Genomic DNA, 288358 nt, shown 5'->3' with positions numbered 1-288358 from the left:
CATTGAGTATGTTGATTTAGAGTTAATCGAATTAAACAATACTTAAATTTGGAAATTAATTTTCAAAACTGTCAGAGATGAAATTATGAAAAACGAAGACGATTACCAAAACGTGGATTGAACTCCCAAACAGATTTCATTGTATGAAAAAAGTCACATTAGCTATTTTAAGTGTTTTCGGTACAACATACCAACTTTACTGTGACCTAACATTCTCAGTTAAGAAATATGTTATATACCCGTATCGAAATCGTTTAACTGAAGAAAAATCGGAAATGTGCATAATATAATTAATGCCATTAAGCCATGCATAATAATTATACGATATTTTATAGACAGAAGACTATTTTTATCGATTATGGTTTGGTTTAGTCAGGACTTTAGACAGGACCAATTTTAAAACACCAACCAATACAATCTTTAATATGTAGGTAGGTATCTATCTATTCTTAATGCAACGAAAACAAATATGTATGAGTAAAAAATGTACACTATTTTTATTGGATCGCCCATAACATTCATAAACTATTATGGCTTGGTTTAAGCAGGGTTTAAATAAATTTAAAAAAAAACTAACTAGCACAATTGGCAAAGTGTACCTACTCTTAGTTAAATGAAAAACAAATAAATATGATTGACAAAGTTTAGTGTGCACTATTTATGTTGGATCCAGCCTACCCCTACCCCTCGCCACTGCTGTTTGTACATCGACGTCAATTTTACAAAAAAATAATTTCATTTTATCGGTAAATATTTTAATAACAAATCAATGGTATTGTTTCAATAAATTATTCTTAATGGGTAGTTAGAGATCCACTAGAATAGGCATGTCCAACTTCAAGTAGGATGTAATCGACTAACTAGTATCATAATTATTAGCAGTGATCTGAAATACTCTTCCAGTATCATTATTCAGTTGAAACAAACGTATTTATGTTTGGCTGAAGGCACTGAGGCGTCAAAAATTACTCACTTGTAACAATTAAACCCATCACAAAGATATCGTAAATTTCCAATTCGTCATGAAAATGATACGTTTTGGTCTTCTTTTGGGCACTCATTGCACATAATTCGCACTGTGAGTGTATAACCAAGGCATCTGCAAAAGACATATTTTGGATATATTAGGGTTAGAAGTCTTCGTTTTGTTAGGAGAAATAGAGTTTCTAAAAAAAACCATAATATTTGGTTTCTATTTTCATTATATTGCATGTTCTTTCAGTTACTTCACTTTTACATTATCAAGTTCTCGACTTTTGCAGTTGTTTTGCATTTAATCTCGAAATTGAAAAATTTGCAGATGCCTTGGTTTTCCACTCACGGTGCGAATATCGTCAAATTATTATCTTACTCTGTAAAGAATATACTGCGCAACGGTAAGAGTACTAGTTTAAAGCGAGGGGATTTATATCTAAATCAATAATCAAGTGCATGCCGACCTGCCAATATCTGCCAGATGATCGACCTGCCAATAAACACACATTACAAAATTGCACGTATAGTAAAAAATGCTATTTCACGTCAAGCATACTAACATTTCGAAATATGTACTTGTGCGATGCTATTTTCGATTATTGTTTGTCAATATTCGACAACTCCACAATTCAAGTGAGTGTATTAAAAATACAAAAAATCGCTATAAAATACCCTAAATTTTACCTTGAACACTATTTTGTATTACACAACTTTACTGTAGATCGTCACACTGACTTTAACTTTAGCGATAGGTAGGGGGGCCCGCTTCAAGATGTGGGGGCCATGATAAAGTGATACGAAGAGACCACACCGGCTTCCTCGTGGTTAATTTGAAATCGACTTTCACGTAAGCTGGTTAGGGAAATAAAAAATTACGAATGTTTAATGATTCCCCTTCAAAATCTTAAAGAAATCATGTTTATCTTAGATGCCTTTATGCATTTACTATCGAGCTTTCTTTAAGGACTTTGGCACCCAAACTACCCTACTTGATGCTAAGTCAACGGAATTTTGTGCCGGGTGAGAAAAATGCCTTATTGAAAACAATTCGTCTACCCGCATCGGGTAAATGAAATCACAACAGAATATAGACTCTATATTTTCACGACTCCGTATGGTGCGATCGACCAAAATATACCTCGCAAAATCGACGCGTTGGACTTGCCTGCCTCAGAACACACCTTGAGACATGGCTTGTGATCGTGTACATTAGTAAATATCCGACATGTGGAAATGCAGTAACGTCCCGTGGGGCTAGGCAGATTAAGCGTCGCTTGGGGGTGGCAGTTACTCGAAGGGCGGCAAATCGAGGAGAATCAGAATCATTTAAAATAGCTACATAAACTAAGTAATAACGGAAATATTGTTCCATTAAAAAAATCAGCTCTCTGGTTGGAAACAAAATGTATTAATTAACATACAAGGTTTAACAAGACTGTATTTTTTGTCGGGTTCGCGATGTCTAGTGACGCACACTTAATTTTCCGCCCCTGTGGGGGGCGCTACCATAAGGAGTAGTGCTTCCCAACCGCTCGGTCTGATCCTGGTAGTCAATGTACCACCGGTTAGATGATTACGACCCTCGACAAAGCAGAACAATATTTAATATATGTAGAAGTCCCGCAGTTTGCTCTGGCAAGTCCCACCACTTCTCAGGGTGAACTGTGGAAGAGATAAGTCGGTCACAGACCATGTACATAGAGGTAATAAGATAATAGGATTAAATTTTGATTAAATATAATATGCTTAGGTAAAGGGTTAATTAAGATAGATTAAATATAAAATATGATTTGGTTGTAAGGTAATGGGTAATGTATAATTGTAATATAATAGTTAATGAGATGTGATATGCAATGGGTTAGCGAAATAATACAGTGGGACATATGGACGGGCGTTAAGGGTATATAGTAATTAAGGTAATTAAGGTACTTAAGGGGTAATTAACATTAATCGGATGTAAATTGATGTCGCTACATGTCGCATATAAACGGCGTGATAATTGTAAACATATGCTCATAGCCTGTTGCGAAGGCTCCCATTTGCGTATTTTGTGCAATCACAAAGCAGAACAACATATAGGCATCCACCGAACCGACGTTAATCGTGATTTCCAGCGTAATCAAATTTATTCGAAAGCGCGTAAAAATCCGCGGCCGTTCTGCGAGCGGCGTCTCCAAACCGGTATTGCGGCAGCTTTCCTGCTCTAGCATACGACGGCGTCTCCGTCGTGTGTGTCGAACTTGATTTCGCGAGCGGAAAGTACCCCATCAACAGAAAAAGAGTCCCTCTCGCTCGCTCGTATGACCGCATCACTGTCACGCACGCCAAGCGACGGTGGGAGAAATCGGATCGATGGAATCCGTTGTTCAAGCCAATCGAGTACCACAATAAGGTACGATAAATCCTTGATTGATGGAATATGAGTATGTACTAAGCAATTGTTAATGCCTATATGTTTGGTTGACGGAATAACATCCATCAACCGGACGTAAGTATGTGGCCTGTGGCGATGTCGATCTAAAATAGGTATAAATGTAGAAAGGGTTACGCGACGGGCGCAAATGTAAATCCATATTGATCAACGTTTCCGGTTGACAATTGTAAATATTATGCTTTTATTCGATAAAGAGGTTAGTAACCTACAGATTTTATATTCGGAAACCAACGTCCAAGAGGTATTCAGGCCGTCAGAGGACTACGAAATTAGCCCTCTGGTGGGAGCGGGCCGAAGGATTGGTATGCGTTATTGCAGGCCTGGTGCCGCAGATGTTCCAATTTGACTACTGGGACATGATACCTTACCATCCAGGCTAACTCGTAAGCATTCTTGTTTTTGAGTGAGAGGTACCCTCACGCCGCTGGAGCCCGCGGGCCGGCCGCCTCTGTAACGGCCCTCCCTCAGCCATGAGGAACGCCACCACACCGGGGGTATGATGTATCGATGGGAAATTCGAAAACAAATCGTTTGATACCAGATACTCTATCGTACGTGCATTTTCCGCTTGGCTGGCTCCGAAACAGGATACAACTGCTTCATCGAGCACTTAGTCTCGGTACAGGGAAGTACACGAAATATACAAGTCAAGTAAAGACAGTACCGCCCGTTCAAAAGCGGAGTCCGATACCTATAATTTAGTATAACGGTTCTGTACATAAATTCTACATGTAATTAACCACCGACCAATTTCCTCCAATTTGCATAATGAAACCGTTACGAGATTTTTGCATCCCTTAAACGTTGGCCGAAGAAATGAAATCATCCCGATTTGAATAAAAACCCCCGATTTTCGATTCCTGTATCCAGTCTTTTCGTGCTTCCCGACCTTGTGTCTGCGACACTCGGGAGCATAATTTATTCATCGATTTTTCATACAAACTTGAGGGGTAGATCCAGCCGATCTGGAGTCACTCCCCCTGAGCCACCCGCTGAAGCTCAGATACCTACCGATTCATATATCTCGGTGGAGACGCAATACCTACCGCCGCTAGGTACCTACTTGTCACTCTGACAGTTCGCGCCCGCGCTCAGTATAACAAACGACTTTGACGTTTAGAATTTTTTTTTGGACCTGGCTCCCAACCTTTCACTCTAGTGCCCCGGGACTCGTGTAATCTCGTCTACCTAATAATGACCATAAATAGTTTAATTATAAATAACTAGTTAATAATAACTAAGCTAATTTTAAAATAATTAATTAATAATAGTCGAATTAAATTTTAATTAATTAGTAATAAAGTGGTTATTTTTGTGAACTTCGGACATTAGTTGACTTTTGTTTATTGAGACTCGAACTATGAACTTTTAACATTAATCGATTTGCCTTTGTTTATTAATTGTGGTGTGTGGATAATAACAGTAAATTGTGTTTCTTTTAATTATTATAACCTTTGCGACTTTCGATACCAATGTGAATGCTAACTGCGGACTATAATCCTTGATGAAGGAATGTCATAAGGCTAAACATATTCTAATAACAATAAAATACTAGTTCTGAAGATTCCATCTGTGTTTAATTGACTTTGTGTCCTGTGACTCTTGGTTACTCCACGTCCAGGAGACCACGGCCTGTTCCTCCACTTTGGTGTACCTCCACTTCCGGTATTAGAGCTAGCCAGGAATTCGGAGGCCTACACTAGCTTACTTCCGTTGTACTTCGACGTCACGTCTTCGATGACCATCAATTATTTCACGTGTAGATTGGCGAATTATAGGTAGGTAACTACATACTTACCTAATTTAAAATTTATCCAAATATGTTTGCCAGTCACTCGTTAGTTTTGGAAGTTGTCAGGTGTATTTTTAAATGTATTTGAAACCGTGGAGTCGCAATATTGTCTATTGAAGCAGAGATGGCATTTAAATTAGATTTAGGTAGTGGTGTATATTTTGTTAGTATTGCATCCATACAACACATTTCTTCGATATTTTAGTCATGAAATTATGATAAAAAATACTGTATATAAATGGGGCGGCATTTTAGCAAGTAGAAAAGTGGCCAAACGTCTTTGAGGAGTTAGGTGTTATGATCCCTGATAAGTAATGTACTTATGCGGTATGATAGCGTGAGGGCAGCAGAGCGAGTCACCCCGTCTGCCTGTGCAACAGTATGTCTGGAATTTTACATTAAGTACCAAGGTACCGGGCATGTTATTCCATAAAGAAAGAGTCCATATTATGTAGTATTAGGTACCTACTTGATATATAAATATAGCCAACGAGGTCAATGATATCTAATCTAAGTAAATATAATATTTATTAATAATAGTTCAGATTTGGAGAGTCATGCACAATTGCTTTGGCCTTATTCGGTGTAATCCAAAAATTTTAAAATGTAAACGAACTACTTTCAGCGTATTATTACAATACATATTATTTTTATAAGTACTTACAATTTTCATGGATTGAAACCTCATGTGGTTTTGAACCGTTTGCCATCCTAAATTTATGATTTATCTCAAGTTAAAAATACGTATTTTTCAAAATCTGTAGTGTTAAAATGTAAAAACTGAATCTTAAAATTAGGAAATTCGGTTGCCTTCTGTTTGTGAAAAGGTATGTATGATTCTTAAGTGTGGAGAAATATAGAATAAATTTAACCATGTGTGAAAGAATAACATATCATCAATAGTTACATCTGTATCATAATGTACCTACATTAAAGTTAGTCACGTAAACGAAATGTGCATTCAATATTGTTGTTATTTGAAGACACTCGTCGGGTTTTGTATTTCTTGCGTTTTGTGGTCTGAATGTCATTAAGTAAGTAATAAATCGAAACTGACTCCAGTGCCTTGATCCATAGCGACAGGCTTTCACATTATTTTCTTATTAATTTGACAAAATTTTGCATGGTGGCCTCCAAACATGTTATAATGCATGAAATTATCGCTTCGTCTCATGGATTAAAATATTTGATCGTCTGAGCTAGATACCTAGGCCATATAAGAAAAAATCTAACACATTTATTTTTATAAAATACACATACGATTTGATAACTACGTTCATATTTTTGTAAAATTATCGAGCGCTCCGATTCGCGAATAAAACCATTTCGAGTGCTGGTAAAATATTTACTGACCATAATCATTAATTGTACTGATTCGGTCTCTGGAATCATCACACATAATATCGTAGAGGTCATCGTTATATTGCTTCTTCAAATAAGTCAGCTCTCACATCTTAACTCGCCCGTGTGCCACAAAGCCATAAAACAAACCTTCCGAGAACGGAGATCCAGTGTTGCTTGTGAAGCCCGCGCACATGTACCTAGTGACAGTCACGCGTAACCTTCGAAACGTGTAGATATTTCAATGCGGCGATCGGCGAGCTGGTATAGGAATGACCAATTCGTAGGTGTTTGTATGCGACTTCGACTCTGAGCCCGAGAAAGATACAACTTGTCGATTGCAACAGCTGATGATTTTTTAAAACGAAACAGTCGCATTCGACTAATCTGCAGAGCTCCATTTGGCAACGTGTGTTTTGTGAATAACGATGACGTCACATTGACGTATTCGACACGTTTTAGGCGAGACGAGTTTTGATGAGAGAGCCGGCTAATAATCAATTATTGTCGTCTTCGATCGACCTGTATTATACACAGTGACGTCCCGTGGGGGTAGGCAAATTGAGCATCGCTTGGGGGCAGCAGTTACTCAAAGGGCGGCAAATCGAGGAGAATCATTAGGTATATATAGATGTACCTAAACTTAGTAATAATGGAAATATATTTTCATTAAAACATTCAGCTGACTGGTTGGAAACAAAATGTATTAATTAACATAAAACGTTCAACAGGACTGTAATTTTTGTCGGGTTCGCGATGTCTAGTTTACTTCTATTTTCCCTGGACGTCACGTCCTTGATGACCAGGAATGATACGTGCAGACATACACACTTAATTAATTTATCCAAATACATATGTTTGCCAGTCACTCACGAGTTTTGAAAGTTGTCACGTGTATTTTTAATGGTTCTGAAACCGTCGAAGTAGAAATGGCATTTAAATTAGTTTTAGTGGAATATATTTTGTTAGTAATTTATCCATGCAACACGTTTCTTAGATATTGGAGTCATGAAAGGATGATAAACAAATTCTCTATAAAAAGGGCGGCATTTTGGCTCTGCCTAGGGCATGGGTGGCCGACCCGAGGCTCGCTGGGTGTCAACTTGTGACCCGTGGAGCAGTGAGAGTAAAAATAATATTAAATGCTGCCGCTACATGTGCTAATTTCGCAAATTGAGATTCGATATTGGCTCAAGATTTTAAAAAGCACCGTATGCTTTTTGCTACATTTGCAACGCCATTCTCCGTGAACGTGAATTTATTACCGGGAAATTTACAAATGGAACATTGTGAAATATGTTGCGATGAACAGTTAAAGAAGAAATTCCATCAGATTGGTTTGGAAGAGTTTTACAAAACATATTTGGACAAGGAGAAAAAAATATCCTGCATTTTACAAACATGCTCTAAAGATGACTTCGCTATTATTTTGAAAACACTTACACGTGTGAACAGCTTTTTAGTCGGATGAAGCATATCAAATTCCGAGTGTGAACACGAATCACTGATGTCCATTTGGAAAACTGTTTGCGTGAAGCAACAACCTCACTCGATATCGATATTGATGCACTTAGTTCTGCCACACAAAATCAAACTTCTCACTAAAATTTATTATTTATATATTATTTTGTTTATTTTTTATTATTTAAAAAAAGTCTAATCTAATAAATATGTTTGATTCTCATTTCTGTTTTATTTTATTAATATATGATATATATTTCTTTTTTGTTTTGTATAATAAAAAAAAATCGGTTGTGCGGCCCGGTAGGAAATCTCATTTATAGAATCTGGCCCGGCTGCTGAAAAGGTTGGCCACCCATGGCCTAGGGGCAGCAGTTTGTCTAGGGACGTCACTGATTATACAGGGTAGGTTTTTATCTAATATAAAGCACCAGTTGAGTGTTTCGTCAATAATAATTATGATAGCCATTATTAATATGACGTATGATACGCAGCATACGATAATTAACCGTTGAAACAATGATTTCAATTTCTTTATACCGTCTACGTCAGTGTAGTTAAAAAGATTATAAGCGGGACTCGAACCCAAACCATGTAAATGTAAATGAATTTAAATAAACTGGCCACTATGCCACGCTCTATGACCCCAAATTGAAGGCCTTTTAATTATATTTATTAATAATAGCTCATTTCATACAATATATTAAATTTAAATCACTGTTAAATTAAAATAATTGCCCTCACAATTAATTTCGACTGTGAAACGCATGAGGCTCTGCATACTTGAATAGTGTAATCGCAGAGGTCGTCAACTATTTATATCTTTTTTTTAAATTAAAAATGATTATTAACCCTTGCCTTATTAAATCTATTTTATAAGGAGGTTCTATTATTATATAAGTATAGACATTGACATTTGCTCCGACTTAGTAATAAATAAAATAACGCTAGGTTATGTGGATAATCATGAGAATTTAACTAAAATTTTCTTTGATATATTGGTTATATTAAAGAAGAAAGTATTTATAGTTTTGATGAATTCAATTACATATTATCTACTACTTACCTATGTAATTTTGCATCTTTTAGAGGTTATCTATTAAGAACTTTAACTGTGATAAATAATTTTCTGGAATATGAAAATACTATAGCAATATATTTACATTACAAATTTTATATCATCAAAATTCATTCAATCAATTTTTCTTTAACACAATTAATTGCGACTCTTCTACTACAAGTACTTTCTCAACACGTTACTTGTTTCGTTCCTACCAAACTAAACTTTATAAGACACCTACCAAACATTTTTATTTTTTTCTTTCTAAATAATTTCAATTTTGTACTAGTCATAATTGAGTCAAATTTTTCACATAAAATGTATTTTTTATTATTATTAATAGAAGATTTAGCAAAACAAGGGGTGGACTGTAGGTAGGAAGGTACCTCACAACGACAGTTATATGGAGGTGCATTACTTGTCGATGGTACGACTTAGAAGTGATTGACGTTATAAGCCTCTCAATTATACGGATGGCGAAGTACAGAGATTACTGATAAACTAAAATAAGGGCAGTCTTAAAATGGAATCAGGGTACTCAACAATGAGGAATACTGAAGAAGTGAATATATTTGTATTAATTGTCTTACGTTATAATGTTATAAGATACAATTGCTTTTAAAAAACTGGTTTACGAATCCATTGCCCTTTTCGTAAAAAAAAGTTATGGATCACTGCACATCGCATATAATTGTTATAATTACCCGTGGGGAGAATCGCCCGAGTCCGCAGTACTATCCACATGGCCAGCGACCGTTTCATGGTGTCAGTGTATTGATATTACGCGTGGGGATGTATCTCAATCGAACTTGAAGACCATAAACCTCACAATATATAATTGTGAGCAGTAAATAGCTATTTTTGTAAGGATTAAAAGGATTTGGGTTTTTGATCTGATGGTAAATATTAATATCATTGCCAGTCTCATCAGTAAACAATATATTATATTATAGTAGGTTAGCGATTGAAACCAGAATATCTTACTGTGTTAATCAAAAAAGCTGAGAAAAGCGTTTTTAACTATTACTGTTGTCTACAAGAGAAAACAAGAAGACTCTTGGCAGGGGAAAATGTTATATTACCTATCTAAAAATACAACTATCGTTTGCAAATTTTTCGTGAGTTTGTTGTCGAGGATTGTTGATTGTTGTTGTTGATTGAGATGAGTTTGTTGTCGAATTTTAGACGAATAATAAAAAGGATCAGCTTTCTTATCTCAGTCGCACATTTAAAATCGTCTCTATTGAGATGAGGATTGTTGATTGTTGTTGTTAATTGAGATGAGTTTGTTGTTGAATCTTAGACGAATAATAAAAGGGATCAGCTATCTTAGCTCAGTCGCACATTTGAAATCGTCTCTACTGGGATATATAGTCATAAATCAAACCTGGGCGCAACATTGCAACTTTATTGCTTGCGCATAGGCAAGGCCGTGCCAAAATAGTGACGTCATACGGCCAGCCAAATTGATTGACGCAGTGCAACATTTTGGGATTATATGTGCGCTGAAATTTGTTGCATGCGACACCTGCTTTTTTTTCTAACTAAAATGTCGCAATCCACCAGTGTACGGAGGACCATTCGGTGACATGGTAGGTAATATGTTTTGTGAATACCAATAAAATCACGTCGACTTACCCGACGTGTTGCAGTCGACACCAGTTTAGATGTGAGACCCGGCTTAGTCTGCCTAAGCCAGGTCTCATATCTAAACTCGCCTCGTCTGCAAAGTGCTGAATACGTCGATGTGACATCATCGTTATTCACAAAATACACGTTGCCAAATGGAGCTCCGCAGATTGGTCGAATCCAACGTTTTAGTTTGAAAAAAAAACATTGACTATTCCAATTGACAAGTTGCATGCTTATCGGACTGCGAGTCGAAGACACCAGGACGCATACCAATACATATGAATTGGTAATTATTCTCGCTCGCTCTCTCGCTCGCCGATCGCTGCATCCAAATATCTATAGGCACACGTCGAAGTTAGGTAGATGTACGCGGTTTTAATATGCAACACCGGATCGACGTTCTTGGAAGGTTTGATTTATGGCTGTGCGGCAGATGAGGTGAGTTCAGATGTGACAGGTGGGTGGCTAGGGACATCACTGGGCTTACTAAAACCTACTAGCCTCAGACACGGCATTAAAATTGTGAGTTTGCTCTAAATCTGACAACTTACAACTAAATACTAATTAAAGTAGGATCTTTCTGTGTAATACAGCCATTTAAGTTAGTAGATACAAGATTATAATCAAAGCTTAGTTGAGTTGGTTTTCCTCGCTATTTGTTTGCTCAGGAGACATACACCGGGTAATTATTGGCCGTATCGAGCGTGTTATCAGGCTCAAATTTAAATATGACAAAACGCTGCATCCTATTCGATGCACAACACAATATTTACATATGTGCGTAATATATGTATTACCTACTATGTACAAAATTATTTCAACTGATACAACTTCTCGGGTAGGTGTATGTAATTTGGTTTTAGAACTCTATAGATAGTCAATTCTCCCTAATCGATGACGCTGATGATCTTTCGGCAACCCTCGTAGTCTAATGCGATTGCCAATGGCTTTTTATATCGGTGGTTTTGGATTATATTCCCAGTGAAGTCACTATACAAGAGTTGCGAAGGGTGGAGGTAGGCTGTTAAGATCCGACTAATACTTGGGCACAATATAATAGGTTTGAACGCCCCCATGCGAAAATTTTATCTATACGATATACATTTATATGGGGATCGCCGCCTACGCTGCTAGTGCGTGGTGCTTGGAAAAGTGTCAAACTTAGAAGCACTCTTTTAAGCGGACAGCGCAGCGCGCTGCTTTCCATAACCAAGGCCTACCGAACAACTTCTACAGCCGCGCTCCCGGTCCTGGCCGGCATTCTCCCACTAGATCTGCACATACAGGTCAGCGGCGCGTCAACGATGCTACTCAAAGGCGAGGAGGCCGTTGTTGGTGACTTTCACCTAGCTCCGCCTCCTCGGCTTGTTGGTGAAAAAGTAACCTCGTTGAAGCGGACAATACGTTTCATGACGGTTGACGCGGCGTGGAAGACCTGGCAGCGACGGTGGGATGAATCAACCAAGGGCCGGCACACATATATATTTTTCCAAATATTAAATGGCAATTGGAGATAACCAAATATCTGACTCCTGACCATCACACCAGTCAATTTGTGACTGGACATGGTGGGTTTGCTGGCAAGCTCTTTGAACTTGGACTTGTAAGCCGTCCGACATGTCCATGCGGAGGGGAAATTCAGGATGCCGACCACATCCTCTGGGAATGTCTTAGAATGTGCTACGAACGGGAGGAGATTCTCAAGTGGGTCCAACCAGCTGTTGGGCCCATCGGGCCGTCCGACTTGGTTGCTACTAAGGCCAATTATCTTGGATTTAAAAAAATTGCGGCGTCTTACTGTGGGCGTGAAGATCTCTTCACATAATTTTTGCTGTCCGTATGATTAGCTTCATTATTTTGTTTTATATACACTAGAATCATTTTTATTTTCATAATTTCCCTGTGCTCTTCTCTCCCCGGCACTTTGCATTAGAAAGTAACTTTAAACTCAGTCAGAGCCATTGCCAATAGCCAGAGCCAATGGTCAGAGCTCACTTTGAGCGTAGCAACCTTAGTCCTGGGTATCTTCTCCTAGGGCATTCCCGGCCTAAAACTTAACTAGATGCTTCACATCGCCAATGTAGGGCCACGTGATACGCTCGATTAAGACCGGGTGTGGTGCGTGGCGGGTTTTGGTTTGGAGTGATTAACTTCAATATACGATATACATATATTGATTGTAATGCATACCTACCTACATGAATAATAATTATACTGCTCGGTTTTTCACTTTTATAAATTGTTTGAGCATTTTTTTTAAATTTTTTTATACTGTGGCATGAGAAACCGACAAAAAAAATTATGTGATTTTCTTAAGCCTGGGTGTTTCTTTAACTGTTTTATTGCTACTATTAGGTACACCACTATTGTATAACCTTTTTTGACCAAAAATGAGATTTTCATGGTATTTTGTTATAAAGCATATTTTCTATACTTCAAAATCGTAAACCTATAAATAAATACGTTATCATTCTTCACACAAAATAACCAACTACAGGTGCCAAATTTCCAATGACGAAACAACTCCGCTATTTATATAAAATTTCTTTACATTTATATATAAGGAAAGCTAAAATAGTGTATTAATTAATAGTGCACCTTATTTGTAAAAATAAATCCAGGTGTGTTTTTGGCATAAGTTTTAAATTCCGCTCGATAGGTTAAATTATTAAGTTTTTTTCCTTCCTGAACAATTTGCCTAAATGGAGTTTGCAGATTAATCAGTCGATTTGTAGAATAAAACTGTGAACAAAAATGTGTTCCAATACTGGATATCCAGTATTAGGGAGCCATGTTCCTAATACTGGATCAATCTTAGGAAATATTTTTTTCGCAAAAATAAGAAAAAAAAATGTATGTAGGTACAATAGTTATTTATTTATTTATTGAAGAAAAGTTTTCACATACACAATATGTTGTCAAATAAGAATGATTTGGTGATTAAAACAATAAAAATGCTTACTTCACTTCAGAAAGGGGCAGCCTAGTGTATCGGGGCGGGACTGGTATTAATTTGTTTCAGAAGTTTAATGGGAAGTTTTTTTTTGAAAAATAAGCATAGGTAGGTATGCTATTTATTGTGATTAAACTATTTCAATAAGTAATTGGCACTTATAATAGGTACCTATCATTAATAATTTTAAATTATAAAAAAGGAAATATTGGAACTTGAAACAGTTCTATCATAAAATTACCTTTCAGGCCCATGAATTTATGCATAAGTATCGATTTGTATGCTTTATCCTCTTTGACCAGCCTTTCGGGGAATTTTCCATCCACTTTAAGGATCATTGCTTTCTTATATGATTTATTACGCTGTTATACAGAATGCTGGTCCTGTATGACGGGAGAAATGAAAATGATTCTTGGAGAAAATTCACGGTGGCCATATGCTGTAGTTGTGTAGGTATATGGCAAAAACAAAGGCTTCACCTGTGCACGATGACCTATGTAGCAATAGGAATACTCAAACTAGTTGGTCATCCATAGACTGAAACCTTCATTGTGTATATGTATCGATTACGGTCAGACGCTTATTTATTTATTTATTTACTTCTTTTTTTTATTTATTTAAAAATACAAATTGAGTACATAATAAATTATTAATTCAGGACGTTCACAACATGGCATTTAGAATAAAAAGTACAAGTAATTAGTTAGAGAAAAATCAAGGTAGAGAAAAAAAAGCAAAAAATAGTTTATACAAAAGAAATAAAATAAAAGAACAACAATAATTCAAAAAAATTACAAATTAAACAATAAAATAGAATTTTAAAAACAGAATATGTAATGCATCGCTAAAAATATCTACATCTCTAGGGAGTGCATTGACCAGCCGCACAGCCTTCGCATGATAGAATATCGGGATTGGAAACTATACCACGTGAGAGCAGGGAAAATGCTTTAAGAGCAGAAGTGACCTACGAGCTTCAAGAGAATGAAAGGCGAGCATGCCTTGAAGAAAGTTAGTAGGAAAATACTCGTTTGAGAAGCTGTCAAAAGGAAAATAATTATAAACTTTAAAATAAAGATGACGAAGAATTTTTTTCCGAACACGGTCTAAACCAGATACTCAACCTGCGGACCTTTAAGCTTTTATGTGCGGCCCGAAACACATTTATTATCAGGATTGATTCACTATTGTAATTTTTGACGAACATAAATATTCTTATTCTGTTTAAGTTTATAATTTTTAAAATCTCAAAAATGTTTTGTAAAAAAGGGGGGTTTCATGATTTTTTTCGTCACACCAGTAGTGATGCGGCCAGCGTTACTTTACAAATATATTATGTATTTGGCCCGAAGAAAAAAAGGTTGAGTATTATTGCTCTAAACCAAGCTTATATGAAACGTGAAAAGTGCTGGAAATGGAAAATTTTACGAACCGGTACGGTTTACATTTTTTAAGCATTAAGTAACATTGTTTTGTATAAAAAATAGATTTTATTAACCGGTAGGTTTTACCGTACAAGTTGACCCACTTAGAAACCGAGCCTATTACATACGAAATATGCATAACATTTTTGAAAATATTAGTATCGTACCGATTCGTGAACTTTTTTCATTTCCGGCGCTCATTAAAAATTGTCTATTGTGAGTAAATAGGAGCGAAGTAGCTGTAAATCAGAAGAACGTTCACTGCTATGAGACAGAATAAAAATAAAACATTGTTTCTAATTTTGATTTGTGATACAGCCAGCAATGATTTCTTGCTTCACGGTAATGACCACGAAACTAAAATAAATATCACGTTGGAATATTTTTTATTGCCTGCCTACATGTTCATTATTGTAACAATTACCTATCCGGAATTACTTGAGTGTAAGTAAATACACAATCATACGATAAGAAAGTAAATACAGTATAACCTCGTTTTTACGTGCCCGGAATTCACGTTTTCCCGGCAATTGCGTGTATTTTTTTCAGTCCCGATGTATTTCAGTACATTTAATACTCGCATTTACGTTTTTATTTCCCGCGATTTACGTCGGAAATATTCAAAATATGCGAGTTACGCGCACTTGACAATGATTGGGTCGTGATATTCGAACAATTTTTCAATAAAAATTTTAATTGAATGTTGTTTTTTAATAAAACGTTATTTTTTTAGAAACATAAAATTTAAATGTTCTTTTTTTCAATACCATCATCATCATCATCATCAGGGGCGCGACAACCCGGTGTGGGTCCTGGCCTCCTCCAACAGCTCCCTCCACCTGTCCCTATCCAGTGTGGCCGCTTTCCAATTTGGTACCCCCAGAATACGGCAGTCACTGGCAGCTCCATCTAACCAGCGAATCTTTGGCCTCCCTCTTCTTCTACGTCCTATTGGATTGCTGGACATCACTCTCTTTGCCGGTTCATTGTCATTCATACGGTGCACATGACCTAGCCATCGCAGTCTCCCAATCTTAATTGATTGAACTGCGCTGCAATCTTCGTACAGTCCGTTGAGCTCAGCATTATATCTTCTCCTCCAATTGGTGCCATCCCTGATCGGTCCATATATACGGCGGAGAATTTTTCTTTCAAAGATGTTCAGGGCTCGTTCATTTCGCAGAGTTAATGTCCAGGTTTCCGATGCGTAGGTGAGCACTGGCTTTACAAGTGTCTTGTAAAGAGTGCTTTTAGTTCGACGAGATAGTAAGCGGGACTTAAAATGTCTTAACAGACCAAAGTAGCATTTATTCGCAGACATGATTCTCTTGTTTTGTTTTCAATACCCCCCTTTTACATTTTCCCTCCAATTAGGTTTTTTTCTTCAGTCCCTTAAAAAACGTAAAATAGGGGTTATACTGTAATAGAACTACGAAGAGCGACCTATTACAAAAACAGTAAAAATTATAATATAAATTAAAATTTATTATAAAAACGTGTCTTTAATCGCACTAGCTACATTAGATAGGTATATGCCTAGTACCTACTCATCAATATTTTCTCCATGAGACTATAATAATTGTTGGTAGATGTAGATATATATCCTCCAGTATAATTTGTCCGCTGAGTGAGAGCGCCACATGCTAACATTTGACATATAATTTTATACTTTTTATACTGAAATGTGCTTAGTTCTAAATTCGAACACCTGATTTATGATGGTACCTATATCTTTAGGTATCAACTAGTGGTGTACTTATTCCTTACTAAGCGATTATTTCTCGTTTATATTAAAAATCCAGTGGCGTAGACTCCGTAGCAAATGGTTATTATTTATGTATAACTATTGAAGGGTTAGTGCTGTAGGTACTATAGAGGATTTAATGCAGACAGACAGACAGTGTTGCCAACCGTACCTATTAATATCTTAGGTAGTACAATACAATAATTTTGATTCCGCGAAATATGCGAAAATACTAGGTATAATTTTGGAGAATTCAAGATTATATTTTTTACAACTTTATACTATAATCAGCATAGAAACACACGGAAACTCTTGACAAAATACAAAAATTACTTAATAATATTTCAAAGATTTTTTTCAAAATGAATGTAAAAACATTACAAAGAAAATTACCAATATTAATTTTAATTCAAAGATAAACTTATAGGTATCTACTTACCTAATTAAAATAAAGTGTTAGGTATAAACTTGGCGGACGACCGGCAAAGAACTATGATGTGTGGTGTTGCAGCCAACCTACTCAGACATATTTTAAAAATATTTACGTAATAGGTACTTATTAATAATATAGAATCTTTAAAAGCATATTTTTGTAAAATTTAGCAGAACTATTTATTATACAAAAAATTGCAAATTATTAATATTAAATTGTAAGTAATACCTATATCGATTATTTCTGGGATTAAGGAGCATCATTCTGAAGACCGCACGTCACTGATATGTATATAGGTACCTAATATAGATTATACCTTATTTTATTAGTAAATAATAAATGCCAACTAGGTCACTTTGCACTTTTACTATAATACTGATACACCTCTTTGCCTGATTACCTTGCATAAAATTAGATTAAACGATATTCACTTGTATTAACATAAATGTAGGAATAAGAAAATAAATAGATAATAATATACCAAAAAAATATTTTTAGAATAGATAAGTAAGTAAGTATATTAAGTAGGTAGGTACCTACATCATTTTCATTCTAGAGAGGGAGTGCAAAGTTATGAAGAAGCAACTTTAAACTATTATAATACTCTAAAACAGTATGTCTGTTAGTAGTAAAATTTTCTAACCGCCCATCGGTTCCACAGTAATGGTAATAATTTATAAAGCAGGGAAGTAACTTTACTTTATAACATTTATAAAGCAGAGTTACAGCAAGTTTAAGCGTACCTATACCTAATAATAATTACTTACCAAATACTTTATGTCAGACTTTCGCTAAGTTTGGCAGAATAAATCTTTATAAAACAACTTATTGTAGTTAAATCTATCTTTTTATTTATACTTTGCATACATATAAGCATGAAGTCTGATGAAATTACATTTAATTGATCAAATTATTAATGAGATCCCTGAGGCTGATGCTGCAAAACTAAATACTGGATATCTGGCTCAATTTTTGTAAAGAACAAACGAAGGTCTCCTCTTTCGGAAATATTCAGGCTACCTTCAGACACTATCACAGACACAGTGATTGTAGTGTTATATGGTTATAAGCACCCAGGTGCAGAAAGCAAATACTTAGTAGGGCCCCGCGCTAACAACGGGACCCCTCAAAATAAAATAATACCTACTTACCTACCTGTTCAGCTAGAATAGTCGTTCCACTAATATAATATTTCTACAAACTTACATAAATCATCGTAGCAAGAATACAGGTCCAAATCGGTTACATGTAAATTGTACGTAAAGCATAGAACCGTGGCACAGTTCGCCGTGAACTTTCCATCAGAAAGAGATGACTACTAGATACTAGTAGCGAAGGGTAGAGGAAGGCTGTTAAGATACGCCATAAATAGTACACGTTAAACTTTGTTAGTCATACGTACCTATTTGTTTTTATTGAACTAAGACTGTAATAATTTACAGATGGTGTTGGTTAGTTTTTAAAAATTAATTAAACCCTGCCTAAACCAAACCATAATAGTTTTGGTATATTTTGGGTGATACGACTAAATTGTGGACACTTTTTCATTCATAATTTTATTTGTTTTCGTTAGATTAAGAATAGATATCTACATAATATTATACACATTGTTGGTTCATTTTTTAAGTTTCATTTCATTTATTAAGTCCTAACTAAATCAAACTATAATAATATATAGAAAATATTATTCAATCTATATAATATCCAAAGTTATAAGTAGGTATATGATTTAATTGCAGAATTTTAGAAATTTAATAGATAGACGAGTATTTTTTGACTATTATTTATTATGGCTTGGTTTTCGCAGGATTTAATTTTTAAAAACTAACCAATACCATCTGTAAATTTATTGTAGTCTTATTTCAATTAAAACGAATACGTATGACTAACAAAGTCTAGAGTTGACTATTTATGGCGGACCTTGACAGCCTACCTTCATCCTTCGCCACTGCCGTATACTATAAGGTCGTCAATTTTATTAGATTCAATATGAACATTAATTCAATTTTCATAGCTGATTTTGGCAAAATTCATGATTTCAAGAATGAAAACCGTGTTTTATTTAGACATGATTTTATGTCAGTACCTACTATATTATGACCCAAAGAGGTTGGACGGTCTTTAATATACGGCCAATACAACATTTCACAGTAAGTGTAATACACGGCGAACTGCATTCGTACAAGTTTTCGGACACGGTCTAAATCGATTTACTGTCCCCAGAAACTTCCAAATAATATCTAGGTAGGTACTTACACTGAACAGAAGGATGTCAAAATATCAATGCAAATTATAAAATAATGTCCATACATTAGGTACCTAGCTACCTACATATTTATTAAACTCCCAACGCCGAATCGGTAGCGGTGTCAGCTAATAATATCGTGGGCTCCGGGTTCGAATCTCGGGTCTTTTTTGGTAAAAACAAAAAGCTGTTTATGCAACCTCCACTTTGTGGACGGCCAAAGGATCGTTTTCAGATCGAGCATGGTGATGTGTGTGCCTACCTATATATTAGATATATAAAATCTCTTGTATTATATTTATCGATGTAGGTACCTACCGTATATCCATCTGACAGAGAGGATAAGTGTTCAATGTGACTGATAATATAATATCTATTTCGACAAACGGTTCTTGTCGGTTTAAGAGAAGCCAGCGGCAAACAAATTTTGAAAATAGCCGATATATTATGTAGTTGTTAGGTTCGGTTGGGTTAGGTTAGGTTTTCATTCTTGCATTCATGAATTTTGCCAAAATCGGCTATGAAAATTGGCGCGGCTCCCGCCTGGCTTTCAGTAGACCGACTTGTACCCTACAAACTAATAGGTAATATCTATTAAATACCGTTTTCATGTCATTAATGAGTTCTAGGGACTTGGCATATTGTGCTTAATGTATATTTATAGTGTAACTGTATTTACATAAGTATTATTATATAATCTTATATACGTAGGTACCTACATATTTATGTATTTTATATATTTATTGAATGGTGCTGCTAGTACACTAACTGATTAAACTTGCCCCAGGCTGTAAGTGTCGGTACTTCGTATAGTATATAGGTATCTACATAGCGTTCGACAGTTTATTCTAGCATATTCGGCTCGAAAATTTCAAAATAAACTGGTTAATTTTAGACTATTTTAAATATTATTTATGTACGTACCTAATGCCTGGTCCACACCGGCAACAAGTCGCGCGACAACTCGTTAAATTTTACGATAATTATCATAATTGCTTAAGAAATTTTACGATAATTATCATGCTTATCGTAAAATTTAACGAGTTGTCGCGCGACTTGTTTTCGGTGTGGACCCGGCATAATACTTAATCTTAACTTAATACAATAATCCTCAATATTTTTCCAAAATGCGATGCTAATCTACTTTATACCTACTATTAACACTAGATATCGACCGAAGGTACTTGATGGAATTTGAATTTTAAATTCAAATGGATTTGTATTTTGTACTATTCCATTCGAGTCGTTTTTTGCGACCCGGGCTTCGCCTTTCGGCATCTTCGGGCGCAGTGTGTACTCACCAACGGCAAACACACACTGACGAAAGTGTCAGTGAAGTGTCGAAAATGTCAGTGTGTGTTTGTGTTGTTTTGCCTTTGGTGAATGTACACTGCGCCTGAAGACGCCGAAAGGCGAAACCCGGGTCGCAAAAAACTACTCGAATGGAATAGTACAAAACACAAATCCATTTGAATCTACTTTATACCTACCTACAAACATTATTTGCGGACACAATAATTTTACAGTCAATACTTCAACGTGTCGCTAGTTTGTTATAATTCGTTGATTTACTGATGGAACAATTATTTATCAATGTAGGTTTGGAGAATTCTCGAAGGGACTTATTTTATTACCTATTCTTATGAGTCAAGATAAAAATTAATTACTTAGTGCCGATTTTAAATGCATTTGTAGATAGGTGGCAAATACTGAAAATGTGAAGTTAAAAATGCGAATGACTTATTTTCTTACTGTTACGAGCAGATTTCAACTAGACACTGGGCAGACAGTGAAACTGGCAAGAAAAGAATGAAAGAGGGGGCACGATCGGGTGTGAAAGGGTGGGGGTAAGGTGGAAATAGTGGGGGGGAAGGCGTACCCCATTATTGTACTCGCCCGTAAGGCGGAGCGCCGGAGGCTGCAGGTTAAGTGATCGGCAACTTTCAAAAAATATTAACGGAGTTCTACCAAGTAAATTTAACGTCAATCAATACGGGAAATATATAAGTATATTAAAAATGAATGTAGTTTTTTTGTTTTTAATAATAATTAATATCTAGGTACCTATTCGAATTTACAATTACTTATTATCATTGCCATATTACCTTTTTCGGTACTGTTCGGTTATACGGAATACAGCGGAAAACGCATTTTAAAAATAGCCGATAAACTGGATTATTTGTCAGTTTGGGTTAGTTTAGGTTAGGCCAGGTTGGGTTAGGTTAGGTTTGGCTAGGTTAACCTAACAAATAATCCAGTTTATCGGCTATTTTCAAAATGCGTTTTCCGCTGTATTCCGTATAACCGAACAGTACCCCTTTTTCAAATGTAGGTACACAATATAATATTATCTCACTATACTATCGGCGATAGCAAGTCGCTGTAGTCGCATGTAGGTCGCGCAATGAAAACTGAGACCATCCAAAGATACCAAAGCTGAGTATATTGGTGTGTTTCTGAGGCAACGGACATTGAACGACGTCTACGAGAAACAGCCGTTTGTCTTGCTTACGCCTACTTTTTGCGCTTATAGCGAAAAGAGGACATTATTTGTTGGGTTAACCTAACCTAACCTAACCTAACCTAACCTAACCTAACCTAACCTAACCTAACCTAACCTAACCTAACCTAACCTAACCTAACTTAACCTAACCTAACCTAAACTAACCCAACCAAACAAATAATCCAGTATATCGGCTATTTTCAAAATTTGTTTGCCGCTTTATTCCCGATAACTGAGTTCAATGATTTTGTCACTACGGCCAACGATACGCCCATTACACGCCCATTGCTGGCTTTTTTGAGAAGTTGAGGGCTACACCCCGGGTGTATTCCTTATAACCGTAATCAATCGGCTCTCCTTTTAGATGCTACTTTTTTTTTCTTCGCAATAAACCAAAAGTTCATTAATAATAATTCTAACATCACTCCAGATCATTGTAAGCACATTATTATTATAAAAAGCTTCAAATTACGTAAATTGACAGATCCGTATACCACGGGAGCGTTCTTCAATTGAAAACGGAAGTGCGATCAGCTGCACTGGAGGGGATTATTAGTGTTAACAGTTTTAACACGTCGACAAAAAATATTCTACAGTACTCGTCAATATTTAGTTCGTACTAAGCAACTGTGATGCGTATTGGTGATGGAAAGATTTTAGACCATAGCAGAAGACCATATCAAAAGCTTGTAATATAAAAATCGAAGATCAGGTAACTTAAATCGATAGAATATAATCATTAATCGTAATGGTAGATATAAAACAATAAAGATAATCCCGACACTTAAGAATCTACTTTATCTTTGCTTACATGAACTAACTTATCAAAATTTACAGATTCAGAAGAAATAACATATATTATGGTAGGGGTCATCATCATCATTATAATTAAAATTGTAGAACAAATTATCTTAAAAAAGAAATTGAAAACAAAATCAAAAAATCACAAAAAAAAATGTGGTTGATTCTAAAACTATTTTTGAATGGTGAAGATGACTATGCATGTATTTATTATAATTAGATTAGGATTAGACGAACTTCGAGGTCTAAACTTGGAGACACAGTGATAAAATTGATGATATATAGAAAATGAGCTTAAGCTGAGTGTGATAATATATACCTACTTACTTAAATAATATATAAATTTAAAGACACCGACCTATTTAGGTAACTATGGAAAGCGTCCGTTCTAAAAATGAATATTAATATCTCTAATGTAATTTAATATTCCCTTTAATAATAAATAATATTTAAAACAATGTTTTTGGTAATAGATGTTTTTTTTACTACTTATTACTAATCATTATTTTACTACCAATTTAATTTGACTGATATTATATTTGTATAGAAATTCATAATTTTAACCGTGTCAGTTTTAGGCAATGACATTAATATGGACGAAGCATCTGGAAAAAAAATGACACTCACTTTTTTGTCGGGTCAGCCGAATGGCATAATCTGTTCTAACGCCATTACAATAAAGGTGATATTGCTATAAATTCCCAATGCTTTTTGTCGAGTCTGCCGAATGGTTCGGTTCGAACGGGTTCGGTCAAATGAACTTTGACTCTAGAAACACTGTTCTAACGCCATTACAATAAAGGTCATATTGCTATAAATTCCCGTTGCGTGATATCGCATAATGGAAATTGCGTGAAGTCTACCTATACATGTGCGAATGTCGCTATGCGCGAATTTACTTTCTAGCTACTGTATTGAGTGCGTTGTCCATTAATAATATTGGTTTTAGGTACCTATACAATATATCAGGAAATACCAGCACAACTACTACAAAGTGCTTTTAATGTAGTCTCTGTATCACTACTCTTAACTTTTCTTCTATATATTTTAAATGCACGTTAAAAATGTTATGAATCGCTACAGTTGGGATAATAATCTCGATTTAAGAATACTCTGCTCTTGTCTCTTTCACCTGTACTGAAAAAGCGTACAAAACTGAGACAGGTAGTTGTCATTTGCATCGCTCCGCTTGAAAACTATCCTGCTCTCCCATACCAATTATAGCTCGTCGTGAAGTGAGACACCGACAACTTTTATTTATTTTCTAAAATATATTTAAATATTTTAAATTTAAATCATTCTTGTTTGGGCACAAAAGGCACCGAATATAGATTAGAAATGTTTCCTTTCAAATGTAAACACATTATGAAAATTATAGACTAAAATATGAAAATTTTTCTTTGTCAACGATTTTTTTCATAAATACGTAGGTTATTATTTGATACCTAGGTTCCTAAATAAGCATGTAAGGGATGTAAGTATAAATTATAAGTAGGTACCTAGGTACCTAATAAGTAGATATTATTATGTTTTATTTTATTAACAGAAATGTATGAATTTTAATAGAAACAGGTAGGTACTATCAATTAGGTGTCAAGCAGGTACTTACAAGGGCTCGAAATCGACACAAAAATATAAAAATAAAAAAACACACTAATTTTATATAATCCACATATAAAACATAAATAAATAGATAAGTACCTACCTATAGGTATACAATTCACCCCTTGGGTACCCATTGCGAAAATTTGGTAATTTTAAAATCCACTTTTATAGACTACCCACCTACCAACAATATTACTATTACTACTAACTGATTACTTATCAATCATGTATACTTATTAGTGACTAGCGAGTACCCGGCATGCGTTGCAATGCCACTCAAAGAAAGAAAGTGTTTGTGTCTTAATTCTGTTTATTGAAGTGCTTTCAGATGCACAATATGTTTTGTTTTTCCGTCTGGTGCATACATGAATAAATCAGAAGGTTTTCCAACGCGTGAGCAGGCCACACACAGCTGCCCATGTGAGAAGCATGGATTTTCCAAATTTGGTATAGGAACGCATACGAATAGATGATGAAGAAGAAGATAGTTGTACTAATTCAGAAACCTTCGCGGGTGTGCGCACAACAACTGATGAAAGTTTCATCGCAATCGGATGAATGGTATGGTAACCATACGAATAAAATAAGATCGAATGAAGAAGAAGAAGATGGTTTTTCTAATTCAGAAACCTTCGCGGGTGTGCACAGAACAACTCACCAAAGTTTCATCGCAATCAGATGAATGGTATAGGAACGCATACGGGACAGACAGACAAACAAACAAACATTCATTTATATATATATATAGATAGTGATTTTAACTGTAACCACTTAGGTAAGTAGTTACCCACATACATAGTTTGGTACCAACACAGATAGCTAAAATCCCAAAAATCAATCGTACCTATCAGTGGCGAGGGGTTGAGGTAGGCTGTTAAGATTTGACATAAATAGTGGACTTTGTCAGTCATAATTATTTGTTTTCATTGAACTTAGGTATAAGAGTACAATTATATTTGTAGATGGTCCTGGTTAGTTTTTAAAATTCAATTAGACCCTGCCTGAACCAAACTATAATATTTTAGGTAGGTTTTCTATGGGCGATCCTACAGAACTAGTGCACATTTTTTCAGTCGTATTTATTTGTTTTCGTTGAATTATTACAGCTGGTGTTGAACATTTTTTTTTTAAATTCAATAAACCCTGCCGAACCAAACCATAATCGATAAAAAATATTCTTCTATCTGTAAAATATCTAAAACTATGTACTGCTTAATTGCATAATTTTCGATATTTGATAGGTACCTAAACCAATATTTTTTTACTATTAGGTACCTATCTATTATGGCTTGGTTTAGACGGGGTTTAATTGAATTTAAAAAAAATAACAAACATAATCAACACATTGTAGTCTTAGTGAAATAAAAACAAATACGTTTGACTGACAAAGTTTAGTGTGCACTATTTATGTCGGATCTGAACAGCCTACCTCCACCCTTCGCCACTGGTACCTACCTATATAGGTACTTACCAATGCAATTTGTATTAATGATCATGTAAGTAGGTATGTAGGTAGGTAGATAGTACCTAATATATTTTAACCACATCTTTTAATAGTATCCCCAATATAGAAACCTACCAGTACCAACCTATCTTTTAATTTTAATTAGGCGCCTATATGAGCTATGCTATGTGCATAGCGCCTATACTATTCATACTTAGGTACTAGGTTGGTAATACTTATTTATAATTTTAATAAAATTATAATTTTATTGTTATTTTCCATTATTTGGTAGGTAGGTATAAACTTTAAAGACACAAATATTTATTTTGAATGAAAATAGAAAATAAATTAGGTATTTGATAACTTTGGAGGTCGATGGCTTTTTGTCAACAAATAAAGATAGGTACGTACTCAAAACCATTTATTTTAAATTTTAATTATTTTAAAAATTTCGTTTGATCGCATTTAAACTCACGGAGCTATGGTATATAAAAGTTACAGATGGACTTTCTGTCGTGACTATTTGATGTAGGTACCTATTATATTTTATTTCGTATTTTATGACAGGTTTGAAGGCACCCATGCTAAATTTGGTTACATGTAAGTTGTACGTATGCAGTTCTTCGTGGAACACTTATTCGTGTGCCGCAGTACGTGAAACATGAGTTCGTGCAACATTTAATCAAATGACGAGTTCTTCGTTGAACATTTCACCGTGGAATACATTTCACCGTGGAATTCGTATTCTACAACATGTGGCGCTAGTTTGCTGTTCCAATTAGATTCAATACGAATTTTATGAGATGTCTTTATTGGTTTTAAATATTTTAATGTTGAAACTACATAAATAATATACCTATACGATGTGATTGTATTTATAATCTACTTACCTACCTATTTTTTAATGTGTGTTCCTTGTATTACGATGGTTTTATTACGTATTTTTAAGTGTTTTATTTAGACATTAATATTGTAAGTTACCGAAATAGCAATATTTTGTTAAATATTATAAATAAATAATATTATATTTATAATTCCCTGTGTAATATATTAGTATTAGCTAGTATTAGTATATTAGTAAGTAATATTGCACTTGAATGGTATAAATTATCAACAGCTATAGTTGATTTGAAACCTTTAGTAAGTAGGCATTATTGAAAATACAAAGATGGCAATACCTACCTACTTTAATTTAAAAAATAAATGTATATAGGTATATAGATAAATGCTGTTATTTAATTTATTTAGGATATTATTGATTTTTATAGATAAGTACGTAATTCCTACTTTAATTTTAAATATTTGTGCCCGAGTTGGGGGAGCGGTCGTTTATGAAGAGTGGGTTCGACCCCGCGGATGTACCAAAATACACGTTGTTTAATTAACTACCAAATATGTTGAAATTTTATTATAGTACTATAGAAAATGTGTGTTCTTATTATTTTTCTTGATTATTATTTAAAATAATATTATGGACAATGTTGATTTGAAACTTTTTTGGAAATGGATATTATTGAAAATACGAACTTGTTAATAGCTGCATACTTTAACTTAAAAATAAATATACCTACTTATATAGATGACTGCATTTATTGAATTCATGTTGGATATGATTGATCTTTGCAACTTTATAGATAGGTACTACTACGTAGGTACTTTAACTTTTGCATATCCTGTTGATAATACAGCCATGGTATCCGACTTGGCAGAGCGGTTCCATATAAAAAGTGGGTTCAATCCCGTGACTGGATAAAAAATACATGTTGATTTTTAAATGTGTATTAATCCAACGTGAGACCAAGATTGGCTGACAAGTAACAACGTTTTTCGTAAAAAGTCTGTTAATATAATCTCCATTCTATGGAGCCAATTTATGTTCCGGATTGCAGAAAAAATATTAATTACCTACTATATAAATATTCTGTTCATTAAGAATTCACATATATATTTTTATAAATATGTAATGTTTAATACACTCCGTTTCATTATAGGTTATTTTTCTTATAATAAGGTACGTAATAATGTTGACTTTTTATTAATCTTAATTTTTAGATTTGATCAGAACTCCGGATATTAGGTATGTTACAGTGGCCAAATGTTTTTGTTATAATATTATAAATACAATTAGATCATATAGGTACCTATATTATTTATATGTAGTTTTGTATTCTAGTATTCAAAATGAATTAAATAAGACCATTTATCTATATAGGTAGGTACATTTATTTATAAACCCTAACTCCAGATGTTAGGTATATTACAGTGGCCAAATGTTTTTTGTGCACACAATAATAATAGAAGAAACCTACACAATAAACTGACATAATTTCTATACAAAATCATTACCATCTGGATACGTCTTTTGTCTTTTTTATGAAATGCAGTCTCCAAAATACAACGGATTTGTAATTGATTTATTTCAAAACACTACATTTTAGCATTTTAGTTATTGATTTTTTAATTATATTTAGGACATGTTGGTAGGTACTGCGTACTTTATATATAAAGATCAATATTATCCTAAGTGAATTAAATAATAACTGCATTTATCTATATACCTCGGTAAAAACATTTATTTTTTAAATTAAAGTAGGTATTGCTATCTTTGTATTTTCAATAATACCTACTTACAATAAGTTTTAATTCAATTAGTCCACTATCCGCACGCAAAATGATGTGTAAGAGAACATTTGATTTGTTTTTTTATACTTATACCTAAGAGTATATTTTTCATATAATATCTATATCTTTTATTCAAATGATTTTATCAGATTATAATAATCTGATTAAAACATTTGAAACCATTGTGTGTTAATACAGCGTAAAGACCCAATGGTTTGGGCGAATGGCTAACAAGTGACAGCCATTCTTAGGAAAAAGTTTATTTTTTAATATAATTTCCATTCAGTGGAGCCCAATGTGTTTCGCTTTGGAGCAAAAATGTTAATTATTTAGCTAGGTACCTACTGTATTCTGTTTACTACGTATTCACACATACATGATTTATAAATAATAATATGTAATGTTTAATACACTTACGTTATAGGTTACTTTTGTTACAGTTGCATAATAGTGCATTTTAAATATCTATAGGTCATACCACAAGAACTGAGTAATAAGATATGCGAAAGCCAGTCACCATCGACCAAGAATTTGAAGCCAGCAACGCAAGAAATACTAAGCCCGTTTAGTGTCTTCGAATATTGCCAATATCGAATGCGCGTTTCGTTTATGTTAGAAACTTTAATGCATATTATGATACATAATGTAAATATTCAAAATAACATTTCTTTATCACATGGTTGTTGACTATACTACTACTATATGACTTATATACCTACCTAATATAATGTTTTCCTAATTCCCACCAATAAATAGCTGGCACTACATAATATTACTAATAAAAATCATCAATTATCTATACTTACATGATTCCAATATATTACACAAGGAATTATAAATCTGGATCTATGAAAAAGAAGTGCCTATCTCAAAATTGTCTAATATGTTATATATATATTTTTTTAAAATTAAAGTAGGTAGGTATTGCCATCTTTGTATTTTCAATAATGCCTACCTACTAAAGGTTTCAAATCAACTAGTCCACACGCAAAATTTATGTGTATAAAAAACATTTGATCTGGTTTTATATACCTACAAATATAACTATACATATTATTAATACAATAAGAGAACATTTTTCACATCATTTTTTTATTCAAATGTTTTGGTAAAATTATAGGAATCTGAATAAAACATTTGAAACCATAATATTCTAATAATAAAGATAATCTTCTTATATAATATTTTACGAATTACCACCAATAGCTGTTGATAATTTATACCATTCAAGTGCAATATTACTTACTAATATACTAATACTAGCTAATACTAATATATTACACAGGGAATTATAAATATAATATTATTTATTTATAATATTTAACAAAATATTGCTATTTCGGTAACTTACAATATTAATGTCTAAATAAAACACTTAAAAATACGTAATAAAACCATCGTAATACAAGGAACACACATTAAAAAATAGGTAGGTAAGTAGATTATAAATACAATCACATCGTATAGGTATATTATTTATGTAGTTTCAACATTAAATTATTTAAAACCGATAAAGACATCTCATAAAATTCGTATTGAATCTAATTGGAACAGCAAACTAGCGCCACATGTTGTAGAATACGTATTCCACGGTGAAATGTATTCCACGGTGAAATGTTCAACGAAGAACTCGTCATTTGATTAAATGTTGCACGAACTCATGTTTCACGTACTGCGGCACACGAATAAGTGTTCTACGTTGAACTGTTTACGTACAAATTTCCGGATACGCCTTTTCTAACCGTGGCTATGTACTAAAATGTCCGCAACTGAAGCCTGTGGGTCGCGGTTACATGTAAATTGTATGTATTACATTTCACTGTAGCACAGTTCGCCGTGAGCATTCTTATCGGAAAGAGATGGCCGTATACTATATTATGGTCATCTCTGATTTTGGCAAAATGCAGGAATTCAACAATGAAAACCTAACCTAACCTAACAAATAATCCAGTACTTGTCGGTACTATGTCGGCTATTTTCAAAATTTGTTTGTCGTGGCTTCCTGTAATCCGACAAGAACCTTGTTTAATTTAGACATTAATTTTATCTCAGTAGGTACTATACGACCCAATGAGGTTAGACGGTTTTTAATATACGACCATATATTTCCGATACCTACAACATTCCACGGTGATACAGCGAACTGCATACGTACAAATTTCCGGACACGGTTTTTCCATGTGTGTTTTCATCCAGACCACAGACCTATATGATAAACATATGGTTTATAACAATTTCTCGTCAAAACTACTGTTATGAAACTCATAGGAACGCGGAGAATATCTATCGACACCGGATTATAGATCCAATTAAATATACCTGGTACCTACTTACTAAATATTTTGTCATCCCGTTCGACTTAATTTTTTTAATGTCTCTTTTATACGGTGTTTTGCTTCAGGGTGGTTAACATAAATAAAACGAAACAGACACAAAAACATGAACCGCATAAAAAGGAGACTATGAAAATCGGAATGTCCATAGCCACTAACAAGGCAGGGTGACTATAATTCATTTTAAACGGGGACACATAAAATAATACCTACTCCATTAGTGACGTCATGTTAACGCGATCTTAACATGATCTTACTCCCTACTTCAGTTTTAGTTAGTAAATTTATGGCTACGGCCGTATGTTGTAGCTTAAACACTGGGGAATGCCAAAAAAAATTGCGTATTTCAAAAAAACACTACCTTATTCTTAGGTCAATAATTATTATAAAACAATCAATCTTCGTAAGATGTTTATCACACTTGAATGGTCAAAGACATGGCTTGTAATAAGTATCTTTAGAATTATCTTCAAATGTGTTAATCTTGCCCATTTTTTGAATAATAAAATGCCTAATTCTTGTCAAATTTGGGATCACAGAGATTATCAATATAATTTTTTATGGTCAATATTTCACTATAATAATTTCGACATAAATTATACTAATGGATTTATAAATGCGTTTAAAAATTAATAAATGTAAAAAATCTTAACACCACTTCACATGCATGTACTGTAATATGACTATATCCTAAAACATTAGAGCGAGAGGTTTAAAAGAATACTATTTTATGTAATACAAATACTTTATGCAGTCATCAAATGTTTAAAATAAATATAAAGGATAATAAGTGTTCAAAATTATATAAACCGATTATCTTCAACGTTTAAGGAATGTCCAGGATCATGCTTTGAAAATGCAATAAAAGCTCCATTTTGACCTACGCTGAGCATGTCCCCCCTTAATTACATTTTCACGCGTCACACGCCAATAATAACTTTTCCATTTCAAGCGCTGTAATTCAGTATGTATAGGTTCTCGGTAACCGCGGAATACAGCATTTTACAGGGACATTCCCCATACCCAGACACTCTACACTTTGTTAGTCTAGGGATAAACACATGGCTTTTAGGTTCACCTAACAGCGTTTACCTACGAGTTGTAGCATCCATAAGTGATTATCGAATGCGCGTGGCTTAACAAAAGACATACTGAGCACATAACAAATTATTAATTCAAGAAGTTCACAACATGACATTTAGAATCAACTAGAAAAAAAACAACAAAGAAAATAATTATTTTATACAAAAGAAATAAAATAAGACAACAGTAATTAAAAAAAAAACACAAATTAAACAATAAAATAGCTGCTACAATAATTGTTTATTGGACTCTTGATTCTACAGTGACCTACCCACATTTTAATTAATAACAATTTGACAATGGATTGTACCAAACTATACATTACAAAGTGATTCTAATTGGTAGGTTTTGTGTCAAAATCGCGTATGTACTTAATGTATACATCTCTAGGGAGTGCATTGACCAGCCCTCGCTATTGGTGCCTAGTGAGCCTAATAATCAAAGCACAAAACTATTGTTGTATTTTAATACCCATTGCTACTAACTACCTAACTAACTAACTAAGTAAGTACATATTGTAATGACGGTTTATCTCACAGGCAAATTTTTCATTAATGCTCTAGTTATCACTGGATGGTGTGTGGCTCAATTTAAAGATTTTTGATGTGGGTATTTGTCTGCTTGAGATAAATAAAATGTCTGCTTGAGATAAAAAAAAAACCTAAAATAAATATTAAAGTATGTAAATAGGTAGCTAACGAATTGCCAGACAATTTGTGACTAAAAATGAAAGGGGACGGTATTCTAAGTCTGCTCAAGGGTGGTACTTTGCCCAGGGACGTCACTGCGTTAATTGTTTTATCTATTATAGCCGCGTAAGCCTTTTATATTGTATACAATACAATGAAACCCTTAAATATTAAAATTAAAGCATACCTCACAAATAAAATACGCTTCATGTGAAATAAAATCTCGCTTCGATTTTTATGCGAAAATTTAGACTCTTCAAGAAATCGCTAGTTTTTTTTTCTCCATAGCTGAGATCTAAAATTTAAATTTAAAATGCAAAAATGTTATTGTACTTTTCTCTGCAGGGCAATTCCAACATAACTCTTAATTCAAAAATCATTACAAAATAGTGATAAAAAATACTATGCCTTAGATCCTACCTAGTAAATTGTAACGTTTCTCTATCAGCCACGTTAACAATATAATATACATTATTTATTATCTATCTATGTATGTATATACCATAATTCATATAATTAGCAAAATTCGTTGGACGAACGGATGACAAAATATGGTAACAATCTCAATCGAATGGGGAAGGACTGAGAAGTTCTGCGTAGTATAAAAACCACAAAATTATAAAACCTCGGCCACATTATGAGAGGACAAAAGTACAGCATTCCAAAAGTTTTCATCCAAGGAAAGATAGACGGCAAGTTGCATAGGACGACGCCGCATTTCATGACTTAAGAACCTTCGTGATTGGTACGAGAGTAGCTCCACCGAACTGGTGGCGCAAATGGTAAGGCAAAGGTCGCCCTGATGGTGACCTTCCTCCGTTAGGGGATGGCACGATAAGGAGAAGAATGTCATAGGTTGAAGAGATTTGGAAAATTCAAATCGCAACAAGGCCGCGGCTGCATACGGCGGGTAGAGATGGGGCAACTCAAATAATATATCTCTGGCATAATGCCATTATACGAAATATTTTCAACAAATTATACAGGCAATTTTTTACTATTTTTCCCAGGCACCTTTGTTCAATTATTTAGCATTATAAACAATTTTGTGCTAATGTAACCAATTTATGTAATTTTAGAAAACCATGGATTTGCGTTAATCGGTATCTATTTTTCAGAAAACTTACCTATAACTCTTTAATTTAGTAAATTTTTCTTGTTGTGAATGTTTTCAGTTGAAAATGTCCCTCTGAGGCGGACGAAACCGGTCCTAATCTATTGATTAAAAGTGGAATAAGTACTACAAACAAAAAAAATGCGTTTTATTAAATTAAAACAACAATCTTACAAAACACTTTCGATTTTCTGATTTCTTAAGTGCTCATATAAAGTAAGTTTTTTTAAGTATATTAGGTACCTAATTACCTATTAATTGTATTAAATGAGTTATTACGTTTCCCGTCAACATGGGCGTAGTGTGGTCACTAATCAGGGGCGTGCGTGATTATTTTTTGTCACTGGCAGAGAAGATGAGATCCAGTACCTATAAATGTGGAACATCATAAACAGGTAGTGGTACCTGCAGGTGGCCATATACCTATACGTATGCTATGCACATGTGTATGTGTAACTTGTGTATGTGGAAGCTGCTACAATTGTTTATTGGACGCTTGATTCTACAGTGACCACACAATTTATTAATAACAATTTGACAATGGATAGTACCCAATCACACATTAAAAAGTAATTCTAATTGGTACTCACCTGGTTATGTGTAAAAATCGCGTATGTAGTTAATGTTAAACTATTATACGGATCACTTGTAAAGTATTTATATAAAAGTTGTTATCAATGTTGGTTAAATAGTTTTAACAACGCTTAGATATTATCTAGCTCATAGCCTCTCGTACACACGTCATAACGATACCGTCTATATACTTATTATGTAGCGACACGTGACATCATAAAAAGACGCCTTTATTTAAGTTGATTTGATTAATTAATAGAATTTTCTTAAAAAAGTATCCATAATATTATTATAAAATAAAAATTAAAAGTCTCGTGATAACACTTTTGGTTGCAATGGAAACAATAATATAAAGCTTGTCCATCTTCAGTTTACTGATTTCATCAAATTATTATGATCACTACAACCCTTGGCGGATATTGACCTTTTCCAAAAATTGTTTCCATTAGACGATCCAGTGTTTCCAATCGAAGAGGCCGAACATTCTCAAATCTCCTGTGGCGCAGACCAGGTCATATCTTGCCCTCAGATCCCCTGAGTACATAGTCCGTTTGCTCGTAACTCTTCCGGAATTCTATGTATACACCAGGTAGCCGATCCAGCGCAGTCTCTGATTAATTTTCACTTAATTTTCGCAGCCATGAAGTGTGTACAGGTCGCCATTGTACCTGGATCTCCAAATACGATTTTTTTAACAGCCCCAAAACATTCTTCTTACTACACTATTATCTCATCATGTTTGATAAGTGGCCAGAATTATTTGAGGGTTTTGTGAATAATTGTTTTGGCTCTATATATGAGTCAGGCACGCACACAGAAAAATGTTATTAAAAGGGGGATCCATTTCGAGAAAATATCCATAACAGTTAATTATTGATTTTTAACCTGGTGGAAAACGACGGGGCAAGGGACCCTAGGGCCTAGATGAACAAATGGAAAGTTTTAGAGTTAGTTAATTTGAAAATTTTGTCGTATAAGATTATTGGTATACCTATATGCACTCTTCTTTTGAATCATGATAGATTTATTTTTAACATTCTAAAATCAATGCAGTTTTATCTAAAAAAAAAATATTGGCTCTTTAATCCTATGTGGATCTGGACCGCCTCACGAAGAGGTTTCTTAACATTTTTTTTTTGTTTTACAAGAAATGGATGTTAGTTACTTTCTCAACCTATTAGGTCTATACTCTGGGTTCAAACCAGGGAACTCAGAAATAATGGGAAATGAAATGCCTAACGGGTAAAGAGAAGTAGGCAACCGATTTCGAGTAAGGAAGAATACTGGATAAATTTAAACACGTGTCAATAATACGTCATACGTCGAATACTGACAACTGCTCTCGGCTTATTCATTGACGCTCATTTAATATTGGTGGTCATGGTTCATTTTCGCAGAACACTCACATATTCAAAACCCTGCATTAAAATTTACTGTATTAGTATATAGCCTATCGGAGTTATATTTATTATCTGTTCTATGGTTAAAACATACATTGAAACATGTGAATATCTGCAAGACCTGGGATTTGAACCCGGAACTTATAATATTATAAGTCTGAAGCATAGCATCACCGCCATCGTAGCCGTTTCAATAGAGAAATATTGTTACATTCTGATGTAGGTATATAATATACTCGTATATATAAAATAACGTCTACGTTGAGTTTAATAATATGTAGTAGGTAATATGTCACCCTATTATATTATTCGAAAGTTATCTCAGTCATCTGTTTGAATTCACAGAAATCCAGTCAATGAACGCGTAATAAATAAGGAATAAAAAAATCAATGTGGCTTCCACTCAATTGTGGTAATTAATTGAGTGCTATAAAATAAAAGGTACCTACCTACCCTGCCACCATCTTCTTTGTAAATGGTGTGAGGTACGCCCCTGGTCTCGATTAAAGATATAGGTGTATCAAAGTATATAAGATAAAGAACTAAGTATGCTACCAATAGCAAATATTTGTTATTTACCGCTTATTTAATGTTAAAAAATACTTGTCACCCAAAAATAATTTTCACTATACCTATAATTTCTTATCAAAACGTGACGAAAAACTGAATGGAAGTACCAGTAGCGAAGGGTAGAAGTTGTAGAGGTTTACTCAACCCTACAACTGACGCATTATTGTCTATGCTCATTTGTATAGCATAGACAATAATACGAACAGGAAATGGCACGCAATAAATCAGTTGCATTCAGACGTCATTGCATTCAGGCCCTTCAACAGTAATAGTCAAATTATGCGCGCAACTCCGCATAACGTAGGTACAACCTTAAAATCATAATGTAAACCTTTAAACTCAATGTAAAAACTAATGTGATAGTCCTGTATTGCCGTGTGTATCCAAACTTATTATTTACAATACAAAACCAAGAAATAATAACACTGTGTATTATTCAACTGTATCCCGAATATACCATGTCACACATTACACACCAAGCAACCTTCTAAATAAGGTAACATTAACATCGGGGCTACATCAGCATCTCCCCCGATAAGATAAATAGTGCACATTAAACTTTTAGTAGTAATAGTATCAAGTAGGAAGTAGTAATCAAGTAGGTAATACATATTATGTGTTGTTATTGAATTAAAATTACAATAATTTACAGATGGTATTGGTTAGTTTTTAAATATCAATTAAACTCTGCCTAAACGAAACCGTAATGGTTTTAGTAGATATACTTTGGGCGATACGACAAAATTTTGTACACTTTTTCATTCATAATTGTATTAATTGTTTTTGTTAGATTTAGAATAAAAATCATCTGTTAATAAAATTGGTCTTATTTCAATGAAAACAAATACGTATTACTGACAAAGTTTAATGTGCACTATTTATGGCGGATCTTAACAGCGTACCTCCACCCGTCGCCATTGATATGTACCTACCTTATGGCCCCCACATACTGAAGCGGGCCCCCAGACCAGGATTTTTGGCAGGATCCCCTACCTATCGCTAAGGCTAAGGGCAGTCTGATGCTCTCAGAAGCGTTTCCCAAATGGTATTCCGCAGAGCCCCAGGGCTCCGAAGGTAAAATTGAGGATAGGTTTGCCTTATATTTTTATCGATCTTTTCTGTGTTTAAATAAATCTACTTAAATTATTGAGTTTTTAATATAAATCACGTGAATTTTTATTTATTTTTTCAATCATCATATTTGGGTACAACCACATATTTTTTAATGTTATTACTCTTGAAGTACCTACAACACCTTTTTTTAGACAAAAATGCGATGTGTGTTTATCTCACTTAGCTGATCGACTCACCACGCCGACCCCCTTTGTGGGGGCCATGACCTACCTACATCATGCGCAGCAACGTCGACGCGTCTAATATGTTGGGGTTAGATGAAAAATTCTCCTTAAAGTGATCGTGTTGTAATGACGATGAAGTTACAATCTGCCTACGTCATACGTATGCTCGAGTAAAGGCGCCTTTTCACATGTTTACGTCGCCTTTGCTTGATTATTATAATATTATGTTATCCTAATGATAACATTTATGTTGAGCAGTAAAATATGTTGATATTACCTGTACCTAGGTACCTGTATATACACACACATATGATGTTTACGCATACCTAATCATCAGAGTACTAACTGCACTAAATCCGCCCGGTTACAAAGATTATAATACATATTATAAATCCTACCTAGATTTTGATAATCAAATAAATTGTTTCTGTCAATTATTAATGTACCTATATGTATGTTTGAAATATTCAATATGTATCCCAAATAAAACTATACATGGAATCGGAGCCGGTAATAAAAATGGAGGCTCCAACAGCATTCCAAATAACGATAATTCCAAAACAATTTTTGTATTAAAATCAAAGGACACCCTCTAGCTAGCACACAGGTATATAGGAAGGTTATTAATTTTATTAATATTGTTGTAATGTTGCTTTATTATTATTACGATATGTATGTACATACAGTGTACACTGTACAGGTAGCTACCAACTCGAAAATAATTTGTACTTTTATTTAATAAATGTTATATTTTTTTTACAAACAACTAATTAACGAATTAATAGATTAATAACTTATTATATTATTAAAAATGTTTCATTAAATACTATAAAAATTACTGGAATTTCATAATATGTCGTTATGATCAAAATGCTTCATGATCAAAATACTACCTAAATATATATCAAAATATTGTTTTTCAATTTGTGTTTGAGTCAGAGTATGGACCTAATAGGTTGAGCAAATGGCTAACATCCATTTGTTGTATAAAAAAAAAACAAATCTGTAAATACAAACCTCCACTTTATAGAGGACCATATGATCTTATTAGGATCAGGCATGATTTAAAAAAAACTCATTTTTCTACAATTTATAGGAAAATCTTTTATTACCAACATTAAATTCCTCTTATTTCAATATAACAAGTATACAATATGAAATTCCTTTGACGAAATAATATATTTTTAATTTAACTACTTATTTTTCAGTGAAAAAGCACCTTTGTACCTACATACTATTCTTTATTCGAAAACTTAAACACCTCAGAATTATATGGCTTGATATATAATATAATTATATACTGAATAAAATTGATACTTATCAGGGAAAACATAAATTAGTGTGTCACCTTCTGGATGTGTTTTTGTAAAAAAAGTAGGTACAATTAATTCACGAGTGTGGACGAATACTTATACTAATAGGATAAATTTAAAGACATGTTCATATCTGTACCATATTATTCATGAACATTACCTAACAGTTAAGAAGATTCCGAGGTCTTTATATTTATTGCGTTTTATAGCCTGATCATCATTGAACTATACATCAAAAGTATTGGTCTATCTATGGCCACTGGATTTCGTCTTTCTATCTTATTAATCTGTTCTTGTTGGCACATACCTACCAATATTTTTTCAAAAAAAGTTTTTTTATATAAAGTGAATATATTGTATGTCCAGTTTTTGTCGAAATTGAGTTAACATACTCAAAACGTTCGTCCGCATCATGTCCGCAATATTGTACGTCCAAATAGGATATTTGAGAAGATATTGTATCATTCAAATACTTACATAATAATACGTCCATTTCTCATGCACTTCAAATCTTAAAATTCAATTTTCTCAAAACATACAAAACTGGACAATAATATGTTTGCACTAAACCATCAATTATATAAACTATGTTTCTGATGTACCTATAATAAATTATGTGTAGTTTTAGTGATTTTCAACAAAAAGCACGTACCTATGTTTTATAAAAAGAATACGCCTCCGATATCTAGGTATTTTCATGGGAAAATCCGGTTTTGAATTTTCTACAATAATAGTAAAATATTAAAATCTTTAGTAATGATTTTTATTTATTAAAAGAATTTAATATTTTGTTTACTCTGTGTAATAATAATATTGCGAATGTAAACATGATGATCATAATAATGTACAGATTACTTTAATATATTATGTGTTTAATGTATAATTACGTCAATTTTATTATTTATATAAATGTTTATTATTAAGTTATATTATTGCATTTACGCAGTAGGTACAGAGAAATGACAAATTTAGTTACAGCACATAAAAATGTTAAACTTGTTTACTGTTTAACATTATGAGTCATTTTTCTACCGTGTACCCTATCAATTAATAATATATATATATATACGATATCCTCATATAAAGTTTATAAACCAACGGACTAACTAAACTAAATTCTAAGTGTTGTCTTGTTGAGTTGTGAGTCTCGAGCTCTAATCCAGGATCTAGCAAACTCACATATTATTTTCCAGTGTGTGTTTGAACCCAGAGTAACGATCTAATAGATTGCCAAACATATATTTCTTGTAAAAAAAAACTGTTAAGAAACCTTTTCGTGAAGCAGTGAATTGTAGAACCAATGAAAAAAAATATCGGTATGCTATTATTCACTAACTACCCTAGGTACCAAAAAATGTTGTAACTTGTTGTTGCACTTTTGTTTCGCTGACGTTCTGGGCCCTAAGCAATCTTACTCCATAAATAACTAACTCTCCAAAATGTTCTTTCCCCCTTTGGCTTAGCAACCTCGATACAGGCATTATGCGATATGAATAGCGATTTTTACTCCATGAGAATCATTCATTACCTACTTAGAAATTACATCATTAACACAATCACGGCTGACCTTTTAATTACTACATTTAAATAACAGGTTAATTATATCCAATGGCCAACTGCTCCAAACGTGCCAGTCGCGGTGTTAGCACTAAATTAGTTAATGTACGAATAACCCCTTGTATTTTTTCCAACAATATACTATCTGATTAAAGAAACCCAGTGAAATTCTAGTATTACATACATATCTACCATGTTTCCTTACCAACGAAAGTAAAAAGTTCATGCAGCATAATATGCAAAACGAGAACGCATTACAAATCCATTATTCTATTGGATTTAAGTTTTGTACTATTACATTTGAGTCGTTTTTTACGATCCGGTTTCGCTTTTCAGCATCTTCAGGCATAGTGCACACACCAAAATACCGAAAGGCAATACCCGGGTCACAAAAAACGACTCAAATGGAATAGTACAAAACTTAAATCCATTAAAATTTCATCAAGTACCTTCCGGTCGATAGTATTAAATTCATTATTTCTTTTTTAAATCATTAAGCAGAAGAGATTTCAAATTTGAAGGGTAGATTTCCAAATTCAGATAATTTTACTATTTAATATTTGGGGTAAACGGTGGTTTTGTGTTTCAAGCATAAAAGCTTGTTTCTAACGTTAGATTTTTTCCCATCATGTTATGTTTTTAAAATACAACGACATGGGCATGCTAATTTTTATAAACCGATAAACATTTATTGCAACAAATAAAAGCAAATTTTAAATTTCGAAATCAAATTAATATTAAATTAAAATCATATTATCAGCATTAATTAATTGTATCCTTTTGCTAATTAGTTTATATGAATCATCGCATGATTTTAGCGGGTTTTGATACATAAGTATATATGATATTAAGTAGGTAGGTACTATGTGAAATTACACATAATTTTTATGTAATAGGTAGAGTATACCTACATTTTATAGCTTTCCAATATTTTGCACTTTTTACTACACTGACACGCCTCTTTGCCTGATTACCACGCATTAAATTAGATCAAATGATATTCACATGTATTATTAATAATATAATATGTAGTAATAAATAAATATAATACAAGTTTGCAAAAAACATATTTTTAGAATATATTACCTACAACATTTTTATCAGATCCGGAATGGAAAGTTATGAAGCGTTTACTCTACGACTTATCGATTTTTGTAAATATATGCTTCAGACATAATATTATAATTAATATACTATCATTTTATTATTTTACAATGTGCAATTTATTGCGAGTACCTACCTACAATACAACAATATACAATTATCGTATTACGACAATAATTGATTATAATATTATATCGAGACTGGTATCGCAAATGAAGTGACAATATTATGTAACATTAGAGAAGGCAATTTTAATGGTTTCATCATATTGTTTACTAATTTCCCTAAAATTACAATAATTTGTAATTTTGTCACATAATAAATCTTGCTAACACTTTTTATTACACCGAAGATAAAATTCTAAGCAAAAGATAAAAAATGTTCAATGATAACAATTAGAGCCCAGTCACATGACACTGTAAGTGTGGCATGTCCATTACACCATTTAGGGTTTACAATAATTTCGACAAAATATTATATGCTTACCTACTTATAGATATTTTTTTAAATTATATACAATATACACAATATATATATATTATATACTTACATAATTTTGAAAACACTTCTGAGAAAAATCTATTATAACCAATAGAAAAAATCTTTTTGAAAAAAGTAAAACACCCCCCGGTTGAAACGAACTTGGATCTCTCGGGTATAGCGCCCTCGCACATAGCCCACTATGCTAAGGAGTCATACTTAATTACGACAATGTTTAACTATTGACCTTTTTAATACTAACTGAAGCGTTTCCCAAATTGAGCTACTTTACTGCGGGGGGTGTCTTACTTTTTACAAAAAGATTTTTTCTATTGGTTATAATATATTTTTTCATAAGTGTTTTCAAAATTATGTAGGTACTTATGTTCAATAATTATAATGTTACAATCTTAAATCTTGTGAATTATTAGTTGAATAAAAAAACAGTTAATAAAAAATATATAATATTACTTTTATTCCGTTATAATCAAGAACCATAATAGCAACAATGATTAATAATGTCATAATAATAACAATAAATAGAAATAATTAATTAAATTGTCCAACCCTAAGAAGATCGTATGGACCTCCGCAGAGTACCTAGATGTAAATAGATTTTTATTTTTTTACGAGAAATGGATGTTAGCCACTTGCTCAACCTATTAGGACTATACTCTCGATCCAAAAACACGTTGAAAATAGCATGTAAATTTGCCACACCCGAGATTCGAACCTGGCGCGTAACAGCTCGGCCATCCTGGGTGTATTATAATAATACTTACAATAAAATAAGTAAAAAAAAAATCTTTTTATAAACTAAATTAATAAAATTATAATAATAGATACCATTATAACAATGTGCAGATAAAAAAAATACATATATTTATGCGTATTATGTACAAATAAATAAAAAAAATGTTGTGACATAGTGCAAAATGCAACAACTTCTCGGATGTCATTAAAAAATTACAACCCTTTTTTAATATTAATGTTTCATTAAATTAAGGTGTAGGTACCTAACTAAAATTTAAAATTACAGTTATATAATATGCAAATAATATAATAACCGGAAACCAACATTAATTTTGAATCTCAAATTAAAAATCAACGTATTATTATATTAATTATTGATAATAATATCATTTGTATATGTAGGAATTTAGTATTCTGATAACAAAGAGTCTTTTCTACACCGCATGTGGTGTTGCTGGACTATCAGACAGGTCCTGAAGAACCTTCGGGGTCTCGACAATAATCGGCTGACCGATCGGCTCAGCAGGAGTATTAGTCATTGCTGGAGGTGTTTCGACTGGATCAACTTCTTTGTAATGAAGTGGAATGACTTCTAAACCGTCTCCAGTCCCTGAATCAACTGAGCACGGCGTGTGTCCATTATTCGATCGACTTTCAGGCGGCCCTTGAGTGCAATTCATTCTCATCGGAGAAGTTTCGGATTTAGGTGCCATGTTCGTTATTAAGTCGCAAGGAATCTGTGTGAATTCAGTCACACCATTATTCTTGACAACTGCTATTGTACAGTTAAGTGTAGTATCACTGGTTGCAGCCGGTAAAGGAGGCGTAGAAATATTTTGAGCACCAAAAGAAGAAGCGATCTCGCACGGAATCGTGATCGTATCAGCACCATTAATGTTACTGAGAGTTAAAGTACAATTTGATATTTCAAGATTTGTAGGAGTATTTGGCTTGAGCTGCGATGACGATTCTTGGTTAGAGTTTTGATTAATATCACCATTACCGTAATAGTAATTGTTGACGGTACTGTGAGAGGTGCTGTATCCACGGTCATAATAAGTATGGCTAGTTGAATGTCCTAATCTTATTGCATTGTACACTGTCAGTCCTGCCAGCAAAGTGTTCAAATCTGAACCAGACCTGTAAGTGTGGGTAGTCACAAATGTATCATGATACCTGATAGGAGATGTTGTGTATATTGGTCCTGCTACACTGTATGCAACAGGAACTACCGGGACAGTATGATACCCAACCGACCCGTATACGACTGGAACGACTGGAACGACTTTAACAACTGGAACTGTATGGTAGCCAACCGATCCGTATGCAGGCGCATGCCAATTTGTAGGTTGATTATACACCGGCTGGCTGTTATAACTAGGCTGTTCGTACGTAGCATGACGAGGGTTACCAGCAAGTCCGTTGGTCGCTGGATAACTAGACTGGCCTCTGATTGGCGATCCGTGGCCAGGTTGATTTGGCGTCGGCATTACGTTGGCACCCATACCATGACCAGACAAATCTCCATTTGAATCAGGATATCCATGAGCGCCTCCGTTGCCTGTATTCGTAGGCTGATTGGAATTTGGTTTCACAACGGTACTCGTAATCTGTGAATTACTGATTGCTCCAATATTCGTAGTGCGTGTGGGTTGAGTGTTAGTTGGTTTGATATTTACACTGCCGATATGTTCACCGATTGGCGTTCCCTGGCCTGGTTGATTTTGCGTAGGCTTCGTGTTAGAGCCGGTACTATGTCCCGACAAACCTCCATTTGAATCAGGATATCCATGGGCACCTCCGTTGCCTGTATTTGAAGGCTGATTGGAATTTGGTTTCACACCGGTACTTGTAATCTGTGAATCACTGTTTACTCCTTTATTAATAGTATTTGTAGGTTGAGTGTTAGGTGGTTTGATATTTACACTGCCGATATGTTCACCAGTTGGCGTTACCTGGCCTGGTTGATTTTGCGTAGGCTTTGTGTTAGAGCCGGTAGTATGTCCCGACAAACCTCCATTTGAATCAGGATATCCATGGGCACCTCCGTTGCCTGTATTTGAAGGCTGATTGGAATTTGGTTTCACACCGGTACTTGTAATCTGTGAATCACTGTTTACTCTTGTATTAATAGTATTTGTAGGTTGAGTGTTAGGTGGTTTGATATTTACACTGCCGATATGGTCACCGGTTGGCGTTCCCTGGCCTGGTTGATTTTGCGTAGGCTTCGTGTTAGAGCCGGTAGTATGTCCCGACAAACCTCCATTTGAATCAGGATATTCATGGGCACCTCCGTTGCCTGTATTTGAAGGCCGATTGGAATTTGGCTTCACACCGGTATTCGTGATCTGTGAATTACTGTTTGCTCTAGTTATTGGAGTGCGTGTGGGTTGAGTTTTAGGTGGTTTGAAATCTACAATGATTTTTGGTTGATTATGTATAGCTCTCGTGTTAGAGCCGCCTCTGTTGCCGGCATTTGCAGGCTGATTGTAATTTGGTCTCATATTCCTGTTTGGAATGTGTGAATCACCATTTCCTCTAGTATTCGTGGAATGTATGGGTTGGGTGTAGGTTGGCTTGATATTTGAACTCCTGCCTCCGCCAATTGTTGTTCCAGGGGATGGAGAATTTCGTCTACTTCCTCCTGATATACCAGTGTTACTTGATGGGTACCGACTCGGATTGTAAGTTGTAGTAGGACTTCGTGATGGTGGACGACTAATGGGAGGAAACGGATAACCATTAGACGGGGATCGAGGACGATTATTAGAAGGAGGTAGCTGGAAAGAGGTAGGACGAGATGGGGACGAACGGAATGGTGACAAATGACGTATTGATGGACGGGGTGGTGGCCTATAGGATGATGGACGAGATGATGAATAACCAAATCCCCGTGCCGGTTTGGGGTCAGCTATAACAAGACTTATATACAACAAAATGCACATCACTAATGGAGTAAAACACTTCATTTTAATGCCTTTGCAACAAAAAAAATACACGAAATATTGTACTATGTTGTATCACTTTGTAAATAGATAAATTAAACGGAATATTGGCGTGTATGTGTTTGAGAACGCGCAACTGACTAACGGTCGATCCGTGTGTACCTCCTACTCTTATTTAAATAACGATCGGGTCGAATGTCAACTTGCTGGATTTTCCTTAAGCGATAATAAATTGCTGCGATGACCAATAAACAAATAATATTTTATGAAAATTTAATAATTTTAATGTACATATGTAGCCGGTTTTTTAAAAATTACAACAGGACATCGGCCCAAATGACAGTAGTGTAATCAGTAATACAAGTGAAATAATCACAAGCATCCAAGCTTTTAGAAAATTACATAAATATATTGTGACCTAAATGTGATTGAATCCGGAGCTCCCCGATGAAAGGCGAGCGCCTTACGCGCTAGAGCACGAGGGCTGTATATACACATCAGTGGCGAAGGGTGGAGGTATGCTGTTAAGATCCAACATAAATAGAGCACACTAAACTTTGTCAGTCATACGTATTTGTTTTCATTGAACTAAGACTACAATTTACAGATGGTGCTGGTTAGTTTTTAAATTCAATTAATCCTTGCCTAAACCAAACCATAATAGTTTAGGTATGTTATGGGCGATCCGACAAAAATAGTGCATACTTTTTCAGTCATACTTATTTTTTTTTCCGTTGAATTAAGAACACATATCTATTACTATGTACATATTATTTTGTTGGTTAGATTTTTTTAATTCATTAAGCCCTACCTAAACCAAACCATAATTGATACTAAATATTCTTTTATCTATAAATATTTAAACAAAAATTATGTATGGTTTAATGGCATAGTTTTATAGATAAACGAATATTTTTTTGACTATTATTTACAATGCCTTGGATTAGGCAGGACTTAATTGAATTTTAAAAATTAGCAAACACTATCAAATTCTACATTTTTCTGTCAAAGTGCAGTAGGTATTCATTATTTATGTCGGATCTTAGCAGCCTACCTCTACCCTTCGTCACTGACACAGAGCCAAGGCCTGAACAAAAACGATGCATAAGTGCGAGTGAGAAAGTATTCGGCACTCTTATAATCTCTGCGACACGCGCTAGAGTAAGATAAAATGTTTACAGATGTGGGAGATGGTTTGCTACGGTGAAGCCGCCAAATCTTACCTTATTGCTTAACTATGCGTCGATAACCGTGTTGCTAAAATTGCTATTTTTTTGTATTAAACATAAAGTCGGTGGTAAATATTTTGAGTTCATTAAGTAGAAAAGATGGTTCTGTGTGTTGTATTAAAATGTGGTAGCCGTACTGATAAGCAAGAAGATGGTATTACGTTTCATAGGTAAGTTGATACATGTTCGTGATAATTTATTTGTATACTATTATATATTTTAATATCAAGTGACCGTGTTTCTTTAAAATAACTTAAATTATGGATATTTTTACCTAATGGTTGCATTTTGAACGTAAAAAAAATGGAAAAATATATTTTTATTCTGAGCGTCTAGTGCGAGCACTAGTGAAATGGTCTATGGTCTCGAACATTTGTATACGAATGCGTTCGCTCGCCCACAAACCAAATGCACGGCACGCAGCTTCATTTAGCATTGCAATGGGTGGCGTCTAGATGTATCTATAGTCTAAATACACAGCATATTTTCAAGGCGTAACGACTATATATTATTCTAACAATGGATGTATATAGGGTAGACCTGGATGGAGACAGGTGCTAGTGGAGGCCAACACCCACACAGTATTGTAGTGCCAGTAATAAGAAATCAAAAATAATAATGGGTCTTCGCTCGGTATTCCTTTTTAAGAAAAATATCTTGTTGATTTTAAGGCGGGGGATGTGGGATTAACAAAATCTACGAGGTGCCAGACTTCTATATTTACCCCATTCGCGAAATACCACACTTTTCCAGGTAAGTACATTCACAATACCCAGATACTCCGCACTCTGCCAGCAGGTACTTATAACTAAGAGTGCTCACTTACGGCTGACTGCGAGCTGTCGCATCCACAAGTGAGTATAGAATTATTAGGATCGTTAGTGTACGTTTGTGTCGACCGCCCTGCCCTGTCTTGTCTTTTAGATATGACGCATCGGAATATTAAAGCAAACATTGTATGCCCCAGATAGTTGTATCAATTTATGAGTGCCATGGTTTTTCCAGTGGCCACAAGCCTTGAGTATCGTAGAATATCGAGAAGAGTGGGGCTAGTCGGTTAAGAAGTCTGTTCAATAGTAAATCATTCGGGTTATGATCCTCAGTCATCAGGTCCCGACCCAACGAAAAAAAAAATAATATTCCATTTGCCGAAAAAATATATTTTTCGTTTCTGGGGGGACCCGGGGGTCCGAACACGAAACCACAGATAATAAATAGAATTCCGATAGGTTAGGTATATACTAATACAGTAAATTGAGTGAGTAAAAGATGAGTGTCCTATGAAAATGAACCACGCATTATAGACGTGCAAAAGTGTGCATAATACGCCAATATTAAATGAGCGTCAATGCATAAACCGAGAGCAGTTGTCAGTATTCGACGTGTGACGTATTCTTGACACGTGTTTCAATTTATCCCGTATTCTTCCTTACTCGAGATCGGTTGCCTGCTTCTCCTTACCCGTAAGGTATTTCAGTTCCCATTATTTCTGAGTTTCTTGCCATTAAGGCATAGGCACAGCTTCTGTAAAAACAATAAAAAAAATGTTTCCGTCATTTTAACGTAGGCATGGTCAACCTAATCCTAAATCACGCACTTATGCAAAAAGATCATGTTATGCTTGCACTTGAAAATTCAAAAATATTGCAATTGATAAACAATAATCATTTATTTTGCATAATAATAACATAATTTCCAAGGAATTATTATGTACCTATTTGATTGAAAGTGTGTGTGATATTATGTATATATATATACTCTAATCGCCGAGAGATGGGCGATTTATTATTTTGTTAGAAAATAAAATGGGTTAGTATCTATTAACGCCTGTTCTATCGTAAATTAATGAAATAATGGAACATCACAGTGGGAATAATAATTCCTATGAAACATGAATACCTAATTGACCACCCATGACCAAGACCCTGAGTTTCGTTGATGAAAACTAATACAGACACGTCTCCATATTAATTTTTGTTACGGAATTATCTTCCGTGACTGTACTATAATTATAGTATTTGTGCTATAATAATTATATTATTTTGATTGATATAAAAAGATATATCTACTTATTACACCGAAAATAATATAATTTACTTTGAACATTGGAACATTTAAAAATGCACAAAAAGTATTATGACGATACATCAGGGAAACGGCAAATAATTTTCAACTATAGGCGCGACGAAATTTTGGACTCGCTGACATTCGGAGAGCGAACGTCAAGGTGTCAATACGTCAATTTGTTTCGTGATGGCGACGGGGGTATTAATTCTTAAATTGTGTAAAGATGACTAAAAACGTTACCCATTTACTTGAAAAATAAAACATGTCAATGAATATATTATTATTGTTACTAATAGAACAATAAACAGAACAATAAATGGACGCATGTTGGATTTATATGACAAATTATATTTCGTTCGGCACGCGTCATTTGCACAATCCGAGCACATACTATAATTTCGTAACAGAGGAAAATTTGGCGAGCCGAGAAAAAGAAAGGTAACGATAAAAGTCGCCGAAACGAAACAGATTTTCTCAGATTTTCCGGTAAAAAAATTGTGACCGGAAGAGGTTTAAAATATGATTCCCGTTACTTTTTTGTGACAAACAAAAAACCTAATATCTCTATTTAATACTACAACAGGTCACGAGGCCCAATGACAGTAGTTAGTGAGACGGTAGTGTAATTATTAATATAAGTGAAACAATCACAAACTCATAGACTTTGAGAATACCCCGACTTGGAATTCTCCCGCCCATGTCGATAGATATAGCCGAATTTGTGGGCCCATAATGTCGTGTGGCCCGGGTTCAAATCCAGGGTCTGGAAAAATCATTTGATCTACTTAGGATCGGAAATGGTTAAAAAAAATGGAATAAATGGATAGCAACGAAAGATTCATTAATCGATGTCTATGATTCATAAAAAAATGCAACAATACTTTTTGCAGCAGTTCAAAAATTTTAAAGACGACTTTACCTTGCGATGCTACCAGAGTTGAGTACAAAATTAATGTCAAATGGGTGTTTATCTTTACAAACTTAATAGAATTTCATTTTATCGTGGCCGTAATCGCCGACTTTAATCAAATTAATAACCTGGATGGTTTCTATCAGTAAGATTGAACTATTCATTTAACCTATTCTTCTTCAATCCCTTTGTCAAAGCTGTTGTTTACAAAATCTACAAAACCTCGTGTAGCCCACGGCCATTCACCAGTCTACCTCGACTGAGCTGATTTTAAAATAAATAATACCTCTCTTTATAAACAATATTATTCACAAGATATTAATATCTTTGTTACACACTTCTTTAAGAGGATGTTCTACAGAATTGGCCTTGAGAATTGAAAATATGATTTTTTAACATGTGGTCCATAATATCTGGTCTACTAGTTAATATAAAAAGGTCGTGTCAAAGTTGTTTGTGTTAATAAATTTGCTCTGTGACTGATCCGACTCATATTTCACATTTATTTCATCAGGGCTGTCGAAGACATAAATCATAATATATATTTATAATTTTAAATTTTTATTTATAATATATATTATTTAAGTTTTGTGCACCTAATGCCGGGTTCACACTGGCAACAAGTTAATTTGCTGGCAACCTCGTTAGATTTTACGATAATTATTGTAAAATTTCTTAAGCAATTATGGTAAGTATCGTAAAATTTAATGAGGTTGCCAGCAACTTGTTGCCAGTGTGGAAATGGCTTAATATCCACTGTGGTTCACGTAGTGGCATGGACCTGGGGTTAGCTAATTCAGGAAGTCAACACCCATGATAGAATTTTTTCCAGTTTTGGTTGCATTATATTCCAAAACTCTTCTGTAAAAATCGTTTCCGAGTTTATAAATGGAAATTTCTCGGTGTACATAGTAAACAAACCTACGAATAAAAAAAGACAAAAAGGAACATACTGATTCATCGCAGTAAAATCTGGTAATCAAATTCGCCATTTTGAAAAGCGACGATTTTGCGTAAACAAATATCACGTGGTCTGTACGTGTGCGGCAAACTTCGAATGTGTTTGTAATTTTGTGCAAAGTGCGAATGTAATGTTTTCAAATAATTGATATGGATTAATTATACCATCGTATTATTTTCTCGAAATCATAAACATACTATAATAGTATTTGAGTATCAACCTATGTTCAATTTGAATTGGGTTATAATAATAATATACCCGTATATATATCAATAGTATGTTTGCTACAAAATCCACCCAAGTTATCAGTACGTACTTGCACAGATTTGATTAAAAACCATGATGAAATTAACATTTAAAAAATATGAATGCTTAATATTATTTTGACAGCCCTGTTTTCTGATCGGCTTCATCTCGCAGGTGTTCATAAAATAATAATAATTCTCCGCGCCGCAGAAATTATCAGTAATAATAATAATATTTCTTGAAATAAAATCTCCGATGATTAGTGATTTTTGCGAAAAGATCGATTTAAATTGACGTAGTTACGACGCCGAGGTCCTATTTATACTGAATTATATTTGAACGGCGGGCTCTTCAGCGGGCCCTTTTGACTCAGCGCTCGAAATGGAAAAGTTTACGAACCGGAGCGCTTGACAATTTTCTGAAGATATCTGCATTCGTATCAAGTCTTATGTATATTTTATAAAAAAAATAAGTAATAGATTTTTTGTTATATAGCCTATCTAATCTAGTTATCTAATCATACGGTCAAATTATTTGTTCCACAGATCGAGCGATAATTTTCACGATTTCACGAACCGAAACGGCGCTCCGTTGCGCTCCGATCCATTTCGAGCCCTGCTTTTGTTGGATATAATATATATATTATATTATTCAATCATCATTATCGAGTATCGCCGATCCCCGCAGCGAGCAAAGAACAGGCGATAATGATGATGATGGTGAGCAAATAATGCTAAATACTTCTTTGTAACTATATATTATCTAAAAAGAGTAATACATTATATAAATGATTTTAAACCAGAAGGAAAGAGTTTTATTTTCAAGCACAATTTAAGAGCAATGTTGTCATTCAATTCTCTAATTAATTAACAAAAATGTCGCATGCGGCATATTATTTCTTGCAAAGTTTAGTTTACCAGGATTTCCCTAACTTTTCCTGTAATACGACACTTCGCAAATCCTGAAATTTTAACGGGCCACCTTGTTTATTTTGTAGGGCAGATAAATCTAATACTTACACAAACGATAGATTAAAAAAAAATCATAAAAAACAGTAAGTATTTATCTACTACAAACATAACACGTAAAAATATGAGTGAATAAAGTTCTCAATGTCTTCGATGATTTTTGGCATTGCCGACTCGAGTGGAAAGCCGATACATTCACAACGACTGGTCCTATCTTTTCTGCCCCTCCCGTTGATGTCTATGGGTGACCCGTCACTGCTTTTTATTGTTCTATAGAGTGCTCATACTGACGCGTCTGTCGTGTTCACACAGGGAATGGTTCGATTTGGATAGATGAGTTACATGATAAATAATACACTAGCATTAACACATCTTAACAGATCATGCTGCATATTTTTTGGAAATCGATATTATCACCGGTTTTTCTGTGAAGGACTAGTCTGACTGACAGCTGATGAATAACAGGAATGTATATTATTTGAGAATTTTTAATAATTCAATTTGAAACGAGAAAGGTCGAATCAATATGTCAAGGGATCTGATTTTGACAGCTGAACAGTGGATCACTCGTTGCTTGTGCAAAAAGATATGCTCAGGCTTTATTAATCTAAAGATGGCGTTGTTTTGGGTCCTTGAATTACAAATTTTCTTGATATCAGGCACAATATTCGAAAGTTGAATTCTTCTTTCCCGCTTCGCATAAATATGTCGTACCTAGTAAACGAAAGTAAAACAATAATAGCCGTTTTGTCATTACTGAGTTACTCTTCTGATAAATTCTCGGAACATCTATTCACACTCATTCCGCAGAACATTGTTTGGGAAACCCTGGTTGACATAATTAATAATATAATATATTTAGGAATTTGTAATTAATGAAGCTACGGGATTTTCGATGATAACTTAACCAGGTGAACTGCAGGTCTATAGGAACAAGGGTCAATTGCCATATTATATAGTTAACGCCACAAAAATAGAAATACAGGTCTATAGATATATCTTTAAAATTAATTAAATACGATTATTAATTAAAGTTGTATTTAAACTTAAGCTCATTGTTTCATTGTAGTCACCCAAGCATTTTAACCTATTAGATGGATTAAGGCGAGAAAAAAGAAAAGAAAGAAAAAGTATGAGACTCTTAGTAATCGAGTGGCAATAGTTGTGCATGATTATCAAAATCAAACAGATAAATTGGGTTTTTTACGCCGAATGGCCTACATGCAGTGATTACATTATAATATGTTAGGTATATACTCTATTATATTAAAGAAAGCATTATTTTCAATATAACGGTTTTGTAAAAAAATGTATAGGTATATATATATACCTAACAAACAGTTGATTTGTTGGTTGGTTAGTTGGTTGAAACTTAAGTTTTATAAGTACCCATTTAATGTATATATAGATTCCAGAAAATTAATGTTTTATTTTTCGCCTGGCTGTTCTGTTTTGTCATGGAACCGTGTATTTTATTATTATATTCAATAATATATAGAGTTTAACTCATTAAAAAAAATTAGCTCATTTTTATTTGTTTTAGTAGTCAGGGGGGGGGGTAGCATCATTCAATACAAATACACTTTGGGTAATGTTCAGAAACGTTTAACCCAGAACTGCGGTCGAATAAAGCAGTTTTTGACCGGATATGATCTAAAAAATATATTATTTAATTCTGATGATAATATTAGATGACTTTATTATTTAGCATTCATATTTTTATTTTGAATAATTTGATGAGTATTGATTATTTTAATATTTTTGCAGAATTGGAAATAATGTTACATATTCAGTTAGATAATTCGTGGTAATAGCAAGCGTCGAGGATTTTCATTTCAGACACCCATCGGGGGGAACATTGTAACGAATTTACCCCGTATAAACTTGGCACTCCCTTATATTACGAAGGGGTCGCTCGAACGTTCAAAGAGTACGGGTGGGGGTGGGTAAGAGGAGGAAGGGGTCGTCGGGACGCTGGCTCCAGCGCCGCGGCGCTTCTTCTCCAGTCTTGCCGAGTCGTCCGGAAAATGTACAATACGCAGCTCGACAACACTCATAACTACCCCACCGCGACACAATACCCTCACTGGAGTGGGGTCGTTCGTGCATTATTTATTAGAGAATAATTGTTCATTATAATAAATTGTTACGATAGTAAAATGTAGGTGACAGTGATAAATTTTAACATGGAATAACAGTTACCTGTAATTGAATAAACTATTTCAGTGAAATTTAATACGGAACAATAATTTACGTCAATAAAACGTGTTTATTATTTCATTATGTATTTAAAATTGGAATATAAGTGAAACGTTAATTGTTCTTTTACACCAGTTTAGGTATTTGTCAGTGGCGAGGGGTGGAGGCAGGCTGTTAAGATTCGGCATAAATAGTGCATACTATACTTTGTCAGTCATAAGTATCTATTTTCATTGAACTATGAATACAATTTGCAGAGGGAGATGTTTCGTTTTTAAAATTCAATAATTATCCCAGCTTAAACCAAATCATAATAGCTTAGGTAAGCTATGGGCAATCTGGCAAAATATCGCACACTTTTTCAGTTAAGAATACATATTACAGATGGTGCTGGCTAGTTTTTTAAAATTCATTAAAAACTGCCTATACAAAACCATAATCAATAAAAAATATTATTCTATCTATAAAATATCTTAAATTATGTATGTTTTAATGGCATAAACTTATTTTCTACTATGGCTTGGATTATGCAGGGTTTAATAAATTTTTAAAACTAACAAACACTATCTACACATTGCCGTCAATTTCAATGAAAATAAATACGTTTGAATGACAAAGTTTAGTGTGCACTATTTATTTCGTATCTTAAAAGCCTACATGCACCCTTTGCCACTGGTATTCGTAAAATATATTTATAATATCAATATATGTACAATATATTATCATCAAAGTAAATAGGTACTTACTGTATCTAATGTATAGTATGATGACAATAAATATGAAATCAATTATTTCGCTATATTCACGGTAGTTTCCCCCATAACTAAGATTAGTGGTATAATTTTGAGCAAACATAACTCTCCGCCATCCGAGGTTTTCTGCTTCACTCATCGAGTGAAGGCTACTCCAAGTAAACTCATTCGCTATCTCTCTTCGGTGTATCGACGCTCCTTCTCTCCTCACAAATCACCTGCTTCTCTTTCCAATTAAGAGTTATATATCCAAAATCGTATAAAATGTGTTATTGACATATTATTATCGATAACTGTTCCTTTATTCTGAATCTATGGATGACTTATTGGTACGTTATGTGCTTTGTCTGATGAATTTAGCGCGTACACCACATTAATTATTATTCAAAGATTTCAATTTCCTTGCGCTCTCTTGCTAGATCTACAATTCAACACCGTCTTAATTTTGTGATATCTACTTTACATTCATCCTGGTAAAACGTGACATAAGATCTTTAGCAATATGTGTGAATTTTTTTTACATCTATTTCTCATCCACCTTTATCACAAAAAGTTTAACCAAAATACAGAAACTTATCCAGTTTTTTTAAATATCTGAGTATATTTACCCTAAGTAAAAGGCACGATCAATAACTATTATCTTGATTGTGTTCCTTCTATAAATAAGAATATTACAATAGATTTAGGTACAACTCTTTTCAGTTACACGATGTAATAACTCTACATGTGCGACAATATTGTCATCAGTTTAGTATAGTTTCATTTATTATGTCAATCCCAAATTATGTATTATATGTATACTCTGCTAAAAGTTAGTATGTAGTAGATAACATCCATATATACATGATATAGCTGAGTAGATACAATACATCTCCATTGCGAACTCTTTTCTCGGTTCAGAAACTTAAGGAAAGTGTGTTACTCTAGTGTAGTTAGTATTACTTATAGGTATATTTTATTACTTCTTTGTGGGACGAATACGAAGTTGGTACTGAAACTTTTATTTCTAGAAGTAGGTAGTTACCTTCTATGTCTTCATAGCTAATACCTACTAGTATATATAAGTTTAAAACAGAACCTCATAATATGGATATTAAGAGTTTCAGTTTTATAGTGTAAATTTTTTTACAAGGGCTTATTTATTTGCCTTAAAAAAGTCTAGTTGTTTTTAAATTATTAAATTTGACGATAAATAATTTATTTCATACGTTTTTTTACGGAACCTTTTGGTATGAAGGAATAAATCTGCTATTGGCATATATTATAATATGGCCAAAATATAAATGTCACGCGTGATACAATTATTTATTGACAAAGGGATTTTCAGAATGAGCGGCCGTCGCATCACTATGACGGAGTTAGTCGACGTCGCCTAAAATAAAATTTAAATAAGCACAAAAAAAAATTTTAAAATGTTTTTCACGATTTTTAACGCATATAAAATAATATTGTGTACGCGGCTACACGATCTAGACGAGTGGTATAGAATATGATCATAAGATTAAACAAAATACAACAATTTCATAATTCGAGATTGCTAATCGAAAAGTGGACAAGAGATGTTTTTGCTTAAATGAGCTAATTGATTATATTGTTTAGAATGTCATTTTCTGTATCTCAAAAACGCATCTATCTGCAAGAGTTATTTTGTGATGAAGTTCCAAATAATTTTGTGTAAGGTATATAACATAAAAAAGCCAATAAAATTATTATTTTAAATTGTTGCACTGTTTCAAACTGTCAAATATATAGGTAGGTACGTCTTTTTACATCGATATTATTTATGAATATTCTTATTCTGTTAAAAGTACATAGATTTTGTTTTTAATAAGTGAATAATAAAATTCAATAACATATTTTTAGCATGTATTGAGTGAATGAACATATAATAATTATTTAGTAAAGAAACAATGATTTTAGGTTACAAAGTAAGTATGTCATTCGCAATAAGTAATAAATCTTACATCCTATATAGATAAAATCTGGCATACGGGTTGACAATAAAATATCAGTTTAAGAGACAATGTACTTAACTATTTACTCGAAGTAATAACCTTTATTTAATACAATATACACAATTCAATATTGAAAAGGGCTGAACTTATCAATTTGAAAAAAAAAATATTGATTAATAAAATATTTTATACTGCCATATGCTACTCATAAATAACTCATTTTACCCTAAATATTATATATTATGCTATAATATACTCATTTTGAATTACCTTACTGTAAATTTATTATTTTTAGTAAAATTGGACATTTTTATTTTAAATAATATGAAGATAAACCAAACTTCGTGATAATAATAAAAAAATCGCTGGTGGTAAAAAAGGTTTTTTTTATTAAGTACCTAAATGACTTCCGGTGCTGTCAAAAAAGGACATGCTTTTTAATACTGTGAATAAATATATTGTAATTTTGTTGGTGGTGGAAAACAATGTTTTTATGTTGGTGGGTAAAGTAGGATATTGATTTTGACGTTTTTCTGTGAACTATAAACCCTCGTGGTATGCTGAAGGAACGCGAGCCATCCGAAGGCTCCCCGGGTACGCCTGATGGGTGCGCAGGATGTGGTGGACGCATTAGCGACAGGTACTACTTGCTGGCTGCAGACAGACAGTGGCACGCGCCTTGCCTCAGGTGCTGCGAGTGCCACCTACCCCTGGACTCTGAACTCACATGTTTCGCAAGAGACCGCAATATCTACTGCAAAGAAGACTATTACAGGTGATTGGAAAACTAAACTTCAATCAACCATAAAGCTTTCACTTCTCAATTTAGGACATTTGGGTGTTTAGATTCAGATAGTGTAGATACTTAATATAAGTACTCCTATGTGCTAATTCAATGAATATAAAGCACTAGACTCACACCACCCTCACTGCACCCCCACCTATGAAAAATAAATCAATCAATGAATGAATGAGAATGAATCGATCTTGAGATAATATAGATCACAAAATAATGCGACTTTGAGTCAATTGTAAAGTCTAGGTACATAAAACTAGACATAGTATAATAATTATTATAAAGAACAAAAACTCTTTTATGGTAGATATACTATGTCAATGACATTAATATGGACGAATCATCTGGGAAAAAAATGACACTCACTTTATTGTCGGGTCTGCCGAATGGCATAATTTGTTTTAACGCCATTACAATAAAGGTGATATTGCTATAAATTCCTGATGTTTTTTGTTGTGTCTGTTTAATGGTTCGGTTCGAACGGGTTCGCTCAAATGAACATTGACATTAGAAACACAGCTCTAACGCCATTACAATAAAGGTCATTTTGCTATAAATTCCCGATGCGTGATATCGCATAATGGAAATTTCGTGACGTCTACCTATACATGCGAATGCGCGAATTTACTTGCTAGCTACTGTATTGAGTGCATCGTCCATTAATAATGTCATTGTACTATGTATATATATTGTATGTAAACATTAATATGTTGATTCACATAAAGTATAAATGAATCGATAATTAATTTAAGCGACCATTTACAAAGGTCAATATAATCGATCTACAAAGCAGACTATTCTTAATGCAATTAGAAAATTCGAGTCAAACAGTAATGCTTGTGATGTTAAACAATCCAACCCGTCAAAAACGTAAACGTACTGCTGAAAATATCGATGTTGTGAATCAAAGTGTGGATGAAAATCTAGAACAATCAATAACAGATCGTTCTCAATAACTTGAACTTTCTTATGACAATAAATTAAATATTATGCACAAAGATTTGTATTTGAAGGCATATCAAATATAGTTACCACTATAACTTAACCATTTGGTGCATTAAAGTTTCTCTGATTGGGCTTTAGAGCAACTTGAAACAGACTCATTAATTTATGAAAAAGTTATTTTCAGCGATGAATGATTTTTGGTTAAATGGAGTAATGAAAACCTAGTTTATTACGACAGTTATTGTAGATTTTTGTTCGGATGCGAGGATATCTTTATGATAATTTTAATAAAATGGAAAAAACAGGGCTTCGAACCGGAACTGAACCGAAAACCGGAAAAACCGTTATGTTTATCGGATCAAAAAACCAGAACCGAACCAAAAAAAAAATATCGGTTTTTCCGATTTGGTACATGTTCAAACACACGCGTTAACATCATCTTCACTTCACTTGTCGTTCAGTTGTCGTAGGCGTAACACATCTTATATCTTGGTTCTCGGCTCTTGGATTGTAAGACTCTTGGGTCACTCACTACCATCCATACGTAAGTATTATTATTTTTAAACTGTTCTTTATTTCATTCGTTTATAGTAATACAGTGAAACTTCTTTTTTATGTTTTTGAAAGGTAAAAAACCGGAAAACCATTATTTTCACGGAAACCGAAACCAAACCGACATTTTTTTTTATTTGAACCGGAACGAAAACCGTAACTAAAACAAAATAACGGTCTGGAGCCCTGAAAAAAATATGTTTTGGCCGCCCTTTCAATTCAACCGCTCTCATGCAGTACACGTATCGCAGGAATGTACGTGGCGATCCTGATACTACGTATAAAAAAAAAACTTTATAAACTACTTAGGTACTTTAAATCAATGAAAAAATAATAAACTGAGTGAATTTATAATGAATACAAAAATAATAAACCCAAAGAGAATTATCTACTTTAATAAGAAAAATCATAGCAGCAGTCTACTCCATTAATGATCAATTTGTTCTGATATAAAGCTGCAATCATGCTTATTCTAGGATGTAATTCTATGAACTTTCTGTTTTATTCTTGGAACTGACGCAGCTTCGTCCTATTAAATTACTACAAAAGATCAGCGACCGATTACTCGGAAGAACATTAATAATAGTTGAAGAAAAATAGATCAATAAGTATAAAATGAAGTTCACTGTGTCGACTTTATCGTTTTAAGTTTTCTACTTTTTTTCATTTATTACAACGTTTTTATTAGGTCGTATTCTTATTTGTCCGGTGGTTGTTTATCCAGTACAAATCTTGCAATCGATTTTTAACTAACTTCCCGACTAGCTAGACATTTGAACTTTTAGAATATTTATCATAACACGATACCAGTGCATTCTTTTAATACTTTTGCGACCATATCCGATCCTAATAGGATGAAATGGGCCTCCACAGAGTAGAGGTTTGTATTAACAGATTTTGTTTTTTTACGAGAAATGGATGTCAGCCACTTGCTCAACCTATTAGGTCCATACCCAAATTGAAAAACAATATGCGTACTTGCCAGACCCAGGATTTGAACCTGGGACCCACGGCGTGATAGTCCAACGATTAAGCCGCGCGGCCACCGTGGTGTGGTAGTACTTTTAGCCATCTTTAAGTAGAATTGAATTCATTTTCAGTTAATTCTGTTTTGTATGTAAACTTATTTCGGAAGAAATCTGTAATCCAATCCACTATTATTGGTTGCTAAGGGGGTGGTCCTAGCAACTAAATTATTAATATATACGTGCGTTACTATGGAAATCAATATGAAATGTCAAAATGACATTTCAGTATTCTCTTTTTATTCAGTATTTCTATCAAGTACAATTTTTTTTGATCGTTTAAGCTAGTCATGTCAAGTTTATATGATTCAACAGAAAATTTAAAAACGTTCTATGTAAAAAGTTCTTTTTATCTTGTAATTATTTTTATAAATTTTAATGTCAAATATAATATAGGTACTTAAGTATAATATATGAGTTAAATAATTTCAATTATGTCTAGAAAACGTTTTATGAACATTTCGTATTACACTACTCGATGGTGATTACTTAACGTTTTTTTTTAATTTTTGATTATATGTTTGTTTTTGAATTATGTGTGTTCGATAAAATGATGTTAGGTACAAGAAAAATACAAAAATAGTTTATTAAATTATTGGCAAGTGCAAGTACGCTATAACTAAATAATAATACTAACTAATACTAACTACTTATAGACATGTAAGACGGGTAATTAATAATTTGATTTAAAATAAAAAAGAGAGACTACCAAAAGTAATGCAATTTTTGATGCGCTTCGTAGGTAATTTTCATCGCAATTAGGTGAGACGCACGTAGCTTTGCATTGATAATCGTAATTGCATTGATGCGAATCTATTCGGCGCGGATTGGAGTCCCGCTGGGCGTCGTATTATATTCAAAAAGTATTTTCTCTAGTGGTTATATATTTTTTCTCTTAGGTGTTTTTGAATGTATGTAATTGAATTTTTCCTGTACGTTGATGAATTGAAAAATGCATACAAGATTTTGTTTATAACTGCCAACTTCGCCTATTTTTACATTTTGATAACATATATGTGAAAAATAAATGTGATTGTTCATGATCAATATTAGTTATAAACAAATTCAAGTTTAGTGGTTTATAATGACGATATTTTTACATTTAATAAATTATGAAATTCACTGATTGAATTAAAAATGTATCGAAAGTTATGCAGCTAATTATATTATTTAGTCTTGGTACTTTGAATTCCCTGGATCCCATTCAATCTTTTGGTCCTTCAAATCTGGGATAGAAATTTTTAACTGAAACCCCATTTACATGTAGGTATGTAATTATTAATGAATTTAATACATGGATACGTCAGTCATCAACAGATTTTATACTTTTTGTATTAAACGGGTTTTGGTTTAGGGTTTGGATAGAGGTTTTGAGTACCTACGCAGAGGTCTGATCCGCAAGCATTTGGCGTATGCGATATACCACATTGGATGTTACAAAATAGCGATATGTTTCCAAGATATTTAAAAAAAATGATTGATTACTAGCGAATTGTGAAAATTAAGTTTACAAAATAAGACCGCCACATCTGTTTCGTGGAAAGCCGCCGATGTTTTTTTCTTGCCTCTAAAGTATAATATAGAATATACCTTGATCTACGAACATACGTAATTTTCACCTCTTAACTTGCTCGTCTGTCATTTATTTTGTTGTCAAAGTATGTACAAAACAGGGTCCGATACCTATTAATAAATAATAACGTAATGAAATACAACAAAAAAGTGAAAATTCGAAAAGCCCTTTAAGACTTATAATAAATTTAAATGCATTGTATTTTGATTGTATTGTATTTATTCGTAAAGATTACAATTTTTTTTAAATATACGAACACGATCAAATAAAATAATGAAAATGAATGCAGTGAACTTTTATTATGTTTGTTAAATTAATTTTAAATCAAAAGCTTTCAAGCGGCTACTTCAAATTTTATCACTTCATTTCAAAGTCTAATATAAACTTTTATTCAATGAAAAGTTTCAATTCTTCCGAAGGCGTTCGTCAATTCAACGAGCAAACAAATTGAAATGTTGTGATATCTATATTTGTTTTGTTTTTCAATCACTTTACAAAATATCCTGACACCTTCAAGTTATCCCATAAGCATGGGGTGTTCCAATCTTTTTAGTTATATATAAATACATAATATTATATGGATAAGGTAATAAAACAAAAAATAATTTCTTCAATTATTAAAATATAATATTAAAGAATACGCATATACTTAAATGTCTACTTATAATAATTAGATTCTAAATATTCAAAATAAAAAAAAGTATCAAATAAATAACAACATATATGTGCAGTTTTTTACAGCATTATTGTCCTGTCATACGAACGTATCCGCATAATGAGTCAATTTTGGAACTAAGTATTTTAGTCGTATGATCATAATATTCATAATATTATGGGCCTCCACAGAGTAGAGATTTGTATTAACAGATTATTCAAATTATTCATACATTGAAAATTTCTATTTCCATCTTTTACAGATTCTGCCAACGTTTATACCTTTTAATTGGAGTTTGCGATGCGATGGAATATTCTGATATTTTTTTGACCATGTCCGATTCTGAGAAGATCATGGCTGTATATATTTACTTACAATACAAATATGCTCTTTAAATAATTATATATATTTGTAATGTTCTTCGACTTTTTTTTGAACATTTTTTCTGAGATATGATGAACTAATAAATCGTCTACCATTTTCAAGATGGCGGCCGCAGCAAATAATGTACGAACAAAAGTCTCTAATCCTAATACAGGCATTTTTAAGCATTGTGCCCATAGAGACGCGAGTTGAAAACACATCTTTACGATTCATTAATGCACTGCCTGGCGATGTGGATGCGTTGATGTCTATGAATTTAAAATGTATTTTTGGCGCGTGAATGTATTATTTTACGTAATGTTAGTTATACCTATTTGCCTACTTAATCTATAATATTTTTCACGGTTTTATTGATCTCTGTAAATATTATTATTGGGTGTGTATTTACCTACTTATATTTAATAATTTTAAATATAAGTAGGTTTGTTTTTATTTCACACATTTTACACATTATAATGTTATACTATAACGAGTGCTATGTATGATACATATTTTTCAAGCTGTATTATTTATAGATAGGTTTCAGTGGCAAAGACTCCTTACCTGGCGATTATCTAAATATTCTAAAGCCTACGTTAGTAAAAAAGTAATTTTATATTATTTTATATAAGTAAACGACGAATAGAGGAATTGATGTCGCAATATGTGCTGCATTGTATATTTCGTTCGTTCAAAAGCATGCTGTAAACGGCAAATGCGTTCAAAGGCTGTAATAATCATGGATTGTATATAGAATATCGTAACACCTAGTAGCAAATTTATCAGCCGCCACACAAATAATTAGAAATTAGATAATTTAAAAAAAATCATATTTCATCTTTTAGACAAAATTGAATTTTTATCTCTTATAGTAGGTACGGTTTAATTAGATTTTTTTTAAATTACTTACTAAGTAACTATTTTCTCAGTTCTAGGTTAGTAGGTTTTTAATTTCTCATTGTTTTGGGTACCTCAGTATTACCCATTGTCCTAAGTACCTACCTACCGTAAGTATGACCGACTATGCACTATGATCCCCATAGCCTACCTACTTCCAAAAGTCAGTCCTCGTCACTGATACAGTAGGTACTTCAATAAAAAATATTTTTGGGACATCATTTATCTAAATTCAAAAATAGAATTCTTTACTTTTATGGCTATAATATTTTTCATTAAGTAGAAATGAAAATATTCGTTTTTTATTACATGAGATGGTATGTAATTATGTAAAAATATCCATACACTTAAGCATAAAAGTATTTATATTTTTATTATTTTACATTTTTTTATGAATGCAGGCTCAAATTTTTTTAACCTCAACACGTTTCCTGAGTGTTTTTCTCACACTCAGGAAACGATACTTCGAAATCAATAAGTATCTTAGTTTTTTTAGAGATTCGACAAATAATGTCTACTATTCTTCATCCGCCATGTCAGTATAGTTCGCACCGTTCTCTCACTGAGATGTTTGTTGAATTAAGGGAAGGAAGGAAAGCCTGGATGTCATGACAGGTTAATAAGGTTTATGGGTCATCAAATGGTATCCAGTACATGTGCTAGGTTATATGAAAAAAGCATTCCAATGAATAGGTATCTTCATGGCCCCCACAAAGGGGGGAGCTGACAGGGCTCTAGCCTGGGGGCCCGGGTTCAGGAGGGGCCCGGCGAGGCAAGTCGACCAAATAATTGAGATAAACACACATCACAAATGTGCTCTAATAGTAAAACATGGTCGCCTGCGGTGCTATTTTCCTTCAATAATGTTATTATTTAAAATTATGTGGTTGGACGATGCAATTTTTAATTTTGTATCGATACCCGACAACTCCATAATTCAAATGGATGTATTAAAATATACAAAAAAAAACACTAAATATATTAATTTTACCGCGTACACCATTTGGAAAACGCTACTGTAGAGCGTCACATTGCCTTTATCCTTAGCGATAGGTCAAAAATCTTAGCCTGGGGGCCCGTTTCAGGATGTGGGGGCCATGGTTATCTTTCACAACATGACAATAACCTAGCAAGACACTACAATTAGCTTAGGCCGAGTAGATAAAAAATCTTTTTTGTTGAAATTCATACATTTGAATCCTTTGGCAGCCTTAACTGATTATGGTGATTTTGCCACCAAGGTCTGCCAGTTTGGTCTCATAGAGTCCCACACATGTTGTGAGAAATCGCATCCACTGGGAGTAGAGGTTTTCAGTAATATTTGAACAAACAACATTGATATAATATGTAACATTGCATCACTCCTAGTGTCCCCTCGACATCTTTATAAAATAAATTAAACATCGACTAATAGCTCATGGCGTGGAGGAAAAATACTCGTACATTTTGACCTGCCAGTGTACTTCCATACTGTTGTCTGTTTCACCTGTGCAGTTCACACAGGTGCGATAATTTGATGTTTCCTTTTCAATAATTTTATTTTACAGAAAGAATCTCCAGAAAACTTAACACTATTAGAAAAAACATTAGAGGGGAGAAATATTTATTATCAAATTTATTGATAAAAAAAACTATGATATTAATACTTACACATTTTAAGATAATATTTACATAATATATAATTTATTTGTATGTAACTATTAAGTATTGTTTGCCAAAGTCAATATCTACTAGTACAGGGGGGGGCAAACTTTTTGGATGGAGGGCCAAATTCAAGAATTCAAAATGAGCGGCGGGCCGCAAGTAAAATACCATTTTTAGATATACACTATTTATAATCACGAAAAATAAACATTACAAGAAAATTAATGAGAAGAATGAAATTGTTGTACATTTTTCTTAAATTCAGGTGTTAATTTTGTAGTTGATATTCTCAAAACTGCTTGTAAATGGGCATCGGAGATATTTGACCGTAAAGAATTTTTATTGAGGTCCATGATCGAAAATGTTAGTTCACATTATATAGGTTGATCCAAAAATAACGAACATTTTTCTTGCATAATCTTTAAGTTGGTCGAATTTGTCTGAATGAAGGGCATTGTAAAATTTGGAGATTTCTTCACGACGATGCAATTCTCTTAAATCAGTGTCACACTGCAGATCAATAATCTCAAGTTGTAGCTCTGTCGGTACACTATCAATATCTATCGAAAATGGATCGCGTACTATTGCTAAACTTGTCTCAATTTTACGGAAGTCACCAAATCTTTGTGAAAAATCGTCATTCAGAGCTTTAATAATTTTACCATATTCTTCAAATTTATATTCTGGTATATTCAGCAACTTCAAAGTTGGAAAGTGGTCCACGTTGTTATTCGATATTTGTCGAAGGAATAACTTGAGTTTTAATTGAAATCCATTCAAACTTTTTACCATATCGTGGGCATATAAATTTTGTTTCCTTGCAACGCGGAGTTAAAAGTATTTAAATATGTCACGATGTTCCACGTAGAAAATAGTGGTTACATAGTGTGAGACGAGATGCAAGGAAGACGTACTGAGATAATACATTTACGAAACAACAAATTCTTCAAATTTTAATCTATTGTCAGTATTTTTTAAAAAAAATATAAAAAAGTTATTCGTAATCAGAAGTGCAATTAATGATGGCGGGCCGCGAAAAAATACCCGGCGGGCCACATGCGGCCCGCGGGCCGCAGTTTGCCCTCCCCTGTACTAGTACATAATCTACGAAAACCGTGAAATTGATCATGGGTTGATTTCAATGTATTGTATTCAAGTTTTTACTGAATTCCTACTGAAATGGACCGAGCGATTTTCGAACACTGTCCTAATGACTTCGCTTCGATCTTCGATCTATGGTAATTTATTTCCAATTGTCTAATTAAAATCAAGGTAATGTCATTACTTGCATACTCTATAGATTACTACAGGTTTTATTCATATCATTATAATTACTAATTTGCGTTATATTTCTCAAAAAATATGTTTATTTTCTTATTAAGTAGGTATGTAATGTCTATTTATAAAATATTAATTTATTCCTTTAGCAAGTTTTATTAAAAGTACATACCTACCTACAATATGTTACTACTATATTGCATTGCGATTGATAATATTGTACAAATTCTGTAAACATACTCTTCTTCGTTTTAATCATATTATGTACCTATATACAATGTACCTACTATACATGTGTCATTTCAATGACATTATAAATTTATGAGGATGTTTTTGTGAGTAGGTATATGCAATTAATCACCCTGACTTGCGATGTATGCATTATATTAAATATAAACAACATCCAGTTTGTTTTTAAGTAGATAACTTTATATAATATTTATATTTTTGCTGGTTTTAGCAATAATTGCTTATCATCGGTTTATTTAACTACGGTTTCGTACACTTTTTGTATTTGATAGCCAATTTATCTAAATCCAAAAAGAATACATTGGAAAAACGCAGTTTTAAATTTTTCATAGATACCCTTAATACTGATGTACTTAGGGCTTTATGGTCTTATGTTACTTTTAAATATACTCAAACGATAAACTCGTCCGCATATAATATTATATTATGATTATTTATATTCAAAATCCGTACTGAATTTACCTATAATATCTTTGAGTTAGGTATGTACTGATTTTATTTAATAAGTACACAGTCTTTTAACAAATAATAATAAAATTGTTGACTATATTACCTAAAGGCTATTTTTAAATATATAATATATAACTAAGATTAACTTTCACCAGCTAAATACGTATAGTTGATAATATAGACAACTATTATTATTCTCCTTTGACCTTTGATTAAAGGGCTGGTGTCTCTGGTACATTTCTAGTACAGTAACTAACAAGGTCTTCCCCAGAATGTTCTGCGTGAAGAGATGCGCCCGCTGCCATGCAGGGATCTCAGCCAACGAGCTGGTGATGCGCGCCCGCGAGCTGGTATACCACGTGGGATGCTTCACATGCACTTCCTGCGGCACGCCCTTGTCACGGGGGGACACCTTCGGCATGAGGGACGGTCTCATCTATTGCAGACCACATTATGAGCTTATCCTCACCGAGGGATATTGCGAAGAGGAGATTGCTGCTATGTTCAGGTAATGATTTGAGTTACTGCATCTCCACCCCTCATGTATGAGTATAATATGCAGCCGCGATTTGTGCACAGCCGCCTCCCTTGGCGCTATAAACGTGTCAGAATGAAGTGCCACACTTCATTTTCCCGAAACAAAGCTGCACAAGACTGATGTAGCAACCATGCATCTTGTTGCTTAAAGAAAGAATTTAGAAAATAAAAAAAAAAATTGAATTGCTCTTTCGTCATTTATCTTTTTAGTAATATGAAGTACCACTGAGTACCAGTGTACTGAAACAGAGAGGTCATGAGTTGAAAGTAATAAATCTATAGAAGAATTGGAATTATTCTGTTCTCCATATGATGCAGCATTCAAATGCTTCAAAGTTGGGCTTGGTTAGTACCAAGTCGACGTGGCCAATTGGACCCATGTGTGGACGGACCCTTGCAAAACAGCTCAGATTTTAATGCCATCTACGATAGATGATGTCAATCAAATTTTTGTAAAAACATTTTGTGGCGCTGAGTAGAAGAGGGCCGTGACCAAAGATGAATTATTGAGAAAAACACATTTAATATATATATACTGTTTTTTTGTTTTGTTTTAATATTTACCTGTACTTACTTATACCTACTTATATGTACAGTCATTAAAAATTGATTACAAAATATAATATGAATAGCACAGTAGTATAAGTTACTTAATATTATTTCAAGACTTATCTATTTTAATAATAGTTTTTTTTAACGTAGATATATTTATATATAGTATATTTTACACAAGTAGATATGAAACGATTTTATTGTTACATTTTTAGGGCGAACGGCTCCCCAAACCCCTACTTCTCTGTGGGACCAGTACAGAAGGGAAGACCAAGAAAGAGAAAAGCTCAAACAGTGTCTCCAGACCCTCTTCAAGTCCAGGCTATGCGGATGTCCAACTCTGCACTTGGTATCGTATGATAATCAACTATCTACTTATAACAAAAATAGAGCATTACAATATCCGAGTTTGTTTGTATTGGTCTTTTGAAACTTCGCTGCTGATGTTTTCAACATTTATTGTCAGGATTTTTTTATGAATAAAATAATATACAACATAACGAGTGTCCTTCAGCTGGTAGAGACGCATGGTCTCTAAATCTGGCCTAATCAGACATCTGCCAATACAAAGTGTATTGAACACATGTAATTTGAAAACATAAGAATTTCATGTAACAACTACTAATTAAAAATGTCGTAATTAAGTAGGATTCCCGTAGCTTTATTAGAAAAGCACACTGGCGTGAGTTACAGATTCATGTCCCGTCGGGTGTCGTATTTTTTTCTAAAAAGGATTTGATAGTAAATAGAATTTCGATAGGCTATATACCAATACAGTAAAGTTTGACGCAGAGTTTTGAATGTGTAAGTGTTCTACGAAAATAAACCACCAGGGAACTCAGAAATAAATTTATTATTGTTTTGTGTAAACCACGCATTATATAAGTGTAATAGTGTGTGTAATACACTAATATTAAATGAGCTTCAATGCATAAACCGAGAGAAATTGTTAGAATTCGACGTATGACTTATTCTGAACACGTGTTTAAATTTATCCCATATTCTTCCTTACTCGAGATCGGTTGCCTGCTTTTCCTTACACGTTAAGTATTTCAGTTCCCACTATTTCTGAGTTACCTGCATGAGATGTTTCAAATTACGTATGTACAATAATATAGAATGTTACATTCTCAAATCTTAAACAAAAATTATAAATGTCACCCATTGCAATAAATGTGTACCTGTACAATACAAATACACTGTACCTCTGGTGCAATATTACGTTCAAGCATTCCATTAATTTGTGTAATGTCTTCACTTTAATTTTGAGATTTTGTATCCAAGGCACAGTGTCCATAATGACTATGATTATGATAATAATTATTAAAGGCCAATGGGTCATTCTATTTTGTAAATGGAAAAAAGAGATAAGGATTAACTTACAATCGAGAAAGAAAATAGAATATTGCGTTTTAGACTACGTTGTAGGTAGGTAGGTACCTTTAGTGAACTGTGCTAAATTTCTGTATAAAATTTTCTGATTCAGCGGCGTCGATTTATGATCATGGCTTTGACATAATATTTCTTTTTCTCTGCACATATTATATTCCTTCACGTAGGTTATTAACTATTTACTTTACATTTTATATAGTTTCATTACTGCCTTTCCTTTCGCGCACAGAATTTATTTTTGTAAGTATAAGATTTCAAATTCCTCGTTCTCGAGTTATTTTTAAATACAATTAAGTTAAAGTAGATACCTATACCATTTTAAAAGCTTAGCTTTATGATATACCTCTTTAGTTTAGGGTGCACATATTCTCCTGTAAATGTACCTATCACTGAAACAGGGGTTTGACAATGAAATACACATTATAGACGTGTAATAGTGTGTTTTGCAACATTCAAATACACCAATATTGAATGAGCATCAGTGCATAAACCCAGAGCAGTTGTCATGACAAAAGACAAGCTTAGAATGACGTATTATTGACACGTATTTAAGTTTATCCCATATTCTTCCACACTCGAGATCGGTTGCCTGCTACTCCACACCCGTTAGGTATTTCAGTTCCCATTAATTCTGTGTTCCCTGGAATCTGCCTTGATCGACCAATGTATACGTATATGTATGTATAAAATATGTTCAACTTTATAAAGGATACAATTATTATGTACACATTGTATATTGCGCTGAGCTTTATTTGTGTTAAAATCATCATTTATTTTAGCAAATCCAAAATTCACTTCTCCATTTATTAGTATGTTCTTATAATAATAATCGTTATATCGTATAACCCCTTTAGAAATGAATTGTATATTATGTACAATTATTATTTACAGTCACTGTGTTGTGTCACTTGAACAAGTTTATTTTAGTTTAATTTCCACTTGCCCCAGCGCGTTGCGTGCCTACCTATTCACTTGCATTATACATTGTAACCTCTTATTACCCCTACTTGTAATTTACACAATACTATTCAATGATTCAACTAGGTACTTTAGAATTATTTATCCCCCGTTTTCAACAGACTATAGGTATTTTTCTATTGAGCAGAAAGTGATAGGACCATTGAATGTCATGACTCATGAGTCATCATGACATAATATAATTGGCAATAGATAATATTTAAAAAAAGAGAGATAAATAAGTGTATACTTACCTATTTTTTTAAATGTACAGTTAACTGCCTGAAAATTTGAAATATATTCGTAAAGTAACCTATCAGCAGCACATTTATATAGAAAGGCTGGCATTGATGGGCCATTGCGCCAAATTGCACTTCCCGTTATAAATTATTTTTCAAGCGATAAATATGGTCAATTAACATTATATAATATTACTATGCTTGAGCTCCAATAGCAGCCCTTATTCTGAGGTGTAATTTAACAAAAATTAGAATAGTAATAGTAAATAATATTAATAAATACGGAATGAAGCAATAAGATAATTTTAAACCAGCGGCACTCCATTTCAACTTCCTATCAATAAGAAAAACAAATAATTTGCATAGTAAAATGAACCAAAGAAACCTGATTCTAAATCACCACACCAGAGCTAGTCGAAGAATCTAGGTTATTACAAGTTTTGTTTTTGTTTTGTTACGCCAAATAAGTATAACTTCTAACGCGCGTGCATAGATACACACACCGATTTTTTAAATGGCTATTTTTGGCTGAGCAAACGGTATTACTTCTACTGTCTACTGTCTTACTGTCAGTCATGCATATTTGTTTTTATTGAACTAATAATACAATTTAGAGATGTCATTGGTTAATTTTTCAAACTCAATTAAACAATAATAGATATTAGATAAAGAATATTATATAAATAAGTATATATATAAATTTGTATTCTTATTTAAATGAAAATAAATAGGTATGATTGACAAAGTGTGCACTACTATTGTGGTTCGGTCTAGGCAAGGTTAAATTGAATTTTAAAAATCTGTACATTGTACCTATTATTAGTTCAATAAAAACAAATAAGTATGAGTGACAAAGTTTACGTGTGCACTATTTATGTCGAATCTCCACAGCCTACATCCACCCTTTGCCACTGGTGGGTACTCATTGTAAAATAAACCCACTTGAAAATATAGTAATTCAAAACAAACCAACTCATACTGGTTCGTCAATACTATGAAGTATGAAACAAAATGTTGCCATTGTTTCAGTCGTATTTACTATTACTTATATGTTTGGTTTGTTTGTCGAGTGCCATTATAAAAAGCGCGTGTACATTTTTATTTCAATTCTGCATCAACAAAACGTTGTTATAACTCGGCAGGCAGTTCTATAAATTATACATTTTTGTACCTAAGTAGTTATTTTTCTCATTGTTCGTTTCTAGCACCTACAGTGCGGCCAATGAGAGTAACAATTTTTTTATTATCTGCCATATCACATAGGTATTCCGTATTCACCTAAAAGTCACTTATGTTATAATTTTATTAAACCTGAGGTTTTAATCTCTATGCATAGGTACTCTTTTAATTATTTTCAAAATCAATCCACGAATGAAAGAACTTACGTTGACTAATTTTTAATATTATACTCATCTTTAATGTCATCGTCTAGTATTTTTCATGAGAGAAATCATTTTATTTACAACGTTTTTATTAGGTCGTTTTCTTATTTGTCCAGTGGTTGTTTGTCCGGTACAAATCTTGCAATCGATTTTTAATTAACTTCCCGACATTTGAAACTTTTAGAATAAATCAGAACACGATACCAATGCATTTTTTAATACTTTTAGCCATCTTTAAGTAGCATTAAATTCATTTTCAGTTAATTCTGTTTTGTATGAAAAGTTATTTCGGAAGAAATCCGTAATCCAATCCACTATTATTAGTTGCTAAGAAATTATTAATATATACGTGCGTTACTATGGAAATCAATATGAGTGTCAAAATGACATTTCAGTATTCTATATTTGTTTCTTTGTTTGTTTTTTATTTACTTCATATCAAGTATCAAATACATTTTTGATCGTTTAAGCTAGTCAAGTTAAGTTTATATGATTCAACAGAAAATTTAAAAACGTTGTATGTAAAAATTTCTTTTTATCTTGTAATTATTATTAGTAAAGTTAATAACTTTTTGTATTGAAACGACGATAATATTGTTTTTTTTCGCTTCTCGGCGATACGATTTAATGAAAATACAAAGAAGTCCATTCATTGAACACGGCTACCAAAATTACGCTGCTTGAGGCGTCGTTGATCGACGGGCCAAAAGCAATTATTTAATAACAGAGAACCCATTGTTTTATTTTATTCCGTGTCATTATATTTCGCTGGTTGAATAATGTCGTCGTAAATATTTATTACATGCCCCGAAATAATATAATATTTTTATTGCTTTGTTATGAGAGACGCTGTAAAAATAATAGTTTTGTGCTGCTTGGGCCGCTTATTACATAGGTGAAGGGTAATGCGCGGCGAGAGACGTGTGATTATGGTTATGAATACGCCGACTTCGCCCGCTCGACGCGTTCTGTGGGCACCATCGCTTAGGTGTCATTTTCTACCAGTAACAGTTCCGTGAAGCTGCTCTCGTAACATTCACGGAGGTTTTTAAACCTCGAAATGCGGCGTCATCCTGTGCTACGCTTACCGTTGATCTTTCATTGGATGGCAAGTTTGGGAGTGCTGTACTTCTTTCATAATGTGGCCGATTTATTGTAGTTTTCTGGTATTGATACAACGCATAACTTCTCGGCCCTTACCCATTCGATTGAGAACTTCGATATTTTGTCACCCGGTCAGTCGAAGGAATTTTGATTGCCATATCTCAAAAGCTTCAATTCTCCGTGACATCTCTTGGTTTAGCGTCCATTCCTCCATGCCATGAGGGAACATAACAACGTACCATACGTAGTCTCAGATTCCTAGTCCAGGTGGCGCGATTTGATTCGCGCGTAAAAACTCGCGCGTATTCCAGGTACATGTGACCTCATTAAGCCGTCCACATGCACATGTGGCGGATCATCTGCCGAGCGATAAGCGCAAACACTCGCTAGATTCTCGACAACGCGACTTTTTTCAGCCATTTCAAAATAAATTACATCACCTAGCTTGTACATTGCCAAGAATATATCTTGATAGTACCTATATCGCGAGATATTAAATGTCAAAGGTGCCGTATCACAATTAAGAAAAAAATATATTAGGTACCTACCTCACACACTGCCAAATGAAACGCGTTATATGGGCGCAGCATATATTTGGTACCTGAGTGTAAAGCGCGGTGACACCCACGCCACCTGGACAAGGCATAAGTTAAGGACTCGATTGCTAAATTTTGTTCAGATGACGCGTGTCTCGCCGCGATACGGCTCTAGTGCATATGTACAGCTCAATGAGGTCACATGTTCCTCGACCGCACACGATAAGTTACTCGCGGCGATTACATGTGGACGGCTCAATGAGGTCACGTGTACCTAGTATACGCACGAGTTTTTACGTGCGAGTCAAATCGCGCCATCTGAACAAGGCCTAAGGAGGTGGCTTATTTTTGCGATCTCAATTCTAGTTTTTATTTCCTGACACTGGCACATTTAAGAAGATTTTTTATCTCTCCACGATATTGATTATTCAATGTTATTTATATTCACAGTATATCGACCTAATATGTTGAGGAAATGGTTTATAATCAGTTTTCGAAAAATAACAACACCCGCGAACAGTGGCGTCCCTTGGCAAAATTCCACCTGCTGTCTCCTTATATTTTTAGTTTCTAACTGTCTGCAAGTTTGTTTGGTGCCTACTTACCTATTTCATGATTTATTTTCGACTATCTTAGACAGACAAATACACCAAAGATCTAAATTGACACACCATCTACCCTAAACATTGGAGCATTTCCATAAAACCTACTCTCAAACAATGGTTTTATAGATATACTTGTAAGTATGTGGCACTGACAGTTTTGGAGGCACCCTTATGAAATTTCTGCCTGTACGATAAACCGCCATAATAACATGTAGGTATTACAATACGATAATCGTAAGTTATGTTTGTCAGGATGTTTTACGTTTCAACTATTTTTTAAATTAAGATACTTTCTAATAAAGCAGACGCATCGTCTACATCGTGGAAAACCGCCATTGCTCTCAAAAGTTGAAATATTTGTGTTCGTTCCTTCATTCACCGCCCTCTATAATGCCCCGCCCCTATGCAACGCATGAGCTGCCTACCCCAGCGGGACGTCACTGTCATCAATAAATTATATTGTATTGTTAAAGAAAAAAAAGAATTTGTACAAATTTAATACTGAGCTCTATTTTAAGCATTTTTAAAACAACGTTCACCTATTCTCATCATCATGAAAGTAGAATATATTTAATTCCGAAAATAAATGTTTGATCATAGTTAATAATCATATGTTATTTATGCACTATACATGAGTTTGTCTTATTTGTGAAATTTTATTAATATTGCTGATCACCTATGTGTCACCTGATTAGGTAGGTGTGTACTATGTAGTTAGTAACATAATCAAGGGTGGTAAACTTCGTGTTTTATCGACGTAATCTAACTTGTGTAGGGGGTTTTTAGTTCCCCGTCACTCGCTCGCGTCTTTTGTTGCAAAAACACTTGATACTGAAGGGTTAAAACAACTCGAGCTCCGCTAGCCACTCGTAGTATTGGTACCAGTGAGTGTTTTGGTAGGAAAAAATATCGCAGCGCAAAGCATTCATCCCTGCACAATAATACTTGTAGATGTACAATGAATATACATACAAGGTACATGTACATCTTTCATTTTAAGCCCAGGAACATTTCTATCATAATATCGAACTCAAAGTAACGAACTTGTATAAGTTGATAAACAGAACATTTTCGTTTGGAAAAGTAATTATTTAAATGTTTTAAATGAAATACCTAATCGTTAATAAAGCGGCAACCACATTGAGGTGCATATCGCCTACTGTCACGCTATCGCGGCAAAAATTTAGTCTATGGTTTCGTCATTTTGCAGAATATTTTGAACGTGCACCATCTCCGTAAATTCGTTGAAGAATGACACTGATGAAGAGTGCCTACTATAATGCATTGGTAATTTGAATTATTATTAATTATTCATGCTAATTTCAATTAATTTTATCAGTTTTTACGTGTGCGTACGTTAAAATACATGCGGCATAACATCCATAGATAATATTTTGAAAAGAACCCAACCTGCAGATCATAGACAACGTTCTTTTCGAAAATGCATAGTGCCAACCGCTAAAAACAAAAAAATGTGATTTTTATATGACATTCGAAAAGTGTAGGCATGTGGAATATGATGAAAACGTTCAAAACGTCATGCAGGTGCCGATGCAGTGCAGTTCAACGTGAGGTAGCCTCATTGTTGTTTTAGTGATTACGGCAGATTTGTCAACGGACAATGTTCGTTTAAAGGTTCAAAATGTGCGACGGAATGGGAGTATCAGTCTGATAACATTTTAAACACCAAGAACAACGACATTACACACTTGTGAAAGTAGGCGACATGCACCTCAATTTGGGTCGCGCTTAACCATCATCAGCCCCGTGGTATATCGACTGCCCTGTAGCTTTTCCCGCTGTTTTTGGTATCTTGTTATTCACGTAGGTACATTCACCGAACTTTATGAGTTCATCTATTCAGTGAGTGTTAGGGCATCATTGTGGTCGTTCAGCGCCCTTAGGTACCACTATATGACGGCCATAGCCCTCACACTCTGAAGCAGACCCCCAGACCAGGATCTTTGGTGTCCCCCCCCCCCCTATCCATTGCTAGGCTTAAAGGCAGTGGAACGTTCTACAGAAGCGTTTTTTAATGGTGTTTTAAGTAAAATTAAGGGTACCCTGTGTATGTTTAGCGATTATGTTGTATTTAAGTAAAATAGCGCCGCAAATTTGTGATGAATATTTATCTCACTTATCAGGACGACCCGCCACGCCATCCCCTCCCTCAGATTCTGGGCCCTAAGGCTAGAGCCCTGTCAGCCACCCTTGCGGGGTCTATGATGACGGCATTTGTGCAGCGGTTATCCACAAAAAAAATCAAAATTCATTTTGTTAGTTCCTAAAGATCTTGTCAAAATAAATTTTAATGATAAACATATTCACAAAATATAATATACGGTAACGCACATTTTATGTAGTTTTTTTCTAACTGATAAGTATATTTTTTAATTTGTATTGTTTTTATATACTTACTCATTCATTATTTTAAATAAAAATTATCCATAAAATACATTTAATTAAACTTTTAAAATTCACTCACAGAAGCATTGCGATTTGCGATCACCCTTAATGTAATGTTTATGTATGTATGTTACAATCACCTATTGCACCGTTATATATATTGCTATGTAGTATGTAGTAATTACGTTGGCCTAGTTGGTAGAGCGTCCGTCTCTGAAGATGTGTGTCGTGGGTTCATTTCATGTGGATTTCGCGATCCAGGAATTGCATTTCGGTATCTTCCGACTTTGCGCAACCATAGCCATTAATGCGCACTCAGTGTGACAATAGATAGGCAGCAATATAAAAAATATTGTAAGTACTAATATAATTTGTATTATGTACTTATCTATGTAAGTATTATATCGACAAAAATTCTAAATCAAAACATTAAAACACAAATATTCTTAAACCTAATTTATATTCTTATAGAAGCTATCAATAGAAAAAATATTCCATAAATACAATATAAACAAAAAATAATACCCAACAATCACCGTGGTTTTTTAATTACTTAATTCAATTTCATGCGCTTATAGACAGCGATATTGCGCAGATAGAAGAAAATAAATTCCATTTGACAAACACCATGGATTATTAATTAAATGATTTCTTCCTCGGTGACCCCACTTGGACACCCGGAGCGCAATTCATCCTCGATACTACTCGTAGTACGATATCTTTAAACCAGTGGTCTCCAAACTCAATAAGGATGTGAGCTACTTTCAGAAATTGAAATTGTTTGGTGAGCTACTTATACATATTCCTTCTTTATAGTTTTTTTTATCATTGTCCTTTATCGTACCATACATAATATTACTATACCTATTACTTAAAATAAATAAGGACACCGGAATTCCAATAAAAAATAAAATGCGTACTTTAATTTATTATTTATTTATAAACAAAATATAAACTGAAAAATATCTTCAAATAAGTTTTAAAAGTAAAAATAATTAGTTAAAAGAATGTCATTCACCTTGCTCCACATTTTTATCAATTCTCGGTGAGTACCTTGTCAATCCCATCCGAATGCAATTATTTTCAAGATGTACATATTGTGAGTCTGTTTTTATATTTAATTTTAACCACCTTCATAGTGGAATACGTTGATTCACATAAGTAGGTAGAACAAAACAATGCCTTCATTTTGAATGCAATCCGAACTAAAATTGGATACTTTTCTGTTGGGACGAAAGGCCATACAGATTATACATTAAAGGCAACACTCATAAGCAAAAAATCACATTCAAATTTATAAATATGAAATATTCTACGCGAGCTACCGGTAGCTCGCGAGCGACCGTTTGGCGATCACTGCTTTAAACTCTTTTATCCAAAAATAAATGGTCTTATTTGGTGGTGCAAAGTTCATGTGAACTTCGGCACATGTAAATTGTACGTATTACAATTCACCGTGAGCTATCGTACCGGAAAAAGGTGGTCGTATAGCATTGACATAACAAATGACGCGTTGTTCGTAGAGCGTTGCAGGTAGTAATGTTCCAATTTTATTAGAATCAATAAGAATGTTAATTTGATATTGATTGGCATCAAATAAATATGTGATAATAACGCTGTCATTATTATCAGGTACGACTTGATACTTATAGACGTAATGCCTGGTCCACACCGGCAACAAGTCGCGCGACAACTCGTTAAATTTTACGATAACTATCAGAATTGCTTAAGAAATTTTACGATAATTATCATGCTTATCGTAAAATTTAATGAGTTGTCGCGCGACTTGTTTTCGGTGTGGCCGCACTTTAAGATCTTGTGTTGTAGGTTGTGAAGATATAACGTCTATTAATTTTATGTAGAAGGTTGCTTCGTGTGTGTGATGATAACTGATAAGACTGATGATAAGATAATATTATAATATTCGGGGGCACAATTGAAATGAGACACAGCTTTAATATGGATTGTTTTATATTGTCTTAAAACATTTAAGATCAACACGGCACTAAAATAATACTGTCACATTGTTTTTATACTTTGTTACTGGAGGTTACATTATGATTTTGAATTTGACATCGAAACTTTATGCGGAGTTGCTCGCATTATGACTATTGTCGGATGTCCAAATTGCAACTGAATTGTTGACTCATTTCCGCTTAGTATTATTGTCTATGATCTATGTTATACAAATGAACATAGGCAATCACACCTCGGTTGTAGAGTTGGGTAAACCTCTACATACTTACGAGCACTTGCTAACCTACTTTTGAATCATTCTGACTTTTATATAAATATATATCAACATATTAATTCAACTGGCAATTTTGTACGGGGTAGAACTCCATTATAATGGTTTTGAAACAAATACATTTTTAATAAATTAAAATTAACAAAAATAACTTTCTCTTAAAATCATTAAAATATATTTATGTACCTATCTATTTTATTCTTATATTCCAGTGGTTTTTATTAAGTATTTTATTTATAGATGAACTCGATTTCAATACTATATTTTTTTCCGATACAACAGCTCAAGGTGAACTGTGATACGGCCGACTGTGTACGTAAAAATTTCCGGAAACGGTGAATTTCATCCAACTTGGCTTTGACCTCCGCGATCGCTGACTTTTTCAAATAAAATGTTTTATGCCGGCACGGAACTTATTTTGCGAACAACTTAAATGTGAAATATACCTACTTACACGATCCCGATGGCTGTCAAACATTAACTACGCGTCAGATCTGACAATCTGAAATTTTATTTATATACCTACTGACGAAGGGCGATGTGTGCCAAAAAATATTGAATCTTTCATGGCATGCGTTTCTGGTTCGATTTCAATACCTACATCTTGTGATTTTCTCAACGATCGAATTCGACTGCCACTAGTATCTTACCATTTTAATAATACACTAGGCACTGTGAAATTGAGCCTCATGGTAAAAGAAAAACATGAAAAAAAACCATCTTCTTCTATTAATACTTACCTAATGAGTAGGTAATATTTTTTTTAAATAATCTTGTGAATTTGCCTGCGCATGCAATTGCCCTTGCGATCACTTCCCCCGATATATTGATAATCGGTATATATGTTCATTATTTTATTAAATTAAGTAATTGTAGGTACATACTGCCAATATGATTGTAAAAAATATTTCATATTTGACTACCAACATTGCCTAAGTACCTACTATATTTGTATATCTATATTATATGTATGTATATTTGTATGTATATATTTGTGTATATTTTGGTATACTTGTGGATTCCGGTGCATTGCTAAAACATATTATATTTCCTACCGAATCCTCCACAATAGTCTTTTTCTTTCCGTGTACAGAGATCCTCCACCCGTCCGACCTGAACTCTTCGATGGAGTCGCTCTCTTATGACTCCTCGGTGGCTTCACCAGGTAGCGCATCGGGGCGGCACTCACAGCGCACTAAGAGGATGAGGACTAGCTTCAAGCATCACCAGCTGCGGACGATGAAATCCTACTTCGCCATCAACCAAAATCCGGACGCGAAAGACCTCAAACAGCTCGCTCAGAAGACTGGGCTATCGAAGAGAGTGCTACAGGTTTGGGACCACATTCAATTCGAGATCTGTAAGCTAAAAGAGCATAAATGACAATTTTCAACTGTACATGAGAAATTTTGAAATTTTAAGAAAGAATTTTATCGGTTCTCTCGTATTTCCATGAGTATCTAGTGTAACTATCAAAAATAGTAAAACTTTATAATAATAATTGACGGACCTTTGGGAGGTTAGAAGATGACTTTTTAAAACTAAACAATCTAACCGCATAAATAGCAAACTTTTGACAAAATGTCCCTTTTACTAAGATTTTTTGCTAAAATTTTGCTATATATGAATGAATGAATAGTACCGAAATACGAAGTACCTACGTCATTTGCATTGAAAAGTGAAAGCAAAAATGGCAGCTATGAAAAACCAAATGGTTCAATTTCATTTTGACATCTACTAAAAAGTTTTTACCTATTTCGTTCCGGCTACCAAATCTACACTAAAGATGTTAAAAAAATGGCAATAGTGTTTTAATACAAAAAAATCATTAGGATTCCTCTTGCCGTAGTTTGTCTGAATACGGCCCTCCTTTTCATTCTTCGGTCTTTAATTTTTTCAGGTGTGGTTCCAGAACGCCCGCGCCAAGTGGCGTCGCAACATAATGCGGCAGGAGTCAGGCAGCTGCCAGGGAGTCAGCGCTGGGCCGGGTGTGGGAGGGCTTTCCTCCTCGAATCCCGTCCCTCCGCCTACCCCCGCCCTGCATCACCAGCTGCAGAACCAGCAGCCAACCTTCGCCGACGTCTACTGACGTCACGACCCGTTCGACTACTGCCGAACTATCACGGACGGAATATAAGCCCTATCTCGAATACCAAAAACAGAAAACACCGACGCGGTAGATCCTTATAAAATGAAAATATATTAAAAACAATCGTGGGTATTTTTGTCCTACATAACCGCCGTTCTTTGGGAAGTGGTCAGTAACGCCGCTCCCCTACCCTCAATAAAATGTCACCAACTGAGGACCTCCTTCCTCTCCCCTCACCATCATGAACACTCGTTCTACCACTCGCAAACTCCAGTACACCACTTCCTGACATTCCGCTGGTTCATCATATTGCCATAATTGGATGTGAAAAGACGATGAATTTGAACAGGGTAGACTCCTGGTTGAGGAACCGAATGCTTGAACGCACCTCGCAGGCGGCGGGATTCGACGGCGGAGCGTCCATCTCAAAGGTCATACTGAAGCAGTTACCGAGCGCCGGCTCACCACTCGTTTTGGAGAGGGAAGTTTACGTTACACGTTACTGCTGTCATCTTTTGAGAAATAATATCCGCGTCGTCAAAAATGAATAAAGATGAATAATGAATAATAAATGAATAATTCTTGGACAACCCTCGTACACTGAAGTAGATTTACCGGATGAAACCAATATAACGTCTGTCAAGACTTTAATCTATTATATGCGGTATATGTGCGCGGGGCTTAGAGGGCATAATCCTTACATAACAACACAAATAATACAGACGGCCTTAATGGGCGCTCGACATTTTAACCAGGACTAATCTCAAGACCCCACGCGGTTGAACTTTTTTTCGTTAACATGTTTTATTAATCTGTTGCGTAACACAAATAGAATATTAGCGAGTTATTTGTCAGCGCGGTGTTACCAATTATTATGTTATACTTACTTAATTATAATATTTATACCCACTAGGTACAATTAATTTTGGTTCGTAAATCCGTGAAAAAACTTTTCGTATGCCGATAAAATCGATGTCTCCAAAGAGGCACTAGGATACTTTTTAGGTTTGAATGTTTGGAAGTCTGAAAAACGCTTCCACAGTGCATTGTGTGAAGTAATGTGATGTTCAAAAAATATAACTCTTGTCTGGATTTTGTCTTCTAAACGAAGGTTGGCTAGCAGTTATTATAAATGTTCGTTGATTCTGAAAACATGAAAAATCAACAAATTTCATTCGCTTGGAATGAAGAAATTGAGCACTATATTTAATAGTCTTCGTTCTTGTTAAAATTCTTTTTTCTTTGACAATGTCCGATCCTAATAGGATTATATAGGCCTCCACAGATTGGAGGTTTGTACTAACAGGTTTTTGTTTTTATTGATGGATTTACAGTTTTTTTTGGATGTTACTCACTTGCTCAACCTATAATGTCCATACTCTACAAATTGAAAAACAATATGTGTATTTGCCAGATCCAAAATTCGAACCTGGATCCTATGACATTATAAACCGATGCGTAAACTGCTCGGCCACCGTTAAAATACCGCCACTTTAAGGTCTCTCTGTTATTCCTTTTGTTCTCTCTTCTATCAATGATATTGCCAATCAAGTTTCAATAGTTAGGTACATCTAAATATACTTGGCCAGTCATGTCAAATTAGGACATTGAGGACATGATAAAGAATAGAAAAACTAATAAAAACAGTTAATTTAAATACATAATGTTTAATTATTTAAAATATCATCGAGAGAAATCTAAATAAAATAATATATCAGGGTCTGGTCACTAGAAATCTACCAGTACATATGTACGTATATTTTAATTTGACCTTAGAAGAATTTAATTTTTTACGATGCACAACCCGTGACCTTTGGAGCCATATGTATTAGAGCCGACCGATGAAATCATTAGGGTAAAAAGTCTGAGTTCATTGTAATAATTACCTGAACTACCTTGAACAATGATAACCTCAGTGATATACTTAAGAAAGCAACCACAGACATTGAATCCTTAACCAGCAACCAATCTCAATATACTAACTGCCAGCATGCAATATTAATGATCTCACTAGCGATGATACTGAATCTTTTAACACAATGCTTACGGGCCCTTTTCATTAATTTTGTAAATAACGTGTTAATTTGCATTTGAAAAGTAATTAGCAAAAACACAATTTTGTGCGGCCCGTAAGCTAGCTAGTGCGTAATGCAATGTATATAAGAGTATTTGGTCATAATGATAAATAGGTTGTGCATCATTAGTCTACAATTTGTTGTGTGATGGAAAGTGTACCTAATAATAAATATAGCATATTTGTTGTAATTTAAGTAAGTACATAATTTAACAATTTTTATTTCGTATTGGATTTAGTGTTCTCATAAATAAACTTTAGTTACCTACTAAACAGTTATTATTATTATTATTAAGTTTTAATTATTTTTACCAAAATGTAGACGATTTATCAATAAAAAAGAAGATAAAACTTAAATGTTTATGATTATTATTATGCCCTAGTTCTAGTTATTAATTTTCTTATGTGAGGCATATATTTTCAAAAACCGATAAAATACACAATTCAATTCTGTAGTAAACGACCTTTTTGTATTTAGTGATCGATTTCAATTATGTACTAAAATGGTGTTAAATGCACAATTCTTTGTGGAAATATATTACATTGATTAAAATAAAACACAATATAATATGTATGGTATATATCTACCAGTATAAGTTGTCCGTTGAGTGAGCGCGCTACTTGGTAACATTTGCATATCATTCAATACTTTTATAAAGTAATGAGCTTAGTTCTAAATTCAAACACCGGACGATTTTTTTTCCACATAATTTAATAATAATCAAGAACGGGTTTGTCCGCTTCAATATGACATTCTCAACTTACGAGTTATGAAATCATTTCAAAGTACCTACTATAATATAGTGTGTTATTTTAATTAATTTTTAACTTTAAATGTTTTTCCATTGTATATAATTATATTGTATATTATTACAAAATATTAGTAAAATAACATATCGACATTTATTTGTATAATTTTAACTATTTAACTAATCGACTTCAGTCAGATACACACTTTATTCCTATTAGCCGGTTCGAGAAGATATAATATTTTAATGATATAGAAATATTATCTATTATCATTACATATTTTGGGTAATTCACGTGAAATAATAATATGTATGTGTATATTATATTGTTAGATTTTGACCATATATTGATTTATCGGTTTTTGGAAGTCACCTCAAAACACCCTATATTTTAGATAATAATATATCAGTAAAGAATAATATTTTAATAGGTGTGTGATGTAATCATATGGCAGTAGTTAATCAATGACAAAAAATAAACATTTTGGTGAAAACACTGGAACACAAAACACAAATAAAATCACATTTGTAAATCTGAATGTCATCAAACACTGTAATCTGTTTACACGCCCAAAGAAGATATGAGATTTAATAATCTTTGGTTTTATCATTTTATGGAATTATATGGACGATTACTTTGGTAGCGAATCCGGAAATTTGTACGTAAACAGTTCACCGCAGGACACTTAGGTATTCGTGCGCCGCAGTACGTGAAACATGAGTTCGTGTAAGATTTAATCAATTGACGAGATCTTCTTCGAACATCTCACCGTGGAGTATATTTGTACGTATGCTACAACATGTGGCGAATTTTATGAGATGTCTTTACTAGGTTAGGTTAGGGTTAATCTAACTGGAACAGTACTATTTGCAAACTATCGCCGCATTTTGTAAGATACGTAGAAATGTATTCCACGGTGAAATGTTCAACGAAGAACTCGTCATTTGATAAAATGTTATACGAACTCATGTTCCCGGTACTGCGGCGCACGAATAAGTGTCCCACGATGAACTGCATACGTACAACTTACATTGAACTCTTTGGTAGATGCAATCAAATCTAAAAATCACGCTGCCATACTTGGATCAAAAAAGTTCAGGGGCGTGGAAGTTTCATGTATTCGGATGTGCAATTTTTCCACAACCACCTATCAAATAATAACACCAAACAATGACAACAACAACTCGTCTCGCTTACGCTATAAGAATGAGATTGACGAAACAATCAAGACTATTATGTATAAGCAGTTATTATCGCGATAGTTTAATTTACACACTTTGGTGCCAGTAAATCCATCCCAATGACATTTATACGTCATTGATCCATCCAGTAAAACAATAAAAATATTTTAACATGTCTATTTATTCACTAGATAAACATACACAAAATGGTAAAGTGGTACTTTTGAAATTATGCATAAAACTAATAAAATATGGATGCTTGATGCGGCCTACTTAACTGCAAAGGCTGCTCTCAACCTGAAAATAAAGAGGATACAATAAAAAAACAATAATCAATTATGATACTAGTTTGAATAAGTCATCTGATATTAAATATATCAAATAAATTAGATCAGATAGATCAGACACAGGCAAACCGCGGCCCGCGAGCAATATTATAATTTTGAAAAAAGATTCACGTTTTTATCTTTTAACGCTTTTATCAACTACAAAAATAACACCTGAATTTAAAAAAATGTTAAAAGACGTAAAACAGTTCCATTCCTCTCAGTGCCTACCCATGCGTTGTATAGGGGCGGCGAATGCAAATATTACAACTTTTGAAAGCAGCGACGGTAGAACATGCGTCTATTTAATGTTATGTTTATTATTCTATTAGTAATAATAATAATATATTCATTGACATGTTTTCTTTTTCAAGTAAATGGGTAACGTTTTTTAGTAATCTTTACACAATTTGAAACAAATTGACGTGTTCACAGCTCGACTTTCGCTCTCCGATTGGCAGCGAGTCCGAAATTTCGTTGCTGAAATATAGTTGAAATATATGAAATATAGTTGAAAATTATTTGCCGTTTCACTGAGTATGCTCTTAAGTAGGCATCGACATATTCTTATTTTAAAAACTAATCGAAGCATTAAAATTTCTGACAACATAACTATTGTTGTACTCTAATATACAATGTAATACATATTGCTATGAAGGCAATATCTCACAGGAAATTTTGTGCAAGTGCCACACACCTCCATGTACCTAAAACTACGAAAACTACGAAGTTTGCGAGAAGACTTCTCGCAAGGAAGAAGGAAATTCTCATTAGGCTGTGTGTATGTCAATTTAAGATTGTGTTTTTGACTGTTAAAGATAGTCTAAAATAAATAATAAAATTGGTAAGTAGCTTAGCTACCTAACAATTTTTCAGACAAATTGAAAATAAAAATAAGAGAGGGCGCTATTCTAAGTCTAAGAGCTGCACTTAGCCTAGGGACGTCACTGCATATCAATAAAGGTTGAAAAACACACACGCAATTTTTTAACATAACGGTCCCTGTAAGTATCACCTAGGTCCTAGGGATTGCTATTTTTGCGGTTATAAGTACCAAAGAAAAAGTCGTCGATCACGATCAAAGATGATCTGAAATTGTTTTAACAAAATATGTCCATTTGCTTGGATACAGTTAGGGATTGCAATATCGGTATTCAATTATTTATCGATACCGAAATACTGGTTTCATAAAACTAAAATACCAGTATTTTCGATATTAAGAAACCATACACGTTTATATTTTTCGAAAATGAATTTAATGGCATTTTTCTATTACTCACAAGGTACTATAATATTGTATATTAAATTTAGTGCATGAGTTTTAATGCAGTCAAAACGAAAATATATTGACTGAAACCAACCGAGGTTGAATAGAAATAAAACGAAATCCCTCAAACATACTTAATTATTGTTACTTTGAATTAACATAAATTTTCGATAAAAAAAACATTCTTGGCAAATATTTCCAATTATTCTATTATTATTATTAATTATTATTATTAATTATTTAATATTTATTTATAAAAATCAGCAGTTCTACAATATTATGATCTATAAATATTTATGATGCCCAACATAATAAAAGGTACTATAGGTTACGATAGAATAATATTTTAAATATATTTTAATAGCAACATTTATAGATGTACCTACTTATTTTTTTCTATATCGTATTAATACCGAAATATCGGTGTTCATATTATATTCATTCGGTATTGCAATCCTTAATATCACCCGTATACAATTTATAAAGATCAGAATTACGTGTTAAATTTATATTATTATGAACGCATGCATTTCCAAAAAGTTTTTTTTTTAATTTACCATGTATATTTTTGAATTGTGCTTTCCATCCGGAACCTAAGTTACTACTGGTTGTATAATGAAGAATGCTCACAAAGTTATCACTCGCCTCGTATTGAGCAAAGTCATCCTGAAAACAAAAATGTAAGTACGTGTTGATTTAATAGGTATTTATGAAAGTATATTTTCATTCAAATCCTTGGGTAGTGAGTGTTCTTTCACAAGATGAAAAAGATCTCGACCTGAGAGGTATACTGACTCCGGAGTAGTAACGGAAGGGGTATGGGGTGGATTTAGTAGGTATATCTATTAGTGGCGAAGGGCGGAGGTAGGCTGTTAAGATCCGCCATAAATAGTGCACATTAAACTTTGTCAGTCATACGTATTTGTTTTCGTTGAAATAAGACTACAATTTACAGATGGTGTTGGTTAGTTTTTAAAATTCAATTAAACACTGCCAAAACGAAACCATAATAGATAATAAATAGTCAGAAAATATACGTATATCTACAAGATGTCTAAAATTATGCAATACATAAATTTGGATATTTTATTGATAGAATAATATTTTTTACTCAAGGCTTGAATTAAAAAAAAATGCACCAACAATATAATATGTGTAGTATGTATTCTTAATTCAACGAAAACAAATAAGTATGAATGAAAAAGTGTGCACAATTTTGTCGTTTTGCCCCAAGTACACCAAAACTGTTATGGTTTGGTTTAGATAGGGGTTGATTGAATGTTAAAAACTAACCAACACTATCTGTAAATTATTGTAGCCTTAGTTCAATAAAAACAAATAAGTACGTGTGATTAACAAAGTGTGCACTATTTTTGGCGAATCTTAACAGTTTACCTCCACCCTTCGCTACTATATATATATTATGCGTGAATATTATTGAGGGGTATTTTTTATGCATAAAACACAATTTTTAACTACAAATATAATATACTTACTCCTGGACAATGTTTTATCAATAAATTGCTGTCTCTATTACGCAATTCTACATAGTGTACATCACATGAACTGGGATTGCCGATATCGAACACTGTAACAAAAAAAAAAGTATAATTCAATATGCATGATCATGTCATAAGCAAATATCCATTCAGTGGCGTCCTGTGAAGGTAGACAGGCCATGCCTTGCTTAGGGGTGGCAAATGAAGGAACGAATACGATCATTACAATCATTGAAAGCAGTGGCAGTTTTCCATGAAGCCGCGATGCGGTCGTTTCGTTAGAAAGGACCGCCATATTAGTTTAATTAAAAATAATAACTTAAGTGAGCCTCTATGTACCTAAAAACATCGCTGTTTTCGTAGAAATTCTCTAATCCTCAGTAGATTGCTACAATTTGAGACTAAATAATTACAAGATAAAAATAACTTTTTATATACAACGTTTTTAAATTTTCTGTTGAATAATAATATAAACTAGACTTAACTAGCTTAAACGATCAAAAAAATTTGTACTTGTTAGAAATAATACTGAAATGTCATTTTGACATTTCATATGGATTTCCATAGTAACGCAGGTATATATTAATAATTTAGTTGCTAGGACCCCAGACCCATAGCAACCAATAATAGTGAATTGGATTACGGATTTCTTCCGAAATAACTTTTCATACAAAACAGAATTAGCTGAAAATGAATTCAACTCTACTTAAAGATGGCTAAAAGTATTTAAAAAATGCATTGGCATCGTGTTCTGATATATTCTAAAAGTTTCAAATGTCTTGCTAGTCGGGAAGTTAGTTAAAAATCGATTGCAAGATTTGTACTGGATAAACAACCACCGGACAAATAAGAATACGACCTAATAAAAACGTTGTAAAATGAAAAGGGGTGGCTTTTTAAGTTTGCCTGAGGGCAGCACATTGGTTAGGGACATCACTCTGTCCATTAAAATGGTACAGTCAAAAATGTTGAATAAACTATTTTCTGCCAGACAAAAATTTCTGCAGTTTCATTAACAAGAAGTCACTCAATCACTGATTGAATGATATTCTATTGGGCGTTGTTTTATTGTTCCCTATGGCAGTCAACAAATGAGTAATATAAAACTTTAATTTATTTTTTAAGCACATAATATAATATTACCTAATATATTACATAATTTTTATAGTGAAATAAATCAATATTATAATTAAACAGCAGACATCTGGAGCATTAACGGTCAACCCATAAAAAACACATTAAATTGGTGGACGAATCAGATATCCTCAGTAACTTTGGCCCATGGTAAGACATTTTTGCAAATTTTAGTTGTCTTTGCTGCCAGCTTGGGTGCGATGGTAATTATTATAATTAAAATAATCATCTTGCCAATATTATAATAAGTTATAACTTATAAGTTATAATATTATCATTAGATAATAACTTCTTAAATTACACCGACGAATTTGCAGGCTACTACTTAACTTTTGTGTTATTGTACTATTTATTTGGCTACCCGAACTGTACATACTATTTATTTTGTATAAGCCTAATTGATTTTTTGAGATTTTACAAGAGAGCACTTTTAAACTGTAAATATAAAAATATTGATTTAAATATACTATAATGCATTAGTTAAAAGCATTGTTTATGTGAAAAAAAACATTAAAAAGTATATTCTGTTACATATTTCGTCAGATAACGTCACTTTCGTTTCAAAGTGTTTTTAAGATTGAAGCTGTTAAGCTTGGAATGATCTAAACTGATAACTTTTTTTATGTTAATAATTCAGATACGCTTGTTCTGGCTCAATATAGAGAATCAAAAAAGGATTTTTTTAGTACAATAAAAGTATGTTCACAAAAAATCAATTAGGCTTGTTGTGTTCTAAGGGGACGATAATATGTTTTATTACTATATTCACATAATATATTTTATATTTAATAGTTAAATTTAATTAAAAAAAACATAAGGACAAGAAAACTTACCTGTGAACTCTACTACAATCTGAGTTCCTGGAGGTGTTGTCAGATCCCATTGACAATGTCCATTAACTCTGTACGGTGATGGATATAGGGCACTGGAGACAATACCTTTTGTACTGTATAACGATCCACCGCAACCTCGTCCTTAAATACACAAAAATACTGTTATCAGCAGAAGATTCCAAACATGAAAATTCCCGATATGAAAATCATTAATCTATTTTAAGAACAAAAACACAATGCACAAACACTTGCAGGTGGACGGGTTTTCAAGATTTTATTTGAATTTTCAGCGTACGCATTTGGACGCCAAAAATTCGCGGAATACCAGAAATTGTCTGCGGATCACCGGTTGAGAAACACCATCTTATATTTTAAACAATATGTCTTTTATTTTCAGCATATTGCAATTATTTCAATAAACAATTATAATTTTCGATAAAATTAGGTTAAAATAGGTAAGTAAGTAGGTACTGTGTAATTTATTTTTGTTATGTAAGTATAAAATTGTATATTAGATAATATGTTTCTTCTACTTTTCAATTTTATTTTTATTTAAATTGTATTGTTAATTGTTTCATGAATTATGGTGTAGGTACTTTAAGCAATATAATATATTTTTAGTATATTGCTGTCACAATTGTATGTAAATATAATATGTATTTAATATAATTATTTGAAAAATACTGTGTGTGATTTTTTTATAAGCCTTAATACCTACTCTTTAATGTTTTCATTTTGACTGTTGTCAATATTGAGAATTAAATAATACATAATACCAATCGAATAAATGAGGTAAGTAGGTACTTATTATGATTTTGTTTTGGAAAATTCAACACTAAATATTAGCATATATTTAAACATTTTTTAATCTGAATATTCTACTGTGTTTGTGTCCACAATTTTCACGAGCGGTATATCACCGCACTAATATTGGCTAAGGAATAAAAAAATGATGATTATTTAGGCATAATCATTTCAAAACGACCGTGTTTAGGAAAAAGGACGTAACCCTCACAGCACAAATTTTACCGGAGAGGCAAAAACGGTTTTGAATGATTTTGATTCAATATTTAAAAAAAATCACAGACATTTGGTGCATGGTGATTGATAATTTGGTGTGTTATATTTTTGATCAATAATAAAATAAGTTATTACAGAAAAATCATTAAAATTGAGGGTAAATGCGTTTTTCTGTAAATTAAAACTTAATTAAAGCTCAATTAAAACCTGAATTAAGCTAATAATTCGGCATTTGCGGCTTACTTCCTGTTTAAAGAACGTGTATTTAGTTGTATACATTGTTAATATCTAATAAAAGCACTTTTCGAAATATTGAGGGTTATGTCCTTTTTCCTAATTACAGTCGAAAAGTAAAACTCACTAATTGCCCCAACTTAAAAAACCAAAATATTTACATTATCTACTTCAATCGAGAAAGTGTCAACGAGTAAATATTAATATATTATGTGTACCTACCTATATAATATATATATTTATAATAACAATTAATGAAGTTTACAACTTTGGGGTAAATACTAGGTACTTGTATTTTAATGCATTTTTTCAAAAGCACATAATTATAATCCATTGCAGCAATAAACGCATTGTTTATAAATTTAAAAAAGTGCCAGCCTGCCGTTGACAGGTACTATTTAGTGGTAGAGTATACCTACGTTTTATAACTGCACTTTTTTGCTGTTTTTACTGATAAGGCTCTTTGGCTGATTACCTCGCATAAAATTAGATCAAATGATATTCACTTGTATTGATATAACATGTAGTAATAAATAAATAAATAGATAATAAATATGTAAAAAATAAACTATTTTTATAATATATTACACCATTTTCACCCTAGAGCCAGAGCGCCAAGTTATGAATCATAATTACTCTATTTGCGACTATACGTGATTCTGCATGTCAATAACTGTGAGCATGAGAAGATTCCTATTTATAAGTGAATCGGAATTCAAAAATGACGTAAGCTAACATAAACATTTAGCCTTAGTGCCTAATGGCATATTTTACAGTTTCACTTTTATACATAAAAGTTCAATCTTCATGGGAGTGTGGGACGTGGGTGAGGATGATGTTTCTTCAACGTCTTCGACTACATTAAATCATTTACCTTTATCTGTCGTTGTGTATGTTAAGTCATACATCATCATGGTTGAGGGACTACTTTGCTTCACTAAGATCAATACATTGTTTCCTGTGGAAAATATTGGACTCGGAGGTTCACTTATGCACAACCTTTGTAAAACAGGTGAATTCAGCTGAGTGCCATCTCTTATCTATGGAACAAATGATCATCATTAGCGTAAAATAAAGAATTGGTAGGTACTACATTACACAGAACCGATTAATAATTAATAATGTTGTATTCCCTGTTACATTATCTACTTACGTTGGCCTAGTTAGTATAGCGGCAGTCTTTGTATAAATACGAAGCCGTGGATTGTGGGTTCACGCACGCGGCTGGTCAAAAATATGCATGTCGTTTTTTAATGTCTATTGATCCAGTACATGGACCCGAGCTAACGGATTTCCTCGTAAAAAAAAGTTAATATAACCTCCATCTTGTGAATTCCTATACGCCAATTTACTAGTATATTATTCAACGCAGGTCTAGGTAGATTCGGTGCCGGGACAATTAGGCGCCACGCAATCGAATGAAATTCGAAAATAAATAGACGTTCGTCAATTATAGATAGTTTTAAAATATCCTATTTAATATTATTATTTTATGTTTAAATTATAATATTATTATTTAATATTTGCTGAGAATTAAATATGCACGCGTAAACAACGATTTAATTGTGCAAATGTTTAAAGATCCAATGAGAGGAGAGTTCTTTTATTTTTATTATAATTCTCAATCTGCAATAAAAAAAAAACATTATGGTAAGAGCTAAAGGAATTAAAACTATCAAGTAGTAGATAGGAATTGATTAAACTTCCTCGTCTACTTTCTGTATATAATCGTAATGAACGTATATTTATTTCATTTGCAGTGCGGCGCCCAATTATCCTGGCGTCTAGTTGCCCCATTCCCTTCAATACAAATATACACATCTAAAAAAACATATGCACCTAAGCAGCACGTTGATTATTAATAATATATGAATCTATTAATTGAGTTAGCATTTACTTGGTAGAACTCCATTTTACAAGAAATGAAAATATAAATTATATTAAATTCTACAGGTTTTTAAAAGGGTTTTGTCGATAGCTATTTCGGTTGTAACACCTCTAACAAGACTATTTAGATAGGCTGTTTGCCTTTGCTTAAATACTATACGTATAGATAGAGACAAAATACATTAACTTATTCGTTCAAACAATATTATGACTTTTTATACTTATTATTAATTGTAATATTATCAATACTTTGAAAACCCTAAGTGTGTTTTTAATGGATATCCAAATTTACAAAATTTATCGAAAGTTCGGTTGCTTTGGTTATTTCTTGACATTATTAATCAATTAAAATAGTATTAGTGTAATTGTGTTAATCATGTGCTTAAATTATATTTAATAGTGGCGAGGAATGCATTACCAAATTTTCATTAATTATGTGATTACTTTTGGATAATTCGCGATTAATTTCCATATGATAATTTGATAATGGTGTTACAACCGAAATAGCTATCGACAAAACCATTTTAAGAACCTGTAGAATTAAATATTAATTATATTTTCATTTCTTGTAATATGTGAATCGGTAACTTAAATTCTGAACATAAAAAAATCACCCAACACCCAAGTGTGCAGTTTTTATTCATTACTTATCGCTTACCTCCCACCATCAAGCATACTTTACCATTAACATATTATTTACTATCGTGTCCAGAAATTCGTACGTATGCAGTGGCCCTATCACAATTCATCGCGAGCTGTTGTTTCGGAAATATTTGGCCGTATAGTATTGAGACATGTCTAAATAAAATATGTAATAATTACAAAATAAAAAGAACTTTTTATATACAACGTTTTTAAATTTTCTGTTGAATAATTATGCTCAATATGCTTAAACTTGTACTTGATATGAAGTAAATTAAAAATAATCAAATATAGAATACTGAAATGTCATTTTGACATTTCATTATGATTTACATAGTAACGCACGTATATATTAATAATTTAGTTGCTAGCAACCAATAATAGTCTATTACTTTTTACGGATTTTTCTGAAATTACTTTCCATACAAAACAGAATTAACTGAAAATGAATTCAATTCTGCTTAAAGATGGCTACAAGTATTAAAAGAAAGCATTGGCATCGTGTTCTGATATATTCTAAAAGTTTCAAATGTCTAGCTAGTCGGAAAGTTAGTTAAAAATCAATTGCAAGATTATTGGTTGCTGGTCTGGGGTCCTAGCAACTAAATTATTAATATATACGTGCGTTACTATGGAAATCAATATGAATGTCAAAATGGCATTTCAGTATAATTTCTATCAAGTACAATTTTTTTTTTGATCGCTTATGCTAGTCGAGTGAAGTTTATATGATTCAACAGAAAATTTAAAAACGTTGTATATAAAAAGTTCTTTTTATCTTGTAATTATTTTATCTCAATGTTATACGGTCATCTCTTTCCGGTAAGGTAGTTGACGGTGAACTGTACTACGGTTTACCATACTTACACAAAATCTTATATATTGTATTAAATTTGGCCATAAACTTACCTCAACATAGTCCTTATTACAATTTATAGTAAACAAGGTAAATTCAGAAATATACAGAGAAATCGTATAATTGACAGGCGCCGTTATATTGACCGTGCATAGTCCAGTGTATTCTACTTGAGCGCTTGATATTCGACCATGAGGGGTGGTGAAATTTCGGGAACACCCTTAAATAAAAGAAAACATTTCATGAATTTACTACAAATCGTAGGACGGTTCTACAGTAGTTGTTCTCTGTTAACATGGCTTGTTGTTATCACACAGGTTATTACAATAGGTAGAGTCCGTATTATTTATGCTGGCGTTCACGTCACGTCGCTCGCGGACGGAAAGCATTGTGTCATCGCGTTCGACTGTTGCAAGTCTTCAATGGGAAGGGATCGAGAGGGAATGCAGTTTTAAGATGCTAAAGCAGCCAGCCAGCATAAAGAATACGGACTCTAGTCTGCTATAAGAATATTTAAAAAAAATACTTTAGGACACATGTGCCCTGTATAGTCTGAAGGATATTATATAATAAACATTTTTTTATTCAACGAATAATTTACAAGATTTAAAAATGTAAAATTCTTTATTGAACAAACCTACATAATTTGAAAACACACGTGAAAAATATATAACCACTAGAAAAAATCTTTTTGATAAAAATACAACACTCAGGGATTCGAATCCGTGCCCATTTGCACTGACCGCTAAGCTACGTGTGTCCTATCTAATTGTTACGAAATTAACAAATGGTTCTTACAATTCTTACTGAAGCGCTTTCTAGTTTTTGCAAGTTTTGGCAATCTGCTTTTGTATTATACATCAAATTAAATCACTAACTGAAGTCAGGATCTCCCCCGAATTTTCATTATAATACTCTGTCCTTTCTTTCAACATGTCATGATCATATTAAATATGTTTTTAACATAAAAGGGTATTATTATAAATGTCATCGTTTGAAATTGAGAATAAATCTTATGTATTTTCGTGCAACCATTAGGTACATACTTATTATTTAAAATGTTTATTTGAAAAAAATATTACTTGGCTACCTAATTTGAAAGAATTATTCCATTGCTTTTTTTTTCAAGAAAAACTGGAGTCTGAGTAAGTAGGAATACGAGTCCCAATTTGATTTTGAGTCAGAGACGGATTTTTTAAAGTATAATGATATAATATAAATTTTCAGCTTTTCAGATTTTTAGCCCAGCTACAATGAAAATGAGATTATTAATGGACAACGCACTCAATATAGTAGCTAGCAAGTAAATTCTCGCATTTATATAGGTAGACGTCACGCAATTTCCACTATGCGATATCACGCATCGGGAATTTATAGCGATTCACCTTTATTGTAATGGCATTAGAACAGTGTTTCTAGTATCAATGTTCATTTGAGCAAACCCGTTCGAACCGAACCATTCGGCAGACCCGAAAAAATCATCGGGAAGTTATAGCAATATCACCTTTATTGTAATGGCGTAAGAACAGATTATGCCATTCGGCAGAACCGACAAAAAAGTGAGTGTCATTTTTTTTCCAGATGCTTCGTCCATATTAATTTCATTGCCCAGCTTATCATACACTATTGCTCACCTAGTAAAGAGTACTCCAGGCGGAATTTCTTGTGCACTGCGGTTGCATCGGGAGATGTGAATAGCGATATCGTCAAATCACTGTACATTGAGTAAATGTCAAACGAGGGCACTGTACCGCAGAATGTATAGTCAGTGGTTTCGTACATGCTCTGGAAAGAACAACACCAATATATTTTATATTTCTATTCTCAACATATTATGTGTTGTCATTTAGTACTTAACAAGAGCATAAACATTTTAAATGGTCAAAATTAACAACATTCTAATAATAAAAATAGTGATAAAATAAAATATAATAATAAGATCAAACCCTTCAAACAGCGTTCGAAATAAAAAAGTTTATGAACCGGAGCGGTCGATAATTTTTCAAAAATATTAAAGTGTGTGTACATTTACCTACCTTACATGGACAAATGCAACCATAGTCTTTAGACATCTGATATGCACTAATACTAAATAGTTGGATAGGCAACATTTTTTAGCACCGCAGGCGAAAAAAACTAATTTATACAAATATGTTGTCTAAAATGATATTATTATTTTTCCTTCCTTTATGTGGCAATGCATGGTTTTTCTGCCATTGCAGGATGTCATTGTTTTTTACTTACATAATATAATGTATCATTTACGATCGTTTAATCATATTATATATGAGTAATATCATTCATTATCCATTGACACTGAAGATGTCGGAAGGAGAATCTTGGAATACTAAACACAAATCTTATGGAATGGTTCAAAACTCTCATTAACCAGCGTTTGTGTTATATTACGATTGCTTAAAAACCTTGTAAGAAAACCACACAAAATCTTTTTATTGTTTGTAAAAATAAGTGTGTATGACATGTTAAGTTTCTTATTAAACATTATTTAAAAATGTAAATTAATGTAATGATTTTCATAATAATTCCCGAGTCGGAGCGCCATTTATATTTTTTATGAAACTGAGATATAGTCATGAGAATTTCACGGTGCGTTTCGGTCTATTTTGCCTTCAACCAACATATAATTTAATATATCACAGTTTACAAAGTGTAATTTTTAATTTAAACATTTTTTTTTTAATTTTTAATTTTTAATGTTTTTAAATTTAACTTAATTAAAACACTTACATACACCACAATGTATTAAATTTGCATGCTTTGTATTCTGTCACTAGACTTAACCGGGAATTTTTCTCTGTGATAATGAAAATATTATGTATTGTCTGTATTATTTGGAGCGGTTCAAGCGGTGCAAAGTTCTCCGTAGGTAAGTTGGTAAACATATAAATCTAAATAATACTGAAGAATCTTTTGGGGTATTAGGATTTCCAAAAACCAATGACCCAGTTTAACCCGTTACTGTCTCCTTGACTTTGCTGCAAGATCTATTTGTAAATAAATCTAAAATATTTAAATATGTATACTTTGGTGTCCATAATCTATAAAATACCTATGCTATGTGTAGTGAAGACAAGTCTTAGTATTTTACTACATTTAAAGAAATCTTTTGGAAAAATGGCTTTGGGAGGTATTAGAATATCAAAAAAACAGTTACTCGGAACACTCTGAAAAGTGCTCGTGTGATGTCTGCCAAACTGTGTGACGCGGCATACTAGTGTGCCACTAGAGATTCCAGGTATGCCGCATAGCGTACCGCGTCCAAATATTTCCCATCACTTGATTATCAAAAGAGTGGGTCATCAACCCTTTCACGATGGTAGACACTGACATTAACAGTGAAATAATATTTAATAGACTCGATAAACGACCCTGTGCACAAAGCCTCATTTTCTGAACTAGATAGAGTTGACTGCTTTCATTCATTATTCAACGTCTCCGGCTCCACAAGATAATGAAAAAGTTCAATATATTGAAATAAATATTTTTTTTAATCGACTTACACTAAATGGTGACTTTGATATATCTCCAGTTATAAATAATTCTTCTCCCAAAGAGTGTGAGTGATCCGAATTTCTCTGGAAAAGAAAAATATTGAGTTAGAGAGAAAAGATCATAATTCAATAAATGTAAGACATAACTTTAATAATATGCAGTGAAGTTACATCATATTTCAAGATTAATATTTTTTTTAAATAGTAAATTGAAGGGTTTATTGCAAGACAATGGTATGCCACAGAAACATAGTTTGGAGATATTATGAGCAATTTAATGTTCTTGTTCGTTCACTATTGTAGCAGGAAAAATTACTATGCTCATTAAAACATTCGATATATCTCGCATCTAATTATTCTGTTTAGAGCAGAAGGCGTGGATGACTGACCAATATTAATTTTCAATAGCATGGCATATCATATTATTATTGTTATAACTTATAACCATTTTTATAGCAAAATTTGAATTTGTAAGAACTACACATTGATCTTAATTATTGAGACATCTGTGTATTTAAAAAAAAGTGTCTTAAGTAAAACATGAGTGTATGCACTGGGAATTAGTTTTATTAAAAATCAACAAATTCATAATTATGTGGCATATCATTGTCTTGCGATAACTTTACTTAACGATACTTTTATGTATGCGCCCAGACAATGATAGAATAAATTATTATCTTTACGATGACTTGAGCGAGAGTGAGTTATCTATACTATAATTTGAAGAATATATTTGGATGTGTGTACAGTCCTTCGGTTTTTCTTTATACAAATCCACACGCACAGTCGGATTTGGACAGTAGACGGAGGCCGATAAGCCGGAGTTATCTAGTTGTAGTATTGAGCTGACGATATGTATTTGTTGATGACACAATATACTGGTCATGTGCGAGCCCGGTTGCAAAACATTAAACGATGAGATTTATGTAAAACCTTAAAATCGTAAATCATCAGTCCATCAAATTCACAATGGTGGGATACTGCTGAAGGAGGCTCCATATCCAAATTCGATAAATGAACATGCACATAAACATCGGAATCCAGGATCCATCTGCATCGAATTCCTCTGAGAATATTTCCATCTTCCGATGTTGGAATCGTCAGTACTTGCGTCTCGTTTTTGGCGACGAGCTTTTGTGTTCCACAGACAGCTTAAATTATAATCAGAGAAAATAGTGTCATTATAAGAGACTTATCAAAATGGTGAAAATAACACTCCCTGTTAAAATCCAGAGTTGTGTATCAACTAAAATTTAATAATTATTAAGACATGGCTTCATGTATCATAAATCAAGCAAGAAAAAAATGGTGGGAGCATATTAAGAATAAAACAGCATTAGGTAATCATATTATAAAAAACTGAAAATTTAAGAAAAAAGTGTGGACGATATTGGGTTAATAGAACAAATCAACAGATAAATTTATTTGGCGAATTTTTTGTTTTTAAATTTTACAAAAAGAATTTAATGAGCGATATCAGTGATGCATTTTCGAGTAGGTAAATCGTAGTTTAAAAAAATACATGAATATAATATGACTATTCATATAATAAATATTTATACCATTGTGTTACAGTGGTCGGCAACCTACTATCCGCGGGTAATTGAATTACCCACTACAACATTTTGAGTTACCTGCCAAGAAAATATGATAATATTTTTTTTCAAAACATTATTTTTATAAAATTATTTATTTATTGAAAATACCTACCAATAATTAAAAAAAGTTATAATGAATAAATAATGTTTTTTATAATTTTTAGTAAGTAACTGAAGGTAATTTTTTTATGTTGTTATTTGGAATTTGACGATTTGAGGATTTAAAGACTAAAAATTTTAAAAAAGATTTAAAAACCAATGTTTAGCTTTATTATAAAACCGGATGAGATGGATTTTAATGAGCTTTAGCTTAAATATTTTGAATATTTTGGAATAAATAATCTGGAATTAGAATACATTGAATTCAAATGTTCAGTTCTATGGACAAATAAATTTAAAAATCTCGCCAGCATCTTGAAAACACAGAACACGATCACATGATTGCAATATCATCATACATCACTACCACAAAAATTTTCATGTTGAAGAATACTTTTACTCTATTATCAGCATTTGTTGCAACATAATTTTCTTGAGAGTAAACATTTTCTCAAATGAAATGTGTCCAGAATACTCTGCGAAATCTATTAACACCAGAGAATCTTGATGTCTGGGTTCTACTTAAGACAAATGTTGAAAAAATTCACAACCAACGAAGCCACAAAAAATCGCTATGTGTAATTATGTACGGGCGTAAGAAGTTATACTTATTTGGTGTAACAAAACAAATGATTATTGTATTGGACCAAAACTCATCTTTGCCATACGGCGGTTATAATCGATTCATACGTGCCCATGATGAATTAATAAAAAATCAAATTTTATTGGCATGTTATTATGATTATATTTATTTCGGTCTCAAGGGTATTTTATCTATATAGGTACCGTCAGCAATAATATTATATATGCGAATAAATAATATGATTACAGAATGTACCTACTTTGGAAGAAAAAAATCTCAAAACCTGTGTTTGAAAAATTTAGCAAACCGCTATTTCGACCATCTTTGCTTAAATAGATGACTGTACAACTATTTTTGTTGACAATAATAATTTATTACAAATCAAAAGTAAAACATAGCCCATTTAATGGTTTAACTGAAACATGATATTGGCTTTAGTGATGAAACATAATAATTATTATTGTCTTCAATTATTCTAAACCGCTAATAGATACATTGACATGGGATATACGACAAATATTATCCTAAACTGTAAAAATATGTATTTTTGTGTATGAAGTGTCTAAATATATTAAATTTGCAACATACCATTGTTTGAATTATTTTCCAACTCAATATTCACAAAATTTTATTTTATGTATTGATATATAATTTTATTCATAAATAATACTTACATAAATATAGCCTCAAATCTTGATACACAATCTTTACAATGAAAAATAAATATACACTATAATATAAATAAAGTTTTATGCATATAATTTAACAGTGTAGAATGTTATAATAGTTATAAGAATGAATAACTTCAACAAACGCGCCAAATAATCATAATAATAAATTGTGTTGCAACTTCCGTCACACGCCAAATGCGTTACATCGGAGCGCGCAACTTTGTCACACGCCACAAATACACTCTGATCTGTTTTCCCAAACGCGCCAAAAGAAGTATAACTTCAATAAAAATATTATATTATATGTAAGAAATGTTTTTTATAAAATAAATTTGTATTTACACATACACATCCAAATATACTTATGTAAGTATATATTTTTTTATTTTATAAAAATATAATTGTTTTTTAAAAATATTAAAAATTTGTTTCAAACTTTTACCCACTAACCAAATATTTTTTTTGAGTTGAATTTTTTTACCTAAAATGTTGCCGACCATTGCATGTGTCATTATCCTGACTTCAAAACTGTAGAATTAAGTTTCTCTATGCATTATTATAATAGGTTTTATACTTACGACGCTCTGATTTCAGCAACGACCTGATTCCAGGACCGGATAAGGTACCATCAGATACAAAACGGATCCACATTATATTTGTTGACGTAGTAATAATATTCGGCAGGTTATCACCGCAGTACCTTCCAATGAGAGGTGCATGATGTCCAGCACCATCACGGATCTTAAAATACCATGCAAATGTAATTAAGGGCTCAGACACACAGCACTGCAGTTGCAGCGCGTCGACGCGCATCTTATTTTTGTTTATTAACACCCAAATTCAATTTCGAAGTAAGACCAGTGTCGCACTGCGGAGGTAGCCAGGTCATGCGTTGCATAGGGGTGGCATATTATAAAGGGCGGAAAATAAAGAAACACATACGAATATTACCTACAACTTCTGAAAGCAGTGGCGGTTTTCCATGAAGCACATGATGCGGTCAGTTCATTAAAAAGTGTTTGTTTATTTTTTAAAAAAAGACACTTTGAGCACATAACAAATTATTAATTCAAGACGTTTACAGCATGATATTTAGAATAAAAAGTATAGATAACTCAAATTAGAAGAGAAAAAAACAAACCAAAAAATAGTTTTATAGCAAAGGAAATAAAATAAAAAAATACAACAATAATTCATGAAAAATACAAATTAAACACTAAAAAAGAATTTTAAAAACAAAATACGTAGTGCATTGTTAAAAATATCTACATATATTATAGGGAGTGCATTAACCAGCCGCACAACTCTCGCTATTGGTGCCTGGTGAGCCTGACACGAGGAAACAGTTTTCACCCTAAATAGGTCATGGCTGCTGTGACCACGCATGTAGTTTACATATTAGTTTAAAAATAATCGAAATATAAAATAAAACCTGACTACGTAAATATTGTTGTATTGTAATAATTAATGCCCATTATAATAATAGTAGTTTAACGCACAGGAAAAAAATCACAGGGTTGCCTCCAAACCTGTTAGCGCCTTTTTGAGAGTAATTTTCCTGTAAATGTTCTACTTCTCAGTGTTAGTCTTTTTAAACTTTGGGTGCGTCTGTCTGTTTAAGATCGGTAATGCCGAAAATAAATAATAAAATACGTAAGTCGGTTAGTACATACTTATCAAATATAAAAAGGAACGGTATTAACAGCCTACTTCGACCCGTTGCCACTGCATCTTAGTATATATAAATAAGATCTCAGAAGTTTTCGTCTAACGAAAATATTATCGATGAATATTCGAAAGATTTCATTAGGTAATATTATTTATTTTGTTACTTACTTCCAAATAGTCACATTGGCATGGATCCTTATGAATAAGACTATTGGTGTTATTGTAACACTTTGATACGTTGAATTTAATAAATTGCATTGACACAAGTGTATCTCGAGGTGATGTCACGAGCCAAGTGCAGTCGAGGAACGAGTCGTAATTCAAAACATCCAGATTGTAGGTCGAAGAAGACGTCAGATTAACGTTAATTCCACAACCCCCAGGAAGTCCTGAAACACAAATAAGTAATCATCACTCATATCACATCTCGTAACCACCATTGTAGTCCAGTACGTAAGGCGCTGGCTTTTCACCCAACAGAACTCTCTGGTGTGCTGCACACATACAATGGTATCAGACAGGGTGATGCCCTTGCATGTTTGCTATTCAATATAGGACTGGAAAAAGTCATCAAGGGTCATATACAATAAATATATGCAACTCCTTAGCTATGCCGATGATATAGACATAGTGGCAAGATCAGAACCAGTCTTAAAAGTGGCATTTATCGCACTGGAAAGAGCTGCCATAGAAATAGGACTCCAGGTCAATCAAGAAAAAATAAAATACATGCCTACAAGTGGGGCTCCTTCAAGCTCACCACTCACGGTTGACACGTATCAGTTCGAAAGGGCCGACGAGTTCATATATCTGGTATCATGCATTACCCCTCAAAATGACATCAGCCAGTTAGTTAGCAGAAGGATTAATCTGGCAAACAAATCGTACTACAGTTTACAGAGACACTTCAGATCAAGACTCCTCTCAAAGAAAACTAAGATAAAGTTATACAAAACCCTCATCAGACCCATATTGACCTATGGGTCGGAATGCTGGGCTTTATCAAAAAAAGAAACTGGATATCTTTGAAAGAAAGATATTAAGAAGAGTCTTCGGAGCTGTATGTGAGGAGGATAGCACGTGGCGAGGAAGGTACAACCATGAGCTATATGCGTTGTATGAAGATTCCCCTGTAGTCTCATACGTGAAAGTGGAGCGAATTCGTTGGGCAGGCCATGTCTCAAGAATGGAAGACACCCAACCACCAAAGAGGCTTCTCTTTAACAGATCAAAAGGGAAAAGGAGACCTAGACTGCGGTGGCTGGACTGTATAGAAAGAGACACGGCATCCCTGAGACTAAGGCGTTGGAGGGAGCTGCGGCAGACAGAGGGGGGTGGAGACGTTTCCTGGAGGCGGCCAAGACCCACATCGGGTTGTAGTGCCGATGATGATGATGAACGTCATTCACTATAATAATATTAATATGATGTTTAACACTTACCATTCATAAATAAGATTTCGGCAACAAACCCATCATATTCAAAACTGTGGTCGGACGTAAATACTATAAGCATTTTGTTCGTCTTCGAGTGGATGACCGGCAAAGAGAGAGTCAAATTGCCGCAAAGACTGGCCAAGCGGTTTTCTTCGGCGTGTCCTTCATAAACGGCCACCTCGTCATAGCTACAGCGGTAGTTATGCTCCAATATAAATGACTTAAACCTGAAAAGGATTATTATACTAGAGGATCCTTATACAGTGACGCGTTTGGTGACGTAGAACCACGCATTGAATTATTTTGAAAAGGGAAAAATTCACGTCCACAAAATCCATTCGCTTTTGTAGATACATAATATTTGCAATTTCTGCTTTCATTTTCTATCACAACGCAGTCTAAATCGATATTATTGTGTGATATATATGTATCATTATTAAATTATGATATAATTTATGATTGATTATAACTATTTAGAGGCTTTGGTGCTGAAGATCAAACATTATTTTATTATTATTACAACGTTTTTCTTAGCTCGTATTCTTATTTGTCCGGTAAAAATCTTGCAATCGATTTTTAACTAACTTCCCGACTAGCTAGACATTTGAAACTTTTAGAATATATCAGAACACAATACCAATGCATTTTTTTAATACTGTTAGCCATCTTTAAGTAGAATTGAATTCATTTTCAGTTAATTCTGTTTTGTATGAAAAGTTATTTCGACACCGGCACCCATTATTAGTTGATAAGCGGATGGTCCTAGCAACTATATTATTAATATATACATGCGTTACTATGGAAATGAATATGAATGTCAAAATGACATTTCAGTATTACTTCTATCAAGTACATTTTTTTTGATCGTTTAAGCTAGTCAAGTTAAGTTTATATGATTCAACAGAAAATTTAAAAATGTTGTATATAAAAAGTTCTTTTTATCTTGTAATTATTTAATATGATAACGATAAGTTTCGTATAATCTTAATAAGATATATTTAAATACGTAAGTAAATGATTATATTACTTTTTAATAATTCACGAATCGTATCGCAATTTTCCATTTTTCCTCGAGACGGAGCGATAATCTAGGAGATTTCTGCGATCTGGTGCGTTCCTGACCATTTCGAGCGCTGTGACCAATTCACAATAATTTCGTACATTACTTAAAATTTAGATTTTTGTTGATAATGCAAAAACTGTGTACCTCTATGCAGTCACAATTCTTGATAAAGACACAGCATGTTATAGAACTCTTATATCAAGAAAAGAAAAAAGGAGTGGTACATATACATCTTACTATGTCTTGACAAGTTTATAAAGAAAACACCTGATTGCTAATCCGCAGCATAAACTTTACTTTATCGTACTTATTTATAAATAAATACTATAAGTACACTTTTTGATATTTTTTCTTCATTTCTTTACTTTAGTACATTCAACATTCGTCCATATTTTCAGAAACCAATTAAGTTGTGATTATATTATACTGCACGTCGCGTACTATCACGTGGCGTTACAGTAAGCTTTCACCATGGGAAAAAAGTGTGCAATGTCATTTTTCTTGTTGTATAAAATTTCATCAGACTGATGTTCCCATCCCGTTGCACATTTTGAACCTTTAAATGAACATTGTCAGTTAGCAAAATCTGCCGAAATCACCAGGACAACAATGAGGTCATCTCACGCTGTACCGCACTGCATCGACACCTCCATGACTCAATAAACATTTTTTATCATTTTCTATAACACCCCTACACATTTTTGATGCATGTCAAAATCGCATGTTTTTTGTTTTTAGCGGTTGGCACTATGTATTTTCCATAATAATGTTGTCTATTATCTATAGTCTGCAGATTGGAGCCGGTTCATAGTATTATCTATGGATGTAATATCGCAAGTAATTTAAACGTACTGTTATGCATTAGATCGATACGTCGATAAGAGATTCTAATTAGAGAAACCGCAACTTCCTGTGATAACAATAGCATCCTCTGATATCAATAATATTGTCAATTTAAATATTGATTCATTTTATTCTAATTAATTCTAGAAAACCACAAAACAATAATGTCATGTTATTTGTGTTTGATAATTGGAAACATCTAGAACATTATTCAATCTATATATGAACCATTGTACACGTAATGAATTTGTTAGTTCTTTGTCGACCATTGTACCTATAGTATGTAAGTTGGCTTTCTGTCAATCGTAATAAATCTGTATTACTTGTAATTTATCGCCGTTTAATAAATCAAACATCTATCAAAAGTTCTTCTATTTTCGATTTGATATCTCCTGTGAATATATCCGCCCTCTTTCGCTATTCCTGACAAATCAAAAGAGACTTTTACAGAGTCCTATTTCATAGTCCTCTGTATAATAATAATAAAATAGCAAATAATACCTAACAAGTATAAAGACTATTTAATTTCGTATATTACGAAACCTAAAAGACTTAGTGAAAGTGATTAACTATCTTACTTAAACTATTCCACTTTTTGGGGACGTAACAGTACGTACACGTAGAAACTTTTAAAATTAATTGAAATTACCATGAATAATAATTCAAAATACTACAGAGATGGTGATCGTTCAAAATTATCTGCAAAAAGACGAAACCATAGACTAAATTTGTCGCCGTGACAGCGTGACAATACGTGACGTGCATCTCAATATAATCACAACTTTACGTACAAAAGTCGAGGCCCGCCTGTACATTCTTATGGCTTATGTTTTATATTGATAAATATAATATTACCTGATTAAAATATATTTTCCTTCCGGTGCCGTAACATTCCATTTACAGCTCATTCCAGTACCGTATTTATCTTCTTGGGGTGTAGAAATTTCCATGCTTTTATTGATCACTCCACCACAGCCTTGAATTAAAAAAACGCTTGATATCTTAGTATAAATTAATACCTAATAGTTTCCTCGAAACCAACCCGCCCCGTACCACACTCGGTCTTAATCGAACGTATCACGAGGCCCAACGTTTGGATGTTTGTTCATGTCTGGCTGGCTGAATGTTTCAGAAACAGATGCCCAAGACTGAGATTGCCACGCAGTCAAGTTTGCTTTGACTGAGTTTACTGAGACATAATTTAATCAAAGTGCCCATGGGAGAGAGGAGCACGGAGAATTAACAAAAATAAATAATTCTAATTACTTTAGATATAATATGTAAAAACAAAGCTAAAACAATACGGACATACTAAACTATGTGACGAGATAGATCTTCACATCCGCAATAACACGACGATTTTTAACATGGAACCTGTTTTACTCATGATCTCCGAGCCAAAATCGTTACGAATCGTTCTTGCTGCGTCGGCAAGCTATGCACCCCCTCCCGTCCGCGCCTGATACGCTCTCCCCTCCCGCTCGCGCCAAGCCTAATATTTTTAAATTTTCATTTTATTGTTCAGCAGTGTTACTGCGGAGTGCGGCGCTGCCTAATATTATTGTTCACTATTTCAGTGCAACATAATGTTCGTCTGTAGAAAAGTAAAATTGTTTCAATCCTTTGAATTCAGTGAATTTCACAAATAAATTTTCTTTTGAATTTGGAAAACCAGCATTCAGAGATTCAGTAGGTAGAAAATCAAATATTCGGCAGCAAACACGCTAAAGCATGTTCCATGTTTAATATATATTTTTAAATCATTATAGTTGTCCTTTGTGGCTAGCAGGTCGGACGACGCCATGGACCCAATAGCTGGTTGGACCGACTTGAGACATTCCCAGAGGGTGTGGTTTCTATCCTGTATTTCTGCCACATGGACATGTTGGTCGGGTGACAAGTACAAACTCAAAAAGCTTGGCAACGAATACACCATTTCCCAGTAAATTCTTCAGGTCAGTCAGGAGTTAAACTCGATCACCATTGGACATGTATTAGTCGCACTATGCGTAGCTCGTCAAAATTAAATGATTCATCTTCTTCTTTCTTCTCTTAGTCGTCACAGCCCGAGGCGTGTCTTGGCCGGCTCAAGCAAACTCCATCCTGCTCCAATGCTTGTAACTTCCAGAGGATCAAGGATTCTGAACCGTACAATACTGGTCTTAAAATTTTATTATATAAATTTACATTCGCGTTTCTTGATAATTCTGGGATCAGCAAACCACGGTCCGCGGACAAAATACATACGTCTCTTTATGTGAATTGAAACCTTTAAAGAGAATATAAATTGTCATGAATCACAGTGCAATTTTCTCATGAAAATAAAAAATAAATGAAATGAAACTACAACGATGTATCACAAAGTAATCCAAGTTGCTTTGTGCATTCCAATGCAAAAAAAAACAAATAGGTCACTGAAATCTATATTCCCACACAAGTTTGCAACAGATAGGTACCCTATAATATTTTCTGAATTCAAAATACAGTTACAACAGCGTTACCAAAGAAGACATTTCCATATTTCAAAATTTGAATACTAAACTTTAACCACAATTTGGTAAAATGTTACCTGTAACAAAAACAAATATATTCTTATTAATAGACCTTTCAAACAATTGTAAGTCTACTTATTGTAATTAATATTATTATGTTACATTTTATTCAATAAATAAAATTGATGATAACATTTTTTAATACAAAATATCCTATAGGTAGTTTTCACTTTATCAAAAAATATTTGCCAACCCCTGAATTATCGAAGATTTCAAGTGACTATAGTAACAACTTTAGCACCTATTGACGGTAATGATCCTTCTCTCACAATTTAAAATTAATTACAGTCGAACTTGGTTATTACGATCACGGAAATAGCGAGATCTCGGATGTAATGAGGAAACATTTGTTGACATTTTAGTTTATGATTTTCTCCATACATTTATTTACTTTTATAACGAGCTACTGGGTATACCGAGCAAAACTGTTAATGTGTCGATCGTTTAAAAACAACATTTTCGACCCTAAACATTAAAATCCGACCGGGAAGTCAACTAGACCGATGCCGCCGGGATTGGATTACGTTTATAACACTAGCTAAGTGTCTAAGTACCTAATTGGTGTTTACGCCGACAACATTGAAAAAGTATCCTCGGATATGGTTGGAATTGCATGTAAAAAATCCAAGTTTTGTGAAGTCAGTAGGTACCTACCAGCGCTGGCGGCTCAGCACTTCATTACAATAAAAAAATACTTCTTTTGTAATTTATGAATGCCATGCTTGTTTCGGGGATGTTTTACGATAGTTTTCAGAGTTTTAAATGTTCTATGGTTAAATAGAACGTGGCGCGAAAAACGTTATATAACGATATACCGAGTAATGCTTATAACGAGCAAATTCAGTCGGTACACCGCCATCTTTAGATTAATAAAGCTTGAGCATAACTTTTTGCGCAAGCAACGAGTAGTCCACTGCCATACTATTTATTGATAACGTACTTGCATGCAGAGTTTGGTATTCTATAATGACTGAAGAGTAAACATAAGTAATTCGTTATTGTCGTTTAGAATCGACTGTCTCATTGACAAACGGCATAGTGTATTATGATATTATTATACACATAAGAAGTTTACTTACTTTGATCGTCACTTCCAATTATTAATAACACATAGCCACTAAATCAGATGAACTCCAAGGTCTCCAAGATACGTTAAAATAATCTGAAAGAAATCTGAAAATAAGAATACTCCGACAAGTGAACACAACAGACGCGTCAGTATGAACACTCTATAGACAATGACAGGTCATTCATAGACAACGGGAGGGGCGAAAAGTAATACCAGTCGTATAATGTATCTGCTTCCTTCTTCAGTGGGCAATGCTTGGTCCCTTCTTCCTCGTAATAACCAAGTTTGTAATTGTAATTGTAAAAACATATCTTACTGTCTATCTTGTAGGTGAGCTCGAAACCTGGCCTCTGCACCCATGAGTCAGTCAAAAAAGTTATCTTTACGCCGTGCGAAAACCGTTTTCTACCGGGGGATTTATTGTCACAGTAAGTCGCGTCAGAAGAAGGCGAGTAATATATCTCTTCATCTGGACTGTAGTTTTCAAGTGTCACATTGTCAAATTGACACTTTTGATTCTTGCCTTTAAATTAATAATACATAATAATATAATACATAAAGAGATTTAATTGTATTTTTTTTTCAAATTAACAACTAACTATAGACAGAATGTCATGGCCCCCACATCCTGAAGTGGTGACGAATCTTCGGCGGGCCCCCCTACCTATCGCTAAGGATAAAGGCAGTGTGACGCTCTACAGTAGCGTTTTCCAAATGGTGTATGCGATAAAATTAATGTGTATATTTAGTGTTTTTTTTATATAATGTTCATCCATTTGAATTATGAAGTTGTCGAGTATTCGACAACTTCATAATATATATGAATTGATACACAATTAAAAATTGTATTTTTAATAATAATGTTATTGAAAGGAAAATAGCACCGCAGGCGACTTTTTTACTATTAAAGAAAATTGGTGATCTGTGTTTATCTCAGTTATCTGATCGACTCGCCTCGCTGGGCCCCCCTTAAGGCCGGGCCCCCAGGCTAGAGCCCTGTCAGCCCCCCTCTTGTCGGGGCCATGCAGAATGTATCAGTGGCGCGTAGATGACCCGTTGACTAATTTTGAGGCTCACTACGATTTACCTATTCATAATTAATTTATCATTTTAATTTTGTATAAATTATACAAACATAGATTAATTGAAATAGTCTCCTGTCTTATACGCCGGCTAGATGGCAGCGACTTGCCTGCGCGGTATAGTTTGTGCAAAAAAAAATACAGCGCTTTTCGGTTTGCGCGAGCTACAGTTTTCCCGTCCATACACACGGGCTTCCCGATCCAAACCGGTTTGCGCAGGTAAGCTTGTGGTGAAGCATAATCGTCTAACCGGCGCTTTACAGATCACAATAAATAAGTAGGTAAATAAGTCGTAGGAGGCCCCCTTTTAAAATTTCTGACGAATCGGTTGCGTCATTTTCGAATTTATATATTTTGGTCACACCCTAAAGAATTTCATAAATAACTGAATCTAAAAACTGAAAAATTTTAATAATAATGAAAATAACCATAACATAACTTTAAAGGCTTCAATGAATGTACCTTTCTTTTTTTGGCCATGTCTGATCCTAACAATATCATATGGTCCTCCAAAGAGTGGAGGATTATGTTACAAGATTTTTGTTTTTGCGAGAAATGGATGTTAACCACTTGCTCAACCTGTTAGGTCTTTATATTGACTCTAAACACAAATTGAAAAACAATATAATAATATGTATGTATTTGCCAGACCCAGGATTTGATCCTAGGACCCACGACATTATAAGCCAGCACGTAAGACGCTCGGCCATCATGGGGCCGTAGGCGAATGTACATTCTATAAAAATATTTTTAAATTGTAAATTTTCTTTTAAATTAAAAACAATCGTGTTTTTTATTTTAATGTTTTCAGATACGATAGATATTTCATGGTATTGGTATTTTCATTCGGTATTTCAATTCCTATGTACAACGGTGCAATATTATAAACCAATATTTACTATTAAAATCAAATAGACAACGGTAGGCGGCAAGTCGATGACTGCCTTAAAGCATGAATATATAAAATTAATTATAGTCACTTACCACTCTCTAAGCTAAATTTGGTAAAATATAATATAACCGGCCCCCCTTCCTTAGCCACAATTGTGTATATGCAATTTAGATCTCGGGCATAAACAGGGAATCCCGGACTTACAAGGCGTTTTTCCTCAACGGTCGCTTCAAATTCTCCACCACATGCTAATTTCCATCTTGCCTGAAAACGTTCCAATAGTATTAGAATCGACTTAACGATGAATTACTTAAACAACACAAGCAATCAAAGGAACCGAACACGTAAATTCCGCGGCCTCCGTGGTGCAATGGCCAGTGGGTCGATTGTTAACCAAAAAGTGTATCAGTCCAACAAGGGGTGTTATTTTATTTAAAATTTTTTGACAAATAATACATGGTGGCTGCGCTTTTTGGTGGACTGTAATTTGGGATGAATGTGGACGTGGATGTAAGAGGAGGGTTGTTTAAACGGGAGTCGATCCAGGCACTAACATTGATGTTGTTCGGCTGTCTGGCTAGAGCAGGTCCCAGATTGTGTGGATGGTTCTGAGTGTCACTCTCACGGTTACACTTATGAATATGAATGATGATGATAATTTTGTATGAATCATGAGACGCTACGCTTGCTCAAACCATTTCATATTTAGCGCTTCGCAGGTCGAACAGATATGCTATGTATGTGACAACATGTGCCGGTAACGCGATTTGATAGGTAATCTAATTGACTGAATTCATCAGGAGACTCGAATTAAATTATTACTTGGACGACGGTCACATTGTAGCACGTTTACAGGGTCGTGGTCTACGAATAACTGCCTTTGTATCAATCACAGGAGACTGATGACTCGTTAAATAGTCAAGCGCCTGGATGACTACAATAAATGAGGATAATAGGTATGAAATATTTGTACGGGCTTAAGGATTGGATTGGGATCATAATTGGCCCAATTACTTGGCATAGTATAAGAAGGAACACGGCCATACCAAGGGTGGTTGCCAGCCGGTCGGTAAGCAAAAATATAATGCGATTAAATAAATCTAAAATGAATGAAATTAAGATACCTGGAAGCCGTCGCCATTTATAGACGGATTGGATCTGAAAAGTACTCTCATCTTATCTCCTGTCGAATTGTACTCATGAGGAAGGTTTCTGCCGCATAAGCGCGCAACCGATTTCCATTCATCTTGAACATGGTCAATGATCTGAAAACAATATTACTATTTATAAAATAAAAACTATAACCGATGGGCTTATTTTATTCATTCATTGTGTGCTCATGTGTGCTGGGGGAGTACGATATTCACCAATGGTGCGAAAGAATTTAAATGAACGTTCCCATAAAAAAACCGATAGAGTATTAACAATTTTATTCAGAATCGTTATTTAGTATAGTAGTCCATTTTGAAATTAAAAAAAAAAATTGTTAACAGGCATCATAAAGTAGTAAGTTTTATATGCGTTAGCGTATGTGACGCATGCGTTTAGGTTTGCCACAAATATTGTTGACTAAAATTACAGCACTTAAACCCACTAACGTAGCAGCATCAGTTACATTTATGTATATTACAACTTCACGTTTACAATTGTAAAACATGAAAACTTTTTAATATGCACATGTGTAAACAGTTGGAGGCATGCATCGAACTTATTCAATCAACTCGGTATTGAAAAACGGAATTGAATGTTTAAAGCAAGTTGAAGACAGAAGTGCACAGTGTGGGCATATCAATATGGTTAAGAAAAAATAAAACCATTTTTTTATAAAAAAAAAACCGTCAAATCAACTGTTTGCAAATTTAAAAAAAATCATTGTGAGAAAAATTGGAGAATATAATTTCATACAGGTTTTACCAATAAGAACTATTTACCTCAACAAAATCTTTAGAACAGTTATCTGATGATTCTAATGAGAATCTCTGCTCGAAAGAGAGAGTAATCCTGTATCCCTGATCTGCGTGTAGCTCCCACATACATTCCTGGTTCTCATCATAATGCTGAGGGAAATTTGGAGAGTGAATAACTCTGGATGCCTTTGTCAAAACACCACCGCAACCTAAAATCAACCATAAACTTTGTTATTATAACCAGTAACAGGTACCCATCATAGAGAGACGGCATGACGCCTATAGTGACTAATAAAAGATTTCACAGCGCCCTAAAACATCCATGTGTTGAGCAGACGATTAAAAAAATTCTATTCAGAATTAGTTTCAAGACATTTTCTTCAGCTTTTCCGAGCTGCCGAAATGGATTGTGTCCCTAACAGATTAGTAGATAGGTTTTACTTTTCCATTTTTATAATCTCAACAAACATAAACTACGAGTACATAGTACAGAAGAACGAATTAATATGGGTAGCAAATAGTAGGTATATAATTATATAATAGAAGTATTTCTTTTTTACAGATTCGGGTGTAAATCCGGAAACTTGAATTCCGATTTTAATACAACGGAATCGAATCGTAACCAATTAATAATTTACGAATTCTAACAGCTCTGGTTTCAACAAGAATACAGAATCGCTATTCAGTGCTATGAACAGGAACGCGCCAAACGGGTGTGTTGGAGTTTGTGGAAATGTTTTTATTTAAAAAACTCGTATGATGAAATCTATGACGTAAAATATACGTACTTTGCCCATTGTCGAAGAGTGGTATAAGTATAGTATAGAGCAGCAAATCGAAGAGTCTGATAATTTTACGTATTTACTAATTCAGGCATTTAAAATCTCTAATAACGCGTCACAATTTCATGCAAAAACATTGAAAAACAATATTATCGGGTGGGTTTCTTTGAACGGTTCGGTGTTGTCGTGTTCTGTTTTGTCCGGTCACCGGAAGTAGTAATGAAGATAGTCAACCTTCGATAGAAAACAAATCCATAAGAAGTAAAAGAATGATTCAATTTAATATTTTAATTTACTTACCCAAACTGTCTGTGCTTATGTCAATATCTAACTTTGTCAAATTGGAAAATGAATCCGTGTGATAATGCACCCAGATTATGTTTTTTTGTGATTTCACTACCTCAGTTGGAATCCTGTCATGGCAAACTTTAGTCATGAAAGCATCTGTAGGAAGTCGTCCGGTATTTATTGTCACAAATTCAGAATCACACGACTGACTTGTCAGGTGTATTTTTGTCAATGATAGCTGTAAAAATATATCACATCGAGTATATGGATTTACTTAACACATTTACGTACAAATTATATAATGATAAGAAATCATTTGCATGGTACAAAAGCATACACGAATTAACAGCTCGGCACTAAATTTCTAATATTACGTTACAGCTCTCAAGTAAACTTTGAAAGAATATTGTTCCAAATATGACAGTGTATTATCGAAATCAATAACAGCTGCCATTATTTGTCAAAATAATTGGACTCAAAATTCCAGTTTCAGTAAATTACCTACTTGTTTATATAATTTTAACTTTGTTTACCTGTATTTTTCTTTGAAGCGGTGACGCTATGTGCCATGCACAATCCAGTGGTCCGCTATAATTTGCGGGAAGCGGAAGATTTTTAAGGTCATCTATGTCTGCAATCTGTCCTCCGCATGGGTAAAACTTATATTTCATTACGAAATAAATTTTTCCATGTGTCTGAACAATCTGGTAAGAAATAACATTAAAGAAAAAATCTTGAATACATTCACACAAAAGTAATTTTTCGACGTCACTTTCATAATATATAGTAAGCATATTGCCACTAAATGTTAGTTTACTGTTATAGGTACGTAATGCCAAAATCCCTCACAGATTGAGTAAGGTTACTTGTAAGTTGTTAAGTTGTAAGTATGCAGTTCATCGTGGGACACTTATTCGTGCGTCGCAGTACGTGAAACATTTTATCAAATGACGAGTTCTTCGTTGAACATTTCACCGTGGAATAAATTTGTACGTATCTTACAAAATACGGCGTTTGTTTGCAAATAGTACTGTTCCAAATAGATTAATCCTAACCTAACCTAACCTAGTAAAGACATCTCCACATGTTGTAGTATACGTACAAATATACTCCACGGTGAAATGTTCAATGAAGAACTCGTCATTTGATTAAATGTTACACGAACTCATGTTATCATGTTGACTCATAGAGTCATACTCATGGACGACAAAATTGTTGAGTGACTGAATTGTTTGTATTTATGATAAATAATTACAAGATAAAAATCACTTTTTGTGCTCAATAATGCTCTTTATGCTCAATATGCTCAAACTTGTACTTGATATGAAGTAAATAAAAAACAAACAAATATAGAATACTGAAATGTCATTTTGACATTTCATTTTGATTTCCACAGTAACGCACGTATATATTAATAATTTAGTTGCTAGGGCCACCCCCTTAGCAACCAATAATAGTCTTTTACTTTTTACGGATTTTTCTAAAATAACTTTCCATACAAAACAGAATTAGCTGAAAATGAATTCAATTCTGCTTAAACATGGCTAAAAGTCCTAAAAGTATTAAAAGAACGCATTGGCATCGTGTTCTGATATATTCTAAAAGTTTCAAATGTCTAGCTAGTCGGGAAGTTAGTTAAAATCGATTGCAAGATTTGTACTGGACAAACAACCACCGGACAAACAAGAATGCGAGCTTATAAAAACATTGTAAAATAGCAGTAGTTTTACCTTTACAGTGGTTTTGGCAAATGGGGATATAACTGTCACTGGATTTGTATAATTTCCACAGAGATCTGAAATTGTCCCAGAGGCACCTAAAAATAAAAAAAACCGATGCAATATTTTTTTTTAAATAGTCTAAAACTAGGCAAACTGCCATCCTTAGGTCCTGGTTGGACTTTTTGAAAAAATTTTTTTTTTCGGTTAGGTACATGTTCAAACACGCGCGTTAACATGATCTTACTCCCTACTTCATTTTTCGTTTGTCAATTTATGTGCTACGGCAGTATGTTGTAGCTTAACCACTGGGGAATGCCAATAGAAAAGGCGTATTTCAAAAAAATACTACCTTATTCTTAGGTCAATAATTATTATAAAGCAAACATTGTTCGTAGAATGTTTATCACATTTGAATGGTCGAAGACATAGCTTATAATCAGTATCTTCAGAATTATCTTTAAATGTGTAAATGTTGCCCATTTTTTGAATAATAAAATGCCTAATTCTTGTCAAATTTGGGATGACAGAGATTATCAATATAATTTTTTATCGTAAATATTTCATTAGAATATTATCGACATAAATTTTTCTAATGATTTTATAAATGCTTTTAAAAATTAATAAATATAAAAAATCCACCACTGCATATGGATGCACTGAAATATGACTATATTCTAAAACATTAGATCGAGAGGTTTAAAGGAATACTATTTGATGTAATAAAAATACTTTATGCAGTCATCAAATGTTTAAAATAAATATAAAGGATAATAAGGCTTCAAAATTATATAAATAGATTATCTATAACGTTTAAGGAATGTCTAGGATCATCCTTTGAAAATAGCATACAATCTCCATTTTGACCAACGCTGAGCATGTGAGCCGTTAATGAACACATTAATTCCTACATTTGTCACCCTTTATAATGTGCCGCCCCTATGTAACGCATGACCTGCATACATCCACGGGACGTCACTAAGTAGATGGATTTGCTCCGAAAAATAAATTTAAATAAGCTATTAATTGTGGTGATTCATGATAATTTAATTAAATGTATATATTGTTTGATATTGAAAACATAATAAATGTAAATTATTAATAGTGTAATAATTGATTATTATTGTCCATGTAAAATTTTTATACACATAATAAATATTTACATTGTGAACAAAATTAGTGTCATATTAAATATTTTGTTCACTGTGGTGAACACTTAGTCTGAAAAATATTATAAATTTAATTTAAACGTCTAAGCTGGTGCAAGAGTGGGATCTTATATAGCATTGTGACCAAGCAACATTGCATTGAATTAAGATGGTCTGGATTTTTTACACATGATGCGGTGCATATTTTGAATACCACTAGCAGGCGCACACACATAAAATTTATTTGGAGGGGTCCATTTTGAAAAAAATATCCATAATATTTTATTATTGATTTTTAAGGCTGAGGCAGGGGCTGGGTTAAAAAAATCTAGCAAATGACACTGACTACCATATTTGCCCTGCCCACGGAATATCGTATTTCTCCAAGTACAATCCCCATACCCAAACATTCCAGACACCCCGGATCAGAATATTAAAGCGAACATTATATGCCCCAGCGTGTTGCAGAATACCGAAAAGAGTGTGACTAGTCCGTTGAGTAACAGCAAATCATCCGGGCCACTATCCTCAGTCATGATATCTTGATGAAAAAGAAGAAGAATAATAATATTCCATTTTATTAAATGATTTTTTTCTGATCCTAGGGGGGGGGGGGTTCAGACTCGAAAATTCTCCTCTTGCGTACGCACCTTACTACCAGAATTCACGGTATCGCCAAACTGCTTTCCAATTGTATTGTCGAATATCATAATAACTCACCTGTTACCGATATTCTGGATCCCAATTGGCTGCAGAATGAGTGGATTCGGTTGCCAAGGAAGGCGTCAGTGAAGGTTAAAGACAACGTTCTTCCAGGCGGATTGACTTCTATATAAGTATCATTCAATGGTGGCATTTCTGATTGATATTCACAATAATATGAGGAAACATTTACAGATGGTGGCAAGATAGTTCCTTCATTCTCAGTTAGAGATCCTTCACATACTGTAAAATACATTTATTAATTTTAATTAAAACTGGTTTTAAAACATATTGTAAACCAGTGTTTCTCAAACGGTGGTCCGCAGAGATTTTCTGCGTCCAAATGCCTATGCTAAAAATTACTTCAAAACCCGTGCACTTGCATGTGTTTGCACGTTGTGTTGTTATTCAAAGATTAATGGTTTTACGTAACGAAATCAACCGCGACCAGACCTTATATGGTAAATGTGTATATAAATAAATATTTTTTTTATTTCTGCGTTAGCGGACCGCTAAATGTGTCTCCTTTTTTCAGTGGTACATAGTCAGAGCCAGAGTGGTTCAAAAGGTTGAGAAACACTTTTTACATAATGTAAATCATACATAATATGAATTTAATCGAATTAAATTTTTGCATACTGAAATAATTACAAGATAAAAAGAACTTTTTATATACCATGTTTTTAAATTTCCTGTTGAATCATATAAACTTGACAATTCTGTGTATTAATAATTTAAGATAAATAAGGCAACTGTCAACAAATCATTTTTTTGCTATTTTGCAACAAACAAACAAATATAGAATACTGAAATGTCATTTTGATTTCCATAGTAACGCACGTATATATTAATAATTTAGTTGCTAGGACCACCCCCTTAGCAACCAATAATAGTGGATTGTATTATGGATTTCTTCCGAAATAACTTTTCATACAAAACAGAATTAACCGAAAATGAATTCAATTCTATTTAAAGATGGCTAAAAGTATTAAAAGAATGCATTGGCATAGTGCTCTGATATATTCTAAAAGTTTCAAATGTCTAGATAGTCGGGAAGTTAGTTAAAAATCGAATGCAAGATTTGTACTGGACAAACAAGAATACGAGCTAATAAAACGCTGTAAAATATAGGTATGTCATAGAAAAATAATATTCATGATGAATAAACAATCTAAAAAATAAATTTATTAAAAACCTTCCAAATTTTTCAGCCATATGTGTTCCTGTGTTGTTATCATAAACCTCAACATAGTCACCAAAACAATTTGATAGCAACTCCAGATCAAATGTCAGCCATCTGATTTGAATTATAAAACCGGGTGGAGCCGATAGAATCCACTGACATTTCTTTGAATTTGTATTATAGCCTTACCTTACCTTATTACCACCGGGCAAACAAGAATACGAGCTAAGAAAAACGTGTTAATAAAATAGCATGTCAACTTCAATATTATAATGTTGAATTTTATTCATTAATTAAACGACATAGGTATGTAGAAAGTGTGTATATATTTACATGATGGTTCATCTGATGTATATTCAGCTTTAAATTGATTGACTTCGGGTATTCCCAGCCGTGCCCACAGGAAAACTAAAATCGTATTACTTGATGATTCAACATATTCAGTTGAATTATATCGTATAAGACAAGTGTAGCTAAAATCGTTGTAAAACTGAAATCCAAAATTATATATACATTAACTAGGTATCATTACAATTTAATATTATTTATTAATTTAATTTCCAATGGGCTGGACATGTCTGTAGGCGATTGGACAACCGCTGGACAAATGCCGAACCGAAAAAAGTTCGGTGGATGTACGTGGCAGCGAAGAACTAGGGACCGAGAAGAATTGAGACAAATAGAGGAAGCATTTATACAATAGTGGATTGACTTCGTCTGATCATAAATGAAATTCTTTATTTGGGCCACTGCGCCATGTATTATGGAGTGCAGTGGCGGCTCGACGACTTTCTAGGTGGTGGGGTTTAGCGATTAATTATTAAATATACATCTACAAAGTATCATACCTCATAATATTATACATGATGTATTAAGCTAATTATTATAGTAAATGATTTTATTAATGTGCAAATGAGTAATTTTTCAGAATACACGTCTAAAAGTGTGGTTAAAAATATTAACTTAATTGATAATAATAATTTTATAGAATTACAAACAACGACATAAAGTGAGCGTTTATATTCACCGAGGGGGTTGACTGGGGATAGGACAGAGTGACCCCGGGCATCGAAAAATAGATGCTATAGCTTTTTTAATTTGTACATAGCTGGTGTCACCGTGGAATAGGGCGTATTTAATTTAATTAATTATTTTAATATTGCGTAATTGTCATTTTTTAATACATAATTTAACAAATTTAGAGAACTAATATTTCTGATAATGCGTTGTTATCTTAGTACCCGTGGCTTAGTGGCGAAGGATGGAGGTAGACTGTCAAGATCCGACATAAATAGTGCACACTAAAATTTGTCAGGCAAACATATTTGTTTTCATTGAACTAATACTGTCGTGTAGACAGTGTTTGTAAGTTTTTTAAATTCAATTAAGCTCTATCTAATATAAGCTATAGTAGATACAAGTCAAAAAATGTTCTTTTATCCATAAAATAAATAAAATTATACCGTGAAACCATATAATATGTTTTTAGTTGTTTTATAGATAGGTACTTATAAGAATATTTTTTATCGATTTTGGTTTGGTTTAGGTAGAGCTTAATGAATTTAAAAAAAATATGTGTATATTTTTGTCGGATCGCCCATAGAATACCTAAACTATTATGGGTTGATTAGGCAGGGTTTAATTGATTTTATTTCAATAAAAACAAATACAAATGACTGACAAAGTTTAATGTGCACTATTTATGTCGGATCTTACCTCCACCCTTCGCCACTGCCGTGGTTTTGTTTCTCTGTATGTTTAAATGGTATCTTCTTCATCATAATTTAATGAAAACAACTTATTCTTTTTTCCTCTTCAGATCAAATAAAAAGTAAGTTGTAAAACTGTTTACCCTTATCCTTTGGTTTGGGAGTTGTGCACCCTCAGAGCTTAAGAATCGAACTTTTATTCTCCTGCCTTTAGGAACTGTGATTCTCCACTCGCAGAAACGGCTATAACGGTTGCTCTGATATCTGTAACTGGGTCCATTTAAGAACCCACTCGGTGCACTAAGAGCTCCTCCACATTCTGTAAACAAATAATTACAAGATAAAAAGAACTTTTTATATACCACGTTTTTAAATTTTCTGTTGAATCATATAAACTTGACAATACTATGTATTAATAAAATCTTTTTATTGTACTTGATAGAAATACTGAATAAATATAGAATACTGAAATGTCATTTTGACATTTCATATTGATTTCCATAGTAACGCACGTATATATTAATAATTTAGTTGCTAGGACCCACTTAGCAACCGATAATAGTGAGTAGTAAATATTACTTTTAACGATTTTTTTCCAAAACATACGAAACAGAATTAACTAAAAATGAATTCAATTCTGCTTAAAGATGGCCAAAAGTATTAAAATAATGCATTGTCGTCGTGTTCTGATATATTCTAAAAGTTTCAAATGTCTAGCTAGTCGAGAAGAAAATTGTACTGCACAAGAAAAAATCTGTACCGGACAAATAAGAATACGAGCTAATAAAAACGTGGTAAAATACACTGCATTTCATTTTAAATAATCGACAATATTATTTTTTAATAATTTGTATGGTAATAAATAACTAATAATAATCAATCCTTTGATATATTTTTATTTATCATAACATTTTTTTAGACAGTTTTAACCGTAATTAATAATAATTATCATTATTTTAATTTATTGACAAATGAGAAACCCATATGGAGCGGAGGTACTTCGGTGATTCAGAGAAACGGTACTACTGACTGCAGAGCCAAAAATTATTATAAGCTATTGACGCTCTCGATGCTCTGCAGGGCTCGAAATGAACCGGAGCGCACCGGAGCACCGTTCCGGTTCATGAAATTGGTCTCGTGAAAAATTTTACCATTTGAGCTAGATAACCCAATTGCTTCACTGCTCCTGCTCCGAGCTCCGCTCCAACACTCATATTTTAACATATAAAGAAAAGTTCTCTACGGTCAAACTTTGGTACTAAATTGCGAATTGTGACCGTAATGCCGTGTCCACACTGGCAACATGTCGCCGGCAACCTCATTAAATTTTACGATAATTTTCATACTTATCGTAAAATTTAACGAGGTTGCCGGCGACATATTGCCAGTGTGGACCCGGCATAATACCTACTAGTAAAGGTAATGATAATTAATTCGAATGTAGTGTGGTAAACTAGGCGTGTTCAACTTAGCAGGCTATTAGGAGAGAGTGTTCTTTGAATTAACTTTTTATTTTTTATTTTTAAAATTATTTATTATTTTTATGGAAATGTACCTACGCATCATATTTTAGTGGAATTATTAATAAATAAAATTGTGTATACATTTGTCTATATAAATAGTAAGGCCATATACAAAAAATCTAACATACTTATTTTTATAAAACGAACATAGAATAATTAGATAACAGGAAATGAACGAGCGCTTCGGTTCGTAAAATTTACCTATTTCGAGCGCTGATGTTCTGCACGTCTCTTATGAGATGACAATATAGATTGCAATAATAATAATAAATTTTGTTTTTTTTTTCGTGATGATTTTATACTAAATTACATAAAACACAATAATATGTACAATATATTAATAATATGCTATGTTAGGCAGAAGAAAGTGACTAGTTTCATTACCGTTATCCCAATGTTTAAAGAGCTCTGTGAATCGATGTCTCCACCAAATATATTATATATATTTAAATATAATATATTCTTTATAACACTACACCCGCTAAAGAGGCACAATGGCAGTACTGTAGTGAAACAGTAGTGTATTTAGTAATAGACGTGACAATTATAAACATCCAGGCTTTGAAAAAATCACATAATGTAATTGTGACCTCGCCGGGAATCGAACCCAGAGCTCATGGATTCAGTTGCCGTGGCCGACCTAGTGCAGGATCCCATAGACTTGTCGTATACATAATATGCGGAACGCATTCTGACAATTGGAATAGGTTCTAGGGGTCACCAAGATATATAATGTCGATGTTGCCAGGCGATATTAGTGGTCAATTTTTTTTTATTGAGGTTTTAATTTTTTTTCTTATAACCCACCAAAAATTGTTCTGAGTTCTTCAATAAAACCAAGACCGAATCAGGGATTGATTGAAAATGCAATAATTGTACCATGCCATCGGCATGGTCGTAGAACGGTTCGTCCCATTCAAGAGATTCAGCTGCCAAATGGCATCCTAAAACACGGGATTTCTTTTGAGATCCCTCAAACCATAATCCACGACAACCAATCGTTGCAAGTTTATTACAGAAATAAATGCCTAAGATTTAAACATCTTTATCGGGACTGTGTTAATCTCCAAACTTTGCATTTTTACAGCATGAAATATATGACAGAACATTCTAGGATCTAGAGTTCACTCTAGAATCTAATGATTTTGATTTTAAATCAATGGCGTCATTGAAAATTGATCACTACAATTTAAACCATTGTGTGGGGTCGACAAATCCACCACAAATCTACAGCTCACTTTCTTCGTTGATTTTTGCAAATGTGGGAGCATTTTTGCAAATAAATTTAACAAGCTGTAATTTATTTTGAGGGCTCACAAAAGAATCTTTGCAATTAATCCAGCACATCTAAGGGACAATCTTCAAGGCTTACATATTATAAGTATTAACACTGTTTAAGGGCTTCAGCAAAAGTTTATTTATGGAAAAGCTCATCTGATACACTATTGAGCCTACTGATTTCCTACAACTTGGCTTTGAGTTACGAGAAAATAATTTGTATCCAAGTCAAATGACGAATGAACCTCTACCAAATTATTTAGTTAAGCCATGCAAATGTAATTCTAACTGCCGTACATTATCATGTAGTTATAAGAAATCGGCTTTGACATGTATATCATTGTGCAAATGTGTAAGTACCTAGTGTTTGTAAAAACTGTGATCATGATACTTAAAGCAGTTTGAACACTTGACTTGTTGCTTCTTTTTTTTTTTAATAAATGTGTACTTAGTGTGGTTAGTGGTTATCGTGATTTCATTTATTCACATACCTATATGTGCAACCAACAGAGTTTCTGTATTAACCATAATACTAAAACTAATGTCATATGCATATAATATGGTAAAAAAAGCAATTTGGGTGATTCTATACAAAAATGCTACTAAATAAAAAAAATTTAAGCCAAGGAGGATCCTAAGAATCGATAATTTTGAATACATTGCAGTACCCGCTATTTTTATTTTTTCAAATGGGACGAACCGTTCTACGACCGTGCCGATGGCATGGTACAATTATTGCATTATCAATCAATCCCTGATTCGGTCTTGGTTTTATTGAAGAACTCAGAACAATTTTTGGTGGGTTATAAGAAAAAAAATTAAAACCTCAATAAAAAAAAAATGACCACTAATTTCGCCTGGCAACATCGAAATTATATATCTTGGTGACCCCTAGAACCTATTCCAATTGTCAGAATGCGTTCCGCATATTATGTATACGAAAAGTCTATGGGATCCTGCACTAACCCTCCCTCACCGTGCAGCGATGCTACAAGAGTTATCTACGCGCTGCAGGTCTCACATGATGGGAGGGGTGACACATGTAAATGAATCGAGGGAAATGGCACGAGCTTGTGCTTGGTCTATGCTCTAACACTGGAGCGTGACAGGGTGGAATATGCAAGCAATATTTTAATGATATTTGATTATTCATACTTACTGTCCACTGATGAATTATAACTGATTGAAAATTTATGATTTGGCAAGTTTATGGATCCTTTCGATACTTTAAATTGTATGATTACCATATTCGTCGATGTACGGTATACGCCAGTTCTAGCACTACACATCTTATCGCTAAGTGAGACCCCTGAAATAATAATACAACAATATAAGACAGTTAACTATTGATACTCACAGGTGAAATATACTGGAGACTAGTTGTTTGTAGGTGAATGGAAGACCCTGTAAATCAGATTCGATATATTTACGGAGAACGTTTACTGAGAGAATAGGTTGACAGACGGCGTAAGTATAGTAATTGATGATAGTGGCCAAGCTCTACAAGAGAGAGATCCAAGTGTATATACCATTCCCGGGCATTTGTGCGACTGTTGTATCAGCATCCACGATATGTCGCCCATAACCACCGATGGCTAAAGAGATAGTGACAAATACCGAGGGGGGATAAGAGAAATGGATGCTATGACTCCAACTTAGAAACGTTAGACTGAGAGTGATTTTATAAGACAATAGTTATTCTTTTACGGAACCACAAGAACAGGAAATCCAAAACTTAAATTAGTTAGTTAAGTTTAAAAAAAAAAGCCCTACTATTCTTGGTGCAATTCGACGTAATGGCCATCAACGACCGGTTGGTCATCTAACCATTGGTCGTTCTCGATAGACAGTGATCCCTTCTCGCTTTCGTGTGTACATATTACTCCCGCTTTACTTGGCTTCATCTTCTTCCATACTAAGACAGCACCAACATAGACCGATCCAAACTACCCGCCCCGCCCCGCACTTGGCCTTAATCCAGCGAATCGCAAGGCTTTACATTTGGATGTGAAGCTACAGCAGTTTTTAATGCCTGGGATTGGCCCTGGCCTAAGTCTTAGCCACGCATTCAAGTGTTACAGAGACATTCTAATGAAAAGTGCCCATGGGAGAGATATAGAAAGAATAGCGGACTAACAAAAATAAATGATTCTAATTTTTAATAAATATATAGTACAAAAAACAAAGTCAAAACAACACGAACATACAAAACTATACACCTAAAGAGATCTTCACGTTTAAACGCAACAAAATTAGCCTTTGTGGCGACCAGGTCTCCGTCATATGGATATGTTGGTCGGGTAACAATTCCAACCTCAAAGATCTTGGCAGTAAATCCACCGTGATCGGTGTAGTGGTCAGGAGTCAAATCGGTTATCTCCAAATCGCCATTGAACATTTGGAAAGAACATTAGAACGAAGAATACCAAGACAGTACACAATCTACACAGGCTGCGTGTGGTTATGTTCAGCCACTGGCTGTTGGGTCGAGTTACACCGGCCATCATAGTTCTGGTCACACAAAAGGCTAAGGCCATCTGCTCACGTGAATACTCAAAAAAGACAAGACCAAAACTCCAGTATCTAGCTAATGTATTTCAATGGTGGCTCGCTGACAGCAAGACTGTAATATCTCAGTTTCAAAACGTTCGCGACGCGACATCTAGTCTCACAGTCTCTCAGTTTCCAGTCACCCATAAAACAGTAGAAGGTACCAATATCAGTAGATTCGATGAAAAATCATATTTTATTACCAAAATTGGTAGCACTGAACTAACTAAACAACCAATAATAAGTCAAGACGTCAAAAGTTAAAGATGGGCAACCGATTTTTAATTTTAAATATGTGGCAGATGTTGAGAAATACTCTTGCCTGTATAATTTATTACAGGCTCCCAGAATATGCCCGTAAAGATATCACGGAAAGGGCTTAGAATGAAGTAGGAAAGACAATGGGTTTGACAGTTTGAGGTTATTAGATTATTAGCTTTCAGTAGCGCTGTGTGCGAGACATTAGTTACTGGTCAGTTTATGAGTTCCATCACCAACCAGTTCGTCAGATTTTAGTGTCTGCGCGAGCGGATGGCCTAAGCCGACCAACATAATATATTATGAAAAAGGGGTTTTGACGACCGCCTTTTCTCGAATGAAATCCCTATTTCAAATGATATAGTAATAGATATAGTATTAAAAATTGCTTTCTTTGAATTATGTACCTATGTAAATAAAAGATTAATATATTTGGAAAAAAATACTTGTATTTTTTCAAGTACTTTGTATCATCTTTATCGTAAATAATTAATATTATATAAGTATCTATATTATTATATTATCAGAAGATCATGTTTAAAAAATATTTTTCGGATATATTTATGCAGGTTAGTATTATAGTAAAGAAGTAAATAAACTCTACAATGATATAGTATGTCGCTTATTATGGCCCCTAATCGCGAATGAAGCAAAGTTCCTATTAGCTGTTAATAATCTTACTTGTGTTATTGAAGGGAACCACATCAAAGACTTCAAGCGATGCTTCGCTGCAATTCGGGCTAAACGGGAAGTGTAAAAAGAGAACATTGATCCAAAGACTGTGCTCCGATGATCCAATGATCTTCCATTCACACTCCACATCTTGCCGTAAAACTGACAGTGACAGAAATCCTGGCGAATCAATTCTGCCGTAACTGCTCAAAAATGTTCCACCGCAAATATCTAGAAAAAAAATCCTCCAGTAAATTAATTGTGTCCGTTCAAGACACTGCTGAAGTTTTAATTACCACATTTAAATAACTTGTTAATTATATCGAATTGCCAACTGCTCCAAACGCGCCAGTCCCAGTGTTAGCACCAAATGAGTTAAATTCGTCATATTTTCAAATATTATACAGGTTACGTGTCGCTAGTGTTGCCAACTGCCATTGACAAAAATATGTCAGATAGGCTGAGAAAATAAGCTAAATTTTCTTATAATTAAAATATGTCTAGCAAATAATATCACTTTGAAAAATTGAACATTGTTTTGTGAAACAAAAACATAATATATTAAAGAAGAATTAATTATTTACCTGCAGACCTACAAACTTATCTAAAGAGTGGATGGGGGAGCCACAGTTGAAAACTACCCAATCAAGACACCTAACTGGACAGAATCTGACATTCGAATGACGTTTTCAAAATGACATCCATATAGTCCGTAGTTCTATTTTTGATCATTCTATAGATACGTTTGTAGGACTGTTGTAAGTCATACAATCAAAAATTACTCAGGTACGAAATATCGTATGTTATGTACATTATGATGTATTGGTAAAAAAATAAGGTGCAAGAGGCCAGCATGCTGATTTTAAAGGAAATTTGTGTAATATTCTAGCTTTTTTATGAGAAATAAACTCTTTCAAAAACCGCTCGGCTTAACGACATACGTGTGATGCGTATTTTGAAAGCTAGATAGATGTATATTTAAATAATTACAAGATAAAAAGAACTTTTTATATACTTACCACGTTTTTATATTTTGTGTTGAATCATATAAACTTGACAATTCTATGTATTAATAAAAACTTTTTACTGTACTTGATACAAATACTGAATAAATATAGTAATATGATATGTCATTTTGACATTTCATATTGATTTCCATAGTAACGCACGTATATATTAATAATTTATTTGCTAGGACCCTCTTAGCAACCAATAATAATAACTTTCTATACAAAACAGAATTAACTGAAAATGAATTCAATTCTGCTTAAAAATGGCTAAAAGTATTAAAAGAGTGCATTGTCGTCGTATTCTGATAGATTCTAAAAGTTTCGAATGTCTAACTAGTCGGAAAGTTAGTTAAAAATCTTCAATCGTCCAATACAAATCTTGGACAAACAAGAAAAAATTAGTACTGGACAAACAAGAATACGAGCTAATAAAAACGTGGTAAAGTGTTTTAGGTACAAATTGTGTTCTGTTTATTGGCATATGTTACTCGCTACAAACCAATTTCTATGTCTGCTTGGAAACCATTTCTTGGGTCAGTGGTGTCCGTGGAAAATTTAACAAACATCATATTTCCGGTGGATTTTATCGTTCCTGGCGCCGCGTTACAATATCTACCCAGTAACACAGAATCTTCGGTTCCACCATCCCGAAGTTCAACAAATTCGCTAGCACAGCTAGAATAAAAAATATATAAATATGTATCAAATTTAATTAAAATAAGTGTTTATTGTGTAGTTGGAATCTTTTGTAGTACATGCTTACTTAATTATTATGAATTAGTGTTAATTGAAAAATTATGAAGTAGCAAATCGAAATGCTTAGGATTGAACTAAAACAAGTGCACCAGTGATCAAGTTGAGTAAATCGACTTCACAAATAAGGCCATTCCCCATACCTAGACATAAAAGGAGGTCGCGATTAAAATGCTTCATAATATTATGATGCTGAGTGCCGACAACTCAATAAACCAACTGGGTTTATTTAAAAATTGCTAAATTACACAGAATAACCTTAACCCTTGGGTTTCGCGAAAACCATTTTTGGAACACATTTGTAGAAAAGGACACTATCCTTAACCATAGCGATCGGTGGGGGGCCGCTTCAAGACCGATCTCGATTGTGGAAAAATATGGGATAAATTTAAACACGTGTCAAGAATATGTCATCCTAAGCTTGTCCTTCGGTCTAACAAAATAATGCTCTCGGTTTATGCAGCGACGTTCATTTAATATTAGGTGTATTTTAATGTTGCAACACACGCTATTGCAAGTCTATAACGTGTGGTTCATTTTCGTAGGATACTCACACATTCAAAACCATCCATCAAAATGTGATGTATTGGCGTAGGTATAGCCTATCTGAATTATATTTATTAATCTGTTTTGTGCAATGAACAAATGAATGGCCCCGACTAACTTATGAAACTTCAATAACGGTGTACCTATGCATCAAATCTATGCAAATTTAGGTTTAAATCCATCAAATATGGTAAACCAACGATTGTAATTTTAAATGTTCAAAAATGTTATAATATTATATTATAGTCCAAACTCTTTAGGCAGAACTCAATGTACGTTAAATATAGGTATTATATATCGACTTTTCCAAGAAAAAACGGCATAAGTAACATTTTGGTGATTTTAAGTTAAATATGAGGTTAGGTTTACAAAAAAATATCTACAGACTGGCAAAAGGGCATTCTACATAGATGATCGCTAACGGAGTTACGATTTTCCAATTTGGGCGTAAATAATCCTACGAAAGACAATAAGAATTAACATACCTACCACTAACGTAACGTATCGAAATTAAAATGATTATAATAAACAAATAAAACGTCACAGAAATACAAACAAAAACATGAATAAAATAATGAAAAATAAAACAATTCGGTGATTTCTTTATGAACTTTTTTGAACAGCCAAAAAGAATTAAATTATGTAAATATTCTAATTGCAAATATATTACACTACATACTGCAAAACAATATTATTCCACTATAAATGAAAGGAAATAGAACTCCAATACTAAGAAAGAAGTTTTAAAAAGAAATGAAGTTGTCTCTAACGCCCTTTTCGCTTGGAACTGTCGATATTGATATACAATACAATGACATATAGTGTAACACTAGTATATTATCATTATGTAATTATTAAATACTTTTCTGGATTGATCGACCGCATAATATATCTATATAATACACTTACTCTGTATCTGTACTGAAATCAAATCTTCCGATAAAATCTAGTCGCAATCTCTCCCCTGGTGGACCCATGATCACCCAAGAACATTCTGTGTGTGGGTTTGGAATGTTGGGATAATTTGGTGACGATATTTTCACTTTGTTATCATCTTTCCCTGTCAATACAATTCTTTGTCCACAATTCAACGATTGCTCTGAATACTTCAAGGCATAAGAAAACTGTAATCATTCGATATTTTCATTAGTAAAATGTATAGTGATCACCCGGAATATAAGCAATTAATTTTACCTGTAAAATATACACAGATTATACGAACACATTTATTTATAGGAATATTATCAAATTTCACAATTATTATTATTTGTTAAACATACATAAGTTTGAAAACACTTCTGAGAAAATATATTATAACGGTTATAATATACATAATATAACTAATAGAAAAAATCTTTTTAGAAAAAGTAAGACACCCCACAGGAATCGAACCTACATATCTCGGTTTTCACGCCCATACACATATACCACTATGCTAAAGGCGCCATACATTTTAACTAATGGCTCTTAATACTCTATGAAGTACTTTCCAAATTGAGCTACTACTTATTACTTTTTTATTAAACTAAGAGGGTTAATGGCGGCGGTATGTTCAAACCCACACTTTATGGGTCATCTAGGCCTGAGATACATAACCCAAAACTTCTCGAGCCGTTGCAGGTCACGGAATACCAACATTTTTATGGAAAAATATCTTCATTGATCAGACTGACAAATGACAATTTATATAATATCTGCATCTTTTAGATATTTCTAAATACCTACCGGAAAATACAATACATGTGATGAAATTTTTTAATATAATAATTACGTTAAGTTACGATACGTTAACGTTAATTAGTTAAGATAAATTGGTACTAAGGTTACATGTAAATTATACGTAAAACATTTCACCATGGCACAGTTCGCCGTGAGTTTTCTTATCAGAAAGAGATCATCGTATACCATACTTACGGTCTCCAATTTTATTAGATACAATATAAACATTAATTCAATTTTCATAACCGATTTTAACAAAATTCATGAATTCAATAATGAAAACCTAACCTCACCTAGCACAGTTCGCCGTGAGCTTTCTTATCGGAAAGAAATGGCCGTATACTATATGGTCATCTCTGATTTTGGCAAAATGCATGAATTCAACAATGAAAACCTAACCTAACCTAACATATAATCCAGTATATCGGTTATTTTCAACATTTGTTTGCAGCTTCCTGTAAACCGACAAGAACCGTATTTTATTTAGACGTGAATTTTATCTCAGTACTTTACTATCCAAAGAGGTTGGACGGTTTTTAATATACGACCATATAATTTCGATACAACATTTCACGGTGAAGCGTGATACGGCGAACTGCATACGTACAAATTTCCGGACACGAAATACTAATGGGGGTTAACCCCTACGGCCTCTAAAGATACACTGTTCACAATATTAATTATTAAATGGTTGTAGGTAAGTGTTTCGTCTTAAAGTGAGAACAGATTTACATACAAACTTTTTGACTGATTAAAAACCATGACATATTATATTTCGTGACGTTTTAATTATGGAATATATTGTATAAAAATCTAAACGTTATAGCCATGAATCCAATGATAATCTCAAGAATATATTATTATTATTATATCTTATTATAATAATTAATATTATGTACACAATTATTATGTATAAAACCGCATATTGCCGGTGCACAGATACATAATAATGTGCATACGGATTGATATGCAGGTAAACCGCCATACCGTTTTGAGCCGCGTTTGATGCTTAAAATCGGTTTCATAAGATCATAATATACATATCACGTGCTCCAACGTACTATCTCTCGCTAAAATAGAGCTTTATAAAACAACCAATCGATTACATTCCCATAATTAATTTACATTAGAGATTTAAGAAGTAAATAAGTAAAAACACATAAGTACTAATTATTGTTATTAGGAAGGCGCGTATTTATTATATGAACATTGTAATATTTAAATCATGTATTTTTTGTTAGGAGTTCAAATATGTGCTCCAATGGAGTAATCACTAAAGACTTCCCCCTCCCCTGTCAGGTCTTTGCTTAAAAAGGTTCTACGTTAATACATAATACTTCGGGGATTTCGACAACAGTAAAGTTGTTAAAATTAAAATAACGAATATCTATTGTTAATTATTAAAAGCTTGTATCCCTGAATACGATCAATGTACACCTGATATTACATTAATATTTTGTACAATTAAATTAAGTAAAATTAATAACAATTCTGTGATTTTAAATAGTTAAGTATTTATGTATTTTCTATAATTAAAAAATCTTTCTAAAATATTGTGTTCAGTTAGTGTTGAACAATAAATTATAAATATGCTATCACTTATATTTAAATGAAATACTAATACCTCACTCGAGACTCGCTCCGGTCCTTTGAACTTGATGAAGAGCTGATTACCACTTGTCAAGAGGTCCGCAGGTGGTGCAGCAGGCCCGCAAAACTTTCCTTCACCTAACAAGGGAGACTCTTTGGTACCCCCATTTCGTAGCTGCACATAGGACAGTAAACTTAGTATATATACATCGCATAATTGCAAACTCAAGCAAGTTTAAATGTGAAGACACTTTGGGAAATTTCTAGGTAAAGAAAACAAGTTTTAGCTCATGATGAGGTTCCGTTCATGTCAGTGGCGGCCGGTGGTTTCCAACATTCTTTGGATTGTCGAGTGCACTAAAAAAATCACTTACCTACCGCATTTGAAGGAGCTGATTTTTGAATAAACCAATTTGCTTTATATAATAACGGGAGTAAATAATGTAATATCATATTCTAAATAATAAAAAATAATATCATATACTTAAGTACTCGTAACTGTAAGATAAAAATAACTGATAAAATTATCATTGCACTAGACCTCGTAGGGTTTAAAGTCAACTGTATTATATATTAATTATTATTATATATAAATATATTATATAAAGTATTATATATATATTATAATTATATTTTCCATGTCTTAAAATATTATGGTCTACTTATTTTAAAAGTTATTAATTAGGAGAAATTGTTGTATATTGGGTAAATAAATACATTAAAGCTCCAGAAGATAAATATATGATGATATTTGACTATTTTTTATTATCAAATTCTGGAGCGATCACCATCTTGGATTCAAGGAGTCACATATGCCACCTGCCACAATTTCAATCAAGACACCTGATAAGACATACTTGCAGAGAATATAAATAATATATTTCAGGTAGACATTAAATTTCTTCATTAAAAATCCAAGGAACTATTTTTTAATTACACCATATTTCCAAGAACTAATAATTAAAATTGATTAAAAAATAATGAAATCTACATGGTAATGTACGGCAACTTAAAATAGGTACACATAGTTTATAATAAATGGGTAAAATAAAATTAATCAACTAACCATTATGAAGGTTTTACAGGTGTCCGCTGTGTTGCCAATATTGAAGTTAAGAAAATCGACTTTAATTTTTCTTCCCGGTCTCACTGTTATATCCCAAACACATTCGACAACGCGAATGAATCTTCTAGGCACCTGAAGAGTTGAATTCCATACATTTGGTTTTATTACACCAGTAAGATCTGTCATTGAATTTCCGCAAACTGAAATCATATATTATTATATATTAGGTACTACGTGAAAAGCTCATCTAAGGATGTACGAAATAATATCTAAATTTTTGTTAATTATTACCATACATTTTTTAAATACTAAGATACTTGTATTATAAATTATGAGAATTATGTCGAGATACGTCACATGATCATGAATGATTTCCTTCCGCCTTGAATTTGACACACATAATATTTCAAATGAAGAAGACAGCATATTTATTTCGTATACATATTATTATTATGTATTATGCTTGTTGAATTAGTGTTTCCGTCAATGACTAACGTCGACTAGCGGTGCAATTGTTACTGTTAATGCGCGTGTTTGAACATGTACCGAATCGAAATTTTAAATCTAAAATACCGTTTTCCCCCGGTTCGGTTCCGGTTTTCGTTACGACAAAAACAATGGAATTTTACGGTTTTGCTGATATTTACATATAATTTAATTTACCTATTATTAATTTAACTATTTTTCAGCGCGTAACGCGAATGGCAACGACGCCATTGTCATTTATTTTATTCATCTGTCATGTTTCTAAAATTGGAACTGTGAAAAAGATCCATGTTAATTTCACAGGCTTCAAAATTTGGAATAGTAAATGTAAAATTATATAATATATTATGATAAATTTAATTGTACTGATAATTACAGTGAATAATCATAAAGCAATGAAATTTACGTGTTTGAACATGTACCTAACCTAAAAAAAAAGTTTTTTTTAAAACGGTACATGTTCAAATACGCGCGTTAACGTGATCTTACTCCCTACTTCATTTATCGTTTGTCAATTTATGGGTACGACCGTATGTTGTAGCTTAACTACCGGGAAATGCTAATATATATGGCGTATTTCAAAAAAATACTACCTTATTCTTAGGTCAATAATTATTATAAAACTCAGTATTCGTAGGATGTTTTATCACATTTGAATGTCAAAGACATAGCTTATAATCAATATCTTTAGAATTATCTTTAAATGTGTTAATCGTGCCCATTTTTAATAATATAATGCCTAATTATTGTCAAATTTGGGAACACAGAGATTATAAAATATATTTTTTTTCCCTAAATATTTCACTGTATACCTAATGTTAACACAAATTTTACTAATGGTTTTATAAATGCGTTTAAAAACTAATAAGTCTAAAAAATCCACCACTGCATATGGATGTACTGAAATATGACTATATTCTAAAACATTAGATCGAGAGGTTTAAAAGAATACTATTTTATATAATAAAAATACTTTATGCAGTCATCAAATGTTTAAAATAAATATAAAGCATAATAAGGCTTCAAAATTATATAAATAGATTATCCACAACATTTAAGGAATATTTAGGCTAGTGCTTTGAAAATACCATAAAACCTCCATTTTGACATACGTTGTGCATGTGGGCCCTTAATATAATAATCACCTGATGAAACAGTCAATGCGAATCCGGAGTAATTTGCCGAGACGTCCGAAACAAATACTATTTTTATCAGATTACTTCCGACAATAGGAGGTCTTGTTGTTTCATTCGCAAGACAAATATTTTCACTTATTTTTTTCCATTCTTGAGACCCTTTCACTCCAGAGTATATCACCACCTTAAAGAAAAACAAATGTAAATACATTATATTTTACTATGTTTACCACCCTACCTTGGCATTAGGAATTGCAATACCGGTATCCCAGTATTTTTCGATACCATAATACCGGTTTTAAAAATCAAATAATACCGATATATTCGGTATTGATAGTGGAAACAAAACGTGTTAACTAATGTAAAAAGTTTAGAATGACAGTATTTTTCTCGGACCACGCGATTTCTAGTTTACTTTCGTTGCCCTTCAACGCCCTTGGAGGCCAGCAATAGCACGTGCTATAAAATATTAATATGTTAAAATTGGTAGATACTTCTATTTTTTCATGTTTCACGAATACCGGTTTTACGAGAGGAGTTTCATGCGTTCGCCGAATGGTGTTGAAAGCAAGAATTGGGGTTTAAATTATTTTATTATTGTTAGGTAATCCTTTTTAGGTATACTTGTGTATTTTCAATTTGATTGTTCCATTAAATCGCTTCCAATATTCAAAAGAACAAATGGAAGTCAATGATAATTGTAAAAATGTCAAATATTGAGCTCTGTGTAGTACTTAAATTCCTCACAAAACAGGGGAAAATTTTGGAAACCATCTAAAATATAATGAAATTGGTTTAGGGCACTCTTTGTTGTTGTAAAACTATGATTAAAAATTTCCTTTATTTTGTTAACTGTCAATTCATGGTGGAACTGCATTGTATTGTTGTTTTTATTTAATAAAACGCAATTTTTTATAGTACTTATTCCACTTTTATTTTAAAAAGTGGAATAAGTACTATAAAAATTGCGTTTTATTAAATAAAAACAACAATGATTAAAAATGTTGACGTTTATCAATATGATAATTCAATATCCCAATAAGTGTCTTGTTTCAAATTTTATTTTGGTGTAGAAATACACTTTTACTGGACGACATAATATAATATCGATTGCTTAATTTGCAAACCGACGAACTCCATTCAGGAAAATTGTTCAGTGGGTCTATTCTATAATAATTATCGACCGCTAAAGTGATAAAGTGATAAATATTATCAAGCTTAGGGTAGGTTTGTATCAATTGTTGCAATAAATGCTATATTTTAACAGCACCTCTCTTGCTGCTGTTAAAAATTAGCACTTATTGGAACAATAACAAACACCGTATTGTAATTATTACAATAAGTTCTAATACTTTGATACAAACCTACCCTAAGTTTGATAATATCTATCACTTTAGCGGTCGATAAGTATAGAATAGACCCACAGGAAGTAGAAAAAACTTAATAATTTAACTAACGATCGGAAATTAACAATACCAAAAATACGATTGGATTTTTTTTTACAAATAAATTGCACTGTGAATTAATTAATATACTATTTTAGCTTCCCTTTTATATAAGTATAATGAACATTTATATAAACAGCGGAGTTGTTCCATTTAGGTACGATGTTGAAAATTTGGCACATACAGTTGGCTGTTTTGTGTGAATAACGATAACGCATTTATGTATAGGTTTAGGAGTTTGAAATTTTGTGTGAGCATTAAAAACAAAATGCCATCAAAATGTCGCCTTTGGTCAAAAGTGCAGTTAGCTAGTTTGCAGATTAAGCAGTCGATATATTATAATATACACCAGACTGCCAGAGAAAGTTAAATGTATCCCCTTAAATAAAATTCAACTAGACATAGGTACATATTAGCATATTATATTGTCTTTTTCGTGTGAAATATATGATAATCCTTCTCGTGGCACCACCAATCTGCCGGCGGTGGCCCCACCTTAACGGTTCTAAGCTTTGATAAATAAAATGTAATACCGAATCCACATGACATCCAAAACTCTCTTCTAGAGATATGTCTACGAGAGTAACTTCAAGGTGATTGTGGCTGTTCGTTTCCAAAATCCACTCACAATGCAAATTGGTATCATATCCATGAGGGTATCCCGGAGATTGTATCCTGCGAGACATTTCATTTGTAACAAACTGAATATTTTTCTCCCCGCATGTTACTGGAAAAAACATTGTAAATACGATTAATATTCTTATGGTTAAATAAACATCGGTGAATACATTTTACGATTATAAATCGCGAGCCAAATTGAGGTGCATGTCGCTGACTATCACGTGACGTCACAGTAAGCTGTCACTGCGGGAAAAAATATGTAATGTCGTTGTTCTTGGTGTTTAAAATGTTATCAGACTGATGCTCCTATCCCGTAGCATATTTTGAACCTTTACACCACTAGATTCTAGATTTCCTAGATATCTAGATTTCTTCAACGCCCCCTAATTTTTTCTACTGCCCTCGTGAAAGCCTCCAGCACACACAAGGGGGCGTTATCGCCCACTTTGAGAAAGACTGCTTTAAACGAACATTGCTAATTGGTAAAATCTCCCGAAATCACTTAAACAACATTGAGGTCACCTCGCGTTGAACTGTATATTGCATCGACACCTGCATGACGTTTTGAACGTTTTTATCATATTCCACATGCCTGCACATTTTTGAATCATCTTAAAATCAGTTTTTTTGTGTTTAGCGGTTGACACTATGTATTTTCTATAAGAATATTGCCTATAATCTATGGTCTGCAGGTTTGGTTATGTTCAAAATATTATCGATATATGTCATATCGCAAGTATTTTAACGTACGCACACATAGAAACTGTTAAAATTAATTGAAATTAGCATGAATAATTAATATTAATTCAAAATTACTGATACATTATAGTAGACACTCTTCATCAGTGTCAATCTTCAGTGAATTTAGAGAGATGGTGATAGTTCAAAATATTCTACAAAATGACGAAATCATAGACTTAATTAGTTGCCGCGCAGCGTGACGGTAGACGACATGCATCATGGCATGCACCTCAATTTGGCTCGCGCTTAAAGGTAATGTCGAGATATTCAAAAAAATATTTTCAATAATTTTCACAAAACATGTTAAGATAGCTTATAATAATATAATCAATAATCAATAGCATAGCACATTAGTAACGTAAAGACGTCGTCTATAATATCTACCTAGCGATAAGCTACATCGTGAAAAGACGCATTTACTCAAGCATATCGACTGTGGAAAGGAAAATGGGCGTAATCTACATAATTAAAATTTTACAGGAGCCACAAAAACGTTTTTGTTATGGTTTTCGGTCAAAGTTATAATACAAAAAAGATATAACTTTGAAGTGCATGATAATAAATTATTAATAATGGTTTTTATATATATAATCTGATTATTATACATAGTATGATATAGGTACATAATTAATTGAACATACTATAATTTAGAAAAACACTTTCTGAGAGAGTAATCTAGAGTAAAACTCTACTATAAGAGAGTAAAAGAGATTATAACCAATAGAAAAAATCCCGGACGGGAATCGAATCCTGCCTTTCTTCCCATCATCTTTTTTCAAAAAAAGATTTTTTCTATTGGTTATAATATACTTTCTCAGAAAGTGTTTTTCTAAATTATATATGTTCAATAATCAGAATGATATATTCTTAAATCTTGTGAATTATTCGTTGAATAAAAGAAATAGTTAATTATACATAATTAATTATTAAATTAATTTAAAAAAGCCAACAAAAATGATAGTTAAGTCGTTTTTCTCACACTAATTCCTTATTCTTTTTTTTTAATTGATAACTAAATTTAAATAATAAATCGGCATTTGCAGCTTACATCCTTTGGACACAACGTGTATTTAGTTGAGTAAAACGTTATTATAAAAAAAACCTATTTTGAAATAACTATGGGTTACGCGTTTTTCCTTACTAGAGTCGATATACATGTAGAGGTTTTGTATAACCCTATAACTGACATGTTATTGTATATGGTCATTTATATACCAATATACCATGAAGCAACGAAAATGAGACTGTCGTCATTGAGCTCTCCAAAAATTAAGTCGATCCGAGCAGCTAGCCGTTCCCTTTCAATATCTATATTCCAAAAATCCAAAAATATCATGTATGCCTTTACTCAAAACCTAAATTAATATACTTTAATTAATAATTAATACCTAAATTATTATACAACAATACATTATTGCCATAATATAAATCATGAAAATACCAACTTGTGTTTCTGTTAATATTGTCCATCACTTGTCACACTCACACGACGCAACCATCAGAACCTATACTTTACATCAGGGGCAAGATAAATGCATCAAACACCCCCCGATAAGAGGCCATTTGCGATTCTTCGACTATTAGATTATATACTATAGATTCACCTATCTGAGGCACGCGTATAACTATTTCCGTTCGGTATTGCAAGTGGATTTTAAAAATTGTTAACAACAATGGTAAATAAATTTTTACAACATTTTTTAGAATATCGAGTGAAGCTAAAGCAATAAAAATACCTTCACGTATTTTTTTTCACTATTTCCATAGGATTACTCCACGGAGATTCACTTCACACTTCAACTTTGCTGTGCATGACGTAATATTTTCATTACATTTGTTTGAAAGTATCACAGTATGAAAAAATAGGGATGGGACTCAGGTTATGATATTTAATTAGTAATCACCATTCTCATCAATAAATGGAGCTCTACAGAGTGGAGGTTATATGAAAGATTTTTACGAGGAATGGTTTTGAACCATTTAACCAACTAATCAAGTTCTTGAGATGTGATGTTTTGCCATATTGATCAGGACATGGGTTACAAGCAGTACCAAGGATGAAGTGTGGTCTAAAACTACTATCTGTTTTTGGTGTTAAGCGAAGGGTGAAGGTAGGCTGCTAAGATCCGACATAAACAGTCCACACTAGACTTTATCGGTGAAACGTATTTATTATATATATTTATAAGACAACAATATGTAGATAATGTTGGTAATTAACTTTTAAAATTCAATTAAAGCCTGCCTAATCCAAGCCGTAGTGGATAATAGTCAAAAATATTCTTTTATCTATAAAATATCTAAAAGTATTAAACCATACATAATTTTGGATATTTTATAGATAGAAGAATATTTTTTATCGATTATGGTTTGGTTGGACAAGGATCGGATCGCACATAGTATACGTCCTGAACTATTATGGTTTGGTTTAGGCAGGGTTTAATTGAATTTTAAAAACTAACCATCACCATCTGCAAATTGTATTCTTAGTTCAATGAAAACAAATAAGTATTATGACTGACAAAGTTTAGTCTGCACTCCACCCCTCGCCACTGATGGCCTACACCATGGCGAAGTACCGATCAGTGAACCACTGAATGAGAAACGCTGCAATGGGTTAATTTCATCACAATATATCTTTACCCCCCTCCCGCCTATAGTACGTAACATTTAAAACCCCTTCTGGCATTCTTAAATAAATAATTTGTTGAGGATTTCAGTGTTGTAATGATTATCGCTCTTGAGAAAACAATATTTCGTATACCACAAAATACGAGCTGAACAAAACTGTCTGTAGTCACTATTAAGGGGGATACTTATACCTACAGAGGCACCTAGCGGAAAAATAATAACGAGTAATAATAACGTAACGGTGGACATAAACAAGTCGAGCCCTGGCCTCCTCCACGGCCGTCCTCCAGCCGGAACGGTCCTCCGCACGTCTTTTCCAGTTCATGATTTTTAGCAGCTGGTTGGCATCTTTTGTAATGTTGTCACCCCATCGTGTCCATGTAACAAATTCAGATGTTTGAATTTATATTTCTTTTGGCGTGTCATAATAAATATATATGTTTATAAACAAATTTCTGGAGACTAACATTCTGCTCTGTTACCTAATTTATATTCATAAAACTTTATTTATATTGGAGTGTATATTTATTTTTCATTGTAAAGATTGTGTATGAAGATTTGAGGCTATATTTATGTAAGTATTATTTTTCAGTAACATTATATATCAATAAATAAATGGTAAATAATTCAAAAAAATATATTAAAATTTGATTTTTTATTAATTCATCATGGGCACTTCTGAATCGATTATAACCGTTGTATGACAAAGATGAGTTTTGGTCCAATACAATAATAAAATTACAATTATCATGTGCGCTATATGAGACACAGATGAATCGCATACGTTTTCATCAACCTAATCCACTGTACTATAGACTCAGGTAACGGCTTATTTTGTTTTGTTACGCCAAAAAAGTATAACTTCTAATGCGCGTACATAAGTACACATTCCGATTTTTTTTCCAATAATTGTCAGTTTATCTTTGACTTAAAAAAAACATTTTTCTTTTCAATATTTTCATATACACACATATTTATTAATTAATGCAGTTGAAATTGTAAATTATCAAAAAAATGTCTCAAATTGCAAGCTTCGTATTTTTCCGCTAGGTGCCTCTGTAGGTATAAGCATCCCCCTTAATGCATAAATATTCTTCATTTTTTGTATTTCACTATTAAGATTAATAGTAGTATACGACAAACACGTGATTTGATGGAATAATAGAGATTATAATATATAGATTCATCTCATGCGTAATTAGTGTCATGTGGCATACGAGGTATTGTTTTCTCATGACCGATATAGTATTCACAATCCCAGAGTGCTAGAGAAGTTCTTGACTTACTTATCTTAGCGTTATCTTCATCCGGAGACTCTCTTGGTTCACTTATCCAATCTAAAAGAAAACGTGTTCCTCGTACATAAGCGTCTGTGTTCAAAACCAGGTATGCAGTATTTGACGTTGTTCTAATAGGTTCAGGCAGTGTACTTTCACAAACCTTTGCAAGTTCTGGAGATTTATCATCAATGCCATCGTAAATCTGCAACAAAAAATATTAATTACAGTAAAGTTGATATAACTTGGCGTCGTTTTGTAGTGGACTGTAGGAAGGAATTTGGATGCGGGGGAAGGCGGTTAAACAGGGATTCAATCCAGGCACTAACCTTTGATATCGCGGGCGCGCTGGGCTGGTTCCGTGTTTCCGCACTCACACAACTAGTACTATCACTCTCACAGTTATACTGTGCTTGTGACGGATGGGTGGGTAATGAGTTTATAAATGTTTAAGAATTACGATGATTGGCGCGGCATTGGTCGAATCGTCACTCGTAATTGAATTACTGCTTTAATGGCGGCCAAGCTGGTGCACGTCTTGACGCACTCGTGATATACAGGTAACTGGCCGTCATTTATTTATTAATGTGCCTGTTATTACAGTGCCTGGATGGCGACAGTAATTATGAGACGTAAGTAGGGAATATTGGTTCGGGCTATGGATCGGATTAGGGACATAATTGGCTCAAACAAACTAAAACAAACTAATGGGCGGGGTGTCGTGTATGGCAAAAAACTATTGACAACTGACAGCTGTCAAATAATTACGTTTTGTGAACGGAAAAGTAAATATAATTTCGGAAAAAGCAATATTGTATTAACAACTGATTATCTACGCAAACACAAACTAAAAGGGAATGAATAAGTAATTTGCAAGCGTTTTCAGTGTGATTATGATTAGTGTGTTGCCATCTTTAAAATGAATACAAATTATGATAGTAATACTCGATCAGCCGTGTGTCCATTTACAATCAAATTAGGCTACTGGTATAGTAACTATTACATTATTTAAAGTGTACATTACAATTATAATTCAATTTATATTGTGCAGTTTTCTACTATTACAATTATGTCAATTAAAAATTATTTTAATGATTCATTTTATAGTACCTATTGGAAATTTAAAAAAGGAAGCGACGTTGCCATATTGACAATATGTCTAAAAAGATTTTAGGTAGTTCTGAGAAAAATGAGACAAAATCAAATCCATTAAATCTGTTAATTTGATGTATTTATTTTTTAATTCGTTACATTCTAAAGAGTATTTTGGCATTCCATTTTAGCGATATTTGAAAATCACACCCAACCATTTTAGCGGGTTTTGAAATTTACCCTAATTTTTGATCATACGTATTGACGAATTTTGGCGTTTTTTAGTTCACTCATCATATCATATAGGTAGCAAAAATATCCATCTAACTACATATCTAACTCAAAATTTTTCAAAAATCGTTTTAGGGGCTTTTGAAACTAGGCGCTTCATGTTACCATCACGTCAGCATCGTACGTGTACAATAGATGTCATCTTCAAGTAATGGATATGTTGAGTAAGACGTATTTACTTGGTAAAATTCTATTTACAAAATGACTATATAAATTATATTAAATTCTAAGGTTATTTTTTAATCGATATGTATTTTGGTTGTAACACCATAATCAAGACTACAAATTAAATTATTTAAAATACATGACATGTCTACGCTTATGGTAAGTACGCACGCACGTTCTTGCTCGACGATTTTACGCTGATTCGAACATGTCTCAACGTGTGTACCATCTTGCTCAATGGTTTTTTGTTCGACATCGAGCAAATTGTGCTATCCGAAAAAGATTGAAGGTCCATAATTCTTGCTCGATGCAGTTTGAGTGAGGGAATGAGGACGCACCGGCAAGGCTATTGTGGCCTCGCTCTCACTCGTGGTCAAGGGTGTCGGTGGCGACTTGTGAAGGTGGCCTCAAAGCGTCTTGTGCCGAGTTGTTCGACTGTGTGGACACAACGACGAGCATGCTTCCAAGTCAACATACTCGATCGAGCAAAACCGTCGAGCAAGAACGTGCGTGGGTACTAGGTTTTAAGTTGAATGAGACTGATATGAGAATGATAGCTCATTTTGGGACTATTTTTATACTTACAGCAAGATATAAATTGCAGGACCTTCCGAAGATATCCATCTGTATGTCTTTAAAAGTAAAAACAATAATCGAATCATACTCGACGACAATTTTCCAATAGAACTCTCCGGCCTGCAAGTACATTCGTGGATACAAAGGAGATGATATTTGACCTTGCTCTAATCCTTCAAATGTATTTCCATGCACTGAAATAAAGAATATAATATTATATTATATCATTACATAGGGCAGGCATGTGCAACTTCAAGTAGGTAGTATATAATAGGTACCGATACTCTTAATTCAATTTCATTATTCAAATTCAATACACGTAAATATTATATTTGGCTGAGCTCAACCAAATAAGCTTATAGTAAAAATAATTATAACAGTTGCTTCCACAAACGTCGGGGTCGCCACTTAGAAGGTATTGATGAGGTGGTGGTAGCAGGTAGATGAAGAGTCGTTGTTGAGATGGGAGTTTATTGGTTCATACAGGATACACTGAATACAATAATAAGGATGGTGACGTGAGTTAATAATCGCGATGTAATGATGTACTTGTGAGATCAATATGATTGAGAGATTAATAATCATAAGAATCAACTGAGAGATTTTATTCAAGTGGAATAACGGATGTAGGTACTATGTCGATTGAAAAGCTCGTGACATTAACAGTACCTACGTCTCGCGACGGACTCAATGAGTGGAGTGCTAGTTCTTCTTATTTATATTAAATGCAGTACATATATTACCATAGGTATTGTCGTAATTCTCAATCAAAAGAAACACTACTGGTTTAGTTATGATTGACGAAACGCTGACAATTATTATTGCTAATGTTTTGTTTTAATAACAAAACCTACATAATATTAAACTGTGTTACTTATTTAATGCAGAGTAGCATGACCGCTAAACTTCTTTATTACCTAGCTTTATAGTCTATACTCTGGATTCAAATACACATTGAAAAACAATATGCAAAAATACCAGACCTGGAATTCGAACCCTAGACAAACGATATTATAAGCCGAAACGCTACCGAAACTATTGACTATTATTGACATCAAAAGTAAAAGGAAACTACGCCTCAGTTTAAAGTGCGATGATTCACATATTCTCTTTTTGTCACTCCTACTGCTGGTGGTAAATGATGAAATTCGAATCAAATAACAGCTTTCTCGTGGTCAATATTTTCGAACGACTTTCAAGTAAGTTGACCAAAGGAATAAATATATGAATGGTTAACGATTTTCCTTCGAAAACTCAATTACATCATATTATAATATTACAACTAAATGTACACAGTTCTTACCTTTTTACTACCTACTTACTAAATCCGTATGGGTATACGGTGCGATCGACCAATCAATCGTGATCAACGCGTTGGATATTATGTTTAATGTATGGATTCTTAACCCAAAAGGTTCCGCAACCCACAAAAGATGGCAATTGACCTTTTTATAGTCTTGAAAATAAAACATTCACAAAGATTGAAAACTCTCCATCTTGACCATGTCCAGTGTTCATCGTAATCCTCAGTCCTGATATTTTAAGATTAGCATCCCTTGATTCCAATAGCATATAAAGTATCCCAGGTTAGATCATAACTAGGGATTGCAATACCGAATGAAAATCTCAATACCGGTTTTTCGGTATTTCTTATTGAATACCGGTATTTCTTAAACATTAAAAAAACTGAGTAGGTGCTTATCAATAAAAATATAGCTATTAAAATCTTTTAAAAATATTTTATGGCAAAAACCTACATACATACATTTATTATGATGACATTTAAAAATATGTATTGATCATAATTGTAGAACTAGTAATTTTTTACAAATAATTTGAATATCATAATAATTTTAACGAAAGCCCTCAAAAGTTCATCGAGTTCAAATAAGTCCGGCTGCAGGAAAAGCTTCTTAAATTCAAGACTTGTCCGGTCATCAATAATTATAGAATAATTGAATATTTTTGTCGGGGATGTTTTATATTTCAAAATAATATTATGATAATTATTCATCGCAACAATTACTTATATAAATATATTTGATGAAATTTGTTTTATTATTTTTTCACCTCTGTTGGATTCACTCAATATATTTGCATTTTAGCAGCACATAACTTATAATTAATTTTCAAAAACGTAAACGAGTGTGCTTTCTTAATACCGAAAATTTCGGTATTTCGGTATTGATAAATACTGGAATACTGGTATTGCAATTCCCAGTCATAACTCATAATATTTTTAAATAAATATTATGTTTGTAAAGTAAATAAAATTGTTGCGTGATTTTCTATATTTTTATACTGATATCTATAGAGAAACTGGGCATATTATATAATTCATTGGTTCAAAAAATCGATTATTTCGGATGAAAATAATATGAAACATAATCGCGGGATTTTCAAAATTTTAATATCGGAATTTCGTTTTTCAAATAATCGAAGCCAGTGAGGAAATCCATATTAAACTAATAAGATAGCTGGTAACATAGGGAAATTGTGATAATAACGTATAATATTGATTACTGGAAAAACCATGTGGAAAGCTGAACTGGCTGGTGGAATAAGAAGAAGAATATTAATGATTATTTTTTATGAAAAATAACTTACCAAAGGCATATTGAGCAATAAATCCTGGTGCGGTACCCAGATTTCCACTCCTAAACTTAATCCATAATTTATGACCGACTGTGCCGTTTGTTGGCATGTGATCGCCACAATAGATACCTACAAAAACATTTACACAAATTATATTCAAATTCATAATCAAGACGATTCGCTCATTCTTTTCACTGTCTTGACAAAAACGTGTATCAGAGCGCAATTAAATAGGTAATAAAAACACAAAAAAAACTAGTAAAACACTGAAGAATCTACTGAGATAAATAAACCGAAAATAATTTAAGAAACATTAAAACAATGCCCATCTATATTGACCTAACGTAAGTGGAATATATTAGTGTTCGTATAAGTAATTTATGGAGTGATTTTTGGCCGAGTAAAGCAGACTCTTCCATTATTCAAGTCCTCGTTCCCCAGTTATCGACCATCAGCACTGTGGTTTTCACACACTCCACCTTCCTCCAACGCAACTAAATGAAGACATTGCACCAAAACAGATTCAGCTCCATATTTCGTAATTTTTGCCGATTCGGTGGAGATTGTTAACAAAAAAAATATTTCCAGATGGAGCTTTCTTTATCAGTTTAAGCAATAACGATCTATGTACCTCCCGAACTAGATCTTTTTTGTAACTATCGCCTAGCGGCAAATATCGAATTGGCGTCGAAACTCAAAATACACCAAATAGAGTACATACCTACGGAAAAATATACTAAATCAAATATCTGACCAGATTAATAATTTTCCCCGTGGAGCATCCCACTACAGTAGACAAAACAGTAATCGCCCTATCATCCGATTTGAATATTACAATAATTCACGACTTTTAGCTTAAAAGACATGTACACACTAATAATATTATGTACACCAAATTAAGATCAGGACTGAAAGAGAGTTATAAACTCCAGATGCTAATGACGATACTTCTGATACTGAAGATGAATACAAATAATTAGAACATTCTTTTTATGATTTTAGAGCAATCTAGATCCACAGCGGTTTTTTTTATTTGTTCGATATTCTATTTTCAAAATTTGGAATCTTTTATATTCATACCATGTATCAATCCCTTACTTATTAAATAATAATTACACGATAAACAGAACTTTTTATATACCATGTTTTTAAATTTTCTGTTGAATCATATAAACATTTCTACGATTCTATGTATAAATAATTTAGGACAAATAAGGCAATTGTAAACAAATCATTTGTTTCCTATTTTGCAACAAACAAACAAATATAGAATACTGAAATATCATTTTGATTTCCATAGTAACGCACGTATATATTAATAATTTAGTTGCTAGAACCACCCCCTTAGCAACCAATAATAGTGGATTGGATTAAGGATTTCTTCCGAAATAACTTTTCATACAAAACAGAATTAACTGAAAATGAATTAAATTTTACTTAAAGATGGCTAAAAGTATTAAATGAATGCATTGGCATCGTGTTCTGATATATTCTAAAAGTTTCAAATGTCTAGCTAGTCGGGAAGTTAGTTAAAAATCGATTGCAAGATTTGTACTGGATAAACATCCACCGGACAAACAAGAATACGAGCTAAGAAAAACGTTGTAAAAACATATATTAAATACCTGATTTCTTTTTCAATTTTTAAATCACTTTTCATTGATTTCCAGACAAACGTAAAAAAGGGGAACTAGATCTCTTTTGATGCAAGGTCTTCAAATGTTTAGTTGATGTTCAATCATGTTGGAGTTCAATAAATTTGGTTACATTAGGATCCACAGACAGGCCCAAAAATGTACGTATGTAATATTATGTAATAATATAGAAAGCGGGGATTTATTAATATGTACAAGAAAGTGCCGGGGGTATATCTATTGTATAAACAAACCAGAAAATATTACTTACCTAATATTTTACCGACTCCATCATTCTCTCGAATCTCCACGTAGTCGTCATCGCAATTATCGGATAATTCAAGATTGAATTTCGTAAATAAAATTGACAGTTGATTTCCTAAATGAAAATAATAAAGTAATTATTTATAATTGAAAACCTGAGAACACAAATGGTCCACGTGCATGGATGACCAAGTTGAATAAATTCATTTCAAATTTAAAAATATTTTTAATGGACATGTTTTAGAGGTGGAATATCTTAAAATATACACATTAAAATGTATTCTTCGACCATGTCCGATCCTAATAGGATCATATGAGACTCCACAGAGTGGAGGTTTGTATTGACAGATTTTTTTTTACGAGAAATGGATGTCAGCCACTTGCTCAACCTATTAGGTCCATACTCTGACTCATACACAAATTGAAAAACAAAATGTGTACTTGTCAGACCCAGGAATCGAACCTGGGACCCTCGTCTCTATAGGCCGGCATTTAAGCCACTCGGCCATCGTGGGTGTGAAATGTATACTTATTTAATAACGAACATGGCATTTTGAAATATTATGAATTATTCATAGAAATTTAAAAAAAAATAACAAAACTATTAGCAATTGCAAACATCTTAAAACTAAAATGTTGAGTGGAATCAAGGTAAGAAGGTACATATCTTATTTTTAAACAATGTGTGATCATAGAAGATCATGTGGGCCTCCAAAGACTGGTGGTTATATTCATAGAGTTTTTTTTTACTCTAGCCCTTTTCTCAACCTATTAGATCCATACTCTTAGTTCAAACGCATTTTGAAAAACAACATGTAAAATATTCCAGACCGCGGATTTGAACACAGGACCCACAAAATGGTAGGTCTGACGCGTAATCGCTAAGTTGCCATCGGGTTAATACATTGATTCAAACAGTAAAGACGGTCGCCAATATTAACGAAAAACTTTTCGCATATCCAGTTAATTTTGTCGTTTTTGTGTATGGCACGTTGACAGCATTCTCAATTCTATTTTCAAGAATTTAGCAAACAACGGTCATATTTATTATAGCTTTAAATAAAAGCAAATAAATAACATACTTAACTATTTGACAAATACAACAATTCTGAAATCGAAGTCTGACCCGACATAAGACCGAAAACGGTTTACTTACAATTTGTTTTTTTTCGCTTCGCGTATGGATACGCCCTTATAAACGAAACTAGTGCATTGTCTATCTTCATTTTGGACTATAGCGAAATAAAATCTCATTAGCTAAACCGCTCCATAGTAATCAGTCAGCACCTCATTGACTGCGGACCATTTAATATCAATTTGACTACCAACCAATCAATGGTCCTGAATACTTTACAAACTGTCAGAAAATATATGTGAATTTATCTGAAAGCCTGTCCTATATGGTATACCAATGATTTACATCGTTGTTTTACATGAAAACACTTTCTGATTATATTTCTTTTATACGTAGCTTACCGGGAGATGTATTTAATGTCCAAACACATTCTGCATTCATTGGATAAGAATCTGGATAGTTTGGTGATGTGAATGATCCTTCTTCAGACGTCAATAAACCGCCACATGCTGTAACGTTAAAATGCAAATGAAATAGAAGTTTACTTTCTCTATACATAAGTAAACTAATTTATTATTTAATATTATGACTGACAACGGTGAGAAAAGATCTTGAGAGAGTATTTTTAAATGGTGATTAGATGTATATAAAATGGAAGTAACCACATGGTCATCAGCTCGTGTTTTTAACGCAGAATATTTATATTACATGTTAATCATTATGGATACAATTTGTTAGCAAATAACAGGCTGGGGATGGGGATCAATAATTCCCTACAGTAAAATCGGTTCGTCACCGTTTCTAAAGTAAATTCGTTATCTCCTTAGTACTTTGACGGGTAGCAACCGATTAACATCCAGTTGCTCGCCACGCGCTGCCGCGACGATCCTCGGCGCTAGTGTCACTGGAAAAGCGTTTTCACTATTGATGGTTTTAGCACTATATGCCATATTTTGAGTTTGAACTATATACTTACTTAAAATTAAACATGAACTGTTTGGTTTGAATGATTATTCACACTTTAGCATGGTGGTAACAGTGTAAAAATGTCTAAGCAAATACTTATTTTTATTCGTTAAGAATTTTTCCAGGTGGCGCGATTTGACTCGCGCGTAATAACTCGCATGCCAGGTACCGGTGACCTCATTGAGCCGTCCACATGCACTCGCGGCATATCGCGGCGAGATACGCGTCACCTAAATAAACTCTTAAACGATGAAAATGTGGACTTTCATACCTGTTGACAAAACCGAATAGTGTGCTGAAAACATTCCCACAAAGTGGGATGATGAATTCACAAGGATTGTCAAAGCGTTTCCGAGGCTAGTTATAGTTGGAGGAATTTTGCTTCCACAGTAAGTGCCAGTTTTCGGTGCTTCCACCGAATCACCATTAAAAACCTATGAAAAAAATATTTATTTATTTGATATAAGTACCTACAATAGAATATCACTAATCCAACAATTCAAAACTACTCCGATACGTCCAGTAATCCGGCACTATCTGAAAGCATTTTAATTTTGCGTAAAAAGTGTAAAGAGCTTTTAAACAAGGCATAAATGCGAGAAAATAATAACAGGTAAGAGATAATTTTATTTATCAAAGTACTACCCATAAAATAATGACTGAATTTAAATTTTTTTTTATGTAGGAAAAATCATTCCAGTGTTTTTTTTTATTTTCCAGTTTTCCATACATTCCAGTAATCCGTAACCATCAGGTTTATTAATGCCAGATTAGTGAGACTACTATTTTCTTAATAATATTATACAATACGTTTAGCTTTCCATTCCGTTCTCGTAGCATCACACTCTCGCGTCTGATTAACTTACTAATAGACGCAGAATATGAAGAATAATATGACTCTTTTATGATCTCTCTAATTATTTAGAGATTGCGATTTCACAACTTTTTTTCATTTCTCGGGATTCGAGAATTCTTGAAATCAAAAATATTTGTTTTTTCGAGAATTCGAGATTGGTTTTTGATGTCTCGAAAATACTCGAGAATATCGAGAAATTTAACAAATTCCATTCATAATGAAAGTCGAGACCTTCTTTTAGCTATTTTTGTTTACTGAGAAATTTATGAAATTCCATTCAGAATGAAAGGCGAGAACTTTTCTTAGTTGTTCCCCCCCCCCTAAAAAAATAAACGGGAAATTTTGGGAATTCCGTTTAGTCAAGGGTTTTTTTTATTTACAAAAAATCAAATTATTTTAGGCACTTGCCTAGTGACAATTTCTCGATTTTTGTTAATTTCTCGAGAAATGAAAATTGTCGAATTTTCGGAAAATTAATTTCTCGAGACTTCTCAAGACGAAATTTCTCAATCACAACCTCTACTCATAACCAACCGTGCTTATGTACCTATATCTTAGTCTGTTCATATAAATTTCATTATTTTGTAAACAGATGTACCTACCTAATGGAAAATACTACATTGCAATAAAAATTCACGCTTTTTGTATTTATAGCATTATTGTTTTCTTCTACTAAAGTGTATGTATCCGTATATTGTATTGTATGATACATTTGTGGGTTTAAATTAATCAATAAATAAATAAATTTTGTGAATATTGAGTTGGTAAATAATTCATACAATGGTACCTATGTTGTAAATTTACAATATTTAGACACTTCATACACAAAAATACATATTTTTACAGTTTAGGATAATATTTGTCGCATATCCCATGTAAATTTATTTATTAGTGGTTTATAATAATTGAAGACAATAATAATTATTATGTTTCATCACAAAACACAATATCACGTTTCAGTTAAACCATTAAATATTCTATGTTTTACTTGATTTGTAATAAATTATTATTGTTAACGAAAATAGTTGTACATTCATTTGTTTAAGCAAAGATGGTCGAAATAGCGGTTTGCTAAATTTTCCAAACACAGGTTTTGAAATTTTGTTCTTCCAAAGTAGGTACATTCTGCAATAATATTATTTATTCACATACATAATATTATTGCTGACGGTACCTATATCGATAAAATACCATTGAGACCGAAATGAATATAATCATAATAACACGCCAATAAAATTTATTTTTTATTAATTCATCATGGGCACTTCTGAATCGATTATAACCACTGTATGGCAAAGATGATTTTTTTGTTTTGTTATGCCAAAGAAGTATAACTTCTAACGCGCGTACATAAGTACACACGCCGATTTTTTTTCTAATAAAATTAATCTTAGTGTTTCTACACAAATTAGATGTATTAATACTTTATTTATTTATTAGATTTCCGATTATATAAATTTTATTAAGATTAATATTAATATTAGCTTTTTTATTCAAATTGAATTATGTATACTTATTTACATCACATGAAAAATACATAAGAAAAAATAAGAGAAAAAATTGACACGTCGCACGTGTATTGTATAATATATCGATAAATATATCTATAAATATAGAGTTTTTTTATATAACTATAGCCCTCCCAATTGGTAACACCGAAGGCAGGTTAGTTCTGAACCTTTGGAGTACAAATAACTAATTCTCCCGATTTCTCAGAACCGATTACATAGAACATCACAAAAAATATGCATGGCATTAATATTTTGGCAACCGGAATTTCGCATCATGTATTTTTAAAAGCTAGACATAATGTACTCATAGATAGATACAGTAATAAAATTTGAGATTACAGAAGGTATTACAATACTTATATATGTTAGGTACTTACCGTAACACTCTGATAAGAACAATTTTGTGCAGTGCCACCATTGTGAACGTTTGAAGACATGTCTAAATGCGTTATTGTAAGGGAGACTCTTTGATCTGTATATATATATGAAAAAATATCAGTCAGACATGGTAAAACAAAATATTATCATGTGATAAGTACTGGTTATATTTTCCAGCAGCATCATGACCCGGAAAAAAACAAGAAAATTCGAGAGTGACAGAAATTCCTGGAGACGATGCATTGTGTCCATGTGCTCTGTTTAGACCCCGGATTCGCCTTTTGACATCGTCCGTATCCGGAAATTTGTACGTAAACAGTTCACCGCAGGACACTTATTCGTGCGCCGCAGTACATGAAACATGAATTCGTGTAACATTTAATCAAATGACGAGCTCTTCGTTGAACATTTCACCGGGTAGTATATTTGTACGTATGCTACAACATGTAGAGATGTCTTTACTAGGTTAGGTTAGGGTTAATCTAATTAGAACAGTACTATTTGAAAACTATCGCCGCATTTTGTAAGATACGTACAAATGTATTCCACGCTGAAATTTTCAACGAAGAACTCGTCGTTTGATAAAATGTTATACGAACTCATGTTTCACGTACTGCGGCGCACGAATAAGTGTCTCACGATGAACTGCATACGTACAACTTACATGTAACTGACATCTTCAGGCACTACGCTTACTTATCAACAGCAAATGCACACTGACAAGGTACAGTGAATTCTAATGTAGGTATATAACAAATCCTTACAACAAATGAACACACTAATTGTTGTATTGTACTAATTTGTTATATAACCGAGAATTTAATATATTATGTGTCAGTGTGCATTTGCCATTGGTGGCTGAGTATGACAATAGGTGAAACTCAGGTCGCAAAAAAATAACTCAAATGAAGCAGTACGAAACTGAAATTAATTAGAATTTAATTCCTATATAATTGACATATTTGACAAAATTAAACGCATTTGAATGATGGTGGGAATGTATCATAAAGATTTAGATATTTCAAAACTTATCAAATAAAACCAATCACAAATGAAGGGTAGGTACACGTCAAAACTAGGCCCATTGCATTTTTCATTTTTGAGATTTAAATGCCAATTTGTTCAATAGATAAAGTGCTCAAGAATGTTATCATTAAAACTAACAAAAACGATTTTGAAAAGATAAATGAAGGTAGAAGAAAGTTTAGTCAAGGCAGAAAATCACCTTATTGTATGTATATAAAACTGCTCGAAAACGTAGGATATGTTTTTATTACTTTTTTCACTTTTATTATATTTCAAAATAAATTCGAGATCAATATATATTTTTTTTTACTTAATATTCAACGCATTTTCCAACCAATAACGATTTCATTCTTCGTTTTGCTATCATGCAAAATTATCATTATGTCGATGTTTTTGCCATGTGCCCTTCAAATGTCATTGAAATATATTCTGTTTTAATTACCAGGTTTTTCACCAATTATAGTCCATTGACAACCGTATATGTCAAAGCTGGCTAATGGTACCCAACTGCGAGAATTTATAATACCTTCATTGCCAGTCACAATTCTTCCACCACATACCTAGAAAATAATATTGTAAATAGGTAGGTTATGTATGTATGTACTCATAATAAAACATAAAGAAAGTAAATTCTCGTCATTAGTACCTACTCACTCGCGCAATAAGTAGGTATATAAGTTTAAAATTAAATGGTTTATCTATGAATATTAATAGGTAAAAATATTACGAATAGTAAAATTGTTGCGCCGATTATATCATTGAACCCTATCTCACCCTATTATGTGCATATTATTAAATATGCATACAATGTTAACTAACACAACAAACAGTTTAATTAGAGTAGTTAGAAGAATGCAAAACTAGTATTAAAACAGTCTTCAAGTTATAGCACCTGTACACGTGCATGGATTTATTGGGATCAATAGTGTGTATTTTCAACTATCGCGATAATTACTGTTTACACGTAAAAGTGCTGACTGTCTCGCCAAAGCAAGACACGATGTTGTCATTGTATGGTGCTATTTCACTGGTTGTGAGAATTATTGGTAAACGCCAAAAATGTTTTGCGCGGCGTAGTTCATTTTTTTCCGTCAAGTTCGCCACTATTGTTCTACTGCGCAGGTGCAGATATTTCACAAATTCCAACTGTCACATGAAAAATCAAAGGCTTCTGAACTTTTTTTGATCCATGCATGCTATATTGCAACTTGCACGATAATACGTGTTCACACGTGCAATTTCTTTGTTATGGTCGTCGATAATAAGTACGGTCATGTAAATGGGATATAACATTGCAATTCGCAAATTCTGTTAGATGTATTGCGTATCTTCTTAAGTCAGTCTATCGACAATAAGTGTCATATACTATAATATTAGACTGTGTTCTCAGTCTTCACCCTCTGACCCATATAGTCGCAGTCACACTCCCCCCCCTCCCCCCGTCCTTACAGTCCACTATTCCATTCATAATAATTTGACCAATATGAAATGGCTAATTAAAATATCTTGAATGACATGGAGTTAATAATTATATGACATCACAAATATTATGCCATTTTAAAACTAAATATATTTTATACTAAACCTTAACCATCAAACTGATTAATTTACCATTTCGTAAGTTGCCTTGAATCCCTTTGCACCCATTCCATTTGAAGTTACAAGTTGGACTAATAAATTATTTGACGAGGAAATAATGCTAGGAGGCTTTGCTCTTCCGCAGTAGTTGGCCAATAATGGTTTGATTGGTTTGTCTCCATCGTAAACCTAAAATTAGATCATGACATATTGGATTACCATTATTTTACATATATTTTAAATCAAAGTGTAGCTGAAAACTTTCAATGATATAATTTCCTAGTATATCTTTTCTTGTAGGTAGATACAGGTACAAGTCATCAGCTCATGTCACATCACATCATTATTTAATTCGCAAACCAAATAATTTGCATAATTTCTATGATAATTAGAGTTATAAGTACACAACGTTTCCCTTGGTGATAGGAAGACATTTCCAAGGGATTTTTAACGAATAAATGTATGTAATGACATTTCAATAATTGACAATAATCTAAACCACTACACTTCTATTATAGATAAGTATGTTGAAATATTAACATTTTCTTTGAACCCGATTTCAGATATCAATATTCAACCTGTTTCTAACTTATTGTAAGGAGAAAATGACATTTTAAATTTCCATCAGAATAAAAACATTGAAGCTAATGGCCCTACCTAATCACACCCACCCCGCACCACATCCGGTCTTAATCAGGCGTATCGTGAAACAGTTTCAATCAGTTTTATTTGTATGACTGTGGAATGTTTCAGGAGCAGTTACCCAAGACTAAGGTCGCCATGCAGTCAAATCTGCTTTGACTGAATTTACATGATTTTAAGTTAAGGTACCCATAGAATAGATGAGCACGTAGAGGCAATATTAAAAATTGTAGTAAGTAACAAATTAAAGCTAATACAAAACTGCCGACCATTCTAAGTGACTCAGATCTTCACTCTGGCAGTATGACGCCATAAATTTTCTAAATGCAATAAAATTGACCTTTGTGGCGACCAGGTCGGACGGTCCGGTGGGCCCAACAGCTGGTTAAACCGACTTGAGCAGCTCTCCCCTTTCATACACATTTATTTTTAGGACATTCCCAGAGGATGTGGTTTGCATCTTGTATTTCTCCGCCACATGGACATGTTGAACGGGAAACAAGACCGAGCTCAAGAGCCTGCCAGCGAAACTACCATGTCCAGTCAAGAATTGACTGTTGTAATGATGTGGAGTCAAATCGGTTATCTCCATTTACGAAACAATTCAAATCAGTTCAAATCAATTATTGAATTATCCCAAAATCTTAAATGTTATTGTAATGTGATCAGTCCGTGCGCCGGGCCTCGCACCACTGCACAGACGTGTGTAGTTTTGGACTCTTTTCAGTAATCAGTCATATTTTATCAATCATATTTTATGATTTTACCTTAACATTGAAATATTAACCTAATAAATCGTATTTTACAAATTAGAGCTGGGGTGGGGTGATGAGATTGGCGTCATTGGCGATGATACAATTCAATTTTATTATCGCATATTCGTTATACATAATTATTATATACTTATTGAACATACATAATTTTGAAAACACTTCTGTGAAAATATATTATAACCAATAGAAAAAATCTTTTTTGAAAAACGTAAGACACCCCCCGCAGGAATAAAACCTACATCTTTTGGGTATCGCGCCCACGCACATAAACCACTATCCTAAAGGAGTCATACTTATTTGCGTCAAATTTTAACTAATGTCTTTTAATACTCACTAAAGCGCTTTCCAAATTGAGCTACTATTGGCGATCGGCTTTTGTATTTTAAATCAAAGTCGGTATTACTTTAATTACTAACCAACGTCACGGATCACTCCAAGATTTTTTATTGTAACTTACTTGAACTTGCTAATAATGTTTAATTAACTATTTTCCTTATTCAACGAATAATTCACAAGTTTTAAAAATGTAACGTTCTAATTATTAAACATACATAATTTGGAAACACTTCTGAGAATATATATTATAACTTATATATAACCAACAGCAAAAATCTTTTCTTGTAGAATGTTACGATACATTCTTGAATCTTGTGAATTATTCGTTTAATTAAGAAAATAAATAATTAAAAATATATACTCATATCATGTATATAAATAAATATAGTAATTACTCACGTTAATGTAGTCCATGCATTTATTTGATGAGAAAACAACATCAAAATCAGTAAATGTCAAATTGATCAAATGCGTTTGGGCTACTTCGATGTGCCACAAACAATTCAAATTATTATCATAATTCTGTGGATAATTCGGAGAATGTATGTTAGCTGTATGGCCAATGAATTTACCACCACATTCTGAAATTATAAGACACACCAAGTGACAATACGAACAATACTGAGGAATGAAGTCTACCCCAATTTGGTCAACATTAATTTGGGGGGGAGGAAATAGCACAATAGAATATAATAAGATACAGCCTTAGGCCATATTTATATTATAAGTATAGACCTATATTGCGCTAAATAACTAGCACCCTATTTAGTACATACGTGAAATGAAATCCCACTGCTGACCACAATAAATTAATAATTGAACTATACCCTCCTAAACTACTAAAAGTAAATAATAGATTTGTATGGGTATTAGCATACAATATTTCCAACACTACAGATTTCCCAATATCTTAACTTAGTAATAATCTTTTCACGATCATTTAATTTATTAATTTTGGTATCAGTTATAGGTATACATTTTATACCTACATTTTTGTCATTGGTGAGTGTGTATTGTGCCTGAAAATTCTGAAATGCGAAACTAGAGAAAAGACAATTTATATAATAAAGTACAAAACGTAAATCAATTCTCAAGATCCAATAGATCCTATATCGTTATCTAGAAATTATATCGTTACACCTCGTCTCGAGAAATATACGGAAAATGCCAATCTCCTCACATCTTGAGAAATTAATTTTTCGAAATTTAAAATCATCAATTCTCAAGAAATCCTCACTCGGCCATAAAATTTGATTTCTTGGTAAAAAAAAGCCCTCAACTTATATTTCTGAAAGAAACTTCATGAATATCCCGATACAAAAATCGGGAGAGTTAAAAAATGGTCTACGACTTTCGTTGTGAACGGGATTTGTTTAATTTTTCGGTATTTTTTTTTTGTCGGAAGAGCAAAAAAAAGATTTTTACTTTCAATCTTATATAGGCGTCAATCGGAATAATATGTTTTGAAGATTTTAAAATGGAAGAGAATAGGTAATTTCATAATTATGATTTCTCGAGAAAACAAATTATAGGTATCTAGTGTGAAAGTGTAAGTGTAGGTATGCAGTAAACAATTTTAATCTAAACAACATTTTGTTATTGATATTTGATGGGATATTGAAGATTCAAAACTACTATTCATTATTCATTCAATACATACTACAAATTCATATAATTAATTATAATTATATGAATTTGTAGTATGTATTGTAATTTTATGTATTGTAAATTGTAATTTCTTAATAGAAACTGTAGCATTTGAAAACTATTCTCTCACTATTGTTACCGTGTTGATTTTATGTTGAATAAAATTATGTAGGTACATATTATTACCTATATTAGACCAAATATATGTAGGTATTATAAAGGTAAAAATGGTTACATGTAAATTGTACGTAAAAAATTTCACCATGGCACAGTTTGCCATGAGTTTTCTTATCGATAAGAGATACAATACGGTCTCCAATTTTATTTGATTCAATATATACATTAATTCAATTTTCATAGCTGATTTTGGCAAAATTCATGAATTCGAATGAAAACCTATTCTATCTTAACAAATAATCCAGTATATCGGCTATTATAATAAATTTGTTTACTGCTGGCTTCCTGTAAAGTGTAAACCGACAAGAACCGTGTTTTATTTAGACATGAATTTTTTGTCAGTACTATACGACCCAAAGAGGTTGGACGGCCATATATTTCCGATACAACATTTCACGACTAAGTGTGATACGGCGAACTGCGTACGTACAAATTTCCGGACACGGGTAAAAATAACTCAATAAAGTAAATATAATCAACACCGATAACATTGGTTCAAAATCATTGTATTGGAGATATACCACGTAAAATGCCAGTTAAATTAATGAATACTTACTTAAATCGACACTTTTATAAGTGGCTCTAAATCCACGTCCAGAGTATGAAGAATCGGATTCGAATTTAAGAAACATTGAATTTCCAGTACTCGTTAAGACAAATGTATCATTTTGCGAGTGGCAAAGTTTGGACAATAAATGTGACCCTTCGGATTGACCGTTGTAAATGGAGAGCGAATCAAATGAACATTCTGAAGACAGTTCCATATCAAAGTCGGCGATATACAGCTGAACAGCTTTATCGGGGTCTACTTCGATAAGCCAGTTGCATTCGGTTTCTGTGCGGTAAGGTTTTGGATATCCTGGCGATGTTATCGTATCAATCGGACGTGTTAAGCGCCCACCGCAACCTAAGAAAATAAAATAAATCAAAATTATCTCGAGATATTTGGACCTTGGGGTGTAGAGGTATACTCAACCCTACAACTGACGCATTATTGTCTATGCTCATTTATATAGCATAGAATCTCAGCGGTCCCCAACCTTTTGGACCTCGCGGACCACTAAACTCAAAGTCTTGAATCCCGCGGACCACTACCACGTATTTTTTCCACACATGTTAAAAATTCGATATGTCAATATAATGATAAAATAATTATAATAAACAAATTTATTAACACAGATATTCAATGTATGTAATGTAATACATTATAATATGTACAATACAAAACCAATAAAGTCAACCACTGTGTAGCATTCCTCAATACCCGAATTACCATATCACGCACACTCAACGCAACCTTCCAGAACAGATAATAATAACATCGGGGGTACATCAGCAACTTCGATTAACCTCCGACAGGGGACCTTCTGCTTTGAGAACGGTGGCTGAGATAGGTCGGCGCTTGACTGATAAGACAGGTGAGAGCCGTTCAACTGAGTACCTGAGACAGCGTATAAGCATAGAAATCCAAAGGGGTAGTGTAGTCGCTCTCCAGCGGACTGGAAGAGATTTTACATACTCAGGGAAACCTAGTATATGAATATTTTTATAATTATTAATTTATTGGATTACATAATATATAGGTATTATATCATTTAATTTTTCACCTTTTGTCACTTATTTTGTTTTACTCTTTTATCATTATTATTGTTTTTCTATATATTCTTTTAATTCTATATATAATTCTCAGTGTAAAATATTATGTAACTGTTTATCTCCAATCATAAAATGTATCCAGATTATTTGAATATATTAAATAATATGATATTTCATTGGTACCTATATTTCCACTTATGAGAAACATTATTAATACTTGCTTTTCCTTCAAATAACCCGTCACGTATCCAAATCCGTTATGCAGGCGTATACCGTGGCGTAACGAATGTTAGGCGCCGTTAAACATTGTTCTGGAAATATCCCAGGACCAACTTCCCAAGACCTTGGTTGACGTGCACTAGAGTGTGCGTGATTCCTATTTTGATATAATGCATAACGGTCAATTCTTGATGGGAAAAGACTTTCTCGCTCGCCGTAAAATACTGCAAACATTCTGAAAGCTGAGATATGTTCCCACCAAGTCGTAATGGCTGACCGATCCAACTAAGGGTCGGACTGACTTTGAAGCTCTTCCCTTTCAACCGACATATGGGGATAATACCAGAGGATGTGATAGGCATCCTACAATTTTCCACAAAGCAAGTCGGAGATTCTATTAGGCCGAGATTACAGAGTTTGTAGGCAAAACCATTGTGCCCGCTTAAGAACTGAGAAGTCCAATGGTCTGGAATCAATCAGGTTATATATTTTGGAAAAAAAAAATGCGCAAATCTTGGCAAAGGAGGTCCATCGCCCCTGCCAAGCACGCAACGCGGCGTCATATGCCAGATCGCGTACAACAATTCTTCGAACGCAGCAACCCATTGTTGCAAGATCTGAAGGCGGTGTTATTATATAATTATATAACCACTAGAATATATCTTTTTGGGAAAAAAATACGACACCCAGCAGGACTCGAACCTGCGCCCCCGAGATTCGTGGTCTGTGTCCTGGCACCACGAAGCTATGATGAGTGTCATATCTTATTGCGACTAAGTTAAAAACTGGTTTATACAAAACTCTTTGTAGCGCTCTCCACTCTCGTGTTACTTTTTGGCACACGGTTTCAGGATTTTAAGTCTAAGTAAGTATTAAATAACGTCAATTACAATAATAATTGTTCGTTGCATAAAAAAATAGTTTATAAAATTGAAATTATATATATATATATATATTATGTATATACATACCATCTAAAACCCACTCTAGTCTAAATCCTGACATCTTAAGGAAGTGATTGGAATACAAATGTAAATAGAAATTATTATCAGTAGATACAAATTTGGGAGGCATTTCAGACCCACGATATGTTTTTTTCGAGTTTTCAGTACCGTCGCTCAGCTGAAAAAAAAATTAAAACAATATTACAATTTATTTTTAGAAATTCGATTATTCTTTTCAGGTAATGTGTATGTACTTACCTAATTAAATTTTTAGTCAGGTTTATCGAACAAAATTATAACAACTTATGTAAGTTTGGGCGTTAAGCGCCGGCTAGACGGTTAGTCCCGGTTAGTATCGGGAAGCCCGTGTCTATGAACGGGAAAACTGTAGCTCGCGCAAACCGAAAAGTGTTCCGTAGTTTTTGAACAAACTATACCGCGCAGGCAAGTAGTTGCCGTCTAGCCGGCGCATAATAAATGCCAATTTGTGCGTCTACGTTGTCTTCATAGCTTACTTATTGAAAAATATGAGGACATATTTTTTAATTTGCGCAAAATTTATAATAATAGTATATGATAATTTTAGGCGAGCATTCTAGCATCTCCTTTAGATTAGACGCAACCTGATTAACATTAATAATATAAACCGTGTCCGGAAACTTGTACGTATGGATTCGCCGTATCATACTCCACCGTGAAATGTGTTGCTAGATTTCAAATTCATTCAAGTCCACCTTTAGGTATTTTTGACTTTTTGTGAATTTTTCAAGAACTACTGCTTTCTAACATTTTTGCATTATCGAAATGTGGATCTTATTAATGTTAAATGTTCTATAATCGAAATAATATAAACTTCCACCCTTATGACTATGTACTTGGGAAAACAAAAAGCTGTTTTTCTCCTATTCATTCATTATGGACTTGGCTAATTTTGAAATCTAGCGACACAAATGTTGTATTGGAAATATATGGCCGTCCAACCTCTTTGGGTCGTTTAGTATCTACTGACATCAAATTCATATCTAAATAAAACGCGGTTCTTGTCGGTTTACAGGAAGCAAGCGGCAAACAAATTTTGAAAATAGCCGATATACTGGATTATTTGTTAGATTAGGTTAGGTTAGGTTTTTATTCTTAAATTCATGAATTTTGCCAAAATCAGCTATGAAAATTGAATTAATGTTCAAATTGACTCTAATAAAATTGGAGACCGTATAGTATACAGTCATCTCTTTCCGATAAGAAAGCTCAAGGCGAACTGTGACACGGTAAAATGCTTTACGTACAATTTACATGTAACTTAATGTGTCATTGCATGTAACCAATATAAACAAAATACTCACTTCGAGATAGTCATTGAAGTGTGCGTTTAAACCTTCCAAATAACGAGCAAACTGTCCCATTGAAACTGTCAATAATTCGTTCAATGAACCCATTTCAAAATGGCTGAACGATACATTGATTTTATTTCCTGGTGGGACAGATATGTGCCAAGTGCAGTTAACAGTATTTGGGTACGGGTTCGGGAAATTAGGACTCTCAATTACACCACTAAATCCAGTTATGTTTCTATTGCAGACTGAAAAAGAAAATGTAGATGTGATAAGTTTAAAAAAACAATTAGATAAATTATCATTTTCACACGTAGAACTCCACATAGCGAAGGTTATCCCATCTACAGATTGCAATACCGGTATCTCAGTATTTTTCAATACCGAAATACCGGTTTTAAATATCACACAATACCGATATATTCGGTATTGAAAGTGGAAACAAAATGTAATAAGTAATAACTAACATAAGAGGTTTAACAGGACTAGGGATTCCAATCCCGGGATTCCGAGCTATTTTCGATACCTATGAATCCCGGAATTGATAAACATAATCCCGAAACTTTCGGGATTGATTTTTTTATCAATTTTTATGGAAAATAAAATAAAAACGAAAATATAACAGAAAAAATTCTTTTAATAACAAATTACAATTACATTAGAAATAAACTGAGTTTGAATGAAGTTTGGTTTATACCCATGTGAAAGTTACCGATTCATTTTATTTTTTCACATAAATTAATAAAAATGAGAAAAATTGAAAAAACCAATGCTTCTCACTTTTAACAAAGTAAACGGATTACGTCTTTTTTCATTTCCACAGTCGATATCTGAGGTAAAACTCAGTAAGTGCAATAATAAACTATTGCACTTGGTAAGTTTTACCTCTGATATACCACTCGTAAAAAGGAACAATAGGTATAAGTCACAATGAATGAAAAAAAGATATTTCAATATCCTAATTCCCTTACTCATTTATCAATCAATATAACTTGTCGTTACCTGTATTATAGTTGATCATAAATCCGTGCCCAGCAGTAAATCCATCGGAACGGAATTTGATGAACACGTGATTGGTTTTGGATATCACGTGGCCGGTTTGCCAATTTTTATTACAGAAAGTGCCTAAGCTTGCTTGTAGATCATCAACACCATCATATATCTATAAAAATATAATAAGTATATTACATTTATTATAAATCTCATTCATTTTTCAGTTTTTATATGCATACTACTCGTATCACTTGTACCCCGCTTCACCTGGAAGACTTCCCTGGTGTTTGTGTGTGTTTATTGTTCCAGAGTATTTTATGAAAAACAAAATGATGAATTTGTAGTTAGCTGTCAAGACTTTATAGGTTATGACTGTTCGTTTGTTTAGTTAGTTTACGTTTACAGTGTTCTTTCTTCTCAAGATAATTTCTCAGCTTTTGATATACATAGGCAATCTTTTTTTTAGTTATTCTCATCTGCATGTAGCAACCGCAAGCATCGTGTACCTAAGTTATTTCTTGTCACATTGAATAATTGACCTTATTACTTCTTATTGTTATATCGAAGGCGAGACAAATCTAAAATTGAAACCGCTTGAAGCGAATAATTTAAAAAATATATTTAAATTTAGTTTATTAAATTTTCCATATTGTGTTGTAAAGATTTTTAGAGAGTTTTAATGTTTTTTATATTCAATTAAAAAAAACATCGATTTTTATAAAAATATAAATGTGTATAGCTTGGAATCATTTTTATTTATATCGCGAATAACTCCTTTCCCATATACGGCCCATAACCTGTGCTCACGAGACGTCAATGACGATGGAAGTGATAATTTTCATAAAATACATAATAATATTATGGCAAATTCACGCAAAATGTTTATGAAAAAATTTTATGATTTTCTTGAGTACATTACAAACTTCAATGAAAATTTTACAGAATATATTCAACTATATAATGTTAAAAATTTAATAATTAGAAAAGGTGCTATAACCACGGATATCTGATATAGGTATTAAATACCTATGGCTTTATTCTCAATTTAAAAAAGACGGCATTCACATCGAATTGTACTATTTTTTGGTAGGTACTGATATAATATTTATTTTCATATAAATATAAATATTAATTTCTATAAATAATGATTAATGAAAATAAAGAAAAACCTATTTATCAAAATGGCACATACATTTTTCCTACAAATCCTACATATTATTATTGTGTAGGTTATGTTCGCAAATATACCCCAAATTCTTAATGTTCAACATTCACACAGCTCTTTGATCCTTAAAAATGTAAGGTCTGGTCCCTAAGGTATTATTTTTAATACAACTAAACATATCGGCCTAATTAATTGAAAATAAATCGACGGAGTGATTACTGCATGGTGGTTTTCTTGATGATGAAATAACATCGAGATTCGAATACTGCCTACGCCTCAAATGAATTGAATTGAACTGCAAATTCGTCTTATGTTTCTTGCGTTGATCGTAATTTTTACCAAAAAAAATCAGCATTTTAAAACCGGACAAATTTTGTATTGTATAGGTAGCATATATTAATAACATTTAGTATTGTGGCATCTTTCTTTCTGCAGAGTGTCACTTGGAGAATCGGGATTTGGCTATTGCCACTGTTCATTATCTACCGTTTTCCTACAGTTTCCAGGCCTCCCTATGCTTCTCGAACTTTCTTCTACGCCGAGGGTCGGGGGATAGGGTAAATTACTCAAAGTAGAGTACACTCAGGTACTTAAAATTATACATAGTTATAATCAATATGTTGCAAAATTATAGACATATTAATAGTTTAAATGCGAGAACATTCACCCGGAAAGTTAGAGATGTATTGTTACAAACCTTAACATAATCAAAAGTGCAAGTAGTTTGCTGTTCTAGATCCAAATCTGCAAAACTCAGTTCAATAACTGAACCAGCACTGGTGGATACTTTCCAATAGCACTCAGCATTATTTCCATACTGTTGGGGATAGTTAGGAGATATAATGACTCCGTGTGAACTTGACAACACACCTCCGCATCCTAGAAACAACAATTTTTACTTTTTACATAATATGCAAAAGTTGAATTTTAAAGGCAAGAAAATTAAAAGCAATCTAAATGATAAATCAAATTTACAAAATCGAAAATAGGATAACATTATATTATTAACCCAGAGATGGCAAACCTATGTTTTTGTTTGTCAAATTTCTTAAGCTTAAGTTTATTAAACATACATAATTTTGAAAAACACTTCTGAGAAAATATATTATAACCAATAGAAAAAAAAATGAAAAAAGTAAGACACCCCGGCAGGGAATCGAACCATGCATCTCTTGGGCTTACGCCCCGTCCGCGCATTATCCTATATGCTACAATGTGGCATACTAATTGCCACAAATTGTAAGTATTGGCCTTTTAATACCTACTCATGAGTGCTCTTCCAAATCAAGCTACTGCCAAAGTACAATTATAATAAATGATGTTATAATTTATTATAATTGTAGGTATACCATCATAAATCGTCCGGTGTTCGAATTTAGAACTAGAACTAGAACTAGAAAAGTATTGAATGATATGTCAAATGGTAGCATGTGGTGCCCTCACTCAGCGGATAACTTATACTGATGAATCTATACGCAACAATTTGAATAGATAATATTTGTATCGATATGTTTGTTATTATCATTACGAATCTGTGAATAAAAAAATACCTTTTATTATTATAACATGATGAACTTTTAAAATAATGGATCTCATTACCTGATACGTTTTATTCACTGAAAAAATAACAAACACTTTGACCCTCTTTTGCAATGACATTATTAATGGACAACTCACTCAATACAGTAGTTAGCAAATAAATTCACGCATAGCGACATTCGCACATGTATAGGTAGACGTCACGCAATTTCTAATATGCGAAATCACGCATCGGGAATTTATAGCAATATCACCTTTATTGTAGTGGCGTTAGAACAGTGTGTCTAGTGACAATCATCATTCGAGCGAACCCGTTCGAACCGAACCATTCGGCAGACCCGACACAAAGCATCGGGAATTAATAGCAATATCACCTTTATTGTAATGGCGTTAGAACAGATTATGCCATTCGGCAGACCCGACAAAAAAGTGAGTGTCATTTTTCTTTCCAGATGCGTCGTCCATATTAATGTCATTGCTCTTTTGTAAGCATTTATTATCACTGCGATCAACTATTTTCGACGCTGAATTATTTAAAATCGAAATTAAAACATCGAATCTATTGGTTTGACTGAAACGTGTAGGATTCTCTTATAAATCAACTTTTCAGTTAAAAATCGAAGATTCTTATATTATAAACATTGACAACTAGACAGATAACAAAATATCTTACTATCTTATTTTTACTGATAAATTTATAATGAACTATTAACGAATAAAGAGTTAAAACCATCTCATCTGACACGCGACGATCCCAAAATTGTTGTACAATTATAGTTTGACACACTTGTATAAAAAGGTTCGCCATACTTTGGTTGGTTTATGCAGTTTTAAAGTTTGAAGTTATGTAAATTTTAAATAAAAGAATTTTGTATATGGCTTAAAAATCGTTTCCCTTACAACCGATTTAATATGGGGATACTCTGAGACGATGTTATCGGTATCCTGTAATTCCAGCACATAAGAATCTATCAGGCCAAGCTACAAAATTTGGAGACTAAATCAAGGTGGACAGTTTAGACTAGAACATAAAATTCTAGTGGTCTGAAGTCTGGACTGAATCTGGGTATTTCCATGCGCCACATTAGTTTGCACACTGTTCTCAGATTATGTTACATTAGTATTATGTCAAATTTTCCATTATTTCAACTCTGACCAAAAAAAAAGACAGCCAAATCAAGTTGTATCTAGGTAAATTTAGTCGACACTGACCGAAATCAGTTGTAAATAAGCTGCAAAAGGGGTGGATGATAAATTAGCTAGGTAAGATATTGCGTATTATAAGAAATGTCACTAGGTATATCTATACATTAAATTGTAGTCTTATTTGAACGAAAACAAATACGTATGGCTAAAAAAGTTTTAAGTGCACTATTTATGGCGGATCTTAACAGCCTACATCCACCCTTCACCACCGATTCATTGTACCCATATAAATAATATATGTAATAATAACAATCGATATTACCAGTCGTCGTGCTGTCCCATGACATCCTAAAGCCAGAACCCGATATAGAATAGTCCGAATGGAAATGAATATATAAAGCATTTGTAAAGGAAGGAATGTTTCTTGTAATATTGTTTCCACAGTATTTTCCAATTAACGGTGCATTATCGTAACCACCATTTCTGAAAGAAAATAATATACCTTTAGAAATTAAAAGGGCTCGAAATGAATTGGAGCACACCGGTGGCCGGAGAGGTGTAAAATTAGATATTGCGTTCTGTGTCTTGTCATTAGTGAATAAAGCTTGAATTTTTGTGGTGCTGCTGTACAATACAAAGTCTTGTCATCCTACAATGGCTCACAGCAATCATCTACTGAACATCGACAACAAAAATAGCATAGAGGTTTATACATAAACTGAAGATAGATCACATAAAATTATAAAGGAACAATCCAATCTAAAGTGCGCACATCAATTTATTGATATTATGGAATAAAAAAAAAGGTAAAAACAGCTCTCGATTTTGATTTTCATTTTGAACGAAAACTCCTTAAATTTCTAGGTTGTTTTTTTAAGTTCTGCCACTTACCTTATTTCCAAATAATCTCCCGAACAAGTCGAGTGGTCTTCTATGTCAAAATCTGTCACATTGAGCATTATTTGCTGGCCTGTTGGCACGGTAATCGTCCAGACACAGTCTTTGTGTGACGGGTAATCATTCGGCCAACCAGGAGACGCGATAGTTCCAGATGAACTCATATATGTACCGCCGCATGCTAAAAAATATCAAAGGATTTCATTTTCCAAAACATTTAAAATAAAAAGATGTATACAAAGTTATGAAAATACACCCACTATAGTAACACTTGAAGAATAACTTAGAGGGTATGACATTCATTCGAAAGCATTATACGTAAGAGGGTGTAAGCTTTTTACGAGTAATAATTACCTTTAGTTGAATCCACGAATGTGTATGTCATAGAAAATCCCTCAGATTGAGCACTATCATCTGACTTAAAGTATATAGTCATCATATTGTTAGAACTCGTCACGGAAGGAGGTAGAGTTCTTCCGCAATACCTAAAATGTTCAATAAATTAACTGCTAGTACTGTTCATTTAAGGCTATACCTCAGTTGAGGCATGGTCTAAAAAGATCGTGGCTAGGCGATGCGCGGATTGCGGTTCGGGTGCAAATGACGCATGCCGACCGAAATATAATTTGTCATATAAATCCAACATGCGTCCATTTAATGTTCTGTTTATTGTTATATTAGTAACAATAATAATATATTCATTGACATGTTTTCTTTTTAAAGTAAATGGGTAACGTTTTTAGTCATCTTTACACGATTTGAGAATTAATACCCCCGTCGCCATCACGAAACAAAATGACGCATTGACATCCCGACGTTCGCTCTCAGACTGCCAGCGAGTCCAAAATTTCGTCGCGCCTTAAGAGGACGTTCTACAGAAATGGCCTTGAGAATTGAAAATATGATTTTTTAACATGTGGTCCATAATATCTGGTCTACTAGTTAATATAAAAAGGTCGTGTCAAAGTTGTTTGTGTTAATAAATTTGCTCTGTGACTGATCCGACTCATATTTCACATTTATTTCATCAGGGCTGTCGAAGACATAAATCATAATATATATTTATAATTTTAAATTTTTATTTATAATATATATTATTTAAGTTTTGTGCATCTAATGCCGGGTCCACACTGGCAACAAGTTAATTTGCTGGCAACCTCGTTAGATTTTACGATAATTATTGTAAAATTTCTTAAGCAATTATGGTAAGTATCGTAAAATTTAATGAGGTTGCCAGCAACTTGTTGCCAGTGTGGAAATGGCTTAATATCCACTGTGGTTCACGTAGTGGCATGGACCTGGGGTTAGCTAATTCAGGAAGTCAACACCCATGATAGAATTTTTTCCAGTTTTGGTTGCATTATATTCCAAAACTCTTCTGTAAAAATCGTTTCCGAGTTTATAAATGGAAATTTCTCGGTGTACATAGTAAACAAACCTACGAATAAAAAAAGACAAAAAGGAACATACTGATTCATTGCAGTAAAATCTGGTAATCAAATTCGCCATTTTGAAAAGCGACGATTTTGCGTAAACAAATATCACGTGGTCTGTACGTGTGCGGCAAACTTCGAATGTGTTTGTAATTTTGTGCAAAGTGCGAATGTAATGTTTTCAAATAAATGATATGGATTAATTATACCATCGTATTATTTTCTCGAAATCATAAACATACTATAATAGTATTTGAGTATCAACCTATGTTCAATTTGAATTGGGTTATAATAATAATATACCCGTATATATATCAATAGTATGTTTGCTACAAAATCCACCCAAGTTATCAGTACGTACTTGCACAGGTTTGATTAAAAACCATGATGAAATTAACATTTAAAAAATATGAATGCTTAATATTATTTTGACAGCCCTGTTTTCTGATCGGCTTCATGTCGCAGGTGTTCATAAAATAATAATAATTCTCCGCGCGGCAGAAATTATCAGTAATAATAATAATATTTCTTGAAATAAAATCTCCGATGATTAGTGATTTTTGCGAAAAGATCGATTTAAATTGACGTAGTTACGACGCCGAGGTCCTTTTTATACTAAATTATATTTGAACGGCGGGCTCTTCAGCGGGCCCTTAAACTAATAATAAATAAAAATAAAGTTCACTCAAATAAATTTAATTAATGTTCAATAATTAGTTAATACTAATATAATATGTTCAATCTTACAATTTATATTCCTTGAAAGTTCACATTTTAACAAGAGGTTGAACATACTAATACAACAACCACAAAAATGTTGATATTCTATGCAGCGACTTTCCACTTATGGAACGTGTGCCAAAATCGGGTCGATTGGCATATTATTATACTCAATGGATCGTCAAATAATTTCAAAATATACAATATTATTGAAATAATAAGACAAAATACCTGAAATAATCATTTTAAAACCTTTCGGATCACTGTATATCTATCTAGGGATTGCAATACCGGTATTACAAAACCGGTATCCCAGTATTTTTCGATACCGAAATACCGATATTTTCGGTATTGAAAGTGGAAAAAATGTATCAATTAACATAAAAGGTTTAACAGTAAGTTGTCATGTGTATTTTTAGATGTACTCGTATCTCAATTCGCAGTTAAGTACTGTTCGTTTGTATTTAATCATTATTAGTAACCTCAGTCCTAGTGGCGAATATTTCACGATGAAATAATATTTTTTTGTATATGTATGTACTAAAGAGTAGCTTATATAATAACGGGGAAATATATATTTTTTAACGAAAAACGAGCAGTATTGTGTCTCGTGTTGCTTCTTACAGGATACAAGTAAAGAAATTACTAAGTGTATAAGTTCAATAAACTAATAAAACATTAGGTAGAATTATCAGTGGAGCACTCAATATAAAATGTATTGAAAGATCATTCGAAGAAGAAAGTTCCAATAGTTCAGCTACATAATATGTAGGTATTTTGTAAACATCAGTATCTCTACCATATTACCTTACCTTATATATTATATATTTTTTAAGTTTTCATGTATGAACATATTTAGAAATTTTTGTTATAAAATATTAATATTTTAAATAGATTTCTGTATTTATTAGTAGATAGTTCTGTTTTTTATATATTTCACGAATACCGGTATTCAATATGAAATACCGAAATACCGATATTGGTATTTTCATTCGGTATTGCAATCTCTATGTACATCGGACTTCTCAATACCCATTTAAAATTCTTCACATCTAATTGTAGCAATGACCCACATAACATATTTATGTATCACTATTTGTCAAGCCTAGTCGAGACTAAGAACATCTGTGTATAAATAATGTTTTCCGTCCTTGTCGGAAAACAAAAATGCATGAATAATTGTATCAGAACATGTTAAATGTTCGGAAAGTAAACTTCAGAAGCAATTATTATTACAACGTTTTTATTAGCTCGTATTCTTGTTTGTCCGGTGGTTGCTTGTCCATTACAAATCTTTCAATCGATTTTTAACTAACTTCCCGACTAGCTAGACATTTGAAACTTTTAGAATATATCAGAACATGATGCCACTGCATTCTTTTAATACTTTTAACCATCTTTAAGCATAATTGAATTCATTTTCAGTTAATTCTGTTTTGTATGGAAAGTTATTTCAGATAAATCCGTAAAAAGTAAAACACTATTATTGGTTGCTAAGAGGGTCGTCCTAGCAACTAAATTATTAATATATACGTGCGTTACTATGGAAATCAAAATGAAATGTCAAAATGACATTTCACTATTTTATATTTTGTTTATTTGTTTGTTTTTTTATTTACTTCATATCAAGTACAAGTTTGAGCATATTGAGCATAATAATTCAACAGAAAATTTAAAAATGTTGTCTATAAAAAGGTATTTTTATCTTGTAATTATTATTTTGATAGAATTTTCGGACGGAATTTATACAATGTTCAACCCGGCATTAGATAGCGTTTCTATATTGTGCGCGATTTGTTTGTATTACTGCCCTTGGCAATAATATACATTATTTAACTATAATAAAAACCAAATTCAAAAGCAGCCTGAAGATGAAATAAGGCTCAGTATTCAACTATAAAAACACAAAGATTTGGTGAGCTTTCAAAATACGTTCACAACTAGGGTTGACATTGATGAGATTTAATGTTTTTGCAATAATAATATCTGTATTATAATCTGTGTGTATTATTATTATTAACCTCCTCTGTGATCGCGAAACCATTATGACTTTTGATTACCTTTCATGAAAAGGTCCAGAAACAATGCTCTATCTATTTTCTATAGCAGGGGTGACGAACCTTTTAGGGTCTCAAGTGAGGCCTTTTGACTGAGGTCAGATTTTACAAAATAAATCCTTTTATTTTTATATAACTTATTTATTTATTAGGTACCTATTAAAAAAATATTAGATTATTTTTATATCATATTGGTGCGTTTTTACATATAAATTTATAATGTAATAAAATCCCGTGGATTATCAAATGAGTGAATACCTAAGCATCAGGATAAAGAGCGTCAAGAGATTAAGGTCACACTTGACAGATACCATTACCGACTCAAGTAGAAAGCCGAAACATTCACGAGTGGCCCTACCTTTTCCGCCCCTCCCGTTGTCTATGGATGACCTGTCATTGCCTGTTATTATTTTATAGAGTTTCATACTGACGCGTCTGTCGCGTTCACTTGTCGGAGTATTCTTAGTTTCAGATTAACATTAATATAAGCTATCATCAACTAGCATTAACACACCTTCTAAAAAAATGTAATGCATAAATCAATGCTACATATTTTTCAGGAACCGATATTACCACCGGTTTTTGTGTAAAGGACTAGTCTGACTTTGACAGCTGATGAATAACAGGAATGTGTATTATTTATAAATACCACTGATAGTTAATATATTTGATTTGAGAATTTTTTATAACTCAATTTGAAACGAGAAAGGGCGAATCAATATGTCAAGCAATCTGGAATCTGATTTTGACAGCTGAACAGTGGACCACTCGTTGCTTGTGCAAAAAGATATGCTCAGGCTTTATTAATCTAAAGATGGCGCTGCAGATTTTTGGACGATCAACTGAAACTGCGTACCTCTACGCTACAACCAAATATTCCAATGCTTTACAAGAAAATCAGACACAACCCAGTCATTAAGAGCTGTCAAATTAAAAATAGTCCGTGTAAATATATGACGTACATTATAATTATGTATATATACATTTTAAAGGGGAAACCCGTGAATAAATAAATTTCATTTTTTTCCTTTCATTTACAAAATAATGTACCTATACTCATCCCTCGATTTACGCGATTCACTTTTACGCGGTCGATAAAAAACAAAAAAAAAAAAATTTCTTAAAAAAATCCTTTGAAACTTGCCACGTAAATTGAAAGATGACTGTAAATGCATTTTTATGTATGTTTCTGAAATGCGGCCTTATTTGATTGAAGATAAATCAATGCGGCCCTCCGACAGGAAAAGGTTCGTCACCCCTGCTCTATAGTCTATAGTTTAAACGCCAAAGAATAAAGTGGAATTTCGATCATCCATTTTAGAGGAAAAAATAATTACAAGATAAAAATAACTACTTATATACCACGTTTTTAAATTTTCTGTTGAATCATATAAGCTTGACAATTCTATGTATTAATAAATACATTTTTTTGTACTTGATAGAAATAGGTACTGAATAAATATTATAGAATACTGAAATGTCATTTTCACATTTCATATTGATTTCCATAGTAACGCACGTATATATTAACAATTTATCCTCTTAGCAACCAATAATAGTATTTTACTTTTTACGGATTTCTTCCGAAATAACTTTTCATACAAAACAGAATTAACTGAAAATGAATTCAATTCTACTTAAAGATGGCTAAAAGTATTAAAAGAATGCATTGGCATCGTGTTATGATATATTTTAAAAGTTTCAAATGTCTTGCTAGTCGGGAAGTTAGTTAAAAATCGAATGCAAGATTTGTACTGGACAAACAAGAATACGAACTAATAAAAACGCTGTAAAATATAGGTATGTCATAGAAAAATAATATTCATGATGAATAAACAATCTAAAAAATAAATTTATTAAAAACCTTCCAAATTTTTCAGCCATATGTGTTCCTGTGTTGTTATCATAAATCTCAACATAGTCACCAAAACAATTTGATAGCAACTCCAGATCAAATGTCAGCCATCTGATTTGAATTATAAAACCGGGTGGTGCCGATAGAATCCACTGACATTTCTTTGAATTTGTATTATAGCCTTCCCCAGCATCCACCGCCGGAAACTCAATAGTCCCTGGTGAATCTTTGAGCATACCACCACATTCTGAAACCATAATACACTCATATTGTAATTATATTTTATGGATTTTAATGAACATTTCAGACTTTATGTGCGATTTTATTTATACCTGCTAATTTTTTTAAGTTTACATATTATTATGATAAAAAATCTTACAAAAAAATGTAGGTACTTAATGTTCTAACTATATTGTGTAATTTCACACAATTATCTAATCGAAAATACGCTAATAGTGTTTAAAAACTTATTAACTTAAAGAAACCGATAATATAAATAAAATTAGGTATACTTATAACAGTGGGGAGGGGTGGAGGTAGGCTGTTAAGATTCGTCATAAATAGTCCAAACTAACCTTTGTCAATCATATTCATTGCACCAAGAATACGATTTTCAGATGGTGCTGGTTAGTTTTTAATATTCAATTATACTCTGTCTCAACTTAACTATAATAGTTTAGGTATGACATGGGCGATTCGACAAAATAGTGCACACTTCTTCAGTCATACTTATTTGTTTTTGTTGAATTAAGAATACTTATTACAGACGTCACTGTTCTGGCAGAAGACACTTATTCGAAAAAATGACATATTGAGTTAGTACCAAAATGTTCATTATTTCAAACTTTACCGTCTGGAAACCTTCTTCATAAATAAACAGTCTTTATTTTAAAGTCATCCTTTTTACGATTACTTAATAAACTCACATGATAGACTATTTCAAACATTTTCAAAGTCAAATTACTCAAAACTAGTATTCTCCAGTTAGTGTGTTCTGCCAGAACAGAGACGACTGATCGTGTTGGTTACTTTCTTTTAAATTCATTAAGCCCTGCTAACCCAAACCATAATCGATAAAAAATATTCTTGTATATATAAAATATCTAAAATTATGTATGATTTAATGGCATAATTTTAGATATTTTATAGTTAAACGAGTATTTTTTACTGTTATCTACTAAGCCTTGGATTAGTCACGGTTTAATTGATTTGAATTGAAAACTAGCAATCACTATCTACATATTGTAGTCTTAGATCATTGAAAACAAATACGTTTGACTGAAAAAGTTTAGTGTGCCGTATGTATGTCGAATCTTAATAGCTTACCTCCACCCCTCGCCACTGGTATATAAATGTAAATGAAGGTGTACACATGAAACTAACAGCCAGCTAGACAAATAGTAACGCTTGAAATGCGAAATATTGATTTGTGAAAATATACACCTTGTTTGTTCCACTGCTCTGTATGGAGTAGGTATATTGTCGATGGTTTTACAATACATACTATATGTACATAACCATATTATTCATGGGACAAATAACTGTAACATAAAAAATACGTAGCCTCCACGAATAGCAGAAGTAAAACTTAATAGAGATACCAACAATTACATTGAATTCGAAACACAATATATGTCTGGATTTGAAAATGGCAGAGTTTATAGTTGAAGTACTACTACATATCAATGAGCATTTAATTGGAAAATTAACCATGTAATACGGTGTTGAGATATGAATAAATTTACAAAATAAAATTACCAATACTAAGGAATGAATCTCGAATGTCGAGAAATTAACTTTCCGAAATCTTATCTCTCGGGAAATCATCAATGAGAATATCAAGAATTTGATAAATATGAAAAGAAAACTGTCGACCCATAAAAGTCGCCGATATAAAATAATGGCAAGGAAAGCTAAAAAAGGCTTTTTAATTAGCCTGATTAAATTATTAAATCAAAACAATCTAAAATATAAAAAATCAACCCACCCCCCTCAGCGGGCCGCGGTAAAATTATCAAACGTTGGCCGGTCCGCGGCGATAAAAAGGTTAAGGACCACTGCCCTAATGTAGTCCACTGCTCAAAAAGTTTAGGAACCTCTGCAGTAAAGTTTAAATAATCTTTCATGCAGCATTGAATGCACAAATCAAGTTTGAATAAAAATGCCGAACTATATTATTAACTTGAAGTTGGAATTTTATTTTAATTATATAGAAAATATTACCTGTAGCAATTGAGGTGTAGTTCGCCATAAAGCCAGTTCCCGTAATGGAGGAGTCGGAAGAGAATTCCAGATATAAATAATTATACGACGATACAATATCTGGTGGCATTGATGATGAGCTTCCACAGTATTTTCCAATAGAAGTAGCATTTTCATTGTCTCCATCGAAGACCTAAAACATTAAGTTATATCAGGGGTAGTCAACCTGATCCCTACCGCCCACTAGTGGGCGTTCCAGCTTTCATGGTAGGCGGTAGGGTTTTAAAAACATTTTCATTATGTTTTCATAAAATTCCCCGACACAATCTAAATTTCAGAAAACCTACTAATTGTATCGCCATCGCATAAGTTTAGTTCACGTTACGTAAGTGAAACTCACGAAAATTGAGCAAGATATCCAGTTTCGCAGCATCAGCCACAGGGATCTCATTAATAATTTAATTAAATAAATGTTATTTCATCAGACTTCATGCTTATATGTATGCAAAGTATAAATAAAAATAGATTTAACTACAGTGAGTTGTTTTATAAAGATTTATTCTGCCAAACTTAGCGAAAGTCTAACATAAAGTATTTGGTAAGTAATTATAATTATATGATTAACTTGCTGTAACTCTGCTTTATAAAGTAAAATTACTTCCCTACTTTATAAATCACCATTACTGTGGAACCGGTGGGCGGTTAGAAAATTTTACTACTAACTGATAGAGATACAAAAGTGGGCGGTAGGTATAAAAACTTTGACTACCCCTGAGTTAGATAGTCAGTATTTTGTCATTTGTATAGTATACTACCTTCACATAAGTCTACGTTTGAAGGGCTCGAAATGGGCCGGAGGGCACCGTAGCATAGGTCTGTTAAATCCTCGAGATTATCTGTCTCGTGGAAAATATAATTTGAGCGTCTTGCCATATAACACAAAATCAAACATACATAATAATATGAATATACATAAAACTAGATAAATATGTTAATATTTTCGGAAACTTATCAAGCGCTCTGATTCGTAAAATCTTTCATTTTGTGCGCTGTGCGTTTGATTCGCTGTCATGTTCTCCAAATCCTTTCCTATGGCATGGATCTAGGCTGACTATTTTCAAGCCGTGGCACTAAATTGCGAATTACGATGGTAGTGCTAATTATTGATTATGATAGAATGCAATGCGGTAACCCATTAACGGAAGACCGCTGGATCAAGAGACGGCCGATGAAGAGTAACAAGTTCAAGAAACCCTTGCTTCAGCCGTCTGTCTTCCACATTATTGGTAAATCATATTAAAGGGTCTAGGAAGATTTGGCGCCGGGACAACTGGACGCCACGCAATTCGAAAATAAATAGACGTTAGGTACTTATAGGTACATAAAATAAATATTTAATAGTATTATTTATATTTAAATTATTGTATTATGATTTAATTGTTGGTAAAAATTTAAATATGCACACGTAAATAATGATGTGATTGTGCATATGTTTAAGTTCCAACGAAAAAAGAGTTTTTTATTTTTATATAAAGCCTTAGGCATTGTAACTCTCAATCCGCAATAAAAAAAATGTTATGTTAAGAGTAAAATGAATTAAAACTACTAAGTAGTAGATAGAAACTGATTAAAATTACTCGTCTACTTTCTGTATACGTGTCTACGACAGTGGGGTGTCCAATTGTCCTGGCGTCCAGTTGTCCCATTCCCATATTAAAGCCCAGAGGTAATGGTAGATTGCTCAGGGATGCGGAGTAATTAATAAACTTATAATATATAAATGTTATTACCTCCAAGCTATCGAAAATGCATTGGGGGAAACTGTTTTCTTCGATGTCAAAGTCGACAAACGTCAGTTTAATCAGTTTCCCGAGAGGCAAACTTATTAAAAAGCCGCAAATCCTCTCCACTGGGTATGCAACCGGATAACCAGGGGATTGGATTACACCAAACTCTTCAGTGTAAACTCTCTTGCAAACTATAAAAAAACACAATTTCAAAATCTTTGAAAAAAACTAGAAACATTACTAAACATAGGTACATAATGTTAAACCACTTCAGATATATTATAATATATATCTATTAGAAAAAATCATTTTTGCAAAAAAAACTACGACGCCGAGCAGGAATCGAACTTGCGTCCATCAGGATCGTTGAATAAGAAAAATGGTTTATTGAATTATTAGCAAGTGCAAGTACGTTATAACTAAAATTTGGGGAGATCCTGAGCTATGAGTTAAAAATAAATTCGTATTGTACGGTATCTTGATTCACATCACAAAAGTCAATTGCAAAAAATTAACGCAATTTATGAAACATTTCGGAGATATGATTATTTGGTAATTGCGTCGTAATTGAAAAGAAAACAGGTGGCTCAATCGTAAAGCACATTGGCGCGAATCCGTTGGATACGGGTTCGATTCCTACCCGGCGTCGTATTTTTGTCAAAAAAGATTTTTTTCTAATAGGTAGGTATATATCTGAAATGCTTTCAAATTATGTATGTTCAATAAAAGAATGTTACATTCAAAAATCTTATATATAATTCGTAGAATAAAAAAAATGTTTAGGAACGTTATAATTGTACCTAGTTGTATACAAAGATTTTTTTTGTCTTTGTTGTAAATAAGTTTTTTTCTAAAATTCTCTCTGGTTATTACATTAATAGCGTTATTTCTAATTTTTGGGTATTTTACAACGTTTTTATTAGCTCGTATTCTTGTTTGTCCGGTGGTTGTTTGTCCAGTACAAATCTTGCAATCGATTTTTAACTAACTTCCCGACTAGTTAGACATTTGAAACTTTTGGAATATATCAGAGCACGATGCCAATACATTCTTTTAATACTTTCAGCAATCTTTAAGCAGAATTGAATAAATTTTCAGTTAATTCTGTTTTGTATGGAAAGTTATTTCAGAAAAATCCGTTAAAAGTAAAACACTATTATTAGTGTTTAAGTTAAACACTATGTCTGGGGTCAACTGAATTATTAATATATACGTGCGTTACTATGGAAATCAATATGAAATGTCAAAATGACATTTCAGTATTCATATGTATTCAGTATTTCTATCAAGTACAAACTTTGTTGATCGTTTAAGCTAGTCAAGTCTAGTTTATATGATTAAACGTTGTATATAAAACGTTCTTTTGTAATTATTTATTTTTTAAGTTTTGATCTTATACACATTGACCGGCCAAAATTGATTTTTAACCACGGATTCAGAGATGGCACCATTCAGCCATGTGCACTACTATAAATAGGTATTTACATATTATATTAATCTTTCTTTATCTTAGCTTGTAACGCTGTATGCGAATGTTAAAAGTAGATATGTCTAAAAACAGTAGTTTTTAACATAACCAACAGATAACTGAGTTTTTTCTACTTTGTATGTGAACTTTTACGTTTCTGTGTAAAATCTGTCGATTGGAAGTTATCGGCTCGATTCATCATTATTTTTTTCTTATTGCACATTTATATGCATAAATACATTATTCTCGTATGTATTATAACTAATTTGACATATTCAAAAAAAATAATAAATTAATAATTTAATATTTTACAACACATTAACTAAGAGTTAAAATTAAAAAAAAAAACAAATACCTAGTTCGTATTGAATTCTAAATCCACCGGATGAAACAGTGTAATCTGAATTGAATACAACTAACATGACATTTCCCGACGAAGTGATGGGTGCTGGTATTTCATCTCCACAGAATCTGCTTATCAGTTTAGATTCTGTACTGCCGCCATCATATACCTAGAAAAAATGTTTACAAATAGGTACATAATATTAAATATTCCTAATTCAGAGTAGCTAAGACTAACCATTTTAATATAATATGAGCAATGCGACCAGGGCTTCGAACCGTTATTTTTTTTTCGTTTCAGCTTTCGTCCCGGTTCAAGTGAAAAAAATATATCGGTACGCTTCCGATTTTTGTTCGAAAACAAATAACGGTTTTTTCGGTTGTCGGTTCAGCTCCGAGAGATTAATATTTAAATGTTTTTTTTATGTATGGATGGTAGTGAGTGACATAAGAGTCTAAAAGTCAAATGGCTAAAACCCAAGACGTATGAAGTATTGCGACAACTGTACGACAACTGAAATGAGAAGTAAGATCATTTTAACGCGCGTGTTTGAACATGTACCAAACCGATAAAGACCGATATTTTTTTGTAGTTTGGTTCCGACAAAAATAACGATTTTTTCGATGCTCGGTTCAGTTCCGGTTCGAAGCCCTATAATATATGGCTAAAACATGATATGTAGATAACAAAATTTTTAACTTTTTTTTATTATTTTGTTTTAAATTTTGTTAGGAATTAATTCTCTTATAAATTATTTAAGTATAAAAAATAGATCACCATAATATTAACTTTAAATAACCCTTTTAGATGTTTTGAACAAACATTATCGAGGTATATATTATATATATTACATTTTATTAGATTAAGTTCAATTTTACCGCCAGATAATCGAAGTAGCAGCTGGACGAGTGCTCCAGTTCAAATGACACGAATGTCAACTTGATTCGGTCGCCGGGGTGAAGTTGAATTTTGTATTCACAATTTATATTGCTTGCGTATTGTCCCGCTCTGCCAGGGGGGGTCAATTCTCCCGAATCTTGGGTAAACACTCCACCGCAACCAGGGACACCTAAAGAAACATCATTTAATTACTACTGAAATAACTTAATACAAAGTGTAATGACATCAGCCATTGCAAAACTTCAAAAACATACATCCTGTGTAACAGATAACTTACACAATAAACTTACTTTTAAAATATGATAAGAATAGCGCAATCAAATGTTTTCACGCAGCAGCGATTTTCTTTGACACAGATGAAGCAATCGATTCTTTATTTACATAGATTGAAAAGGGTGCGCCGAAACAGTTCAAACCAGTCATACAGTTATTAAATTACCTAAAAATACCAAAATATGCGTATTTTTCACAATTGGGTATAAAACCAAAACCATAACAAAATCCCTCCAAGTAACATAAAAAATGGGGGTCTATACTATATAACTTAATCACTCAAATATATCGTTCTTTTAGGTACACAAAAAATAAACTATTAATATTATAAGTACCTACGTGAGATCACTGATATATTCAATAAAATAAAGTTTTAGTTAGAGGTGATATTTTTGATATTTTTACTAAGTACATTGATATCGTTGGATTTACGGATTCCAATACCGGTATTCCAGGATTTATTGATACCGTAAAACCGGTTTAAATATCAAACGTACCCGTATATTCATTATTAAGAATGCAGACACATTTACTTTTTGGAAAACGAATATAAGGTTTGCAATTTATTTGTAAAAATCAACAGTTCTATAATATATCACCTATTCATATTTTTTAATGTTAGATTAGATTTCCAATAGACAATTAATTAATGCACAAACACGGAGTATAACAAAATACATATTACACCATATAAATCGTTGAGTCACAAAATCCACTTTGGAGAATTTTTCTACTTCAAATCACAAAAAATGATTTTCACTTTATTCATTACCTATGTATTTAAATTTATTTTATCATCATATTTAGGTAGGTAGTGTTATAAAACGATGATGGAAACTGGCAAAGAAATGTCATGTAATTTATAAAATGGGGGTTTTGAAAATGTCCAAATGGATTTATCCAAAAATTCACGAGCGTGTTTTGCGACTTGATGACTCAATTACCTTCTACGACTGCGTATGATATCTGGAAGCCATAGTCATTATTGAAGGCGTCAGAGTGAAAGTGCAACATTGTTTCTGGACCAGGTGTGAGGAGAGGCGCCGGGTGAGATGAATTACAGTAGCGTTCAATTACCGGGCTAGTTTGAAGTAAGCCATTGTAAACCTGAAAATGTATTTTTTTCATATCTAATTATAAAAACAAATATATTTATATCTTACAATACCAAGGTAATTTAATAAAAATCATTATTTAAGAGTAATGTTAACTTGCACCACTTGTGTATAATGACGCGTATTCAATGCCAACTATATTAAATGTGGTATAGCAGTATTTCATTCATTCATACATGTTTTCATTCACAGATTCTAATCCTTGTGACTGGGTGCAGACTATCAATATCTGGTTGCAATGTTGTCACTTATCAGTGACAAACGGAGATCTTCTTTATCAACAGACATCAAGGAGGTTATGAGATCTGACTAATAACTCGACTAATTCCAAACTCATCTAGTGTGGGAAATGTAATAAAAACTAAACAATATCCTCTCTCACAGTGATATCGAAATATAATTCCCATTTCACTATATTTCATTCTGTATTTGTTTTGTTTATAATATGTAACAATGAACTCTTGTGTTACTTTGCAGTTCTGTGATTTTTTTTGTATTTTAATTTCTGCATTATTTACATTATTACAAATTTCATTTATCGAGAATGGAGATTTCTCGAATTCAAGAATATCTTTTTCTGAAATATTTATTATTGATCGATATTTTTTTTGTATTTTTTCATACCCAAAAGTTTTATTGGGAAGGGTTTTTCTAGGTTTTTCTTGCCAAATTTTTTTAGCCGTAAAATTATTTTTATGCTGGTCATTTCACAAATTCTCGAGATTCTCATTTCTCGAGAATCATCTTCTCCTTCTCTTATTATTATTCTCGAAAATTCTCGAGACGAAATCACAACTTTTACACCAAATGGGTCCATCACCCAATCTGGAATAAGTATTTTTATCAATTATATCACGAAATCGTGAGTAGGTATATTTAAAATTCTCAATATAGGTACACAAAAATATCAATATCGTGTACTGCAATATAAATAATTGTCAGCAATGATAGAAATTGTCCAATATTAATTTAGAAATTATTTAAATTACAAATCTCCCAATGTCGTTGTTTGTTTAATAAATTAAATTTTCGGATATATCTGACAGATAAGAGATATCATTAAGACTACCCCTTCGCTAAATTGACTGTCAATCGTAATCTCGTTCATCATTCATTAATATTTAATACTTCTAATCTATTTGAAATTCCCGAAGAAAATTTGGCACATGCGCGTTTTTATCTCAATTGGTACAAGCCTGAATAAAAATAATATGTGCACAAGTGTGAAGCTTGATATGAATGAATCTGCAATCGTGTGAAATGTCTTGGAGCTAATTTATTCTTTGAAATGAATAATATTTTTTTAGTATTAATTAAACCTGGCATTTACAGAACTGATTCACTTTAATTTTAGTATAAAATTGATTCGAGGGCATGCGTATAAAACTATAAAATATAATCCACCAAACATCGAAAACATTACAAATAGGGGAATAAATTTAAAATTTCATTTGATAATTAAAATGTAAATTGCATACTTCAAGAAAATCAAATTGACAATCAGGATGCGCTTCAATCTGGAGTGTATAAAAGTGCAACTGAATCTTCTTTTTCGGCGGAGCAGTGATCTTCCAATAGCAGTCCCTATTAGGTGGATATTTTCCGGGCGAGCCTGGAGACTGGATGACTCCGAACGTCGAAGTTTCAATGGTACCACCACACACCGGATCTATGCTTTTCCAGTGCAATGAAAAGCCATTGTGTGCCACGGTATGATCGGATCGGAACCAGAAATATAAAGTATTTTGTGTTGATACTATATTTCCACCATTTGGCATACTGTTTCCGCAGTAACGACCAATCATGTGATTGGCGGAATTACGACCATCGTGGATCTGGGGAAAAAATCATTTTGATGAGTTTTAATGAAAGAATGATGGAATTGCTTAAATTACATCACATTTATTACCACTGTTTTATGGGTTACTGACAATGTCTAAATCAGAAGCTTTATTTCGGAATACTTTCATTTTGCGATCGTTTAGTATAGTATTGCAAAACAACTTAAGCACGGACCTGCGCAGAGGCACACTTACTTTCGTGCGCATAGAGTCGGTGTGTAAACGTTGTGTATGTGTGTGAAAAGTCTGTTTTACACGATACAATGGTATATTTATACAGTTTTACAATGAATACCCAATCTCGATCGGGGTATTACAAAAAACCTTTACAAAGACAAACACGAGAAATTATTGTTTTTAATGTAACCGAATATTTAAACGTGATAAAAAAATCAAACAATTTGAAATATAATATTGTTAAATCGGCAAACGAAGAAACTGGCGTACCTATTAGCACCATTCAGAGAGTAATGCGGATATGACATAAAATTAAATTTTTGATCGGTTATTCCTTAATTACACTCAGAATGCTGTGAGCACGATATTAAAATGGAAGATTCTTATAGGGCACGTAATTTAGGAATATACACACATTATGGAAAACTTGATAATAAACATTGGCGTGGAGTTGAATGGCAGCGATGATAATTATTTTCAGAACAGAACAGTGAATCAGATGAGGCGTCATAGTAATGCGCGAAGTAATTTAACAATTCATATTGAAAGTAATTTTAACAATTTGCTACGTGTAATACGGGCTGCCGTTTTCGTAACTGATCGAAAACTTGCGAATCCACCCGAACTTCAAAAATGTCATGCTCATGTTGTCTAGTTATAGTAGGTACATAATTAATATAAACATTAAATAAGTATATTTGTAATTGTGCCATTGGCGAGTATGTACAGCGCCTGAAGATGCCGAAAGGCGATACTCCGGTGACAAAAAAACCATTCAAATGAAAAGGTACAAAAAATAAACAAATTAAAATTTTAATTCCATCTCCGTCAAGTAGATAACCTCAGTTGATAGGTTAATCATCTATTTACCTTTATTAAACCATAATGATTTTCATTTACCTGTAGCCAATCATAAAGGCATTCCGCTGATTGCTCCAGACTAAATTCGGTGAATGTCACATTGAGGACTTTCTGGGGTGACGTAATTATGACCCATGCACATCTCGCGTTGTGGTTGTAAACGGTTGTATTTGTGCCTGGATGAATAATACTGCCTTCCTGAGCATTAAGGACACCTCCGCATGCTGAAAATGTCACACAAACAAGTTAGTAAGCAATATAATGTTAAATGTAAGTAAGCTACCAATAGAAATATGTAGTGATTCATCTCATTTGTTCACTGTTTGTTCGATCAAAATAAATTCTTTGTTTTGTTCACTGTCTTAGTATAATAGGAAAAACTTGTGTCTTCCAAGCGTGAAAGGGCCCACATGCCCAACGTAGGTCAAAATGGAGATTTTATGATATTATCAAAGCATTAGCCTGAACATTCCTTAAACGTTGTAGATAATCTATTCATATAGTTTTGAAGCTTTATTATCCTTTATATTTATTTTAAATATTTGATGACTGCATAAAGTATTTTTATTACATAAAATAGTATTCTTTTAAACATCTCGATCTAATGTTTTAGAATATGGTCATATTTCAGTACATCCATGTGCAGTGGTGTTAAGATTTTTTGGTTTTATTAATTTTTAAACACATTTATAAAACCATTAGTAAAATTAATGTTAACATTATACCTATAGTAAAATATTTACGATAAAAAAATATATTTTATAATCTTTATGATCCCAAATTTGACAAGAATCAGGCATTTTATTATTCAAAAAATGGGCACGATTAACACATTTGAAGATAATTCTAAAGATACTGATTATAATCTATGTCTTTGATCATTCAAATGTGATAAACATCATACGAATAATGATTGTTTTATAATAATCATTGACCTAAAGCGGTGTCCAGATTGGCAACAAGTTGCTGGGAACCTCATTAAATTTCGTTTAAAATAATTTATGGTCATATAAATTGTGATAATGATCGTAAAAATTAATGAGGTTTCCAGCAACTTGTTGCCAATATGGACACGGCATAAGAAAAAGGTAGTAATTTTTTGAAATACGCCATTTCTATTAGTATTTCCCAGTGGTTAAGCTACAACATACGGCCGTAGCCATAAACTCCACATAGCGTCTAGCGATGAATACGTGGCCTGCAGCTTTAACTACGGGTGCTCACCTACGAGTTATTGCTACCTATTGCATCAACAGGTGGTTATCGAATACGCGTGTTCTATCGGTTATAATTATTAGGATCATTAGTGTCAGTTTGTGTCATCCGCGATGTCTTGTCTTTTAAACATGCCGCGTCAGAATTTCAAAGCAAACATTATTGGCTTTTGAGTATTTCACCAATTCATGGGTAATACGGATCTTCCACTGACACGTGTTATACGTGTCATGAAATGTCGGCAGGAGTGGAGAGACTTCCCGAAAGCTTCCCGATAGCAAAACTATCCGGGTCACGATTCTCAGTCAAGAGGTCATGACGAAGAAGAAGTATTCTATTAAACTAAATATTTGTATTTGTTTCGTTCCTGAGGGGGATCCGGACACGAAACCAATTGTATGCGCTACTGCATTCCCGCATGAAAAGCTTTAAGAAATCCAGAAAAAAACAGAATCCAGTGGGATACAGAGAAAGAAGAGAGACAATACGTATATTTACCAGCTGCTGGTGTCTGACAAGTGGAACCGGTGAAATGTGAAGTACATTCACATCTGAAAGCTGTTGTGGCAATATCCGGAATGCATGTTCCGCCATTTGCACACGGATGAGGTTCGCACGGATCCCTGGTACGATCACAGATACTTCCTGAAACATAAATTTAATTGAAACATAATATAATTATACATCTTTATGTCACATAACTTTTGGTTTAGCCTTATAGTAGGTAACTTAAAATGTCGTAACAATAAAACAGGTTGCAATACTTTCAGTGACGTCCCGTGGAGATAGGCAGGGCATGCGTTGCTCAGGGGCGGCGAATGAAGGAACGAAAACAGAATATCATAGTTTTCGAGATTAACAGCGGTTTTCCACGAAGCAGACGATTTTGTCGCTCCATTAGAAAGATCTTAATATAAAAAATAGTCGAAACATAAGGAATCCTAACAACACAATTGTGGAGTTGATAACAAAAACGACATTTGTCGAAAAATATGATTTTTCAGGAGAGAAAAAACCTTTGGATTATTTATGACGTTTTTGTAGAAACAATGATTTTTCAGACTTGCGTATCTTCTGACCTATGCCATATTTGTACAATTGAAAAACAGGGATATATAGATATTGTAAACGCCCGCAATATGGCATTCAAATGTCAATTTCTATAAAAATTGACATACATATGTCTTTTTTAGAATCAACTCGTCAATTGATACGGTATTGTAATAGCAGTTTATCGCACAGGCAAAGTTTTGGAAGGGTGCCTCCAAACCTTTCAGCCGCGGACTGTCGCGTACCTATAACCACCATGGTTTGACAATAGGTTTCGCGGAAATGCTCTAATCATCAATTAATAGATGGTGTATATGTCGATTTAAAAGATCACTCAAAATAAATAAGTAATAAAGAAATAATACTTACCTAACCTTTACCGTGTTTTTAAATACCCACATTCTTATAAAATAAAAACACGTCTTTTGTTTGATAAAATCGCATGTTTCATAATTTTGTCACTATTTTTTATTAATGCAACATAAATACTAATCTTACCATACCACTAACATTATTTTTTCGTGCTAATGTCTAAGGGCGTCATTCATAGAATGTGGACGTTATGTAAAACTAACTAATTAAGAATTATCGCTGTGCGTTATCTTCTAATCTCTTTTATCCAAAAATCGGCGAACTAGTGCATAAGCCGACTTAATTAAATATGTACTAGGTACTATAATTCATGTGGCACTAAGAAAACTTTGATTTAAGTTTGGTTAGTTTTAGTTTGGGAGACTTTTGTTTTCAATGGATCCCATCGCAGATGGGTATTGAGGGCAGTGAAAGAGCGGATGATCTGGCAAAGGAAGCTGGCAAATCAGGGATGCCATATCAGGGGATACCAGAAAACGTTGTCTGAAATGAGGCCATAAAGAAAATGTGCCAAGCATGTGGATAGATTTTCACCATATGGCATCCCTATAAAAGGGGAAATGGAGTAAGTCTATTCTACCATCCCCACGGTTGGTGCCTAGAGTTTCTTTTGAAGAAAAATGAGTTAAAACTGATACTGAGGCTAAGAACAGGTCACACAGTGGGTCAAAAATTTGGTGTCCTCATGGGAAGAATCGATTTGCTGCTCTGCGATGACTGGAATGTTTTGCAGGGCATTGTACATATAGCAGTACACTGCCCTAAATATGAACAACACAGGGGACAGCTGCGAATTGCGGATATCTTTGAGAATGTCAACGAATTGAAGGGTGCCCTGGCGGTGGATAAAACGGAAGAGCTTGACAGAATTGTAAAGCTCTCTAACAGTGTTGGAATGAGGACCTGATCGGCGGATTTCCTTCTAGAAGAGAAGAGGCGATATAACAGCGAGCCGCAGTCAAAGTCTCGGTAAAATCATTAAAAAAAATTGGTTATGTACAAATATTCAGTTGCTATTTTTTTTTTTAATTTTTTTAAATTTCATTTATTTTTTTATGTAATTTAGGACGGTGAATAGATCAAGTGTTCCTTTACTAGATATTTCACCTGCACCACCCATCACCCAACCGAGGCGTAACGAATGAGTAACACATTTTAAAATCGTGCCAAGAGCACTCCAGAAAGAACTTTCTATGACACTAGTTTGGAATAGTGTGTACAAGATTTATAGTTTGTCTTATAATAGGCATTACATTGGCTTAACTTAGATAAATAATCATAAATTTCTGACCTGTATATTTAGGCTGACATATGCATAAAAAGCTGGTGCCGATAATGTGACACGTCCCGTGAACGCATGGATTAGGAATGCATTGAGCTCCGGGAGGTCTTGGAACCACGTTAGTGGTATCACCAGAGTTGTAAGGTGAGCACCCGTCCGACCCAAATCCAGAACCTGTATAACCTGCTTTGCATGTACATTGAACGAATGTTGCGCTAATCACTGAAATCAAACAATATTGGAAGAATTACATGTTTTCATCCACCATAATATTCATTCCAGCACCCATGATGGACGAGTGGTAAAGTGTGCTTATGAAGTCATGAGTCACGGGATCAAATCACGCATCAGGGAAATTTTTAGATCCAGAACATTAACCTAATACGTTGTGCAACTGCAACTTTTCTCGTAAAAAAAAACCTCTTTGGGTGGCGGCCAAAATCCATTTAGATTATATACTTAATCAAAAATTTGTGTAATATACATAATTTTGAAAAACACCAGTAGCTTGATTTAGAAGAGCGCTGATGAGCAGGTATTAAAAGGCCAATAGTTAAAATTTGTCGCAATTAGTATCTATGTTACCTCGTAGCAAAGAGGATAATGCGAGGACGGGGCGTAAACCCAAGAGATGCTGATTTGATTCCAGCCGGGCGGCTTACTTTTTTCAAAAAGATTTTTTCTATTGGTTATAATATTTATTTTCTCAGAAGTGTTTTTCAAAATTATATATGTTCAATAATTAGAATGGTACATTCTTAAATCTTGTGAATTATTCGTTGAATAAAAGAAATAGTTAATTAAAAATTTATGTGTATGGAAAGCACAGTCAACAAAAGTGTATCTATATATTTTCTATTGTCTCTCCGTTCTATACACCTCTTCTACATTATAGAGTAATTGTGTGTAGGTAGGTACTTAGCGATCTCATTTTTTTTAACTTTGTATGAGGCATTCTTTAATATTTACCCAAATATGAAAAACTATGAAATAGTACCTATTTCTTTTGTAAACATTCTTAGTGAAATATAGAAACAACAAATACTTATACATGAGTCAATGAGAAATGGGATCAGTATGTCTAGTTAACATTACAAGGAGTGCTGTTCTCAAAATGAAATGCCTCCTTAGGAATAAATTTAGACCTATACTTAGATCAGAGACTGTGTATGGTTCGCTATTCTATTCCCCCAATACTGTTCTGTGGCATGGTAGTATGGACGCCAACCTATAAGACACTATCAAGAGTTAAGGCTTTCGAAATGTGGCTGATATACAGTGGCGGCTCGTGGATAAGATATTTAGGGGTGCTGCGGTTGATTAAAAATAAAAATAAATGTTTATTTGGATTATATTTTACTATTAACATCAAAATTAAATATAAATAATTAATTTTATTAATAATTAAAATAAAGAACTTTGCATAAATTGCTTGCGGAAATAATTTTTAACAATGTTAATAAATCATTATAGCTATATTTCTTTCCTCAAAAGAGAACGGACTGTCTGACCGGGCAGTACGAAGCTGCGAGCACCGCTGCCCGCACCCCTCCGTCGCCCACTCGAGAATATCTACCGCGCTGTATGATAATATTATTGGACATTAGATGTATCGATGCACGGGCGAGCTGATTACACGCTTAATAATATTGATATTTTCATATAATATACATAAATTTATGTATATTATATCTGTCTCAATTTGCTTGGGGATGCTGCAGTACCGCAGTGCATAATATGGACAAGCCGCCACTGGGTATATACGGATCCTCAAAATTCCTTAGACAGATAGGGTGTACCGAAGCACCGAAAAGTTATGCATAATATCAAATCCAGAAAACTAAAGTACCTTGGCCACATTATGAATGGCTACAAGAACTTCATTCCCTAGCTCGTCTCATCTAAAGAAAGAATAACGATAAATGTAGCATAGTGTAATGCCACATTTCATGGATTAAGAACCTCCTTGATTAGTACGGGTGCAGGTCCACCAAACTGTTCCGGGTAGCAGACGATAAAGTAAAGATCTCCCACATGATAACATGCCTCCTATAGGGGGTGGCACAAGAAGAAGAATATTTCATTTGCATTCTTCCCTCAGACGTCATCTAAATAAATAGCCATACTATATCTGACATTTTATAGAAAAAACTGAGGGCTTTTATGAAATATTAGACCTTAAACAAACCCATTTTCTTGTCAGATGCAATAGGCTTTCATAGTAAATTTCGATAATTTAATTCTTCGAAAAGGGGCCAACATATTAGTAAGGGATATTTTTAAACCAATTGGACCTTTTCTCTGCATCAAGCACATAAGTACATACATTATATTATTGAAACTTAACTCATCAATGTTGCCTAATTATGGATTTGAGCCAATGACCGCTGCTTTAAATGCACACACTCTACCACCATTCCACTTGTGAATGTAATAATTCTCAAAAGTGTTCAGAAAAAAAAATCAGTATTACTTGGATTAGAGGCGCATGTTGCAAGTTGATGGCATCCTCCGTTATTGGTTGCGCAAATACCGGAGTAAGTGCATGAAATACCGTTTCCTTGGTAACCCGGAGGGCATGGTCCACATATTTTCGATCCCTGTTTTAAATAAAATATTTTAAGCAAAAGCATATTTTTTTTTTGTTCGACACAAGATTTAAGGATTTTAATTTTCCAAATCAAATCATTACGAGATAGGTAGGGTACTTACTTATCGACGTATCAGAGGTAAAACTCATTAGGTGCAGTGTTAAACTATTGCATTTAGTGAGTTTTGTCCCTGATATGTGAATATTGTGTATTGAGGGTATCAATACGATCAAATAAAAGGATACGAAATATATATTTTATAAAAAAGTTGAGTCATACCTAGGACTAGAGTTTCAAATTATCCGGAGAAAAAATACTAACCGGTTAAGTATCGGTTTTCCACAAATAACTAACCGGTTAACCGGTTTAAACTATCAGATTCAAAAACTTATTTTAAATTGTTTAACTATACTTATATAAAGATATATTTAAAAATATGTAGGAATATTCATAGATTATGCTATCGTTGTCCTTTTTATATGGCAAACACTTATAAATAAATATTATTATTATTATTAAACTGGCGCTAGGGGCCGTTCAGGTCCATGGCCGACTGCACAACGTTTCTCCAGGCATCTCTGTCCAGCGCTCTCTCTTCCCAGTTGACTATCCCCAGCCTTTCCGCATACCTTTGAATGTTGTCCGCCCATTTCCGTCGAGGGCGGCCAAGAGGTCGAGTGCCAGCTGGTGTGCCTTTGTAAATCCTATAGAGAGTTCTAGATCTTTCAGATCGTACAACGTGGCCCGCCCATCTGAGCCTTCTTGACCTCAGAATATTAGTGATTCTAGGTTGGTATCGGTCCAAGAGCTCAGCGTTTGTGCGGATGCGCCACCGGTGGTTCTCATTGACGGGTCCAAGTATTCTCCGGAGGATTCAGTTTTCAAACACTTGGAGCGCCTTTTCTTGTTTTTCTGTTAAACCCCACGTTTCACATCCATACATGACGATTGGCTTGATGACCACGTTATACACCCGGAATTTCGTTTTGATGGACAGCATTTTGGACCTGAACAGACGACTCAGCGCGAAGTACGCTGCATTTCCATTTCTCAGTCGGTCAGAGAGCTCTAGGGACATTTCATTTTTAGAGGTAATGTTGGAGCCCAAGTACTTGAAGACAGAGGTTCTCTCGAACGAGGAGTTTCTTATTCCAATGTTTCCAGAGGGTTCAATGCCTCTTGTCATTTAATAATATACTTTTAATAAATAAATTAAATAATATACTTTTTAAATGGTAGATTTATTATTGTTATATTTAATATTTTTATTGGTTAACCGAGGGAAAATAACCGTTTTTTGGTTATTTTATAAATCTACGATTTTAATTCGGTTTGGGTGCTCTACCTAGGACCACACCATGACTCAAAAATGGCAAATAACCAGTCTATCATTACGTACATACTAATTTTCAACAGATTTAACTATATTTATAATTATTGTTATTTCATAGTTATTTTAAAGGTAAAGTAAAGTGTTTATGTTGCCTGTTAAAAACTCACGACTAGTAATTAAGAAATTTGGTGGCGAAATGATGAAGAGTCGCAATTATATATTGTTTCAATATCACTAAAGATTGTCGCCATTCTGAAACATTTTTTTAATAATTAAACTTTTATATTCTATTATTCTATAGGTCTATTAACAATACATATAACACCGAATTCATAACAAGATACGTCATAATATGTATGTGAAAAAATGAATATTGCAAGTTTTATACACTCGTACATTTCTATAATAATGTGACATACTTAAATGTTGTTTGTATATCTACTAATAATAAAAGTACTTATAATATTTTATAGAACTATTTTCAGAAATTATATCTATAAGAGAGAAATAAAACATTTTTATTGACTTGCTAACTTCATTCTATAATAGATAATGTGTATTCACAATAATGCACTTATTACACAGTTATATACCATATAAAATCTACAATATTAATTAATGTAATATAAATTTATTAAAGGCGGGTTAGCCTAGGCGCAAACATGGCGCCACCGGTCGCCAAAATTATCGGAACTTGAGATAAAGCCTTTGACCTAGGGGCGGCATGGTATATGAAAGTATGGTGAAGCCGGCAAGTATGGTGAAAAAGTATGGTGAAACAGGTTGGTAATCAATTTGCGGCAAAATTTCCACGTTAACATTATATTGTATGGGTACGTTATACTGACCAAAGTAAATCCTCCGTGATGCCCTGCATTTTTTTTTATCGCGTCGCCATTTCTCGTGAGTTATCGGCTGTTGTAGGCATGCTTCATTCAGTTGTATGAGGAAGCCAAATCGTTGCCTATCTCTACTTTTAATACATCTATGCCTTTGACACATACCTACATTAATTTAGTAAATTTTGGCATTGTACTTACAAATGTGTTTGTGCATTGTACTAATGGTGTTTGACTGCAACCTCCGTTATTGAAAAGACATTCATCTATATCGGTACAGTAAAATCCATTGCCAGAGAAACCTGAAACATTTTTTTTTATTTATTAGAATATTAATCTAGCAAGTGTTAAAAAATAATTCGTTTCATAATTTTTTCGTTGAGCATACTGAATCATTGTTTTTCCAAATTACAAGTTCATTGCAAACTCCGATATAAAGTTTTACCGATTATATTATTATAAGGTTAGTGATTTATAAAAAATATATAAATTTTAAGAAAAAAGATGGGGCATCAAATAATGACTTACCTACAAAGATTGCCTAGCTTAATTACGGGTCTAGGACGATTCGGCGCCCGGACAACTGGGCGCCACGCAATCGAATGAAATTCGAAAATAAATGAACGTTCGTGAAATATATTTAATATTATTATTTATATTTAAATTATTATATTATTATTTAAAACTTGGTGATAATTTAAATATGCACACGTAAATAATAATTTTGTATTTATGTTCAATAAGAAGAGAGTTTTTTTTTATTTTTATATAATGCCTCAGGTATGATAATTATTCTCAATCCGCAATAAAAAATATTATGTTAGGAGAAAAATAAATTGAAATTATTAAGTAGTGGATAGAAACGGATTAAAACTCCTCATCTACTTTGTGTATAAAATCGTAACGAACGTATATTTATTTCATTCGAGAGTGCGGCGCCCAATTGTCCTGACGCCCAGTTGTCCCATTGCCGTTATTACGTGGTTAGATTATTCAGGCTTCCTTAACATAAAATGCAACAGAATAATTCTTCATTTTCAACCTTGAATGTCTTAATAAATTTTAATGCAACGTGCTTGTACTACGTACAAGTACATAATACGACTGGCTGGATAAACAGCATCTTGCAGTGGTAACCAATTTTAATAATGTTTGTTGAATGTACGACAGACTGAGAACCGGCGAGAGTGTAGACAAGTAGGAGGGCTTCGTCCAGCAGTTGATCGAGAATGATTGAGATTGATGGTTATTACAGCGGCGATTTTATTTGACGCAGATGACGTAATCGATTTGTTAGAAAAATTAAAAGGCAGCTTCGAAACAGTTTAAACCTGTCATACAACAAATAAATTATTACAATATCTTGAATTGATCTGTATGTCTCACAAATTGAGTATTTATTATACGCAAATGATAACGAAATCGAGGCAAATAACTAATATTATGATGTGCCATCACGGTCATACAGCACAATGCACTTGCACATTTTGGTTAAAGGGTATGATTTTTGGTTATTATTCAATTTATTATCGTGTTGGACCACCACGTCCCTAAACTCGCCAATGTGTGTGTACCTGTTGGACATGATCCACAGTAAAATGCTCCAGGAACGTTGATACATGGTACAAATGGATTCACGGAACATGGATGCATGTTGCCTTCGCATTCGTTGACGTCTACACTGCATGCCGGAGACATCCCATTTGTTTTCCACCCCTAATTTGAAAAAAAATAATAATATTAAATTTTATTTAATTTAAATATTATATTAAAACTATTATCCAAGATCAAAGCAAATAATATAACATACAATAGGGGGTATATTCTATAAACAAGACGGCTATCGACGGTAGTTTACCATATTTATGTTTTGAGGTATTATAATTGTTACAATATAAGAACCGTTCTAAGCTATCGGTTCTCAAACTAAGATCCGCGGTCCCCTAGGGCAGTGGTCCCCAACCCCCGGTCCGTGGTAATGTAATCAATATATAAATAATAATATAACAATAAATGTAATCAAATGGTACCGGGCCGCCCAAGGGACATTAAATTATTTCCATAGTTTTGGATATCAGTAGAAGATGAATATCCATCTTTAAGCTGTAAAGCTATAAATTTATTAATGTCATTTTCAACAACCTATTCATGCGAAAAAGCATTTTCGTCTATGTCGTCAATAAAATCGAAACAAAGGAATAGACTGGCCGTGAATGCAGAACTTCGTGTATCAGAGACAGCACTGCAGCCAAGAATATCCAATATATTAGCAAAGATGCAACAGCAGGTTTCGCATTAGTTTGTTGAAAAAAAACCATTGTTTTTGTTACATTTTGATTGTATCAGACTGTTATATGTATATTTGTTAGTTATAGTTATGTCCATCTGTCACAATATAAGATTAAAAAAATATTACGTAAAAAGCCACTTTTATTTCAGTATTAGTGGTCGATTTTTTTTTCCTTTTTTACCGGTCCGCAGGTGTAAAAAGGTTTTTTTTTTGAATTATTAATAACCATGTCCATGATTTTTCGTACAAGGTGGTTGTTAGTAATTTTGAACAATCACAAACATCCAGGCTTTGAGAAATACACATAAATATTGTGTCCTGACCGGGATCGAACCCAGAACTCTCGGGTGGAAGGCAAGCGCCTTACGCACTGCACCAGTAGAGCCGCCGTTGGGGAACACTGCCCTAGGGGACCGCGAAGCGGTTTCGGTAGGACCGTAGGTACACTCGATAGAAAAAATGGTAATAAGTACGATAATATGTTTCAATTATTAAAGTCCACTAAATATAGTCGATCTTAGTGCTAGTTATTGCTCATATTTCAATAAGTACAATAATGGTAAACTGCTTGTAGAAAATGGTGATTATTTCATATTAAAATACATGGTAATAATATGTAAATTTATTTGAACTAAATATACAATCGATCAGGTAACATCACTGCATTCGAAACTAATCAATAACTAGCACTACTGTCATAACTCGCAATTCCGTGCTCCACTGTGATTGCTGTGATTTCAATCATATTATGGAAACAGAGTCACCAATCGTTTTGAGTTTATATCACAGATGCATTGATATATCAGTAAGCCGTGACAGGAAACTGTAAATTTCTATCGTAGTCCTAATTATTGCTCATATGTCAAGTACAATATGGTAAACTGCTTGCAGAAAATGGTGATTATTTCATTTTGAAATACATGGTAATAATATTTAAATTCATTTTAACGAAATATGCAATCTAACAGGTAATATCACTGCATTCGAAAATAATCAATAACTAGCACTACTTTCGTAACTGGCAAGTCGGTGCCCCGGTCTGTGGTTTCAATCATATTATGGAAACAGAGTGACCAATCGTTTTGATTACATATCATGGACACAATGATACATCAGTGCATGGACGTAAGTGTTTTAAAATTTGCAAAAAAAAATATTGCATACATTAGCTGATTAATACTTATGTTTACTTGATTGATATATTGTTATGTTAAATTGTTGAAGGGATCATGCTCCGTCATGAAAAAAACTAGCGGAGTGCCCAGATACTCCGTCACTACTACATGACTGGCTCAGTCCAGCGTATAAAATAATAGTTAGGTAATTATGTAAGTGAAACATTATTTTACCTGATCACAAATACACTTAATTCCCCAGGTTGAAGCTTCCATTATACATGTTCCGTGGGCACAAGCTTCAGCAGCGCTTGTACAATCCAAAGCTCTCCTAGTGCAATGGACTCCAAACCAGCCTGCAGCACACTGGCATTCATAGCTACCAGGTTTGTTAATACATACGGCAAGGTTTTGGCAGCCAAGGTCAGTTCCCGCAAAATTGGTACATTCATTCACATCTGTATTACAATCGGAGCCCTGCAATTTTCCATTGTTCAATAAAAAATTAAATAAAAACATATTTTCAAAATACTTATCTTATTTTAAAAAGAGGTCAAGTGGGATGATTTAATGAAAATAGTAGTAAATGATTGTTTTTTTAATAATAATATTAAATACACTGTCCCGTGGTAAACGAATGTCGCAGGTTTGAACCTCACCTCTGGCAAATTGATATATTGTTTTTGTCGTTGTCTATCTGAAATCAAAGCAAGGACATAATAGATTGAGCGAATGGCTAATGACCATTTCTTGTTAAAAATAAATAATCTGTCAATAAACCTTTTTTTTTAGCAACAGGTAAGCATATTTTTGATTTATTATTTTGATTTTGACAATGTATGCCTATTGATTGTGTTATTAGTGATAGGGGTTTTTTTACAAACACTTCAACTACCTATTCATAATTTGTTTGTTATATTTTTATTGTGATCCTTGACTTAGTAGGTAAGTTGATGACCTCGGTAGTATTTACCTTCTTTGTTGTATTAATTTATTATATAAGTTAGAATTAATTGTATACGTTGTCAGTGTGTATTTACCTTGTGATGAGTGCATAATATAGTGCCTGAAGATGCCGAAAGGTGATACCCGGGGCGCAAAAAAACGAATCAAATGGAATAGTACAAAACTTAAATCCATTAGAACTTATAACATAAGTATTGAAAAAAAAATTCGAACTATCAACAAAAAATCGTATACAATACTACAATAGATTTTAAAAATATATGTATATCCATATATTTGCAAAAAAAAAAAACAATCCCAGTCAAAAATCGCAATCCGTAATAATATAATAATAATAATAGTAATCCGACATTAAACTATATGTCAAAGCAGAGGTAAAACTCATTATATTAACATCGCTTAGAGACCAACCGCCCATTATAACGGCCTGCCAGTGCAAATCATGCAACCTCCTGTGGATGTGCATAACCATTCGGTGTGTAGATTGCGTACTGATTGGGTATGAAGAGAGATAAAGCGGAGTAAAGCGGTTGTACCTAATAAGGCGAGGTGGCGGCGCACGGGAGTTAGAAGGGATCACTGTGCGTCGAAAACGTCTGGTGGTTAACCCATCCACATCGACTGACCGGCTATTTGGCGCGCAGGCGTAATGAATTTGACCTTTGATGTGACAATACATACATCACATTGACGTTTTTCATTTTTAAAAAAACATTCAGTTACGACTGACTTATAATAATCCAGGTACACAAATTTATTCTTACCTCCCAATTACTAGGGCATTGGCATATGAAGCCATTGAAATTATCTCGGCATGTACCCCCGTTTTTACAAGGAGTTGATAGACATTCATCTTTGGTTAACAATGTATTCAACGTATGTATTTGCCTTTCCACTGTAGTCATCCTGGTTCTAAGTCTATTGAACATAAACTGAAAATATAATAAAAAAAATAGTATTTGATTCGCCTAATTCAAAAAACTTATAACTATATAGTATAAAAAATATGTGAAAATGTAATTAAGTATCTCTAATTTTAAATATTATGTAAATTTTCCAATGCGCATAAACCAAAGGTGTTGAATATAATCATATACCTATATTGATGGAGCCTGAACGTATTAAAGTGATGGCAGAAAAAGGACAACTACATACTAAGACAAATGATTAGAATTATCAACACGTAAATTTCGGAAATTTTCCAACAGAGAAGAGATACAGTTCAGTTGTGAGGAATACAGCGGAAAACACATTTTGGAAATACCCAATATACTGGATTATATATTAGGTTAACCTAACCCAACCTAAACTAACCCAAACTAACAAATACTCCAGTATATCGGGTATTTTCAAAATGAGTTTTCCGCTGTATTCCTCATAACTGAACTATAACCTCATAATTACATAAAACACCAAATTTAAACATCGTCTTTAATAACATTCTTTCAGTCGTGAAATATTTAATTTGAAACTGAAAGATTACATTTAACTATTTTTTTCAATAATTTGGTGTATTAAAAATAAAATTAGTCATTATGGGAAAACCGAGGTCAGAAATACTTTTATTTAGAGAAATCTCTTATAGCTGTAGATGAAGAAGGTCTAAATCTGAGTCGACGACACTAATCTTATATCAAATTTTGTTTTTTTTTTCAATTTGTGTAAGTAGGTAGATGAACGTTCTGTTTTGTATGCGTTAAAATATTTTAATTTATGCACAGAGGTAGGTAGGTAAATATATGAAAAATCTTTATTTTAAACAAATACTAAAGTTAAAAAAAAATATTACGTTCAATTTAATATACTAATGCTTAAAAATAGTAATATAATACAGCGCTCGAATTGAACAATTTTACATACCGGAGCGCTCGATATTTTTTCGACATTTAATTTTTCAATTATAGTGTATGTATACAAACAATTAGTGTGTTAGATTTTTTGTTTGAACTATAACCTCATAATTACATAAAACACCAAATTTAAACATCGTCTTTAATAACATTCTTTCAGTCGTGAAATATTTAATTTGAAACTGAAAGACTACATTTAGCTATTTTTGTTATATATGGCCTATCTAGCTCAAATTGTCAAAATATTGTTTCCACGAGACATAGTGATAGTTTTGGATATTTCATGAACCGGAACGGCACTCCGGTCCATTTCGAGCCCTGATATAATATATATAACATGAATATCTTTCTGTTATTGTATTTTTAAAAAGTGCTTACAAATTGGCATCTTAATTTCGAGGCCCTATCACTTTTTTTCATAGAAAAACCTAAGCGTCGAAATGACTGCGAATCTTGTGTAAATGCCTCAGAACCAGAAGGTATCCATCTTCTATTATAATATGCAACATCTTTGGCATAAGCTCTTAAAAACTTGATGAGTGATTACTATGAGCGGTGTAGTTATCTGCTAATAAAATTTTATTTTATTTTATTTATTATAATGATGAAACAAAGATACTAACATGAAAACTGATAAATTTAGGTTGAAACAATATATCCATGTTTCACTGCGATATATTTTACATAACATGCGTATGTTTTTAATCATTTCACCATATAATCTAAGTTAGCAACATTATTTTATAAACGCACGCTTTGGCGCGAAAGGTGGCAAATTATTGTATTTAGAGGCGACGTTTAAGGTTCAAGGGTAGGTTACCGACTGCCCGTACCGTACCTACTCTCGATCCTTCGTGCGCCCATAAAACAGATAACAGTAACTTCCTTTTTGTTTGTTTCGCTGTGCGTGCATCCTGGTCTAGCCTTGACTCATTTACAGTTACAATAATATCATTATATTCCCAACTCTGTCGATTGGAGGATTTTTGATGGGGGATTTAGGCATTATGATAATAAATTAAATATTATTTGGTATCAATACCTACTAAAAGATGACCCATATTATATAAGCTTTCATGCATGCCAGTAGTGTGTTTAGTGACATAGAGGCCCGACGCAATGACTGATTTTCAGGCCCCCTACGGGGAAATAGGTAGGTATTACCTTTAATCAAAATCTTTATTGTGTATATGCACGTCCACTAATAAAGCAGGTCACGGCATAAGCACCGCAGGCGAAAACGTTTCACGTCAAAAAAATCTACTATTTATATAATATTGGAACTATCTACCTTAAGTTTGTGTCTCTAAGCAGCGCATGGCCGGACTCAAAGAGGCATTGTTCAAAATTTGAAGGTCTTTATTGTCACATGAATGTCTTCGTTTGATATGGTTTGCAATATCTTATAGACTAAGCTTGCAATGCTCATTTGTGTTTACTGCAATAAACAATTTAACAATGCTAATAATATTAATACTATCGACCGAAGGATATTTGATGGAATTTGGAATCCATTTGAAATTAATAATACATTTTCGACAAGCTGATAAATGAAACCAAATAATAATCTTTGACATTCGCTTTTTCGAAATTATGTGTAGGTATTTATGTAATATTTTTTTACATGAAACATGAAAATAGCCCACTCTATCAAGAGTCAACGATGACCAAAAATAAAAGTTTTTTTTATTTGAACAAAAATCTCTAAACATTAATATTTTGGTACATATACATTAATATTATATTCTATATTAGAGGCCCCCTTTTAAATTTTATGATGAATTTAAACGCGCCACTGGTGCATGCCATACTTCTGCAATAATCAAGGTTCATGAGACATTTTTTTAGTTCAATAGTGAGTTTAATCAAGATAATTTGCGCAATTCATCTACCAATTAATAGTAACATGAAAAGTCTCAAAGAGAGAGCAGATACACCATACAAATACATACGAAAATACAACTACATAAGACAAAGTGAGAATTACTATTATTTTTGTTAGAATGACAAATCATCGAATTAATAATTCTGTAGAATCTCGCTAATCCGACAATTTCCGAGAAGGGGTGAATCGGATGTCTTCCGACTCTAGATAACATTTATAGTAACATTCGAAACTCTGTCGCTGGCGCATGACAAATAAATTCAATGTAGGAAATATATATTATTATCCTCAGAGTAATAATACTAAGAGATAGGGTGTGTCAATTTTATTTACTCACTTACCTGTGAAACGCTATACCTCCATCTTACTTCTCAGTATGGCAACCATATTTAAAAAAAAAAAAACACAGTTAACAATCGCTTCGGCCAAATTAACTAAAAATATTGGTAATTAACTTTATATTTCGCACATAAAAATATATCTATATTTCATCAGTGTTTGCCCTACGCGCTTCTGTCAAACTAATATTTTTTACCGGTTGCACGTCCAAAAACGTTCCCAATCTTACTCTAACGCATATTACTGATATTGTACGCATGCCAAATGCTTTCTCATTCGCACTTAATTGTAGTATTTTTAATGAAGTCTTGATATTATCCTAAATAAGAGCAAAAATATGTAATTACACATTTTCATATATATTTTTATTTTCCAGTTTTCCATACATTCCTGTAATCCGACAATTCCAGTAATCCGGCACCAACGGATTATAAACGGATTAGAAGGATTCTACCTACTGATATCTAAGAGCAAACCTGTATAATAAGAACACTAGTATTTTTTCTTATAATATTTTATGCATATTTTTTTAATTGATAAAAATTGAATGGGCGATGGGTGAAGAATTTAACGAATCGCTCAGATAGCAAAAAATCTCAGTACTTCGCAACAGCCATATTGCGCAATATGTGTAGGTAAATAAAAATATTTTAATACATATGTTTTACAACAAACAAACAAAATATAGAATACTAAAATGTCATTTTTATTTCCATAGTAACGCACGTATGTTATATTAATAGTTTAGTTGCTAGGAACACCCCATTAGCAACCAATAATAGTGGATTGGATTACAGATTTCTTCCGAAATAATTTTTCATACAAAACAGAATTAACTGAAAATGAATTCAATTCTGCTTAAAGATGGCTAAAAGTATTAAAATAATGCATTAGCATCGTGTTCTGATATATTCTAAAAAATTCAGATGTCTAGCTAGTCGGGAAGTTAGTTGAAAACCGATTGCAAGATTTGTACTGGACAAACAACCACCGGACAAACAAGAATACGAGCTAATAAAAACGTTGTAAAAATGTGTAATAAGCTAAAGAACTTTTTTTAATAAATATTATTTTTTTACTGATATTACACCGATGTTATCAACCATCACATAATAATATAATGTTCTCTAATAATAAAAAATTCTTTACAACATAGCTTCTCAATATAATATGTAGACTGAGCCTAAGAGGAAAAAACAGTTACAAAAACTTATGTATAAATCATCTACCAGTCATTTCATATTTGATTTCCATTTGTACCTAACTTCAAACAGTTATCGTCCGCATCTGTAAAAACCGCAAGCATTTCAATGGAATTTCAAGCAACACAGTGTTGGATTCGCTCATAGCAATTTTGTGTCAATAAGTTACTAGGGAATAATCATTATGGCATAAATCTTTAGAACATCTGTAACAACACACCGAAAATGGTGTCCCCTTCGTTAAAATAACCATCTAGTACTAACATGGCATCGTATGTGATAGCGCCTGTACACGTGCATGGATTTACTGGCAGCAATAGTGCGTATTTTAAACTATCGTGACAATAACTGTTTACACGTAAAAGTGCTGACTGTATCTCCAATCTCATTCTTCAAGAGTAAGCGAGACGCAATTTTGTCATATTTTTATGGTACTATTTGACAGGTCGTAAAAATCGGTTAACCTCAAAATAAGTCTCTCCGCGGTGTAGCTTGTTTTTTTGCCGGCAGGTTCGCCACTATCGTTCTACTGCGTCTGCGCAGATCGAAAAAATCCCAACTTTAATGCATGAAAATTCAGAAGCTTCCGAATTTTTTTGATTCATGCAATCTTGCAACTGCAGGATAATAACATGTTTACACGTACATTTTCTTGTTATGGCCGCGATAATACTGCAGTAAATCCATGCACGCGTAAACGTGATATAAGTAATTTATCGATTAAATCGAACCATAAGACGCTATCTATATCTCGACAGCAATATCCATTACATATTCGCTATATAGACATTATTCACTTTTCCTGGACTTCAACTACATAATTCATTTTCATAATTACACGAGTGTTGATTATTTGTATGGATGTCAAGAGTTTAATAAGGTTGTTAATCAAGAAAATCCATTAAAATATTATTATTAAATTTATCAAGGATTATTTATTTCACTAACCAACATTATATCTAGAGAGGAGTTGTTTAAGAGGGCTCGCACATCAGAACTCGCCGCATGCGTCTTACGACGAATTCGTCGATGTGACGTCATCGTAAACCAAGAAACAAACGTTATCAAATGGAGCTTCGGTGCAACTGCGACGCTGCGACGCTTCTGCATGCGACGAATTGCGTTTGCTAGAGCCTGCATGTCGATATCGAAAAATTTCGACTCCGCGCATGCGCACAGCTGCAGAATCGGCCATTTCTGTCTCTGTCTCTATCTACACTGTAATTGCTCGCTCATCGCTGGTCACCGCGCTTGACGTTTGTTCATACAATCAACACAATAAAAATGGCAGATGAAAGACTTCTCCTTAAATGTCTCCGGTACCAATACATAATAATCGCTGTTTCCGCGTCTGATGACATATTTGCGCAATGGCGTCGTCTAGCTAGAGTATATTTTGACGTTTCGGGAGATTACGCGCGAATGCGGCGTATGTCGATGTCGCTAGGCAGATGTGCGAGGTTGTAACATGCAACATTCGCCAGCGGTCTCGGAAGTTTTGATTTATGGCCGTCAGGCACACAAGGTGAGTTGTGATGTGCGAGCCGGCTTATTCTCTCATTAATATCTCTTATTATCTCTATGGATTTATATATTTTAGGAGAAACTGGATTCACGTTTGTATGTTAAAAGGCATTAAGAACTTGACTGCTTTTTCAGATTGCCTAGTAAAATTTGTGTCAATTCGACAGAGTTTGAAACTATCGCTCCGTCTCGTAGAAAAATAATTTCATCATCTGAACTAGGTAGACCATACTTTATAACAAAATTCTAACACAATAATTTTATAAAATGTCCTTGCCTAAAATTCGACAAATATGTTAATATGTTCGAATAAGCGGGAGAAAATAGCGATCCAAATAGGTACTTATACCTATTTTCTGTATGATCTACTTACCGCGATCTGTGCAACTCAACAAAACATGAACTGCAAAACAATTAATATAGCTGTGATGTAGGTATTTTGAATTACCCTTGACACTGTCGGCCGATTCGAAAAGCTGAAATTTCCATTTCTTGTCGTTTCCAATACTTCAAGTCTCCGGTAAATTCCGCCCGGTCCATTCAATCTCTGGTTAAATGTTCTTATCTCTTGGATATTGGAAGTACCGAAGGAGTTACCGAATAATCTTTTAAACTCTTTCGTCGAATTGGTTGCCTAAATAAAATGAATATATTATAAGCACATAACGATAGTAAAATAAAACAAATATAAATAAAGTATCAATTCATGCAACAGCCTTCGGCTCAAGTGTCAAAGTGTCAAGCAATCCATGACCTGTTACTTGAATTCTTTCATGCCCTAGCTATGCACTCAACAAGCAGATCCGGAATGCCCGCAGCAGATTAGATTCAGCCATACGCTATACTTGCATGGTACCATAAGGTCAGAAAGCTGGTCCTTTAGAACGGCAGGAGTTCCTCACATCACGCACGTGCCTTTGAGTGATCGATCCGTCTTATGAATTATTTCTTATACAGTTTAGCGTTTTCGCTCAGTCCAACTTCTTTCTAGATTTTTTCCTAATAGTTTCTGAGAAAATTAAGTTTTTTTCTATTACGAACCATATTACTTCAGCGGCTGTCCATCAAGATTCAATAATTATTATTTTAAGTAAAACTTTTACAAATAAAATTCTTGTAAGTACCTATAAGATATTTTTTTAATTTCTCTACTCTTTGAATTATAGACTAAGTATAAATAAAATATAAGGAATGTTGTTAGTTATTATTTATTTATAACGCAAAGTATTTTAAATATTGGTATTTTCCCCAACTATGCACTATATATGTGTCGCTAGATTTCAAATTCAGCCAAGTCCACCTTTAGGTATTTTTGACTTTTTGTGAATTTTTGAAGAACTACTGCTTTCTAACATTTTTGCATTATCGAAATGTGGATCTTATTAATTTTAAATGTTCTATAATCGAAATAATATAAACTTCCACCCTTATGACTATGTACTTGGGAAAACAAAAAGCTGTTTTTCTCCTATTCATCCATTATGGACTTGGCTGATTTTGAAATCTAGCGACACATATTATATATCCCTACGATATTTCTAGTTTCATACGTAATTCAACATCTGGTTCATAATTGAAACTTCGTGCATTGATAATTATTGGTCAACACAAAAATACTTCAGAAAACATAAAAAAAATGCTTTAACAATTTCAATATATTATATTTATCTTGATTTATTTGTCTATTTGTCCGTCATTCTGTCCGTAACGCATAAACTGCCTCTCTCTGACGCACGTAAATTTGCATGTGAAAGAGTTTATGCCTTTGTTGAACTATCGTATAAATATAACACCCTCTCATGCGCGCTACACTTAATCTCTTGATCACGTATAAACTCACCTAAAATACACCAGCTTTATCGAAGTAGATACCTACCAATATACATTGGTATTCAAATCGACCCGTTCTTCAGCTATGAATATTGTTACCTACCATATTTTATTCCTTTGCTTATAATATAAAAAAAGAGTATTATTGTTAATTATTAAATATTATTATTGAGTGCAACGACAAGAATATTGATTGGTGGCACTGTCATTATGTACTGTATTATTTTCTAATTTTATATAATAAAAAATATATTAGCTGTAAAAATAGAGATTACAAAACTAATTCCAAATAGGTAGCTTAACTAGGTACGCATAAAAAACAATATTTAATAAGAAAAATGCAATTTATCCGTAAAAGTCAAAAAGTCTCTTTAAAACCATTTGATTGCTAGTTACCTATACGTTATCAATAAGTTATTATGGGCTTAATGATATTTACCATCTATAGTATATCGGTCTATAGTGTCGAGGGTCCCAGGTTCGAATCCTGGGTCTGGCAAGTACACATATTGTTTTTCAATTTGTCTATGAGTCAGAGTATGGACCTAATAGGTTGAGCAAGTGGCTAGCATCCATTTCTCGTAAAAATAAAATTTGTTAATTCAAACCTCCACTCTTTGGCGCCCCATATGATCCTATTAGGATCGGACATGGTCAAAAGAAAGAAAAGAATGATATTTAATTGGCATTTGAACGTATCCCACCGTTCGTTGATTTCAGAAATTTTAACTGATGTTCTTGTGGAAAATACTTTCTAGTGTTTTATTTTACATACAATGCCACGTAGGTATTTTGTCTCGCACCGATTTCTACCACATTTGGAAATATAAGTCTTTATTGTGTATTTGGGATGTATATTGGGATAGTTCCACATTTCATACCAGATGACTCATTATATAATCGATCTTCTTTATTTTCCCAACCAGTACCTCCCTCAAATTTCGGAATGTCGAATTTATATTTTAGCAGTCTGCTTCATTTTGTTCTCTTCGTGGACGATACTTTCTATCATATAGGTAGGTATGGCATACGCCATGGTACGAATTCACATTAATCACATATTTCAAGATACATCATCATCATCATCATCAGGGGCGCGACAACCCGGTATGGGTCTTGGCCTCCTCCAACAGCTCCCTCCACCTGTCCCTATCCAGTGTGGCCGCTTTCCAATTCGGTACCCCCAGAATACGGCAGTCACCGGCGGCTCCATCCAACCAGCGAATCTTTGGCCTGCCTATTCTTCTACGCCCTATTGGATTAGTGGACATCTCTTTGCCGGTTCATTGTCATTCATACGGTGCACATGACCTAGCCATCGCAGTCTTAATTGACTGAACTGCGCTGCAATCTTCGCACGGCCTGTAGAGCTCAGCATTATATCTTCTCCTCCAATTGGTGCCTTCCCTGATCGGTCCATATATACGGCGGAGAATTTTTCGTTCAAAAATGTTCAGGGCTCGTTCATTTCGTAGAGTTAATGTCCAGGTTTCCGATGCGTAGATAAGCACTGGCTTTACAAGTGTCTTGTAAAGAGTGCTTTTGGTTCGGCGAGATAGTATGCGGGATTTTAAATGTCTTAATAGGCCAAAGTGGCATTTTATTCGCAGATTTCAAGATACATACATAGAGTTTATTAAAAGCCTTAAATGGAGATGGGCTGGACACATAGCTCGAACAAGAGACAATCGTTGGACAAATCTACTCATCCAGTGGTATCCAAGAAGTACAAAACGTCCGCAGGGTAGACCTAGAGGCCGCTGGATCGGTGAAATGATTAAGTTCAGCGGAATTACGAGGCAACGCAACGCACAGGACCAAGATAAGTGGAAGCAACTTGAAGAGGCCGTCATCCAGCAGTGGATAGATTCAGGCTGATGATGATTCTCAGGTAATTATAAAACTTACAATTAGCTCAATTAATGATCACATTTAAATATACTATAATTTGAAATTAAATAAATCCTTTATAACAAAATTTAAGAAGAATTTCCCAGCAAAACGTAAAAACTTTTGATGCCAGAAAACTTGGCAGCTACATTAATTTAGCAATAAAATTCTATTCGATGACGGCAAATATTGTCTATCTTTAATAACAAAATAAACAATTCGCTGTATCCATTAATAATAATAATTATACTAAAAAATTGTCAACTCTGAAATATATTTAAAATGTATTGAACTGTATTTAAAAACCTTAAGTTAATAATGTGTAAAAAAAAAATTAGTTACACCTACCTAAATACATATATATTTTTTTTCAACAGCATTCTTACAAGCAAAAATCACACCACAATACTGATATACAAACTATATAATATAATAACTTATATTTTAAGCGAAAACTAATAGTCAGCTATCAAAAATAAGTGTAGCTGCCAGTTACTGGGTAAGAATGGCAAGTGATTTACTTCTTATTGGTGATGCATATTTACCCAAACCACCGAAAGAGTTCAGTAAAGTGTCAATAATTATTTTCATACAATATATTTATGCAATACCTCTGCCGCCTTTGCCTCGCTCTAAAATATTATTTGACTAAATAATCATGTTATGAATGAGGGTTGATTCCCTTTTCCTGGACGCATATTTGACCTGTCCTTCAAATTTCAAAATTACAAACTGAATTTAGATAATAATTCGACATTTGAGGCTTACTTCCTTTTTACACAGCGTGTATTTAGTTGTATCACAGCCGACAAAAAGTACTTTTCGAAAAAAACGAGGGTTACTCCCTTTTGCCCAAACACAGTCGATATGCTTGAAAATACTAAATAGCTATATTATATAAATCACTTACCATTTCCATGACGTGTAAAATATTGTATGGACCAACATTTATAAAGGATCTGTCCCCGTAGCTGTCGATCGTGACGTTCCTGTTGTATGCCGCTTTAATAGACAAATGCCCTTTTTGGGACACAAATCTGGGACCATTTACAGGTTCAGCCTCAACACAATTATTAAAAACAATTACAAATAAAATAAATATAACTTTATGTATTAATTTACGAAATAAAGACATTTTTATAGTATGTACTACTTTCGAAAAAATCAATATTACAACATTTTTATTACTTTAATAAACTCGTCGGGTATATCTGAAGTAATGACAGAGATTCCAATATGGATTATTTAAAAATATTTTGTGGGCGTCATAGCTACCGCCCATTTTGATAAGAAAGTCCGCGTGTTAAATTTCATGTTTTCTGTAAATATTCAATAAAAAATATCAAACAAATACAATATAAAGGTCTATTCATAGCAATGGTGAAGGGTAGAGATAGGCTGTTATGATTCGATATAAATAGTGCATAGGTACTAAACTTTGCCAGTCATACATATTGTTTTCATTCAGCTAAGAATACAATTTGCAAATTGTGCTGGTTAGTTTTTAAAATTCAATTAAACCCTGCCCAATAAATAATTCTATATTCACCTACTCCATGGCCTCCGCATCCTGAAGCGGGCCTCCAGGCCAGGATTCTTGGCGGGCCCCCTACCTATCGCTTAGGTTAAGGGCAGTGTGATGCTCTACGGTAATGTTCCCTAAATGGTATTAAATAATTAAATGGAACCCAGGGTTCCACAAGATAAAATTAAGGGCATTCTGTGTATTGTTAGTGATTTTTTTGTATTCTTACATAAATCCGTCGTTGGCAGTCGGCATAATAATATATTAGATGCATTGATATCTACCCCCTTTGTGGTAGCCAAGTAACCGACCGAGTAAGCGACCCTTAGCCATATTTGATAAATAGCCATTTTTATTAGTCAGAAAACACATTAAAAATAATTATAAAATGCAATTCTTGATGTGAATTATCATTTAATTGTGTTAATCATCATACCTATCACATCAAGTCTCATCACACAGCCAAATAGTTTAAATTTTAAATCAAAATAGCGCCACGGGCGACTATTTTTTTTACTATTGGACCAAATTTGTTGTGTGTGTTTATTTCACTTACCTGGTCGACCAACTATGCCGGGCCCCTCAGCACGGGCCACCAGACTAGAGCCCCGTCAGCCCCCTTGTGGGGGCCATAACCTACTCATGACAAGCAATGGCGAGGGGTTGAGGTAGACTGTTAGGATTCGACATAATAGTGTAAACTAAACGTTGTCAGCCCTTGGTGCTGGTTAGTTTTTAAAATTGAATTAAACCCACCCTAAACAAAATCATAATAGTTTATGTATGCTACGGGCGATCCAACAAAAATAGTGCACACTTTTTCAGTCATAGGTAGGTACTTATTTGTTTCGTTGAATTAAGAATATGTACATACATGATATTATTACAGATGGTATTGGTTATTTTTTTAAACGATAAAAAATATTCTTCTATCTATAAAATATCTAAAATTATCTATGGTTGTATCACTGTACGGCTTCCAAACCTATGGAACCAAGTGGGGTCAAAGGGTTTCTGTGGGGTCGTTGACTGACAGAGTAAACCAGCGCTCGAAATGGAACATTTTACGAACCGGAGCGCTCGATAAATTTACGAAAATATTACCATAGTTATCTAATTTTATGTGTATTTTCCAAAAAAAGTTATGTTTGATTTTTTGTTATATGGCTCATCTACGCTCGCTCTCTACGTGCGGGCCTACGTAGCTCAAACGGTCAAATAAACTTTTCCACGAGACGGAGCGATAATTTTGGAGATTTTACGAACCGGAACGGTGCTCCGGTGTGCTCAGGTCCATTTCGAGCCCTGGAGTAAACATGAAAAACACCTAATCGAACCCCTAGTTCCCTAGTATATAGATATGAGGTAGAGTATGACAAGGTCTAACCAACAAGATGAATTCTTGGAACTGAAAAAAAATCGAATCTATTCTGGTATGCTATGTATCATTATCATCACATATCCAAATGTTACCATACTTGCCTTTCGAGTTTTACAACCATTTGCTTGTACGTATATCTGCGAGAGTCGATTTTCAACGTTTCTTTATTTGGAAACCAAAATCGAAACAGACTAAATGTTGCGAATGACATGAGGTTGGCATTAACGAAAACTCAACCGCAAATTTTGAAGCTGGTTAACGAGTTATAATTTTAACAAAATTATATTATACTGAAAAATCTATTTTCAATGCGTTTTCTTTGCCCTATTAAAAAGTCTTTAAGTATATAATTTATCGGAGTCACTGGTCACTTGGCTTCTATAAAATGGGGTTACTACTCGAAACGGGTTGGGAATGTGTAGGTTAATGGAATAATTTTAGATATTTTATAGATTTTTTGTTTAATCTTCTAAATTATCTATTATGGCTTGGATTAGGCAGGGTGTAATTAAATTTTAAACTAACAAACACTATCTCCACATTGTGGTCTTGGTTCAACGAAAACAAATATGTTTGACTGACAAATCTTAGTGTGCAATATTTATGTCGGATCGTAACAGCCTACCTCCACCCTTTGCCACTGGCGGATACTTTACTAGGATTCCGCGAAAATTTACGTAGGTAACATTTAAGGCCTTGTCCAGATGGTGCGATTTGACTCGCGCGTAAAAACTCGCGTTCATTCCAGATACACGCGACCTCATTGAGCCGTCCACATATAATCGCTGCGTGTCACTTCCCGCGCTCGGTCGAGGCACAGGTGACCTCATTGGGCTATCCACGTGCATTCACAGTGAATCGCAGCGAGACAGGCGTCATCTTGACAAACTCTAATTGAGTAAAAAATCCAAATTTTCATGTAACACAGCGGTTCTTAAACTGGGTCCGCGAAAAACGAACGCATATTTTTTATAATATTTATATTTTTATAATTATAGCATATAACATTTCTAGGATTTATCCTAGGTTGGGAAAGTAAGACATTCTATCTCCCTCTCATTTTTGGTACACATATTTGAATCTGTGAATTCTATCAACCTGGCGCTGCATGGAAAAGATATCGCAGAGCTCCATTGTCACGAAAAATGGACAGTTTTCAAAATGAAGCTCAAACTATGGATTGTAAAGTTAGAGAGGAAGAATTTTGCCCCATTTCCACAACTGAACACATATTGATGAAAATGAGCTTGAAGTTGACAATATCCTTGAGGTGATGAAACATTCATTCTTACCGAAGAAATTTCTTACTATTTTCCTGACTTTTTGACCTGAGAATTTGAAAAATACCATCGAAATAACCCATTTGTACTCTCCATTAGTGATCTGCCTTCGGAGGACAATTTAAATCAGGAACAGTTTATTGATTTGATAAACGATAGGAGTGCAAAACATGTTTCCCGTGAAACGTGTTGTAGTGATTTTTGGATCGAAATGGCACATTCCTATCCCGATGTTGCAAAGATGGCTCTAAGAGTGCTGGTTCCATTCGCAACCACCTATGAGTGTGAGACGGGTTTTTCTACATTACTTACTATCAAGAAAAAAATCTCGAAATGGATTATACGCGACAAATGACATGAGAGTTGCACTGGCCAAAACAAAGCCAGACATAAAAGAACTGGTTCGGGCAAAGCAGATGCATCCATCCCATTAAAATTGTTATTTAAATTTAATGACTACCTACATACCTAACAAACCCCGCCCGCAGTAGAACCCGCTGACATTCGCTCTTAAGCGGTGAGTAGAGTCCCCACGGGCGTCGATCCAACGCCCACCCCTAAAACATACGCCAAAGATGCATTAAATAAGCAAACCCGGAAAGGAGAAGGCCTCTTTTTCTTCCCGACGACCTAAAGTCTGTCTTCTATAAGCTGGCGTGCGGTTTCCCTCTCGTTTCAGCATTCAGCACTGCATTCCCTCTCGTTCCCTCCCATAGAAAACTTGCAACAGTCGAGCGCGTTGGCACAATGCTTTCCGTCCACGAACGACGTGACGTGAACCCCAGCTTATGGAATACAGATTCTACAGACCAGACCAGGTCCCCCATCGCATTACCGCCTGAAGGCTCAGAACGCAGATTCACCATCAAAAGAAAACCTTGAGTAGATACCATTGTTCCTTATTTTTTTTTTGTATTATTAATATTTCTCTAGCCTTTTTGTTATACCATTATCATATTATTTTCAATTGCGTTTTTCCAATTTATGGCTATTTTTTGTCAATTTATGGCTACGGCCGTATGTTGTAGCTTAACCACTGGGGAATGACAAAAGAAATGGCGTATTTCAAAAAAACACTACCTTATTCTTAGGTCAATAATTATTATAAAGCAATCATTATTCATAAGATGTTTATCACACTTGAATAGTCAAAGACATAGCTTATAAAAAGTATCTTTAGAATCATCTTCAAATGTGTTGATCTTGCCGATTTTTTGAATAATAAAATGCCTAATTCTTGTCAAATTTGGGATTACAGAGATTATCAATATAATTTTTTATCGTGAATATTTTACAAAAATTATCTCGTAATAAATTATACTAATGGTTTTATAAATGCGTTTAAAAATTAATAAATGTAAAAAATCTTAACACCACTGCACAGTTATGTACCGAAATATGACTATATTCTAAAACATTAGAGCGAGAGGTTTAAAAGAATACTATTTTATGTAACAAAAATACTGTATGCAGTCATCAAATGTTTAAAATAACTATAAAGGATAATAAGGCTTCAAATTATATAAATAGATTATCTACAACGTTTAAGGAGTGTCCAGGATCATGGTTTGAAAATACAATAAAAACTCAATTTTGACCTTCGACGAGCATGTACCCCCTTAATATTATAAAAAATGACATTACGTATCATTTATTCTTTATCACCTGTAACATCGCTTATATCTTATCGCTTATTAGCAAATAATATTCTAATAGTCAATTATTACTGTTTTACACCATAATTAGGTAGGTACTATAAGTAAGTAGCTACTACTTTTCCATTTTTGTACGTGATAAAAATAATATCATTTTTATTTCCTCACCCAGATAAATTGTTAAATAAAAATTGAGCATGTTGGAATTTATTCAGTAGTATTATTATGAACCTACTAATTTTAAAATAAAATACCATTTTTGCTCCGAAGCAAAGCATAATATGGACACACCCCTTCAGGGTGGTAATTACGAGTATGTATCTTAAAAGACATTATAAGAAATAGATTTTACATTTTTTCAATCTAATGGGATCTTCTCCCATTAAATAAATAAAACGTATTGTAACGCAATGATCTAAATGTATGAATAATTAGACTATCCTGCTGCGGCGATGGGTGGAGGTAGGTTGGATCCACCATATATAGTACAGACTAAGCTTTGTCAGTTATGTTTGTTTACATTGAAATAAGACTACAATTTACAGAGTGTGTTGGTTAGTTTTTAAAATTCAAGTAATCCCTGGGAAAACCAAGCCATAATACGTATCTGTCTACAAAATATTAAAAATTATGCCATTAAATCATACATAATTTTGGATATTTAACTCATTCACCAGTATTTAATTACCACAATTAAATAACATGATAATTATATCTAATGCGGACACAATAGATGTGCTGAAAGGATTTTAATAGATAGAATAATATTTTAAACTACTATTGTTTGGTTTAGGCAGGGTTTAATGAATAATAAAAAACTAACCAACAACATGTGTAATATGTATTATTAGTTCAACGAAAACAAATACGTATGAATGAAAAAGTGCAATATATAAACAAATTATATTCAATTAAAATGTCAGTGGTAGCAATCGGCGATTGCCAGCTGTTTTGTTAGGCCTATCAGTCTGAAGTGGTGTCAGACGATATTGTGAAGGCCAGACTCCAGAATAGACTACGCATATGACCCCAAATTTATATTGGCAGTGACGACTTGCAAATCGTAAAACTGACAAATTGGCGAAATGTCAAACTGTCTGAGGTGAATGAAAATCCATCCCGAAGGGAAAACTATGGCGCCGTCTATGAATACTTCACAATTATATTAATATCCAACACCGCCAAGCCGTCTGCAAGACCTAACGACGCGGACTGGCGACCGCCAGCTGGCTCTGCTAGTAAATATTAATAGTGATATTAAACCAATTGGGAAGGAGCTACGTCTCGTATCCCATGAACCAACTGTCATTGTATTACTAGAATTACCATGTCAGTTTATAAGTTTATTGTTTCTGTATAACACGATTAAAGCTAAGAGAATATAGATCCTAACTTACCCCAGGTCGGATTAAGAACCGATACGACTATCCAGACACAGTTTGAGCCTTCTATGACTGTCCAACACTCGCCTACTAATTAATAGAAGTCTGTCAGTAATCACTACACTGTCTTCTGTGAATTGCCTGGACAAGGCGACTTGCTCATATAAATTTCCTTTGTAGAAAACCAAAAGGCTTCATCTTTCCTTTAACAATTCGAGGGTTAGAAGGTGGTTTAAGATAGTCGAGATCCTAAAGTTTCAACCAGTAGTTGACATACTGGCCACCTTTGTCCCCAGTACCCGCAAGCTTGGATCTATATAACTGGAGTGTGTGAATACCGGTAAATAGGTTAGGCTAAGAGTTATGTAAAAATAATATTGATAAGCCCCCACACTGGACATCTGTATTATACCCATCTACCATTGTAACCCCTGTATTTCTGCAACCTTATAATAATAAACGCCTATTGTGACCGAACAAACCCGGCGTTTAATTTCCCTTAATCACAACACTTATTCCATGATTGGAACATTTTAATACTGACGACGATGACAGTGTATTAAAATAGCAAGCAATAATTTAGCCATTATTTTCAGTGAAATATAAAGTATTTTGTGTAAATATTTTTCGTTTGTTCTCCAAGAAATTTATGAACAAATAATAATTATTACACTGTTTTTAAGTTAATAATTTTGTCAATTGTTTCGAGTCAAATCCCTATCACCGCAGTGTAATCAATAACAAACTATGTATTGCTTAATGCATAACGAAGTAAATACGTATCGTGCAACGGGATAAGATTATACCAATGCGATCTTCAAAACTTTTTGCACCTAATTATTGTTTATATCCTACATTTTTATAATATTGAAAATAGTCTCAAAATTCGCGGGTGAGTTTTTGTGAACGCCAACACCTCATGTCATTCTCAACATTTAATATATTTCTTTCTTTTGTGTTTAAACGAAGAAGAGTTGAAAATCTAGTAGATATGTAGACACAAATGGAACTAAAACTCGAAAGGCAAGCATCGTCACATTTGGGTATGAATGATATATACCACACCAGAATTATTGTGTGAGTATTTTTTCATTATACAAGTTACGTGCCGAGGAATCATTCCGCAAATCCAAGAATTCATCTTGTAATTCATCGGGAATGCTGACTACATCAAGGGAAGCAGAGAATGGATTTCGTGTCAATGTAGTTTCTTCTTCTTTGAGCTCAGGGAAGTAAGGCTGAAGTTCGTATTCAAGGGATTCGAGATGCTTAGTAATCTTCTCCTTCAAATGTTCATTTATTTCACCTTCAGATTCATCTACCACACTGCAGAGTTTCTCAAACATGGCAACGTTACCAAGATTTATTTTTCTTCGCCAGTTTTGCAGCTTAGATAAAATGCCCCTAGATTATCGTGAAATGCGATAATATTCGTTTCCTTTCCAGATATCAACACAATCCAGACATTCCTATGAAAGATGCCATTATGGCAGCCAAAGTGAGGCTATATTCAAAGGAATGTCTCGACAAGTTCGCCGTGTGTTTTTTAATCTTTGGAAAATTACAAAAAAATTACATGTCATTTAGCTACCCTAGAGTGTGACATAGTTCTTTGGGCCAATATTCCATGAAGCATGTAGTTTATTATTATATTTAAAAAAAAAAACCATGTCCGATCCTAATAAGATCATAATATAGGCCTCCACAGAGTGGAGGATTGTATTATGTAACAGATTTTAGTTTTTATGAGAAATGGATGTTAGCCACTTGCTCAATCTACTGACTCCAAACACAAATTGAAAAACAATAAGCCATGCGGTCATCGTGGCGTGGACGGTGTATACTATAGTCCGACAACATAAAACTGAACCTTTTGAATCATATAAACTTGACAATTCTATGTATTAATAAATACTTTTTTTGTACTTGATAGAAATACTGAATAAATATAGAATACTGAAATGTCATTTTGACATTTCATATTGATTTCCATAGTAACGCACATATCGACTACCTCATTGAATAACACACCAACTCAAAATAGTGTGTTTTATGTTTTTTGAGCTATTGTTGCATAGAAAAAAATAGCACACCTGCCAATTTTTTTTTGGATTTTTTTCTCGAAAAATACCCAAAATACTGTTTAAAATATAACTCGTAAGTAGAGTTATGATTTTATAACATTTTTTATAATATCTTAACTTACATGGAATAATAATCCACCTATAGTTGGTATCACAAGTTATTGTTATTATTTTTTATGTGACACTGAATATGACACTATGCCGAGTTGGTATGTTATGTTATTACTCGGAAAAAATATACATGCTCCCCACACAAATCATTTCAGTGTATCATTTTAATAAGACTTCACCATGGAATATGACACTAATTGAACTCTCATCTTCAATTCTCGCCTTTAACAGCATAGAACAATACTCTATTGAAAAATCATTATCCTTTGTATTGGATCCGCACCTACTTTCATTACTCTGGCGGGCAGCTGACAATAATAATAATATCAACCGTCATTTTAAAATTTATATCTGATTGCGCTTTTGTGACAGTATTATAGTTGTCGTATTTTTGTTATTGTGATCAAGTAACTAATTTTAGTAACCTAACATGTCTCTAAATAGATCTCGGCGAATATTACAATTAGCTCAAGAGGCTAATAAAATAAAGGATGGAAACAATAAAGGTAAATAGCTTTAATAATCTCCTAAGACAACACATTTTTTATAGGTTATAATTAAGTGATTCAACCGTAAATATTCTGTCGGTTCTATTGGCACCTACAGGATTTTCAATGTTTATTTATAATATTCTGTGTCTCATTAGTCATTACTCATTAGTCATTACTCATTAGTCATTAGTCATTCATTACATTAGCTACCTATATAATCTATAACGTCTTCCTATCATTAGTAAGTATCGTATAATTGCATATTTGCACCATTAGTTTCTAATTTACAACCTACATTAATTATTATTCTACTTGTATCGATCCCATGACGACTTGTGATAAGTAGGTAATACTTGCCTATTTTTGCAGTATTTATGGATAATACTTTTTACTATACTTTTATGATAAATGTGGTAGTCAAAAATGTCGAAAAGAATTTTATTACAAAAAAACGATACCTAATGATAAAGATTTTTTAACTTCCGTATGTATAAAAACTTGAAAAAGGAATGAAATTTAGATAACATTAATACTGCTATCATAGCTAAGAATACCTTTAAAATATTGCTCTCATAATAGCATCTAAGAATATTGTTTTTCGTTTACAGAAAGCAGAAGACGCGATGATATACTATGTAATTTTACAAGCATTGAATGTCTGGATGAGAATTGCATAGTCCACAGTGATAACCATGGTGATTTTACCCCATCTGAAGACTCCGAATACATGCCAAATTTTAATAGTGATCCTGTATTATCGAGTCTCAGCTATTCTTCCAGTGTGCCAGATATGACACAAACATTTGGAGGAGATTTAGGAATGATAGATGATTTGATTGAAGAAATTACTAAATCTCCAGCAGATCTTCCTCAGTATGAAATATATGGCTCTACTCCAGAGCATAATAACATTATACTTCTGAGTACTTTGCCACCAGCTTTAGACACAAATGCACTTGAAGATATCAGATCACCAGATATGACGTTGTCCTTACCAAGTACTTCTGTATAAAGTATTTCCACCATGGACACCCCTGAATCGAGAAAAAGAAGGAGAACTGTAAATCAAGGCTTGTGGAAAAGGAATAAAGCCAAAAAACTATTCAATTCGGGTGAAGAATATTTGAATCCAAAAACTGGAGTATTGATTCCTAAAAAAACCATGGGAGCACCGTATAAAAATTCTTGCCGATTCAAATGTGCCTCAAAAATATGTGAATCCGAACGTCAAGTTAGTTTTGATTCATTTTGGATGATCGGAAATCATGAGAGACAATGGGATTACATCTTACGATTTGTCAAGTCAGTGCAAAAGAAAACCCAAAAACTACCAGCTTCTTCAAAACGTTCAAAAGCACTTATTTATAATTTGTCCTGCAATAACGACATAATAAAAGTGTGTAAAACTATGTTTTTACAAACGCTTTCAATTTCAAATATGTGGGTGGTGAGTGCTTTTAAAAAAAATGAAGAATCAGAATTGCTATTAGATAATCGAGGCAGGCACAACAACCGTCCGCATGCACTCAATAAAGCAACAAAAAATAGTGTAATTGAACATATTAATATGTTTCCTAAAAAAGAATCACACTATGTTAGAAAAAATAGCCAAAAAGAATATTTAGACGAGAATTTGAATATGGTGAAAATGTTTTGCCTATATAGCATATGGTTTGGATCAAAAGATTATCAGTTTCCAATTGCTACTGAACGCCAGTATAAAGACATATTTTCCACGTGCTTCAACCTTTCCTTTTTTCGCCCTAAAAAGGACCTGTGTGAAAAGTGTTTTATTTACAGTTCGTCTGACCAGGAACGGAAACAATAACTGGAAAGTGATTATCAGCAACATTTGTTATTTAAAGAACGTTCGAGAGAGATGAAACAGGGTGATATAAATCGTGCAAAAGAAAATCCCATTACAACTGTTACAGCATGCTTTGATTTACAAAAAGTTTTAACTGTGCCACAAAGTGAAGTAGGAGTCTTTCATTATAAGAGAAAATATGCCATCTACAATCTCACTGTTTATGATATTGCTAGCAAGGATGGCTACTGTTATCTTTGGCATCTACAAACAGCAAAGCGAGGTGCAATAGAAATAAGTAGCTGTGTTTTAAAATTTATTGAAAAGTACAATGGCATTGGCGTAAATGACTTTTATTTTTATTCTGATAACTGTGCCGGTCAGAATAAGAATAGAATTATTCTTGCCATGTACTTATATTGTGCAGAAAAGTATAGCGTAAGTATAACCCATCGTTACTTTGAAAAGGGGCATACCCAAAACGAGGGCGATAGTATGCACTCTGTGATTGAGCGTGCAAAAAAAAAAACAAAACAATTTACGTACCGGATCAAATTTATTTTCTAGCTGAAAATGCAAAAACGGCTGGGAAGCCTTATAATGTGAAAATCATGGAACAGGATGATTTTTACGATTTTAAAAGTATTTCAGAAGGGAGAAATTGGTCGTTCGATCAAGATAAAAACAACGTATGTTGGAACAAGATAAAAGATATCCACGTTCCAGCTGGATCTTGTGGAATCTTGAAATTACGGTATGATTATGATAGTACATATCAAACTATTAATACGAAGTCTATCCGAAAAACTAAAAGGCGGCCAGTTAACACTTTTCAAAACGAAACACTGAAAAATGCCTACACAAAACTGATCCCCATAAGTAAACCCTTACATAAAGATTTAATGAGTCTTTGTACAGCTGGTGCAATACCTAATAATTATCAATATTTTTACAAAAGCTTAACAGTTGATTGTGTGGGATCAGAAGAAAATTCACAAGAAGGAGAGTAAATTATTTTAATTGTATTTTACTATCTTTCAAATTCAATAACCTTGAATGAGTGAGTATCCGAGGTAATAATGTATAGCTTCGTTTTTAGTTTTTCAAAAAAAAATTAGTCACTTAGTACACTGTGATTATTAATATATCATTGTAGAATTATTAAACTTTATAATAAAATAATTAGTTATTTGAATCACTAACCAAGGATTAAACTTCTGTCAAGTTTTAAAACTTTATCCTAATATTTTTTCATCAATAATAAGAGTTTGGTTAGGTACTTACTAGCGTTATCATTGTAATGTGTATCATAGCAATGGATATGTATTAGGTATAAGTCATATTTTACATAATTTTGATCTAATTTTAAGAATAGGTACAGTTGTTTGTTAGTTGATAGTTTTCCTACACTTATTATAAAAGAAGATTTTTTTACATTACGTTTATAATAATTATCCATACACCTACATAATACTTGACAATGCTGTAAGGGAAGCATAATTTACGTAAATAAGTAGATAACTAACTATCTTATCTTTTTTTTAATACTTATTATTATTATGTTGAGTGAAATATTCATTAAGTACCTTTTGCAATTATCTTACTATAATATTATGTTCTGTCAAATAAATATCTGAAACTACTTGAATGGTTAAAATACAGTTTATTGCGATAAAATATTGTTTAATTAAAAAATCCCCTCATATTCCATCATAGTATATAAAGTTATATTTGGTTTAAGCAAATATCATCGAGAAAAAAAACACTAAGAATACGTAGTGTGTCATTCCTCGTAAAATTTTTAAGAAAAATCTCTAAGTCGAGATATTTAAGATTATCGTCCAGAATTAGCATGGAAAAAAATACCAACTCAAGTTACGTAGTACTTTTTTTCATGAAAAAAATAATAATTACGTGAAAAAACACACCAAGTATAGATATTCATACACCATATAAAAATATAAACGGGAAAAATCACACCGAATCTAGATGTAATATTTTAGTAATCAAACATAACGTGGAAAAACACATTTAGAGGGTTATTTCCTAAATTAATGTCATGCGAAAGTTGATTGTCTGCTTAAATGATCTGCTATTATTCAATATAAATTATAATTTAAAAAATATTTGCATACAATAAACGGCTTTTGCTACACATTTTTTTGAATGGTTTTTTTGCTCTCCTGAAAAGTTGATAATTTAGTGTGTTATTCCATGAGGTAGTCGATATTTATTAATAACTAGCTGACCCGGCGAAGATTGTACCGCCTCAGAATCAATAATCTTGTGTTAACTTATTAGCTGAATTAAATTCAGTTTTTTATTAAGTTAAAATGAATACTCAAAATAAATAAGTTCAATAAATGTGCAAAAATCAAATTAAAATGAAAAGTATTTTAATTACATTGAACTGTACACACTGTATACCCACAATGGCCGCGTGGATTAAGCGCCGGTCTATAGTGTCGAGGGTCCCAGGTTCGAATCCTGGGTCTGGCAAGTTCACATATTGTTTTTCAATTTGTGCATGAGTCAGCGTATGGTCCTAATACGTTGAGCAAGTGGCTGACATCCATTTCTCGTAAAAATAAAATCTGTTAATACAAACGTCCACTCTGTGGAGGCCCATATGATTCAAAAAGAATGTAATTCGCGTGGCAGCAAGGCATTTGCTTTATTGAAGCGAATCGAAATGATTCGCGTAGCATTGTTGCACTACTTTCTGTTAAACTATTTGCTGGATGGGTTGCACTCGGGTCGATTCCCTTCATTGAAGCACCTTGTGATATACGACATTTTTTGTTTTGTTGTCAGGTACGAAAACGAATAAAGCAGATGGTTTGCCGACACATGACCATGCTACATATAACCTTCAGTTGTAAATTGTGCGGTGGCAAGCCAGGCAGATCCAATGAGTTTAAAAATTCAGTTGGATAGTTGGTTGCTTCGTCTTCGTTTGTTACACAGTCGATAGATTTGAAGGAATGCAGTGGACCAACGATTTGATTTTGAATTGTGAAGTTTAAGTGATCGACATCTTTGTTTTTTGCCCCAAGACTGCTCGTTCACTCAACCAATTGTGATTTTTGTAGTTAGCAATGATGTTCGGTAACACTTTGTTGATGAGTTCGTTCTTAGTTGAGACGAAATTGCAAAAATTCAGCGGAAACGAAATCAATCCGTTCGATTCATCGGCCGTTACCGATAGTCAGCAATTGCTTGGAGAAATTTTCGGCAGATGGATCGTTTAGCAATGCAACTCGCATGTTTGTCGTCAGCTGAAGTTTCTTCACATAGCGCCACAGAGTCGATGATTTGAGGCAAGCATTTATTTCATCGGCAGCGGCCGATCTTGGAATGACTGGTAGTGTTTGGTGGAAATCCCCAGATAGTAGAATCATTACGCTTCCAAAACTTCTTGAGTCATTACGCAGATCTTTCATAGTTCGATTGAGTGCTTTCAATGCGCGTTTGTGCGTCATTGTGCATTCATCCCAGCGGGTCTATTCTATACAAAAGGCTGCTTTCGTCCGCTAAAACCGCTAACTAGGGTATGTTTGTATCAAATTATTAACACGTATTGTAACAATTATAATTAGCCGGTATTAATTGTTGCAATAAATGATATATTTTAACGGCATGCCCCCTGCCGGTGCTAAAATTTAGAGCATGAGCGATAGAGAGAGAGTGAGAGAGAGACAGTTTCGACTGATTAACTGATTACAATACAATTACAATTATAATATATTATTCCAATATAAAGTATATCTAACTAATACTAACACATTATCACGTTAGCGGACGATAGTCGCCTTTTGTATAGAATAGACCCGCAGGTGATGATTTTACTTGCTAACAAAACTTTAGCCATTACCGAGTGTTTTGCAATGTCGGTTTTTCAGTCGTTTGCGGGTTTAAGGGCAATTTCAACTTTGAATGAGGCGTTCGGCATCCTTCTAGCAACATGGCCACTATCCCAGAAGAAGCAACTGCTACAGCATTTTCGAATCTCGCACAAACAGTAGCCAAAATCAATGACATGAGGAATGTCTTCCCAGTTCCACCGGGCGCGTCGAGGAAAAATAAGCCACCATTTCCATCATTAATTGCCTTCATTAATGTATCGTACACTTCTTTCTGTTGGGGGTTCAACAGTGGTACATTCGTTCGAACTGATTGGTTCAATGCATCTCGATCATATTCACATTCACGTTCCAATTCTCGATTGAAAGCGTCGTTCATTCCACGATGTGGCGTTGGCATTCCTAACTTGACTAACAAACTGCCGCACATGAGGTAACACATGTATTTGATCTTTAAAAGCAAAGCCTGGTTATGTATATCCTCATTCACCTTGAGATCGGGGGATTCCCTGAATTGACACGAATTCGATGTAAAATGTCTTCTGACATGTCATCTTTGTACTTGTTCCACAGTTCAGGTGGATTCGATGGGAAGCATGTCGAAATAATGATAGCAAATAATGTGTGTATCTGATTTGGAGATGTAAAAACAATTGCTTCAGCGATTGTCACATCCCAATGAGTATCGCTTTCAAGCAAATTGAGCTGTTGACATGAAGCACGAAATGTTGGGCACACTACACCATTGACAGTAAATTTCGACTATCATTCTTTCTTTTGTTTGTTTGTTTCTTGTTTATTGTTTCTGTCATGTATCAGAGATGGCGTTGTATACGGATTTAAATTTTTTGTGATTTTCTTTTATTTTCGAATGCGCGAGGTTCATTGTTCAAAATGTATGAAAAAATGAATTTTCTTCATAATTTATTTTTTCCGTGATTTATCCAATGTTTTAATAGTTATTCTGCTATTCGGGGCGGAGACAAATCCAACAAATCAAAGATTATAAAAATCGGTCCAGCCGTTCTTGAGTTATAAAGGGTGTAACGAACCCGACTTTGTTTTATATATATGGATTTAGTTGCTAGGACCCCTTTAGCAACCAATAATAGTGTTTTACTTTTTACGAATTGTTTCCATAATAACTTTCCATACAAAACAGAATTAACTGAAAATGAATTCAATTCTGCTTAAGGAAGGCTAAAAGTATTAAAAGAATGCATTGTCATCGTGTTCTGATATATTCTAAAAGTTTAAAATGTCTATCTAGTCGGTAAGTTAGTTAAAAATCGATTGCAAGATTTGTATTGGACAAACAAGAAAAAATTTGTGCTGGAAAAACAAGAATACGAGCTAATAAAAACGTGGTAAAAATACTTTATGCAGTCATCAAATGTTTAAAATAAATATAAAGGATAATAAGGCTTCAAAATTATATAAATAGATTATCTACAACGTTTAAGGAATGTCCAGGCTTATGCTCTGAAAATACCATAATACTCCATTTTGACCTATGTGGGCCGTTAAAGAATTTTAAAAAATGTACCAACAATATGTGCAATATGTTTTCCTAATCCATCGAAAACAAATAAGTATGAATGAAAAAGTGTGCACAATTTTGTCATATCGCGTAGTCAAGTATACCAAAACTACTATGGTTTGGTTTAGGAGGTTTTAATTGATTTTTAAAAACTATCACCATCTGTAAATTGTAGTCTTAGTTCAATAAATACAAATACATATGACTAACAAAATTTAATGTGGACTATTTATGGTGGACCTTAACAGCCTACCTCCACCCTTCGCTACCGTCAAATACAATCAGCAACTCGTTACTTGTCGGAATTTCATTTGCTGCTTATAAATGTTAACAACATAGGAACAGTCGACGAAGACACTAAAACAAAATACCACATCACAGGATTGGAGATCTACACAGATGGCAGTCTAATCGATAACAAAGTAGGGGCAGCTTTTGTAGCCTACGAAAATGGAACATTAATAACCCCCCGAAAATTTAAGCTCGAAAGCTACTGCACTGTTTTCCAAGCAGAAATATTTGCTATCAAAGAATCTCTCGAGTGGACACTCAAAAGATTAAAGTTCCACAGACACGACTATGTAAACATATTCTCAGATAGCCAATCCAGTCTGGTAGCTCTCCAAAACCCATCATCGACACACCCACTTGTAAGAGACATTTTAACACTGTCAACACAGCTTCGAATGATAGGAACAAACCCCAGATTCTTCTGGATAAGAAGTCACACAGGGATAGCCGAAAACGAGGAAGCTGATAAATACGCCAAACAAGCCACAACAGACAAAAGACCTTTAACCTATACACACTTCCCTCTGAGTTACGCAAAACAAAAACTAAACGAAGATACCATAGAGCTATGGAACCACAGATACACAACATCCGCCACAGGAACAATAACGCAGAAATTTATTCCAAACATAAACTGTGCCATCACTCTTGCCAGGAACTTAAAAATATCACACGAACTCACACAGATACTAACAGGCCACGGATCGGTGCGAGCTTATCTAAAAAGATTTAAATTGAGGGATGACGACTGTTGTCCATGTGACGGCAACACATCTCAAACTGTGTGGCATGTCATCAACGACTGCCCTATACTAGAAAGGGAGCGATGGACTCTCAGGACTCGATGTAGACAACATAATCACGAAATTGACCTCCAAAAGCCTCACGAAGCACTAAGCAATAGAACAACACAAGAACACTACACAAAATATTTAATCTTGGCCATAAAGAAAATTAAAGATATAAATGGAGGCACCTAATTAGCCCCACATCAATGCAACTAACCCACCCAACCACCTTGTACGAAAAAGCAAGGGTATGGTTATTATTAAAAAAAAAAAAAAAAAAAAAAAAAAAAACACTAGCAACTGAGCGTATATTATGAACCAATCAAATCAAGCGCCAATAAGATTGAGTTGGTAGCTGAATCGTTCCGTATAATTGCTATATAGTCGATGATTACTCATGACGAACGTTGAATCTAATTGGATCTGCGAGTCTGCTAGAATAATTAAATCTTTAGAAATCCCAAGTAAAATTACCGCTTCTAAGGCAAAAGGCATTTTTTGATTTTATATGATAAGAATGACGCTATACAATATGTCAAATTTCATTTATTATATTATATTTAATACAATAAAATGTATCAAATTATTAAAAATATAATCTTAATCCATAGTTTTAGATTTCTTTAATGTAGAAATTATACAGGGTGGGGCATGGGAACTTCCTTTTTTAAAACGGCATGGTGAAGTTAGTCAGAGTCACAGAAAGGAGAGGAAGGCCTCAATGAGAGCGGCTAAATTTAAGGTTTGTGTTTGTGTGATTATGTAACCCGACAAATATCATATGAGCTGCTGGTTGACACCTTACCCAACGACGTGCTTGTGTTCTTCTTTGACGAGGCACATTTTCACCTTAATGGCTGTGTTAACAAACAGAATGTGTGGTACTGGAGTGAAACAAATTCCAGGCTACTTCATGAGAGACCCCTTCATTCGAATCTTGTCACGGTATGGTGTGCAATTTCAAGAGTAGGGATCATCAGCCCTTACTTTTTTCAAGAAAACCGTTGTGCTGTAACCTTAAATTCAGATTGTTATTTGACAATGATCCAGGAGTTTTTTTTTGCCTGGTCTCGAAAAAATGGAGCTAAAAAATGTGTGGTTTCAGCAAGATGGGGCCACAACCCACACCGCCAGGGTTTTAATGGATTTTTTGAGACAAGCCTTCCCCGGGCGGCTGATCTCCTTGAGAAGGGTTGTAAACTGGCACTCGCCTGATTTAGCCCCCTGTGATAATTTCTTGTGCGGTTATCTCAAATCCCTGGTTTATAACGATTGTCCACAGACCCTGGAAGACCTACAGAACAACGTCCAAGCCGAAATTGCCAATATACTGGTCGGAATGCTTGAAAGAGTGAACCGAAACTTCCGAATTCAACTGAATCAGTGTATTGACAATGGAGGGTGACATTTACAAGATATTATTTTTAAAATGGTGTAAAATCAAATGTTAAATGTTGTGACAGGCCAAAAATAAGAATAAAAAATTTTGAAGCCTGTAGTCTTTTGTTTCAATTTCAAAAAAGGAAGTTGCCCCACCTGTATAATAAACAGCAATTTTCTTTTTTTTAAACAATATTATGTCAATATTGCATGCTGATAAACGATATTATATTTTGTTAGTGGCTGGGTGTAAATTGAAAATTTAAAAACTGTTTTAATAACTAATATTCTGGTACCAATAATGGCCATTTCACCCCTCAAAAAATTTATAATTCAATTTAATTATTTTTTTGACATATTGTGGATATTACAAATTATAAGTTTAAGACGTTCACAACATGACATTTAGAAACAACGATATATAATTATAACAGTATTACATAAAAAAAGAGATAGATCAGTAGATAAATTAGATAGGTACAAGGAAGTACACCGGATGAGTTAAGCAGACCCTATTTTAAGAATTTATAAAACAGCGTCCACCTAAACTCATTCTCACGTAGGTGAAATATATCAACACCCGAAGCAATTTCGTTGAACATAGTTATCGCCCTCCCAATTGGCATTACCAGTGGCAGGTTGGTTCTGCACCTTGGGAGAATAAACAACTGATGTCTCTATTTCTAAGATAGTTATCAGGGATACACAGGTCAACACTGCCCAGAATGGCAGAGTTCTCATTTTTATACCTCGTATAAGTCGAAAAAAATACGTAGCTAAAAAAAGATTTCTTCTAAATTGCAGACTGCAGTATGTAAGCATGCCTAAGAGAAAGTCAGTTGGATAAAGCCACGGATAGTATCCATACAACCTCAAGTAAAGGAGTCTCATGAATTTCTTCTGTACCCTCTCCACCATAAGGCCATACTTCAACTGATGTAGTGCCCAAACAATAGACCCACTCTCAAGTCTGCTTCGAACTAAAGAATTAAATAAAAGTTTTAATACCGTAACATCTGAAAAGACCCGGGAAGTACGCATGACGAAGCCCAACATTTTAACCGCTTTGTTACAGATGGTAACTATATGGCTAATAAATGTCAGTCGATTCTCAAACGTAATGCCAAGATCCCTTACAGATGATATTCATGACAGAACTCTGCCATGCATCGAGTATTGGAAAAAAAAAACACTTTTGAGGCTCTGGTAAACGATAAAAGATTGTATTTATCAATATTGAATTCTAGTTTGTTACACCTGCCCCAATTTAATATATTATCTATATCAAGTTGGAGCTGACGACAATCGTCCAAGGTGACAACTTCCAAAAAGAGTTTCAAGTCATCAGCAAACAACAAAAACATAGCATTTTTTATTACCAATGCTATGTCATTTATAAAAATCGTGACCACCAAAGGCCCTAAGTTTGAGCCCTGGGGGACACCAGAAAATGTGTAAAAGGTCTGTGACTGATAAAGGCCGTACGATACATATTATTGACGGTTCCTAAAATAACTCCCGAATAACTTCAAAAATCGATCCGACAATCCAATAAGTTGGAGTTTTTCCATCAGGGTGTCATGATCGACTTTGTCAAATGCTTTCGAGAAGTCATTGTAAGAACAGTCAACCTGGTGGCCTCTATCCAGTGCCGATGACACATAATCGGTAAATACCATCAGGTTAGTTTCCGTTGATCGGCCTGCTCTAAATCCATGCTGTTCATTTATTATAAATGACTCAATTTTTGGAGAAATCATGTTGTGCATGATGATCTCAAGAACTTTTGCCGGTGCAGAGAGGAAAGCTACCGGCCTGTAATTCTCCACTGATGACTCTGTACCACTCTTATGGATTGGAGTAACCTTCAACATCTTCCACGTTTCCGGAAAGATACCTGTCTCCATTGCGAGATTAAATATATATGATAGCGGGCCTTTGACAAAGTCAATACAACCCTTTAAAAAATTTGTAGGAACATAATCAGGTCCCAAAGAGCGAGTATTCTTTAGTTTTTTAATAAACTTAAGTACATCGACCTCATTAATTGAAAAAATATCGATGGATTGGGCACCACATGACGGTTTTGACAAATCCAGATTTGGAATACTACTTGCGTAGACAGACTTGAAATAACCAGCAAATGCTTCCGCCACTCCATGTCCGGTCACCTCTTCGCCCTTCCAACTCATCCTATCAGTAAACCTACCATCTCTTCTTAATGATTTTACGTAATTCCAAAACAATTTAGGATTTTCGCGAATGCAATCTCCTACCATTTCCATATTATGTTCGATAGGCCCGTCGAACAGCTTGTCTCACTTTCGAACGATAGATGCTAAACGTGATATAGTCAGTCTGATCATGCCCAGCCTTCCATGCTGTATGATAGTTATGCTTGACCTTAATGTCCCCCTCCCGAGAAAACCACCTCGGGTATCGCCTTCCACCACGACATGGCGACTTCCCGACATTGATCAAAAATATTATATACAATATTGTAAAAACATTGTACCGCCTCATTCACATCACAAATCTTGAGCAACTCACTCCAGTCCACTTCACTCAAGTAGCTTGACGTTTCCGCCTTCAAACCTCCACCCGCCGAATTGGTTGGTTTTGTAAGAGGGAATTGGAGTCTGAAGCGGACGAGTCGACCAAAACCTGAGCAGAAAAACTAAAGTTGGATGATACACATCTTCGCGTACAAGAGGAGACATGCATCGTGAAAGCGATAAATCGATATTGCTAAATACCCTATCCAAAAGTCCATTGCTAGAGTTAGAGACATCATTGTGCTGCGAAAATCCAAAAACAGAACACAGAAATTCAAGGTCATCGCTGACAGCATACGCTCAATAAAACACTTATACACCTCCAAGTCACTTGCTGGTGGAAAATAAATGACGCAAACGTAAATAGTGTCTCCGTCGCAGGTCAGTTTCACCCAAAGGTCCTCATTTTGAGTCTCCAAAGCACGGAAACGTTCGGCCTGTAACCCTTCCATACTTCTAACCCTCAAAAGACAACCCCCACCCTGCCTGTGGCCTGCGCCGGAGTCTTGATTCCTCCTAAAGACTGAGTACTAACTTCCAAAATATTCACAACTAAAAACACTATCATTGAGCCATGTTTCAGTTAACCCTATGATGTCATAGTCATCAGCCAAAACACTGCTCAAAAAATCGACAGATTTTGTTTTCAAGCCCCGTACATTCTGGTAGTAGAATAATAATTGCTTAAAACAATTATTATTTTTATTAAGTCAGCTACTCGGTAGCCGTGGTGTTTCCATCCTGGCAACCCATTCTTTAATAAATGAATGGCGGGGCCAATTTTCCGCCTGCAAAACCAACGTGCTTAGCTTAGTAGGGATCCCTAGCTTAAATGAAGCGTAATCACCTTTTGACTTTAGTTTAACTATTGTGAAATCAGCGGTACAATTAGTAATTTTTTTAATATAATTGTTCATGTCTGCAACTGTGGTGTCGAGATGAAAGGGGTAGAAGTGGTAATTTTTAACCACCTTCGCCCCCCTCACCGCCCCACCAAAGCTACCACGAATCGCAATGGCTGCCCTATTCCTCTTCATTACCGTTGACCATTGTTCACCAGTAGTGAAGTTTCCAAGAGATACATCATTTCCTGACACCGGTGTCCCCTCAGATTTCTGAGACGTCGAGGCCTTGGGAGTGACATCTCGCTTTCCCGCTGAAGATTCCTTTGCACGAGTTGCGTCTTTCAAATCTCCGGCAATTTTTTGGGATCTTGTTACTATAGTCGTCGTACGGGTCTTCGAGTATTTTTGAGTTGTTAGTGGTTTGGGCTCATTAACAGCTGCATTAACGCCGATTACGCCGATTAACGTTGGTGCAATTAGTGGCTTTGGCTTGAACTGCGGAGCGGCAGGCGGTAGCGGAGGAAGACGCTCGCACTGACACGAACAATTATTAATTTTTTCTTCCAGCTGTTCCACTTTTTTCAATAATAACTCCACCAAAAGCAATGTTCTCTCAGGAACCGACACATCCTCACACTGCACATACTTGTCATCAATTGGCATTATTGACTGATTTTTAAACACCAACAAATGATAATATTCTTTAAAAAAAATGCAGATATCACACAAATGACGTTGTTACAACGAAGCGGTCAGGCTAGTACTAATATAAACCCTAATGGCCTAATACACCCATATCTAAGGTTAAGCACACATATACGATTGATTAATTGGACAGTCATACTCAACCGAAAAATTAATTAAACGGTCAATATACTACGATCTCAGTATCCATACTATGTCACCCACCCGATCGAATCATTGGGAATGCACGCTTGCTCATTAAAAACATTGACGTAACAAACTCAGCCAATCGCGATTGGTCATAAATCTGTGACTGGACAGATTTTTCAATCGACCAGTTTTACATAAAATACTAGTCATAAAAGTACACAATTGTTGATAGTCAATTGATTAATCATTCATAGATCGCTTAGCTTTGACGATTGACGAGGAACTGTAAAACTTGGTATTATTAATTCATGTATTATTAAATTTGATACACAAAGATATTCATTATAATTCCCTAAGATTCCATACCTGCTGGATGAACAACACAATAAACATTCGTAGCTGTCTGTTGGATGAATGTGTAGGAGTTTTCGTGTCCAGAAATTGTATATATGCAGTTTGCCATATCACACTTCACCGTGAAATGTTGTATTGGAAATATATGATCATTATATTAAAGACCTTCCAAATTCTTTGGGTCGTATAGTACATAGATAATATTCATGTCTAAATAGAACACAGTTCTTGTCAGTTTATTTTACAAGAAGCCAGCAGGAAACAAATTTTGAAAATAACCAATATACTGGACTATTTGTTAGGTTACTTTTTCATTCTTGAATTCATGAATTTTTCTTTCCGATAAGAAAGCTCGCGGCTCGTGTGCTACAGTGAAATGTAATATGTACAATTTACATGTAACCAGGAGTTTTATGGAGGAATGAATCTTAATGAGTGTATTTCTTTTGCACTCATTTGCATTTTGAAGTAGGACTCATCTGATCAACAGTACACATTTTTGGATGATTTGTTTCAATCTTCAATCATTAAAACTTTCTATTTGAAGATAACCGTCTCTAAAATGTATAATTGTTTTCATTTATTGGATTGATGAGAAATTATAAATAAAACAATGAAAAACATGTTTTAGTAAAATAATCAGTTTAATGACATACATTTTACACATAAAATTGATACATTAAATGTAAGTACATACAATGGTGTAATAGACATGGAACGAGCTGGTAAAATGAGATGGTATTTTTTTTTATAATAAGAAGTCATCATAAAAACCAAATTTAATTAAGGTACCTTGTTCAAACTGTGGAATATTGATCCAAATATATGGCAAACAATTATTATGTTATCGATATTTTATGTAGTTGTATGGGGGGGGAAAAGTGATATTTTGTTATATTAGTTACATATACTTATAACGTTTTGTTGTTGCAACATCTGATACTAAGATACTTAATCTATAAACTGAATATAATTAACATTAACGGCCTACGATGACCGAGCGGCTTATAACATCATGGGTCCCAGATTTGGTTTTGGCAAATTCACATATTGTTTTTCAATTTGTTAGATCAGTTAAAGTATGGACCTAATAGGTTGAGCAATCGGCTAATATCCATTTCTCGTAAAAACAAACGGTGGAGGCCCATGTGATCTTATTAAAATCGGACATGGTCAAAAACAAAAATTTTGAGGGGCAAGCACACAGGATTATGGTCTTTATATTGAGAGTTGAGAATATTTACTTTAAAGTTAAATACTTATTAAAGTTGTGTTTAAAAACAAGTTTCAATAATAATTACAGAGAAGGTTTTCTGCAATACGCTTGACGTTAGTAGGTATGCCAAGAGAAAACATTATGAAAAATGACGTATCCATAAGTTAGGAAAAATCATTCAAATTGGATACCTTACTATGAAAATAATACTAACTCATACCAATAGAGAGATCATGAAGTCAAACTATAAAACATTATATTGCACTTCACGCCTCGTTGTGGTAATCTGAAAACTTCCTTTTACATATTTTAAACTTTTTTGTGAATATTGTACCCTTCAATTGTACATTTTATGTTACCTACTTGAAAGGTATTAAAAAAGGGTAAAAGGGGTCAGTAAATTAATGCTGAATTGATAGAATGTGACATCCATGTCAATGAGATAACTAGATTGATTCTAGTTTTAGGACACACTGACCGTACAAAAATATTGCCATTGCTCAGTTACATATTAAACCGACTCATTTGTTTTTATATCTGAAAAATATTTAGAAAAAAACTAAGCACAAAGGCCGTATCTGCATTTTTGGCAAGTGGGGAGAACTGGGCTCACACATTATTTTACTTTTCCTGCGTGTACTTCAGAGGTTTTTGTTTATTGTCATGTTATACTAATTTTGGTTGAAGATTCGTTTACATAACTTGAAAAACTGATATCAGCTGTTATTTTTCATGTAAAAAATGTACATACGCCTTCCTTTACACATAACTTTTCCCAGTAAAGTGTCCCTGGGCAGTGTCACGGTACTGAAAATTGCTAATAGATCAGTTGCTAAACTGACCCTAACTGAGTCATTATCTATTCCAGTATTTCTCAATCTTTTTATACCTGCAGACCACTGAAAACAGGAGAAACGCTTTACAGATCGCTAATACAGAAACAAATGCCGCCCCTATGCGGCGCATAGTCTACTGGCCCCACGGGGCGTCACTGCTTTTTCCTTAAACTGTATTAAGGTAATATGGACGTGCGTATCTACATTTTTTTTAGGATAAGATAGGATAAGGTTTAATTAGAATACCATTTAGGATACTTTGAGGATAATAAAATAATATAGTTTATGATCTTTAATATTATTTTGTATGAAAATTTATTAAAAATGAATATAAAATATAGCAAAGAATATAGCAGTCATAAAGGTAAATTAAAAATAGTTCAAATCTAAAATAATTAATTGTACATTTAGGTATAATATTTCTCTGGATGATATTTATATGGATATGGCACCTTTCCCACAACTTTCTATTATTACAGGGTGAGACTGCACAACCTTTTCTTGTATTTTCTCCCATTCGTTTATTGAATTCTTAAAATTTCTTCTTTTTCTTATCTCTCCTTTCTTAGAAAAATATCTTAAAGTTGATGGTCATAAATTTAGATATCTTCAACATGAAGGACAGCAATTTGGATATCTACAAATTGGAGGGCATCATCTTGAAGTTGATATCTTTAACATTTTGCATTGGAGTGGTTTCATTTTGTACATATTAATATTTGTTTTTTGCTTGAGGTTAAGGGTCGTTACTTAAAACTTTTGAAATATTTTCATTTGTACACATTGTCAGAACTAATAATGTTAGCACAGTTGTGGATATCACTTCAGAATCATGGTTTTCTACTGGTAATAGATTGGAGGTCATGCTGATCATCTTCCATCCTCTGCTTTCTACAATTAAAATAAACAAATTACAATCATTAATCTGATCAATACATTAAAAAACTGAATATACTATGTGAAAATATAGAAAGGGACCTCCTTCAACATTTTTTATTTATAAAAATTAGGCTCATTACATTTCTATGGCCGGGGTGTAAAACCACATAAGTCAAAAAATTCAATTTTTCGGTTTTTACTGATTCTATAAGTCAAAGTGATTCTGCACACTTGTGTATAAACACACAAGTCAAATGCTGTTTGTATGGCGTTATAATACAAATAAACAAAACCACATAAGTTATTTCCCTCTGAAAAGCGGGGTGTAAAAACACATAAGTCTGACTTATGTGATTATGCACAAAATTAAAAATTTTAATTGGCAACAACGGATGACTTATGGTGTTAGTTGCCGTTAGACAGTTCATTTAGTTGAGTGTAGTATTGATGTTCTGAACTCATAAAAGGCGTGTAAACTATTTAAATTGATTAATACGTTATACTTAAATACAAAATAATGTCAGAGAGATCAAAAAAAAAATACTTGCATTATCATTATCCAATAAAACATCATTGATAAAGTTGCAAGGTAAGTTTACCACACATTCCTAACTTTATGTTATTTTTTCATAAACATAATTTTATTGGGAGTGTGCTTTTAATTTCACACAATATACAATTTGAATTTAAGTTTCATTTGTTAACGTTAACAGCATAATGTGATTGTGAATTTTCAGCAAAAGCAAAAACGTTGCCATTTGACTCCGCGTATGAGTTTTTGGATCAAGATCGACCTTTTATCTCTAGTGATACTAACCATATCAATAATTGCAGAAATGACATTAATCCGGATACATCGAGCCAGAATCTTCAATGTTTGGCTTCAACACATGAACTTAATTATTTGTATGCCCAAAATGAAACTACAGTACAAGGCTCTAGCTCTGATGACTCTGTCATTGACCCGTCATATATTCCTCAATGCCATATTATAACTGACACTATAGCACCAGTTTCGGAACATAATGAAATTGAAGTAATAGTTTCACAAAAGTCTCCGCAATCATCAACAAAAGACACAAACGTGAAGAAAGAAAACGCAAAAGGAACAGTGGCCAAGAATACAATTCATAGGCTGGGAAGTTAATTAGAAAACGTATTCAACTCCTTTTATCTAAACGCAGAATGTTGTGTCAAGATCGAATCATAGAAAGTCATCGCATCAAGCTTTTTGAAGAATATTTGAATCTTACACAGCATGACAAAAGTAGTGCTTATTATATCACCATTATTTCCATTTAAAATACGGCCATTCACCGACCTAGATTTCAAGATCCCAGTAAGGAAAAATTTAGGTTAAAATCATATAATTATTCTTTTGATATTGAAGGTAGTAAAATTAAAGTATGCAAGGGTTGTTTTCCAAAAACGTTTGGTGAAACAGACAATTTTGTTAATCTTGTCGCCACAAAAAAATAAGCAACTGTAGGTGGCACACAAACCACTGATAATCTAGGTCAGCATATCCTTTCAAATAAATGGAGCGATGAAAATTTGATGAAAGTTTCTGAACACATAAATAAATTTCCATCTTATGAAAGCCACTATACTCTTGCCATCACATTTAACCATAAAAAATGTTCGATATGTACAAAGCGGAAACTGAGAATTATGTATCTATTCTCTAGAGGGAGGAATTTCACAGACTTCAGAAGTTGATACGGACCATGATTGAACAAAAGAAAAAGAAAATTATTAGTCAATTTAACCACCCGTACGATTGGTTTCAGCTAGTCAGATCGTGCGGAAATAGATTTGAAGTCGTTGAAATGATACAATCTGAATTTCTAGAATTTTCCAGTTTGTTGAAAGGCCCACTTGTGCTGAGAAAGAAAGACGAATCTGGCAACCCAAGTGGCACGATGCTCGTTGGCTGAGATACCTATATAAAAAAATCGGAATTGTTTATTTCAAACCAAGCCTAGAAGAAGAAGAATCTTTCAAAACACTGTGTTTAAGACGGCGAGGTGTTCCAGAAAGGATGGAAACAACTGATCTAACTTTTCCTCAGATAACCAACGCTCCTTTACCTATAAGCCAAGAGAAAAAGAATGCCCTTATATCTCTATTTCCGCTAATTCCAACTATATCTCATGACTTTTATCACCAACTGCCCTCCAGGAACACACCTGATATTCATCCAGATTTAGTGAAAACATGAAAACTATAAGAAATATTAATTATATTTAATTTTCAATGATGTATGTATTTTTTGGTGTTTCATTTGTATCTTGGTGGATTTTTGAAGTAAAATTTTGTTTTTTATGTCTCCTGGTTCTTTTTTTTCTCTCATTTTTTATAATAGATTAGGTTCCTCTTTGTAATAATTAATTATACTCAATAAATCTGGTATTCCTTGATAAAAATCAAATGTTTTCATTATTATTATGATTTTTTTTAATGTTCTAATAATTGGCCATAATCACATAAGTCAGCCAAACAAGAAAAAAACTCATGTGTATATACACATAAGTCAGCTATTTACTTTATTTTTAATATTTCATACTGTCTTATGAATGTATTACATATAAAATAACTATAAACTGAAAAAAAATTAGTTGAATAGCAAAGCTTTCTTGAAAAAAAAAAAGATATTCACAAAAAACACTCTCCTGAAAAATGTTGTTTTTTGACTTATGTAGTTTTACACCCCGGCCACAGATTTAATATTATACATTTTATGTAAACAATAAATACAGTAATGTTGAGGTTATAATTTTCAGCTACGTAAAATGATCAAATATTTACTTACTGTGCATAAATCAGCCAAACTTGGAGTAATCACTAATAACAATGAAAGATAATTATAATATGCTTAAATACAAATATAACATATTATTAATTTATGACTGCATATGTTGTAAATCCTTTAGAAAATGATAGTTACAACCATTTATCAAGTTTTTCTCATACTCCGTAAGTACGGCTCTTAAAAACCTTATTTTCTCTATAAATATAGCAGTTACGGCTTGGATTTAATACAAAAACTCTGCAGAATACAAATTCATCAGAATATGAAAATACCTAAATACGTCAGTTACAACTCTGTGCGTAGTATGGCAGTATGTATAACACTATTAAAGTTAAATTAATTTAGACATTTTTGTTAAATTAATGACAATGAGGGAATCAAAGAAATCAAATGAATTTAAGGTAATTGGCAATGCACCTGTTAATGCACTTTACAACATCAATGCAAATTTGAAAGAAAATGTGAGAGTAATCTGATATTTTTGGTGGCGACTTGAGTCTCTATATAAAAATGATAATTAGTTCCAATAATTTGATACTACACCACTGTATACATAATTAGATAAATATAATTTGACAGAAATCTCCAGACTACATAATACAATTTAAAAAAATTGCAAATGAAAGTATGAAGCAGTAATAATTTGATATAGGTGACAGGACTAATTAAATAGGTATGCATGCATCTATTCACTTTAATTAATGCTGTCTTCTATGTATTAAATTAACCTTATGTATTGTAGGCTTGTTTTATCTAATATGTAATCCTATCAGAACTATATACTCTGTTAACCACTTAACTGAGTATCTCAAAGTTAGTTATTATTACAATTTTCTTTACTTTCAGTTATATTGATTACATCATTGCACCAACGCACTCACCATGGGAACAGGAGATAAAATGCAAGCCCTCTTCAATATATTCATCGTGAATTCAAATACCACACCAGGATCAAAATAATGGGTTTTCTTTGTTCAAACAACATCTATATTTGGATCCAGGGCATAGGTATAAAGAGATGAGTCTAACGATCAATCATCACAAAATATCTGTTAAGATGCCTCCGGGCGGAGGAAGTTTTTCAAACTTATCACCACTATTTTAGTCTCGTGGCAAGAGATCAACTATCACAAATAAAAATGGGCACATCTAACTCCCAAGACGGTTTGGTGTTTTATTATATTAGTCTTATGAAATTAAGCAATTTACTAATGTGGAAATGTTAATTTCTATATAATATGTTTAACATTCCAAAATTAATTGTCTGGTTTTTAGAAAGTACAAAAATCAGTTAAGTGGTTACAAAATGAATACAATGTCTTAACTTTAGTTTTAACTTGCAAAATTACCATTGTAAGCACACAAATACTATATTTATGTATTTAAAAAACATATATACCGATGTAGTGGCTGTAATTAAAAAATAATAATTAAGATTTCAACATCTGAGATTATAACATCGAGAGTATTGTGGACATTTTAAATTCTAAAACATACATTATGCACACTTCTAATTGCTATGGGATTCTTCACAAATTTATGTCACAAATATACTTAAAATTAAGTCTGGAGACAGAGCGGTTTTTAAGTGAAAAGGAAAAATATTTTATGCACTCAGTGCACACTACACTAAGTAATAAACATGTAATATCACAAGATATCTTAATATATAAGATGCGGTCCATCAATAGACTGTACCATAAAACTATCATTTTTAAACAATAACTGAGATGTCAGTGTCAAAATCGTCATCCACCTTACTCGCTATTCTCCGCCATTTCCAATCGGACGGTAATTTCCTTCTATACATTTTTTTATCTAGATCTAGACCAACAACTAAAACTGGCCCCATACAGCACTGTATCGAAGAAGTCATTTAATAATAACTATAATAGTGCTTGACCAATCCCTGTAACCCAATCGTCCGTGAACGCAGCGTCAACAATACGCTGAATATAATTTCTCCACCACTATTTCTTGTGACAATACCTATTTCATTTTTTTCGAAATAAAGATGTTTGTAATATAATGCAATGCCCCAGTGAAATGATAATAATATATATTATCTTGTATTAATACACACCAAAGAATCTATGGACACATGTATCTATGAGGGAAAAAGAACATATACACCGATAGTAATAATAAGTACAGTATAACAATAATTAGTGTTATATGAAAACTGCTAGAGGTCAATTTTTTTTATTTTATTTTAGGAATGTTTTTGTGACATTTATCTGACTACGTAATTCGACAATTTGGCTTCTAGATTAAAAATACGATGACTAACTAAAAATTATTGAACATCATTCTGCAGATTAACATAATTTATGTTCTATGTGTAAATCAACCACATAAAAATTATATCGTATCACTTAGATAATATATCATGATATTATGATATTTTCAATCAACTTCTGTTAATATAATATTATGTTTTCTGTCCAATGTGAATTGCTTAAAACTATAGCAATTTCAAACCGTAGGTAACTTCATATTATACAAATAGCATTATACAACATCAATCAACATTTCAGGGAAGTTTCCCATAATAGACATTTTGTATGTTACAAAGGTGGTATTATATTTTCAATATACCTATTACAATTATTATGAAAACTTAATTACTTTACGATGGGTTTGTTTACCCAAAAATATTATGCACACATTACAGCTTTTGACTCTTAACAAATTAAACTGCAAATAATAAAACCCACATAATGTTGTTATTCTTTTAAGAGATTCACTATAATTATTATAAAAAAATAAGTAGAAGCAGTGACAAACGGAATCCATTGTATTTATTGTTACCCACTCCTCACACCATCCAAAATACAATAAGATTTATTTCCCAATATTTTTTTGTGAATTAATTATGATTACTACCAGCTTATTTGACTGGCTCAGGACCAGACATGACTATCACACAAGAACTTGTTTTTTAAATCTCCATTGATGATACAACAACAAAATCTATTGAAATACGTGTGTACCCATCATCATTTCCAGAACAAATCACAGATGTCAATGATGTACCGAATTCGTATTACAGATTAATAATTATATTATATATACTGATAAATTGATGATTCCTATGTAATTTAGAAGGAAAAAGTGCTATATTTCAGAAATGTGGATTAGTCGTGTACTAATTCAGCCATTTTACTCGAGCTTCTTCTTAATGTCTTAACCGGTTCTATGCTTTCAGCGAGATTACTCGCTCTATGAGGCCGTGATCGACAGGCCGCACATACAAATTTCACGAGTTATCTCGTCTGACTTTAAACTCAAATTACTAGCCACTGTCGATTGATTTGCATAATATAAAAAAATGAAGCACAGTGACATCTGTTTGAATAATTAACTAGGCCACAAATTATCGATATTACAGTGATTGTAATAAGAGCTTCGCTCTACATTCAACATGTGTCGTTAAAAATCTACATCCTGTCAGATACTGTCGTAGTAATATCATCAGGCATGGAAATGGTTAAGATGACAGAAATATAAATATTATAATTATATTTTATAGACTTTAACAACTGTACTGCTGTCATTGTAATACATCATCTATTTATGAAATGCTTTAACGAGATTAATGACCATCATACCATTTTTATAACTGTGACTGAATATTAAATGGTGATGTCTCATAAAATAGATAATTACAATGAATACAATAAATTGAAGAGAGTGGCTGTTTCATTTAAAATTTTAATTAGGTACCTTATGATATACTTAATTGTATTATTTTGGACGATGTGATCAATGGTTAATGAAAATGGTAAAATGAAAAATATAGATATTATGACAAAGTGTCATTACAGTTAACACCAAATTTCGACTTCAGCCTTTTTGGTATAGTCTTAAATCTAATGGGCCTTTAAGCCACATTAACATAATAGCAGCCTTCAAAGACGCAATGATAATTCTTAATATTATAATACATTGGCAGAACATGTATGTTGCCTAACAATAGTTCCTGTAATATATACTATATATATTCTTTTTCAATTTCATCATATACACAATCCATTTATAGTATATCTGTACCTATGAAGCTGAAAGTGCATAAGGAAGTTAATATTTTTACAATAATTTACATTATTCATCTTCCAAGTAATCAGTTTGAATGCATTAAATATTTATTATGTACATACAGTACTCTCTCAGTAATCCGCCACCCCAAAAACCAGACAAGTGTCCAATTAATGAAAGCGGCGAATTATAGTGCATACATACAAAATATGGTAAAACTTAAAACAGGTATTTCGTAAAAATAGTTGAGAATTTTGTACTAGCAAATTACGGTTTCATTTATAATCAAATTATACATATTTATAAACTAAATGTATTAACTAAATATTAAACAGTAAGTTGTTCACAACCAGTTGTTCAGTGAGGCAGATATTCTTGAATGGCTTAGGATTCCTGGCTTTCCCTATGACCAAAAACTTCAGTTTGTGTGTCCCGGTTGCATTGGAGAATGGCATAATTAGGATGCGGTCCTTGGGCACTTTCCTCCCTGGTACATTACTTTCTTCGCGATGAACGTACGTTTTATGAAGGAGAAGTTTCTAAAATAAACCCGTCTCATCTGCGTTGTATACTTGTACGCGGCGGACTACTGAATTTTACAATCGAATACCAGCGAATTATAGGGTTTAATTTTGTGATTTCAACTAGTAAAAATAATGGCGGATTATAGTAGTTAACGGATAATCGAGCGGCGGATTACTGAGAGTTTACTGTATGCCATTTACAGTGAAAAACGCAATGTCGGGTTAATTAAAATTTGATAAAAATCATAATAACATCTTTCAATTTTGGATTTCCATCAGTCAGTTTTTCATATCCAATAGAATTCACTAAATAAGTACAATGGTTCACTTACATCCATACATATATATACTTGAAGTCCCTTACAATTTGGGATATCATAATTTATAATTACTATTAGACAACAATAACCAATACCCATACACTATAATACATTTTGAAATTGAAACTGTTCATTGACCCTTTATTTGATCAATACATTACATCTATTTAACTACTGTTCACAGAAAAACATTTTAATAATATAATACATACGACAATCAAATTGCAATTCAGTTCAACAGGAATAAAACAATCCTTGTTCCTATTTTGCATCATAATAAGCATAATGTTAAACTTTTTTTTTCAATCATAAACAGGATGTTTTTCATAAGCTTACCTCTTCATTTAAGGCGAAGTCTTCACTGAGCCTTTTTTAAAGAGGCACCTAGCGGAAAAATACGAAGCTTGCAATTTGAGACATTTTTTTGATAATTTACAATTTCAACTGCATTAATTAATAAATATGTGTGTATATGAATCAATTATTTTTATAAATATAAATAAAATATTTATATAAATATAAATAAAAAGGATTTCAAGTTATACACATTTATATTTTTTATAAAAATCGATGTTTTTTAAAATAAATATAAAAAATATTAAAACTATGAATTAGTAAAAAATCTCTTAGGTGATGCTTAGAAAACTTAATAAACTAAATTTTAATAATAAATATGACCATTAAATATATGTAATAATAGGGTGCGGTCCGATTCAAGAAATTCACATTTTATTACATTTTTTACAATTGTAAGTTTATCTTTGACTTAAAATAAAAAATATTTTTCTTTTTAATGTTTTCAGATACATATTTATTCATTAATACAGTTGAAATTGTAAATTATCAAAAAAATGTCTCAAATTGCAAGCTTCGTATTTTTCCGCTAGGTGCCTCTTTAAAAAAGGCTCAGTGAAGACTTCACCTTAAGCAACAAAAAAAATCAATACCAATATGTAATAGTGAAAGACATACTATTATTAATTGAATGTAAATAATAATTTCTATTACTACATAATAAGTAATAAAAAACTTTAGCAGTACATAATAATTACAAAAAAGAATATTGTTTGCTATCTATTAATCATAAACATATTATATACTGTTAATATGATATGAAGATTTTACCATATTATATAGTAATTGAAAAACTATTGCGATTTATTATTTAAATTACAAACATTGTAAAAATGCAATATGTAGTTTCATTTCAAAAATTTCATAACAAAAATCATGGCTGTTATCCGGTTTAAAACTATAATTTTATAGAGTATGAAAACTGGCAGTGAACGGAAAGAGGCTGTTAAGATCTTACATAAATAGTGCACACTAAACTTTTTATAGAATAGTCGAAAAATATTCATTTATCTATAAAATATTCAAAATTATGGCAATAAACTGTACATAATTTCAGATATTTTATAGATAGAAGGTTTTAGTGTATTTTAAAAAACTACCCTACACCATCTGTCATATTGTATTCTTAATTCAACGAAAACCAATAAAAATGACTGAAAAAGTGTGCAGTATTTTTGTCGGATCGCTCATAGCATACTTAACTAGTATAGGTACCTAAACTATTACGGTTTGGTATTTAGGTAGGCTTTAATTGATTTTTAAAAACTAACCAGCACTATCTGCAAATTGTAGTCTTAGTTCAATGAAAACATATACATATGACTGACAAAGTTTAGTGTGCACTATTTATGTCGGATCTTAACAGCCTACCTCCACCCTTCGCCAGTGGTATGAAGTGTATATAGGAAACGATAGCTTAAAGTGCAAAGTCACTGACTTTTCTCTGAAAATTATTTATTGATGCCCGTTTGTGGCATCATGCTTTGCGCATGTCCTATACCTATAAAGGTTATAACTCTATGTTATTTAAATTTAATGAAAAACCGCCTCAAGAAAATTTGATAAATTCATTGGCACTTAGACCTATTAAACCATTAATTTCCAACCTTGACCAAAAACCAAAAAATTTCTAACTCTGCCATTTCGTTTACGATCTACGAAAAGTGTATTATTAGTTAACAAAGCTTTGAGTAAATAATTTAATAAATGTTTTTGTTTATTGTTAAAGGGATGAATGTGTACAAGATTTCTTGTAATTGTTTGTAAATTTAAATAAAATAAAAATTTCATCCATTTCCAAGATTTACCAAAGGGCGCCTAACGTTTATTATATTACGGTATACACCCATAAACAGATATAGAGACGTGGTGGGTACAGGAGGGAAAAGTAAATATAATATGTAGGTATCTAAAATCAAATATAAAACAATTTAAAAAAAACTATTTAATAAAAACAGTTGGGTTTCTATTTTATAGTAAGAATATAATTAATTGTAGTAATTGACTATAAATAAAATTTCTAAAAAAATTATCATGTTCCACCTTTCATCACATTTTATAAATAATGCTGCGAAACAGACCCTGCAGTTTTCCTTCCCAAACTCGTCCATAAAAATAAATGAATGATAATATTTCCAATTGTATCTTACAATTAATTACATTCAACATTGAAATATATAATTTACATTTTGAAATTTTCTCAATTGATTGAAAAATTACAAAATAATAAGTTTTTTGTCCCTCATGTAAAATTGTCAAAAGTGAAGTTAGCAACTGTGCACTTTAAGCCATCATCTTGCTAAGTGTAAATTTGATAAAAAATCGAATTACGAATTGTAAAATAAAGTTGTGTGAAGAAATAAGAATAGATTTTGAGTAATATTATATCACGTAGACTGAAAATAAATTTTACTACAATAGAAATATAATACATACTTACTACTATGAATTCTCAATGATGTGGTTACAAATTTCATAACTATTTTCACTTTAACAAAAAAAAATCCAAAATAGTGACAATATCTTGTGAGGCCATTATAACTAAAATTAAATATTTTTTCTGCGACCACTTTTAAATTTTAATGTTAAACTTGTCTTTAATTTGTGTTTGGCAAAATACTATTCATTCTTTAAAGCAAACCAAAAAATGAAAATCAATGGTTTTATAATTGGTCATAAATGAATAACAGCCTAATTAATGTAAAAAAATATTTCTAGAATACATCATTTACTTTTGTACGAATAAAATAAATAATTTTAATTAGAGAAATGCATAATCTTGTACCAAATGCTTCTTAACGATAAGTTCTTTGTCAGTCTTTTATTTAATCTCGTCAGTTTTTTCAGTTACAATGGCTGTTAATGCTTTTTGCGGCAAGTCGGTCTTTACTGCTCTATTGCCAGTAGCTTTACCCTTTCGTTTCGAGATGGTGCGGCGTTTACGCTTCTTGGCGCCGCTACGTAGACGTGGTAGTGCAGAGGGCTCACTGCAAAAAAGTTAAATTATTGTTTATCAATCCATTAGGTATCTGAATACTACACCACAGAACAGATAATAAATAGAATTCCAATAGACTATATTCAATACGCTACATTTTGATGCAGGGCTTTGAATGTGTGAGTGTCCTACGAAAATGAAACACGCATTATGCACGTGCAATAGTGTGTGTTATACACCAATGTTAAATGAACGTTAATGCATAAGCCGAGAGCAGTTGTCAGTATTCAACGTATGACGTATTCTTGACACGTGTTTAAGTTTATCCCGGGTTCTTCCTTACTCGAGATCGGTTACCTGCTACTCTTTACCCGTTGGGTATTTCAGTTCCCACTATTTCTGAGTTCCCTGGAATACACATTATGAAAAAACAATAAGTGTATTTGACACAAGAGTTCCACCCATGGAAAATTATTATCTAATTATATTCTTATTGTCAATGTAATGCAATTCACTACATCGCTAATAGTAATAAGAGTGATCCGTGTGTTGAAATCCAAACAAATAAGGTCTATTCTAACTAAAAACAACCTAGCGCGCCAAAAGTTCTAGCACACAGTTTATCTATGCGCGCAGTCGCCGGCGCAAGAGCGAGACAGGTGACCGGCGGATTGGCCGGCCCGGCGCCATTCAATAAATCAATCAAATGACGCCCGACGGATACATGTGACCGGCACATAAAAAAACCAATAATCCTCATGAAAAAATCATAAAAAAACAAAAAAAAAACAATGCATCCTATCAAATACTACTTAAAAACACAATATCATTTTTTTCACTATTTTACGTAAAACCTGTTGGCAACGAATGTGTTAAGAAACTATTTTACGATAACAAACAACCGTGACAGTCTCAAACATTATATACCTGTACATGTGGTTCTTCTCCTACGGTGTAATAGTGAGAGAAACAATACTCTATATACTCACTTCTTTTAGCATATATATACAGTCGAACTTGGTTATTACAATCACGGAAATAGCGAGATCTCGGATGTAATGAAGAAACATTCGTTGACAATTTAGTTTATGATTTTCTCCATACATTTATTCACTTTTATAACGAACTACTTCTCGGGTATAGCAAGCAAAAATGTTAATATGTTGATTGTTTAAAAACAACATTTTCGACCCTAAGCAATAAAGTCGGACCGGGAAGTTAACTAGACTGATGCCGCCGGGATCGGATTACGTTTATGACGCTAGTTAAGTGTTTAAGTACCTAATTGGTGTTTTCGCCGACAACTTTGAAAAGGTATTCACGCATATGGTTGAAATTGCATGTAAAAAATCTAAGCTTTGTGAAGTCAGTAGGTACCTACCAAAACAAGTTCTTTAGTAGTTTATGAATGCCATGCTTGTTTCGGGGATTTTTACGATGGTTAAATAGAATGTGGCGCGAAAAAAGTTATAGAACGATATAAGTAACGCAAGTAATGAGAAAATTCAGTCGATCCCATCTTCCTCGTAATAACCAAGTTCGACTGTAATACTAAAATGCCATTAAATATTTTATTGATTGGTACGTACCATTTGGCCAGTTCTGGTACGACTTCTGGAAATTCATCAGTTGGAAGAGTATCAGTTATTTCAATGTACAAAGCATCTTCATACGACGGCCATGTCGTCTGGCAGGGATTTTTTTTTTCTGTTTTGTACGACCAGGTCGTCTGGCGGTTCTTCTTTTCCGTTTTATAGGACCACGTCACTTTGTTGCCTCCCGAATTGATCTTCTCTTGCCTATCCTTCAGTTTTTTCAGCAAATTTTGCTCTTTCAAACGCTGTATGTCCCATCTGAAATATACATGAATAATGTGACAACATCCAGCCATCAGCTAAAATATCGAGCAAATCAATCAACTTACGTATCTCAGACATTTTGTAAGAAGATTTGAGGTGGTGAACAACAATATGTTCTCTTGATTATGAAATTTGCGTGGAATATTATAAAAAATACACGGAAGACGACTCAATGCACTCTTCAATAGAAAGATGGTTTAAAAAATAAGACAATAAATTTAATGCTCCTGCAGAGTATGTAATTGATTTCATCCTTGATTGTTCTTGACATACAATAATTGTACATTTTTATTTTTGCGCGTTTCAACGAAACTCATGAGACTCAATAATAAGACATGAGAAGCAGTTGCATTCCACCAGTCACTCTTTATCAATGATGAAAATTTCCTTCGAATTTTTTTTTTTTTTTACTATTAATAAGCTACACTATGAATTACACTATTTTAGCTTTTCTTTTATATGTAAATAAAATTTATATAAAGAGCTGAGTTGTTCCATTTATGATATTGGAAATTTGGCACAATGTAGTTACCTGTTTTGTGTGAAGAACGATAACGCATTTATTTATAGGTTAAGGGATTTGAAATTTTGTGTGTGAACATAGAAAACATGCTTTATAACAAAATGCCATCAAAATGTCATTTTCGGTGAAAAGTGCAGTTCGCTGGTTAGGTTTGCAGATTAAGCAGTCGATATTGTGTTTTATTTTAATTAATACAGAATACATATTATTTTATGTATATTTTTGAATAGAAATATATGAATCTTTCATATTTCTTCATAACGCATGAGTGGTTTTCAAACAAATTTTGGAAGAATACTGCATTCAAACTGTTTAGTCTACTAGCGAGCTTCACGTCCATCTCGTTCATTTAGTTACATTCAGATAGAGAAGAGTATATCAGAAAGGTGGAATGAGTCACTAATTTCCCCCACCTTCAAGAAAGGAGACAAGCTTAATTATTATCAAACGACCAGTGGAAAAAAAGAAATTGTTATAAGTTTAGTAAAGTTACTGTATTAACGCATATTTACCTTTTGATGCGTTTTTCCTCTAGCTCCATTTTTAGATGGCGCTTGGCGTACATATAATCTTCTGTGCATTCTTCTGGCTCAGAGCAGTAAGCGCCATCTGTGACCTCAACAATGCGCCATTTCGGTACCTAAGAAACATTTCACCAATAAAAGTTAGTTATATAATTCTTATAATCTTATAGGAATCGATTCAACCATTGAATTTTTAACTCCATGGGAACAACCAATTAAAGTATAAAGCTTTTGATTTGTCAACTTTTTTCATCTCTTGAAATTCAAGAATATTTTTTTACGAGAATTCCAGATTGGTTTGTTGATTTCTTGAGAATGCTCAAGAAACTCTTTAAAAAAAAAAAACTGTCAGCCAAATCAGTTTAAGATCAAATCTGAGACATTTTTCTAAGCTTTTATTTTCAAAAAAATTCCTATTTTCTACCTTAAGGGGGGACATGCTCGTCGAAGGTCAAAATTGAGTTTTTATTGTATTTTCAAACCATGATCCTGGACACTCCTTAAACGTTGGAGATAATCTATTTATATCATTTTGAAGCTTTATTATCCTTTATAGTTATTTTAAACATTTGATGACTGCATAAAGTATTTTTGTTACATAAAATAGTATTCTTTTAAACCCCTCGCTCTAATGTTTTAGAATATAGTCATATTTCGGTACATAACTGTGCAGTGGTGTTAAGATTTTTTACATTTATTAATTTTTAAATGCATTTATAAAACCATTAGTATAATTTATTACGAGATAATTTTTGTAAAATATTCACGATAAAAAATTGTATTGATAATCTCTGTGATCCCAAATTTGACAAGAATTAGGCATTTTATTATTCAAAAAATCGGCAAGATTAACACATTTGAAGATGATTCTAAAGATTTTTATTATAAGCTATGTCTTTGACCATTGAAGTGTGATAAACATATTATGAATAATTATTGCTTTATAATAATTATTGACCTAAGAATAAAGTAGTGTTTTTTTGAAATACGCCATTTCTTTTGTCATTCCATAGTGGTTAAGCTACAACATACGGCTGTAGCCATAAATTGACAAACTATAATTAAAGTAGGGAGTAAAATTATGTTAACGCGCGTGTTTGAACATGTACCTAACCGATTTTTTTTTTTTTTTTTTTTAAACGGTACATGTTCAAACACGCGCGTCAATATCATTTTACTCCCTACTTCAATTATAGTTTGTCAATTTATGGCTACGGCCGTATGTTGTAGCTTAACCACTGGGGAATGACAAAAGAAAAGGCGTATTTCAAAAAAACACTACCTTATTCTTAGGTCAATAATTATTATAAAGCAATCATTATTCATAAGATGTTTATCACACTTGAATGGTCAAAGACATAGCTTATAATAAGTATCTTTAGAATCATCTTCAAATGTGTTAATCTTGCCAATTTTTTGAATAATAAGATGCCTAATTCTTGTCAAATTTGGGATCACAGAGATTATCAATATAATTTTTTATCGTGGATATTTTACAAAAATTATCTCGTCATAAATTATACTAATGGTTTTATAAATGCGTTTAAAAATTAATAAATGTAAAAAATCTTAACACCACTGCACAGTTATGTACCGAAATATGACTATATTCTAAAACATTAGAGCGAGGGGTTTAAAAGAATACAATTTTATGTAACAAAAATACTTTATGCAGTCATCAAATGTTTAAAATAACTTTAAAGGATAATAAGGCTTCAAAATTATATAAATAGATTATCTACAACGTTTAAGGAGTGTCCAGGATCATGGTTTGAAAAGACAATAAAAACTCAATTTTGACCTACGACGAGCACGTGGGCCGTTAAGCCTAATTTTTTTTAAATCCTCGTTCAAGTAGACAGTTTTCTTTTTCTATTTCAACTTCTCTTAAGTATTCTAACAAATCGTTCGTTAACAGCAGCCATGCCAGGCATGTTAATTAGATAAAGACCAACAACTATAATTTGAGGTGTGGCGGTTAAGAGAATACTAATATCCCGCTGTAACACCATCAAGACTACAGCATCACTGCCGCGTCTTAAGTTATAATTGTCGCCTTATAAATCATACCTAAAATACTTTAAACAAATTACATGGCAGAACAAACAATTAAAACAGTATTTACACCGTAGCAATATAAAATTATTATGCTTTTTTATGGGTTAAGTTTTGTACTATTTCAAATTAATATGGACTGTAACGACAGCACACCATCCAGCTGAGATTTGGTACAAAGTCACATGAAGCAGGCACGATTTCTCAAAAGGGTGAAACATGTGTACTAACTAAAATATGCTGTACCTACTACCAGTTATTTTAGATACCAGTGGAATTATCTCGGATCCAGAAATATAGCTTATGAATAGTATATATTTATACTGTCATGTAAGTTGCATGGTAGACTGACAAGGTGCCTATTGCCTAAGTCATAATAAGGTAAATGAATCAAACTTTTCATTAAGATTACCAACCTCCAAATTCGGTTTCTCACTGTCCAATGAGAAGCCGAGATTATTGTTCCATGCCGATGTGCTGGGTACACTATCAGTACTGTCAAGAGCGTAATAGGGATTGGGAACAATTGGCTGAGAAAGTGGTTTAGTCGCAGCTACAACTGTGGCAGGTTTCTTCTGATCGTTGCCCCAGGGGAATTTCGATGTTGAATCTGTTCTAGAGCGGGTCACGATTGTTGAATTAGTACTTTGAGCTCGCTTCCTGGGTGCACACTTTTCCTGAGTCATACTTCTCTTCAATTTGGCCTCGGGAGACTTAACTTGGGAATCGAGCTGGAAGAAATTGGACCAAAAATTAAAAAAAACACATGTAAATCACGCCATAACAAAACTGATTTCTAACTTATTTACAGCAAAAACATATATCACGCTACGTGCTATTCTGAAGTGTGTGTACATCTGATGACGATGTCCTATTCGACAGCTCAAGTAAGGGTATTCAAGAGACAAGCATAACAATTTGTCTCACATTAGTTTGAAATTTGACACAAAGAAAAGCAACGTAGTGCCCGTATACTCTAACTAAGGAGCGGATAATTCGATGGCTCAGTTCCATAGAACAATAAGTCAAAAAATTCAGGTTTTGAGTTATGTTAGCAATTATATTCGTATATCGCTCCTCTTCAGTTCCACAAAATGACAACTCCAAAAAATTACTAGTTGTCCTCGTAGGGCCGATGTTTTATCACTTTTCTACAAGTCAGTGTAGGTGAGTCAAAACTTTGATCAGCCATTACACCCCCCCCCCCGACCATGTCCGATCCTAATAAGATCATACGGGCCTCCACGGAGTGGAGGTTTGTAAACAGATTTTGTTTTTACGAGAAATGGATGTCAGCCACTTGCTCAACCTATTAAGTCCATACTCTGACTCATATACAAATTAAAAAACAATATGTGCACTTACCAGACCCAGGATTCGAACCTGAGACCCACGACACTACAAGTCGACCCATAGCCGCGCAGCCATCGTGGGTTACTCAGAACTACTAATTCCTAGTTGTAGCACAATGGAACTGAGCCACCGAATTATGGTCAAAGAAGTATACATAGTATATTCTACGAAAGTTGAGACAAGCCCTATTAGGGGTAAAACTGACTGAAATTGGTTTGTCACCAGAAAATTCAAAATACATCATGCGCCAACCTGAGTTACTATTGCTTCTCTAATTCTAATGTATGATGATAGATGATTCTCAGTTATAACAACTCCATATACCAATCTTAATTATACAGCTAGAGAGAAGAGTAAAATTCACTTACCATTGATGTACTTGCAATAGGAATGTTTATTTGATTCTTTTCAGGACTTTCACGACGTTCCGGCCCATACAACGGATAAATTGGTGAAATACTGCATGAATCCATGTCGAAAAGTTTCACAGATTCCGGTTGGAACCGTGAAGCAATCAGACTGGATTCACCGTAAGAGAAGTCTCTGCAGCTAGTCTCAATGTTCCTGGTTCCAATAGCCTTTGTTTTAAAACAATCAAAATCAGCTGACGCGCGAACCAGACTATCATGTGAATCTTTTAACTTTGTTGCCGGTATTTCGTGTTGGGTTGAGACCGGAGGATACATTGTGTTATTATTGTCATTCTTTTCACCAGTTGTATGAGGCCTTTTGAGATTATAACGTCTATTGTACTTAGCGTACGAATCTTCTACATCCTCCTCTTCATCATCCTCATATTGAAAATCAAAAGAGAGTTCGCCAGGCTGATAGTCTCTGAAATCCTCATTGGCTGCGTCAGAGCGACAACATTCGTAATCGGTTTCATCAATTGAATGTTTTTTGTGATTCGGCTGCTTCTTTTTCGTGTCTTTCAAAAAATCGAATACATTATTATGAGTACACTTTCGTTCAGATTGCGATGGCAGACCAAAATACTTGTTGGCATATTTTTTACCAACATTTGAACCTCTGCGACTATCATCTGGTTGGACTTTTGTTGTAGATGTGCAAAAATTAGACACATCGACATATCTTCCTTTTGGGACTTGATCTTTTGGAAGGTAATCAAATATTTTATCTTGCGGCGGAGGAGTCGGGATGTCTTTAGGTGAGATTACAGCTTCTGCTGAAAATTTGTTCAAATTCTCTGTATTATGATCATCGTTAGTGAAAATGTTGTCGGTGCAATCTTCTATCAATTTTTCGATATTCAATACCTTTGAAGACTTATACAGTTTCATATAATCTGCATCATACACTTTGGATTTGGGAGCGCCAATGTCATTAAGTTTTCTAATTCCAGAGACACTATCTTTCGCATAATCTATTTCATCTTGAGCATCATATTTATAGACACTAAGGGCTGAAGTAAAATCATTTTCGGATGACGCCTTATCTATTGAAGTGAGTCTTGAATCTTCAGTTGCTGATTTGTTTCTCGCACTTAAAAGACCAGTTGGATTTCCGATTTTCGATTCTGTCTTCTTTCGTATTCTGGACTTGCAGTAACTTTTGGATGCACCTGCATCCCTTATGGCCTTGTCCCAAATATTTTGAGGGGGTGTAGTAGCAGCGGCATTTCCCTTTGACTTAGTGACTAAGGAAGTGGCCGGTGCATCATCTTTTATTGCCTCATTAATCTGGCTCTTTTTCAATTGTTCGTTTTTTCCATCTTTCTTCTTTTTATTATAAGAATATAACATTTTGTTGCCCGGTTGCCCAGAACCAGTTGCCTTGGAAGCCTCGACTATGGAAAAAAATATATTTATTTTACTTTGCCGTTACTCATGGAATGAAAAATCTTTAAAAAAAACACTAAAATAATTGCATTCATCAGTGGCGAAGGGTGACTTTTGGAAAGAGGTGGGCTGTGGAGTAACCCGCTTGTCAGATATATTTACGGGAAATAAGAAGATAACCCAATATCACTACTGATGAATAGGTACTCTAAATCGATGAAATTTCAAAACCTCAATTAGTTTGATATAATAAGCAATTAGTTTGAATTAAGTATTTTCCTAAACATTTATAAACGTAACATACGCTCAAAATATATTACCTATTATCTTTGAAAATATCCGTTGTTGTGTAGAACATGTTCCATAACAATTTATAATTTAACCCGTAAAACTAGACATTTTAAAATACTTCTATATTTAAAACACAGACTTATAAATAATAAGACTAGTATAAATAACTGATAAATAAAAATCGCGAGATAAATTATTTTATATTTTTAACAACAATCAATGTGACTGAATCCCATAGAAATTATTTTTTAAATTATCTTCTTATTAATAATTATTTCGAATAAATGTGTTCTTGCGGATGTAGGCGCTAACTAAACAACCTATGATTTCGGAATAAAAAGCCAGACAGTGACTGGCGTCACGTGACTGAAACGCATACAAACCACATCTTAAATTCCCATCGAATATTTCATAATATAGTTGAATCCAGACGGTGCTACTCGCGGTAGTTATGGTTATAAATCTTACTAAATAAAATAAAACTATGTACTTCTAAATGCTGACGATAAATGACTCTCAATTGTCTTGGATTTTTCAGTGTATTTATTTATTTTTTAAATTAAATTATTTATTTGAAGATCTATTTTTCTTAGAAGGTAGGGTTTAGATAATCGCCTACTATTAATAGGCCATCCATGGATGATACCGTATGCGGTTTGGAACCGTGTGCCATACTAAGCTTATCTTTTCTGTTCTTGGAAATATATTTTCACAAACTATATTATAAGCATCTGATCGTATCCGTTTATACCATACACTTACACTTACAAATTTAGTGAAAATATATTTTCATGAACAAAAATCATAAGTTTAGTATGGCACACGGATCTAAACCGCATACGGTTTCAGTCCATGGATGGCCTCTAAGCCTTCGCCACTGGCTTTTATAATATACGAGGGTGGGTCAATAAGTCCTTAGAAAAGCCGACAGGTGGCGCGACTAGTACTGTAAGCGGTTTGTTTTCATGCAGCGGCACTACCGATTCAGTATGCTGCGAAGTTTCAATCAGATTGGTCGGGTTGTTGTGTGTTTCTCGTACATTTAAAAAAAAAAATTGCTTGTGGAAAATGGAAAAATGGAAAATGGAGAAAATTGAGTTTAGAGCTGTTATTAAACATTTTAATATAAAAGGGTTAACAGCAAAGGAAATAAAAAATGAGTTGGATTTAGTTCACGGCATATCTGCTCCTTCACTTGCAACTATTTATAACTGGTTAAATGAATATAAACGTGGTCGTACATCAACAAAGGATGAACCACGCTCAGGACGTCCTGTAGAGGTGACTACACCAGAAATGATCAATAAAATCCACGATATGGTGTTAAGTGACCGAAGATTAAAGTTGAGTGAGATAATTGAGGTTACAGGGATCTCAAAAGGTAGCGTCATTTATATTTTACATGACAAATTGGACATGAAAAATATTTCTGCAAGATGGGTGCCGCGTTTGCTCACAGTCGACAATAAACGCAATAGGGTGGTGGCCTCTAAAGCCCTGTTGTCGCTCATGCAACGCAATCCGGATGAATTTTTTCGTCGCTTTCTGACTGTAGATGAAACATGGATACACCACTATACTCCCGAGACGAAAGAACAGTCAAAGCAGTGGATTGCGAAGGCAAACCATGTCCAAAGAAGGCGAAAACCGTAAAATCAGCTGGTAAGGTTATGGCTACTGTATTTTAGGATGCACGTGAAATTATTTTCGTTGACTATTTGGAAAAAGGAAAAACAATAACAGGGGATTATTATGCATCTTTATTGGACCAGCTAAAAAACAAAATTGAAGAAAAACGGCCTCATTTAAACAGGAAAAAAATCCTCTTTCATCAGGACAATGCCCGTGTTCACACATGTTTACGATCAATGGCTAAAATTGAAGAATTGAAGTTCGAATTGGTCGACCACCCACCGTATTCGCCAGATTTAGCCCCCAGTGACTTTTTCCTTTTCCCAAGCTTAAAAAAATGGCTAAGTGGACAACGTTTTTTTTCAAATGAAGAAGTCATCGATCGGACAAATGCTTATTTTGAGGACCTTCCGAAAACTTATTTTTCTGACGGTTTAAAAAAAATTGAGAAACGTCTAACCAAGTGTATTGAGCTCTAAGGAGATTATGTTGAGAAATAAATAAAAAATACAAAAATAAAAACTGTTTTAATGCTTTTTTCTAAGGAATTATTGACCCACCCTCGTACTACGCAAACAAATAAATAAACTATTAAATGTGAATATATTTGATCAGAGATTCCCAAACCTATGCCCGCATGCGCCCACGATATCATTTGTGCATTTTATAATATTGAATGATTAAGACTGCTGGAAATTGAAAAGGAACAGAAAACGGAGCTTACGCTAAACACCAATATAAGATGGTTAAGTAGAGGAAAACCACTCACACGATTTTTTGGCATGATTGAGTACAAAGTTTTTAAAATCGAAAAATCAAGAAACCAACAAGATCTGGCCTTTTCAACTGAAAACGTTTTAAGTTTCTCTATCGATCTCAATAAAATTATGCTCAGGTTCAACTTATTTATGTGGATCATTATTTTCAACAGTGAACATAATACAGTTGAATATGAACTACACACGAATCTAAATAACTGTTTATGAATAGTAATATCCACATATGTTACTGATTATTAAAAATTGATTGAAGAAATCTAATGCCAAAGATCCAACTAATTAAATTGTCATGATTTTTTCTATATGCTTTCAAAATTCAGTCCTATAATTCGTATTTTTCATATGATTTTGGTGCATTAAAAGTTATAATTCATTACATTATATTGTGTGAAATTGCACTTAGAATAAAATATCTACATATTTTTGATTAGTTTTTAATTATGTAATTTTCTCAAACCTAGATGTTTCCACGATATGTTTCACTGCTATAATTTGGCATGGTGGTCCATGGTTGAATTGTTAAAAAAAGGAATGAAATATATTTTGTTCCTTGAAAAATTACGAATTGCTCAGACTTGAACCCCTGACTTATTTCTAATCTGTTTAGACCACAAAACCCGCTATAATAATATCTGTTTTTTCAATTCTATGACACAAATAACATAAGCTGATTTTTTTTACCTTTGGCTTGGATTTCAAATTCTTTCCCAATCCATCTGTAAAAATTAACATAAAATCATTAATCATAATGCCATAGAACATGGGTGGTGAACCTTTTTATGCTTAGGTGCCAAAAAATTAAAAAAATATATAATAATGGATGGTACGACAAAGGGTTTTAGCCCGGGTTACACCGGTTTTAGTTCAACCAAAAACATTTCGACCAAAAAAAAATCCCAAAAGACTTTTTTTAGCTATTCATCTAACTAAAGCAAGCAAGTCTAATACGTCAATTGCGGCATGAATTTAATCAATCGCACCACAGTAGGCATTTAATCGTGAAATTGTAAAGTGCATTTACATTGAGTGATTCAGTTATCATATTTTTTGAAAGGTAAGCATTAAGCACTCCAGTCTATATTCCCTAAACCAGCTTACATGAAAAACATTTTCAAATAAACCATGAGGAAGCCTGCATGATCTCGTTGTATCACTTGATTCATATTGTGTCACTCGAGGCCTGCTGTAGGAGTGAGAGAAAAAGAAGATGTGAATCCCCGAACTTTAAACTAAGGCCTAATTTCCTTCTGTCATGCAATAGGCTCTTTGAACTGTAGGAGAATAGCCTAACGGCGATCTCTTGTGTAGCATTTCGCAGTTTGTTAGAGAAATAACCTTTCTGAGATGAGTACGCTTAGTTAGAAAAGTGGAGAGAATTATGGGGAGACCTTCACCCAGCATTGGATCGACCCTGGCTATAATAATATAGATATAACAATCATTCCTATGATTAGGTGACCTTTTTGTGACCACATAGAGTGAAAGTGGTAATTTACCTTTCTTTGTTGGATATGCAGTAATAAATCATTCTTACCTAGTAGAGAATGGCGATGGTACAGGTGGTACAGCGGGGCTACGCTTTGCACCAAACATATTCCTCCCATGATCTGTCAAAAATTTAACACAAATGCAATTAATTGGAAACACAATTAGCTATGTACATATAACAGACAGGTATATTTTAACTTACTGTATGCCATATTTCATTGATTCTAAAAAATGGAACTGTACAATGACCTTGCATTTGGGGGTCTTACTTACACAGTAATTTGTGATTGCCACAATGGCCGAGCGGCTTATCATCGTTGAAACTACAAAATTGTGTAACTCCAAAAACACTACTTTACAGGAGAGACAAAAAACATTATGGTTTCGTATACAAATATATGATTATGGAGTTAAATCATCCATGATTTAACAATGTTACAATTTTTTTGGAATTACATCATTTACAAGACGAGTAGATATTAACAACGACCACTAGATGGCATTCACAGTCAATTTTCAATTAAAACGGAGTTACACATTTTTCTAGTTTCAACGACGTTATGCGTCGGCTGTCGTGGGTCCCAGGTTCAAATCCTGGGTCTGGTAAATACATATTTGTGTTTTGAGTCAAAGCATGGACCTAATAGGTTGATAGATATCCATTTCTCATAAAAGCAAAAATCTATTAATACAAACCTTCGCTCTGTGGAGGCCCATATGATCCTATTAGGATCGGACATGGTCAAAAGAAAGAATTTGTAGGTGAATTACCCTGATACCAATTTTATTAGTTCATGGGTGCTTTAAAAATACATTATTGTGGAAGTAGATTCTTAACAATAATTAAATACAGTCGAACTTGGTTATTACGATCACGGACACAGCGAGATCTCAGATGTAATGAAGAAACTTTCGTTGACATTTTAGTTTATGATTTTCTCCATACATTTATTCACTTTTATAACGAGCTACTTATCGGATATACCGAGCAAAAATATCATCAAAACTTTTCTTAAAACTGTTAATGTGTTGATCGTTTAAAAACATTTTTGACCCTAAGCAATGAAATCCGACCGTAGACCGATGCCGCCTGGATCGGATTACATTTATGACACTAGTTAATTATCTAAGTACCTAATTGGTGTTTTCGCCGACAACTTGACAAAGTATCCACGCATATGGTTGAAATTTCATGTAAAAATTCCAAGCTGAAGTCAGTAGGTACCTATGAATGCCATGCTTGTTTCGGGGATTTTTACGATGGTGTTCAGATTTTTTTATGTTCTACTTCTATTTTTGTTTGATTTGCGACTTTTTGTGTTATGTGACCGCTCATTTAAAAATACCTATTCTCTGATATAACGAGTAATGCTTAATTATAACAAGAAAATTCAGTCGGTCCCGTCTTCCTCGTAATAACCAAGTTCGACTGTAGTTATTTTTTTTATTAATATATTATTGCAATCAATCAATCAATGCACTTCATACTAACTTTCCAACCACCATGCTTTGGTTTCAGTTTCTGTGGTATCTTCTGCCTGGAACAACCATGGTCTTCCTGTGAGGGGACATGGCTGCCCGACACTGATGTCACTGGAGGATGATGAAGATTCGGCCTATGACACAATTAATAATACAATTCTTTACCCAGCCAGACTCGTAAAAACATTTACCATAAGCCTAAATCCTGGAACTCAGGTCTTTCTCATTCCTTTTTTGCGTCATTTTCATATATTTAGGCTCTGTCTCTATAGAAGGAGGTTTTCTTTAATATCATTGATTCTATACATTGGTTCTAAAGGTAGGACTGCAAGTTTTATTTAGGAATATTTTTTATAATTATGTACGAATATATATTACATATATATTCAAAGTTGTCAGATAAGAACACATTATACAAACTTTTTATTAAAATATTTGTATAGACAGTAATAATACTATCAAAAGAAGAATTGAATGCAAGGGTGATAAGTCAATTAATATTACGGATTAAACAGAGTTAAATAAAATGGATTAAGAGGGGACATGCTCAGCGTACGTCAAAATGTAGCTTTTATGCTATTTTCAAAGCATGATCCTGGACATTCCTTAACCGTTGTAGATAATCTATTTACATAATTTTGAAGCCTTATTATCCTTTATATTTATTTTAAACATTTGATGACTACATAAAGTATTTTTATTACATAAAATAGTATTCTTTTAAACCTCTCGCTCTAATGTTTTAGAATATAGTCATATTTCAGTACGTCCATGTGAAGTGGTGTTAAGATTTTTTATATTTATTAATTTTTAAAAGCATTTATAAAACCATTAGTAAAATTTATGTCGACATTATTATAGTGAAATATTTACAAAAAAAAATTATATTGATAATCTCTGTGATCCCAAATTTGAGTTTAGATGGATGGATTAACTAGATGAGTATTAATTTAATCTAACACAGAATTCTTACTGCCATCGACAGAAGGTCGGTTACTCGGTGGAAATCGATTTTCATTATGAAATCATCTCAAATTTTTACACACTAAGATTGTTATTTATGATATAGATATGTAATGTTTATGCCTTGAGCATTTAAAACTTTATGAGTATAAACAACTAAAAAAAAGCAAAATTTCTACATAAACAATTGCTTTTTGTTAGTTATTTACATATTGTGTGTAGCAGTTGCATAGGATGTGGGTAGGCTGTGGAGATCAAACATAAATAGTGCATACAAAACTTTGTCAGTCATATTTATTTGTTTTCATTGAACTAAGAATTTAAATTGCAAATGGTATTGTTTAGTTTTTGAAATTCAATTAAACCCTGCCCAAAGCAAATCATAATAGATAAAAAAATTCGGTACTGTTGGGTTATACGGAATACAGCGGAAAACGCATTTTGAAAATAGCCGATAAACTGGATTATTTGTTAGGTTAACCTAACCAAACCAAACCTAACCTAACCTAACCTAACCCAAACTAACAAATAATCCAGTTTATCGGCTATTTTCAAAATGTGTTTTCCGCTGTATTCCGTATAACCGAACAGTACCAAAAATTCTTTTACTTACCATAAAATTATACATCATTTTTGATATTTTATAGATAAAAGAATATTTTTAATCTATTATGAGGTTTATGCAGGTTTTAATCAAATTTAAAAAACCATAATAGTTCATAGTTCAATGAAAACAAATAAGTGTGACTGACAAAGTGTGCATTGGTTATGTCGGATCTCCGCAATCTACCTCCACCCTTCGCCACAGATGTGAAGTATAAAGGCCTTAACCTGGAAATTTCGGAAAGACTAAATAAACCTATAAATTGACGGATTACTTGATACATTGAAAGTGCATTACCATAGCAGGGCGACGGTTTTGACTCTGCTGGTGACTCTGCGTTTGCGTTTCATTGCGGCGATTCATACGGCCTGGCCGCATGTCCATCTAAAAAACAGATTTTCAATTGGACACCGCATCATACATCAAATGACGTCCAACAACAAAATTGATTTATAACAAAAATGTTGAAGAAAACCTTCATCTATAAAGCCTAAATATATTTTCTACATTTCCCACCGATAGAACAAAATGTGAAAAAACCAAAAAATATAGATACTAATAATTAACTACACCTGGACAGACCAGTGAAATATTATAAAATGTTTCACCAGTTAATTATAACTTTTAGAGCTTACTGTGGTTCAACTCAATTTATCATCAATAAAACTCATCGAAGTAACACTCATGACAGCATTTTCGGTAATTTGCGTAAGATTTTTTTTATTCCTACTGATAAAAATGTGCATAATAATGATGGTAGGTACATTGTATAAAAAAATCTTTTCGATTTGTAATTTTAATGCAAAGTACCCCTTATAAATAAACCCACAATGCGAAATGACTTTAATCAATAGCCTAACTTTATTATCAGCTTCACTATCATATTAAAAAGGCTTCATCGCTATCGAAAAAGTTTTTCTTCCACCACTTTGATTTCACCTAATCGTTTCAAAGTACCATCGGAATATTCCATTTCATTCTAAATTCGAATAACTATTACGAGACTTTGCCCCAGACCTAATTACTAGTTTTTACTATAAATCGCTAATCTTTTACTAGAGATGAACAATATTCTTTTAATATAGGTACTTATGGTTTCCCGCAAAATCAAAAGTAAACTCTATGAGTGAGTGGATAACAATAATGAATGTGTTGTAACTTACGAGTGGTGGAGGATTTTTACTTTGCGGCTTAGTTCTTCGACTCATACTGACTGGGCGCATGTCCAACTAAAAAAAACAACAAATGTTCACCGAGACACGCTTATAAAAAAACAAAGCAAAATATAATTCATTTTTACTGGAGCAGAATAAAAGATTGCTAACAAATTTAAACGTACAGACATTTCGTTGTGTTTTGAATTAAGCACGATTGCGCTGATTCCATACATATTTATGAATTTTACGACGAGACGAGTATTTCTTGTTTTTGGAAGCCAATAGATTAATTGCAAAATTACTTCATATGCCCACAATATAAATGTTCATGGATAACATATTAATTGACTAAACAAAAATGTTATATTTATATTTATTACTTTTAGCTTTAACGGTTTTTTATCATATTGCTCTCTAAGAAATGTAACTTCCAAAATTGAGACCAGAAGCCGAATCGGACATTAAATTTTAATAAAAGAGCCCGAACCCACAACGTTTTCAAATATAACCCAATTAATATTTTTGCGGTTTTCGTTGTCTTCCTTAAACAAGTGCTAAAATTCTTTACCCTTAGTTTCGATCCAGTAACTTGGTTTAAAAGTAAAGTACTCCGCAATCGTGGACACTTTATAATAGGAAAAAAAAAATTATGTAATACTCTTATATACTATTTTTTTTTGTCATGATCACAAGATGAATAAAACATATCATCTCTTGATAATGGCCTCTGCAACGAGCCCAGTACGTTAAGTACACACGGTGGAAACCCAAAAATCTATTATGATAAAAGAACAACCATGAAAGTCTCAAACATTATTTAAAGTTCTCTGTTTGTGTATGATTCTTACAATCATAACATGTCAATCAATCTACGAAAACCTCGTAATTCTTGTCCATAGAACGGATAATTTTACAAACCTATAAAAACAAAACAATCATTGTTTCGAAATTCTAATCAAAACGAAAAACTGTTCTTACTGTCTGATGAAAAAAATATTTTCGATTTATGAGGTTCACGACATAGAATGATGATATGGAGTCTTAGAGAAACTGATAATAAATAAATAATACTATAAGAATCTGATATTATAAAACTATATCTTCTTTATCAATAATTAGTTTTACTTTGTCATTTTTCCTTCGTTTCTACACAACGCTTAATGCGGTATTTTTTTAAAATCGTTGCGCATAATAATTAAGATATTTAAAAACAAAAGTCAATGAAATGAAATTATTTGCCATACATAATTTTGAATACACTTCTGAGAAAATATAATATTATAACCAATAGAAAAAATCTTTTTGAAAAAAGTAAGACACCCAGCAGGAATCGAGCCTGCATCTCACTGGTATCGCGCCCACGCGCATTGACCACAATGCTAAAGGATTAATACTTAATTACTACCACTACTACCAATTTTAATTAATAGCTTTTAATACTCACTGAAGCGCTTTCTAAATTGAGCTACTTATTGCCGATCGGCTTTTGTATTTTAGTAGTTTTTTCAATGTAGGTATTACTTTAATTACTAATGGAGAGAATAATTGGAGTGATCCATGACGTCGGTTAATAATTAAAATAATACCTACTTTGATTTAAAATACAAAAGCCGACTGCCAATAAGTAGCTCAATTTAAAAAGTGATCCAGTGAGTATTAAAGCCACCAGTTAAAATTTAGTATGACTCCTTCAGCATTGTCAATGTGGGTGGGCGCAATACCCGAGAGATGCAGGTTCGATTCCTGCTTTCCCTCCCTCCTTCTCCCTCACTTTTTATGTATGTATGTAATAATTAGAATGTTACATTCTTAAATCTTTTCATTATTCGTTGAATAAAAAAAATGTTTGCATTGAAAAATGAATTAAATGACAGAGGAATTTAAAAGCCACAATAAAATACAATCGGTCAATAAAATAATATGACTCTATATATAATATTTTACGCAAGTATAGTCGAACTGGCCCCTGTGAAGAATGGAATTACACTACTACAGTATTTTTCAAATACTTTTACACAGAACCCTTAGTAAATAAAGATTATTTCACAGTGACTTCAAAATGATTTTTGACTTAAAATCACATTCAAGAACTTTTGTGACTTGCTAATCCATCCATCGGATCGAACCATCCTTTTTAATTGTTTTCTCCTTGTCAATCTATTCAGTGTTTTGTTGATTATTAACGATTCCATTTTTCAAAATTTCAATAACAAAAATGTAAGGATGTCGAGTTTGTAAATATAAATACCATCTCGAAGATTTCTTTGAAACCAATAAATTGCTAAACTTAGATAGGTGCTGTTAAAAAGCAAATAGTATCAAGAACTATAATTCCAATTGGAGATCACAAAATGATGCAACAATGGGATCTATCACTGCTTCACTCTATTGTGTGCTACAGGCCACCACCAAGTTTTATCTTAAAAATTATTCAGTTGTTGGTATAATATCATAATACAGAGCAATTTCAGGGCAAATAGATAACATTTATCAGATAGTAACAAGGATTATAACTTACTGGATTGGTAACAGAACTTAGCCTCTGGGCACGGTGTTCTTTTTTCATTTTTGATAACGACTTCTTGGACGACTTTGTCGATGTAAAGTATTGTGGAGAAAGTTGTGGTTCAAAAATATATCTGGATAATTCTATAACCTGTAAACGCAAGATTCTCGAGGGTGGTGTATTCGAAGGTGTCTTCAAGGTGTAGAGATCATCATTAGACCTCTCTACAGATTGTGGTTTTTTTAAAATGCTTCTGGGCTGCAACGATTTCATTTCTGATGACCATTCTGACGATGATATAAAATTTCGAGAAGTAACAGGAATCGGTGCGGTTATAATCCGTGAACGCAAGACTCTCAAGGGTGGTGTATTCGAAGGTGTTTTCAAAGTGGAGAGATCATCATTAGCTCTCTCCACAGATTTTTGTTTTTTTAAAACGCTTCCGGGCTGCAACGATTTCATTTCTGATGACCATTCTGACGATGATATAAAATTTCGAGAAGTAACAGGAATCGGTGCGGTTATAATCCGTGAACGCAAGACTCTCAAGGGTGGTGTATTCGAAGGTGTTTTCAAAGTGGAGAGATCATCATTAGCTCTCTCCACAGATTTTTGTTTTTTTAAAACGTTTCCGGGCTGCAACGATTTCATTTCTGACGACCATTCTGACGATGATATAAAATTTCGAGAAGTAACAGGATTCGGTGTGGTAATAATCCGTGAACGCAAGACTCTCAAGAGTGGTGTATTTGAAGGTGTTTTCAAAGTGGAGAGATCATCATTAGATCTCTCCACAGATTTTTGTTTTTTTAAAACGCTTCCGGGCTGCAACGATTTCATTTCTGACGATGATATAAAATTTCGAGAAGTAACAGGATTCGGTGTGGTTATAATCCGTGAACGCAAGGCTCTCAAGGGTGGTGTATTCGAAGGTGTTTTCAAAGTGGAGAGATCATCATTAGACCTCTCCACAAATGGTTGTTCTTTTGAAATGCTTCCCGGTTGCACCAGTTCCATTTCCGATTTCCTTGATATTGGTGATACACTAATTCTTGCACTCTTTGTCATTGAGTTCACAGTTGAACAGCTGCCGCTTGAGGGTTGATCGATCGAAAGACTCAATATCGGAGACCGAGGATCAACAGGACTCATTACCGGATACGAATAATAATCAGGAGTCTCTTCCGGATACGAATAATAATCAGGAGTCTTTTCCGGTTACGAATAATAATCAGGAGTCTCCACCGAGCATTCTTTATCCAAAACGCTTCCGGGCTGCAACGTTTTCATTTCTGACGACAATGTAAAATTTGGAAAATTAACAGGACTCACTGTGGCTATAATCCGTGACCGCAAGACTCTCAAGGATGGTGTATTCGAAGCTGTTTCCAAAGTGCAGAGATAATCATTAAACCTCTCCTCAAATGTTTTTTCTTTTAAAATGCTTCCTGGTTGCACCAGTTTCATTTCTGATGACCATTTCGATGATATTGGTGATACACAAAGTCTTGCACTCTTTGTCATTGAGTTCACAGTTGAACAGCTGGCGCTTGAGGGTTGATCGATCGAAAGACTCAATATCGGAGACTGAGGATCAACAGGACTCTCTACCGGATACGAATAATAATCAGGAGTCTCCACCGAGCATTCTTTATCCAAAACGCTTCCGGGCTGCAACGTTTTCATTTCTGACGACAATATAAAATTTGGAGAAGTAACAGGACTCACTGTGGCTATAATCCGTGAACGCAAGACCCTCAAGGATGGTGTATTCGAAGCTGTTTCCAAAGTGGAGAGATAATCATTAAACCTCTCCTCAAATGTTTGTTCTTTTAAAATGCTTCCCGGTTGCAACAGTTTCATTTCTGATGACCATTTCGATGATATTGGTGATACACAAAGTCTTGCACTCTTTGTCATTGAGTTTGCAGTTGAACAGTTGACGCTTGGGGGTTGATTACTCGAAGGACTCCCTACCATAGATTGATCATAAATAGGCGTCTCCACCGAGCATTCTTTTCTCGCACTCCTTGTCATCGAGTTTGCAGTTGAACAGTTGACGCTTGAGGGTTGATTACTCGAAAGACTCCCTACCATAGATTGATCATAAATAGGCGTCTCCACCGAGCATTCTTTTCTCGCACTCCTTGTCATCGAGTTTGCAGTTGAACAGTTGACGCTTGAGGGTTGATTACTCGAAAGACTCCCTACCGTAGATTGATTATAAATAGGCGTCTCCACCGAGCGTTGTTTTCTCACACTCCTCGTCATCGAGTTCGCAGTTGAACAGTTGACGCTTGGGGGTTGATTACTCGAAGGACTCCCTACCGTAGATTGATCATAAACAGGAGTCTCCAAGCATTGGTTATCCAAAACGCTTCCAGACTGCAACAATTCCATTTCTGATGAATATTCTGACATCAACAATAAGAAACTTTGAGGAGAGATAACAGGTGATACACAAATTCTTGCATTCTCTGTCATTGAGTTCGCAGTTGAACAGTTGACGCTTGGGGGTTGATTACTCGAAGGACTCCCTACCGTAGATTGATCATAAATAGGCGTCTCCACCAAGCGTTGTTTTTTCGAACTCCTTGTCATCGAGTTCGCAGTTGAACAGTTGACGCTTGGGGGTTGATTAATCGAAGGACTCCCTACCGTAGATTGATCATAAACAGGAGTCTCCAAGCATTGGTTATCCAAAACGCTTCCAGACTGCAACAATTCCATTTCTGATGAACATTCTGACATCAACAATAAGAAACTTTGAGGAGAGATAACAGGACTGCTTGGGGTTGAGATTATAATCCGTGAACGCAAGACTTTCAAGGGTTGTGTATTCGAAGGCGTCTTCAAAGTGTACCGATCATAATTAGACCTCTCCACAGATTTTTGATTATTTAAAACGCTTTCCAGTTGCAACAGTTTCATTTCTGATGACCATTTCGATGATGTTGGTGATACACAAAGTCTAGCACTCTTTGTCATTGAGTTTGCAGTTGAACAGTTGACGCTTGGGGGTTGATTACTCGAAGGACTCCCTACCATAGATTGATCATAAATAGGCGTCTCCACCGAGTATTCTTTTCCCGCACTCCTTGTCATCGAGTTTGCAGTTGAACAGTTGACGCTTGAGGGTTGATTACTCGAAGGACTCCCTACCGTAGATTGATCATAAATAGGCGTCTCCACCAAGTGTTGTTTTTTCGAACTCCTTGTCATCGAGTTCGCAGTTGAACAGTTGATGCTTGGGGGTTGATTACTCGAAGGACTCCCTACCGTAGATTGATCATAAATAGGTGTCTCCACTGAGCGTCGTTTTCTTGCATTCTTTTTCATTGAGTTTGCAGTTGAACAGTTGACGCTAGGTGGTTGATTACTCGAAGGACTCCCTACCGTAGATTGATCATAAATAGGCGTCTCCACCAAGCGTTGTTTTTTCGAACTCCTTGTCATCGTGTTCGCAGTTGAACAGTTGACGCTTGGGGGTTGATTACTCGAAGGACTCCCTACCGTAGATTGATCATAAATAGGCGTCTCCACCAAGCGTTGTTTTTTCGAACTCCTTGTCATCGAGTTCGCAGTTGAACAGTTGACGCTTGGGGGTTGATTACTCGAAGGACTCCCTACCGTAGATTGATCATAAATAGGTGTCTCCACTGAGCGTCGTTTTCTTGCATTCTTTTTCATTGAGTTTGCAGTTGAACAGTTGACGCTTGGGGGTTGATTACTCGAAGGACTCCCTACCGTAGATTGATCATAAATAGGCGTCTCCACCAAGCGTTGTTTTTTCGAACTCCTTGTCATCGAGTTCGCAGTTGAACAGTTGACGCTTGGGGGTTGATTACTCGAAGGACTCCCTACCGTAGATTGATCATAAATAGGTGTCTCCACTGAGCGTCGTTTTCTTGCATTCTTTTTCATTGAGTTTGCAGTTGAACAGTTGACGCTTGGGGGTTGATTACTCGAAGGACTCCCTACCGTAGATTGATCATAAATAGGCGTCTCCACCAAGCGTTGTTTTTTCGAACTCCTTGTCATCGTGTTCGCAGTTGAACAGTTGACGCTTGGGGGTTGATTACTCGAAGGACTCCCTACCGTAGATTGATCATAAATAGGCGTCTCCACCGAGTATTCTTTTCCCGCACTCCTTGTCATCGAGTTTGCAGTTGAACAGTTGACGCTTGAGGGTTGATTACTCGAAGGACTCCCTACCGTAGATTGATCATAAATAGGCGTCTCCACCAAGTGTTGTTTTTTCGAACTCCTTGTCATCGAGTTCGCAGTTGAACAGTTGATGCTTGGGGGTTGATTACTCGAAGGACTCCCTACCGTAGATTGATCATAAATAGGTGTCTCCACTGAGCGTCGTTTTCTTGCATTCTTTTTCATTGAGTTTGCAGTTGAACAGTTGACGCTAGGTGGTTGATTACTCGAAGGACTCCCTACCGTAGATTGATCATAAATAGGCGTCTCCACCAAGCGTTGTTTTTTCGAACTCCTTGTCATCGTGTTCGCAGTTGAACAGTTGACGCTTGGGGGTTGATTACTCGAAGGACTCCCTACCGTAGATTGATCATAAATAGGCGTCTCCACCAAGCGTTGTTTTTTCGAACTCCTTGTCATCGAGTTCGCAGTTGAACAGTTGACGCTTGGGGGTTGATTACTCGAAGGACTCCCTACCGTAGATTGATCATAAATAGGTGTCTCCACTGAGCGTCGTTTTCTTGCATTCTTTTTCATTGAGTTTGCAGTTGAACAGTTGACGCTTGAGGGTTGATTACTCGAAGGACTCCCTACCGTAGATTGATCATAAATAGGCGTCTCCACCAAGCGTTGTTTTTTCGAACTCCTTGTCATCGAGTTCGCAGTTGAACAGTTGATGCTTGGGGGTTGATTACTCGAAGGACTCCCTACCGTAGATTGATCATAAATAGGTGTCTCCACTGAGCGTCGTTTTCTTGCATTCTTTTTCATTGAGTTTGCAGTTGAACAGTTGACGCTTGGGGGTTGATTACTCGAAGGACTCCCTACCGTAGATTGATCATAAATAGGCGTCTCCACCAAGCGTTGTTTTTTCGAACTCCTTGTCATCGTGTTCGCAGTTGAACAGTTGACGCTTGGGGGTTGATTACTCGACGGACTCCCTACCGTAGATTGATCATAAATAGGCGTCTCCACCAAGCGTTGTTTTTTCGAACTCCTTGTCATCGAGTTCGCAGTTGAACAGTTGACGCTTGGGGGTTGATTACTCGAAGGACTCCCTACCGTAGATTGATCATAAATAGGTGTCTCCACTGAGCGTCGTTTCCTTGCATTCTTTTTCATTGAGTTTGCAGTTGAACAGTTGACGCTTGGGGGTTGATTACTCGACGGACTCCCTACCGTAGATTGATCATAAATAGGCGTCTCCACCAAGCGTTGTTTTTTCGAACTCCTTGTCATCGAGTTCGCAGTTGAACAGTTGACGCTTGGGGGTTGATTACTCGAAGGACTCCCTACCGTAGATTGATCATAAATAGGTGTCTCCACTGAGCGTCGTTTTCTTGCATTCTTTTTCATTGAGTTTGCAGTTGAACAGTTGACGCTTGGGGGTTGATTACTCGAAGGACTCCCTACCGTAGATTGATCATAAATAGGCGTCTCCACCAAGCGTTGTTTTTTCGAACTCCTTGTCATCGTGTTCGCAGTTGAACAGTTGACGCTTGGGGGTTGATTACTCGACGGACTCCCTACCGTAGATTGATCATAAATAGGCGTCTCCACCAAGCGTTGTTTTTTCGAACTCCTTGTCATCGAGTTTGCAGTTGAACAGTTGACGCTTGGGGGTTGATTACTCGAAGGACTCCCTACCGTAGATTGATCATAAATAGGCGTCTCCACCAAGCGTTGTTTTTTCGAACTCCTTGTCATCGAGTTCGCAGTTGAACAGTTGACGCTTGGGGGTTGATTACTCGAAGGACTCCCTACCGTAGATTGATCATAAATAGGCGTCTCCACCGAGCGTTGTTTTCTCGCACTCCTCGTCATCGAGTTTGCAGTTGAACAGTTGACGCTTGAGGGTTGATTACTCGAAGGACTCCCTACCGTAGATTGATCATAAATAGGCGTCTCCACCGAGCGTTGTTTTCTCGCACTCCTCGTCATCGAGTTTGCAGTTGAACAGTTGACGCTTGAGGGTTGATTACTCGAAGGACTCCCTACCGTAGATTGATCATAAATAGGCGTCTCCACCGAGCGTTGTTTTCTCGCACTCCTCGTCATCGAGTTTGCAGTTGAACAGTTGACGCTTGAGGGTTGATTACTCGAAGGACTCCCTACCGTAGATTGATCATAAATAGTCACAATATCACTCTATAGACATCTTCTTTAGTTTAGTTGGAGATGATTGTAAAAGCGTAATTCCTGGTGATGTTTACTGCTTTGGGGATTGTTCATCCAAAGCTTTTGATAGTTACAACACTTCACTAACAGAACTTTAACAAATTACCTCCAGTATGCACTGCATACATGCAAAGTACTCTTTCGGCAAGATAATTAATATATTTACACTTTCTGATGTTAGTATAATATTATTAATTAATAAAACGCAAATTTTAAAAATCACTACACGTCACTTACTTACACGTGGAGAAACACAAGAATAGATAATAGACAACAAAAATCTGTCAAAACTCATAAGTAATATTTGTATGACTTGTATCATCCAATGTGCATACACTATTGATGCACAACCTTTTTCTCAGTAGCACGAATTTTTTTTTTTTTATATATTGTTCGTGGACTGCACAGGGTATAAATGTCTCAGATAATAATATCTGTACCTCAGAGACAGATGTAACTGCCATATTCTCAATTGTTCAGGAGAGCCAAAAAACAATTTAGATTTTAGATCAGTGATGGCTAACCTATGGCACGTGAATGTTTTATTTTGAAGAGAAAAAATACATATAGGTACTTACCTAACAATTTAAAAAAAATTACAAATAAATATAGGTATATAAATACCTAGGTATACTTATACTCAATATTAAAGCATAATAACGACATAGCCATGCATATTTTCGTCGGTTTTTAATATTATTTTCCAATCGGGAAATAAAAACGACGAAATTCATGCATAAATGGCAGTTTGCTTTGTAGTAGAAAAAATACCAGGCAAATACTCTTCAAGAATAAGCATTATGTTTAATTGCATAGGTCGGTCCTTACGCTTTATGCATCACACATAATATTATTGCACTGACCTCATCAGGCGGCAGGGAAGCATGAAAGAAGGGTGGTTAAAACGCTCCCACGATCTCTTTGAAAAATTTTTAAACAAGAAAAAATAATATTCAAAGAATTAAAGACACTTATGCCTTCGGCTAGAAAAAACATTTTGTTCCCTATGAAAAGGTGCTCGGCACGTCACAATCGAAAAATAATATTTGGGAAATTTTGGCACGCCTACGTAAAAAGGTTCGCTAACCCTGTTTTAGATGAATGCCTATAACTTCAAAGAACATAGACAAAAGATGATCAATTTTTTTGTATTATTTAATTCAATTAAAGCACATGTTCAATTAAATTTTCAATATAAAAAACAATTATTAAAAAAAGTAGTAGGTATGAATTTACATCTTTTTGCCTCGTTGACATGTGGATTTGAATCTTACTACTTTATTGTTGTTGTAGTCTTCCAAGCCCATTGAATGGACAATTTAAGGGTTGTCCCTCTTGTATTAATCGTCTCTTCAATTCTATACTATCCTAAAAGCCAAACCATAAAATGTGCAGCAAAGCAAAATTTATAAATTATGAAAATATAGTTCTATAATATCGAAATATTAAAAAAATATTTTTTCTGTTTCAAATTACAATTAATTTTGGGGAATTTTTTCCAATTTCAAATTTTTGAAAACATTGGCAAATAATGTCACTTAGGTTACTTAAGAAGTGGCATGAAAATAATTATTTCTTAAATTCAATATAATCCTATGCATTTAGGTTTATACAGAAATATTGGAAAATTCATAGAGAATCAATTGCTGTAAAAAATGTATTTCGAAAAATAGGGATTTAGGATAGTTTAGAATTGAATAGAAAATTTGTTGTTCTCAGTAGTTGTAAGGTGAAAATCCTAAACTTTTTTGACTCTTTCTATACCAGAATGAACCGTGTCTATCTAGATGAGTGTGACCGCACACAGCACAAAATTGAGGTTATGAATTCAAGTTTTTTTTAAGTTTTGCAATCATAATACATACACAATAACAATATAATATCATATTTATCATTATCAGCCAGAGTTGATCCACTGATGGATGAAGCCATGTTTTCGCTCCTCTTAGTACCTACTTAGCCTTCTATATCATAGTTCATGATATTTTGTTAGTATTTGAGTATTTAACGTGCTCACATCATTTTTTCTATTCCCTTGATGTTTCAGACTGGTTGGACAGGTCATTTTTAAGAGTTAATGTAGTTAAATATGGTGTTAGCTCACAATAAATGTTGCATCGAAAATTGTTGGAGATGCAGTTAAAATTTCTCAAGACTGAAATAGATGCTGGTTGATTTGTAAATCGACACTATTTTTCCAGACGATATATTGGATTTTAATAAAAATGTCATACAGTATGCCATGGAATTTTGAAATATAGCCTATCGTCCCTAATAATATCATTGGTGACACGTACTTCAATGGCTTCCTTTACTAAATGCAAAAAGATCCCATTATTCTGACACAGTATCTTGATCAGTCAAGTACTTGGCAAACGCATAGATGGTTCACGTAGATTGACTGTTGTACTTTTTTTCACATCTCCGAAAATTAAACTCATAAACGCCTAGTATCCTGTAATCCGAAAACTCTAGGCTCTTATAATGGTGTATTGTTTCTCCCAAAAACCTCCTGCTAAGTGAGATATTCCCGTTTGTTGATACCGCTGTGCAATTATGCTGGGAGCATCTTATGAAGAACCTCTCGAGACGCTGTTTGTTAATCACGTGCACTGGAGTGTGCACGATTCTTGATTTGGGTGTTAAGATTAAGATATCATTCTCTCCGTATAATATTCTAAATTTACCAACTGATATTGTGTGTAATTGTCCCTTATAGTATTCAGGTCATAATAGTCAATCAACCAAACTAAATGTCAGACATAGTTGAGTATGTAGCTTATCCCTTTCAACCGTCACATGACATGATTCCCAGAAGATGTGATTAAAATCCAAAAATACCTAACATAACCTACTGTGCCTATTTAGTAGTGTGTGGTGCTTTGGTTTATTTGCAAACTGTCATTCTGGTCAAAATAAATAATAAAACTTATTCATATAATGCAATATGGTAATATCTGGTCATATTTCTTATACTTTTTATGGAGTTGCATCCTCCTGCTTCTAAGAGAGCATGGCACTTGCGTCCTTTATTTCAAGGCTATATTCTTTATTATATGAGTTAGAATTTTTAAACCCTTATCTATTATAAAAAATAGTTTCATCAAAATTATATTATTTTATATATATATATATATATTAGACCATGTCTGATCCTAATAAGATCATATGGGCCTCCACAGGGTGGAGGTTTTGTATCAACAGATTTTAATTTTTACAAGAAAAGGATGTTAGCCACTTGCTCAACCTATTAGGTCTAAACACAAATTGAAAAACAATATGTATATTTTCCAGACCCAGGATTCGAACCTGGGACCCATGACATTATAAGCTGATGGGTAAGCCGCTCGGCCATCGTAGGCGTAATTATTTTGCCAAAAACTCATTTTTGATAAAAACAGCATCTGTCTGTCTCCGAGGTACAGATATATTTCATCCTGAGTTTAGACATGCTGCTCACTGTTTCGGTGCCTGCGGATATATGTCATCTTCAAAACATATTCATCATTATATAAAAAAAAATTAACATCCTTAATTTACTCAGTAGGACGCAATAAATCACATAGCAGGAAACAGGTTGTGCGCAACTGGCATATTCACACACATACATCATAGTATAGTATTGCTGAAGCAGCATTCTCCAGTTGTAATTGGAGCTACTTATTATTGTGAAAAATATAATTATGTTTATCTTTGAAATATGATACTATTTAGTGAAATTGTTTTTCAAATATCCTTCTGTCTGTAAGTAGCTGAGAACCAATATACCATATGTCAAAAAGAATTCTTACAGCTTTTTGGTTTTAGGAATTTCAGGATTTTGTCATGAATAGAATCAAAAGGTGAGTTGGGTCTGAAAGACATGATACTTTAGGTATAAATATGTACTCATTTTCAGTAAAATCATACACAGATGGCACATGACTTTCATTTGTTCCTACTTTCGTACAATTCGCTGTTTCATACATCACTTAAAATTTAGATTTTTGTCAATAAAGCAGTCGCTCCCCTCTCCTCTGGTAAATAAATATAACATTCATACACATTTACGGGAACCAATTATGTACGAAATTCAAGGTTTCACTTCTATGACACACTGGCCATTAATCTACAGTTTGAATTTTGGTGGCTAGATGGCATCATCTTAATATTGATCCGAAAGGTGCCCAAACGATTGATCGTGAAGAAAAATTTGGTCATTTCAATAGTACCTAATATAATATTGATTTCCATATTTGAATTTCACTATATAAAAACGCACCTTACTATGCACCCACGATGGCCGCGTGGCTTAAGCGTATTGCCTATAGCACCGTGGGTCTCAGGGTCAGATCCTGGATCTGGCAAGTGCACATATTGTTTTTCAATTTATGTATGAGTCAGAGTATGGACCTAATAGGTTGAGAGAGTGGCTGACATCCATTTCTCGTAAAAACTAAATCTATTAATACAAACCTCCACTCTATGGAGGCCCATATGATCCTATTAGGATCGGACATGGTCGAACATATACGTCGTATACAAAAAATTAGGTTTTACTAGGGTTATTCGTAATTATAGTTTAATGGTCAAAATAAGCAACCCATTTTTCATAGATTTTGCGGCATAAATTTTCACATGCCGGAGAGTAATTTTTAACACAAAAGTCTATTCTTGAAATCCTGAATCCAATGAAGATTTATCTCAGAATGAAAATAGTAACAGAAAACCACAATACGAATCTATTCAGTTGATGAAAGATCAGAATTAAGAAACCACATATTGTGTATTTTTACAGGCCATACGTGTGCACTGCCAGTTAACTCCATGACTAATGTAGAGCCTTAATATGTCATGTGAAAACCATTATTATTAATAAATGAGTTGAAATTTCTTATTGTAAGATATTGTAACAAATATTACAACGATAATATTTAATATAAAAGAGTAAATATAGTAATACACCAAAGTTACGCGATAGGTGTGTCCGACAAAATTCGTGTAAGTCGGGGTACACCTTTGCATATAAATAAATACAAATTTTGTTTAATTGGCACCAATGACTAACAAAAACACTAGTTTAGAAAATATTTAATAAAATTGCAGTTCTTTGTACCTACATATTAATATGTACAAAATATTAAAAAAATAATTGAGTTACGTACAAGTTATTTCGATGTTGATGGCTTCATAAAGGCCTTCTTTTTTTTACGTTTTCCTGTTTGTTGTCGTTTTCTTTTTGTAGCAAGTTAATTTTTTTTTATTCCTTGCCTCGTGTAGTAAGCCTTGAATGTTTTGATGACTCCAAGAGAAACACTGAACATAAGGGGCGGCAGTGTTGCCAAATGAAAAAATCAAGAACCGCATAACTCTGAGTTCGCTTAAGTCGGGGTATAACTAACTTTACTCATCTAGGAAGGAATAGATACAAAAATTCCGTGGGGCTTGGTTTAAAACAATTATTATAAATTTATCACGCAGTTGGGCATATAAATAATAAATTGTCGGCTACAATTAATTATTATAGTTACAGTTACAAACAACGGACCCGTTATTTCTAGTTTCATTATTGTGAAACAACTGATGTTAATATTATATTCCTGATTTGATTAAAATTTCTTGACATATCACCATACAATATACATTTGTCGTCTGTGTTCAATTTCTGCATGCAAGTATTTATCGCCAACACAGCGGTGTTTCTTAGATTTCATATTGATTACCAAAGCTGTCATCGAAGTAATGTCACTAATAATTTATCTGAATTCATTGAAGTCACCCGATTTCAACAGCAATAAAAATATAAAATGATAATAATAAACTAAAAATGACATGAATTAGTAATATTTTGTCTTTCATGTTCTCGTCACAACGTTTTTGTATCTTTATACCTGTTGCCATACAACTAAAATGTAAATGAATGAATTAAAAATTAATATGTGGAAAAGGATGTAAGTAAGATTTTCATTACAATATGGTTATTATATTATTAGACGTCACAGCATCTCCATAGCTCTATTGTAAATTTAATAAGACGGGTATTAACGTTAAGAAATACATCTAAGCTCCATCTTTATAATATGGAAGGTTTCTTCAACATCTTTGATTCTTCATATATTCATTAACCTACGGTAAGAGTCTGGACAATTAACCCAACAACCCTCTGTTTTCAAAAACTCCCTGTATAAAAATGACTCTTGAAATAAAATTACAACAAACAACACAACAATAATAATGAATACAAAAATTTATTTGGCAAAATAAATGTTTTAAAATGAATTTAATAAAATAATAATTTATTTGACACAGAAAAATATTAATACAAATGTAAAATTATACTAAAATGTAAAATATACACATTTTAGAGATAAAGAGAGGGGAGAATTCAATTACAAAAATATTAAAATCGTTAACAGAAAATGTTTGTACTTAGTTTACTACTTATTATGTCAATAAAAATATTAATAAAGATTACAATTGTTACAGAAACATGTAACAGAAATTAATATGGTTTCCATGTAAGTATATATGAGAGAGGTGAGAGCGAGATCATTTCATCTCATTCTTTGAGTTTTATACATAATCGTAGACAAGTCGTTTTGATAATGTAGTCTTGTAGTCTTGATAATGGTGTTATAACCGAAATAGCAATCAACTTAAAAAACACCTGTAGAATTGAATATAATTTATGTGATCATTTTGTCATGTAACAGAATTTCATGAACTTTATATTTTATCATTTTATTTACTTGTTAATTCTTTATTATCATATTAATGGGTTAATGTCTGGAGGGTAATTTATCAGTTACCTTAGAACAAGTATGTAGTAACTGAATTACATGTTTCCAAGAATGATGAATGAGAAAATGACTTACAAGTGGTGGGGGGCCTTGATGTTGTGTATCCGACCGCTGTTCCATTCTATCTAGACGCATCTTTAACTGAAATAGAACATTTGATTGAGTTAGTTTTAATAGATAAATAAATTGTATTACCTAGGAAAGCAATCCAATTCGTAAAGGGGGCAAATGTTTTAACTGATGAAAAATTAGCCCCTTGTTTGATATTATTTATTTTCAACTCAAAATTGTATGCATTACGTGTTCATTCATGGGATACAAATAGGACTGCATAATCAATTTAAGTCTCACAATAGTATGTTTTGGATGTCGCCCAGTGATACGGCTTGCTTGTCCTTCTACATTATATGATAACCGAATGTCCAACCTTTTAGAATGAGTTCTAGATACTTAACCTTTCCTATGCCTAATGAATTACTATGGCAGTATCTGACAGGCCGCAGATTGTTAACGATACACGTTGAATGTAGAGCAAAGATCTTACTAAAATTGCTGTAATACTGATAATTTGTGGCTTAGTATTTCATAATTATTCATTATGCAAATCAAAATCGACAGTGGCTAGTAATATGAGTTTAAAGTCGGACAAGATAACTTGCGAAAATTGTATGTGCAGCCTGTCGATCACGGCCTCATAGAGCGAGAAAATTCGCTGAAGGCATAGAACCGGTTAAATACTTTTCGTTTCGACTCCTAATCTATATTCCGGATATTTTTATAACTATATTGAAATGAAGGGAAACCCCTGCCAGCTCATGCTAAAAAGATTACACATATAATTTGGCATGCTAAGCAGCCACAGTGGTCAGTAATCCAGATGTTCCGTTAAAGCAAATCAAGCTCTAAATGACACAAATCGTCGACCAGTGTGGACAGACATTGTTTGGCGAATGTTTACATGAATTAATTCGCATTGAGTTACATTGGTATCTTAAAATATATTTAAATAATTAACTCAATAAGTTAAAGTAACGAAACTTAATTACATGAAACATGATTACAAAACTATTTTCATTTTGCTTAAAACCAAGTTTAACCTGTCCCAAATTTAAATATTATTCCAGGGAACTCAGTGATCTTCCACAACCGATCTCAACTGTGGAAGGATATGGGATAAACACGTGTTAAGAATACGCTTATCCTTCGTTCTGACAACTGCTCTCGGTTTATGCACCAATGCTTATTCAATATTGATGTATTTGAAGAATCCAACACTCACTATTGCACATCTATGTGTGGTTAATTTTCGTAGGATACTCACACGTCGTAGTGTATGGGGTATAGCCTATTGGAATTCTATTCGATTTCTATATCTAAGGCGACAGACTATTTATTTTAATACAATATTGAAATGTGAGACTTTTTTGATCACATTACTAAACTTATAAGATAGGTATGAACAAAGCTTTTCGCAATGTACGGTGTATCTTTAGACTTTGGTTGCTTTGTAGCAAGTGGCAGGTAGAATGGTACTAAAAGTGAATATGCAAAAAATCAAATTTATACCATTCGCCAAATCAACGTCACTACAGGGTCACCTCACACTAAGCGAATACATCGAAACAGTTGATGAGTATATTATCTACCTTAGATGACAGGTCAATTGCAATAACAATATGAGTGATGGAATTTAAAAAAAAATCATAAGCACTAACGATTACTATCATTGTCTCCATAGGCCCTTAAATCCTTTAGATTATCAAAAAACACAAAAGTCTGCCTATATAAGACATTGTTGATAACAGTATTGTGCTAGAGTAAAGAAAAGAATTTTAACTGTCAGTGAATCCCAGAAGCTACGCTATAGAGTTTGAGTGGAAAATCTTATCTGGCGATGTCGCTATAATCATAAATTCTACAAGCTCTTTGATGAGCCTGTGATTTATCGAAATCTAATGCCTGAGATGGGCCTGTTGCATGACATCTATGGATGATCAAGCATTGACAAACCGCCTCACAATTAATAGTCTAGAAGAAAAATTAAGTGCAGAAAGGATACGACTTGGAATAATCGACTAGAGAAGACTTAAGACATTGTAAGTGAATATTGTCACTGATTCTACAATACGTGTTGTGTACACAAAAGCATATTGTTTAGAGGGTCTAGGACGATTCGATGTTACTGAGTGGGCTGAGCTGACCGGGCGCTAGGACGATTGGTCATCGAAATAAATGGGTGCTGAGACAAGTCGATCCTACACAGTCTAATGAAATAGAGATATTAAGGTTTGAAACAGAACGTAGATAAGGGTGTTTAATAAGTTTCTATTTACTTAGTAATTGGAATACATTTTGCGCGTGAAATATTTTTATTGCGGATTGATAATTATTATATCTGACTAAAATAAAATATTTCTTTAAAAAGAGCAAATATGTTAAGCGCAAAATGGATTACAACTACTCAGCAGATAGAAACTCATTAAACTTCTTTTGCCTACTTTCTGTATGCAATTGTAATGTATGTCTATTTCTTCACGAATAATTAAACTGTGCGACACAACTTGTCTTGGCGCCCAGTTGTCCCAGTGCTCAATTGCCCCGACGCCCACTCAGCTGTGCCAAATCGTCCTGTTCCTTTAGGGGGACGTAAAACTGTAAGAAGATAAATAAATAGGTTGACTATAATAATAAATTAATTGGATTGAAATATGTTCAATTGAAAGAATAAAAATAATCAATAAAAAATGTTTTTATTGTTAAAAATATTTTGGACATTATTGACAGATTCAAAATTTAATTATGTTCACTAAAAATAATCTTCTAATTTATTGCAGTGTGTGACTAAAGAAATAATATTTAACAACCACATTATTTGGCCAAGCAAAATATTGCTGACATGAATTCTCTCCTACAAGAGTCAACGGCCGACTTGAGTTTCAAATTACAATCACATTCACTCTTACTAACATTTTTGCCCGTAGTAATTATCATCTATTGCCAATAGAGGTGGGAAAACTGGTCGATTTTGAAGACTAAGTATACTTACTACCAGTATAAAAAAATACTTGGTATCGAAACTTGTTCCAAAATATTTACTATATTACTTGACATAAGTCTCATACTCAACTGGAACTAAAACTAACTCCATATTATTACTATAAAACGAACTTGTCACCATTTCTATCCTTCACTATAATAACTTTACAACTGGGGAGAAAGAGAGAGCAATGACAGTTGAGTGTATCACGGCTCGACATATGTGTATTATGCTATCTCTAATTGTATTGAAAGTCTACCAATTAGCGAGTCGGGATGATCGCATCGCATGCTTTCGAACAAGTTTATTGGGCCACACGTACTGAGTATGGGTAGTTGCATGCCGAGACTTGAGTACACAAGCTGGTGACAGTATTTCCAACTCATCTCTAATTCCCAAACTTAAGAAATGACATGGAGAAAAGAAATTTTCTGGTAAAATAGCGAAGTGATTAGGACTGAAAAGAGTTTTTTGGAGAGTTAGACAAATCCCCATCTTAAATGGCTATACACAGTACCCATCGGATAAGGGAGTGTGGAGAATATCGTTTGCCTGGTGTGCCAAAGTGTCCAGGCTGGCCCTGATTATAGACCATAGTGCAGTGGTTTCAAACCTGTACGTTTCATGGCACCCTAAAAAATGTGTGTTTGTGATCAGACATCGACAACTTTTTGCCATAGGAAATGCAAAAAATTTAATCGCCAAAGGCAAATAATATACTTAAGTAATTTTTTTTACTCCTTAAAAGCTTAAATAATAGTATATTGAAGAACACTTTTTGAACAGTAAACAAAATTTTTACAAGTAGGGATGTCATATCAAAAGAACAAGTATCGTGAACGGTAACCGAAGAAAAGTATCGATTTCATTGTATCAACGTATCATTACCATACTTACAAGTATGGGTATCAAATGATCTTTATCTGCGAAAAAAAAAATTTGAGATAATGTATTGAGGTATCGTATTGCAACAAAAGTATTCAGAAATTAAAGTAAAATGGACTAAAATTTTAAGCAGATCCGTTTTTCCACACCGAGAAAAGTAATTTATAAAACTAGTGATGGGCATTTTAAAAATACTTCGCGAGCACTGGGTTACCGATCCCTGTTCTGAATAGTTACTAATTAATTGTATACTTTTTTCAAAAATATATTTAAGACAAGATTTTAGTTTTTCTGGCAGGTGTCGATTGGTGATTGTCATATCCCACCATGACTGCATGCATAATGTCTACAATAGGTAAAGAGCAGTTTTTTTTTCCTTCAAAACAGTTAGATAAATAACATAGTTAATATTGATATTATCCCATCAAAGCAAAATCAATCTCTGAAATACAGGTCCATAGGTCTCCAGATGGCATTTCATGTTATGTGTTAAATCATAAGTATACATAATAATATTAATCTATATTATAGAAAAGTCAATTGTCATATACATCATAATGAATTAGTTGTTAATAGTGCCTAATTTCAGTTAAATTTTTAGAGAAAATATTATTTTATTATACTTATACAACCTGGGCTATCTAGATTTGTTTTGTTTTTGATCATCAGATTATAAGAAAAATATACAATTTAAAATCAATAAGAAAAATATACAATTTAAAATCAATAAGAAAAAAATATTCAAAAATCGTTATTAAAAGGGTTATTCCATTTTTAGATTATTGTCACAGTCTTTATCCCTTATTAGTCCAGAACCCAGATAATGGAGATTAATAATTAAACCACATAAGAATAAATTATGTGGCATTCATATAATTAGATATCACAGTAAATTGCTTATGTATTAAGTAAAGGAAACATATAGAGAAAAACTTTGATATAAATGGGAACTTACCATTTCAATTTCTAATTTATAATCACTCAAAAGTTTATCTCTCTTGATAATAAGATCGTTTTGTTTTTGAATCAAGTCTAAATGAACCAGTGACAGATTTTTGAGTTTTTGGATTTCCTTTTGGTTGGCATTTAAACATATTGATAACTTATCCATTTCATTTTGAAAATTTGCTTCTTTTATCCTAGATTGGTGTTCCGAGTGTTCCGAAAAACCATATCCAGTACTTGTTTGTAAAAAATTCGTAGGAGGTGAATCGATATTTTGCGTCGCAATCGCGTATATATGATCGAATGGGAGATCAATAATTTCTTCCTTTATTTCATAATTCATCAAACTATCGCCGATCCCGTTGTTTTCATTATTCATTTTATCTGATTACTGCATGAATATTAACTAGCGAGGAGTTTTCTTTCTGTTTCAAATAATAAACCTTTGCAAAAGTCAATATGACATTTTCAAAAACACACATAACACACAACAAAACGTAGAAAAGCGACAATGACTAGAAAACTTAAACGAAACAAAAATAACCCGTACGCGGAACAATTTGTAATTCACTTGATTTGTTTTTTTTACTGATTTATTTTACAATACAAAATCCAGATAATTACACAAATTCGCGCTTCGGTCAGACACATATTTGACATGAATCTAAATTCTAAAGCGAAGTGCGTCAAAACGTCAGTTCGCTTCAGTTAGTCAGTGAATCAGCTTACAAAATAATGAAACGAGTCAGTTCAGTGACCGAGACTTTGTAGGATTGAATCATGTACACCAGGTACACTCTAGTATCCCATTCGACTGGTTCACTTGCTCTCCTGATATTAGAGTTCAAACACAGAAACTCCGAAGATTCCCAAGAATTTTGATCGAATTACAAATTTCTCACGTCACCCTTCAAAGTAAAAAATGTTAAAATAAAAATATGAAAAATCGGTTATGTGGAATACAGCGGCAAACATATTTTGAAAATAGCCGATATACTGGATTATTTGTTAGGTTAGCCTAACCTAATCTAACCCAAACTAACAAATAATCCAGTATATCGGGTATTTTCAAAATGTGTTTGCCGCTCTATTCCACATAACCGACTTGTACCGAAAAATCTTCTCGGATATTTATTTTACTAGAAATGGATATTAATCACTAACTTGCTTAAACTATTAGGTCCACACTCTGGGTTGTGATTCTTGCCAGACCCGATATTCGAACGCAAAACCCACGACTCCATAAGCCATAAGCGACGCGTAGCCGCTCGGTCATAGAAAGCAATAGTATCAGTCTTCTTCTTCTTCCACCCTGTCACGTCCCAACATTGGGGCATAGGGCAAGCACAAGTTGGCGCCACTTCCCTTGGTCCATCGCCAACCTTTGCACTTCCCGCCATGTCAGACCTACAGCACGTAGGTCGCTCTTGTAGCACCGCTGCAGGGTGAGGGAGGATCGGCCACGGCGATGAAACCCTTGTGGCACAGCCTCAAGGGTACGAAGTGCCGCACTACGGAATACGTGTCCCAGCCACGTAAAGTGTCTCTTCGTGATCTTCGTGATTAGTATCAATACTTAATACCAATATCGTATTTTAATTTTTTGACACATCGACTCAAAATATGTCTATTATGTCTGTTAAAAATATTAACCTCAACTACCTATATAATAATAATTAGACATCAATACATATTATTATATTTTACTATATGCTTACACATTTATTGGCAACGACGATTACGATAATTATCATACCTAATTATCGTAAAATCTAACGAGGTTGCCAGCAACATGTTGCCAGTGTGGACCCGGCATTAGATGCACAAAACTTAAATAATATATAAATATAAATAAAAAAATAAAATTATGACAGACAGCCCTGATGAAATAAATATGAAATATGAGTCGATCGAGTCGTCGAGCAAGTTTGATGACACAAACAACTTGGACCCGACCTTTTTATATTAACTAGTAGACCAGATATTATGGACCACACGTTAAAAAATCATATTTTTAATTCTCAAGGCCAATTCTGTAGAACGTCCCCTTGAGCTTTTTTACGTGCATTTCTCATTTATATACCTACTATGTTCAACAATGAGCATAATACAACCGATATACATATCCCAACTCTAATCTAAAGACTGTTTAAGAATAGGAATAGGTATCCACATACACTCATAACTTCTCAATATTAATTGAAAAATGCAATAACAAAAATCACACTAATTAAAATGTCATTCCGTTATCTTGTATCTAT

At 33.5% G+C, this 288358-nt stretch overlaps 4 protein-coding genes across 5 annotated transcripts; 2 read left to right on the top strand and 2 right to left on the bottom strand.

Moving 5' to 3' along the window:
* Positions 1–57525: 57525 nt before the first annotated feature.
* Positions 57526–81442, top strand: LOC147080031 (LIM/homeobox protein Lhx9-like). The gene is made up of 5 exons (XM_085946293.1): positions 57526–57743; positions 67667–67903; positions 68700–68833; positions 80447–80685; positions 81254–81442. Exons 1-5 carry the CDS (start codon positions 57526–57528, stop codon positions 81440–81442), a joined length of 1017 nt encoding a protein of 338 aa, XP_085802419.1.
* Positions 81443–85612: 4170 nt separating this feature from the next.
* Positions 85613–214705, bottom strand: Cubn (Cubilin). Its single transcript, XM_085946281.1, has 66 exons — positions 214553–214705; positions 207698–207883; positions 201214–201381; positions 199718–199960; positions 197653–197794; positions 196280–196380; positions 193789–193915; positions 191325–191537; positions 189110–189256; positions 187436–187620; positions 185996–186352; positions 184347–184509; positions 183108–183298; positions 182242–182398; positions 180422–180609; positions 178653–178824; positions 176439–176676; positions 170719–170849; positions 170359–170545; positions 169790–169950; positions 167480–167661; positions 165627–165786; positions 164637–164872; positions 163321–163471; positions 161091–161441; positions 159110–159291; positions 156993–157148; positions 155824–155941; positions 154355–154449; positions 151882–152044; positions 151046–151153; positions 149577–149684; positions 147684–147800; positions 145086–145270; positions 142962–143157; positions 138216–138409; positions 136247–136421; positions 134616–134815; positions 133584–133724; positions 131150–131364; positions 129441–129616; positions 127941–128162; positions 125611–125760; positions 121794–121969; positions 120275–120431; positions 118777–119001; positions 116921–117006; positions 115724–115894; positions 115203–115428; positions 114145–114329; positions 113338–113478; positions 112306–112477; positions 110556–110762; positions 107474–107594; positions 104719–104939; positions 103445–103665; positions 102187–102349; positions 99591–99808; positions 98667–98741; positions 96780–96930; positions 95199–95365; positions 92635–92800; positions 90507–90647; positions 88537–88628; positions 87598–87706; positions 85613–85744 (listed from the first exon to the last, which is right to left on the bottom strand). Exons 1-66 carry the CDS (start codon positions 214703–214705, stop codon positions 85740–85742), a joined length of 11187 nt encoding a protein of 3728 aa, XP_085802407.1. The 3' UTR covers positions 85613–85739.
* A 6029-nt stretch (positions 214706–220734) lies between these two features.
* Positions 220735–223784, top strand: LOC147080029 (uncharacterized). Its single transcript, XM_085956239.1, has 2 exons — positions 220735–220893; positions 221487–223784. The coding sequence occupies exons 1-2, from the start codon at positions 220818–220820 to the stop codon at positions 221888–221890; spliced, it is 480 nt and encodes a 159-aa protein (XP_085812365.1). The 5' UTR covers positions 220735–220817; the 3' UTR covers positions 221891–223784.
* Positions 223785–248465: 24681 nt separating this feature from the next.
* On the bottom strand, positions 248466–286763 carry LOC147080028 (uncharacterized). 2 transcript variants are annotated; one of them, XM_085947758.1, is made up of 12 exons: positions 286108–286763; positions 281306–281371; positions 265568–265633; positions 264702–264788; positions 262848–262971; positions 261402–261474; positions 260549–260583; positions 255735–257173; positions 254430–254744; positions 251947–252074; positions 250642–250905; positions 248466–249101 (listed from the first exon to the last, which is right to left on the bottom strand). In XM_085947758.1, the coding sequence occupies exons 1-12, from the start codon at positions 286474–286476 to the stop codon at positions 248936–248938; spliced, it is 3132 nt and encodes a 1043-aa protein (XP_085803884.1). In that variant the 5' UTR covers positions 286477–286763; the 3' UTR covers positions 248466–248935. The 2 variants fall into 2 exon arrangements, with proteins under 2 accessions (XP_085803884.1, XP_085803891.1); XM_085947765.1 differs by lacking the exon at positions 265568–265633.
* Positions 286764–288358: the final 1595 nt, after the last annotated feature.

This window comes from Rhyacophila brunnea, unplaced genomic scaffold (genome assembly GCF_057557595.1).
Source record: "Rhyacophila brunnea isolate RB1 unplaced genomic scaffold, BYU_Rbru_1.0 scaffold_1, whole genome shotgun sequence".
NCBI classification, from domain to species: Eukaryota; Metazoa; Arthropoda; class Insecta; order Trichoptera; family Rhyacophilidae; genus Rhyacophila; species Rhyacophila brunnea.
The sequence above is the reverse complement of the archived record's forward strand: the minus strand, read 5'-3'. Positions and strand labels throughout refer to the sequence as shown.

What these genes read in the sequence shown, in the direction of transcription:
- LOC147080031 (XM_085946293.1), top strand. Translation starts at nt 57,526, where the DNA reads ATGCTGAAGGAACGCGAGCCATCCGAAGGCTCCCCGGGTACGCCTGAT. An exon ending in TGCAAAGAAGACTATTACAG is followed by an intron (nt 57,744 to 67,666) that starts GTGATTGGAAAA and finishes GGTCTTCCCCAG; the next exon opens with AATGTTCTGCGTGAAGAGAT. An exon ending in TATCGAAGAGAGTGCTACAG is followed by an intron (nt 80,686 to 81,253) that starts GTTTGGGACCAC and finishes TAATTTTTTCAG; the next exon opens with GTGTGGTTCCAGAACGCCCG.
- Cubn (XM_085946281.1), bottom strand. Translation starts at nt 214,705, where the DNA reads ATGAGGTCACCTGTGCCTCGACCGAGCGCGGGAAGTGACACGCAGCGA. An exon ending in ATCGGCCGACAGTGTCAAGG is followed by an intron (nt 201,382 to 207,697) that starts GTAATTCAAAAT and finishes TTATATTTTCAG; the next exon opens with TTTATGTTCAATAGACTTAG. An exon ending in TCAAGGCAACTTACGAAATG is followed by an intron (nt 155,942 to 156,992) that starts GTAAATTAATCA and finishes ATTATTTTCTAG; the next exon opens with GTATGTGGTGGAAGAATTGT.
- LOC147080029 (XM_085956239.1), top strand. Translation starts at nt 220,818, where the DNA reads ATGTCTCTAAATAGATCTCGGCGAATATTACAATTAGCTCAAGAGGCT. An exon ending in AAAGGATGGAAACAATAAAG is followed by an intron (nt 220,894 to 221,486) that starts GTAAATAGCTTT and finishes TTTCGTTTACAG; the next exon opens with AAAGCAGAAGACGCGATGAT.
- LOC147080028 (XM_085947758.1), bottom strand. Translation starts at nt 286,476, where the DNA reads ATGAATAATGAAAACAACGGGATCGGCGATAGTTTGATGAATTATGAA. An exon ending in ATAAATTAGAAATTGAAATG is followed by an intron (nt 281,372 to 286,107) that starts GTAAGTTCCCAT and finishes GTTCTATTTCAG; the next exon opens with TTAAAGATGCGTCTAGATAG. An exon ending in CTATTGCAAGTACATCAATG is followed by an intron (nt 254,745 to 255,734) that starts GTAAGTGAATTT and finishes AATTTCTTCCAG; the next exon opens with CTCGATTCCCAAGTTAAGTC.